Source organism: Apodemus sylvaticus, chromosome 3, assembly GCF_947179515.1.
Source record: "Apodemus sylvaticus chromosome 3, mApoSyl1.1, whole genome shotgun sequence".
NCBI lineage: Eukaryota > Metazoa > Chordata > Mammalia > Rodentia > Muridae > Apodemus > Apodemus sylvaticus.
In genome coordinates this window covers 110,463,103-110,751,460 of record NC_067474.1, presented here as the reverse complement: position 1 = coordinate 110,751,460, position 288,358 = coordinate 110,463,103, and the positions used below count along the sequence as shown (strand labels likewise).

General features: G+C 38.8%; 3 protein-coding genes and 3 pseudogenes across 5 annotated transcripts; 4 read left to right on the top strand and 2 right to left on the bottom strand.

Annotated features, from left to right (window-relative positions):
• Nucleotides 1–41,333: 41,333 nt before the first annotated feature.
• LOC127680299 (cytochrome P450 2J3-like) lies at nt 41,334–72,765 on the top strand (annotated as a pseudogene).
• Nucleotides 72,766–78,440: 5,675 nt separating this feature from the next.
• Nucleotides 78,441–206,934, top strand: LOC127680961 (cytochrome P450 2J4-like). 3 transcript variants are annotated; one of them, XM_052176789.1, is made up of 9 exons: nt 78,441–78,451; nt 183,159–183,321; nt 186,650–186,799; nt 187,182–187,342; nt 192,398–192,574; nt 195,226–195,364; nt 197,036–197,223; nt 197,357–197,495; nt 206,280–206,934. In XM_052176789.1, exons 2-9 carry the CDS (start codon nt 183,183–183,185, stop codon nt 206,456–206,458), a joined length of 1,272 nt encoding a protein of 423 aa, XP_052032749.1. In that variant the 5' UTR covers nt 78,441–78,451; nt 183,159–183,182; the 3' UTR covers nt 206,459–206,934. The 3 variants fall into 3 exon arrangements, with proteins under 3 accessions (XP_052032749.1, XP_052032748.1, XP_052032750.1); XM_052176788.1 differs by lacking the exon at nt 78,441–78,451 and adding an exon at nt 178,643–178,950; XM_052176790.1 differs by lacking the exons at nt 78,441–78,451; nt 197,357–197,495 and adding an exon at nt 178,643–178,950 and having other exon boundaries at nt 206,280–206,387.
• On the top strand, nt 118,136–160,879 carry LOC127680966 (cytochrome P450 2J3-like). Its single transcript, XM_052176798.1, has 9 exons — nt 118,136–118,388; nt 124,924–125,086; nt 131,606–131,755; nt 132,345–132,505; nt 139,992–140,168; nt 142,638–142,779; nt 150,038–150,225; nt 152,817–152,955; nt 160,442–160,879. The coding sequence occupies exons 1-9, from the start codon at nt 118,179–118,181 to the stop codon at nt 160,618–160,620; spliced, it is 1,509 nt and encodes a 502-aa protein (XP_052032758.1). The 5' UTR covers nt 118,136–118,178; the 3' UTR covers nt 160,621–160,879.
• LOC127679723 (10 kDa heat shock protein, mitochondrial-like) lies at nt 182,014–182,570 on the top strand (annotated as a pseudogene).
• Nucleotides 206,935–223,962: 17,028 nt separating the features above from the next.
• Nucleotides 223,963–224,321, bottom strand: LOC127680298 (cytochrome c-like; annotated as a pseudogene).
• A 2,359-nt stretch (nt 224,322–226,680) lies between these two features.
• Nucleotides 226,681–282,420, bottom strand: Hook1 (hook microtubule tethering protein 1). Its single transcript, XM_052176783.1, has 22 exons — nt 282,096–282,420; nt 273,669–273,754; nt 269,787–269,859; nt 260,265–260,315; nt 259,260–259,392; nt 256,314–256,381; nt 255,322–255,384; nt 253,354–253,437; nt 250,862–251,028; nt 247,939–248,079; nt 247,044–247,245; nt 246,353–246,463; nt 239,364–239,451; nt 239,224–239,284; nt 238,640–238,780; nt 237,056–237,149; nt 235,508–235,542; nt 234,906–234,988; nt 234,274–234,374; nt 232,269–232,370; nt 230,445–230,513; nt 226,681–229,914 (listed from the first exon to the last, which is right to left on the bottom strand). The coding sequence occupies exons 1-22, from the start codon at nt 282,156–282,158 to the stop codon at nt 229,744–229,746; spliced, it is 2,187 nt and encodes a 728-aa protein (XP_052032743.1). The 5' UTR covers nt 282,159–282,420; the 3' UTR covers nt 226,681–229,743.
• Nucleotides 282,421–288,358: the final 5,938 nt, after the last annotated feature.

Below are 288,358 nucleotides of genomic sequence, written 5' to 3'. Positions count from 1 at the left end.
TTATATACCACAGAAAAAAATTAATGGAATTAGCAAGTTATTAACTACTGAATATTGATGGAGAGTTCAGAGGATCAGTAAACACAGAGGATTTACCTGACTCCTTCTTCCAAAAAAAAAAAAGAGAGAATTGTAGATAATTTGATATATGTATACTGCATCTCTATGGCATATTAAGTTGAGTGTATTAATCTCAGTTTATAGACTGAAACATATAAATGTAAAGTGAACATCATAGATCATGTTGTGACTTAGTGATGTAACTGATAACAGAAGCCAAATATACGTGTGTGTTTTTATTCTGTTCTGTTAGAATTTCTAAAAATATAACCACAAAGAAAATAGTTATCTTGACATTCATTCCCTCAAATATCAGAAGTTAGGTCAGTCTCCAGCACTTTCCTAAGGTAGAAAAGTATTTCCTTACAGAAACTTTGTAATTTTATGAGATCCCATTTGTCAATTCTTGCTCTTAGAGCATACGCTATTGGTGTTCTGTTCAGAAACTTTCTCCCTGTACCGATGTCCTCAAGGGTCTTCCCCAGTTTCTTTTCTATTAGCTTCAGAGTGTCTGGCTTTATGTGGAGGTCCTTGATCCATTTGGATTTGAGCTTAGTACAAGGAGACAAGGATGGATAAATTCGCATTCTTCTGCATGCTGACCTCCAGTTGAACCAGCACCATTTGTTGAAAAGGCTATCTTTTTTCCATTGGATGTTTTCAGTCTCTTTGTCACCATCAAGAGGACAAATCGGCAGCCAACAAATTGGGAAAAGATCTTCACCAATCTTACATCAGATAGAGGGGTAATAGCCAATATATATAAAGAACTCAAGAAGTTAGACTCCAGAAAACAGAACAACCCTATTAAAAAATGGGGTACAGAGTTAAACAAAGAATTCTCTCCTGAAGAACTTCGGATGGCTGAGAAGCATCTTAAAAAATGCTCAACTTCATTAGTCATTAGGGAAATGCAAATCAAAACAACCCTAAGATTTCATCTTACACCAGTCAGAATGGCTAAGATTAAAAATTCAGGAGTCACCAGGTATTGGAGAGGGTGTGGAGAAAGAGGAACACTCCTCCACTGCTGGTGGGGTTGCAAATTGGTACAACCACTCTGGAAATCAGTCTGGCGGTTCCTCCGAAAACTGGGCACCTCACTTCCAGAAGATCCTGCTATACCACTCCTGGGCATATACCCAGAGGATTCCCCACCATGTAATAAGGATACATGCTCTACTATGTTCATAGCAGCCCTATTTATACTTACCAGATGCTGGAAAGAACCCAGGTATCCCTCAACAGAAGAGTGGATGCAAAAAGTGTGGTATATCTACACAATGGAGTACTATTCAGCCATTAGAAACAATGAATTCATGAAATTTTTAGGCAAATGGATGGAGCTAGAGAACATCATACTAAGTGAGGTAACCCAGACTCAAAAGGTGAATCATGGTATGCACTCACTAATAAGTGGTTATTAACCTAGAAAACTGGAATACCCAAAACATAATCCACACATCAAATGAGGTACAAGAAGAAAGGAGGAGTGGCCCCTGGTTCTGGAAAGACTCAGTGAAACAGTATTCGGCAAAACCAGAACGGGGAAGTGGGAAGGGGTGGGTGGGAGGACAGGGGAAGAGAAGGGGGCTTACGGGACTTTCGGGGAGTGGGGGGCTAGAAAAGGGGAAATCATTTGAAATGTAAATAAATTATATCGAATAAAAAAATTTAAAAAAAAGAAAAGTATTTCCTAAGGTCAATGTAATATCATTTCATGTGAGTCTTTCCAAACTCATTCCCCAGGGTAAATACGACCCTATGTGTCAATCTTTTTGTATTTGGAGCAAGATATATCTAATGATATAGTTGCAGCCTGAGGAGGTCAAAGGGAATAGCACTTCAAATGACAGCATTCAGATTTGGTAGCCAGAATCAGAAGCTGTGTATTGAAATAATAACAAATTTTCTGAAGAATTGCTGTGTTTGCTATTACCCAGAGAAGACTACAAGTTTCAATCAAAGACACTCTGTACCTCTCCATAGCAGGACAAGAGACAAGAGACAACATTCACTTCATTATGCTGAGATCAGCTCTACATGGCCCTCTGTCTTAGGGTTTTGTTGCTGGGAACAGACACCATGACCAAGGCAAATCTTATAAAGGACATTTAATTGGGGTTGGCTCGTAGTTTCAGAGGTTCCATCCAGTAGCAGAACATGGCAGCATGCCAGAGTAGCTGAGATTCCTACATCTTCACCTGAAGGCTGCTGGTAGAAGACCAGCTTCCAGACAACTGGGGTGAGGATCTTAAACCACGCCCACAGTGACACACCTACTCCAACAAGGCCATACCTCCAAATAGTGCCACTCCCTGGGCCAAGCATATACAAACCATCACACCCTCTATCTAGTACTCCATAATGAACTTGTGCTGACTGGACCTCACAAAACAGAATTCTGCTTCTGGAAACTATGGCTTAGAGAGGTGGAGTGGTAGAATGGAATAGCTGTAAGGCAATGTGTACTTGGAATGGCATGCATGCATTCCACATGTTCCGTCAGGATTTAGACAGGTCCAAAGGATACAGACATGTCCAGAGTGTATCCATTTTGTCCTTCTTCCCTTTTTAGCAAGCTCTCCTCATTTTACCCTGCACTCTGTCCAAATTCCTTATTATGGTGTTCACTACACTGTGAAATCACCTTTCTGCCTTTTCAGCCTCAAACCCACCCACCCTCTATGGTGCCCTTCCAAACTCTGTCTCCTCTTGGCCACATCCTTATTTGTGCCTCTAAGACATGATATTGGATCTTTTCCCTGTTGTGAGTGTTCTGTTACACCTGTCTTCCATTCTAGAAGAGTCTACCCAAGTATTAATTACTCAAGTCATTTCAAATTCATTGATGATTTTGCAATAACTTTTCTTCTTTAACTTCAGAGATGACTGTGCTTGACACATTGTTTCTTTCTCCTCTGACTGGCATCTGTTTCACTGAGTGGTCCATCCTATCACTGTTTTATTCCTTTAGATTCTAGCAAATTTTAATAACTTGAGGTTAGAAATATTTTTCCTGTTATAGAATATGGGTTTTGTCAGTGCCTTGTCCTCTTGTCTTGGATTTGGTTTTATTTAATTTTTGGCAACAGTTTATTTATGACATATAAAATCAAGTTATTAGATTCAGACCAACTGCATTTACCATAGGATAAAAATTACCAGATGAAAAGTTTTGGCCATTGTTTATAAAATAATATGAACAAAATTAACATTATTGAACTGTGAGGTTAAAAACATTAGCAAGAATGTGATTGATAGCACCCAACATTTGTCAAAATACTTGAGAACAATACAATTGATATACATTTATTTCTCTCCCCACATTTGTCAAAATACTTGAGAGCAATACAGCTGATATACATTTATTTCTCTCCCAGGAAAAAATCTCTAAATTTTCTTAATCTCTTAATTTTGCAATGGGCTTTTGTTACAATTTTTTTAAATTGTTGTAGTGTAAAGTGAAACTTACATTTTCAGAAGTGGGCACCCCTGAGACCTCCTTTTCCTGGAAGGGAAAAGAAAGTAGTAGACACCCTGTTTTATAAGGCCTCAAAACTGTGTATAAGAATCATATGGGGGCTCTGCGGACTGCCCTCACTTGGAGGAGCGCTCTACCATCTTGGCTCCCGGATGCAAGACAGATCTGACAGTGCCAGGTAGGCAGACATAACCCTAGGCTAACATTGCTTGGGTCTCAGCCTGTCAGGCTTTTGCCTGAACCAAGGACCTGGGCACCTCTGTGGGCCGTCTGTGTGCCAATCCTGTCGGGGGGTCATTTGCTCTGCAGACTACCCAGGACTTGGAGGAGCACTCCACCATCTTGGCTCCCAGATGCCAGAGAGATCTAACAGACAGCACCAGGTAGGCAGACATAACCTGAGGCTAACATCACTTCGGTCTCAGCCTGTCAGACTTTTGCCTGCACCCAGGGCCTGAGCAGTTCTGCGAGGCGTCTATGTGCCAAACATGTCAGGGGGTCATTTGCCCTACAGAGTGATCAGCACTTGGAAAAGGTCCCTGCAGCATCTGCCATCATTGCACCCTGTCAGAGCAGATGGGCAGCACCAGGTTCACAAAGACAACCTGAGTATAGCATTGCTTGGGGCAAGACACACCAGGGCTATAAGGGCAGCCAAGAGGAGGGCAGCACATCAGCAACCTATGCCAGGGGAAACCCAGTCATCAGGCAGTGCAGAAATAGACTTACAGGCTCATAGGAAGTTCAAACACCAGTCAATGACAAGACCAACTAACACCAGAAATGACCAGATGGCAAAAGGCAAATGTAGGAATGTTACTAACAGAAATCAAGGCAATATGGCAGCATCTGAACCAAATTCTCCAACAACAGCAAGTCCAGAATACTCTAACACACCAGGAAAACAAGATTTGGATTTAAAAATCACTGGTCATGATGCTGTTAGAGGAACAAAAAAAAGACATAAATAAATCTCTTAAAGAAATACAGGGGAACATGAATAAGTTAGAAGCCTTTACAATGGAAACACAAAAATCACTTAAAGAAATCCAGGAGAATATGGGTCAACAGATAGAAGCCAATAAAGAGGAAACACAAAAATCATTTAAAGAAATACAGGAGAAATTGAGTGAATAGGTGGAAGTCATGAAAGAGGAAACATAAAAATCTCTTAAAGAATTACAGGAACACACAAACAGTGAAGGAACTGAGCAAAACCATCCAGGATCTAAAAACAGAAGTAGAAACAACTAAGAAATCACAAAGGGAAACAACTTTGGAGATAGAAAACCTTGAGAAGAAATCAGGGGCCATAGATGGAAATATCAACAACAGAATACAAGAGGTAGAAGAATCTCAAATTCCAAAGATACCATAGACACCATTGACACTATTGAAGAATGATGAAGGATTCAGTGAAGGAGTCAGTGAACACGGACATGGTATAGAATAGAGTTTATTCAGAATAGGGGATGGGAGTTAGTGGGAGAGAGAGAGAGAGAGAGAGAGAGAGAGAGAGAGAGAGAGAGAGAGAGTGGAGGCCGGCCATGACCACGTGGAGGGGGGGGAAAGAGCCCCAGGGGCAGAGAGGTGAGAGTAAGTGGGAGAGCGGTGAGCAAAGAGGGAGAGGAGGAGCAAGTAGCCCCTCTTATAGTGGGCCAGATCTCTGGGGCGGGGCATACCTGGCTATTGCCAGGTAGGTGTGGGGTGGAGCTTACACAAAACCCCAACAACTATAGTCAAAGAAAATGCAAACTGCAAAAAGATTGTAACCCAAAACATCCAGGAAATCCAGGACACAATGAGAAGATCAAACCTAAGGATTATAGGTAGAAATGAGAGTGAAGATTTACAACTGAAAGGGCCAGCAAATATCTTCAACAAAATTATGGAAGAAAACTTCCCTAACCTAAAGAGAGAGGTGCCCATGAATATACATGAAGCCTACAGAACTCCAAACAGACTGGACCAGAACAGAAATACCTCCTGTCACATAATAATCAAAACCCCAAATGTACTAAACAAAGAAAGAATATTAAAGGCAGTAAGAGAAAAAGGTCAAATAACATATAAAGGAAGACCTATCAGAATTACATCAGACTTTCACCAGAGATCATGAAAGCAAGAAGATCCTGGGCAGATCTCATGCAGACTCTAAGAGAACACAAATGCCAGCCAAGACTACTATACCCAGCAAAACTCTCAATCACCATAGATGGAGAAATCAAGATATTCCATGAAAAAGCCAAATTTATACAATATTTTTCCACAAACCCAGCCCTACAAAGAATAATAGGTAGAAAACTCCAATACAAGGAGGGAAACTACACCCTGGAAAAAACAAGATAGTAACCTTCTTTCATCAAATCCAAAAGAAGTTAACCACTCAAATATAAAAATAACATTAAAATGACAGGAAGTAATAATCACTATTCAGTAATATCTCTTAACATCAATGGACTCAATTCCCCAATAAAAAGACATAGACTAACAGACTGGATATGTGAACAGGACCCTGAATTTTGCTGCATACAGGAAACACACCTCAGTGTCAAAGACAAGCACTACCTTAGAGTAAAATGCTGGAAGACAATTTTACAAGCAAGTGGTTTCAGGAAACAAGCCAGAGTAGCCATTCTAATATCAGATAAAATTGACTTTCGACCTAAAGTCATCAAAAGAGACACAGAAGGACACTTCTTGCTGGTCAAAGGAAAAATCCATCAAGAATAACTCTCAATTATGAACATCTATGCTCCAAATACAAGGGCACCCTCATTCATCAAAGAAACCTTACTAAAGCTCAAAGCACACATTGCACCTAGCACAATCATTGTGGGTGACTTCAACACTCCACTATTCTCAATGGACTGATCAGGAAAACAGAAACTAAACAGGGACACAGTGAAACTAATTGAAGCTTTGGACCAATTGGATTTAACAGATATACATAGAACATTTCATCCTAAAGCAAAAGAATATACCTTTGTCTCAGCACCTCATGGTAACTTCTCCAAAATCAACTATATAATTGGTTACAAGACAGACCTCAACAAATATAAGATCAAATTAATCCCATGCCTCCTATCAGATCACTATGGAATAAGAGTGGTCTTCAATAGCAACAAAAACAACAGAAAGCCCACATATACATGGAGGCTGAACAATACTCTACTCAATGATACCTTGGCCAAAGAATAAAGAAAGAAAGAAATCAGAGACTTTTTAGAATTTAATGAAAATAAAGGCACAACATACCCAAATCTATGGGACACAATGAAAGCAGTGATAAGAGTAAAACTCATAACGCTGAGTGCCTCCAAAAAGAAGCTGGAGAGAGCATATGCTAGCAGCTTAACAGCACAACTGAACAAAAAAGAAGCTAATTCACACAGGATGAGTAGAAGACAGGAAATCATCAAACTCAGGGCTGAAACCAATCAAGCGGAAACAAAGAGAACCATACAAAGAATCAACAAAGCCAGTAGCTGGTTCTTTGAAAAAATCAACAAGATAGATAAACCCTTAGCCAGACTAACCAAAAAGCACAGAGACAGTATCCAAATTAACAAAATTATCAATTAAAAGGGAGATATAACAACAGAAACTGAGGAAACTCAAAAAGTCATAAGATCCTACTACAAAAGCCTATAGTCAACAAAACTGGAAAATCTGGAGGAAATGGACAATTTCCTAAACAGACACCAAATACCAAAATTAAATCAGGATCAAATAGATCATCTAAACAGTCCCATAACCTCTAAAGAAATAGAAGGGGTCATAGAAAGTCTTTCAACCAAAAAAAGCACAGGACCAGATGGTTTCAGTGCAGAATTCTATCAGACCTTCAAAGAAGACCTAACACCAATACTCTTTAAACTATTCCACAAAATAAAAACAGAAGGAACACTACCCAATTCCTTCTATGAAGCCACAATTACACTGAGACCAATGCAACTCTTAAAAAAGAAAGCATTTAATTGGAGGCTTGCATCTTGATCCATAGGATTAGTCCATGATCCTTATGGCAAGAAGCGGCCAAGCATGGCACTGGAGTATCGGAGTATTAGCTCAGCATTTTACATCTGGATCCACAGACAGATACACACACACACACACACACACACACACACACACACACTCACTCAGAAGGGAGAGAGAGAGAGAGAGAGAGAGAGAGAGAGAGAGAGAGAGAGAGAGAGAGAGAGAGAGAGAGAGAGAGAGAGGGAGGGAGGGAGGGAGGGAGGGAGAGAGAGAGAGAGAGAGAGAGAGAGAGAGAGAGAGAGAGAGAGAGAGAGAGAGAGAGAGAGAGAGAGAGGTGTATAAAGGGAAAGAGTTAGAGAAAGAGGGAGAGAAAGATGGCAAGGAAGAAGCAGATGGAGTGGGAGGGAGGACGAGAGAGGCAGGGCTGTGGTCTGAACTTTGAAAGCTCAAAGCCCACTTTCAGTGGCACATCTCCAACATTGCTATACCTCTTAATTCTTCCCAGGACAATTTCATTACCTGTTTACTAGTCTTTCAAATACGTGAGCATATGGGGGTTCTTCTCACACAAACCTCCATGTTAAAATCAAGACTACCCATTACAAAGGTCAGGTTTTAAATCATATGCTCCATACTGAAACACAAGCTCCCAGCCATGCTCAGAAACAAGGAGAAAATTTCACAATGTTGCCAAATGAGGAAGGCTTAGCTTCATGACAATGACAGTTTTAGTCACAGTCACAGGGGTGGTGGCCCACAGGTCCTGTCACAAATCCTGGGCCCTAACTTTGTTATAATATATGTATTCTTTCAGTAGAATTGTGGGAATACGATTATATTCATGACTGGTAAGAGAAGAAACATGAACAGAACACAGATAAATGCAATACAGTATCAAAAAAATACATATGTAACATAAAATACTGGCATCATAATCATACATTTACTATTAACCACTTCTGGTTTGCTTTCATGCTATTTCTTCAAGCACCTATATTAGGCAGATAATAAAACATGCATCTATCAGAAAATGCTAGAATGTTTAAGGTCATTGAAATCAATGCAGCTTCTTATATATTAACCTACAGAGAAGGACATATGCTATCTTTCCTGCTACCATGTCCTCATTGGGAACCCCATGAGGGCAGTGCAAAAGATGTAAGAGTATTATCATAAACCAGTTTAAGTATTTGTTATAGTCTTTATAAATTTCCTTTTTTTGAATTTTACACTGTTTTTCAATCAAAAATGTATTAGGTTAGAAGAAAGAAAGCACTTGAAGGCAGATTAAAGATCTGTTAATCACTTCTTAAAGGACTTGCTTTGAAAGCATAGTACCTTATATGACCTCTACAGCTCACATTTAAAAAGTGGAACATAGTAGCATGTGCTTATATTCCTAGCACTTGAAAGACATATCTCTTGGGTATCAGTGGCAAGACTGACTTGGAAGGTTTCAAACAGTTAGGACCCTACTGTAACATGGGAGAAAATATGGCATTTGAATATCAACACCTATGTTTGTCCTGGGGAAATCCACATTCATGTGCACACATGTATATCCGTGATGAGCACACCTATGCACAAACACATCCATACAGAGTTTTAAATATGGGACCGAGATTGGATTGAGTGTTGTAGTGCTTTTGGGATAATTAATAAGGATGTCCCCTGAGGAACAGAACAATGGAGTGCTAGATGATGAGTGACTACCCACACGAACCCAGAAATTAAACAGAGTGACTGATGAGAAGAAAGGTACAGAAATATATATACACACACACACACATACACACATACACACATATACACACACACATATATATATACACACAAATACAAACATTTCTACAAACACTTTAATGAATATACAGGGTGTATGTGTGTATGGTATGAAGTAATCTGGTACAATGACTCCCAGAATTATGAGAATGCTTCATTTTCAGGTTTAACCTTCTACAGATCATTATTCAATGCAAAGCACCAGGACACATGGAGAAATGACAATTTTCTGAGCTGTCAAATGAAAAAAAATGTTTGATACATTCCAAAGATCAGGAAATATCAAGGAGACTCAGATTCTAATGGCTAAATCAAGATTTTAGACATATCAGCTAGATACAAAGCCAAGAAGTCAGGTCATGATGTGCAGTAGGTGGGTGGGGAAATCAGTCCCAAGACACACCAAAGTCACCTGAGAAAGAGACTCATCTTTCTTTTTTGTTTCTCAGGAAAGAGAGTTTGCCCTGGAGAATAACTGGCAAGATCTGAACTGTTCATTTCTTCACTGTGCTTATGCAAAACTTTACCTTCAGGCCCCTGATCAATGAGAAACTGAGCCTGAAGTTCAGAATGGGTGTCACCCTTTCCCCAGTCAGCTATTGCATCTGCGCTGTTCCTAGATAGTGATGCTGAAAAAGACAAAAGAACAGGAAATCATGGTGTATGCCCTGAAGTTTCTGGGCCTTGGTCACATGAGAGGAGAAAGATGTCACAGAATGAAAGTGATTCAAAAAATATTGAAGAAATTGCGCTAAGAAATTCAATCAAAAGGTATGCTCAGTGGCATACCTTTTCATATAAAAGTTTCAAGGACAATGTGCTTTTCCCTTATAAAGTAAGTGCATTAAATTGAATTAAAAAGAAATTAAAATGTAAAACTAAATTGTAATTATTTATGTAATTTAAAAATGCTAACCCATCATGAGTGTGCTGTCACTGTGCCTAATTCTTACTTTGATACAATTGTATTTGCTTCTAGTCCAGAGACAACCAAGTGGTGCAAAGAGGGAATATATGATTCAGAAATGAGTTTCTGATTGCATCCACAGAAACAGACCATGAGACCTCTCCCATATGACAGATCTTTCATTTACTTACGTAGTTCTACTTTCAAGGAGTCCTGGAAACCAGCAGAGTACAGATGTTTCCTTACTTACAGACAGTCAAAGTAAGTGGAATAAAACCAGTTTCCTTCTATATTTTAATTTTATTGATTCTTTGTGAATTTCATATCATGTGCCCCAATCCCATTCATCTCCCCCTTTTCTTGTATCCACCCTCCACCCTTGCATCCTCCCCAACAACAGAATAAAAAAAAATCTCCTTGTAAAAGCCATAGCGTGTCACAATGTGTCCTTTAGTATACATATTTGTTCATATATCTTTGCTTGCAAATGTTTATTGCAAGAGTCATTGGTCTAGCAGGTGGCCTCTGAGTTCTGAAACACTGACAATACTGTAGCCCCACTGGGTCTCCTGTTAGATAGCCTGTTGTTGTCCGAGGTCATTCAGATCCTATTGACTTGGATATGTAGGACCTGTGCCTTCATTTACTATAGCAGTTCATTGATGAGATAGAGATGTTAAAGCAGGACAGTTCAAAGCCCTGGATATAAGCCTGAGGGGAATGTGAACTGGACTCACACCACTGGGATGTGATTTCCTGCTTGCCCAGGCCAACATAGCCAATGCCACAGCCAATGAGAAGCATAGCACTCTCCTGCTCTCATGCCCATTGTGATCCCTCATCCCCTCTCCACAGTATCAGGGCCAGCTCTACTCTGCTTCCCAGAGGAGGTACATGGCCATGTGCACAAGATATTCAGTGGTAGAGAGGTTGACCTGACTTTCCTGCTCCCCTGGCCCTCTAAAGTGGCTCACCAGCAACTTCAACAACTGGAGCCAGCTCTACTGTGTTACTTCTGGAAGGTACAGGGACCACTCTCCCAAGTTTTACAGCAGGTGAGAGACAAGGCCTGTTCTCACACTTTCATGTCCCAGGATCCAGCTTTCCCAACCTACCACGAGTGTCAAGGGGCAAGATAGAGGTTGAGGGCCTCTCTACCTCATCCTCTATACCACATAGCTGACAAGAGCCAGGCTGGTTCTCCAGAGCTCAAGAACTCAGGCCCCACTAAGGCAATTATTTGCAACCTCCATGTTGAGCACAAGCTCCTCTGTGTTGGCCAGGCAAGGTACATGGCCAGGCCTCTTGGTGTTGTAGGAGACAAAGAACAGGGGCAGCTCTCTTGCTCTCAAGATTCCAGGGCCAGCTCTCCCACAGGCCATAGGTATCAAACATAGTTTCCTTTTACATATTGTAGTTTGACCTTGATCTTAAGGCTAGGTCATATGTGGCCACACATAAGCAAATCCTGGAAGCAAGTCTAAAAGGCAAATTGTAATCCAAAAGCCCTATTGGCCTGAGCATGCCAAATACGGCAGGCCTTGTCCTTTCCCATTCTCTCAGCCTTGATACAATACTAAATTTATATTCCTAATGCTAGCCACCAAAGTCTATTTCCTTATTTGGCCTCTTTTCACCATTAAGCAGAAAAGTAAAGCCTAAGTATTGAAGTCCAGCCTCCAAAAGCCTTGTTCTCTCTACACTAATTGCCATGTCCAATCACAACAAATCAACTCATCCTAACAGGGATTGCCGAGAAAGACACAAGGCTTTCTCCTTATAAACTTCCTGATAGGCATTCTCTTTCAGAGACACAGATATGGGTCAGATTAAACCAGACTGAAAGTAGATAAAGACACGTTTACTAGGTGGCAACTCTCAGGTAGGTTAACTGATCTGAAAGGTGGAGGCCAATGAAGTCAAATATCCAGGCTAAAGCAAGCGGGGCTTATAGAGCTTAAGTAAGGAATGAAGATTGCTATCTACAGAGTTGGGATGGTATTCACACACTTTAAAAACTGAGCCTATGGGCAGTACTCTCAGATTGCTGTCAGAAACAGGGAGATGAGTACTGATGATGTGTTAGCCTGGAGTTTACTCCAAGCAGAGGAAGGAACTTTCTCTGTGTGGGCAGGGGTGGAGGGAAAGAGGGAAGACAGGTTCTTCCAGCTTGTGGAGGGGATGAGCATGGGTTCCAACCTAACACAACATTTTAATAATTCTTCTCTTCACTATCCAGAAACAGTTCTTGGACCCTCCAGGAAAAAGTGTATTCCCCTCTTTCCTGTCCCTTTCCCCTTCTCCCTCCACTATTGCCTGTCTTTGCCGCTTATTCCCTGCCCTTTGACTCTTTGGGGAAAATAAGACTCTGAGAACATGCTCTTTGGGTTCCTTATGATAACTTTATAAAGTCCTTTCAATAATGACTTTCTGCTGGGGACAGCATACAATGGCAAGGACTGCCTGCAGTAGGCTGGCATAGAGACATCTCTGAAGCCCATGATAGCTCCTTTTAGAAAATAATGGTGTCTAGGACCCTGAGAAGCAGTAGACACATCTCTCAAGGGGACCCACCATCTGAAATAAGGAACTGCCTGAAGTAGGCCAGGATGGAGATGTCTCATTAGCCGAAGGCAGCTCCTTGTAACAACAGTTGTTCCCATTTCTCCTAACCTTAGCCCTGGAAAAAGGCTGTATAGAATTCATTTGTGCATGACTGTTTCTAAGTTGGCCTTGGTGTGCATAATTATTCTATTATATCTGAATTTACTTCTTTTTCTTTTTGCTCTGATGAATTCTGTGAAACTAGATGTTGCCTGATGTAGTGATTCTTAAACAATTAAAAAGTGAGGCCTGGGGCACAGCACAGCACAGTCCTAAAGGCCCAGAACATACTGTGTGTTCTCATCTTGGAAACAATGTAATAACTACACAATGTTAGTTTCAGATAAATGTTTTACTTGCAAGGAAAGTTTGAAGAAACTATTAGAAAATGCAATAGAGCCATCATTGGGACTCCAAGGAAAAAATTATTAAAGTTATGAAATAAGTTTTATACAACATTTGAGAGTGGCTCCTGGATTAGCAAGTATAGAATATGTAGAATTTTATACTAGTAAAACAAAGCCAAAACCCTGGGACTCTTAGGAGAGGAACCACTAAGTTAAGGGTTAACTTGATTCTTTCTTGTATCTGCCTGGCAGCTTTGCCCATGTCATTTATCATTAGAGCTTCACAAGAAAATTCAAGTAGTTGGACTCAGAGCTCTGATCTCTGAAGCATAATAAGTTAAAAGTTAAAGTTTAAATACTGATAAGTTTGCAATTATTATTTTGATTAAGGCCTGGGAATAGGAAAGATTGAAATTTGGGGGAACAATTGTAATTCCTGATTCTTTGTGGGAAGTGGTTATTCTTTTGAATTTGAGTTGGCAATGATTCTACAACATCTTTTTTTCTGCCTGCTTTTGGAGTATCAATAAAAGACTGGGGCAGGAAAAAAAGGCAAGAGAGCATGCAGAGAGCAAGTGAGGAGAATGTGGAGAGAGAGAGAGAGAGAGAGAGAGAGAGAGAGAGAGAGAGAGAGAGAGAGAGAGAGAGAACATGAGAAGAAAATGTGAAGAGGGAAGAGAGAATGTGAGGTGTGTGTGGAAAGGGTGTGTGTGAGTGAGTGAAAGGAGAGTGCAAGTGGTGTGTGTGAGAGAGACATGTGTGAGATGTGTGTGAAGAGTGTGTGAAAGTGAAAGGGGAACCCCCAGAGGTGTGTATGAGTGTGAGAGTTCAGGAAAAGCAGAATGTGCAGAGAATACAGAGTGTGTGCAGCCTCAAGTGGCAAGCAAGTGGGAGAAAAAGAGAACAGTGAATGAGAGAGAAGAGAGAGAAACTCTAAGCCTTGAAAAATTGCCTGTCAGCTTGTACCCAAAGAAAACAGTCTGTGGATATTTATTAGGAAACTCCCCGATATCCCTGCTTCCACTTGAGAACTCCGATCCTGTGTCAAGATTAGACCCTGGCAACATTCTGTGTCCAATTGTTTGAGCCATGCTGAAACCCTTGGGACATCTGGGAGTTTTGTGTGTCAGAAAACTAGGTGGTCAAATGACAGTTATGAAGGAAACCCTCTTAAGATACATCTAAACTGTAAATCCAGAAGCAGTTTGATCTTATGCATACAATGTCCGTAGGACATTAGTACATAAAGACTGAACCGCAATATCACAAAATTGGCTGACTTATACAGTTTGGGGACATTATTTTTGTAGTATAGATTATAATATATACTCTAACTGAGTATTTTAAACTACTAGATGCTCACATCTAAAAGAGAAGAAAGACAAGGGCTGACACATAAATAGTCTTCATGTATGTCAGAAGATGTCAGCTTGCACCCATGTCTGGGCTGAACACTGACCAGCCCACATGACTATTTGTCTTTTGCCTTCAATCTCAGGGGCCCTCTCCTCCCATTCCCACAACATATTTAATAGGCTGTCACCCTCACAGAACTGGTGTCCACCCCTTTATGGTGTCTAAGTAATAAAGTTGCATCTATTTATTGGTCCAGTATGTCTAATAAGTTTGTTGAATTGCTTATCTTGAAAAAGTTTTAATATACCCATATGCCCTTAAAATCACAAATCATTCTAACAAACTTGTAACCTCTTTCTACAACCTGCACTATCATTCCTCAGTCTGTGCTTCCTCTGTGGAACTAGACAAATGATATCATTCATGTGTCCAGCCAGGTGCACGATTGTGCTCAGAAGGGGCTAAGAATGGCTTGTAAAATGATGTCTCTCATAGCAAAGTTCATTCTGAAAAAAATACTATTTTATGTGGTATGGAGTAAAGTAGCAGTTTATATGGCCCAAACAAATTATTTTTTTAAAAATAAGACATACAAATACTGGTACTTCACTCTGAGCCCTGAAACTAGGAAGACTCAGGGCCAATTACTTGTTGACACAATGAACTAGAAACTTCCTGAATGGGTGACTGTGCATCCTAATGGAAATTTCTACCCATAAAACATGTCCTTTTTTTTCTTAAACTTTGCTGGAAATGCTATAAAAGATGAAGTTCCATCACATTCAAGAATTATGCCACAGTTTTGTTAGTGAAATTTATAATGAGAATTTCTCATTTACTTTTACAACCCCATTACAGTCCACTCTTAATTATTTCCTGACACGTTTCCTACAAGATATATGACAATAAAGGAGCATGTTTTACTATTGTAATATCAAAATGTAAATTGTCTTTCTCCTCCAATGAAACTTAGACACATACATGTTGCAGTGAAAATTAAGAATAAGTAAAGCACTGTGGTCTTAGAACATAGAGAGGGACACATGCAATGCCCTCGGTCTTTAAATAGTGTATCTGGTTGGATGGCTGAACTACATGCATCATGGAGAGGTCCAGGATATGACACACCTGAGGTGTGTTCTAACCTGGTAACTGAGTATCAAAAATGGCTTCTTCTGATAGGAGACAGCTCAGTGAGAAGAGGAAACTCTAGAGGTCTACACCTAGAGTCCAGCCTTCTTTCTCTTCAGCTCACACAATCCAAAATTTGTTGCTCATTGTGGGACATAAAACCATGCCAGGAAGTTTGGTGAGGTAGAGCAGGTCAAGACCTGGAGACTTGGTGGGCACATACCTGAGGCTTACGTGATTCCCAGCTCCCTGCCAGACTTTTGACTTGGAACAAGTGCCATGCTTCTCACATAAAAGAAACATGCCCTGTAGTCACATAGGTCCAAAACAGAGTCCTCCATGCTAATGAAGTACTTAGAGTCTCAGAGGGATTAGCAATAAGCTTCCCTTCCCAGACATTCTTCCCTAGAAAAGGTACTTAATCTCAGGCCCACCCTGGGAAGTGGAGTATGGTTTTCTGCATCCATTTCCCACCCTGACAATAAACTGTTTAGAACCATGAACTGTCTCTTTTCATTAAGATCCACTCTGGGGAACCATGAAGAAGGCCTTTGCCTACAAAGCCAAAGCCTAATATCCCATAGAAGTCCTCTCTTGGCTCCAAGCCTTCAACCACCATTAAACCTGTGTCTGCCAAAATCAAGATAACACTTTTTGGGACAAGCCAGAGCGTCCTTTTTCCACAGCTAAATGCTGTCACCAGCCTTTGAAGCCCTGAGTCCATTATCAACTTTTCTAAGATTGGATCTTCCATGACTCACCCCAGTGTCTGGATGTCAAGGTGTGTGAGAACCCCCATTCAGGCCTGGTGACCCCAAACCAGCTCCTGCTTTTCCATATCTCAGTCTGTGCTTTCCCACCCTCCCCATCCCCCGAGCAGTGCCTCAGCACTTCCCTACAACCTGGCACCTTCCCCCTCCTGCATAGGTATAGGGTAAGTGCAGTCAAATTCCCCACTTCCTGCATTCTACCTCCCCAAGCAGCAGGTGGCCTGTGGCAGGTTAAACTCAGACCTACAGCTGATGGTCCAACATTTGTGCTCAGAACCAAAGGGGAAAGATGAGGGATCTAAGAGGAAACACCTAGAGGCATCCACATAGGTCATGTGATTTCTTCAAGACATTTAAATCTGTAAGCACTTGTTTCCTTATACAAAAATGGGCTGTGAGAGCAGAAATCTCACCATCTGATGGAACAAGATTAAGAAATGTGAAAAGTCGCTGCTTTCTTGATCCCCACCCCACCACACAAACCAATACCCCTCTACTACCCCATACCTTATTCCCCACCACCACCCCAGGCAAGCCAAGCAGCAGGATAAAAGGTGAATAATAAAACCTGATAAAGCATGTTGATAGCCAACATTAAATTAAATGGAAAGAAACTTGATATAATCCACTAAAATCAGGGACATAGTAGGTCTGTGAAATCTCTCAGCATCTTCCAGTTTAGAGCAATAAGACAACTAAAGGAGATCTAAGGTATACAATATTGAAAGGAAGAAGTCAAAGTATTGCTATTGACAAATGATACAATTGTATATGGAAGTGACACCACAAATTCTACCAGGCAACTCTAAAAACTGATAAACACCTTCAGCAAAGTGACTGGATACAAAATCAGCCCAAAATAGAAATGAGTGGCCTTCTTTTATTCAAAAAATAAATGAGGGCCAAGAAAGAATTTAAGGAAGCAACACTTGTCACAATAGTCCTGAATAATAAAAAATCTTAGTCTAATTCTACTCAAGGAAGTGAAACATCTATAAAATAAAGCATTGAGGAAGATGTACAAAGTTTGAAGGATACCCCTTGCTCATAGATTACTCAGACTAACATTAAAAATGTCAATCTTAACAAAATCTAACTATGGTTTCAATGCAATTCCCATCAAAATTGCAATACAAGGCTTTAAAGACATTGAAAGAGCAGTTCTCCACTTCTTGTGGAAAAACAAAAACCCAAAATAGCTATAAAAACATCTCGTTTTTTTTTTTTTAAAGAAGCTATAAAAGAACTTCTGGAGGTATCACCATTAAAAACTGCACAATATTGGTAAAGGAACAGAACACTTGATCAATGGAATCAATTCAAGGTCCCAGAAATAAACAGACACACCCACAGACACTTAGTGTTTGACAAAGAGGCCAAAGCCATACAATGTAAAAGACAAAGCATCTTCAACAAATGGTGCTGGTCTAATTGGATGTCTGCATATAAAAGGCAAATAGATCCATATTTATCACACTGAACAAATTCAAGTCCAAGTGAACCAAAGACCTTAACATAAAACTGTATACAATAAATATAATAGAGGAGAATGTGGATCTCAGAAGATGGAAAGATCTCCCACATTCATGGATTGGCAGGATTAATATAGTAAAAATGACCATCTTGGGAAAAGCAATCTACAAATTCAATGCAAGCCTAATCAGAAGTCCAACTCAATTCTTCATAGGGTTAGAAAGAGCAACTTGCAAATTCATTTGGAATAACAAAAAACCTCGGATAGTGAAAACTATTCTTAACAATAAAAGAACTTCTGGGAGAAATCACCATTCCTGACCTTAAGCTGTATTACAGAGCAATAGAGATAAAAACTGTATGGTATCGGTACAGAGACAGGCAGGTAGCACAATGGAATTGAATTGAAGACCCAGAAATGAACCCACAATTATGGTCACTTGATCTTTGATAAAGGATATAAAACCATCCAGTGGGGAACAAAAAGATAGCCTTTTCAACAAATGGTGCTGGTTCAACTAGCAGTCAGCATTTAGAAGAATGCACATCGATCCATTCTTATCCCCTTGTACACAGTTCAAGTCCAATTGGATCAAAGACCTCCACATAAAATCAGATACACTAAAACTAATAGGAGAGAAAGTGGGGATGAACTTAAAACACATGGGCACAGGGGTAAAGTTCCTGAACAGAACACCAATGGCTTATGCTCTAAGATCAAGAATCAACAAATGGGACCTCATAAAATTGCAAAGCTTCTGTAAGACAAAGGACACTGTCAATAGGACAAAACAGCAACCAACATATTGGGAAAAGATCTTTAGCAATCCTACATCTGATAGAGGGCCAATCTGATAGATATCCAGTATATCTGATATGTCTGATAGATATCCAATACATCTGTTAGATATCCAATATATACAAAGACCTCAAGAAGTTAGACTCTAGAGAACCAAATAACCCTATTAAAAATGGAGTACAGAGCTAAACAAAGAATTCTCAACTAAGGAATATTGAATGGCCGAAAAGCATGTAAAGAAATGTTCAGCATCCTTAGTAATCAGAGAAATGCAAATCAAAACAACTCTGAGATTCCACGTCACACCAGTCAGAATTGCTAAGATCAAAAACTCAGATGACAGGAGATGCTATTGAGGATGGGAGAAAGAGGAACACTCCTGCATTGTTGGTGGGATTGCAAGCAGGTACAACCACCCTGGAAATCAGTCTGATGGTTCCTCAGAAAATTGGAGATAGTATTAGCTGAGGGCCCAGCTATACCACTCCTGGGCATATACCCAGAAGATGCTCCAACATATAACAGGGAACATACTCTACTATTTTATAGTGGCCTTATTTATAATAGATGGAAGCTGCAAAGAACCCAGATGTCCTTCAACAGAGGAATGGATACAGAAAATGTAGTACATTTACACAATGGAGTACTACTCAGCTGTTAAAAAATGACTTCATTAAATTCTTAGGCAAATGGATGGAACTAGAAAATATCATCCTGAGTGAGGTAACCCAATCACAAAAGAACATACATGGTATACACTCAGTAATAAGTGGATATTAGCCAAAAAGATTGGAATAACCAAGATACAATTTACAGACTACATGAAGCCTAAGAAAAAGGAAGACCAAAGTGTGGGTGCTGCAGTTCTTCTTAGAAGGGGGAACAAAATAATCACAGGAAGAAATATGGAGGCAAAGTGTAGAGTATAGACTGAAGGAAAGCCCATCTACAGACTTCCCCACATGGGGATCCATCCCATATATAGTCATCAAACCCAGACACTATTGTGGATGATAGTTAATGCTTGCTGACAGGAGCCTGATATAGCTGTCTTCTGAGAGGCTCTGCCGGAGCCTGATAAGTACAGAGGTAGATGCTTGCAGCCAACCACTGGACAGAGAACAAGGTCCCCAGTTAGTGAAAGGACCAAAGGAGCTGAAGGGGTTTGCAGCCCCCATAGGAAGAACAACAAAATGAACCAACTAGTACCCCCCAGAGCACCCAGGGACTAAACCACCAATCAAGGAGTACACATTGTGGTACCCATGACTCCAGCCACATATGTAGCAGAAGATGGTCTTGTTGGACATCAGTGCAGGGATAAGCCCTTGTTCCTGTGATGGCTTAATGTCCCAGTATAGGGGAATGCCAGGACAGGGAGGCAGGAATGGGTAGGTGGGTAGGCAAACACCCTCATAGAAGCAGAGAAACGGGTAGGGGATAGGGGGTTCCAAGGGTGGGTTGGGGAATCTGTGAAGGGGGTAACATTTGAAAGTTAAATAAAGAAAATATCTAATAAAAAATAAAAATAATTAAAAAAGAGAGAGAATAACTGGGACTTCATGAAAGTGAAATACTTCTATAAGGCTGTGGTGGTTTAAATATGCTTAGCCTATAGGGAGTGGCACTGATGGAATGTATGGCCATGTTGGAAGAAGTGTGTCACTATGGGGATGGGGTTTGAGACCTTCCTCCTAGCTGCTTGGAAGACAGTCTTCTCCTAGAAGCCTTCAGATCAAGAGGTAGAACTCTGAGATCCTCCTGTACCATTCTTGCTGGACCTTGTCATACTTCCTTCCATGATAATGGTCTGAACTTCAAAACCTGTAAGCCAGTCCCAAATCCCTTTATAAGATTTGCCTTGATTATGGTGCCTCTTCACAGCAATGGAATCCTAACTAGGACAAATGCAAAGGACATCATCAATAGGATAAGACAACAGCCCATAGACTAGGAAAAGATCTTCAACAACTCTAAATCTGTCACAGGGCTAATATTCAAAGTATATATAGAATTAAATAAATAAGAAAGAAAGAAACTGTGTCTAACGGGCTAAGAAGTTGTTATTTAGGAGCAATTAGAAAATACATCTTGAAAGTGAAATGAGCTCAATTCTGTATAAATCATATACCAATACACTAGGACAGACTTTGGTATAAGAGTCAGTGGCAGGAAATCACCAAAAGAAAACACCAGTCATGGCTAAACCATCTTACTGAAAGTGTTATTGAAAGTAGGGTGATCAGACAAATTTTGGGTTGGGGAATGAGATCTTATGTCAAAGAGAGCCTTCCTCAAGGAAATGAGAAAGGTAGGAAAGATGAGCCTGTGTCTTAAAGACAATGTATTTCTTAATAGTTTTCAATTGTCCATGCAGCAGGCTACCACACTGTTTGGGCTTTAAACATGGCACAGATTTATTCTACTGAGGTTCTCATTTTTTTTAAATTCCTGTTGGCCACACAAGGTCCTTTTTAAGACAATGGAAAGTCTAGAACCCTCCAAACTACTAGAACACACAAATATCTTGTGTTCCAGTTCCTTCCTCTATCTTCAATTCTCAAGATGTAGGGTACCCCTACTCCCCCTCTCTTTTTTGATCTATTTTTATTTGGCCCTCAGCCACCTTCTTATAAGGATTATTCTGTATACTTGTCACCCCTCAAATTACTCAGATCTACAAAGTGTATTTTAGCTCATCAAGTAACACGTGAAGGTTGTGAAAGGAAGTTATAGAGATTCACATATGCCCTGCAAATAAAAATTAGTAGTAATCTTAACTTGAAGTGTGACTACAAATACAAGGTCCTGACTGTAAATGACAGATACTTCCTTTTCATGATTTCCTTGTCTTTTACTGATACATAAAGGAACTATTTACAAAGTAGCAATTAAACTTCCTAGCTCTGATCCTTCACCAAGACCAAGGGCCTCTCTTCCCATTGATGACCGACAAGGCCATCCTCTGCTGCACATGTGGCTGGAGCCGTGGGTCCTTCCATGAGTTCTCTTTGGTTGATGGTTTAGTCCCTGGGAACTCTGGGAGTAGTAATTGGTTCATATTGTTGTTCCTCCTATGGGGTTGCAAACACCTTCAGCTCCTTGGGTCCTCTCACTAGCTCCTTCATTAGAGACCCTATGCTCAGTCCAATTGTTGTCTGAATTCTAAGGCACATGGATGGAACTAGAAAATAATGTCCTGAGTGAGGTAATCCAATCACAAAAGGACATACATGATATGCACTCACTGATAAGTGCATATTAGCCCAGAAGCTCATAATATTCAAGATACAATTCCCAGACCACATGAAGATCAAGAAGAAGGAAGACAAAAGTATGGATACTTTGGTCCTTCTTAGATGACTTCAACTTTCAATGAATAAAACCTCATCTGCAGCACTCTGGTCCTCTTCTATGTGGGACCAGAAGCAACATCCATGATGCTGGGCTGGGCTTTTCTCCACATGGGCCTCTACCAGAAGTGCAAGGTGAACATATACTAACTTCACCTGAAAAAGACAAAATCTGCTTCTGGAAACATTGGCTCAGACAGGGTCAGAGGATAACATGGTGCAGTGGGAGGAAATGGAATTGCTGTTAGGCAATGTGAACTTGGGAATAGACATGTCTTTTGGCATGTTCTGTCAGGACTGAGATGGATTCCAAGGGAGCAGACATGTACAGAGTGCATCCACTCATCTCCTTTTTCCATTTTTAGTAGGTCTCTTCCATTTTCCGTACACTCTGTCCAATCTCTTTATTTGGTAGTCAGTACACAGTGATATCACATTTCTGGTGTTTCAGCCTCAAACCCACCCATCCTCTATGCACCTTACTACACTCTATGTCCTCTCTTGGTCTGGTCCTTATTCATGCCTTTAAGCCATGATATTAGATCTTCACTTCATGAGTGTTCTGTTTCACCATTCTAGAAGAATCTTTGTAAGTATTACCTTTCCAAGTCATTTCACATTCCTCCATGAATTCTATGACTAGGGAATTGCTGTCTTTCTTTTCTTCCTGAGATTACCAGATATTGCATGACTATGTTTGACATATTGTTTCTCTCTCCACTGACTGGCATCTCTGAGGGCAAATCATCCATTCTGTCATTTTCATTCCTCCAGATTCTAGAAAATTTTAAAAATTCAAGTATAGAAACATTTGTCTTCCATGAGAGTCCTCAAGTTCCACCTAATATTTATTAGTAGGTCTCTGCTTCTATTTCAGCTCTCCACTGCATGGAGTGTCTCAAGGAACAAGTATGCTAGGTTCCTGTCTGCAAGCATAACAGAGTATCATTAAAAGTGTTAGGGATTGGTTCTTGTACAAGAGCTGAGTCTCAATTTTGGCAAGTCACTGGTAGGACATTCTCTCTGTCTTTGCTCTTTGTCCCTCCTCATCTTACAGATAGGAATGATTTTAGGTAGAAGGATTTGTGGGTGAATTGCTATCCTTATCCTTTAACTTGGAGTCATGCCTGGCTACAGGAAGCAGCCCTATAAGAGTCCATATTTCACAGTTCTAGGAGTCTCAGCTACAGTCATCTTTATAGGTTCCCAGGGGCTTCCTCCATCCCAGTTCTCTGGAACATCCTAGCAATTGCCTCCACCTTATACCAAGATATATTATTTGTGGCAGTTGTAAAGGGTATTGTCTCCCTAACCTCTTTCTGTGCCCACTTATCATTTATATAAAGAGGGGGCTATTTATTTCTTTGATTTAATTTTGAATTCATCCACATTGTGAAGGTATTTATCAGCTATAGGACTCTGGTAGAAGTTTCAGGGTCAGTTATGCATACAATCATTTCATCTGCAAATAGCTATAATTTGACTTTTCCTTTCCAGTTTGTAAACCCTTTATTTTCTTTATTTCTCACTCACCTGGAACTTGTCAAGGAAACTATCCTATCTGGCCTATAAATCTCTCAGGATCCACCTGTTGCTACCTCCTAGTGACCTGGAATTAGAAATGCATGCCACCATAACTGACATTTTTTTCATGAATTTTAAGAATCAGTCTTATTGCTCTAGCTAGAATGTCAAGTACTATTATGAAGAGATAGGAACAGAATAGACAGCCTTGTTTTGTACCTGATTTTAGTAAAATTGCTTTAAGTTTCTCTCCCCTTAATTTGATGTTGAATATTGGCTTGCTATATATTGTCTTTATTATGTTTACCTATGTGCCTTTTATACATGATCTCTCGAAAAGTTTTAACATGAATCAGGGATCGATTTTGTACAGGCTTTTTCAGCATCTAATGAGATGATCGTGTGTGGGTTTTTTTCCTTTCAGTTTCTTTACATGGTGCTTTATGGTGATGGATATTGAATATTGATCCTATATTGAAGTACCCTGCATCTCTTGGCAGAAGCATATTTGATCACAGTGGATGATGTCTTTGATGTGTCTTTAGATAAGTTTGCAATTATTTTTGAGTGTTTCTTCATCAATGTTCCTGGCAGAGATTGGTCTGAAATTCTCTTTCTTTGTTGAGACCTTGTGTGGTATTATTCCTCAAAAACCATCCACTTTTTGAGAAAGGGCAGCCTCTCACTCACCTGGAACTTGTCAAGGAAACTATCCTATCTGGCCTATAAATCTCTCAGGATCCACCTGTTGCTACCTCCTAGTGACCTGGAATTAGAAATGCATGCAACCATAACTGACATTTTTTCATGAATTTTAAGAATCAGCCTCTGGGGTTCTCATGCTTACATGACAATCCCTTTACTGGAGTTAACTTCCATATCCAAACAATTTCTTTATGAAGGCAAAATGCATATATGTACCTGTATTTATATGTATGCATCTTGAGTTTTAAATAAAATACATATTTATCTGAAAAATAATCATTTATGTTTTAAAGCTAAGTAGTTAAAAGATAGCCTTGGCCTCTTGAGTAGCAGCACCAAAATATCAGTAATTTACATGAAAAATTACCCTGGTATTCATCATGTAATATGCATAATAGTGAAGAAATAGGACTAGCAAGACTGTTCACTGACTACCAACAGATGCCGGAATTAAAGCAGTTCATCTGGAGAGATAGAAGTTATGATGGTGGCCTAGTAATGCATGAGCTATCTGGAAACTACCCTAAGTTAAATAAGCAATCAGAAAATCACAGTTTGCCCTATCCAAATTAAATTGGTTATGCTGAATAGTTAAATCTCTATACAAAGTTTTTTTGTATAAGAGGAGAGAACCAGAAATTGTATAATGTTACAGAGTTCCTAGTTTGTAAGATGCAAAAGTTCTGGCCATTACTTACACAACAATAGGAACACACAACATTATTGAACAGTGTAGTTTAAAATACTAACTAAAATTGTGATTGGCAGCACACACTAGTAGTCAAAATACTTAAACAGCTTATGGCATGACTGTCACAATTTGACGTTATTTAGCTACATATGTACAAAATGAACCATAAATTGTTATTGTGACAAGATTTATGTTAAATATGTTTTACTTCCAATTAATCTCTACATATACTGCAGTGCAAATGATATACATGTGTTTCTTTCTTAGGGGAAATCTCTAAGCAGGAATTGTAAAGGGCTTGTTGTTACAAATTCCTTTTAAATTGTTGCTGATTTGAAACTAAAGTGAAGCTCAGCTCTCTGTAATTGTGATCCCTGGAGCCTCCTTTCCCTGGAAGTGAAAAGCAGAAGGAAGCAGACATGGTTGTATCAAGCCTTATCTTTTTGCTGTCATTTTTAGGGTACCATGGTTCCAAACAACCTAATTGCACTGCACAGGTACACCAAAGAGTGCGCCATCCAGACAGCTTCAATCCAGAACACTTTTTGGAAAACAGATAGGTTAAGACCAGAGAGTCCTTTTTCCCATTCTCAATGGGTGAGTTGTCATGTGCAGAATAGATTTCAGAGCTCTACACTAGCCCTTTCCTCCTCTCATCCCTGTAGTCCTTCTGTTTAATAAAAACATCTCCAGATGGCCCAGTGTGATTCTATTTTGATTTTGTTTGAAGTCCAGCATTCCCTGGACTTGCTACTGCTTTAGACCTACACTAAATCTCATTGTCCCTTGACACTAGTGGGGATTCCAGCTTTTTTCATTCTGTTTTCCAAAACACTAATAATAGAGATCCATACTCTGACTTCTCTTCAATAGGGTGGATATGTGCTAACTTCATAAGGTTTTTCTGTATCCCAAATTATTTTCAAGGGATGCACCTACACAGGGAATTTGAGCTGATTTGTAATGAGATGGTGAGAAGAAATGGGAGAAGGTTGGCATCCTCACAACGATGAAAACATAAAGCAATAATTTTGAGAAGCATTTGCTTAGCTGGGTTAGGTTCTGACCTATCCAAGAACTTCTTGAACAGGTAAAGTCTTTTGTCTCTTATAATTTTAAGCATGGTTTAAAATATCTAATTAAATACATTTCTTCTGTGCAGCTTGATCATCAAATAAGGAGATATATTGATGATGTTCTCTCTTATATTTCCTAGTCAGTTATAAATACATATAAGCATACAATTTTTGAAGCAGTAGCAAAATGTGCTAGTGTATTACACTTATTGGCCTTTATGATTTGCACATATATTTTCAACTTTTCAACAATTTTGCATTCCTTTAGTTCCATAAATGTGAACTGAGCATATACTATATTTCAAACATACATATAGGATCATGAGAGAGTGGAGTTGACAATAAGGCTGAGCAGTCCTTTGGAGCATGTGACCCACCATAGTCATTCAAGATAGAATTAGTCAGCATTACAGAGATGAGGACACAAACCTAGGCAAATACACAGCACCTTAGACTTAATATCCATCAGATGTTCTCACACTGAAGGTTGTGTTTCCTAACACTGCTTCCAAAAGGAGACACAATGCTATACTAAAGCCATACTGGAATACTTCATAAGGTCAACAAGTTTTCTTGATTATCTGGGGTTAGTACCACTTCTCATGACCCCAAGGCAAGGAGAGGACTTTGTTTGCTCTCTCACCAGTCTGGATCCAGAGTCAGTGGTTCTCGGAGCTGGGTTGTACTGGGTGTGTCTGGCCATACTGGTTCTGATCTCTTTGTCTTTTACCTGGCCTTGTCTGTCGCTTTGTTCACTGTTCACAACTCTCTTTAATAGAAAACTTGATAGGACACAGGGACTCTGTCCACTCTTCCTGTTTATAAAAAGAAATGAGAAGTTTTGTATTTTAGTACAAAATCTTAGCTACATATTTCATTTATTTTAAAAATTCTTTTATTTTCTTCCACTTTTTATTGAAAATAGATTCTTCTCTCCCTTTGTTCCTCAAAGCTCTTCCCCAACTGCTCTCTCATGCATACCCACTCTAAACCTCTTTATCTTCAGAAAAGAACAGACCACCAAAAGAAGACAGTTAACTAGGACAAAACAAGTTGTGATATGGCAAAGCACCGCAACAGGAGAAAATGTGTTCTCCTGTTGTTCCAAGATGTTGTTCCAAAATGTGTTCCTAGAGCAGTAGCAGGGTCAGAATATATCCACTCCCACTGTTAGGAGACCCATAAAAAACACTAAGATGACAGCCATAACCTATACACAAAGATCCTGGTTCAGGTCCCATGCAGACCTGTGTTTGCCGTTTGAGTCTGTGAGCTCATAGGAGTCCTACTTAGTTGACTCAGTAAGCCATGTTCTCCTTGTGTCCACCATCCCCTCTGATGCCTACACTCTTTCCTCCCCATCTTCCGTGGGAGTCCAGGATTTGTGAGTGACTGGGGAAGTATCCTAAGATCACAGGAAAAAACCTTACTTTCAGACAACAGTTAGAATATGGTCATCTGGAGTCTATTTGCTCTGTGGCTGGTGAATCCAAGTCTCGCGACTTTTTAATTCTCTGAACATTATATGAACCATAGGTTACAGGAAAATGTACATTAGAATTTATCATTATATTAAAATCAATATTTTGGAAAAAGAAGTTATAGCAATAACATAAAATAGCTGTAGCCTTCCCATGCCTGCCAGATATTGTTGCTATAACCTGCCCACCAGGCATTGACACAGAAACTTAACTTGAGTGAAAGCTATGCTGAACACATATCTTGTTATTCTCTGTATATACAGAGGTTTGTTAATCATACAAAATTACACAAAGTTTCACACGGGACCCATTAAGATAAAGGTGAATATGAACTGTTATGTCTAAAATAGCTTGAGTCAGAACTGATGACTGTGCTGTACTTCCTGTACCTGTATGTGAGCTTATTGTGGTGTGTCTGTCTCTGAGTATGTGTGCTTGTGTGTGTGTGTGTGTGTGTGTGTGTTGCCTTTATAAGTTGACAGTGAAAGACATTCATCACCTTAGCCTCAGCCCCAAATTCTGTGCTATGGTGCTGACTGATCATTATTAGGGTGTGCATCCAATCAAACATCTCTGTCTAAGTGAGATCTGTATTCATGAGACTTGTGGAGTTACGCATTGACCCCAAATATTTCATTTGATTTTTTTTTTGTCGGTCCGAATTAAATATTCTGCCCTAGGTCTCTTTTGTTTATGAATCAGATCCATGAAATGTGAAACGTCGAGATGTATGTTCACTTTGACATTACAAATAAATGTTTTGTGTGATATTTCCTGAGACTGAGAGGAATGAGAGCAGGTCTTCATTCTTGGTTTCCATAGGAAGATGTTCCTCCAGGCCCATTTCTGCCAATGTGCATGAATAACAATCAAATTGTAAGTGGTCTCCATAGTTGTGGGCCCTTCTAATTTAAGAATTACTGAGTCCTACATATCAGCTAGATCCTTGATGTATAACAATCATCTCAAATTACACCACTTGGTGAGAACCTGTTGTTTCTCATAGGTATCCTAAGAGTTCCATGGTTTGGCTCTTCTTGGTTAGTCTTCTGGCTAACTGCAGGTCTATGATACTCTCAGTGGAATGTTAGAGTTTTCTTATCCTCTATCACCCTCTAGTAAACCAGCTGTCCACTCACTATAGCAGTATTGTCCCGACAGAAAGGTCAGACGTACAAACACAGCTTAAAAACTTCCTCTATACTCTGTTGACAAATCACAAAACTAGCCATAATGCCAGGAGAGGGAAGTTACTTTAGCCTTTGTTTGAAACAACATAGAACTCACAGTCCACAGAATGTCAAATCTAGGATAGAGGACAATTGTCCCTGTTTTAATGCCATCATCTCGATTTCTGGTGGAGAAAAATAAAATGCATTTACCAAAGGATGCCCATGATGGACAAACCTGCAAAATCCTCTTGGTTAACAAAGCAAAATGAATCTTTTAACCAGACGTTTTTTACCATCCTAATGCCTATTCTTGCCATTTCTGAAGTTTTAGAGAAAACCACCTTGGGAAAGTGGGTGTATTTTGAACATTCTCTTCTCTAGGAAAAGTTAACTACAAGAAAAAAGATCTTCTGTACCTCATCACTGAAGATGAAAAGCTATATTTACATGAAAGTGTTCTCAACTATGCCTTCCTCTGAGTGAGTCAATAAACTTACTAGTTTCATCACAGGAAAGCCTGTCATGTGCTCTATTAACTAATGTTGTCATAGCGTATAAGAACAGGGTTCATAAATATGACTGGCCAGGGCCAAGTTCAATCCTCTTACTGCAACAGGTTATTATTCTTGTTAGTGTAGCTGCTGCTGCTGCTGCTGCTGCTGCTGCTGCTGCTGCTGCTGCTGCTGCTGTTTAGTAAAAGAAAAAGGGTAAAGAAGCCTTTAGCCCAGGCTGTCTTGGTCAACTTTCCCCCACTGAAACAATATCTGAGATGAACAACTTCTTTGGAGGAAGTTTGCTTGGCTCATGCTTTCAGAGGTCTTAGTCTGTGGCCATGGGACTTGTGCCTGATGTGAGACAGCATTTATTAGAAGTGTATGGCTGAAGAACATGACTACATCATGGGGGCCACAAAGCAAGAAAAGGAAGCAACCAGATTTTAAAAATCCTATCAAGTGCATGGCTCAAGTGACTTACCCTAAGTACATCTATTTAATTTTGTACCATTTCTTAGTGATGTGTTAACTGGCAACCAAAGCTATAGTGCAGAGCACCTACTGAAAAATGAGTAAATGAAAACTAAACTACATCCACTTAAGTTGCATACTCTAGATGAATACTGTGATGTCATTCAAGTTTGCCAATTGAGTCCCCAGGGTAACATGCACATACAGTGCTGACAGTGCAACCTTTAAGTAATGTACCCTTCACTGATCATATGACATCTTGTACACTCCCCCATAATTAGATAATTAAGGTGTAGATTTTGCCCTGTCAATCATTCCTCTTTTCCGATCTTACTCATTCTTTAAAACCCTCCACCCACAGTAAGAAATGCCAGGCCTATGAAGCTAGCTCAAAGTAGACCACCTATGAGGTACAGGTCATGTGTTCTACTAAACAGATTATCTCTATCTTTATTAACCTTCCAAATCATACTTATTAAATGCATCCTGGGAAAATTAGAGAGTGCCTGTCTCAACTTAAAATTTTAAAAGTGAGACATTAGTATCTCAGTGAAGGTATACTTTGTATAATATGCAAAACCCTAGATTCAGCACTTACTATGGAGAGAGAGAGAGAGAGAGAGAGAGAGAGAGAGAGAGAGAGAGAGAGAGAGGTAGAAAGAGAATATGAGCCAATTATTGTAGGAAAATAAAAATGATAGGAATGGAAAAATGAAAGAAAGAAAAATTATGCTTCTCTAATATAAACTCTGACACTACCATCCAGATTACTTGATATTATCAAGAGACAGATTTGGTACACTGTACATGTTATTGTTATTCCTGTAATTTATGCAGTTACACCAGGGATGAACTATTTGGAAATCCATGGCCATTCATAAAAGTAATTCTCTAGAACCACTCTATTCATCTCAGTAAGCTTCTCCTAGTTCAGAACAGCCAATCTGAAGTCTTAGGGTTTGCTTTGTATTTTATACTTTTACCTTTTTCTGCTAAAAATGTATTACTTAGGAAGAAAATAATCGAATAACAAGTAGCATAAAGAATCTGACATTGTGGCTCAACTGGTAAAGTACTTATCTGTGAGTATTGTGACCATAATGTCCTTTAATCTCCAGAATCTACACTAAAAGCTGAACATGGCAACATGTTCTTGTCCTCCTGTTAAATGGAGGACCCTGGGGCTCACTGGCCAACCAGCCTATCATACCTCGTAGAAATCCCACATCAAACACACACACACACACACACACACACACACACACATGAACATACATATATACATACATACATACATACATACATACATACATACACACATACATAAACGAAGTTGGTGGCATTTGAGGATTGATACCCATAGCTAGCTAGCCTCTGACTTCTGCACACACACAGGTACATACAATGTATACATACAATGAATACACATCTTCATAAATAAATCCATGCAAGCAGAAGCTTAAAGGTGACTTAGGTATGTGAAGAATTGTTCAGTGCTGTTGGGATGCATGGTGAGAGTGTTCAGTGAGGAAGACAATAGAGGAGTGCTAGGGTCATCCCTGAGGACCAGAGATCTCACATCTAAACTCATATTTTCAATATGGAGACTGGCAAATAGACCAATACAGAAGTGGATATAAACACAACACTTGGGTCTATACACACACTTAAATACATTGTGTGCATATTTGTATGTTATGAGGTGACCTACATCAATGACTCCCAGAGTTGTAAGAATACCTACGGCCAAGGTCTTAGCTTCCACATACCATTATTTGCCAGTGGCCAGACCTGACAGTTCTTTTTTCTTGGTTCCACTTGAGGTAACAGAGGAGAAAGAGCATCAGCCAGAGCAAGACTTGGTCTTGCAAGATATGTAGGGTTGCTGTTTAATCACCATATTTAATCACCATGTTTAATATGATATTTACCTATCTTAAGTCTAAGTCATTTTGCTGCCTTAGCTTACCTGCCTGTTTGAGTTCCTCTGAGACCAGAAACAGCAGGCTCTATCCTTTAGCACTTCATCCTAAAACAGCAGGCAATTGCTAGAGCCTTTTTCCTTTTATCAAGATGCCTCTCACTTGTCAGGCTGGGGGCATGTTTGAAGCAATAAGCTTCTATTGAACCAGTAGAAGAAAATCATGCTTGCACACTGGAAAAGCTTTTATACAATCAGATATGATTAAACTCACATAAATTCATATATAAATTCATGCTTATACTTTCATACATCTCCATCCAACCAGTTGGGCTGAGCTACATACTTATCTCATAATTTCAAACTCTCACACAAACATCTATAATTACAGATGCATATGGAGTAAAAGACCAAGTGCCAATGAAGAACTCACTTATCCTAGATGAAAAATGAGCTTCAATCTTTATTGATAGAGAAAGAAAAAGCTTCTACCCTTTTATTGTTAAATGGATTAAACCCAAGCCTGCAAGAAAAAAACAAAAACTTTGCTCTCTTTAGTAAGACTAACCCTACCTTATTAGGGCAAAACCTCTTCTGTCCCATGGTAAGAAAAGTCTGACTCCTCCTTCTGCTCTCTCTGAAGTCACTTTTTTATTCTTTTCCTCTGCATTTTGTATATTGTTCTCTTAATTTTATGTTGCCTTACAATGTATAAGTTATTCCACTTTGCATTCTCCTTTTAATCTTGCTCTCTCCTCTGATATGATGTAGCAATGCCTTTGCTCCCAATGCCTTATTCCCAAAGCCTTCCAATGCTATGTTCCCAATGTTGTGCCTGCCAGCATAATCTTTCCTGGACTTTTTTACCTTTTCTCCAAGAATAGATGACATGGTTATTCCAAGCATACATTTTCTAACCAAAGTTCACTAGAAGTTCAAACATAAATTCTCATCATAAATTGAATAAGAAGTATACAAGAGAGAATGTTTGCATGCATATCCATTAGAAGTAAGTATCTGTCTAAACATCCATTATCTGCTACTTCCTCAGCAGGTTCATTGAAAGTTTAAAACCATAATTTTTGTGACTAAGTGATTAGTGAAGTTTCATATAGATCAACCCAGTAAATATTTCTTCTGTCCTTGTACCTAAAGTAAATCCTTAGTTCCCTTTTTAAGGCCGTTGGTTAATTATTTTACAACATCATGAAATGTGCTCTAAGATACAGATGCCTGTTTGCTATCTCAGTTAACTCATGACACTTGAAGTCTGGCAGAGTTCTCATTCCAGTCTTGATTATCAGGGAAGACTTAATAGCAGGCTTATTATAAAAGAGCTTAATAATTACTTAATAATTTTTAGGAACTCTTATAGGATCATCATTAAGAATTAAGAAATAACATATCTATTTATATAGCATTAATACAAGACTGTGCATCTTCTGTTGTTATACTGTATCTTGAAGTTTCTGTAGTTTTGGACCTGTAGGAGTGGCCCCTTTATGATTTACAGCAGTTCCTCAATGGGATAGAGGTTGATGTGGCCAATTCAAAGCCCTGGATCTAGTGCTAAGAAGTATCTGAGATAGTCAGCCTTCCAACTCTCAAACACTCTAACCATATGGACAAGATTTCCTGTCATGTCCCAGCTGGCATATCGACTGCCAGAGCCAGCATGGAGCAGAGCTAAAATTCCTTGGGGCATGTTCATCTCTGCCAGCACCATCAGGGCCAACTCTACAGTGCTTCCAAGAGGTGGTAAAGGGCTGCTCTCCTGAGTGTCCCAGCAGGTGAGGAACAGGGTCAATTCTCCCACCCTCATGATGCCAGGACCAGCTTTCTCACCTGCCATAGGTGGTGAAATCACATTTCTTTTTTTTTCTTTTTTTTTTAAATTCAATATATTTTTTATTTAAATTTCAAATGATTTCCCCTTTCCTGCCCTCCCCACTCCCCAAAAGTCACATAAGCCCCCTTTCCCTACCCCTGTTCTCCCACCCACTCCTTCCCACTTCCCTGTTCTGGTTTTACCTTATACTGCTACAGTGAGTCTTTCCAGAACCAGGGGCCACTCCTCCATTCTTCTTATACTTCATTTGACATGTGGATTATGTTTTGGGTATTCCAATTTTCTAGGTTAATATCCACTTATTAGTGAGTGCATACCATGATTCATCTTTTGAGTCTGGGTTACCTCACTTAGTATGATGTTCTCCAGCTCCATCCATTTGTCTAAGAATTTCATGAATTCATTGTTTCTAATGGCTAAATAGTACTCCATTGTGTATATATACCACATTTTTTTGCATCCATTCTTCTGTTGAGGGATACCTGGGTTCTTTCCAGCTTCTGGCTATTATAAATAGGGCTGCTATGAACATAGTAGAGCATATATCCTTATTACATGGTGGGGAATCCTCTGGATGTATGCCCAGGAGTGGTATAGCAGGATCTTTCAGAAGTGACGTGCCCAGTTTTCTGAGGAACCGCCAGACTGGTTTCCAGAGTGGTTGTACCAATTTGCAACCCCACCAGCAGTGGAGAAGTGTTCCTCTTTCTCCACATCCTTGCCAATAGCTGCTGTCTCCTGAGTTTTTAATCTTAGCCATTCTGACTGGTGTAAGGTGAAATCTCAGGGTTGTTTTGATTTGCATTTCCCTGATGACTAATGAAGTTGAGCATTTTTTAAGATGTTTCTACACCATCTGAAGTTCTTCAGGTGAGAATTCTTTGTTTAACTCTGTACCCCATTTTTAATAGGGTTATTTGGCTTTCTGGGGTCTAACTTCTTGAGTTCTTTGTATATATTGGATATTAGCCCTTTATCTGATGTAGGGTTGGGGAAGATCTTTTCCCAATTTGTTGGTTGCCAATTTGTTCTTTTGATGGTGTCCTTTGCTTTACAGAAACTTTGTAATTTTATGAGGTCCCATTTGTCAATTCTTGATCTTAGAGCATATGCCATTGGTGTTCTGTTCAGGAACTTTCCCCCTGTACCGATGTCCTCAAGGGTCTTCCCCAGTTTCTTTTCTATTAGCTTCAGAGTGTCTGGCTTTATGTGGAGGTCCTTGATCCATTTGGAGTTGAACTTAGTACAAGGAGACAGGATGGATCAATTCCCATTCTTCTGCATGCTGAACTCCAGTTGAATCAGCACCATTTGTTGAAAAGGCTATCTTTTTTCCATTGGATGTTTTCAGCCCCTTTGTCGAGGATCAAGTGGCCATAGGTGTGTGGGTTCATTTCTGGATCTTCAATCCTGTTCCATTGATCTGCCTGACACTGTACCAATACCATGCAGTTTTTAACACTATTGCTCGGTAGTATTGCTTGAGGTCAGGGATATTGATTCCCCCAGAGAAATCACGTTTCTTTTTATGTGCTGTAGTTTGACCTTGAATGCAGACCTAGATAATATGTGGTCACAGATAAATAAAACATAAAAGCAGGTTTGGAAGTTATTTAGTAATTGAAGAGCCCTCATAGGCCTGAGCATAACAAATATGTCTCTGATATGCCTTGTCCATCTCCCATTTCCTTTCGATGTTGAACTATTATATTACATTCCTAAAGATAGCCACCAAATTATGGTTCAGCCATTATGTTATCCAGCTGATGCAGTTACTACATTTTCTTTGGCCAGTTATATCTATAAATTTGGAGATCCTATGACCGTACAGTCCCAAATCACAATATAGATTTATAACCTGGCACTCTATTACCATCCTTATGATTATCAATCTGCACTTCCTCCATTGTACTGAACAAATTCATGTGTCCACTCAGGTACACAATCATCTTGAAAATTGACTCAAAATTGGCTTTTGGAATGGAATCTCCCATGCAAAGTGAATTGTGAGAGACCACCATTTTACATGGTATGGAGTTATTTAGAAATGCTGACATTGGCCTAAATATACAAAACACAGTAAACATATTTTTTTTTAAAAAAAAATCACACAAATACTGCTATGTTACCCTGAGCTCTGAAGACAGGGAAGGTTCATTGTCACAATGATCTAGAAAGTTTGGGAGTGACTATAACCTCTAACAGAAATTTTGATTCATAAAACATGTCCCCCCTTTTTGTAAAGTTTGCTAGAAACATTGTAAAAGATGAAACTCCTTCCCATTCAAGAACTATACCACATTTTTAATTTATCTCATGTACTTTTGAAGGCCCATTAGCCTTCTCCTCTTCACTTCTTAATGCTACAAGATGTAAGACTTTTATACAAGGCAGATAACGATAAAGGAACATGCTGTACAAATAGATCTCAGGATATATATCTTGTATCTTTCTCCACCAAAGAAATATAAATACAGACAGGCAGCAGTGAAATTAAAAATAAGTAAGGTGTTTTGTGGTTTTATATCAAAGTCAGAAAAAGGTATATAATGCCGTCAGGGTTTGGTTTTTTTTTAAGAGTATGGTTGGATAACTGGCCTTTATGCACCATGGGGAGGTCGAGGATATGACAGACCTGAGTTGTGTTCTAGCCTGGTAACTAAGTATCAAAGATGGCTTCTGATAGGAGGCAACTCAGTGAGAACAGTAAAGTCCAGAACTCTAATCCTGGAATCCAGCATTCTACTTCTTGAGATCACTTAAACCTGAGACTCCAACTATTTTGCTGAGAACCAAAAGCGAAAGTAGAAGGACTCAGGATGAAGCACCCAGGGCCATCCACATGGGTCATGTAATTAAGAAGCTTAAGTCAATAAGGTTCTGTTTCCTTCCTTGAGAGCAGGCTGTGAGAACAGAAATCTCACCATGTGGTATAACAAGTAAGATTAAGAAATGTGAAATGTTGCTCCTATAATATATATGACTACCATGTATCTATAAGGAAAAATAATAAAGGTTAATTTATTCCTACTGTCCTTGTCACATGAAGTTTATAGAGAGCCATAAGTAACATCTGTGTATGTTAAACTTAGATTGAGATGGTACCAATAGGCCATAGAAAATGTATTCGCCTTGATGAACCAGTAAGATTCTTGGAGTCACTTACTTGTATATTTCAAGGGCAGTTTCCACTAAGAGGTTTTCTACTTGATCCGTGCACAGCTGAACAAATGAATAGCCTCTTCCTTATTGCACCACCTAGCATTGTTTACCAACTATGTAACCTCATGAGAAGTGTTACCAACCTCATAAACCTATCCTATTTTTCCATGAGCCAATGTCAAAATGTTCTGTGCATCAAAGATATCAAGTAGATCAATATAGCTTTGCTGCTTTGTCACAGTAATGATTTTGTCATTCTGGAGGGAACTGTTATGCATAATCATTACCTGACTTCAAATATTTAGACTCACTCCTTTTTTATGATTCTAGAGAAAGCACACCAAATTTGTCATTCTTTTAATAATAAATACAACACAATACAATACAATACAATACAATACAATACAATACAATACTATCTGCAACCATTTAACCCAAATGTTAAATGACATCCCTCATTAGCATTCAACTGATTATGGTAACTTGCAGTTTAATAGGTGTATATTGCAAGACTCCTTAAGGTATCTCCTCCTGTTCAGCCCTATCATCATAGGAGCTGGTTTTGAAGTAGGTTCTGCAAACAATTATTCCTATCCACACATCATTCCTTCATAACATCTGTCCCCTGCAGCCTGCCTCACCCACTGACTCATCAGCATAGTTCTTGATCCATGCAGTACTCATTTTGTTATCAGTTCCATTTTTCCTCCTGGGTATCTGCAGTTATGCCCTTGTTTAGGCCATATTAATCTTTCTGGCATTGTTCTGTTGAGATGGCCTTGTGTTACCTGAGCCTACATTCTTCTCACAGAATTCAGGGCAGCATAGTTCATTTTAATGAGAGGCCCCTAAATGACCACTGCTACACTTGTGATTTTAAATCACTTTTCCAATGAAGTTTGTCATTCTGAACACAACAGAGTGCATGGAATCATCTCACGTGATGAAGGAGATTAGTGTGGCCATCATTCAGATCATACAGATTTCTGAGCAACATGGGATTTTGGTGCAGTTTTCATCTTTCTTGGGGCTGTCCCTTTTCATCTGTGGTAATTTTCTCTGTGCCATTCATAGACAGAGTATGCTTGGGCCACGTGTTTAAATTATCATTCTTACATGTTGGTCCATTATTTCTATCTCTTACCATTACCTGGGACTAATAGACCATTTGTATAGCTATTGTTATTATTGTTCTATAGTGGCTTTGAATCTTCAATTTTAGTACTTTATTTTTGCATCTGTTTCTTTATTCTCCCATCATTTCTTCCCTGTATGTAGTTGTTACCTTTTTCCTCATTTTCATCTTTCCTGACATTTCTTTTGCGATCCTCCCAGCAGCTCTGTCTTATGCAATAGGGACATGTAGCTGATGAGACTTATTAAAATCATTTTACACAGGAAACAAAGTGACTACAAGCATAGTGTACCCCTGTGTCCCCTCTTTGTTGCAGATGCCTCAGGTATAGTCTCCACACACACTGAGAACCACTTCAGACCCTAAGTGGTCTTCAGTGTCCTGTGGAGACTCTAGACTCAAAGGCAGAAGAGTCTGAGATCTTGTGCCCTTGCTTATCCTCCCATAGGTGTGCTTTTCCTCTGATGTTCATGTTCACAGTTTCTTTTTCCTTCCAGCATTTCTTTTCTCTCTTCCTCACAGGAGGCTGTAGAAGAAGGAAATTTTATAGCTTTGCCCTCCACACGCAAATGATGCCTTTCCCCTCCATTCCCACAATGTCTGTCCCATTATTATAGCACACTAGGGAGATGGGATGCTTCTTTTAAAGTTTTTACATAGTATGCCACTGTGTTCTACCTTTTGTGTTTTCCCCATAATAAGTGGTATGTTATTTGCTCTCTGCATTCAAGACATTTTCTGTTTTAGTTTTTCTATTGATTGTGGTGATTTTGCTTAATAAAGTTTGTGGCTTCATGCTGTTGAGTTCTTCTTAGCAGGTTTACATTTTGACCCACTAGGGAGTTTATATCCTTAAGAATTTTCTCATTGACACATTGTATTTCCTGCTTTCAATGACAAGTAGACTTTGAGACACAACTGTGACTTATTTTGGTCTTATTGCTTGCTACCTGCATTCTCTGTGCTGTACAGGCTGAAACTGCTTCTCCCCTCTGCACTAACCACTGTTGATCTCAAGTTGCTCTTCTGCTGAGCTCTTCTGTAAAAATCCCTGTTTAGATAATTGCACCTTTCTATCCTCAAATTTTGATTTTCCTTTCTTATTTTTTCATTTTATTTGTTGACATATATCAAAATTTGAAAAAATTATGGCAGTCACTTTATAATCTTTTATTATTCTGACTCGCCAAAATCTGTTGTTACTATATTTGAAATGCTCCTGTTTTCAGATGAGTAATTTCACTCACAGAGGTAGACTATTGGGGTTCAGTATGCCCACTTTTTGAGCCATAATTAAAAAGTAAATGTAGATTATAAAAAGGCAATAATGTGAATCTTGGTGATTTCAGTATGTGGCCCCCACTCTCACCAAAAGTCATCTTAGTCTCATCAGCACAGTGTAGTAAGGATGATGATAGCTGCATACCAAAGGCTTCCATCAGAATAAGGGGTCACACTAAAAGTCAGAGATGACTTCCTTCCTTTTTCTATGCAGAAGAGACACCATTGTTACCATAGAAGAAAGGTGGAGCTTAGAGTCCCATCCCAGGCTTCTTTGCAGACTCTCTTTGTCACGATGCAGCTGTGGAGCTCAGAGTTCTACTCAGAGACTTAGCCCAGAAGTGATACCAAGGCAGAGTAAGTGACAAGGCCTCACCTATGAACCCCATTACTGCAACCCACTGAAAGGTAAGAGAAGTCCACATTGTCTTTTGATGTTCAACAAAAGACCTACAAGCAAGACAGCACAGATGTTGCCCTGCTGGTCGGCACTTTTCATCTCTTTTGCTTAACTCTGATTAGAGTTTACCCTCTGTCCATTGCTGCTGTAATTAAAATGATTGAGAAATTATTTTACTTGACTCTGAGTTACTTAAAAATATTGATCTATACCATTTATCCTGCTAGGTTAGGTGTGACAACAGGGCTTAGGTGAAATGCCTAATGTCACAACTATGGTTCATGATGAAATTGACACTTGGCTCTCCTTCCCTGTTGTTATATTTCTCCCATTTATTTTGTAATTTATATTAGTTTTCATTTTGTGATCTATGGGTATAAGCAAGTGGAGTAAAATGGCACAGTTTTCTTATAATTGTTTGGATTTTTGCCATTGGTAAATAATCCTCACATCTGGTAGTCTTCCCTCTGGTTTGCATGCTCCTCTTGCTTCAGGCTCTACCACAGGCACACATGTGAACTGGTATCTACTAACATTTCTAATAACACTCAGAAAACTATCTTAGGAAAATAAAAATCTGGCTTTCCCATGTTTTCTCCAGGGAAATGGCAAACCAATGCTTGAACCTTTATTCTCTGCCCTTCCCGCCTACCACTTAATGGCCTAATTAGAGGCTTTCATCCAGATCTTCAGAGATGTTTCCACTCCCATCCTACACACTTTGTTTCATTTTCCATAGCTACTAATACAGTGGTTCTCAGATTGTGGGTCCTGACCTCTTTGGGGTCACACATTCTTTCATAACATATATTTACATGGAAATTCATAAAAGTAGCAAAATTACATTTATAAAGTAGCAAAAAAAAAAATCATGGTTGGAAGTCCCCACAACATGAGAAACTGTTTTTAAAAGTCATTTCATTAAAATGGTTGGAAAGGCTCAATGCTCCAGTGTAGGGGAATGCCAGGGCAGGGAAGCAGAAGTGGGTGGGTAGAGAAACACCCTCCTAGAAGCAGGGGGTGGGAGGATGAGATAGAATGTTTCCAGTGGGGGAAACAGGGAAAGGGGGTAACATTTGAAATGTAAATTTAAAAAATATCGAATAAAAAATTTTAAAAAGTGGTTTGGAACCACTGTACCAATGGTTAAACAAAACATTCGCATGGTTCCACTGATATGGAAGATTTTACTAAAGCTCCCTGTGCTTACTACAGCACCTTGTACAGAGACAGCTTGAACACTCTACTTTCACTAAACACCAGAATAGAGACTTTGATTTCTTTAAAACATTTATGTCCTCATGATCTATTCTAGAGAAACATTGATGCTTACTTCTGAATGGTGAATGCATGAATAAACATTTAAAAAAGAAATTTCAATTTCTGAACTGAATTGAAATTGGATGGAATAAAAATGAGGGGGAAATTAGCAGAATATTCTTATTATACAAACACTCCTTTTTTTCACACAGGTACACTGACTTCCACCTGTGTTAGTCTCATTATTGCCACATGAACATCGCATGGCTGGAAGACAGCATTATTCTCTAGATAAACAGATATTTGGTTTTCTCTGAAGTCCGTGAAAGCTGTATAAAACATGCATAGATCAGCCTCAGTCCTTTTCAGGTCACATGTGTCCTGGCTTTGCTCTTTCTTGATTTCAGGATGCTTCAGCTTGCAATCTGGATAATTTGTTGATATTTGCAGCTGTCTACCTGTTAGGAGTACATGATATATAACCACTCAATTCACACTCACTGTTATCATTTTCAGAAACACTTCCACAGACCAAGGTGTTACCTCTATTCAAATAAACATACAGACCCCTCAACAAAGTCCACTGAATATTCATGTGTCTGCCACCCTTTGCCAAACCGACACAGGCACACTCAACTGTGACTGTTGAAATGTTTTTCATTTTGTGAAGAAGTATGGAGACCTAATTAGCCTGGATTTTGGTAACATCTCTTCAGTGATCATATCTGGACTGCCTTTAATCATAAAAGCTTTTAGTAGCATGGAAAGCATGGAAGAAAACTTTTTGAAGCATCCCGTTCTAACTAGCAGGAAATGTGTCTTTGGAAATAATGGTGAGTTTAATTGGCAGCACTATTTATTTCAGTAGCTAATCAAAAACAAGACATGAAATTGGATGGAAAATGGGACATATGTGTACAAAGGTTCCACAGAGGACTGAAGGGAGGGAGTGGGCAAAGGATATGACCAAGATGCTTTGCACAGTTATGAATTTCCAAAAAACAAAAGGGAGAATATAATATTAATTTTCCAGTACGATACAGGGTGTGAGTATGAAATGGGAAAGGTAGCTCTATGTCTGTAATTTTATAGCATTCCTTTAAACCAAACCATACATAAAATATTATCTTTTATTGTTTCCTTTTGTTGTGCTCTTTCCCTGCCCCCTTTCCACTCCCCCCTTGTTCTCAGAAAACTGTAAGCCTCCATAGGATATCAATATTATCTTTAAAGTTAGCAGTTTACTACTTTTCCTAAATGAAAAACACCATCAGAGGACTGTGTGCATCTCCTTCTAAGAGAGTCTTGGAAAAATCACGTGTCCTGCAGACCAACTCAGAGTCATGGATCAGAAGTGATAGCAGCAGCTTCCTCAGCCAGACACATATGTTCTCACTTCCCATTTCCCACTCCAACTGTTTGACTTAGGAAAACGAATCAAATCTGAGGCTCCTTCATCCTGCTGCAGCTCTTCTTGCTTATGGCCCCTTGCACTGCATCATTAAGGCCATGCCATACAGTTATCTCTAGCCTTCCAGATAGTTTTTGATTAGTCTAGCATGAGTACATAAAGTGATCATTAAATCAAATAATATGCTTGAGAATTGAAAACAGACTTCAACCATATTAACCTATAACAGCTTTACTTTCAGCTATTTCCCATTTGCTCCTTGAAACAATGAAGTCTTGATTGTACATCATTGCCTACATCATCTGATGAGAAGAGCATTAGTGATCATAAGAGATCAATAGTAAGGAGAATAGAAAAAATCAATCTGATTGTATGACATATATTATCTGAAGACTGTATTTAAGTGGATATTAAACTGGTGAGATTGGCAACTAGGAGCCCAGCTCTTAATTTTCATTATACAGCAAAAGAAGCTCTTGAATGGATGTGGATAGAAGAGAAGATCAATCACTATACATTTTGAGGCTCATTTATGATTCCAGGTACAGAACACAGGAATAATAGCAAAGATACAATCATTATAAGCTACAAAAGAAGGACTTTGAACTTTCTTTCTTTTTTTTTTTTAAATTGTTGTCTGTGTCGCTGGTTTGAGTTTCACAAGGAAAAAAAAAACAAAAAACCACTAAATGAATTTTAGTTTGGGATTAGGATAGGATACCAATAGTTTTGGAAATAGCCCCAAACAGGATACTATTTATTCAAAATGGTGTTCTCAGCATTTGTTATAAAGTCAAATTATCATTCTGTACTATTAAATATTTGAACAAGGTTTCATTCATTCTTTTTTTTTCCTTCTCAACACTTTTATATTTTATTTATTTTTATTTTTATTTTTTATTTATTTTCTATATTCTTGTTTACATTCTAAAAGCTTTCCCCTTTCCCAGTTCCCCCCTCCCCATATGTCCCATAAGACCTCTTCTCTCCATCCATTCTCCTATCTTTCCCCCTCCCTTTTCTCTGTCCTGGTACTCCCCTACAATGCTGGATCAAGTCTTTCCAGGATTAAGGCCCTCTTCTTCCTTCTTCATGGGAATCATTTGATATGTTAATTGTATCTTCAGTATTCAGAGTTTCAGGGCTAATTAATATCCACTTATCAATGATTGCATTCCATGTGTACTCTTTTGTGATTGTGTTACCTCGATAAGGATATTTTCCAGTTCCATCCATTTGCCTAAAAAATTAATGAATTCATTGTTTTTAATTGCTGAATAGTACTCCATTATACAGATTCAATGCAATCCCCATCAAAATCCCATCTCAGTTCTTCACAGAGTTATAAAAAGCAATTCTCAAATTTATCTGGAATAACAAAAAACCCAGGATAGCTAAAACTAATCTCAACAGTAAAAGAACTTCTGGGGGAATTAGTATACCAGACCTCAAGCAATACTACAGATCAATAGTGTTAAAAAACTACATGGTACTGGCACAGGGACAGGCAAGTGGACCAATGGAATAGAATTGAAGACCCAGAAATGAATCCGCACACCTATGGTCACTTGATCTTCGACAAAGGAGCAGAAAACATCAAGTGGATAAAAGATAGCCCCAAATGGTGCTGGTTCAGCTGGAGATCAGCATGCAGGAGAATGCAAATTGATCCATTCTTATCTCCTTGTACTAAGCTCAACTCCAAGTGGATCAAGGACCACCACATAAAACCAGACACACTGAAACTAGAAAATAAACTGGAGAAAACCCTAGAGGACATAGGCACAGGGGAAAAGTCCCTGAACAGAACACCAATAGCTTATGCTCTAAGATCAAGAATTGACAATTAACTCAAGAAGTTAGACCCCAGGGAACCAAATAACCCTATTAAAAATGGGGTACAGAGTTAAACAAAGAATTTTCACCTGAAGAAATTCGGATGGCCGAGAAGTACCTTAAGAAATGCTCAACACCATTTGCCATTAGGGAAATGCAAATCAAAACAACCCTGAGATTTCACTGCACACCAGTCAGAATGGCTGAGGTTAAAATCTCAGGAGACAGCAGGTTTTGGCAAGGATGTAGAGAAAGAGGAACACTCCTTCACTGCTGGTGTGATTGTAAGATGGAACAACCACTATGGAAATCAGTCTGGCAGTTCCTAAGAAAACTGGACATGACACTTCCAGAGGACCCTGCTATACCTCTCCTGGGCATATACCCAGAGGATTCCCCAGCATGCAATAAGGACACATGCTCCACTATGTTCATAGCAGACTTATTTTTAATAGCCAGAAGCTGGAAAGAGCCCAGATATCCCTCAATGGAGGAATGGATACAGAAATTGTGGTATATATACTTTGAACTTTCAAGATGAGAATATGTGACAGTAGGTTAGACTGAGATGGTGACATTAAAACCTCAAGGACTGAAATTATTCAAGAGAGAAACCATCACGACATATGACACAGATACCAGGAAATGGGCTTCTCAAAGACTATCAGAGGGGTAAGTAATGCAAAAGGAATAATGACAGAAGGCACTATGATTGGAGTTGTTAACTTTGATGCGGGGCATTTTAGGAATTTAGTAATGACTTCTATCATACTTGGACTGAGCCTAAATTCCTGAAACTGTCAAAGTTTACAGTCACATGTGTAACTGAGGAGTGTTTGCTTTCCAAGAAAAACTATAGTTTTATTTGAAGAGTTTATTTAAATTATAGGTGTTTGTTATTTTTCCTAAAACAAAACCGACTGTAGAAGAGAGGTTTTAGACTTAGAGAATTAGAATGTTTCAGGATTTGATAAAAATAAGACAAAGTTACAGGAAATATCTGCCAAAGAACTGGGGAGAAATCAATAACTGAAAAATCAAGAACGAAAAGAACAGTTTCAGGAAATAAATGACAGAATTCATGAAAGAAAATATAAGAAGAAAGGCAGGGCCATTCTTCTGAAAAGTAAGATGGTCAGGAACACGGCATTGGGTGTCCTGAGTCTGGATGGATGTTGAGCACACCAGCATGTTCAGCCTCTCCCCACCCCCCCCTCTCTCTCTCTCTCTCTCTCTCTCTCTCTCTCTGTGTGTGTGTGTGTGTGTATGTATGTGTATGTGTGTGTGCTTGTGTGTGTGTGCATATGTGTGTGTGTGTGTGTGTGTGTGTAGAGAGAGAGAGAGACAGAGAGAGAGAGAGACAGAGAGAGAGAGAGAGAAATACAGTTTTTAACTTTTTTAACTTCTTGAGCCAATTTTGTCATTTTTTTTTAAGGTCTGTGTCTTGTAGAGCTCACACCCTACTGACTTTCTTGCTTCCTTATACATGGGTACCTTGTCTTATCCAAGAGTGCATTCCTGGAACTCATTGTGATAAACAGGCATATATGTCTAGTAATCAAAATGGGGGCTTTAGAACCAGGAAAACTTGAATCTGAACACCTAGATGCTTACCTATTTGTCTTTCCAAGTTTACTGTACAATTGTTTATCATGTTGCAGTGTTTTGCTAATTGAAATGAACAATTATTTAGTTGGTAATAAACTGATAGAGTTCCTGTCAGCACAAAATTATTTAATACATAAGAAATACTTACTATATTATGTGCTGTTGCAAGTCATCAGAACATATTAGCCACTTGCATTGGGAGTCTCTTTAGACAGCTGTGAATTTCCATATTGTCCTTTTGTTACATCTGTATATGTGTCTCATTCAATTTTTCAGGTATTTTTAATTGGGACACACAATGCCATAATGCTGAGTCTCTTTTTCAAGGAATTATTTTCTCCAGTGGCCAGACATTGAAGGAGCAATGAAAGTTCACACTGATGATACTCAAGAATTTTTGATTAGGGAAGAAGTGCTTAGCACATACAGGAGGAGGCTCAGCATCTTGTGGATGGCATAGCAGAAGAAAAAGATGGGCATTCACAAGCTGGTGGTGCAGGAGACTGGTTAATTCATTTATGGAACAGATTCCTGTTACTTGTCTAAATCTTGGTCATGACCTACAGTGTGGTGGGAACTGATATTGAACAATATGCATCTATTCATTCCCCTACCCCAATAGGTCTGCAGCTAAGAACACAAATCCATCATTAAATAAATTACTGTACTTAAAGTGTGGTTATCTATGTGACTTCCCATATTCACAAAGTCATAGAATCATGCAGGCCTTGTGTAGGACAGTGTAGCCAGAGCTATTTATACTATCCTCTACTGTGGCTATTTTATGTAAGAAGGAAAGAGAAACAAAGAGAGAGAAGAGAAATGAAAGGAAGAGAGTGCAAGAGAGAGAGAAGAAAGAAAACCAGTATCTTTGAAAGACTTGTCACTCTCTTTTTCTCCAACTTCTAGACAGACTTCTGACCATCACTTTAAGCTCAAGAATGGAGTTTGCAATATGATTTGCTCCATCACCTTTGGGGAATCCTTTGAGTATGAGGATGCTCAGTTTCAGGAGCTGATGCATTTACTATATGAGACGTTATGTTTGGAGACATCAATGATGTTAGTGGTAAACTCCCTGCTTTTTCATACTTTGGAGGGAATATTAGATTGGGACAGGTAGTTTCCTCTTTTTCTTTGGGAGTCTTTTGGAAACTAATAAATAGTGCCTTAAAAGTTTAATTTGACACCAATTTATTTACAGTATATGAACTTAGTATGGTATATATGTATGTGTATATATACACATACATATGTATATAAGAGAGAGAGGAAGAGGGAGAGGGAGAGGGAGAGGGAGAGAGAGAGAGAGAGAGAGAGAGAGAGAGAGAGAGAGAGAGAGAGAGAGAGAGAGAGAGAGAGAATTTTGCTTTTTTTAAAAACAAATAACTTCAATCAGGAGAACAGGCCCTGCAACTTACATAGACAACAAAGAAGAGCAGTAAATGAACTCCTTGCAGGTGATCATCCTGGACATGGGCCTACATTTTGCACAGCTGTGATGGATGTACATCAGAGGGCCACAGTCCCTGGGGGCTTTGTCTCTGGATTGCTGCTGCTATGCTTTCTCATGTTTGTCATTGTTCTGTTCCTCCTATATCTACCAAAGTATACTTGGTGTAGGGAGACCCCTAATATCTATAGTCTGGTATGATTGCTTCTTAGGAGGCAGCCCACTCTATTGGGCAATTTTCATGCAGACCAACATGAAGATGAACTTTTATAAAATTATATTATTGAGAAGAATTAATATTTTTACAGAATTCCTGATTTGATTTAAATAATTTTAGATAGAATATTTAAAATATTTAATAGTTAATAGAATATTTACAAAGATAGCTTAAGTTGTTTTACCAGAAAGATATAAAAAAAAGTTAGAATTAAAGTAGAATGTGTCCCTCCCTTGTAGAATAGTGAAAGCTGTATTAATTAAGAAATGAATAAAATGAGCTTCCATGTTTTACAAACATATAACTGTACTTTGAATTGAAAAATAGGCCTCAGACAAATTAATGATCAAAGAAAATATTCTTCCTATGTTGGGTCTGAGTTCCTGGATCTTGTGATCTAGGAATGTGGTCACAGGTTTTAGAGTGCACTTCAAAAGACAAGGCAATGAACAAATTGTAATATTCCTGTGTATAAGAAAAGAGAATAGATAATTACTCAGTTTAACTTAACAGGATTTCAAAAATAAGAGATAAGATAAATGGAGGAGTCAGTGTGCTCTGGTGAGTCCAGCAGGCCCCGGTGGAAGACTTCAGGTATCTGCTTCGGGATCTGAACAGCCTGGGCCACAGCACTTGGTCTCCAGGAAGTGCAAGAGACCTGGTGTGCACCTGGAAGCAGACTGGGAGCTCACAGCTTGCTCCAGCAGCACAGAGCTTAGGTTCCAGTCCTGAGGCCTCTGGCGGGAGACTTCAGATCTCCCCTTTGGAATCCAGAACAGCCTGGGCTGCAATGCCACATCTCCAGGTCATATAAGATGCAAGAGGGGCATCTGGGAGGCCTGCTGGGAGGAGTCAGTGTGCTCTGGTGAGTCCAGCAGGCCCCAGGTGGGAGCCTTCAGGTGTCTGCTTCAGATCTGAACAGCCTGAGCCACAGCACCCTGTCAGAGGTCAGCTGTGAACCAGAGGCCACCTGGAAAGAGGCAGCTTGCACTGGTGAGTCCAGCATTGACAAGACCAACTAACACCAGTGAGAACTAGATGGCAAAAGGCAAATAAAGGAACGTCACTAACAGAAATCAAGGCAAAATGACAGCATCTGAACCCAATTCTCCTTTATCAGCATGTCCTGGATACCCCATCACACCAGTAAAACAAGATTTGGATTTAAAATCACTGGTCATGATGCTGGTACAGGAACACATGAAGGACATACTTAAAGAAATTCAGGAGAAAATGGATCAAAAGTTAGAAGCCCTTACAAGGGAAACACAAAAATCATTGAAAGAAATCCAGGAGAATACAAAAGCCAAAAAGGAGGAAACGGAAAAATCACTTAAAGAAATACAGGAAACTTTGGTCAACAGGCTGAGGTCATGAAAGAGGAAACACAAAAAGCTCTTAAAGAATTACAGGAAAGCACAAACAAGCAAGTGAAGGAGCTAAGCAAAACCATCCAGGATCTAAAATCAGAAGTAGAAACAACTAAGAAAACTCAAAGGGAGACCCCTTTGGAGATAGAAAACCTTGGGAAGAAATCAGGGGACATAGATGCAAATATCAACAACAGAATACAAGAGATAGAAGAAAGAATCTCAGATGCTGAAAATACCATAGAAACCAGGGACTCAACAGTTAAAGAAAATGCAAAATGCAAAAAGCTTGTAACCCAAAATATCCAGGAAATCCAGGACACAATGAGAAGACCAACCCGAAGGATTATAGGCATAGATGAGAGTGAAGATTTGCAACTTAAAGGGTCAGCAAATATCTTCAATAAAATTATGGAAGAAAACCTCCCTAACCTAAAGAGAGAGATGACCATGAATATACAAGAAGTCTACAGAACTCCAAACAGACTGGACCAGAACAGAAAAACCTCCCATCACATAATAATCAAAACATCAAATGTACTAAACAAAGAAAGAATATTAAGGGCAGTAAGGGAAAAGGCCAAGTAACATATAAAGGAAGACCTATCAGAATCACAGCAGACTTTTCACCTGAGACTATGAAGGCTAGAAGATCCTGGGCAGATCTCATGCAGACTCTAAGAGAACACAAATGGCAGTCAAAACTACTATACCCAGCAAAACTCTCAATCACCATAGATGGGGAAACTAAGATATTCCATGACAAAACCAAGTTTACCCAATATCTAACCACAAACCCAGCCCTACAAAGGATAATAGGAGGAAAACACCAATACAGGGAGGGAAACTTCACCCTGGAAAAAGCAAGATAGTAACCTTCTCTCATCAAACCCAAAAGAAGTTAACCACTCAAATTTAAAAAATAACATCAAAAATGACAGGAAGTAACAATCACTATTCCTTAACATCTCTTAACAACAATAGACTCAATGCCCCAATAAAAAGACATAGACTAACCGACTGGATACATAAACAGGACCCTACATTTTGCTGCATACAGGAAACACACCTCAGGGTCAAAGACAAACACTACCTTAGAGTAAAAGGCTGGAAGACAATTTTACAAGCAAATGGTCTCAGGAAACAAGCTGGAGTAGCCATTCTAACATCAGATAAAATTGATTTTCAACCCAAAGTCATCAAAAGAGACTCTGAGGGACACTTATTGCTGGTCAAAGGAAAAATACAACAAGAAGAACTCTCAATCCTGAACATCTATGCTCCAAATGCAAGGGCACCCCCATTCATAAAAGAAACTTTATTAAAGCTCAAAGCACACATTGCACTTAACACAATAATGATGGGTGACTTCAACACTGCATTTTCCTCAATGGACCGATCAGGAAAAGAGAAACTGAGCAGAGACACAATGAGACTAATTGAAGCGTTGGACCAATTAGATTTAACAGATATATATAGAACATTCTATCCTAAAGCAAAAGAATATACCTTTTTCTCAGCACCTCATGGTACCTTCTCCAAAATCAACCATATAATTGGTCACAAGACAGACCTCAACAAATATAAGAAGATCGAACTAATCCCATGCCTCCTATAAGATCACTATGAAGTAAAAGTGGTCTTCAATAGCAACAAAAACAACAGAAAACCTACATACACGTGGAAACTGAACAATATTCTACTCAATGATACATTGATCAATGAAGAAATAAAGAAAGAAACTAAAGACTTTTTAGAACTTAATGAAAATGAAGACACAATATACCCAAATCTATGGGACATAATGAAAGCAGTGCTAAGAGGAAAACTCATAGCCCTGAGTGCCTCCAAAAAGGAAATGGAGAGATCATACACTAACAGCTTAATGACACACCTGAAGCCCTGGAACAAAAAGAAGCTATTTCCCCTAGAGTAGAAGGCAGGAAAGCTTCAAACTCAGGGTCGAAATCAATCAAGTAGAAACAAAGAGAACCATACAAAGAATTAACAAAACCAGGAGCTGGTTCTTTGAGAAAATGAACAAGATAGATAAACCCTTAGCCAGACTAACCAAAGGGTACAGAGACAGTATCCAGATTAACCAACTTAGAAATGAGAAGGGAGATATAACAACAGAAACTGAGGAAATTCAAAAAAATCATTAGATCCTACTACAAAAGGCTATACTCAACACAACTGGAGAACCTGGAGGAAATGGACAGTTTCCTAGACAGATACCAAATACCAAAATTAAATCAGGATTAAATAGATCAACTAAACAGTCCCATAACACCAGAAGAAATAAAAAGGGTCATAGAAAGTCTCCCAACCAAAAAAAGCACGGGCTTCAGTGCAGAATTCTATCAGACCTTCATAGAAGACCTAACACCAATACTCTTCAAACTATTCCACAAAATAGAAACAGAAGGAATTCTACCCAACTCGTTCTATGAAGCCACAATTACTCTGATACCAAAACCACACAAAGATCCAACAAAGAAAGAGAAAATCAGGCCAATTTCTCTTATGAATATTGATGCAAAATACTTAATAAAATTCTTGCTAACCGAATCCAAGAACACATCAAAACGATCATCCACCATGATCAAGTAGGCTTCATCCCAGGGATGCAGGGATGGTTCAATATAAGGAAATCCATCAATGCTATCCACTACATAAACAAACTCAAAGAAAAAAAACATATGATCATTTCATTAGATGCAGAAAAAGCATTTGACAAAATTCAGCATCCTTTCATGCTAAAAGTCTTGGAAAGAACAGGAATTCAAGGGCCATACCTAAACATCGTTAAAGCAATATACAGCAAATCGGTAGCCAACATCAAACTAAACGGAGAGAAACTTGAAGCAATCCCACTAAAATCAGGGACTAGACAAGGCTTTCCTCTCCATATCTTTTCAATATAGTACTTGAAGTTCTAGCTAGAGCAATTAGACAACATAAGGAGGTCAAGGGGATAAAAATTGGAAAGGAAGAAGTCAAATTATCACTATTTGCAGATGACATGATAGTCTACTTAAGTGACCCAAAAACCTCCACCAGAGAACTCCTACAGCTGAAAAACAACTTAAGCAAAGTGGTTGGTTATGAAATCAACTCAAGCAAATCAGTTGCCTTCCTATACTCAAAGGATAAGCAGGCTGAGAAAGAAGTTAGGGAAATGACACCCTTCACAATAGCCACAAACAATATAAAATATCTTGGTGTGACTCTAACCAAACAAGTGAAAGATCTATATGACAAGAACTTCAGGTCTCTGAAGAAGGAAATCAAAGAAGAACTCAGAAAATGGAAAAATCTGTCATGCTCGTGGATCGGCAGGATTAATATAGTTAAAGTGGCTATCTTGCCAAAAGCAATCTACAGATTCAATGCAATCCCCCATCAAAATCCCAACTCAGTTCTTCAGAGTTAGAAAAAGCAATTCTCAAATTCATCTGGAATAACAAAAAAACAGGATAGCTAAAACTATTCTCAACGACAAAAGAAATTCTGGGGGAATCAGTATCCCTGACTTCAAGCAATACTACAGAGCAATAGTATTAAAAACTGCATGACATTGGCACAGTGACAGACAAGTGGACCAATGGAATAGAATTGAAGATCCAGAAATGAATCCACACACCTATGGTCACTTGATCTTCGGCAAAGGAGCCATAAACATCCAGTGAAAAAAAGATAGCCTTTTCAACAAATGGTGCTGGATCAATTGGAGGTCAGCATGCAGAAGAATGCTAATTGATCCATTCTTATCTCCATGCAGTAAACTTCACTCCAAGTGGATCAAGGACCTTCATGTAAAACCAGACACACTGAAACTAATAGAAAAGAAACTGTGGAAGACCCTAGAGGACATGGGCACCAGGGGGAAAAGTTCCTGAACAGATCACCAATAGCTTATGGTCTAAGATCAAGAATTGACAAATGGGACCTCATAAAATTACAAAGTTTCTGTAAGGCAAAGTACACTGTTAAAAGGACAAAACAGCAACCATCAAATTGGGAAAGGATATTCACCAACCCTACATCTGATAGAGGGCTAATATCCAATATATACAAAGAACTCAAGAAGTTAGACCCCAGGGAACCAAATAACCCTATTAAAAAATGGGGCACAGATCTAAACAAAGAATTTTCACCTGAAGAAATTCGGATGGCCAAGAGGTACCTTAAGAAGTGCTCAACATCATTAGTCATTAGGGAAATGCAGATCAAAACAACCCTGAGATGTCACCTTATACCAGTAGGAATTACTAAGGTCAAATACTCAGGAGACAGCAGGTGTTGGCGAGGATGTGGAAAAAGAGGAACACTCCTCCACTGCTGGTGGGTCTGTAAGATGGTACAACTACTTTGGAAGTTCTGGAGGTTCCTCAGAAAACTGGACATGACACTTCCTGAGGACCCTGCTATACCTTTCCTTGGCATATACCCAAAGGATTCCCCGGCATGCAATAAAGACGCATGCTCCATTATGTTCATATCAGCCTTATTTATAATAGCCAGAAGCTGGAAAGATCCCAGATGCCCCTCAAAGGAGGAATGGATACAGAAAATGTGGTATATTTACACAATGGAGTACTACTCAGCAATTAGAAACAATGAATTCACAAAATTTTTAGACAAATGGTTTGATCTGGAAAATATCATCCTAAGTGAGGTAACCCAGTCACAAAAGATTACACATGGAGTGCAATCTCTGATACGTGGATAGTAATTAGCCCAGAAGCCCTGAATACCCAAGGCACAAATCGCATAACAAATGACTCCCATGAAGAAGTATGGAGAAGGTTCTGATCCTGGAAAGGATTGATCTAGCAATGGAGGGGTATATAAGGACAGAGGACAAAAGGAGGGAGGTGATTGGAGAATGGATGGAGAGAAGAAGGTTTATGGGACATATGGGGAGGGGGGTATCTGGGAAAGGGGAAATCATTTGGAATATAAACAAAGAATATAGAAAATAAAAGTATAAAAAAAGAGATAAGATAAATGATGTGTTTCTTGGTAAATGCAATTTGTTGTTAGCTAAGCATAGGGAAAAGCATAATACTGTAGACCCAGTTTGCTTAAACTTTCTTAATCTATGACAAAAGAACTGTTGCTTTGGGATATGAAACCAGAAGATACTACCTCCAGCAGACAGGGCTCCCAGTTGTGGGATGGGGACACCTACCCACCTACAAATTTTTAATGCAAAATAGGTTCTGTCTAAAAGAAATGCAGGGAAAAACTGGAGCAGAGACTGTAGGAAGGGCAAACCCATGACTGGTCTAACTTGGAATCCATCCCATGGGCAGGCACCAATTCTTGACACTATTGCTGATGTCCTCTTGTACTTGCAGACTTTAGCCTAAGAGGGCTGTCCTCTGAGAGGCTCTATCAGCATCTGACTGAGACAGATCCAGGTACTCACAGCCAAGCATTGAACTGGGGTCTGGGACCCCTATGGAAGAATAAGGAAAGGACTGAAGGAACTGAAGGAAATGGCAACACCAATAGGAAGACAAACAGTGTCTGTAGTAGGAATAACTTTTACCATTTGGCTCCCAGTGAGTTGCATGTACATAACTGCCCAGGAGCTATCAGCTATCTGGATTCTCAAATGAAAGACACAAACACATATACATATACACATACATACATACACACACACACACACACACACACACACACACCAGTTAATTTTAAAATGTCTTGTCTAGTCCAAAGACTGGGCATTTCTAATCCTCCCAGTGACTAGCACACATCTGGGCTGGATTTCTTCTCACCTACATTTCAGATGATTTTCCTTCTACAGCTCTAAATCTGATCTGTCTCACTCTGAATCCTGAAAATTCGCCTTTCATTCATTCTTTCCTTCCTCCTCCCTTTTTTCCTTCCTTCCTTCCAGTTCCTAGACCATGCAAATCTAAAGGTCCCACCCCAGTCTACCTGCCTAACCATTGGTCTTTGGCCCTTTCTTGATCAATCAAACACCAACTGGGGACAAGGACCTTAATCATTTGGCCATACAGATTCATGATTTGGGAGAGCCAGATTAATTCAAAGCATTAGTACCAAAACCCAAGTGTCAATGAATCTGGACTCCTGGGAGCTCCCAGCCTGAGCCACCCACCAAACAGCATACAAGGGCTGTCTGAAGCCCCAGGTACATCATGTGTAGCAGAGGACTACCTTGCCTGGCTTTTCTGGGAGAGGATACGCATAACCCTGTAGAGAATTTATACCCCAGGGAGGAGAGATACTGAAGGGCCATCCTCTCAGAGACCAAGAGAAGGGGAAATGGGGAAGAACTCTGTGACGGGGAACTAAAAGAGGGGGCAACATTTGAAACATAAATAAACAAAATAACTAATAACAAAATAAAATACATAAAAATTAAAATAAATTGCCTCTTCAAATACCCATAGAAATAAACAATACAATATTAGTCTAGGTTTCTTCATCTACTCTATGTTTCATCTGGTATGCTGGACTCACTGACATCGAATATCATTGTTTAAAAGCTTCCACTAATTTCTATAATTTTGACAGGTGTTTTTTTCTGGTTGGTTGAATTATTATTTATTCTTCATTTAATTCTCTATTACTAAGTTGGCTTTTTAAGTAGGTTAATTATAATGGATTACTTCCTAGCTCATATTAGTTCAGCCATTTGCTTTGAGATTTAGTCTTTCCTGTTTCCTCATAACCGAAGCTAATTTTGTTCCACTTTTGTGTATGATGTTGCTTCTTCGTGATTGCTGGATTAGCAGAGCTAAATTGCCTTAGTTTCTTCGTGTCTTTAAATGTTCTTATTTTTCCATGAGTTAAAACTTTAAGATTAGTTCATTTATTTCATGTGTATGGGAATTGTGTCTGTATGTATATCTGTACTCCACATGTGTGTAAGTGCCCAAGGAGGGCAGAATAGGTTCTTTGATCCCCGACACTGACGTTACAGGATGTTTTGAGTCATAATTTTGGTACTGTGGATTAAAACCAGGTGCTTTGAGACAGCAGCCAATCCTCCTAACAGTGGAACCATTTTTCTTAGTCCCTCAACATCAATGCTAAATGATAATTTTTCTGGCATTCTATGTACGTAGAAATAGTTTCTGGAGTTTATCCCAGAGCTCATAAATATCATGGTTATGCTCATTTATACTGATATTTTAATGCAAGGCTTATTTGACATTGTCCTCCATTCTCAATAATCTTGTTTAATTTAGTCTCTTGGTGATGTTTTTCTTTCTGTGTTTTTATTTTGAGAGAAAGAGTGAGAATCCACTAGTAAAGTCTTTAATATTAACATTATTTAATATTATCAGTAATATTAAACATTGATGTATTTTAATGTTATTAGTACTATTAAATGTCAACATACTTAAATGTTATTAATAAAATTAATAGCAAATATTGACCTAATTTCACATTATTAATAATATTAAAAATATTATACTTGTTGTATTATCAAACATGAAGTTAGCAGAAGTAACAACACACATCAGACATATTTTAAGTATTGTTGATTTTATACTGTGCAATACTTTCTGTATAGTACATTTTATTATTAAATCTTTACTCACAATCTACTTAAATAAAGGTTGCCCTCTTTTCATACATAAATTAAATTATGTTAGGACACCATTATACACAGCTATAATACATACTAGTGGTAATTTTCCTGAGGGAAAATAAATCCTAATACAAAAATTAGAAAGAAATTGAAAACATGCCTATCTCTTTCACAATAATCAAACAGCAGGCTAAATGACATTTTAGCTTGACTTTCATGAAGTGCAGTACAGAAACATGCTAGTTTCGGTGATATCTGTTTACAATGAAAACCAACAGTATAGACCTGAAATCAAAATGCCATCAATGTAAAAATGAATAAACACAGAGGCTTGGATGGTTGGACTGTCCAGAAAAACATGGATGATGATAAAGATTTGAAGTATTTCATCTCTGTAGGGCTAACAAATACAAATCACTGTTTGTCTTTAAGTGCAGTGAATAGCTTTTGAGGATTTTTAAGCCAAGGAGTAAAGTCATGGGATCACATTGGAAACTATTACCAAACTATATAGAAGGCATATATAGTGGAATCAAACAAAAAATTATTGAATATAATGCCATCATTCAGATAGATATGCTGGAGTACACCAGGAATAGAGGAGCTAGGCTCATTAAAAGTGTCCTGTTGCTTCATATATTTTTGGATGGCACATTTGACTGCTGGGAGCCAGCCAGCAGGGTCTTCTTTCTTGTAGATTTTTCTTGAGGCAGAGGAAGGGGAATGGCATCAATGGAGGAGAAGATTTTGGTCTTAAGAGATATTTAGTATTGCTGTATAATAATAAAAAGATTACTTATCCAAGTCTAAGTTACTTTGCTACCTTAGCTAACTTGCCTTCTGTGATCCTCTGAGGCTAGAAACAGCAGTTTCTGGCACTTAACACCTCTTCCTAAAACAGCAAAGGATTAAGCAAATAGACTTTGTATTGTCTCAGCAGGAACTGTGAGACTCTTACAATCAGCCTATAGGTCTGAAGTCTCAGGAAAAAATAGGGACATTTTGAAAAGTGAGTATAGAGTTTATTACTAAGTTGTAATACCTATAAAATGTGTTGTAAGCCATGTCCTATGAAAGCTATCTAAGGGGAAAAGTGGAAAGATCCTAAGCAGGGAAAGGGAAAATTTCTTCTAAGTTGGGAAAAAAAATGTTTTTAGGTGGGAAAAGGGAAAAACATTTCTTCTTAGTGGGAAAAGGGACAAATTCTTCTTCTTCTTCTTCTTCTTCTTCTTCTTCTTCTTCTTCTTCTTCTTCTTCTTCTTCTTCTTCTTCTTCATCTTCTCCTCTTCCTTCTCCTTCTCCTCCTCCTCTCTCTCTCTCTCTCTCTCTCTCTCTCTCTCTCTCTCTCTCTCTCTCTCTCTCTCTCTCTCTCTCGTCAGTACTTATACATCTTTCAGAATACAAGATCACATGTTAAGACATTTATCAAAAGTTCACACAAAAATTTCAAATCATAAATTGAAATAGTAGTTTAAAACAGATAATGTTTATATGCATGCCATTAGGAGTAATTAACTGGCTAAACAGCCATCACATCACCTGTCACCGCTTCATAGGTTCATTGAAAGTCAAAAAACCATAACTATGTTATTAGTGAAGTTTTGTATTCTTCAACCCAGTCAATATTTTATCTTCTGTCCTAGCACCTATAATGAACTGCTGGTTCCCCTTTTATGACCTTTGATTAATATTTTACAACCTCTAGGAATGTGCTCTAAGTAGGAGAAAATCTGGTTACTATCTAAGATCAATTAACTGGTAACACATGGGAGAATGACAGAGTTTTCACTGCAGGTTTGACTATCAGAAAAAGACCTAATAGCAGCCCCACTATAAAAGAGCTTAATAATTACACATATGATTTTAGGAATTCTTATAGCATCATCATTAAGAATTAAGATCTATTTGTCTAGATAGCATCAATATAAGACAGTAAATCTTCATAAATCTGCAGATATCGCTTAGTGTGTTTGTGGTACTCCTAGACATAGGAATGGGATTGTCTCTGATTCTTTTACCTAATATTGGAACATTTTGACTCCTATTGTCTAGCCTCCATCCAGCTTTGACATGAGCACTTGTCCTGTGCCATGTTCATTTGAAATCCCTGGGAGGACTGATGTTTTCTGAATGTAAACTGAGGAGAAATGATTCTGGAAGAGATCAGAGATGAGGGTGCAGGCTGGGAAGGTTAGAGAGAGGGAAAAATGAAGTCAGAATGTAATGTATAAGAGAAGACTTAATCAGTTCATTAATTAATAAGGACCAACTCTTAAAAATAATCCACTAAAATGCAGATTCATATACTTCTAGCATACATGGTCAGAGAATAATATTCTTACTCCAAAATAGAAGAATGGAGATATAGTGAGGAAATACTGAAACAAAGCAAGACTGAAACCCAAGAGTGTCCCATACTTCCAAAGCATGAGGAAGACTCTGACAAGCTGAGTTACCCTGTTGTGATAGTCTCTTGCCTGTTTGGATCACAACTAGAATGCTTTTCTAGTACCCAGACAAGACTACTACAAGTTTTAACAAAGAAAACCTCATCTGCACCACTCTGGACCTCTTCTTTGCTGGATCAGATTCAACATCCACAGCACTGAGCTGGGCTCTGATCTACATGACTTTAAACCCAGAAGTGCAAGGTAAGCATGTGGTGAATGCACCTGAACAAGGCAGACTGTTTTTTCTGAAAGTTATTGGATCTATGGGGCCAGAAGATAGAATAATGGAAGACATGGAACAAAAGTGAGATGAGTTGTTTTGGAGAAAAGGCATGATATTCACACGTTATGGAAGTATTACTATGAGACATGGGTGCAGACTTTATAGCCTATGCATTAAAGTATCTTCAATTCTATGGTTAAAAGGAGAAGTCACCTGCCCTTGTGGTAAGTTCTAGCAAAGAGTAACAGTGTTCCATTAAAATCCACTCAGTCTGTCTTTCCTTTTCATCACGGCCATCCTATTTTTGCCCTGGATATTATTAAGAATCCTCAGTCTAATATCTGACATCCTATTGATATTATCTTTCCTGGTCCAGGCTCAACCACAGACATTCTGCATGGTGCCACTTGGCATTATATTTTCTCTAGTGGCATTGCCATTAATCTTACCTCTAAATAAGGTTTTGGATTTCCATACAATAAATGTACTATTTCAATTTTTTTATTCGATATATTTTTTATTTACATTTCAAATGATTTCCCCTTTTCTAGCCCCCCACTCCCCAAAAGTCCCATAAGCCCCCTTTTCTCCCCCTGTCCTCCCACCCACCCCTTCCCACTTCCCCGTTCTGGTTTTGCCCTATACTTCTTCACTGAGTCTTTCTAGAACAAGGGGCCACTCCTCCTTTCTTCTTGTACCTCATTTGATGTATGGATTATGTTTGGGGTATTCCAGTTTTCTAGGTTAATATCCACTTATTAGTGAGTGCATACCATGAGTCACCTTTTGAGTCTGGGTTACCTCACTTAGTATGATGTTTTCTAGCTCCATCCATTTGCCTAAGAATTTCATGAATTCATTGTTTCTAATGGCTGAATAGTACTCCATTGTGTAGATATACCATATTTTTTGCATCCACTCTTCTGTTGAGGGATACCTGGGTTCTTTCCAGCATCTGGCAATTATAAATAGGGCTGCTATGAATATAGTAGAGCATGTATCCTTATTACATGGTGGGGAATCCTCTGGGTATATGCCCAGGAGTGGTATAGCAGGATCTTCTGGAAGTGAGGTGCCCAGTTTTCGGAGGAACCGCCAGACTGATTTCCAGAGTGGTTGTACCAATTTGCAACCCCACCAGCAGTGGAGGAGTGTTCCTCTTTCTCCACACCCTCTCCAACACCTGCTGTCTCCTGAATTTTTAATCTTAGCCATTCTGACTGGTGTAAGGTGAAATCTCAGGGTTGTTTTGATTTGCATTTCCCTAATGACTAATGAAGTTGAGCATTTTTTAAGATGCTTCTCCGCCATCCGAAGTTCTTCAGGTGAGAATTCCCTGTTTAACTCTGTACCCCATTTTTTAATAGGGTTGTTTGGTTTTCTGGAATCTAACTTCTTAAGTTCTTTATATATATTGGATATTAGCCCTCTATCTGATGTAGGATTGGTGAAGATCTTTTCCCAATTTGTTGGTTGCTGATTTGTCCTTTTGATGGTGTCCTTTGCCGTACAGAAACTTTGTAATTTTATGAGGTCCCATTTGTCAATTCTTGATCTTAGAGCATACGCTATTGGTGTTCTGTTCAGAAATTTTCTCCCTGTACCAATGTCCTCAAGGGTCTTCCCCAGTTTCTTTTCTATTAGCTTCAGAGTGTCTTATGTGGAGGTCCTTGATCCATTTGGATTTGAGCTTAGTACAAGGCGATAAAGATGGATCAATTCGCATTCTTCTGCATGCTGACCTCCAGTTGTGACAGGCAGGCAGATCAATGGAACAGGATTGAAGATCCAGAAATGAACCCACACACCTATGGCCACTTGATCCTCGACAAAGGGGCTGAAAACATCCAATGGAAAAAAGATAGCCTTTTCAACAAATGGTGCTGGTTCAACTATTTCAATTTCTTGAGATTTCAGAATCATCTTCTCAGATATTATCTCCTAAAAGGTTTTCAGTTTCATTTAGAATTTATTGCCTAGCAAATTGCTGTCATTATCTCCATCAGAATACAAACCAATGTGCCCCATTCCAGGGTTGTGTGCACTGTCTGTCTCCACTTGTGCTTTCATGCCTTCAGAAATAATGGCCCTTTTGATCATTTTTATTCCTTCAGATTTTAGAAGGGTTATTCAAGTGAGAGAAATAAAATATCTAATTAAAATAAATAAAATAATTGAAAAAAGTGAATATTATTTATGACATGAAACATATCTTAACAGCACCATAGTATAAAACTAAAATGCAGATTCATATACTTCTAGCATACATAGTCAGAGAATAATATTCTTACCCCAAAATAGAAGAATGGTGATATAGTGAGGAAATACTGAAACAAAGCAAGACTGAAACCCAAGAGTGTCCCATACTTCCAAAGCATGAGGAAGACTCTGACAAGCTGAGTTACCCTGTTGTGCTAGTCTCTTGCCTGTTTGGATCACAACTGTAGAATGTTTTGTTTTCTCAAAGTGAAAAACTTTGTTTATAGTTCCAAGAAAAGACTTTATGAATGTGGAGGAGGCATGTCAGCAAACAGTCAGAGTAAGAACCTAATAAATTACTTCTCAACTACACACAAGAAACAGAGTGACCCTCTAATGGGCCAAGAATATTAACATTCAAGGCTGACCCAAGTGACATACTTCTTCATTACACTTACTAAAGGTTACACTTACTAAAGGTTCTATAAATGTAGTAACTTGGACCAAGTGTTCAAATACCTGATCCTATGGGAAACATTTTTATTCCAACTTCATCAATATGCCTATATCTTGGGTAACAATTTCAAATACATGTCAGACTGAACATTTACTTTTTTAGAAGCCTTCAAAGCTACCAAGGATCAAATTTGACTTCTGTAGCAGAGACTTCAGAATATCAGTAGGTTTAAAAGATACTTATTACACCCATTTTCATTTTGTATAATGAACAGTAATCAAGACACAGGACCAACCAGAGTATTGATGGATCATGAATAAATAAATAATGACATTCATCAACTAGAAAGGCAGTTCAGTGATGAGGAAAAGAAGTTTTGGTAACTACTCTAGCATAGCTGAGCGTTCAAGGCACAGCACTAAGTAGCTAATTGAATAATTGCACAAACTGTCCTATTCCACTTAAATAATTTACCTACCATATGAAATTCCCTAGACATAGAAAGTTGAATGCAGATCGGGACTAACTGTATTTAACATCCACAATAATATGACCATATTTAATAATTGATGATTTGTACATTTGAACATTGCTGTGATAATCTGCAGTTAGTGAAAGACACAGTTAATTATAATTATTAAGAATCTAAGGCAGCTTCCAGTTTGGGTGTCTAGCTGGGGACCATCCTCTGCCCTAGTATACCATATCCAGGTGGCACAGGGAGGTAGCTAACCACCCAGGAGTTAGGAGAAGCCTGACAGCACAGATAGGACCAACCCTGCTCCTCAGAGAATCATATCTGGAAACCTCAGGCAGGAGCCTTCTGGTTTCTGTCTCTGCCTGGGTACTATCTTCTGCCATAGAGCACCATATCAAGGAGGCAAAGGGAAATAGCTGACCACCCGTGAGTGTGGAGAGGCCAGACAACACAGGCAGAACCTCCCCTGCTGCTCAGAGGAACCTGTCTGGGAAGCCTTCTAGTTTCTGTCTCCAGCTGGGGACCATCCTCTGCCACAGAGAGAGCCATATCCAGGTGGCACAGGGAGATAGATGACCACCCAGGAGTGCTGAGAAGCAAGACAGCACAGGTAGGACCACGACTGCTGCTAGGGGGAACCAGGCCGAAACCCTGAGGACACAAGAGCCTAGGAGCAGCCTGGAACAGGAGTCTTCCGATTTTTTCCATACCCAGAGGTGATCCTAGGCCACAGAGCTACATACACAAATACCACCACAAGAGAGCTGGTCTCCCAGGAGTACTTACATACCTGTGTACACAGAACAGATCTCCCAGGAGCAGAGATACAGAGGCTTGCAGGACAGATAAACCATAGTCATAGAGAACAAGACCAGAGATAACCAGATGGCAAAAGGCAAACACAAGAACATTACCAACAGAAACCAAGGCAACATGGCACCATCCAGACCAAGTTCTCCCTCAACAGCAAGTCCTGGATACACCCAACACACCCAAAAAACAAGACCTGTATTTAAAATCACAGCTCATGATGCTGATAGCAGACATCAAGAAGAACATAAATAACTCCCTTAAAGAAATGCAGGAGAACATGAGTCAATAGGTAGAAGCCCTTAAAAAGGGAACACAAAAATTCCCTAAAGAAATACAGGAGAACATGGATCAACAGATAGAATCCCTTAAAGATGAAACACAAAAATCCCTTAAAGAATTACAGGAAAACACAAACAAACAAGTGAAGGAACTGAAAAAAAACATTCAGGATCTAAAAATGAAATTAGAAATAACAAAGAAATCACAAAGGGAGACAACACTGGAGATAGAAAACCTTAGAAAGAAATCAGGAATCATAGATGCAAGCATCAACAAAAGAATACAAGAGATAAAGGAAGAACCTCAGGTGCTGAAGATACCATGAAAAACATAGGATTAACAGTCAAAGAAAATGCAAAATGCAAAAGCTTGTAACCCAAAACATCCAGGGAATCCAGGACACGTTGAGAAGACCAAACCTAAGGATTATAGGTATAGAAGGGAGTGAAGATTTACAACTTAAAGAACCAGTAAATATCTTCAACAAAATTATAGAAAAAAACTTCCCTAAAGAGAGAGATGCTCATGAACATACAAGAAGCCTACAGAACACTTCCTCAAAGTAAAGGGCTAGAAAGCAATTTTCCAAGCAAATGGTCCCAGAAAACAATCTGGAGTAGCCATTCTATTATTGGATAAAACTGACTTTTAAGCAAAGCTATTCAAAGGAAAAAAAATCTACCAAGAAGAACCCTCAATTCTGAACATCTATGTTCTAAATGCAAGGGCACCCACACTCATAAAAGAAACTTTACTAAAGCACAAAGCACACATTGCACCTCACATAATAATTGTGGGTGACTTCAATACCCCACTCTCCTCAAAAGACAGATCAGGGAAACACAAACTAAACAAACGAAACACAAACTAATACAGTGAAACCAACAGAAATTATGAACCAAATGGATATCTGTAGAACATTTTATCCTAAAACAAAAGAATATACCTTCTTCTTAGCACCTCACTGTACCTTCTCCAAAATTAACCATATAATTGGTCACAAATCATACCTCAGAAGATATAAGAAGATTGAAATAATACCATGCACTCTATCAGATCACCAGGAACTAAGGTTGGTCTTCAATAACAACAAAAACAACAGATAACCCACATAAACATGGAAGCTGAACAACATTCTACTCAACCATAATTTGGTCAAAGAAGAAATAAAGAAAGAAATTAAATACATTTTAGAATTTAATGAAAATGCAGCAACAACATACCCAAACTTATGGGACACAACGAAAGCAGTGCTAAGAGGAAACTCATAGCTCTGAGTGCCTCCAAAAAGAAACCGGAAAGAGCATACACTAATGGCTTAACAGCACAAATGAAGGCTCTAGAACAAAAAGAAGCTATTGAACCCAAGAGGAGTAGAAGGCAGCAAATAATCAACCAGGGCTGCAATCAACCAAGTAGAAACTAAAAAAACTATAAAAAGAATCAACCAAACCAGAAGCTGGTTCTTTGAAAAGACCAACAATATAGATAAACCCTTAGGCAAATTGACCAGGGCATAGAGGCAGCATCCAAAGCATCAAAATCAGAAATGAAAAGGGAGACATAACAACAGATTGTGAGGAAATAAAAAAAAATCATCAGGTCCTACTAAAAAAGTCTATACTCAACACAACTGGAAAATCTGGACGAAATGGACAAATTTCTAGACAGAAACCAAATACCAAAGTTAAATCAGGATCAGATAGATCATCTAAATGGTCCCATAACCCCTAAAGAAATAGAAGTGGTCATTTCATTGAAAGTCTCCCAACCAAAAACAAGAAAGAAAAAAAGAAAGAGAGAGAGAGAGAGAGAGAGAGAGAGAGAGAGAGAGAGAGAGAAGAGAAGAGAAGAGAAGAGAAGAGAAGAGAAGAGAAGAGAAGAGAAGAAAAGAAAAGAAAAGAAAAAGAAAGCACAGAGCCAGATGGTTTTCATGCAGAATTCTATCACACCTTCAAAGAAGACCAGCACCACTAGTCTTCAAACTATTCCACAGAATAGAAACAGAAGGAACACTACTCAACTCTTTCTATGAAGCCACAATAACCCTGATACAAAAACCACTCAAATATCAAACAAAGAGAACTTCACGCCAATTTCCCTTATGAATATCAACTCTATGGCCACTTGATCCTCAACAAAGTGGCTGAAAACATTCAATGGAAAAAAGATAGCCTTTTCAACAAATGGTGCTGGTTCAACTGGAGGTCAGCATGCAGAAGAATGAAAATTGATCCATCCTTGTCTCCTTGTACTAAGCTCAACTCCAAATGGATCAAGGACCTTCACATAAAGCCAGACACTCTGAAGCTAATAGAAAAAAACTGGGGAAGACCCTTGAGGATATCAGTACAGGGGGAAAGTTTCTGAACAGATCACCAATAGCATATGCTCTAAGATCAAGAATTGACAAATGGGACCTCATAAAATTACAAAGTTTCTGTAAGGCAAAGGACACAATCAAAAGAACAAATCAGCAACCAACAAACTGGGAAAAGATCTTCACCAACCCTACATCACATAGAGGGCTAATATCCAATATATATAAAGAACTCAAGAAGTTAGGACCCAGAAAACCAAATAACCCTATTAAAAATGGGATACAGAGTTAAACAAAGAATTTTCACCTGAAGAACTTCAAATGGCTGAGAATCATCTTAAAAATGCTCAAATTCATTAGCCATTAGAGAAATGTAAATCAAAACAACCCTGAGATTTCACTTTACACCAGTCAGAATGGCTAAGATTAAAAATTCAGGAGACAGCAGGTGTTGGCAAGGATGTGGAGAAAGAGGAACACTCCTCCACTGCTGGTGGGGTTGCAAATTGGTTCAACTACTCTGGAAATCAGTCTGGCGATTCCTCAGAAAACTGGGCAACTCACTTCCAGAATATCCTGCTATACAACTCCTGCGCATATACCCAGAGGATTGCCAGCATGTAATAAGGATATATGCTCCACAATATTCATAGCAGCCCTATTTATAATAGCCAGAAGCTGGAAAAAACCCAGGTATCCCTCAACAGAAGAATGGATGCAAAAACTGTGGTATATATACACAATGGAGTACTATTCAGCCATTAGAAACAATGAGTTCATGAAATTCTTAGGCAAATGGATGGAGCTGGAGAACATCATACTAAGTGAGGTAACCCAGTCTCAAAAGATCAATCATGATATGCACTCGCTAATAAGTGGGTATTAGCCTAGAAACCTGGAATACCCAAAACATAATCCACACATCAAATGAGGTACAAGAAGAACGGAGGAGTGGCCCCTTGATCTGGAAAGACTCAGTGTAACATTATAGGGCAAAACCAGAACAGGGAAGTGGGAAGGGGTTGGTGGGGAACAGGGGGAGGGAAGGGGGCTTATGGGACTTTCGGGGAGTGGGGGGCCAGAAAGGGGGAATCATTTGAAATGTAAATAAAAATATAACGAATAAATAAAAAAGAAAGAAAAAAATTTTTGCCAACCAAATCCAAGAACAAATTAAAACAGTCATTCACCACCATCAGGTAGGCTTCCTCCCAGTAATGCAGGGATGGTTCAATGTAGGGAAATCCATCAATGTAATCCACTACATAAACAAACTCAAAGGAAAAGGTACATGGTCATTTCATTAGATGCTGAAAAGGCATTTGACAAAATTCAGCATCCTTTCACTTTAAAAGTCTTGGAAAAATTAAGAATTTAAGGCCCATACATAAACATAGTAAAAGGAATATACAGGAAACCGGTAGCCAACATCAAACTAAATGGATAGAAACTTGAAGCAGTTCCACTAAAATCAGGGACTAGACAAGGCTGCCCTCTCTCTCCATATCTATTCAATATAGTACTTGAAGTTCTAGCTAGAGCAACTAGACAACAAAAGGAGGTCAAAGGAATACAAATTGGAAAGGTAAGAAGTCAAACTATAACTATTTGCAGATGATAGGATAATATACTTAAGCAACCCAAAAGAACTCCACCAGAGAATTCCTACAGCTGATATACAACTTCAGCAAAGTGGCTGGTTATAAAATCAACTCAAACAAATCAGTAGTCTTCCTATACTCAATGAATAGAAAAATAAAATACATTTTAAATGTTTCCTTCTAAAATTCAGGAACCAAAGACACCCCCTTCTCTTGAACTGCCACAACACAAATGTTTACTGTCTAGAGGCAAAGCATTAATCTTTATCAGATAACAAATCTAATACCTTGGTTGTAGATAGCACAGATTTGCAAACTCTAAATATTGAGTTTTTACTTTTTTTAAGCCCTTAGGTGAAGGGAACTTATTTGCAGAAGCCCAATTGGTTATCAATATGATCTTAGCCATGTTGATCACAGACATTCAATTCTGAGCAAGTTGAAAGCTATAGTTATGTCCTAAATATGGGGAAATTGCAGTGTCAACAATTTTTCATTGCAGTTCTTTGAGAAAATGAGGACCAGAGTGTTTCTTCGTTAAGAGAACTCTGGGTAAAAATATAAAAAGACAACATCTTGAAGACAACTTCTCTGTCTTCAGAAGAAAGCTCTAAACTTTGAAGTTAACAGAGCCCCCTGTTTTCTTGCAGAAAAAGCACACTCTGAGATAGACAGAGTGATTGGCCATGGGAGAAATCCAAGCACAGATGACTGAGACTCCATGTGCTACCCCAGTGCTGTCATCCATGAGGTGCTGAGGATGGGCAACATCATCCCCTTGAATGTTCCCAGGGAAGTAACAGCTGATAGCACATTAGCTGGATTCCAGCTCCCTAAGGTAACCTTGCATTCTTAGCTTCCAAACTCCAGTATATCCCAGGAATTATCTGAGCAACCCACACATAAATGTAACATGTATTTCTTATGTAAGAAATGATTTAAAATGGAAGAAAGATATGTTTCATAACAAAATGAGAATGTTTCTCAACTGTCTCTAAATGATATTTAAGTGTATCTTAGGAAATACAGAAAGGGAGATTCCCTGCTTGAATTTGCTCAGTCAATGATAGCTTTAATTGATGATGAAATGCTAATGTCTTCCTGTATTAATGTGAGTTCATTAGAATTATTTCTTTGTATTGATAAGCTCACAGTGCTTTTCCAGCATTTGCTTACTCTACCATAGTTAAGAACTTTCTACCTCACAGAGAAATCTAGTCCAAATTAAATATTAATTATCAGGAATGGATACAAAATATCAGATAGTTGCCAAGAAAACACGTATTGAAGATCCTTATTTATTTTTAAATGTCATGATCCACTTTTCATGAGAAATGATCCTCTCATTATATACTAGAAAGTTGGGAGTATGCAAAATAAGTTTATTATACATCTCTTTACTATAATATAAACTATCATGAGTTGGTGTCTGCGATTAAACCTCTTCTGATTATTTGTATAGCTCAGGACTTACCATATTAGACATTGAAAAAATCTCTTACACTTTTCTCCATGGATTCCTCTTACATTCATTCTGTTCCCAGACCTGAGCTTAGGACATACTCAGGATTTCTGCAGAGAGCTCTGCTGACCACATCATACTTTTTCTGCTCAAGGCAAAATTATTATCCATTTCATTCTTTCTGTACAATGGGTACTGATGAAATCATACATTTCATAGTAGTGATAAAATAAATGCCAGAGGATTTAGCTTAGCAGGGCAGCAAGGATGATTCACAGCAGATCAATCTTCATGATGGTGGCCAAGAAGTAGCACAAAAGCCTATAGGATGCTGTCTCCCCACCCCATTTATTCCATCAGTTTTTCAGCATGGGAAATGGTGCCACATGTCAGGGAAAGTACTATTGCCATTAGACAATGAGCCTGGAAATGGCCACACAGCTACTCACAGGTGTTCTGTTGTAATTTTCTAGATAATTATCAATGGCTGAGAATGGATGGTGGTTCCCAGAGATCAGCATATTGTGATAAAAAGAAACCTTAATGGGTCCAGAATATCTTAAGGACACACAGACCATCATTCTTCTGAAGTAAGGACTAGATTTGGTGGAGAACTTAGGGTGTGAGCAGGAATGGGATATTTGGGACAACCATCCCTTTCAGCATGTGTTCCACGATTCAAGGCTTGTCTCTTTGCTTTCTTTTACAGGGAACCATGGTTCTGACCAATTTGACTGTTCTGCACGGGGACTCCAAAGAGTGGGCCACTCCAGATACCTTCAATCCAGAGCACTTTTTGGAGAATGGACAGTTTAAGAAGAGAGAATTATTTCTTCCTTTCTCAATGGGTGAGTGGTAAGGGGAAGGAAACAAGTCAGAATCCTACCTCATGCCTGCCCTTCTTTTCTACCTAGAGATCACTGGTCTAATTGAACCATCTTCATATAGCTTTAACCAGTTCAGAACACTTCCTCCAGAAGGTGACTAAATGCCATGCCACACAGAAGCCACACTGAGGAAGGAACACTGACCTGCTCTTTTGAGTGCTGGGATGAGACTGATTCTGTTCTCTTTGCTTTTCCCTGAGCTTCTGAGACACCTTTGTTGACGCTTCATTATTCACATTAATAGGACAGTTGGTAGAATACAGGACATCTGTCCAGTCTTCTTGTTTCCAAAACAGTTTAAAAGACTTGAATTACAGTTCATAATCTCAGCTATTTCATTTATTTTAACTATTTGAGAATACTTACATATTCTAATTATATACATAATCAGACCTGTAAATCTAGAACTATGACTCTTTGTATATACCACCTAAGTGATTTATATATTGATACCTAAGACCTTAGTGAAAGGAATGTTAGTACATTCCCATGGCTTTTTTGGATAGAGTTGATCCTCTAGGCCATGCGTAGACTGCATGCATTCAATCTTTTGAGTTTGTAAACTATTTTCCCCATAGAAAAATTAATATGTTTTCCTTTTAATTGTTCTCCTACTCATACCAGCTCTAAAACAACACCAAAGGGAGTCACGGGTGTTTTTCTGGATTTTGGTGAAAAGGAACATATTCAAGCAATCTTTAGCCTAGCCTGTGTTTGCTAAATTCCCCTCACTGAAACATATATCTAGATGAACATCTTCTTAGGAAGAAGTTAGGTTCACGATTTCAGAAATCTCTGTCTGTGGTCAGATTACCAATAGGCCTATGACTGAACTGACAAAGAATATTTTTTTAAGAAGTGTTTGGATGAAACACTTCTAAAAACCTACCTTAAACACATAACCACTTAATTTTCGTTCTTTTTATTTTTATTATTTTGTATATTCTTTGTTTACATTCCAAATGATTTCCCCTTTCCGGTTCCCCCTCCCCATAAGTCCCATAAGCCCTCCCCAATCAACCCCCTCTGTCCTGGTAATCCCCTACATTGCTGCATCAAGCCTTTCCAGAACCAGGGCCCTCTCCTTCCTTCTTCTTGGGAATGATTTGATATGTGAATTGTGTTTTGGGTATTCAGAGCTTCTGGGATAATTTTCTAATACTTACAAATAGTGTCACAGTCAAGATAGTAACTGAATTGGTTACTGTTCTATTGATTTGAGGAGATGCTATGACCAGGGCAATTTTTATAAAAGAAATAATTTAATTGGGACTTGATTCCAGATTCACAGGATTAGTCCATGATCATTATGACAAAAATAGATCAGCACGGCACTGGAGCACTAGCTAAGAGTTTTAACATCCTGACACACAACAGCAAGAGACAGGAAACAGAGAGAGATGGAGACACTCAAACACACACACACACACACACACACACACACACACAGAGAGAGAGAGAGAGAGAGAGAGAGAGAGAGAGAGAGAGGCAGGCTCTGGAATGGCTTTTGAAACCTCAAAGCCCACTTCCAGTAACACAACTCCTCCAGAAAGCTGAGTCAATACCTCCAATTCTTCCAGTAACAGTTTGTCTCCCTGGTTACCCTGGTTATATTATGACTCAAGTATATGACCCCATGGGGTCCATTCTAACACATACCATCATGGTAAAATCAAGATTAGCCATTACCCAGGACAAGCTTTTAATTACACGCTCCATACTGAAACACAAGTTTACATAAGCCCAACCATACTCAGGAAGAAAGATACCATTTCACAAAATTGCCAAATATGGAAAGATTAGCTGCATGACAAGGAGATATTTAGCCACAGTCACAATGGTGTTGATAACAGGTCATGCCACTAACCCTGGGCCCTAACATTGCTAACATTGGATATCATGGTATATGAATTCTTACAGGAGAATCTTGGGAATTTCCTGAGCTACTAGCCATGTTGTTTATGACAGGTAGGAGAAACATGAGAAGAACAGAGATGAATGAAACATGGTAACAAAAACCACATATCTAATATAAGATACTGGAATCATAGTAATGTGTTTACAATTCACCTCTTCAGGTCTGCTTTTATATTGTTTTCTCAACAACCTGTACTAGGCAGATAACAAAGTGGAAATATGCATCTATCAGAAAATTCTAAAATGTTTAATGTCATTGAAAACCAATAAAGCTTCTTAGACATTAGCCCTCAGAGGACAAATGTGGTCATTCCTGCTACCACATCCTTCTTGGGAACCACATGAGGACAGTGGAAATGATGTTCAAATATTAGTTCATATAAATTACCTTGTTTTTAATTTTTCATTTTTTTTCAGTCAAAAAAAACTTTCTAGTTTGGAAGGAAGAAAGCAGCCATCTTACTTGTTAAACAACTTGCCTTGTAATCATAGAACTAATATGATCTCCAGAACTCTCATTAAAAAGTTGGAGCACAACGACATGTGCATATAATCCTACAACCTGAAAGGAGGATGTCTTGGGACTCAGTAGCAAGACTAATTTGGCAAGTTCCAAAGAGTTAAGACCATATCTAAAAATGGTGGAAGGTATGTTATTCAAGGATCAACACCTTTGTCTGTCCGATGGAATCAACATCCATGTGCACACAAATGTATACATGATGGACACACATATGCACAAACACATCCATACAAACAGTGGCTTAAATATGGGTTAGAGTCTAGGTGGTTTGCTGCAGTCCTCTTGGGATACTTGATGAGGATATTCACTGAGGAAGAGAAGAGTGGAGTGCTAGAGCTGTCCCTGATCATCACAGATTACCCACATGAACCCAGGTATTACATAGATGCTTTGATGAGGAGACAGGTATAATAATAGATATAAGCACAAATATGTGTGTTTATATAAACACTTTGATGAATACTCATTGTGACTGTGTGTGTGGTATGAGGTAATCTAACACAATGGTTCCCAGAGTTGAAAGAATTATTTGTTTCCAGGTTTTAACCTTCTATAGATAAATATTCATGCAAAGAACCAGGATCCCTGGAAAAACATAACAATTTTCTGTGCTGGCAAATGAAATCGCAAGTCTGAGACATAGTGTTATTGTAAAGATAAGGAAATTCCAATTTAAATCAGGCTTTGATGACTGGAAAGATATTTGACATAATCAAGTGGGAACAAAGCCCTGCATTTCACAATTTACAGTAGGAAGTTGGGGACAAATCCCAAGCATCAGTTAAGAGTCTGACTCACTTTCTGTTTTGTCCTGCAGGAAAGAGAGCTTGCCTTAGAAAACAACTGGCCAGGACTGAGCTATTCATTTTCTTCACTGCTCTTATGCAAAAATTTACCTTCAAGCCCCACCTCCCATCAGTGAGAAGGTAAGCCTGAAGTTTAAAATGGGTATCACTCTTGCCCCAGTAAGCCACCATATCTGTGCTGTCCCTAGACAGAGATGCTAAAGAAGAAAAAAATGAGAACAGGAAAACATAGTATATGCCCTGCAGCTTCTGGGCCTTGCTCACAGGAGAGAAAAAAGATATCCCAGAATGAAGATGATTCAAGAAATAGTGAAAAAGTTGGGCTAAGAAATTGAATCAAATTTCTGAGTTCCTGGCCCCTTAATTTGACAAAGGACAAATCATCTATAAGCTGAATGGCATACCTTTTCATCCAGAAGCTTCAAGGAAAATGGTAATTTTTTTCCTTTAAAGAAAATGCATTAAATTGAATTTAAAAATGAATTAAATGTCAAAAATCAAGAATGTTATTATTAATTAAAAGTTAAACTTGCTAAGTACATCAAGAGTCACATTTTTTTTTAATGAGACAGGATTTCTCTGTGTAGCACTGGCTGTCCTGGAACTCACTCTGTAGACCAGGCTGGCCTTGAACTCAGAAATCTGCCTGCCTCTGCCTCCAAAGTGCTGGGATTAAAGGTGTGTGCTACCACTGCCCTGCTAAGAGTTGCATGTCTTATGGTGTGTTGTCACTATGCCTCCCTACTCCTCTCTTGTATTTCTTTCTGGCCCATTGAAGTGTTAGTCTTAAGTGGTGCAAAGAGAGAATAAGAATGAGGACTAAGGTTCTGATTATATCCACAGAGACAGGCCACAGGAAAGACCTGTGACTATATAATGTAGTTCTACTTCCCAGCAGTCCTGGAAATCAGCAGAACAGGGGTGTTTTCTTACTCACAGGTAGGCAACAAGCAAGGTAAATTTTAAAAAGTTGCCTTTTTATTTTAATGTCTTATTGATTCTTTGTGAATTTCACATCATATACCCAATCCCTCTTATCTCCCCGTTCCCATCTACCCATCTTTCACCCTCGCAGCCCCCACAAGAGAAGAGAAAAGTCATCTTGTAGTGGCTGTAGTATGTCCCAATGTGTCCCATAGTACACCCTTTTATCCACATATCTTTGCTTGCAAATGTTCGTTGCAATGAATCTAAGAGGCCTCTGGCTTCTGCTGCACTACTGTTGTTTTGAATCTGTATGATTGGCCCCTTCATGCACTACAGCAGTTTATGGATGGGGTAGAGATTTTTGAGTGGGACAGTTCAAAGCCCAGGATCTGATGCTGAGAGTTACCTGAGCTGCTCAGACCACAAGCTCCCCTGTACCCACATCACTGGGATGTGGTTTCCTGCCCTGCACAGACTGTACCATCCAATGCAAAGTCATCTCTTCTACTCTCCTGCCCTCTTGGCTCACTCCCCTTGCCCACATTATCAGGCCCTGCTCTACTATGATGCCTGGCCGAGGCACAGAGCCACTCTCCCAGGTGCTGTAGCAGGAGAGAGACTGGGTTGGCTCCCTGCTCTCATGGCCTCTGTGCTTGCTCACCAGCAATAGCCTCAACCAGGACCAGATCTACACTGTTGCCCAGGACAGGTACAGGGCCTGCTCTCCCAGGATCTGCAGTTGATAACGAACAGGCTGAGTTTAATCATGACTACTCGACCAGCTCCCCTGCCTGCACTAGGTGGAAAGGGACAAGGGAGAGGATGAGGGCATCTCTTCCTCATCTTCTCAATCACACAGCAGACAAGGGGCAGAGCAAGCTCTACTGAGCTCAGTCCCTCAGGGCCTGCTCACCTGCACCCCCCAAGTCCAGGACCTACTCTATTTTGTTGGCCAGGAAAGATATAGGGCCAGCTCTATCAAATGTTGCAGCACATCAGAGGCAGGGAGTTGTCCCTGTCCCACTCCTGTTCACATTTCTCCAGGGCCAACTCTCCCACCTGCCTTAGGTTACAAAATCCGGTACTTTTACATGTGGCAGTTTGTCCTTGAACCTAGGACTAAGTCATTTGTCATCACAGATAAACAAAATGAGGGAAGCAAGCTAGGAATGCAAATGATAGTGTCTGAGCATAACCTTAAAGCTGACCAGGATTGTCTAACTGTTTAATATTGTAATCTAACCACAAAAAAAAAAACCTTTGACTACTCTAATTAACATATCCAATCACTACAAACCAGCACAACCTATCATAGGAATACTGAAAAATACACAGGTCTTTCTCTTTATAAACTTCTGTTTGACTGTGGGCTACATCTGACTCCTCTCTACCCAGAAGCAGTCCCTTGTTCCTCCAGGGCAAACATCTCTTCCCTTCTTCTTTGTCCGTTCTCCTTTGCCATCCTCCATTGCCTCTTTGTTACTTATACCCTGCACTTTGTCTCATTGAGGCAAATAAATCTCTTTTGTGCTGACAACTTGGTCTTGACTGCTTTGTGATAAATTTAATGTCTTTTCAATAATTATTTCCTGTGTCTAATACCTGAGCTAAGGTGAATCCCTTAGGACAGTTGGGAGTTACATGTGCCTGCTGGATGTGACACCAAACTGGGAGGTCAAATGGCACTGCTGCAGAAAACCCTCTTAAGATAGAACCTAGCTGCGTATCTGGAAGCAGTTTTATTTTATGCATTCAACAAGGTCCACAGGACATTAGTACATAAAGATTGAATCCCCCAAATCACAAGACTGGCCTCATTTAGTTCATTTGTGTGTGTGTGTGTATGTGTGTGTGTGTGTGTTTTGTTGTTGCTGTTTTTTTTGTTGTTGTTTTTTACTATATATTAGAATATACTCTGACTGGTTGTTTTAAACTATTAGATGCTCACATTTAGAATGAAGAGAAAGAAGACAGGCGAAGCTGCATGGAAGACATATGAACAATCTTCACGTACTTTGGTACACATCAGCTTGCAGCAATGTCTGGGCTGAACACTGACCAGCCCATATGCCTGTTTCTCTTTTGCTTTCCCTCACTTCTCTAGGGGCCCTCTTCTCCTGTTACAGTGGATTTTAGTAGGCTGCAGTCCTCACAGTGCTGGTGTCCACCTCTTTAGGGTGTCTAAGTAATGGAGCTAAATCCATTCACTGGTCTGGTGTGTCTAATTGGGAACTTGTTTATCCTGATAAGATTTTAAATATTAGCCATATGCCCTTGTAATCTCGAATCACTCTCATAAACTTATAGTCTGGCACTCTTTCTACAACTACGATTGTCATTGCTCATTCTATGTCTCTTCTGTGGCACTAGACAAATGGTAGCATTCCTATGTTCACCCAGGTACACAATTGTTATCAAAGACAAATAAAAACAGCTTGTAAAATAGGGTCTCTCATGACAAAATCCATTCTAAAAAAAAAAACAAAAAACAAAAAATAAAAACAAAAAAAAAAAAAACCCACCATTTAAATGGCATAGTGACTTGGCAAGGGGAGCCTCCCTTCTCAGAGAAGAAGGGAGGGGGAATAAAAGAAGGGAAATGTTGCCTTTATAATACATTTGATGAACAGGACTTTTTGTAAGGTAGAATTAAAAGTTAATTTATTCACACTGAAGTTAATTTATTCACATGAAGTCTATTGGGATCCATTAAAAAAAAAATCAGTGTCTATTTACCTTCAATTCCAAGGGACCCAATAGGCCACAGAAAATTTCTCTAAGTCCTCACCAGCATGAGCTGCCATGGATATTATTGATTTTAGCCACTGTGACAGGTATAAGATAGAAACTTTTGATTTACATTTTCCTGATAGTTAAAGATGTTGAATATTTCCTTGGTATTTCTTATTTGGTAAATTTGTTTTGCTTTACTAATACCCAGATATACTCAAGGTATATGCCTCTCTAATCTTAAAAACTTAATAAGAATAATTTCCTCTACTTGTTAAGAGTTAATGCAACTCGACTATAAAATCAAGCTTCATGATAATATATTCATTTTTGTTAGTGTTTGACAATACTGCATACTATACATCAGTATATATTTCAGTGATGTGCAAAAGAAGTTGCAGGGCCTTATTAGTTCAGAGAACATATTCTAGGCTTGATATATCTGTAAAAAGGAAACTATAAACACACAAATTAATCGGCATTAGTGTTCCTAACTTGAACCTGGATTTAAAAAAAAAAAAAAAAACAAGATTTTTTTAAAATATAGAGAGCTTTAAACATCTTTTCTCAGGTTTATAACTGCAGACCAGAAACACAGGAAGTGAATAATTTCAGAAACTTCCCAATGATGCCTGTTCTTTGCGATGTGACAGGTGCTATAGACTCAACACCCTGCCTCACCACCCACATGATCTGTCACCTCTGAGAAGCTGCTGCGTTAAGAACCTGAAGTGTGTGCTGTACAGTATCACTTTCTGCTTTGCAGAAGCAGAGACAGGTTGATCTCTGAGAGTTTGAGATCTGCCTTGTCTACCTAGCAGTTCTAGGCAAACCCCAGCTACTTAGTGAGACCCTGCCTCAAAAGGAAGCAAAAGCATCAATCAGCCAGGTAGACCACTTGCTGAGCCCTGCAGCCTTTCTCTTCTCACAGCCCTCAAAAAGGGACTAATTACCCCTCCTCCTCTGTTGCCAGTGACCACAGACATGTAACACAATCCACCTTTTAATTATTTGGCCTCCTACTGTGAGACCTCCAACTCTCTCAGAAACCTTTAAGAATAGGCTTCACTCTTTGTTAAGTGGTACAGGAAGTCAGGTGGGGCGGTGGGTGGGGTCTGGGAGAGCTGAGGGAGGAGAGTGAGCCTGATCAAAGTTTGTTGTCTGAAATGCTAAAAGGATAAGCAAAATATTTTAAAAGTTTGAAACGATTTTTGAAAGAAAAGGAAAGAAAAGAGGGAGGTAGAGAAGGAGAGAGCAAAGGAGGGAAACAGGGAAGGAGGGAAAAGAGAGAGAGTGAGGGAGGAAAAAGGGAGTGAGAGAGGAAAAAGGGAGTGAGGGAGGGACACAGGGAGTGAGGGAGGGACACAGGGAGTGAGGGAGGGACACAGGGAGGGAACTCAGTGATAGAGGTCTCTGGCACTCCATCAGAACCCAGAAATGTAAAATCCAAAAGTCAATATAAATCTTACTTCTCTGGAAGGTTGCCAGCACTGGGGAAAACTGTTTACAAATAAGGGAGGTAATTTAACTTTCCCAGAGCCAAAGATTCCCAAATTAAGATTCCCAAAGGCTTAGGAGAAAAGAATTTCCCAAAAAGCAAGCACTCTTAACCTGCCCTTTTAAGTCACATTTCCTGTGAATTCTGGGAAAACCTGTCCTGGTACCTAGGAGAGGAAGCAAAGTACCCACATGTGGGCCTGACTTGGGGAGGTGGCAGAGTGGAGCCCACTAGGGGAAAGTTTAAGAGAGTTGGGACTGGAGAAGATTGGTTAAAGTGAGTAGGGGCAGAAGGCTCTGTGGGAGCCTTCAGCAACTCTCTGTACTGGTGAGCTCAGTGCAGGCTCCCAGGCAGGGCAGAGAGACAAGGCGTGGTCAATAGGGATGGTGTGATCAAAGCAGTGGACAGGAGTTCTGGCAGGACAGTGAGACACCGTCCTCAAGGAAGAGAGAGGGTTGAACTGAGCAGAGGGACTGTCAGTATTGTCAGCACCAGGTGCTTTCCCAGGGAAGCAGCCCCAGCTCAGACTCTCCCCATGCTTGCCCTAGAGGCAGACACCTGGCCACTGCTTCAGTTCAGGACTCTGCTGCTGGCTGCTGTCACCTTCCTGCTCTTGGCTGACTACCTGAAAAACTGACAATTAAAGAAATACCCACAAGGACCTGCCACTTGCCCTTTATGGACAACTTGCTTCAATTGGATGTGGAGCAGTTGTATCTGGCAATTCAGCAGGTAAGAAAGGGTGAGGGTGTCTGACTGTGCCATAACCCAATCCTGAGTAGAAACTGTTCCTGGCACTGGGAACACCAGGATGTAGCTGGAGGCTGATGCCAGCAGCCTGCTCACCCAGCCAGTAATTTGTAATCTAGGCCCTCATTTAGGAGGCACTGTTTGGATGCCAAAAAGTTGACTTTATTATCCTTGTTTAAAAGAATTCTACTGTTATTCCATTATAGTATAATGACATACTATGTATGATTTCAATTCTTTAAATATGTCAAGTAGATAGATGGCATCTTGATGGATAGGCAAGTGGCCAGTGCCTTTGTATATTAAATACTCATTCAGGAATAAAAGCAAACAAAACTGATCTCTGATCAGAATTTTTTTATATTAGTTCTCAGTTATTGATACCTGTTTATTCTCTACCCTTGTTGACTGCTTGCCTGCTGACTTTATCAGCTACAACGAAAAGTGTTCTGAAGTCTCCAGCACCACTAGGAGTTTACCTGTTTTCCTCCCTTCTCGCTTCCTCCGTCAGTCCTTCCTCTGTCCCTCAGTCCCTCTGTCCCTCTGTCTGTCTCTCTCTCTGTCTCTCTCTGTCTTTCTCTGTCTCTGTCTCTCTCTCTCTAACTGTTTGTATGTGTGTGTGTGTGTGTGTGTGTCTGTGTGTGTCTGTGTGTACACATTTAAAATTGGCAGGTGTTTTGTGCAGCACCATCTTCTTTGGAATGTAATGTCCCTTATTATCTGTAGCAATTTCATGTGCCTAGATAAAATATAATAGGACCTTGTTTTTTCATGATTATTTCTACTTCATAATCTTATCATTAGCTGAGGAAAGTAGACCATTTGAGTAGACATGAAGATTTTGCTACTTACCTGTATTGTTTTCTGTTTGTATTTATGTTTCTTTATTCTTCTACTATATCTTCCTTGTGTTTTTCTTGGACACTTTCTTGTAGCTGCAATTTTATTTCTCTCCAATCTCTCATTACATTTCTTTTATTGTCCTTCCGGTGGATTATCTGTGTTATGCAATGGGCACATGCAGCTCAAAGGACTTGGCTATCACCATTTTCCACAGAAACAAAGTTACTACAAGCATAGTGAGTCTGAGGCCTTTGGCCCTTACTAATCCTCCAGTAGTTCTGTCTTTTTTCTGAACTTTGAAGTTCACAGTTTCCTTTCTGATTCTTTTTTCTACTCCTTCAGAGGAGGCTGCAGTAAAAGTAAGCTTCCTAGCTTTGTTCTACCTCAGAATACCCACACCCATTCCCACAGTCTTTCCCCTGATTGTAGGACCCTAGGTTTACTATTTCATTTAATGCTTTTAACATCCCCCCAATTCCTTCTGGTCTTTCTGGTTTCTCCATAAGTATTAAGCTATTTTCTCTCTGCTTTCAAGAGATTTCTTTGGGATTGTAATTTTCATGCTGCTCCTGGTAATTTTGCTTCATTTGGAGCATTGTGCTGTTGGATTCTTCATGGATGTTTATTCCTACACTAGGAAGTTTCTACCATTCATCAAGAATTTTCTTATCTACACTCTCTGTTTCTTATTTGGGACAGACAGCTGGACACAGGCACAACTATACTATCTCTGCTTCTGGCTCCTGCTATTTTCCATAGCAGGGTGCACCTGCTTCTCACCCTGCCCTGTCCATGGTGGTTCTCACATTACTCCTCTGCTCAGCTTTCCTGTGCAGACCTGCACTTAGACCACTGCAATTTAATTTGCTTCTATTTCTCTTTAGTTCCACTCTGTATCTTTATTTTTCTTTGTATTGAAAGTAGATTATTTTCTCATACAATATATCCTCATTATAGTTCCTCTTCCCTTTATTTCTTCTAGTCACCCCTCCACTGAAGATCTATTCTGTCTGTTTCTCATTACAAACTCAAAGGATCAACAGGCTGAGAAAGAAATTAGGGAAATGACACCCTTCACAATAATCACAAATAATACATAATACCTTGTGTGACTCTAACCAAACAAGTGAAAGATCTATGACAAGAACTTCAAGTCTCTGAAGAACGAAATCAAAGATCTCAGAAGATAGAAAGATCTCCCATGCTCATGGATTGACAGGATTAATATAGTAAAAATGGCCATCCTGCTGAAAGCAATATACAGATTCAGTGGAATCCCTATCAAAATTTCAAATCAATTTTTCATAGAGTTAGAAAGAACAATTTCCAAATTTATTTGGAATAACACAAAAACCAGGATAGCGAAAACTATTCTCAACAATAAAAGAGAAATTCTCAACAAAATTCTCAACAATTCACCATCTCTGACTTCAAGCTGTATTACAGAAAGATAGTGATAAGAATAAAAATTAAAAAAAAATGTATGGTATTGGTACAGAGACAGACAGGTAGATCAATGGAATAGAACTGATGACCCAGAAAGGAACCCACACACATATGGCCACTTGATCTTTGACAAAGGAGCTAAAACCATCCCGTGGAATAAAGATAGCCCTCTCAACAAATGGTGCTGATTCAACTGGCAGTTACCATGTAGAAGAATGCAAATTAAACCATTCTTATCTCCTTATACAAAGCTCAAGTCCAAGTGGATCAAGGATCTCCACGTAAAACCAGATACACTGAATCTAATAGAAGAGAAAGTGGGGAAGGCTGCAGAGGGCATGTTATGAAGGAGTAATGTATGGGTAGGAATAAGAGTTTGCAAAAGCCATAGGTTGGGCCCGTCTGATTATCATCAGGATTGCTCTTGATCCATGAAGATTTGCATTTTGCCTTCAGTCCTGTTTCTTCAGGGCTTCTGCAGTTCTGCCTCTCTTCAGGCCCTCTTAATCTTTTGGGCATTTCCATGTTGAGCTCGCCCTGTGCTGCATGAGCTCACATCCTTCTCACAAAAATTCAGGGAAGTATGGGCCTTCTGGTGAGAGACCTCTCTATGGCAACTTCTATACATGTAATGTTAAATCTCTTTTCCAATGAAGTTTGCAATTCTGGAGTCTGCAGAATACATGGAGTTGTCTCACCTGATGAAAAGATTTATTTTCCATCATTCAAAAGAAATATGATTTGGGGTGTGTATAGATGGCTCAAACTGATGAGATAGATCAGCAGGTTAGAGCACTATTTCTTGGTGATATTTCTTAGTTACTACCATGATTCAATTCCCATCACCCACACGAAAGCTCATAACGATCGCCTACCTGTTTCTCCTATGCTTGCCCTTCTGCCAAACTGTACTATAATTCACCTACAATATCTATTCTAATATCCCATCTATTCCGATAGGCTGCAGCTTCTGTTATTTTTTTTTAAATTGTATTGTTTCTGCATATACTGCCGGTGTATCTCTAAATATGGAAGCCAAGTGATAGGAATCACTTCCTCTATTTGGTAAGAGTAGATGCAACTGGAATTTGAAGTCAAGCTTCATGATAATATATTTATTTTATTATTTATCAATACTATATATTAGGCATCATATATCAGTGAAGAAGATGAGAAATTACAGGGGCTTCCCATTTCATGGTTCATCACTTTATTTCCCAGAGATCCATCTCCCTCTTCTGATTTCTGAGGGCACCAGGAACACACATGTTGCACTGACATACATGCTAGCAAAACACTCATGTACATAAAATATCTGATAATATTTAGGGAGAAGTAAGTTAGAATGTTACCACAGTCCAAATGCAAAAAATGTGACTAAAGCAGTAAGTGGGTCTTATTCAGAAGCAATTAGAAAAGGAATCTTTATAGTGAACTTGCCTCAGTTTCAAATGCATTATATACTATTAGCTCATTCAAGGATTTGTAGCATCCATTGAGAAAAAGAGACTTGCTGAGGAAATCACCAAAAAAAAAAAAAAAAAAAAAAAAACAAAAGCAAAAACAAAAACAAAAACAAAAAAACCCCACTAGCCATGAATAAAGTGTGTTATTGAAAGCAGGGTAATCAGACAACTGTTATGTTGAAGAATGAGAACTTGTCGTAGTGAATCTTTTAGTCTCAGTAAGTTTCCAGATACAAGCAAAAGAGTCTTCTTTCTTTCATCCAACTAAGTTTGCATGTGTGGCAGCATCCTACAGTATATAGCAATTAGGCTAGAGGTTTAGGGTTTTATTTTCCCCCTTTTATTAAAAATAGAGTCCTTTCTCAAACAATATGTCCTGACTACATTTTCCAACTACTCTTTCCAGTTTCCTGACCACTTGCTGAGCTCAGCAGATTTTCTCTTCTCACAGCTCTCACACGGGGCCTAATTGTCCTCCTCCTCTGCTGCCAGTGACCACAGACAAGTAATACAATCTTTTTAATTGTTTGGCCTCCTAGTTGGAGATATCAAACTCCCTCCGAAACCTTTAAGAATAGAATGAACCCTTTGTTAGGTAGTACTTAGAGAAAGCTCCTTCTTAAGAACTTTGGCGTGCATTAAGTGGTTCTGATAATTCTGGAGAAACTCTCCTAAGGAACAATATCAGGAATCCTGCAAACATCTACTACACTTTTCTCTCAGTCCCTAAAACCTAACAAATACACACACACACACACACACACACACACATACACACACACACACACATACATACTTTAAAAATTGTTTTGTTCAAAAGAGAAAGCACATGAAGTTAGGAGGATAGAGAGGTGGAAAAGAACAAGGAGTTTTTGAGACAAGGGAAAGCACTAATCAAAATATACTGTGAGCAATTCTCAAAAAGCAAGCAAAACATTTAAATGCTTGAAATGACTTATGAAAAGGTAAGGAAGAAGAAAAGAAGGAGGGAAGGAGGGAGGTGATAGTGGCCTCTGGCACACTGTCCAAACCTAGAAATGCAAGGCCTCGCAGTCCATAGTAATCTTACTTCTCAGGAAGGGTGCCAGCCTAGGAAAAAACTTGTTTGCAAATCAGAAGCCTTCTAGGGAATAAATCACAAGTCCCATTGCCACCCAGAGACTTAGGAGAATAAACATTCTGAAAAGGCAAATACTTTTAGGAGGCCTTTCCCTTCCCAGTGCCCAACACATTATTTTTAATTGAGTATTTGGGAATTTTACATAATGTGCTCGGACTATACTCACTGTCCAGTTTTCCCAGATTTTGCTACCACTATTTTAACCTTCCCCCTGTGGAAAGACAAAGTAAAAAAAAAAAAATTCCAATTTCTCTTCCCCATATAGTCACTGGAGTAGGAAATAACTCCCAGGGGACAGCCTCTTAAAGAAAAGTGGGCCTTTCCACACCCGTCCCATCACCTCCACCAGAAGCCATCAACTGTGCAGAGCTACATTTCACCATTATCAGATTTGTAATGGGATCTCTTTATGGACTCCAATTGAGGCTGTTACTTTCTTTTTAAGAATGAGGTGTAGAGGTTAACACAGTAGCCTTCTGTGTCTCTCTTTCTTAACCATGAGCTTGCAGTCATCCACTCCTCTGCAAAAGTAACTTCCTTGACCTTTCTAGTCAGCAGGAGCATGGATCATAGACTTCCACATGGTTTCTCATAACAGACATCATCATAGTCTCTGGTGTCAGCATGTGTCAGGAACATAAGCATGGTCTCATCTTTCACAATATGGACATCAACAGGGCTCTCTGCCACAGCAAACACCATGGAGATCATCCTAGACCTTGGCATCAGCACTGACCATGGATATCCCAATGCTCTCCCAACAACAGAGACAATGGATAATAACAAGTTCCTGGTGGCAGTGCAGCCCATGAACATTAACATGACTTCAGGAGTCAGTGTAGAACAGGAACATCTAAACTACACGGCCGTGTACACCAACATGACCCCAGGCTTCTTCATGACCACAGACCCCAATCTGTCTCTTGACAGCAGCACAGCACACAGATATCAGCATGGCCCCTGGCTGCAGGAGGACAACAATCCTAAACGTTTACCCAGCCCTTTTAAAACATGTTGGGTGTGAATTTCTGGGAATACAGTATCTATGATCCCCTAGGGGTGGGAACATAGCAACTGTAGATGTGCATGGCTTGGGAAAAGGGACAGAGCTGAGCACACCAGGACAAAACTTGTAAGGGTGGTCGCAGAGTAGATTGGGTAAAGGTACAGAGAAGCAGAGGGCACTGTGGAATCATCTAGTATTATCCATTTAAAGATAGGGTCAAGGCCCAAGACGAGGTGAACATAGCAGAATAAAGAGACTCTCTAAAGACAGACAGGGTTTTGGTTAGCAAACCATAATCTGGAGCTTATCAGAGAGCTTTCAGTATTGTCAGGAGACTGGCCCAGCTCAGACTCTCACCATACTTGCCACTGTGGGCTCCCTAGTGGCTACCATCTTTTCAGGGATCCATCTCTGGACTCTACTGCTGACTGCTCTTATCTTGCTGCTCCTGTCTGGCTACTTCAAAAGCAGGTGCCCCAAGAACTACCCTCCAGGGCCCTAGATCCAGCCATTTGTGGGCATCTTGTTTCTGTTTGATTTAGATGTGCCATATCTACATTTTGGGGTCCAGCTGGTAAGAAAGGAAGAGAGTGTCTGGCTGTGCCAAACCCAGTACTAAACTATGGAAACATGGGCACTGGGATATGGCTGGAGGTGGTGCTGGCTGCCTGCTAACCTAGCCAGTAGAGCTAATTTCTAATCTGGACCCTCATTTAAGAGACAAGATATTTTGATACCAAAAAGTCAATTATATTATTCTTGCATGAATGATTTTCATTGTTATTCCATTATGGTGTGATATCGCACTATGCATGATTTGAATTGTTTTAAGTATGTCCAGTTCATGGATGAGTTGATAGTTCATCTTGATAAATAAGCACTGGTGCTTTACGAAATGTATAAGGAAGTGTCCATCTCCTTTATATGTTAAACTTGAAAGCAGAACACACACACACACACACATACACAACTGCTTTCTTGATTAGAATTTTATAAATTATTATTTCTCTCTTACTGATTTTGTTTAATCTAAGTTCTTGCTAACTGCTCTTCTACTGACTATCAACTACAGAGAAAGGTACACTGAAGTCCCCAGCTCCGGTGAGTTTGTGTTCTCAGTTCTCCCTCCCTCCGTCTCCCTCATCCCCGTTGTCCTCCTCCTCACCATCCACATCCTCATTATTCTCTCTCTGTCTCTCTCTGTCTCTCTCTGTCTCTGTCTCTCTCTATCTCTCTGTCTCTGTCTCTCTGTGTGTGTATGTGCCTGTACGTGTGCATGTGTGTGTGTGTGTGTGTGTTTGTGTGTGTGTGTGTATGTGTGTGTGTATGTGTATTATACATAGTTTGGATCAATGGGTGCTTTAGTGCATTAATCAACTTTCTTCTTGATGCGCATTTTTATCTCCAGTAATTTCCTGCTCTTTTACCAAGACAGAGTATGACTAGGATGAATTTTTAAATTATCATTTCTACTTGATTGTCCATTGGTTATTATTCCAATCGTTTACCATTAGCTGGGAAGAGTAGAACCCTTTTTATATATATTGCTATATAAGGAATTTTGCTTATTAATTTTATTACTTTGTGTTTGCGTTTCTCTTCCTTACTCTCTTGTTTCATGTCTCCCCGTGTGTCTTTGGCACTTTCGCACTAGTCATCATTTTATCTTTTATCCCTCTTCACTCTTTCCTTATATCTCTTTAGTGGTCCTCCCAGCAGGTGCTGCTCTGTGTTGTGCCTTAGGCACAGTCTGCTTATGTGACTTGCTAGCATCATTTTCCACAGGAAACAAAGTGTCTACAAGCATAGAAGACTCCTCTCTATGATACAGCTGTCTCAGGTGTTGTCTCCACACACTGAGAACCACGGCAGACACTGAGCTGCTCTTCAGTATCCTGTGCAGATGGGACACAAAGGCAGAAAAGCCTGATCTCCTTGCTCCCCTACTCCTCCTTTCATGGCTCTGTCTTTCTTCTGATCTTCAAGTTCACACTTTCCTTTCTGACCTCAGGCACTTCCTTTCTCCATTCCTTCAGAGGAGGCCGCAACAGAAAGTAACATCTTCTAACTCTGTGAAGAACTGAGTTGGGATTTTGATGGGGATTGCATTGAATCTGTAGATCACTTTTGGCAAGATGGCCATTTTAACTATATTAATCCTGCGGATCCATGAGCATGGCAGATTTTTCCATTTTCTAAGTTCTTCTTCGATTTCTCAAATTCATCTGGAATAACAAAAAACCCAGGATAGCTAAAACTATTCTCAACAGCAAAAGAAATTCTGGGGGATTCAGTATCCCTGACTTCAAGCAATACTACAGAGCAATAGTGTTAAAAACTGCATGGTATTGGCACAGTGACAGACAAGTGGAATAATGGAATAGAATTGAAGATCCAGAAATGAATCCACACACCTATGGTCACTTGATCTTTGACAAAGGAGCCAAAAACATCCAGTGGAAAAAAGATAGCCTTTTCAACAAATGGTGCTGGTTCAATTGGAGGTCAGCATGCAGAAGAATGCGAATTGATCCATTCTTATCTCCATGTACTAAACTTCATTCCAAGTGGATCAAGGACCTCGATGTAAAACTAGACACACTGAAACTAATAGAAATGAAACTGGGGAAGACCCTTGAGGACATGGGCACAGGGGAAAAGTTCCTGAACAGATCACCAATAGCTTATGCTCTAAGATCAAGAATTGACAAATGGGACCTCATAAAATTACAAAGTTTCTGTAAGGCAAAGGACACTGTTAAAAGGACAAAAAGGCAACCATCAAATTGGGAAAGGATATTCACCAACCCCACATCTGATAGAGGGCTAATATCCAATATATACAAAGAACTCAAGAAGTTAGACCCCAGGGAACCAAATAACCCTATTAAAAATGGGGTACAGATCTAAACAAAGAATTTTCACCTGAAGAAATTCAGATGGCCGAGAGGCACCTTAAGAAGTGCTCAGCATCATTAGTCATTAGGGAAATGCAGATCAAAACAACCTTGAGATTTCACCTTACACCAGTCAGAATGGCTAAGGTCAAAAACTCAGGAGACAGCAGGTGTTGGCAAGGATGTGGAGAAAGAGGAACACTCCTCCACTGCTGGTGGGGCTGTAAGATGGTACAACCACTTTGGAAATCAGTCTGGAGTTTCCTCAGAAAACTGGACATGAGACTTCCAGAGGACCCTCCTATACCTCTCCTGGGCATATACCCAAAGGATTCCCTGGCATGCAATAAAAACACATGCTCCATTATGATCATAGCAGCCTTATTTATAATAGCAAGAAGCTGGAAAGAACCCAGATGCCCCTCAAAGGAGAAAAGGATACAGAAAATGTGGTATATTTACACAATGGAATACTACTCAGCAATTAGAAACAATGAATTCACAAAATTTTTAGGCAAATGGTTTGATCTGGAAAATATCATCCTAAGTGAGGTAACCCAATCACAAAAGAATACACATGGAATGCAATCTCTGATAAGTGGATATTAATTAGCCTAGAAGGCCTGAATACCCAAGGCACAAATTGCTTAACAAATGATGCCCATGAAGAAATATGGAGAGGGTCCTGATCCTGGAAAGGATTGATCTAGCATTGGAAGGGAATATAAGGACAGAGAAAAGGGAGGGAGGTGATTGGAGAATGGATGGAGAGAAGAAGGTTTATGGGACATATGGGGAGGGGGCTATCCGGGAAAGGGGAAATCATTTGGAATGTAAACAAAGAATATAGAAAATAAAAATAGTTTTTAAAAAAAGAAGGTAACATCTTAGCTTTGCCGCAGCACAGAATGATTTTCTGCTTCATGTCCATACTATCTTTATCCTTATTATAGGACAGTAAGTTGATGAAATGCTTCATTTAATGTTTATATATAGTATGCCACTTTGTTCTGGCCTTTGTGGTTTTCCCATAATAAATGGTATGTTATTTTATCTACTTTCAAGACATTTTCTGTTTTTAGTCTCTATATTGATTGTAGCGACTTTGTTTAATAAAGTTTGTGGCATCATGCTGTTGAACTTTTCTTGGCAGGTTTGTATTTTGCCCCACTAGGAAGTTTCTACACTTCAAGTATTTTCTTTTCTACACTTTCTCTTTTGTGTAACAGCTAGACACTAAGGAACAACTGTGACATCTATGGTGCTGGGTCTTACTGTTTACCACCTGCTTTCTCAGTGATATACAGGCTGAGTCCACGGCTGATGTCTGCAGTGACCACTGTTGCTCTCAAGTTGCTTCTCTGCTGAACACTTCTGTAAAAATCTCCATTTAGATAAATGTAACTTTCCATCATTGAATTTCCATTTGCTTCCTCCCCGTAACCTTCATTTGCTGAGACATGTCAACATTTGAAAAAAAAATTTGACAGAAAAAATATGACATTGGTTTATAATTTTTCATTATCCTGAATTCCAGTGGGTTTCATCTAAATGTGCTTGAGATGTTCCTGTTTTAAGAAGAGTAATTTTAAATACAGAAGTAGCCTGCTGGGGATCATAATACTCACTTGTTTGAGTGGATATTCAAAAGTAAACATAGGTTGTAAAAAGAAAGTATGAATCTTGATGACCTCAGTGTTTGGCCCCCCACTCCTATCAAAATTCCCCTGAAAGTCTCATCAGCAAAGTGTGGTGAGTCTGAGGATAGCCACTGAAGATAGGGCTCCATCAGAATTGGGGTCAGACTTCAGTATAGGACCATAAAAGTCAGAGCTTCCTTCATCTTTACTATGAAGACGAGGCACCTTTGCTACAGTAGGAGAAGGATGGAGTTCAGCGTTCCACCCCAGATCCTTTGCAGACTCTCTTTGTTACAATGCAGCTGGGGAGCTCCTGATTCCACTGAGTGGTAACCGAGAAGTGATACCAAGACAGAGTAAGTGACAAGGCTCTAACTATAAACCCCACTGCTGCAACCCAATGAAGGTTTGGAGAAGTCCAAGCTGTTTTATGGTGTTCAACACAAACATATACAGGCAAAGAGGCAGACATGCTGTCCTGCTGGTTTGTACTTTTTATCACTTTTGGCTAAAGACTGCAACCACTGCTTGGAGGTTACCCTATGTCTACTGCTGCTGTAATTAGCATGATTAAGACTTTTTTTTTTTTACTTGATTCTGATTTACTTAAAAGTCTTGATCTATATCTTTCTTTTGCTGCTAATTTAGATTTGACTACAGGACTTAGTACTAATGTCACAACCATGGTTGATGATGAAACTGGGACTGAACTCTTCTTTCCAGTTGAGTTGTTTTTATCCATTTATTTTATGCTATATATAAGTTTACATCTTGTGATTCTTGGTATAAACAAGTAGATTAAAATTATATAGTTCTCTTCTAATTATTTGGATTCGTGCCATTGGTAAACAGTCCTCAGATCTGGCTGACTTCCCTCTGGATTGCATGCTCCTCTTGCTTCAGGCACATATGTGAGCTGCCATCTACTAGCATTTCCACATAACATTGAGAAAACTAGCTGAGGAAAATAGAGATCTGGCTTTCCAATGCTGTTCAAGAGGGAAATGCCAAACCAGGGCTTGAACCCAATGAGATTTGATGCAATACTTATTCTCTGCCCTTCCTGCCTACAGCTTCATGCTATAACCAGGGACTCTTTACTCATACATTTATTTAGTGAATAAACATTCATTAAGTACTTACCATGACTAGCACAATGCAAGATGACCATATGGAGAGGCTGGTTATCAATTAATTGTGCCATCAGATCAGATCACAGTGGGTGGGAATTTCTGGAGAGAGCCTTTGGAAGAATGATGCCAAAAAAGGGCTGCCCTTAAAAAGAATGTTTAACAACTATATAATGGAATAAACTTGTAAGGCATTCTACATGGAGGAGCTGGGACAAAATATAACACAGTGACAATGAAGAAACTGGCCTTCTGACTCATCATGTGGGAACTTCCCCTCCACTTTGGTCCCTCATGCTTCTCTAAAGCAGCTTACTGAATGGCATCTTATAAGAACATTATTTCTTAAATATTCATGATATCTGTCTACGTGTTTATGTTTGTGAGAGAGACAGAGACAGAGAGACCACATATCTTGTAGACACTAGATAGGCAGAGTTCTGTCCTTCAAATTGGAATTAGAAGCAGTTTTGAGCCAACCAATATGGGTGCTAGGGAAAACATTGTGGTCCTATGCACAAGCAGGAAGCTTTCTGACCACTGGTCCAACTCTTTAGCTCTGGAACATTCTTTAAATATGAGCAGAACTAATGAGCTTGAAGTGGTATGGAAATTATATATTCATATGTATTACTTGTTAGTTGTTACTTTTTACAAGGCACATCAAATACAATGGTGTAAAGAAAATTAAAATGTTTCTCCTCTCACAATTGGTATAATGATTTGGAGGCTGCATATAGAAGATGCAAAGACTGCTTTGTACACAATTCATTTAAGAAGTCTACTTGCTTTGTATTGTTGCTCTGGTCCTCCAGTAGTTAGATTTGTATGTGTCCTGGTAGGTGGGGAAGGGGAATTATCAAGCAAAAATTCTGATGACTTCTGATGCAGAAGACACACATATACCCACAATACTCCTCCAACTGCACACATCTAGAGAAGTTGAGAAAAGAAATATTTTCTCACTAAAATGCCAGATAGTACTTCTTCAGCTCCATCCCTCAGGTTAGAATAGAAAGAGTTGCCTTCATATCTTCACCAAGGGATGAAATTTGTAGAGTGTTTGTGGATGAGCTCTGACTTCTATTAGTAGTATTTTTATATGCCCTTTAAAAGTTTCATACATTTATGCAATGTATTTTTGTCATATCCATCCATTATATTCCTTCAACTCCATCTAGTGCCCCCTACTACACTGTTACCATCCCAGTTTCATGTCTTTTTTATTGTTGTTGTTAATAATCCCTAGAGTCCAGTAAATGCTGTGCATATATTCAGGAGGGCAGAGGTATATACTGGGGTACTGGCAGCCTATCAACCTCCACATTCCCCAAGGAGACTGGCTGAGCCTCTTTCAGTTTTATAAGGATACTGCAAAAGGGCCACCAAAACTAAGAACACTAGAATTCTGGGAAACCAATTTCTGAAGTTTAGCAGCATAAAAAAGCCTTTTAATGCCTGAGCTGTTTCTCCAACCCTATTCTAGAATGGAAGCCTTGATCTTCACCAGGTCTTCTGTAGCAACCACAGGTGCTCTAAGTTGATCACTGCAACAGGCAAATATTGAGCAAAAGTAACCATTTCAGAGTTCTCATCCTCATTAATCAGGGATTTCATTCTACCTAGTTTTCCATAATGTTTTCTCAGTCTTTTTTTTTTTTTGGAGGTGAAGCAATATATATATATAATAAAATGAAAATATATAAAGAAAGGAAAAATGTATTTACACTGTCTCTCTTATGAACACTCAAAATTAATATACTGTGTTGCATTCTTTTTTCTTTTTATTCAATATATTTTTATTTACATTTCAAATGATTCCCCCTTTTCTGATTCCCCACTCCCTGAAAGTCCCATAAGCCCTCTTCCCTTCCCCTGTTCCCCCATCCACCCCTTCCCACTTCCCTGTTCTGGTATTCCCCTATACTGCTGCACTGAGTCTTTCCAGAACCAGGGGTCACTCCTCCGTTCTTCTTGGACATCATTTAATATGTGGATTATGTCTTAAATGGGGGAATATTAATATAAATGGTTCATCCAAGACTGAAAACTCATAGTTATTTATATGAAGCATTTTGGCTGTTTATGAATTTCTGTATTAAACATTATCCAATGCAAAAAGCAGCTAATCTGACCAACGTTAAGAACAATATAAACTTATGGGTAATAAACATAAATGTTTGGAACTCAGTTTGACAGCATGAAAGCACAACAGTAGTGTCACCCATAGGGCCTATGCTCTCTCAGTCGTGTGTTTCTGACCATGTTTCCAGTTGCAGGCATGAACTCTCTTCTGTGGTGTGTGCCTCAGCTCCAACTATAAAGTGTTTGGCTACCCCAATGACTGCCATACCACTATTGCACCCTAAATCTGCACTAAATCTCTGCACATGCTATTCAAAAAGGGGGGAGGTTATAGTATAAAATTTGTCAGTACATTTCAAGGCTCAGCCAAGATCCCTAGCACATATATTATACTCATTTATTTTCATTTTCTTATAACCAATCTTCTTTAGTAAATGATGGATATAGAGAACCTGCACCTTTATGTACTACAGCAGTTCATTGATGGGGTAGATATGTTGGAGAAGACCAATTCAAAGCACTGGATATTAACTTGAGAAGTATCTGAGATGGTCAACCCAACAGCTATCCTGTCACCACACCACTGGGTTGTGATTTACTGCCCTGCCTAGCCGGGCCTATCTAACATTGCAGCCAGTAAGGGATATAGAATCTCATGTCTACTGAGCTTGCCCATCCTTGACCACACCACCAGGGAAAGCTCTGCTGTGCTTACCAGGGAAATGCCATGCTCCCAAGTGCTATAGCAGAAGGATTTAACTGGTTCCCCTGCTCGCATGTCTTTTGGCCTGACTCACCAGCAAATTCAACAGCCTTATCCAGCTCTACTTCATTGTATAGGCTAGGTACAGAGCCTGTCCACCCAAGTTTTGCATCATGTGAAAGATAGGGCAATTTCTCCCACTTCCATGACCCCAGGGCCAGCCCTCATACTTGCAATAGGTGACAAGGGACAAGGGTGGGGATAAGGGCATCACTATCTCATCATCTTCATCACAGAGATGAGATGATGCAGGGTTAGTTCTCTAGAGCTCAATCCCCAAGGTCCCCTTACCTACAATTCTCCAAGTCCAGGACCTGCTCTATTTTGCAGGCCAGGTAAGTTGCAGGACTAGCTCTCTTAATTGTTACAGTAGATGGGGGCAGAAACAGCTCTCCTCTTCACATGAAACCAGAGCCAAATCTCCCTCCTGTCTTGGGTGGCAAAATCAGGTTCCTTTACCTGTTGGGGTTTGACATTGAACCTAGGATCAGGTAATATGTAGTCACAGATATGAAAAACCTGAGTTTGGAATGCAAATAATAGTTGAAGAGCTCTCGTAGTCCTAATCATGGCAAATCCTGTACTTCCCCAATTCCCTCTGCCTTGCTAAAGTGTTAAATTATATTCTTACTGCTAGCCACCAAGATCTATTCTCTTATTTCACCAATTGTCACCCTGAGGCTGACCAGCAAGGTTTAACTAACCAAGTTTTGAACTCCAGCCATTCAAAACTTTGACCACCCTAATTAGGATGCCAAATCACAACAAATAAATTCATTGCTACACAGGGTTAGCTGAGAAAGAGACAGTTATTTCTCTTTATAAACTGCTATTTGACTATGAGCTACATCTATCTTCTTTCTATCTAGAGGTGATATTTTGGCCATCCAGGGCAAATATCCCTCTCTCTTTCTTGTCCCTTTCTCCTTCTCCATGCTCTATTGCCAGTCTTTGTCACTTATTCTCTGCCCTTTGTCTATTTGGGGCACATAAATCTCTTTTGTCCTGAGAACTTAGCCTTTGGTGCTTTGTGATAACTTTGAGGTCTTTTCAATAATGATTTCTTGTGTCCAAGACCTGAGCCAGCATGAAGCCCTTGGGATGGTTGGGAGTTACATGTGTCTGTTGGATGTGACACTAAACTGGGAGGTCAAATGGCACTGTTGTAGAAAACCCTATTGAGATACACCCAATCTGGGTATCCAGAGCAGTTTTATTTTATGCACTCAACAAGGTCCAGAAGACATTAGTACATAAAAATTGAATCCCCCAAATCACAAGATTGCCTGGTTTATACAGTTTTGTGGTACTTTTGCTATATTGTAATATATCCTCTGACTGGGTATTTTAAACTACTAGATACTTACATCTAGAATGAGAGAAGATAAGGAAGGCAGGGGCTGCATAGGAGACACATGAACAGTCTTCATGTATGTCAGTGCATGTCAGCTTTTACCTATGCCTAGGCGGAACACCAACAAGTCTACATAGATGTTTCTTCTTTTGCCTTCCCTCAGTTCTCGTGGGCCCTCTCCTCCTATTACCAGAACAGATTTTAGTAGGCTGTGACATTCAGTGGTCTCTAGGTAATGGAGTTACATCCATTCATAGATCTGGTATGTATAATTAGATTTGGGACTCATTTGTCTTAATACAGATTTAATATGCCCATGTGCCCTTACAATCCCATAAATCAGGATCAAAATAGATCATCTAAACAGTCCCTTAACCCCTAAAGAAATAGAAGGGGTCATAGAAAGTCTTCTAACCAAAAAAAAGCACTGGACCAGATGGTTTAATGAAAAACTCTATCAGACCTTCAAAGAAGACCTAACACCAAAACTCTTCAAACTATTACACAAAATAGAAACAGAAGAAACAGTACCCAACTCATTCTATGAAGCCACAATTATGCTGATACTAAAACCACACAAAGATCCAACAAACAAAGAAAACTTCAGACCAATTTCTCTTATGAACATCAATGAAAAAATACTCAATAAAATTCTTGCCAACCAAATCCAAGGACACATCAAAACCATCATACACCATGATCAAGTAGGCTTCATCCCAGGGATGCAGGGATAGTTCAATATAGAGAAATCCATCAATGCAATCCACTACATAAACAAACTCAAAGAAAAAAAGCACATAGTCATTTCATTAGATGCTGAAAATGTATTTGACAAAAATTCAGCATCCTTTCATGCTTAAAGTCTTGGAAAGAACAGGAATTCAAGGCCCATACCTAAACATAGTAAAAACAATATAGAGCAAACCATTAGCCAACATCAAACTAAATGGAGAGAAACTTGAAGCAATCCCACTAAAATCAGGGACTAGACAAGGCTGCCCCCTCTCTCCATATCTTTTCAATATAGTACTTGAGGTTCTAGCTAGAGCAATTAGACAACATAAGGAGGACAAAGGGATACAAATTGGAAAGGAAGAAGTCAAAATATTACTATTTGCAGATGATATGATAGTCTACTTAAGTGCACCAAAAAAAACTCCACCAGAGAACTCCTACAGCTGATAAACAACTTCAGCAAAGTGGCTGGTTATAAAATCAACTCAAGCAAATCAGTAGCCTTCCTATACTCAAAGGATAAGCAGGCTGAGAAAGAAATTAGGGAAATGACACTCTTCACAATAGCCACAAACAGTATAAAGTACCTTGGGATGACTCTTACCAAACATGAGAAAGATCTGTATGACAAGAACTTCAGGTCTCTGAAGAAGGAAATTGAAGAAGATGGAAAATGGAAAGATCTTCCATGTTCATGGATTGGCAGGATTAATATAGTTGAAATGGCCATCTTGCCAAAAGAAATATATAGATTCAACACAATCCCCATCAAAATCCCAACTCAGTTCTTCATAGAGTTGGAAAGAGCAATTCGCAAATTCATCTGGAATAACAAAAAACCCAGGATAGCTAAAACTATTTTCAACAATAAAAGAACTTCTGGGGGACTCAGTATCCTAGACCTCAAGCAATACTACAGAGCAATAGTGTTAAAAACTGCATGGTATTGGTACAGTGACAGGCATGTGGATCAATGGAATAGGATTGAAGACCCAGAAATGAAGCCACACACCTATGGTCACTTGATCTTCGACAAAGGAGCAGAAAACATCCAGTGGAAAAAAAGATAGCCTTTTCAACAAATGGTGCTGGTTCAATTGGAGGTCACCATGCAGAAGAATGGGAATTGATCCATTCTTATCTCCTTGTACTAAGCTCAACTCCACGTGGATCAAGGACCTCCACATAAAGCCAGACACAGTAAAACTAATAGAAAAGAACATCATCCTAAGTGAGGTAACCCAGTCTCAAAAGAACACTCATGGTATGCACTCACTGATAAGTGGATATTAGCCCAGAAGCTTGGCATACCCAAGACACAATCCACATATCAAATGATGTCCAAGAAGAAGGAATGAGTGGCCCTTGGTTCTGGAAAGGCTTAGTGCAGCAGTATAGGGGAATATCAGAACAGGGAAGTGGGAAGGGCTACACTTAGATGTAGATGGGGGAACGGGGGAGGGAAGAGTGCTTATGGGACTTGTGGGGAAGGGGAATCATGGAAAGGGGAAAGCATTTGAAATGTAAATAAGGAATATATTGAATAAAAAAAAGCATCTGTGTGACAAGTTCCACAGACTGAGGCGAAAATGTCAAGAGATGGAGGCTGGAACTGGTTGTGGAACTCTTGGCTGGAACAATATGTTGAGTTGTATTTCTCATGGCAATTTATCTGTTTTGTTTTCTTTTATTCCTTTTCTTATTTGCTACATGTTCCTGATAGCCTAGGCCAAGATCTTAAGTAAGAATAATGGGTAGGAAACCTCCCCTAAAGATGGGGACCCTAACATGACCTTCTCTCTGGGGAAATCGAATGCAATCTCTGATAAGTGGATAATAATTAGCCCAGAAGCTCTGAATACCCAAGGCACAAATCGCATAACAAATGACTCCCATGAAGAAGTTTGGAGAGGGTCCTGATCCCTGGAGGGGAATATAAGAACAGAGAAAAAGGAGGGAGGTGATTGGATAATGGATGGAGAGAAGAAGGTTTATGGGACATATGGGGAGGGGGTATCTGGGAAAGGGAAAATCATTTGGAATGTAAACAAAGAATATAGAAAATAAAAATATTAAAACACAAAGTCATGGAAAAATCATTTACAAAATTATATAAGAGTATTATAATAGATAAAAACTTTCCCAAAAATAAAATTTCATATGGCTACATATGTGTAATAGGACGTGGGCTTTGGTACATGGTAAAGAAAGCCTTAAATAAATTAAAATAGTTAAAATTATGTGTTGACGTTTTATAAAAAATCAGGCATTAGATGTTAAACAGTAATTGACCATAAAGATTTATTAACCTACAATTGGAAATATGCCACTAGTCTTAGAAGACTACCTCACTGAGTATATCCTTTCAGAGTTGTAACATTTGGATGACATCTATTAATAATGATGTTACCTATTCTATTTTTTTTTTTTTTACTAAAAGATGTTAGACGTAGGAAAAAAAGACCACCAGTATGTACATCTTTTTCCCCCATATTTAACTTTTAGTTTATTCTTTTTTTTATTCGCTATATTTTTATTTACATTTCAAATGATTTACCCTTTCCTAGCCCCCCCACTCCCAGAAAGTCCCGTAAACCCCCTTCTCTCCCCCTGTCCTCCCACCCACCCCTTCCCACTTCCCCGTTCTGGTTTTGCTGAATACTGCTTCACTGAGTCTTTCCAGAACAAGGGGCCACTCTTCCTTTCTTCTTGTACCTCATTTGATGTGTAGATTATGTTTTGGGTATTCCAGGTTTCTAGGTTAATATCCACTTATTAGTGAGTGTATACCATGATTCACCTTTTGAGTCTGGGTTACCTCACTTAGTATGATGTTCTCTAGCTCCATTCATTTGCCTAAGAATTTCATGAATTCATGGTTTCTAATGGCTGAATTACTCCATTGTGTAGATGTATCACATTTTTTTTGCATCCACTCTTCTGTTGAGGGATACCTGGGTTCTTTCCAGCATCTGGCAATTATAAATAGGGCTGCTATGAACATAGTAGAGCATGTATCCTTATTACATGGTGGGGAATCCTCTGGGTATATGCCCAGCAGTGGTATAACAGGATCTTCTGGAAGTGAGGTGCCCAGTTTTCTGAGGAACCACCAGACTGATTTCCAGAGTGGTTGTACCAATTTGCAACCCCACCAGCAGTGGAGGAGTGTTCCTCTTTCTCCACACCCTCTCCAACACCTGCTATCTCCTGAATTTTTAATCTTAGCCATTCTGACTGGTGTAAGGTGAAATCTCAGGGTTGTTTTGATTTGCATTTCCCTAATGACTAATGAAGTTGAGCATTTTTTAAGATGCTTCTCCGCCATCTGAAGTTCTTCAGGTGAGAATTCTTTGTTTAACTCTGTACCCCATTTTTAATAGGGTTGTTTGGTTTTCTGGAGTCCAACTTCTTGAGTTCTTTATATATATTGGATATTAGCCCTCTCTCTGATGCAGGATTGGTGAAGATCTTTTCCCAATGTGTTGGTTGCCGATTTGTCCTCTTGATGGTGTCCTTTACCTTACAGAAACTTTGTAATTTTATGAGGTCCCATTTGTCAATTCTTGATCATAGAGCACATGCTATTGGTGTTCTGTTCAGAAACTTTCTCCCTGTACCGATGTCCTCAAGGGTCTTCCCCAGTTTCTTTTCTATTAGCTTCAGTGTGTCTGGCTTTATGTGGAGGCCCTTGATCTATTTGGATTTGAGCTTAGTACAAGGAGACAAGGATAGATCAATTTGCATTCTTCTGCATGCTGACCTCCAGTTGAACCAGCACCATTTGTTGAAAAGGCTATCTTTTTTCCATTGGATGTTTTCAGCCTCTTTGTCGAGGATCAAGTGGCCATAGGTGTGTGGGTTCATTTCTGGATCTTCAATCCTGTTCCATTGATCCTCCTGCCTGTCACTGTACCAATACCATGCAGTTTTTAACACTATTGCTCTGTAGTATTGCTTGAGGTCAGGGATACTGATTCCCCCAGACTTTCTTTTGTTGCTGAGAATAGTTTTAGCTATCCTGGGTTTTTTGTTGTTCCAGATGAATTTGATAATTGCTCTTTCTAACTCTGTGAAGAATTGAGTTGGGATTTTGATGGGTAATGCATTGAATCTGTATATTGCTTTTGGCAAAATGGCCATTTTAACTATATTGATTCTACCAATCCATGAGCATGGGGGGTTTTCCCATTTTTTGAGGTCTTCTTCCATTTCCTTCTTCAGAGTCTTGAAGTTCTTGTCATACAGATCTTTCACATGTTTGGTAAGAGTCACCCCAAGATACTTTATACTGTTTGTGGCTATTGTGAAGGGGGTCATTTCCCTAATTTCTTTCTCAGCTTGCTTATCCTTTGAGTATAGGAAGGCCACTGATTTGCTTGAGTTGATTTTATAACCTGCCACTTTGCTGAAGTTGTTTATCAGCTGTAAGAGTTCTCTAGTGGAGTTTTTTGGGTAACTTAGGTAGACTATCATGTCATCTGCAAATAATGATAGTTTGACTTCTTCCTTTACAATTTGTATCCCTTTGACCTCCTTATGTTGTCGAATTGCCTGAGCTAGTACCTCAAGTACAATATTGAAAAGATAAGGAGAAAGGGGGCATCCCTGTCTAGTCCCTGATTTTAGTGGGACTGCTTCAAGTTTCTCTCCATTTAGTTTGATGCAGGCTACCGGTTTGCTGTATATTGCTTTTACTATGTTTAGGTGTGGGCCTTGAATTCCTGTTCTTTCCAAGACTTTAAGCATGAAAGGATGCTGAATTTTATCAAATCCTTTTTCAGCATCCAATGAAATGACCATGTGGTTTTTTTTCTTTGAGTTTGTTTATGTAGTGGATTGCATTGATGGATTTCCATATATTGAACCAACCCTGCATTCCCAGGATAAAGCCTACTTGATCATGGTGGATGATCATTTTGATGTGTTCTTGGATTCGGTTGGCAAGAATTTTATTGAGTATTTTTGCATCGATGTTCATAAGAGAAATTGGTCTGAAGTTCTCTTTCTTTGTTGGATCTTTGTGTGGTTTTGGTATCAGTGTAATTGTGGCTTCATAGAAGGAATTGGGTAGTGTTCCTTCTGTTTCTATTTTGTGGAATAATTTGAAGAGTATTGGTGTTAACTCTTCTTTGAAGGTCTGATAGAATTCTGCACTGAAACCATCTGGTCCTGTGCTTTTTTTGGTTGGGAGACTTTCTATGACTCCTTCAATTTCTTTAGGCATTATGGGACTGTTTAGATGATCTATTTGGTCTGGATTTAATTTTGGTATTTGGTATCTGTCAAGGAAATTGTCCATTTCCTCCAGATTCTCCAGCTGTGTTGAGTACAGGCTCTTGTAGTAGGATCTGATGATTTTTTGGATTTCCTCAGTTTCTGTTGTTACATCTCCCTTTTCAGTTCTAAGTTTGTTAATTTGGATACTTTCTCTGTGCCCTTTGGTCAGTCTGGCTAAGGGTTTATCTATCTTGTTGATTTTCTCAAAGAACCAGCTCCTGGTTTTGTTGATTCTTTGTATGGTTTTCTTTATTTCTTCTTGATTGATTTCAGCCCTGAGTTTGATGATATCCTGCCTTCTACTCCTCCTGGGTGAAATAGCTTCTTTTTGTTCCAGGGTTTTCATTCAGGTGTGTCATTAAGCTGGTAGTGTATGCTCTCTCCATTTTCTTTTTGGAGGCACTCAGGCCTATGAGTTTTCCTCTTAGCACTGCTTTCATTGTGTCCCATAGATTTGGGTATGTTGTGTCTTCATTTTCATTGTGTTCTAAAAAGTCTTTAATTTCTTTCTTTATTTCTTCCTTGACCAAGGTTTCATTGAGTAGAATATTGTTCAATTTCCACGTGTATGTGGGTTTTCTGTTGTTTTTGTTGCTATTGAAGAACACTTTTACTCCATAGTGATCTGATAGGAGGCATGGGATTAGTTCGATCTTCTTATATTTGTTGAGGTCTGTCTTGTGACCAATTATATAGTCGATTTTGGAGAAGGTACCATGAGGTGCTGAGAAAAAGGTATATTCTTTTGCTTTAGGATAGAATGTTCTATATATATCTGTTAAATCTAATTGGTCCAAAGCTTCAATTAGTTTCATTATGTCCCTGTTTAGTTTCTGTTTTCCTGATCGGTCCTTTGAGGAAAGTGCAGTGTTGAAGTCACCCACAATTATTGTCTTAGGTGCAATGTGTGCTTTGAGCTTTAATAAAGTTTCTTTTACGAAAGAGGGTGCCCTTGCATTTGGAGCATAGATGTTCAGGATTGAGAGTTCTTCTTGTTGTATTTTTCCTTTGACCAGTAAGAAGTGTCCCTCAGAGTCTCTTTTGATGATTTTGGGTTGAGAATCCATTTTATCTGATATTAAAATGGCTACTCCAGCTTGTTTCCTGAGACCATTTGCTTGTAAAATTATCTTCCAGTGTTTTACTCTAAGGTAGTGTTTGTCTTTGACCCTTAAGTGTGTTTCCTGTAAGCAGCAAAATGTAGGGCCTGTTTACGTATCCAGTGAGTTAGTCTATGTCTTTTTATTAGGGCATTGAGTCCATTGATGTTAAGAGATATTAAGGAATAGTGATTGTTACTTCCTGTCATTTTTGACGTTATTTTTTAAATTTGATTGGTTAACGTCTTTTGGGTTTGATGAAAGGTTACTATCTTGCTTTTTCCAGGGTGAAGTTTCCCTCCTTGTATTGGTGTTTTCCTCCTATTATCGTTTGTAGGGCTGGGTTTGTGGATAGATATTGGGTAAACTTGGTTTTGTCATGGAATATCTTAGTTTCTCCATCTACGGTGATTGAGAGTTTTGCTGGATATAGTAGTTTTGGCTGGCATTCGTGTTCTCTTAGAGTCTGCATGAGATCAGCCCAGGATCTTCTAGCCTTCATAGTCTCGGGTGAAAAGTCTGCTGTGATTCTGATAGGTCTTCCTTTATATGTTACTTGGCCTTTTTCTCTTACTGCCTTTAATATTCTTTCTTTGTTAAGTACATTTGGTGTTTTGATTATTATGTGACGGGAAGTATTTCTGTTCTGACCCAGTCTGTTTGGAGTTCTGTAGGCTTCTTGTATATTCATGGGCATCTCTCTCTTTAGGTTAGGGAAGTTTTCTTCCATAATTTTACTGAAGATATTTGCTGGCCCTTTAAGTTGTAAATCTTCACTCTCATCTATGCCTATAATCCTTAGGTTTGGTCTTCTCATTGTGTCCTGGATTTCCTGGATATATTGGGTTACAAGCTTTTTGCTTTTTGCATTTTCTTTAACTGTTGAGTCCATGGTTTCTATGGTATCTTCAGCGTCTGAGATTCTTTCTTCTATCTCTTGTATTCTGTTGTTGCTACTTGCATCTATGTCCACTGATTTCTTCCCAAGGCTTTCTATCTCCAAAGTTGTCTCCCTTTGAGTTTTCTTAGTTGTTTCTACTTCTGATTTTAGATCCTGGATGGTTTTGCTTAGCTCCTTCACTTGCTTGTTTGTGCTTTCCTGTAATTCTTTAAGAGATTTTTGTGTTTCCTCTTTCATGACCTCAGCCTGTTGACCAAAGTTCTCCTGTATTTCTTTAAGTGTTTTTTGTGTTTCCTTATTATTGGCTTTTGTATTCTCCTGGATTTCTTTCAATGATTTTTGTTTTTCCCTTGCAAGGGCTTCTAACTTTTGATCCATTTTCTCCTGAATTTCTTTAAGTATGTCCGTCATGTGTTCCTGTACCAGCATCATGACAAGTGATTTTAAATCCAAATCTTGTTTTACTGGTGTGATGGGGTATCCAGGACATGCTAGTAAAGGAGAATTGGGTTCAGATGTTGCCATGTTGCCTTGATTTCTGTTAGTGGCGTTCCTGCGTCTGCCTTTTGCCATCTAGTTCTCACTGGTGTTAGTTGGTGGTGTCAATGCTGGACTCACCAGTGCAAGCTGCCCCTTCCCAGGTGGTCTCTGGTGCACAGCTTACCTCCTGCACTGCCTGGAGACAGGGTGTTGTTGTCCAGGCTGTTCAGACCCCGAAGCAGACACCTGAAGGCTCCTGCTGGGCCCCGCTGGATTCACTGGAGCACACTGACTTCTCCCTGCTGGCTGCCCGGAAGCCCCACTTGCCTCTTTCAGGACTTGGAGATGTGGTGCTGCTGCTCAGGCTGATCTGGATCCGGAAGAGGAGAGGCCTGAGGGCCACCGCCAGAGGCTTCAGGACCGAAGCCTAAGCTCTGCGCAACAGGAAAGAGCTGTGCTGTGAGCTCCCAGACTGCCTCTGGGTGCACACCAGGTCTCTCGCACTTCCTGGAGACTGAGCACTGTGTCCCAGGCTGTTCAGATCCCAAAGCAGGAGCCTCACCTATTCTATTTGTAATTCACAGAATCCATCTTTTCAGAGTTGTAATGCTTAGATGATTTTGTGCTTTACTGTGCCAAGTGATAATGATGGTATTCATGATTGCTTCCCTGAATTCATCTTCTAAGAGTTGTAATACTTGATTTTAATGTATAAAAACCCTTGTTTGATATCTGCAAAATACACTCAGATTCAAACTAAAAAAAAAAAAAAAAAAAAAAAAAAAAAAAAAAAAAAACACTTATAAAAAAAAGTTTTTCCAAGCAAATGGACCTGAAAAACAAGCTAGATTAGACATGCTAATACCTAGCAAAATAGAAATTCCACTGATAATAATCAAGAGACAGAGAAGCACACTTCATACTCATCAATGGAAAAATCCACCAAGAGGACTTCTCAATTCTAAACTTTTGTGCCCCAAAGGCAAGGTCATGCCCATTAGTAAAAGAAGCTAAATGTGTTACTAAAGCTTAGATCACACATCAAACTCCAGTTATTAATAGTGGGAGCTATCAACACAGCATTTTCACTAAAGGGCATGTCATTGAGTCAGAAACTAAACAGAACAATAACAAACTTAACAGAGGTTATGATTCAAATGGACCTAGCAGATTTCAATAAAACAGTTCACCCAAACACAAAAGGATACAAATTCTTCTCAGAACCCCATGAAAAACTCTCTAAAATTGACCATATAATTGGTCACAAAGCAAGCCTCAAGAGACACAAGAAGAATAAAGTAACTCTTTGCATCTTATCAGATCACCATGGGTTAAAGTTGGACTTCAACAACAACAGAAACAACAGAAAACCTACATATGCAAGGAAACTGAACAACTCTCTACTTGATGATCATTGGGTCATGGAAGAAATAAAGAAAAGAATTAAACACTTCCTATAATTCAGTAACAATGAGGGGACAATACAGCCAAATTTATGGACACAATGAAAGCAGAGCTAAGAGGAAAGTTTATAGCACTAAGTGCCTTCTTAAAGAAATGGGAAAGCTCTTATACTAATAAATTAAAAGTATACCTGCAGGCTCTAGAAAAAAAGAGAGAAGCAAACACACCCAGTAGTAGACAGCAAGAAATAATCAAACTCAAAGCTGAATCACTCAATCAGACACAAAGAGAACATTACAAAGAATCAAGGAAACCTAAAGCTCATACCCAGATTAATCAAATTAAAAGTGAAAAGGGAGGGAGACTCTTATGAAATTCAAGGAACCATTAGCACTTACTTCAAGAACCTGAATTCAACAAAACTGGAAAATCTAAATGAAATGGATGACTTCCTAAACTGATACCAATTACCAAAGCTAAATCAAGTCGGGTAAGCTATCTGAATAGTCCTATAACCCATAACGAAATAGAAGTAATGATTAAAAAACCAAAACCAGAAAAAGCTCTAAGCCAGGTAATTTTACCACATAATTCCACTTTCAATGAAGAACTAATGCCAATACTACTCAAACTATCCCACAAAATAAAAACAGATGAAACATTGCCAAACTTATTTTATGAGGCAGCTAAACCACACAAAGATTCAAAAAAAAAAAAGAGAATTTCAGGCCAATTTACCTTATGAATATTAATGCAAGAATATTTAACAAAATACTTGCAAACCAAATGCAATAATGCATCGAAGACATCACCAAGTTGGCTTCATCCCAGGTATGTAGGGGTGGTTGATTATATGAAAGCCAATCAAAAATAATCAACCATATAAAGAATTATTTTTTTTAAAAAAGTGATCATCTCATTAGATGCTGAAAAAACATTTGGAAAAAATCCAACACTCCTTCATCATAAAAGTCTCAGAGAGATCAGGGATAAAAAATGCATACCTAAACACAATAAAGTCAAGAGACATCAAGTTGACAGCCAAAATTAAATTAAATGATGAGGAAATTAATGTAACTCCATAAAAATATAGGATAAGACAAGGCTGCTCACTCTCTCTGCATCTATTCAATATAGTATTTGAATTCTAGCTGGAGCAATAAGACAACTGAAGAGATCAAGTGGATAAAAATTGGAAAAGAAGAAATCAGGTTATAGTTATTCAAATATGATATGATGGTATGCATGAGTAACCCCCAAAATTCTACCAAAGAACTCCTACAGCTAATAATCTCCTTCAGTAAAGTGGATGGATATAAAATTATCTAAAAAAAATCATGCAGAAGAATGCGAATCGATCCATTCTTATCTCCTTGTACTAAGCTCAACTCCAAATGGATCAAGGACCTCCACATAAAACCTGACACACTGAAACTAATAGAAAAGAAACTGGGCAAGACCCTTGAGGACATAGGCACAGGAGAAAGTTCCTGAATAGAACACCAATAGCTTATGCTCTAAAATCAAGAATTGACAAATGGGACCTCATAAAACTACAAAGTTTCTGTAAGGCAAAGGACACTGTCAAAAGGAAAAAACGTCAACCAACAGATTGGGAAAGGATCTTCACCAACCCTACATCTGACAGAGGGCTAATATCTAATATATACAAAGAAATCAAGAAGGTAGAACCTAGAGAACCAAATAACCCCATTAAAAAGTTGGGTACCGAGCTAAACAAAGATTTTTCACATGAAGAACTTTGGAGGGCTGAGAAACACTTTAAAAATGTTCAGCATCATTAATCATTAGGGAAACGCAAATCAAAACAACCCTGAGATTTCACCTCACGCCAGTCAGAATGGCTAAGGTCAAAAACTCAGGAGACAGCAGGTGCTGGTGAGGATGTGGAGAAAGAGGAACACTTCTCCACTGCTGGTGGGATTGTAAGATGGTGCAACCACTTTGGAAATCAGTCTGGAAGTTCCTCAGAAAACTGGGCATGGCCCTTCTGGAGTACCCTGCTATACCACTCCTGGGCATATACCCAGAGGATTTCCCAGCATATAATAAGGACTCATGTTCCACTATGTTCATAGCAGCCTTATTTGTAGTAGCCAGAAGCTATAAAAAACCAAGCTGTCCCTCAACGGAGGAATGGATACAAAAAATGTGGTATATTTACACAATGGAGTACTATTCAGCCATTAGAAACAATGAATTCATGAAATTCTTAGACAACTGGATGGAGCTGGAGAACATCATACTAAGTGAGGTAACCCAGTCTCAAAAGATCAATCATGGTATGCACTCATACCATGATAAGTGGATATTAACCTAGAAACTTGGAATACCCAAGAAATAATCCACATATTAAATGATGTCCAAAAAGAACAAAGGAGTGACCCCTGGTTCTGGAAAGACTCAGTGCAAGAGTATAGGGGAATACCAGAACAGGGAAGTGGGAAGGAGTAGATGGAAGAACAGCGGGAGGGAAGAGAACTTATGGGACTTGTGGAGAGTGGAGACCCAGAAAAGGGGAAATCATTTGATATATAAATAAAGAATACATCGAATAAAAAAATCAGTAGCACAAATAATAAACAGGCTGAGAAAGAAATTAGGCAAACAATGCCTTTTACAATATCAATAACATAAAATATCTTGGTGTAACTCTAATCAAGCAAGTGACAGACCTATATGAAAAGAAGTTCAAGTCACTGAAGACAGAAATTGAGGAAGATATCAAATTTAAAGATTCCCCATGCTCATGGATTGCTAGGTTTAACATAGTAAAAATATTATCAAAAGCAATCTACAGATTCAATACAATCCCATTAAAATTCCATCACAATTCTTTACAGGCTTGAAAGAGCAAGTATCCATTTCATATGAAAAAATTAAAAACCCATGATAGCTAAACCAATTCTGTACAACAAAAGAACTTCTGGACGTATCATCATCCCTGATTTCAAGCTGTACTACAGAGAAATAATAATGAAAACTGACTGACATTGGCATAAAAACAGATGAGAGGATCAATGAAATCAAATCTAAGACCCCGAAATAAACTCACACACCTACAGCCACTTAGGTTTTGATAAAGAAGTCAAAACCATACAATGGAAAATGGAGACCATCTTCAAACAATAGTGATGGTCTAACTAGATGCCTGCATGTAGAATACAATGAGATTCACATTTATCACCCTGCGCAAAACTCAAGTCCAAGTGGACCAAAGACCTCAACATAAAACTGGAAACACTACATAGGATAGAAAAGAAAATAGAGAATAGTCTTGAACTCATTGGTACAGGAAACAACTTCCTGAACAGAACTCCACCAGCTCACTTCTACATTGCTGGTAGGAGTGCAAACTTGTACAGCCACTTTGGAAATCAAATTGGCAGTTTCCCATAAAAATAATAACAGGTATACCTCAAGACACATCTGTCCCACTCCTGGACATATATTCAGAAGATGCTCCACCACAGCACATGGACACTTGGTCAATTATGTTTGTAGCAGCTGTTTGGAATAACCAGACACTAAGAACAACCTAAATTAAATGTCCCCCAATTGAAGAATGGATAAAGAACATGTGGTTCATTTACACAATGGAATACTACTCAGCTATTAAAAACAATGACATCTTGCAGTTTGCAGGCAAATGGATGGAGCTAAGAAATATCATTCTGAGTGAGGTAACACAGACCCAGAAAGAACACATGGTATGTACTCACTTATAAGTGAATATTAGCCATAAAGTTCAGAATAACTATGATACAATCCACAGATCAAAGATGCTAAGTAACAAAGGTCCAAGGGATGATGCTTGAATTTTACTCTTGGTCCATGCAGCTCTCATATTTTGCCTCCAGCCTTCCTCCTACTCCTAAACATCTGCAGTTCTGCCCCTCCTCAGACCATATTAATCCTTCAGTCATTGCCATGTTTAGGTGGCCTTGTCCTGCCTGAGCTCACATCTTTATCACAAAATGATAGGCAGTACAATGCCTTCTTGTGAGTGGCTCAATAACCACTACCACACTTAAAGTTAGAAATCTGTTATCCGATGACCTATGGCATTCTAAAGAGTCTGCACAGTACAGGAAATCATCTTACCTCATGAGGGAGAGTCATGTCCCTGTTATTCAAAAGAGATGACAATTGGGCAGGAAGAGATGGCTCAGCAGGCAAGAGAACTTGTTCTTGGTAACAACCCATATTGAATTCCCAGTACCTACATGGTAGCACACAAATGTTTATAACCTTAGTTCTAGAGAACACATCAATCACTTATGACATCTGAGAGCACCACAGACATACATACAAGTAAACCACTCATATACATAAAATAAGTATATTTGAAACTATTTGGGGGAGAAAAGTTAGGGGGTAGTAAAGGGAAGTTAGAAGGTTCTCACATTCAAAGAAACCCAAAGCAAAATGTGACTAAAGTATCAAGTGGGCCTTATACAGGTGCAAGTAGAGAACATATCTTCATCTTTATCTGAACTCTATTCCTAATGCATCCTATAATAACATCCTAGGACATTGTAGCTGCCATCAGTGAAGGAGCCTTTGGCAGGAACTCACTTAACAATGTATGTTCCAGTGATCTCTGTATAATATCTATTTGGGCCTCTGTATTTGTTCCCATTTGCTACAGAAGAAATCCTCTCTGATATTGGCCCAATAAGACCCCAGTCTGTGAGTATGATATTATTAATAGTCACTTTATTGTTACTTTTCTGTTTTTAGACCAGTTTTCCTTGGTTTTACTCTGAGACTCTGGAAGCTTTAGACTCTAGTCCTTGATTACCCAGGCAATGTGAGGTATGTGTTCATCTCATAGAGTGGGCCTTAATTCAAATCAGACATCCTTTGGTTGCTCACACAAGATTTGTACTATTATTGTACTAGCATATTTGAAGACAGAGCAGCTTGTAGATAAAAGATTTTGTGGCTGGATTGGTGTTTATGCTTCATTATTGGGAGCCAGCATTTATGTGTCATTGACCCAAGACATGGAATGAAGATTATGTGTAGTCTCTATAGGTTCAGTGAACTGTGTGGATGTTGTCTTCAGTAAAAAAGACCTTATGGTCAGGTTGTGGAGGACAACCAATTCTCTAGGCAATAGCCTGAGTTGCTTTGGGATTTCTATTGGACCTTCTTAGCCAACAAATCAATTGTAACCCAGTCCTAACATTGGAAGCTTTGTCTGGTGTTAATAGGTAGCCAGCTGAAGTTCTGTCTTCCACATTATTTGGAGATGTCATTAGGTTCAGCTCCATATATTATAGGAAGTTTAAACTGTACAAGGTTTCTGTATATCCACTCAAAAACCCATTAATTCTTGTTTTCTCTCCCCCTTATTCTCTTCAATTCCATCTCAACTCCCCTTCCTGTCTTATCCTCCTATTCTTATCCATCCACCTCCCCCCTCTACCATTCACTCATAAAATCTATTCTATTACAGCCTCTCAGGGAAATTCATGTGGCCCCTCCACAGTCTCTTCTTCTACACCTAACCTCTCTGAGTCTCTGGATTGTAGCTCTGTTAACATTTATTAAATGGCCAATATCCAGATAAAAGTGAATACATATCATTTTATTTTTCTGAATGGGGATTACCTCAGTCAAGGTGGCTTTTCTAGTTTCATCCATTTCCCTGAAAATTTCATGATGCCATTTTTGAAAAGATTATTAATAATCTATTATATAAACATGGCACATTTTATTCATCCATTCTTCATTTGAGAAACTTCTAAGTAGTTTTAAATGCCTGACTATTATGAATATAGCTGCAATGGACATGGTTGAGCAAGTGTCCCAGTGATTTGGTATATGAACAGAATAATATACCTGGGTATTGAGTCATATTGATTTCTATTATTATGAGAAACCTCCATACTAATGTCCTTAGAGTCTGAACAAGTTTGCACTCCCAGAAAACATGGAGAAGTGTTTCATTTGTTCCACATCCTTATCAGCATTGCTGCCATGGATATTATTGATGCCAGCCATTGTGACATGTACAAGATGGAATCCCAAAGCAATTTTGATTTGTACTTCCCTGATGGCTAAGGGTACTGAACATTTCTTTAGGTATTTCTCAGCCATTTCTGTTTCCTCTATTGAGACTTCTCTGTTTAAATATGTACTGCATTTTAACTGAATTATTTGGCTTTTAAACATCCAGTTTGTTGAGCTTTGTATATTTTTGATATCAGCCTTCTATCATATGTGGAATGGATAAAAATATTTTCCCATTATGTAGGCTGCAGCTGATGATCTCTTATTTGGTAAAATTCCATATACTCATGGAATCTCTCTAAATGTGGAACCTAATGATAAGAATCACTTTTCCTACTTGTTAAGCATAGATGCACCTGGACTTTGAAATCAAGCTTTATGATAATATATTAATTTTTATTATTATGTAACAATACTACATATTTAATTCTATATTCTAGTAATATAGAGAGTAATACATTGTGTCATATTACTATATTATAATTAGCATGGAAAGTTGCAGGGCATTCTCATTTCAGAGTGTATCTTCTAACCTTGATGGATTTAGGGAAAGGAGTCTATAACCTCATAGGTAAATTGGCATTAGTGGTCCCGACTTGAGAGTGGATACTAAAAAGAAGAGTTTTAAAACCTATACAGCTCTAAATACCTTTTCTCAGCTTTATAATTACAGAACAAAGATATGGGGAGGGGCTTATATCAACAACTTCCCAATGGTGCCTGCTCTCTGTTCTGTTGGAGGTGCTATGGACTGCAAATCTGGTGTGTGCCCAGCACCTTCAATCCCAGCACTGGAGAGGCAGAGGCTGGTGGATCTGTGTGAGTTGAGGCCCCCCTTGTCATCACAGTAGTTCAGGGGCAACCACAGCTACTTAGTAAGAAACAAGTCAGTCAATCAATCAATCAATCAATCAATCAATCAACCAGGGAGACTGCTTGCTGAGGCATGCAGCCTTTCTCTTCTCACAACTCTCACATAGGGCCTAATTAGCCCTCTCCTCTGTTGCCAGATACCACCCAGATACCACAGACATAAACCACTTTTTAACTGTTTGACCTCCTGATGTGAGACCTCAAGCCACCTCAGAAACCTTTAAGATTAGACTTAATTCTTTGGTGTTACCTAGAACTCTCTCTTCAGAACCTTGCCATGCTATTAGTGGTACTGATAATTTTCCTGGAAAAACTCTAGTCTGAAGAAGAGTCTTAGGACTATACCCTTTTCTCTCACTCCCTAAAATCTAACAAACTAATGCAAATACACACACACACCACCACCACCACCACCACCACCACCACCACACCACACCAACTTATTTTTGGTTAATTTTTTTTTTTTTTTGGTTGTTTAAGGAGAAAGCTCATGAAGTCAGGTAGATGGGTAGGATTTTGGGAGGAGTTGGATTAGGGGAAAGCATTGAAAAAATTATTTTGTCTACAATTCTCAAAAATAAGCAAAACATTTTATTTTATTTTATTTTTTTAGTTTTAAAATGAAAATTTTTAATGGAATTTCCATCAGATACTCAGCCCTGAGTTTGATGATTTCCTGCCTTCTACTCCTCTTGGGTGAATTAGCTTCTTTTGTTCTAAAGCTTTCAGATGCTATTAAGCTGCTAGTATATGCTTTCTTTATTTTCTCTTTATTTTTTTATTAAATATATTTATTTTCTATATTCTTTGTTTACATTCCAAATGATTTCCCCTTTCCAAGATCCCCCCTCCCCATATGTCCCATAAACCTTCTTTTCTCCATCCATTCTCCAATCACCTCCCTCCTTTTTCTCTGTCCTTATATTCCTCTCCAATGCTAGATAAATCCTTTCCAGGATCGGGACCTTCACCATACTTCTTCATGGGAGTCATTTGTTATGCGATTTGTGCCTTGGGTATTCAGAGCTTCTGGGCTAATTAAAATCCACTTATCAGAGAATGCAATCCATGTATATTCTTTTGTGATTGGGTTACCTCACTTAAAATGATATTTTCCAGATCAAACCATTTGCATAAACATTTTGTGAATTCATTGTTTCCAATTGCTGAGTAGTATTCCATTGTGTAAATATACCACATTTTCTGTATCCATTCCTCCTTTGAGGGGCATCTGGGTTCTTTCCAGCTTCTGGCTATTATAAATAAGGCTGCTATGAACATAATGGAGCATGTGTCTTTATTGCATGCCAGGGAATCCTTTGGGTATATGCCCAGGAGAGGTATAGCAGGGTCCTCAGGAAATGTTATGTCCAGTTTTCTGAGGAACCGCCAGACTGATTTCCAAAGTGGTTGTACCATCTTACAGCCCCACCAGCAGTGGAGGAGTGTTCCTCTTTCTCCACATCCTTGCCAACACCTGCTGTCTCCTGAGTTTTTGACCTTAGCCATTCTGACTGGTGTAAGGTGAAATCTCAGGGTTGTTTTGATTTGCATTTCCCTAGTGACTAATGATGTTGAGCACTTCTTAAGGTGCCTCTCAGCCATCCGAATTTCTTCAGGTGAAAATTCTTTGTTTAGATCTGTACCCCATTTTTTAATACGGTTATTTGGTTCCCTGGGGTCTAACTTCTTGAGTTCTTTGTATATATTGGATATTAGCCCACTATCAGATGTAGGGTTGGTGAATATCCTTTCCCAATTTGATGGTTGCCATTTTTTCCTTTTAACAATGTCCTTCGCCTTACAGAAACTTTGTAATTTTATGAGGTCCCATTTGTCAATTCTTGATCTTAGAGCATAAGCTATTGGTGTTCTGTTCAGGAACTTTTCCCCTGTGCCCATGTCCTCAAGGGTCTTCCCCAGGTTCTTTTCTATTAGTTTCAGTGTGTCTGGTTTTACATGGAGGTCCTTGATCCACTTGGAGTAAAGTTTAGTACATGGAGAGAAGAATGGATCAATTTGCATTCTTCTGCATGCTGACCTCCAATTGATCCAGCACCATTTGTTGAAAAGGCTATCTTTTTTCCACTGGATGTTTTCAGCTCCTTTGTCGAAGATCAAGTGACCATAGTCATGTGGATTCATTTCTGGATCTTCAATTCTATTCCATTGGTCCACTTGTCTTTCACTGTGCCAATACCATGCAGTTTTTAACACTATTGCTCTGTAGTTTTGCTTGAAGTCAGGGATACTGATTCCCACAGAATTTCTTTTGTTGTTGAGAATAGTTTTAGCTATCCTGGGTTTTTTGTTATTCCAGATGAATTTGAGCATTGCTTTTTCTAACTTTGTGAAGAATTGAGTTGGTATTTTGATGGGGATTGCATTGAATCTGTAGATCGCTTTTGGCAAAATGACCATTTTAACTATATTATTCCTGCCAATCCACGAGCATGGCAGATTTTTCAATTTTCTGAGGTCTTCTTTGATTTCCTTCTTCAGAGACCTGAAGTTCTTGTGATATAGATCTTTCACTTGTTTGGTTAGTGTCAAACCAAGATACTTTATTTTGTTTGTGGCTATTGTAAAGGGTGTCAATTCCCTAACTTCTTTCTCAGTCTGCTTATCCTTTGAGTATAGGAAGGCAACTAATTTGCTTGAGTTGATTTTATAACCAGCCACTTTGCTGAAGTTGTTTCTTAGCTGTAGGAGTTCTCTGGTGGAGGTTTTCAGGTTACTTAAGTAGACTATCATGTCATCTGCAAATAGTGATAATTTGACTTCTTCCTTTCCAATTTGTATCCCCTTGACCTCCTTATGTTGTCTAATTGCTCTAGCTAGAACTTCATGTACTATATTGAAAAGATATGGAGAGAGAGGACAGCCTTATCTAGTCCCTGACTTTAGTGGGATTGCTTCAAGTTTCTCTCCATTTAGTTTGATGTTGGCTACTGGTTTGCTGTATATTGCTTTAATGATGTTTAGGTATGGGCCTTGAATTCCTGTTCTTTCCAAGACTTTTAGCATGAATGGATGCTGAATTTTGTCAAATGATTTTTCTGCATCTAATGAGATGATCATATGTTTTTTTCTTTGAGTTTGTTTATGTAGTGGATAGCATTGATGGATTTCCTTATATTGAACCATTCCTACATCCCTGGGTTGAAGCCTACTTGATCATAGTGGATGATCCTTTTGATGTGTTCTTGGATTCAGTTGGCAAGAATTTTATTAAGTATTTTTGCATCAATATTCATAAGGGAAATTGGCCTGAAGTTCTCTTTCTTTGTTGGATCTTTGTGTGGTTTTGGTATCCGCGTAATTGTGGCTTCATAGAACAAGTTGGGTAGAGTTCCTTCTGTTTCTATTTTGTGGAATAGTTTAAGAGTATTGGTGTTAGGTCTTCTATGAAGGTCTGATAGAATTCTGCACTGAAGCCATCTGGTCCCTTGCTTTTTTTGGTTGGGAGACTTTCTATGACCCTTTTTACTTCTTCAGGTGTTATGGGACTGTTTAGTTGATCTATTTGATCCTGATTTAGTTTTGGTGTTGGATATCTGTCTAGGAAACTGTCCATTTCCCCCAGATTCTCCAGTTGTGTTGAGTATTGGCTTTTGTAGTAGGATCTAATGATTTTTCGAGTTTCCTCAGTTTCTCTTGTTCTATTTCCATTTTCATTTCTAATTTTGTTAATCTGGATACTGTCTCTATGCCCTTTGGTTAGTCCGGCTAAGGGTTTATCTATCTTGTTGATTTTCTCAAAGAACGAGCTCCTGGTTTTGTTGATTCTTTGTATGGTTCTCTTTGTTTCTACTTGATTGATTTCTGCCCTGAGTTTGATGATTTCCTGCCTTCTACTCCTCCTGGGTGAAATAGCTTCTTTTTGTTCCAGAGCTTTCAGGTGTGTCATTAAGCTGGTAGTGTATGCTCTCTCCATTTTCTTTTTGGAGGTACTCAGGGCTATGAATTTTCCTCTTAGCACTGCTTTCATTATGTCCCATAGATTTGGGTATGTTGTGTCTTCATTTTCATTAAGTTCTAAAAAGTCTTTAATTTCTTTCTTTATTTTTTCCTTGACCAAGGTATCATTGAGTAGAATATTGTTCAGTTTCCACGTATATGTGGGTTTTCTGTTGTTTTTGTTGCTATTGAAGGCCACTTTTACTCCATAGTGATCTGATAGGAGGCATGGGATCTTCTTATATGTCTTGAGGTCTGTCTGGTGACCAATTATATTGTTGATTTTGGAGAAGGTACCATGAGGTGCTGAGAAAAAGGTATATTCTTTTGCTTTAGGATAGAATGTTATATATATATATATATATATATCTGTTAAATCTAATTGGTCCAAAGCCTCAATTAGTTTCATTGTGTCCCTGTTCAGTTTCTGTTTTCCTGATCAGTCCATTGAGGAAAGTGCAGTGTTGAAGTCACCCACAATTATTGTGTTAGGTGCAATGTGTGCTTTGAGCTTTAGTAAAGTTTCTTTTATGAATGAGCATGCCCTTGCATTCGGAGCATAGATATTCAGGATTGAGAGTTCTTCTTGTTGTATTTTTCCTTTGACTAGCAAGAAGTGTCCCTCAGAGTCTCTTTTGATGACTTTGGGTTGAAAATCAATTTTATCTGATATTAGAATGGCTATTCCAGCTTGTTTCCTGAGACCATTTGCTTGTAAAATTGTCTTCCAGCCTTTTACTCTAAGGTAGTGTTTGTCTTTGATACGTAGTTGTGTTTCCTGTATGCAGCAAAATGTAGGGTCCTGTTTACATATCCAGTGGGTTAGTCTATGTCTTTTTGTTGGGGCATTGAGCCCATTGATGTTAAGAGATATTAATGAATAGTGATTATTACTTCCTGTCATTTTTTATGTTATTTTTTAAATTTGATTGGTTAACTTTTTTGGGTTTGATGAAAGAAGGTTACCATCTTGTTTTTTCCAGGGTGAAGTTTCCCTCCTTGTATTGGTGGTTTCCTCCTATCATCCTCTGTAGGGCTGGGTTTGTGGATAGATATTGGGTAAACTTGGTTTTGTCATGGAATATCTTAGTTTCTCCATCTATGGTGATTGAGAGTTTTGCTGGGTATAGTAGTTTTGGCTGACATTTGTGTTCTCTTAGAGTCTGCATGAGATCTGCCCAGGATCTTCTAGCTTTCATAGTCTCAGGTGAGAAGTCTGGTGTGATTCTGATAGTTCTTCCTTTATATATTGCTTGCCCTTTTTCTCTTACTGCCTTTAATATTCTTTCTTTGTTTAGTACATTTGGTGTTTTGATTATTATGTGACAGCGGGTATTTCTGTTCTGGTCCAGTCTGTTTGGAGTTCTGTAGGCTTCTTGTATATTCATGGGCATCTCTCTCTTAAGGTTAGGAAAGTTTTCTTCCATAATTTTACTGAAGATATTTGCTGGCCCTTTAAGTTGTAAATCTTCACTCTCATCTATGCCTATAATCCTTAGGTTTGGTCTTCTCATTGTGTCCTGGATTTCCTGGATGTTTTGGGTTACAAGCTTTTTACATTTTGCATTTTCTTTAACTGTTGAGTCCATGGTTTCTATGGAATCTTCAGCATCTGAGATTCTTTCTTCTCTCTCTTGTATTCTATTGTTGATATTTGCATCTATGTCCCCTGATTTCTTCCCAAGGTTTTCTATCTCCAAAGTTGTCTCCCTTTGAGTTTTCTTAGTTGTTTCTACTTCTGATTTTAGATCCTGGATGGTTTTGCTTAGCTCCTTCACTTGCTTGTTTGTGCTTTCCTGTAATTCTTTAAGAGATTTTTGTGTTTCCTCTTTCATGACCTCAGCCTGTTGACCAAAGTTCTCCTGTATTTCTTTAAGTGATTTTTGTGTTTCCTCCTTATTGGCTTTTGTATTCTCCTGGATTTCTTTCAATGATTTTTGTGTTTCCCTTGTAAGGGCTTCTAACTTTTGATCCATTTTCTCCGGAATTCCTTTAAGTATGTCCTTCATGTGTTCCTGTACCAGCATCATGACCAGTGATTTTAAATCCAAATCTTGTTTTTCTGGTGTGATGGGGTATCCAGGACATGCTGTTAAAGGAGAATTGGGTTCAGATGCTGCCATATTGCCTTGATTTCTGTTAGTGACGTTCCTGCGTTTGCCTTTTGCCATCAAGTTCTCACTGGTGTTAGTTGGTCTTGTCAATGCTAGCCTCACCAATGCAAGCTGCCTCCTCCCAGCTGGCCTCTGGTGCACAGCTGACCTCCTGCACTGCCTGGAGACAGGGTGCTGTGGCTCAGGCTGTTCAGATCTGAAGCAAACACCTGAAGGCTCCTACCTGGGGCCTGCTGGACTCACCAGAGCACACTGACTCCTCCCAGCCAGCCTCCGGGTGCTCCTCTGGCCTCTTGCAGAGATGTGGTGTTGTAGCCCAGGCTGGTCTGGATCCTGAAGCAGAGTTCTGAAGGCTCCCGCCAGAGGCCTCAGGACTGGAACCTAAGCTAGCAAAACATTTCAAATGTTTGAAATGTTTTATAAAAAGAAGATAAAAAATGGGGGAAAGAATAAGGGAGGAAGCTTGGTGTTAGAGGCATCTGTCATAATATCAGAACAAATAGTGCTAGGTGTTACTGTCCATAGTAATCTTACTTCTCAGGAAGCTTTCCAGCACTGGGGAAAGCTTTCCAAACTGAAGCCTCAGGCATATAAGTCATGATTGCCGGAGCCACACACAACAGCTTAGGAGAAAAGAATTTCTGAAAGAGCAAGCACACTTAACCAAGCCCCTTTAACCACTTTTGGTGAGTTCTGGGAGTACCTTGCCTGGCACATAGGACTGCAAGCACAATACCTGCAGGTGGGCCTGACTCAGGGGAAGGGGCAGAGCAGGGCACCACAAGGAAAAGCTTGTGAGGGCAGGGCCTGGAGAAGACTGGGTAAAACGCAAAGAGGAGCAGAAAGCTCTGTGGCAGCCTCCAGGGATACTCAGTGCTGATGAACAGGGTATTGGCTTAGAGACTTGGCAGAGAGATGGGGCGTGGCCAAAACAGAACAAAACAAAGGGCAGGAGTTCTGGTAGGACAGAGAGTCACAGTCCTCAGAGGGTTGAACTGAGCAGAGGGACTGTCAGTATTGTCAGCTCCAGGTGCTTTCCCAGGGAAGCAGCCCCAGCTCAGACTCTCCCCATGCTTGCTACTGAGGACGCCCTAGAGGCAGCCATCTGGCCACTGCTTCATTTCAGGACTCTGCTGCTGGCTGCTGTCACCTTCCTGCTCTTGGCTAACTATCTCAAAACCCGGAGACCCAAGAACTACCCACCAGGACCCTGGCGCCTGCCCTTTGTGGGCAACTTGCTCCAGTTGGATTTAGATCAGCCGCATATAGTGATTCAGCAGGTAAGACAGGGTGTGGGTGTCTGGCTGTTGCCATGACCCAATGCTAAGCTGTAAAACAGAGATCCTGGCACTGGGGAGAGCAGGATTTGACTGAAGGGTGATATCAGTCTGCTAACCCAGCCAGGAGATCTACTTTGTAATCTGGGCCCCATTTAAGAGACACTTTGTTTTGATGCCAAAAATTGATTTTATTATCTTTGCATGAAAGATTCTATTGTTATTCCATTCTGGTCTGACGACACACTATATATGATTTCAATTCAATGTATGTCAAGTTGATGGATGACAGAACAATTCATCTTGATAAATGAATTCTGCTTCTTTAAGAAATGTGTAAACAAGTGCTCCTGAGTTTGCTATGTTAAACATTCATCCAGGAAAAAAAAAAAAAACAAAAAACTATATACTGTTCTCTTAAACGGAATTTTCTATAGTATCATTCCTCACGTGTTGATACTTGTTTATTCCACACCCTTGTGGACTGCTTGCCTACTAACTTAATCAGCTGCAAAGAAAAGTGTGCTGTAGTCTCCAGCTCCACTGGGAGTGTGCCTGCTGTTTGTCCTCAGCCCTCCCTCCCCTCTTTCCTCCTTCCTCCCTCTTCCCTCCCTCCGTGTGTGTGTGTGTGTGTGTGTGTGTGTGTGTGTGTGTGTGTGTGTGTGTGTACATGTTTAAAATCAGCAAATGTTTTTCATGCAGAGATCATCTTCCTTTGTAAGGTCCCTATTTACCTGTAATAATTCCCTATGCTCACACAGATTATACTTGGGCCATGTTATTTTTGTTTTATTTAATTATGATTTCTACTTTCCGGTCTTAACCATTAGCTGATGAAAGTAGACCATTTGGTATACTTGCTGTTATAGGAGGATTTTTCTGCTTGACTGTATTGCTTTCTCTTTGTGTTTCTGTTTCTTTATTCTTCTATTATCTCTTCCCAGTGTTTCTTGGACACTTTCCGAGTAGTTGCTTTTTCTTAATTTCTCTTCATTCTTTCATTGTCCTTCTGCCAGCTGCTCTTTACCAGGTAATAGGCACGTGCAGCCGATGAGAGTTTACTCTCACCATTTTCCACAGGAAATGAAGTGACTACAAACATAGAGAAGCCCTGTCTCCCCTCTATGGTACAGCTGTCTCAGGTGTAGTGGTCACACACACTGAGATCCGCATCAGACATTAACCCACTCTTCAGTGTTCTGGGTAGCTGGAACTCAAAGGCTGCTTTGTCTTTGGCCCTTACCCACCCTCCCATTGCTCTGCCTTCCTTCTGACCTTTCATGTTTACAATTTCCTTTCTAACCTCAAGCACTTCTTTTCTCCATTCCTTCAGAGGAGGCTGTGGCAAAAGGAAACTTCTTGGCTTCACCCCAACTCACAATGTCCACATCCATTCCCATTGTCTTTTCCCTGATTGCACAATACTAGGTTGGCTCTCTGTTGCACTTAATGCTTTTAATGCCCTCCCCCGTCCCCATTTCATTCTGGCATTTCTGGTTTCCCCAGAAGTACTAAGCTACTTTCTCTCTGCTTTCAATAGATTTCTTCGGGACTGTAGTTTTACCACTGATATTGGTGGTTTTGTTTCACTTGGAGTTTTGTGTAGCTGGGTTCTTCAAGGAAAGTTAGTGTTTTATCAGACTAGGAAGTTTTCATAATTCTTCAAGAATTTTCTCATCTACCTTTCTCTCTCATGTCTTTGACAGATGGCTGGACAGGCCCAGCTGTGCTGTCTCTGGTGCTGGCCCTTACTGTTTCCTGCAGCGCTGTGCATGCCAGGTGCACCTGCTTCTCACCCTGCCCTGGCCATGGTGGTTCTCACCTTACTCCACTGCTGAGCTCTCCTGTGCAGATCTGCACTTAGACCACGGGAGCTCTCTGGGCTCACATTTCCCTTTGCTCCCTCTGAGACATGACAATATTTTCAAAGAGTATGTCAGTTGTTTAAAAATCTTTCAATATAAGGCTTGAGATGTTTCAGTTTTAAGGTGAATAATTTTACTTGCAGAGGTAGCTGGCGGGGATCTGAATATTCATCGTTTTGAGCGATAATTCAAAAGTAAATTTCGATCACAAAGAGTTGATAGTATGCATCTTGGTGATCTTGGTGTGTGGGTCCCACAGGAATTACCCTGAAAACTCATTCCCACAGTTCCGTGAAAATGAGGATAGCTGAAGACCATTAGGATAAATGTCACACTTGACTATAAGGCGATAAAAGTAAAGAATGTCTTCGTTCATCTTTACTTTGAGAAAGAGACACCCTTATTACTTTAGGAGAAGGGTAGAGGTCAGAATCCCACACCAGGCTTCTTTGCAGACTCTCTTTGTCACAATGCAGCTACAGAGATTGTAATTCCACTCAGACACTCAACCGAGATGTGACATCAAGTGTAAGTCACAAGGTCAGAAAGCTCCCGTGGTCTAAGTGCAGATCTGCACAGGAGAGCTCAGCAGTGGAGTAAGGTGAGAACCACCATGGGCAGGGCAGGGTGAGAAGCAGGTGCAGAGTAAGTGACAAGGCTTCATTTATGAACCCCACTACTGCAACCCATTGAAAGAAGTTTGGAGAAGTCCTAGTTATTTTATGGTGTTCAACAAAAACCCATCAGGCAAGAAGGGAGAGATGATCCTGCTGGGCAGCACTTTCTATGACTTTTGGCTAAAGACCGCAAACTGATTGGAGTTCACCCTCTGTCCACTGCTGCTGCAATTAAACATGATTAAGAAATTATTTTACTTGACTCTGAGTTATTTGAAAGCATTGATCTATACCATTCTTTTGCTGTTAGGTTTGGTCTGGATACAGGACTTAGGTGAAATGCCTAATATTACAACTATGGCTCATGAGGAAACTGAGACTGGGCTCTTCTTCCCAGTTGAGGTACATTTCATCCATTTTTTTATATTTATGTATTTAGTGAAATATGGCTATAGACAAGTGAAGTAAAATGGTACAGTTCTCTTATGATTGTTTGGATTCTTGCCATTGGTAAACAATCCTCACATTTAGTGGCCCTCCCTCTGGTTTGCATGTTCCTCTTGCTTCAGGCACACATGTGAGCTGCCATCCATTAGCATTTCCACATAACACTGAGCAAACTTGTTGAGGATCTGGCTTTCCAATGTTGTCTACCAGAGAAATGGCAAATGACGTCACTTGACTCAACACATACTCTCTGCCCTTCCTGCTTACCACTTCATGACATAATTAGAGGCTATTTATTATGCAGTTATTTAGTGAATAAACATTCATTAAGTACTTATCATGATTGGAGAAATGTAAGATGATCATTGATAGAATCTGGTACCAATTGTGCCATCAGATCATAATGGGTAGGAAGTTCTGTAGATAGCCTCTGGGAGAATGATGGCAGAAATTGGTCAGCCATTAAATAAATACTTAACAACTATCTAGTGGACTAAAGTGTAAGTCATTCTAAATGGAGGAGCTGGCAAGAATTAAAAGACAGTGACAGTGAAGGAGCTGGGATCTTGTTCAGCCTGTGTGAACTGTACATTCCCTCCACCCCACAGTTTCTTATGTTCCCCTAGTGTAGCTTACAGAATTATTATAAGAACATTTTTATTAAATATTTATTTTGTTTTTATTTGTGTATGTGTTTGTGTGTGTGTGAGTATATGCAAGTGTGTGTGTGTGTGTGTGTGTGTGTGTGTGTGTGTGTGTACATGAGCATGTACCTGCAAAGACCAAAAGTGGACACTGTTAGATACTTGGAAATGAATTTACAAGCAGTCGTGAGCCACCAACATGGGTGCTAGGAACCAGTCTCTGGTCTTCTGTACAGACATAGGACTTATGAAAATGGAAAAAGTCATTCATCTCGGTACTGAGCCTCTGGATCCTTCTTAAGCTCAAGCTCCAAATCCTTCTGCTACACATTGCCAGTGAGGCATCAGTTAGTTTAAACCAGAGTCTTAGCTGTTTCTAGAGCTTCTTAATTGGGCATTCACACATGAAATGAGAAATTCACTTGATTTTTATAACTGCATTGCTGATATCTCATTTTTTTCTTTTTTTCAAATTGGATATTTTCTTTATTCACATTTAAAATGTTATCCCCTTTCCCCGTTCCCTACCCCTGAAACTTCCTATCCCATTCCCCCTCCCCTTGCTTCTATGAGGGTGTTCCTCACCCATCCCCACTCTCTCCTCCACACCCTCACATTCCCGTATACTGGGGAATTGAGCCTCCATAGTACCAAGGGACTTTCCTCCCACTGATGCCCAACAAGGCCATCTTCTGCTGCATATGTGGCTGGAGCCATGGTTCCCTCCATGTGTACTCCTTGGTTGGTGGTTTAGTCCCTGGGAACTCTGGGAAGGTCTGGTTGGTTGATATTGTTGTTCTTCCTATGGGATTTAGACCCCTTCAGCTCCTTCAGTCCTTTCTCTAACTCCTCCATTGGCGACCATGCTCAGTCCAAAGGTTGGTTTCGCATATCCGCCTCTGTATTTGTCAGGCTCTGTAAGATTGTCTCAGGAGACAGCCATAGCTATCTCTTGTCATCATGCACTTCTTGGCATCCACAACAGTGTCTGTGTTTGGTGACTGCATATGGGATGGCTCCAGCAGCATTTGCTGATATCTCTCTTTTAAGACAAAATGCATTTACTCAATGGCTCTACAAACTATGCCTAAAACACAACAGACTGGCTAAAGATGAGTGAAATTATTAAGGACTATGGATAAAAAACAAAAGGAAGACTGAGTCTAGGCTCTGTCTTTAATGTGAGTGAAAGATTCAAAAATGAGACCACACCATTCCATATGTCCCATAGGTTCAGGTCTCAAAGTAGTAGGGTAACAGTGCCTGAAGATGGAGATGTGGTAGAGACCCAAAGATCCCTGAGGGAGTTGAACTCTTCTGTTTGAACCCACCATCACAGTTAAACAAGGCACTACTGTTGCAGGTAGACAAAAGGCAGAGGTGAGGTCTACATAGTTCTGACTCTTAAACACACAGGCAAGAGCACCTTTGATATTCCTAACACTGCCATTCAAACCAAACTGTGTTTTATGTAGTGCACACTTCATGGACACTCTTGGCTCTCTCCCAGATTCTTCCCCATGCTCATGACTGCTCCTCACACTCCATCCTCCACTAAACACTAAGGTCCTATTGGCAACTCAACATTTAGACATTTGCCTTCAAATCTAACAAACTACCTGGAAACTTCTCTCCTCCAGCAAAAGCTGGGTTTTTCTAAATTCCTTCTGTACGATGTATTTGCCTTCTCAGAATAATGAAGAAAACCTTAAATACAGTAGAACAATGATAAAGAATGAAGTAAATCACAAAGCTTACTGAACATCCGCTTTGTGTGTGTGGCCGTCTGAGATCAGTAGGTCTTTGTCCTGGCTTTCACAATACATTTGTATCCCTGAGTCTAAGAACACAGAGCTCATTCAATTCTCAGATATGCAGTAGGTGGCTGGGTGCCTGGAAATAAACAACATGCTTTTCAAAGTGCTGATCTCATTCTTCCCCATAAAACTCTCTGAAAGGGGGTGATTTTTAATCTTAATAAAGGTGGATCTGAGTCTTAGAAGACAGCCACCACTCTTAGTGAACCATAAAGCCTACATGTGTAGATCATGCTTATATTAGATCTTCAGAGATGTCTCTACTCAGACCTTCCACCCTTTATTGCATTTTCCATATCTAGTCATCATTAGAGAACATTCTCTTTCCTGCACTGAGACTTCCATGATTGCAACAACAGACTTACTAGACTGCTTGACCTCTCTAAGGACCGATTCCTTTATTTCTCTGCCTTCACTAGATGACAAGTTAGAGAACTGACTTTCTTTAAAGTACTTATAGGGAAGCATTGATGCTTCCTTAAATATTATTGGTGAAAATATAAATGAAAGTTTAAGAAGAAATTTCAAATACTGAAGTGAATCAGACTTTGGTGGAAGTTAGATTAGAGGTTTACTGAACCATTCCTATTATGCCAAGTTTCCTTTATCATGTATGCACAGGTACACAGGCTCCCCACAGTGTTAGTCTCATCACTTACCCATGTACATCTCATGTCTTGCAGATGCTCAGTAGATGGTATTACTGTCAAGATAAACAGACATTTGGTATTCTGAGATATACACAAAAGCTGTACTATACAAAACATGCACAGACCTTGTTTAGACCATGTCAGGTTACATGAGTCTTATACTCTGCCTTCACTGTACTTTAGGATGCTTCATTACAGAACGTGCTTATTTGTTGACATTTATATCCTTATACATTCTTGTAGGTTTATGTGATAGAGGCTCACTCAATTCATACTCACCTATACCAATGATTTTTTTATCAATTCATTTTAATTGAATTTCAATTTAGTACAGGGGAGGTAAGAAAAATCTTCAGCAACACTTCCACATACTGAGATACATCATTCATTCACATTAATATACAGATCTCTAAACACTAATGTGTTCAAATACACACATATCTGCCATCCAGTGACACATTACCACAGACATACTCTAACTATTGAAATGTTTTTCAGCTTGTGAAGAAATATGGAAACCTAACTAGCCTGGATTTTGGTAATATCCCTTCAGTGATCATAACTGGACTGCCCTTAATCAAAGAAGCCTTCACTAACATTGAACAAAACTTTTTGAATCGCCCTGTTACGCCTATCAGAGAACGTGTCTTTAATAACAATGGTAAGTTTAATTGACTTCAGTGGGTCATTTAAAACAAATAAACAAACAAACAAACAAAAACTCCACATGAATTAGGATGGAAAATGGAACACAAGTCTGGAAAGGTCCCATGAAGAGCTGAAGGGAGAGAGTAGAAAAAGGATATGACCATGATGCATTGCACACTTATGAAATATTCAAAAAAAGAAAAGAAATTGGTGCATATAATATTAAGTTTCCTTTTTTTCACTTTTTTTCTAGTAGAATACAAAGCATTTGTATGGAATGTCAAAGATACCTGTATGTCTGTAATTTTACAACATTCCTGTAACAAAACGCTTAATGAAATGTTATCTATAAAGTCAGCTGTTTACATTTCCTAGATGAAAGCGACCATCAGAGAACCAAGAACATCTCCCTCTAAAAGAGAGTCGTGGAGAAACCATGTGTGCTGAAGACTATCTCAGAGTCATGGGGAGGAAGTAACAGTAGCAGCTTCCTCAGCCAGATACATGTGCTCCCACTTCCCTTTTCTCACTCCAAACCTCTGCCTTAGGAAAACAGATGTGAGGCACTTCCTCCTGCTGCTCTACTCCTGCCTGTGGCTCCCTAAACTGCATCATTAAGGCCATGCCACACAGGGATCACTAGCCTTCCAAATATTGTTAGAATAGATAGGTAGGCATCAGTGCATAAAGTGATCATTAAATCAGGTTATGTGCTTGAAAATTGAAAACAGACTTCAACTCTTTTAACCTATGGAGGCTTTACTTTTAGCCATTTCCTAAATATTCTTTGAAACAGTAAACCATTAATTGTACATCATTGACTATATGATCTACTATGTGAAGCACAGCCATGATCTTAAATGATTAATAGTGAGCAAAATAGATAAAAATCATTCTCAGTTTGTGACACTTAATTCATTGAACAAGAATATCTGAATCAATTAGCTATCCTGACTAAAATTCCATCACTCTACTAGTACAAAATTTATTAAAGACATCCAAGTTGGCTTAGACCCAAAGAAAAGCTTTGGATCTAAAGGTATGTATTTAATAGTATGAGAAATATCTAGTAGGGATAGAATGAATAAGAAGGCAAGGGTCTTAACAAACTGCAAAGTATTCAGCACGTGAAGTATGTTATCTGAAGAATATATCTAAGTGGACACAACACTGCTGAGATTGGCACTATTGAGCCCAGCTCTTAATTTTCATCATAACAGCAAAAGAAGCTCTTGAGTGGTGTAGAAAAGAGAAGAAAATCAAACACGACACATTTTGAGGTTCATTTATTATGCCAGGGAGAGAACAGAGGAATGATAGCAAAGATATCATCATTTTAAGTTATAAAAGGTTTAAACACTCAAGGGATAAAAATGATAGTAGGTTAGACTGGGTTGGTGACATTAAAGCCCCATGGGCTAAAGTTATTCAAGAGAGAAGACATTATGACATATGAATTAGATGCCAGGAAAATGGGGTTCTAAAGAGGGGTGAGACAAACAGGAACAGTAGCAGGAGACAAGCAATTGGGGATATTAACTTATATATGGTAATCTTGTAAATATAATAATGCCCTCTGTTGCGCATGTGCTGAGTCTAAATTCATGTAACTGGCAAAGATGCGTGTGTGTATGTGTAGGTATGTGTGTGTGTCTACATGTATGTATATATACATATATATATTACAAATATATGTGTGTGTGTGTGTGTGTGTGTGTGTGTGTGTGTAATACTCATCATTTTTAACATCTTGCATTATTTTGTCATCTTTACTAAAAACCTATCATTCCTTTTTGCGCTTCTTTAAAAATGTGTGCTTTTCTTATTCTTTTTTATTTCATTTCTTTTATTGGATATATCTTTATTTACATTTCAAATGTTATCCCCTTTCCTAGTTTCCCCTCTGCAAACCCCCTATCCCATCTTCCTCCCCCTGCTTCTATGTGGGTGCCACCCCACTAACCCACTAACCCACACACTACCACCTCCCTTACTCTGTCATCAAGCCTTCATAGGGCCAAGGACTTCTCCTCCCATTGTTGCCCGTCCTCTGCTACATATGTGGCTGTAGCATCTAAGGACACAGCTATAGCAGGCTCCTGACAGCAAACACTTCTTGACATCAACAATCATGTCTGGGTTTGGTGATTGTATATGGGATGGATACTAGGTGGAGCAGTCTCTGATGGCCTTTCCTACCATCTGCTCCACACTGTGTATCTGTATTTCCTCCCGTGAGTGTGTTGTTCCCCTTCTAAGAAGGACTGAAGCATCCACATTTGGTTTTCTTCTTGAGGTTCATGTGGTCTGTAAATTGTTTCTTGAGTATTCTGAGCTTTGGGCTAATACCTACTTATCAGTGAGTGCATACCATATGTGTTCTTTTGTAACTGGGTTACCTCACTCAATAATTTCTAATTCCATCCATTTGCCTAAGAATTTCATGAAGACATTGTTTTTAATAGCTGAGCAGCAGCACTCCACTGTGTAAAGGTACCACATTTTCTGTATCAATTCCTCTGTTTCTAGTTTATGGACTAGTTTGAAGTATATTGGTATTACGTCTTCTTTGAAGGTTTGAGAGAATTCTATACTAAACCCATCTGGTCCTGGGCTGTTTTTTTTTATTTTATTTATTTATTTACTTATTTTTTGGTTAGGAGACTTTTAATGACTGCTTCTCTTTATTTAAAGATAATGGGTCTGTTTAGATGGTTTATCTGATCCCGATTTAACTTTGGTACCTGGTATCTGTCTAAATTGTCAGTTTTACCCAGATTTTCCAGTTTCATTGATCATAGGCTTTTGTAGTAAGATCTGATGATTTTTTTTTTAATTTCCTCAGTTTCTGTTGTTTTGTCTCCCTTTTTATTTCTGATTTTGGTAATTTGGATAGTGTCTCTGTGCCCTCTAGGCTGGCTAGAGGATTTATCTATCTTATTGATTTTCTTAAAGAACCCATTCCTAGTTTTGTTGATTCTTTGTATACTGCTTTTTGTTTCTCCTTGGTTGATGTCAGCCTTGAGTTTATTTCCTAATGTCTGCTCGTCTTTGGTGTATTTGCTTCTTTTTGTTCTAGAGCTTTCAGGTGTGCTCTCAAGCTGCTAGTGTATACTCTCTCCAGTTACTTTATGGAGGCACTCAGAGCTATGAGATTTCCTCTTAACACTTCTTCCATTGTGTCCCATACATTTTTGTATATTGTGCTTTCATTTTCATTAAATTCTAAAATGTTTTAAATTTCCTTTATTTCTTCCTTAACCAGGTGATCATTGAGTAGAGCATTGTTCAGCATCCATGTTTATGTGGGCTTTCTGTTGTTTTTGTTGCTATTGAAGATCAGACTTAGTCTGTGGTGATGTAATAGGACGCATGGGATTATTTCAATCTTTTATCTGTTAAGGCCTGTTTTGTGCCCAAGTATATGGTCAGTTTTGGAGAATGTACCATGAGGTGCTGAGATGAAGGTTTATTCTTTTTATTTAGGATGAAATGTTCTATCAATATCTGTTAAATCCATTTGGTTCATAACTTCTGTTAGTTTCATTTCATCTCTCTTTAGTTTCTGTTTTCATGATAGTGTCCATTGCTAAGAGCAGAGTGTTGAAGTCTCCCTCTATTGTTGTGTGAGATGCAATGTGTGCTTTAAACTTTAGTAAAAGTTTCTTTTATGAATGTGGTCACCTTTGCATTTAGAGCATAGATGTTCACAATTGAAAGTTCATCTTGGTAGATTTTTTTCCTTTGATGAGAATGAAGTGTCCTTCCTTATCCTTTTTGATAACTTTTAGTTGAAAGTTGAATTTATTCAATGTTAGAATGGTGAGTCAAGTCTGCTTCTTTGTACCATTTGCTTGGAAAATTGCTTTCCAGCCTTTTACTCTAAGATAGTGTCTGTCTTTGTCACTGAGATGTGATTTCTTTGTGCAGCAAAATTCTGGGTCATGCTTATGTATCCGGTCTGTTAGTCTATGTCTTTTTATTAGATAATTGAATCCACTGATGTTAAGAGATATTAAGGAAATGTGATTGTTGATTCCCGTTATTCTTGTTCTTAGATGTGGAATTATGTTTGTGTGGCTATCTTCTTTTGAGTGTGTTGAAAGCAAATTCCATTCTTGCTTTTTCTAGGGTTTAGTTTTCTGCATTATGTTGGAGTTTTCCATCTATTATCCATTGTAATGCTCTATTTGTGGAAAGATATTGTATAAATTTGTTTTTGTCATGGAATATTGTGGTTTCTCCATCTATGTTAATTAAGAGTTTTGCTGGGTATAGTAGCCTGAGCTGACATTTGTATTCTCTTAGGGTCTGAATGACATCTGCCCAGGATCTTCTGGCTTTTAGATTCTCTGGTGAAAAAACTGGTGTAATTCTGATAGGTCTACCTTTATATGTCATTTGATCCTTTTCCCTTACTGCTTTTAATATTCTTTCCTTCTTTTGTGCATTTGGAGTTTTGATTATTATGTGATGGAAGGACTTTCTTTTCTGGTCCAATCTATTTGGAGGTCTTGTATGTTCATGAGCATTTCTTTCTTTAGGTTAGGAAAAGTTTTCTCCTATAATTTTGTTGAAGATATTTACTGACCCTTTAAGTTGGAGATCTTTGCTCTCTTCTATACCTATTATCCTTAGGTTTTATCTTCTCATTGTGTCCTGGATTTCCTGGATGTTTCCTGGGTTAGGAGCTTTTTGCACTTTGCATTTTCTTTGACTATTCTGTCAATGTTTTCTATGGTATCTTTTTCCCCTGAGATTCTCTCCTTCTATCTCTTGTATTCTGTTGGAGATGCTTGCATCTATGACTCCTGAATTCTTTCCAAGGTTTCCTATCTCCATGGTTGTCCTCCTTTGTGATTTCATTATTGTTTTTACTTCCATTTTTAGATCCTGGATGGGTTCATTCAATTCCATCACTTGTTTGGTTGTGGTTTCCTGTAATTCTTTAAGGGATTTTTTGTTTCCTCTTAAGGAAACTACCTGTTTCCTTAAGAACAGGTAGTGCTTCTACCTATTTACCTATGTTCTCCTGTATTTCTTTCTTTTTTAAAGAATTATTTATTTTTTATTTATATAAGTACACTGCAGTTGTCAAAACACTAGAAGAGTGCATCGGATCCCATTACAGATGGTTGTGAGGCACCATGCGGTTGCTGGGAATTGAACTCAGGACCGCTGGCAGATCAGTCAGTGCTCTTAACTGCTGAGCCATCTCTACAGCCCCTCTCCTGTATTTTTTAAGGAAGTTATTTATATCCTTCTTAAAGTCCTCTATTATCACCATGAGATGTGATTTTAAATCCACATCTTGCTTTTTCCGCATGATGGGGTATTCTGTACTTGCTGTAGTAGGAAAACTGGATTCTGATGATGCCAAGTAGCCTTGGTTTCTGTTGTTTCTCTTCTTGCCCTTGCCTCTTGCCATCTGCTTATCTCTAGTGCTACCTACCCTTGCTGTCTCTGACTGGAAGCTGTCCCTTCTGTGATACTGGTTGTGTCAGAACTCCTCAGAATCCAGCTGTCTATGTGATCCTGTGATCCTGTGATTCTGTGATCCTGTGATCCTGATATTCTGGGTGTGTCAGAGATCCTCAGAGTCAAGCTTTCTCTGGGTGTTGCAGGGGTAGCTGGGGAGGCAGAGCTGGGTTTGCTCCAGGCATAAGTGCAAACTGGAAGGAACCTGTTCCTCTGGGTTTGTGATTCTCTGGCTCCTGTGGGAGTCCCAGGTATGCTCGGTGTTGGAAAGATGTTATGGCCTCAACTGTGATCTTGAGTATGTCAGAGTTCCAGTACTCATGGTTGCTTCTGATCTCCTGGGAGTTGAGCTTCCTGTGATCCTGTGATCCTATGATCCTGGGCATTTCAGACCATCTGGGAGTCAGACTCTCTCTGGGTGTTGTAAAAGTGGATGCAGAGCCAGCACCCTGGGTCTGCTCTAGGTACAAGTTCAAACTGGAAGGAACCAGTGCCACTGACCAAGTGGGTGTTCCTTGTGTCCCTGGATCCCAGGAGGTCCCAGTTACTCCAAGTGTTTTGGCCTCCTCACCTGTGATCCTGGGTGTGTTAGAGCACCTGGGAGTTGAACTTCCTCTGGGTGTTGTGGAACTGGGTGCTGCTTTTTCTTATTCTTGAGTGCCTTTTTAGTATTCATTGAGATTAATAGACTTATATGTCTATTAAATAATTGCGGTCTTTAGAACCACAAAAACTTGAATTTGAACACATGGATACCTATTTACCTGTTTGACATTTATCTTTATCAATTTATTATCATGACTCGGTATTTTACCAACTGAAATGGCCATTTCCTTCTTAATAAACATGTAAATATTCTGTCAGTATGAAATCATATAATGCATAAGAAGTATAATGATCAGTACTTATTAGTCATTTATATTGGGATTGTCTCTAGACAGCTATTGATTCTAATTTTGGCCTTTCCTTTTATCTATACACACATCTAAATCACTTTTTCAGATACTAGTAAGCCAGAATCATAGTGCCATAATGCTGAATCTCTACTTTCCAGGACTGATCATGTCCAATGGCCAGACATGGAAGGAGCAAAGGCGGTTCGCACTGATGACACTCAAGAACTTTGGATTAGGGAAAAAGAGCTTAGAGCAGCGCATACAGGAGGAGGCTGACTGTCTTGTGGAGGCCGTAAGAGAGGAGAAAGGTGGGCATTTCAACAGGGTGGTGCAGAAGGCTCTTGCCACTCTATTCATTGAACAAATTCTTTTTAATTGTCTAAAGCCTGCAGTGGCACTGAGAATTGAACAGTGAACATATAACTGGGGTACTATCCCAGGAGGTCTGCTGTTTAATGACACAAATAAATCATTAAACAAATTGCTTAACTTAAACCCTGTTTCTCTGTGTGACTTCCCATATATTGATAATGTCTTTGAATAATGCCAGGCACCAGTAGTGGGCCATAGCCAGAGCTTCTCATATTATCTTCTGTTGTGACTATTTTATGTCACACTAAATAGAGCCTTTGTAAGATTAAAAAGATAGAAAGAAAGAAAGAAAGAAAGAAAGAAAGAAAGAAAGAAAGAAAGAAAGAAAGAAAGAAAGAAAGAAAGAAAGAAAGAAAGGAAGGAAGAAAGGAAGAAAGAAAGAAAGAAACAAAGAAAGAAACAAAGAAAGAAAGAAAGAAAGAAAGAAAGAAAGAAAGAAAGAAAGAAAGAAAGAAAGAAAGAAAGAAAGAAAGAAAGAAACCTATATTTTTGAAAGACTTATGCCTCCCCTCTCCCCACCTCCAGGACAGCCTTTTGATCCTCACTTCAAAATTAACAGCGCAGTTTCCAATATCATTTGCTCCATTGCCTTTGGGGAGCGCTTTGAGTACGATGACAGTCAATTTCATGAGCTGCTGAGGTTATTGGACGAGGCCACATGTTTGGAGGCATCAATGATGTGCCAGGTACGTTCTCGTTTTTTGCATATTTTGGAAAGACTGTTACAAAAACAGGTTTTTCTCTTTATTTGAGGTATTCTTTCAAACAATGTACAACATTTTTAAAAGATAAATTTGAGGGGCTGGAGAGATGGCTCAGCAGTTAAGAGCACTGAGTACTCTTTGAGAGGTCCTAAGTTCCATTCCCAGCAACCACATGGTGGCTCACAACCATCTGTAATGGGATCCGATGACTTTTTCTGGTGTGTCTGAAGACAGTGACAATGTAGTCATGCATAAAATAAATAATTCCTTTTAAAAAGTTGAATTTGATACAAAGCTACTTATAATACATGAATATAGTGCATACAAAACATTTCTAACATTTAAGGGTCTATTTTAATATTTACATTGGTACATATACATGCATATGGGAATTTCCCTGTTTAAAAACAAATAGTAATGTTTTCATTTACTAGGATTTTTCTCCTTCTATGCTTCTCTCTTTCTCCCTCAGTGTTACCTGCTGAAGGTATGCTCTAGCTCGTAAATTTATCTTAAGATTCCCCTTTCTAAAACAGTACAGTGTCTGAATGGGAAGTCATTTTCTCTGTAGTTAGGTATTTGAGTTGTCCTAGGTTTAGGGTATTAAAAATAATATATCTGTGAATATTCTTGTGCCAGTGTTCATTGAATAATTAACTCCTTGGGGTTTTAGAATAAGTTAAAATAAATTATTTCATATATTTTTACAATTATACTGTAATTATATGATTTCCTACTTCCCTTTCCTTCTTTTAAACACTTACAAAGACCCTTCCTTGGTCTCCTTCAAATCCTCAATTTGTAGTTATTATTTTTTATGTATATGTATAAAGTTATATTTCTAAATACATAATAAAACATTCTCATTCTATATAATGTTACATTCAGGCATATTTTCAAGGATGATCACTTGATGTTGGATAACCAATTTCTGAGCTCTTCCCTGGGCAAGACTGTTTCTCACATTCTCATTTATCATTAGACTGTCTTGACCCTCCAGCTCCTAAATAATGACATTGAGACTTATTACTATTAATTATAGCTTAGTCCTTAGCTTGCTGACCCCTAACTAGCTGGCACAACATAATTAATTCACTTATTCTAGTCCATGTTTGCCTGTTGACCTGTTACCCCTCACTCATCCTGGTATGTCCAATGTCTGAGTTTGACTGGCAAATTGTATACCTCTCAATTTTTCCTCACTTTTCTATCCTGCCTGGAAGTCCCACTTTTCCTCTTCTGCATCAGCTTTGGTCATTAGATCTTTATTAAACAAATTAGGAGGTGATAGAAGTGAATGCTTACAAAATATTAAGACAGGCAAGGATCCATAAAATAAGGATTCCAAAGTCTGGACAGTAGTCAACTCTCTGCTGGTACAGAAATCAACATTTGAATGAAGCAAAGACAACCATTATATAGCGCACAAAAAAGATTACCCAAATATCTTCTTCCTTTAGTCCAATAAAAGGCTCTTTCTTTAATATCAATAAACTATATACAATAAGAACAATTTTGAGAACTATCAGGTAAGAATTACATGCACAATATCTAATATTTGCCAACCTTAGAGAACATAGTCCACTACTTTATCATGGTGAGTCCAAAGTTCTATACCTAAATCACGTTCCATCATAACTTGCATTGATCAACCTAAAACATCTTCTTAGACCTTAAAACATTTTTTCAAATTCTAAACATCTTAAGCTTATTTGTGAGATTATAACTTTCTAGTCTTCAAGCCCATCTAAGGCCTGAGAAGAATAAATATTACCTGAGTAAACAGGAAGTGTTTAGCAAGCAGCTTCCAAATTGCAGAAAGCACAGAGACTGGTCAGTCACCCAACTTTTTCTCTGCTTCCATCTTCAGCCTATAGGCCCAGAATATCTGACAGACTTATTTGTGAAGCAGGAAATTCGAAGAACCAGCCTACTTTGTCTTGGCAAAATTTGTCACTTGATTTCTCAGTGTCCTACTTGTCCACAGTTTGGACAGCATCCTACCTGAAGTTGAAGCAAGGGAAGTATTTTGTCCAGTGGCTAGCCTTGCTACATTTGAAGCAAACTTTATATGGAATTTCTTCAATACCCGTCATCTTCTTTGAAGTAGCATGGGGATGCTGGCAAAAACTGACATGTCTCACTGTCATAAAAGGCCTATTTTTATTAAGACTTCTAAAATGCCATATTTGGTATGTCACTGGAGTGTTGGAAATATGATCTATCTAAAGTCTATCAGAATAGGCAAGCATTACTCATCTCCAGCTAGATGCTATCTGCTTAAGTTTGAGAAAATTTATAGAGGCTAAATAAAGCTTTCTTTTGTAATTAACTAAACTAGTACCTTAACAAGACTACAAGTTTGATTTTTGTAGGTATCTAACTACTAACCTGCATTTCTTAATTATCCTAAACAATTTATAATAGTAGCTTTCAAGGATACAACTTTACATTTTTAAATGAATTGCAAATAGTACCTTTTACAAGAGAGGAAACATATACAGTATATTTTAACAAAAATAACCATAAATTTGTATCAGTATGCAAAAATTCATACCCATGTGAAATATTTGAGACTGGCGGTTGCATTTCACTGTAAAAGTAGACTCGATATACTCTTTTATCCTGTTGTTCCTACATGCACCCTTTTTCCTCCCATCCCTTCACACCAGTTTTCCCCTCACACTAGACAGGAAAGAAACAAAGAGGGAAGAAAGAGAAAGAGAGAAGCAGACCCCTGAATCCAATCTCTTTTGCTTTGTTTCCTCCCTGACTAAGATCATTCACTAATTACAACCAATGCCTCAAATGAGGACAATCTTCCATCACCCACTGAACAACCACAAACTACCCACCCTACCTCTTGGGGATGAGAATGTTATGTTCTTCAAATTGCTTCCTGCTGTCTTGGGGCAACAGTCACTTTTGGGGGCCCTAAGAAAATTGAAATATTGAACAAGTTCTGGGAAAATGCAGGGCTTAACTGAAGTCCTGACTGAAGCAGTCAGTGAGTTTGAACCACCTGAACTAGCCACCTTAAAGTTGTACTGAAAGCAAATTTTTAAGGAAATAGCAACTAAAGTTGTCTTTGGGACTGGATTACCTGAGCTACTTGTCTTGTTTTTGTTGATATCTAGTCCTTGATCTGAAAACACAAAAGCTTGTAGAGGTAATATACATTTCTGCATTAACACACATGTAGAATATGTGGTGTATACCAATGAGCTAAAGATGATTCTCATATTTCTTGTGTTTCTGTATTAAAATGCATGTTCTCTTCTGGAGCATGTGGAGATAACAGTTGCAGGGTTTTTTTTAGCTTTACCATAACGTGGGTATACATGGTTCCATATCATATGAATCTGAAGCACAGTTACTGGCCCTTGAAGAAGGAAATGGAAGAAGACCTCAAAAAATGGGAAAACCTCCCATGCTCATGGATCGGTAGAATCAATATAGTTAAAATGGCCATTTTGCCAAAAGCAATATACAGATTCAATGCAATACCCATCAAAATCCCAACTCAATTCTTCACAGAGTTAGAAAGAGCAATTATCAAATTCATCTGGAACAACAAAAAACCCAGGATAGCTAAAACTATTCTCAGCAACAAAAGAAAATCTGGGGGAATCAGTATCCCTGACCTCAAGCAATACTACAGAGCAGTAGTGTTAAAAACTGCATGGTATTGGTACAGTGACAGGCAGGAGGATCAATGGAACAGGATTGAAGATCCAGAAATGAACCCACACACCTATGGCCACTTGATCCTCGACAAAGAGGCTGAAAATATCCAATGGAAAAAAGATAGCCTTTTCAACAAATGGTGCTGGTTCAACTGGAGGTCAGCATGCAGAAGAATGCGAATTGATCCATCCTTGTCTCCTTGTACTAAGCTCAAATCCAAATGGATCAAGGACCTCCACATAAAGCCAGACACTCTGAAGCTAATAGAAAAGAAACTGGGGAAGACCCTTGAGGACATCGGTACAGGGAGAAAGTTTCTGAACAGAACACCAATAGCGTATGCTCTAAGAGCAAGAATTGACAAATGGGACCTCATAAAATTACAAAGTTACTGTAAGGCAAAGGACACCATCAAGAGGACAAATCGGCAACCAAAAAATTGGGAAAAGATCTTCATCAATCCTACATCAGGTAGAGGGCTAATATCCAATATATATAAAGAACTCAAGAAGTTATACTCCAGAAAACCAAACAACCCTATTAAAAAAAATGAGGTACAGAGTTCAACAAAGAATTCTCATCTGAAGAACTTCGGGTGGCGGAGAAGCATCTTAAAAAATGCTCAACTTCATTAATCATTAGGGAAATGCAAATCAAAACAACCCTAAGATTTCATCTTACACCAGTCAGAATGGCTAAGATTTAAAATTCAGGAGACAGCAGGTGTTGGAGAGGGTGTGGAGAAAGAGGAACACTCCTCCACTGCTGGTGGGGTTGCAAATTGGTACAACCACTCTGGAAAGCAGTCTGGCGGTTCCTCCGAAAACTGGGCCTCTCACTTCCAGAAGATCCTGCTATACCACTCCTGGGCATATACCCAGAGGATTCCCCACCATGTAATAAGGATACATGCTCTACTATGTTCATAGCAGCCCTATTTATAATTGCCAGATGCTGGAAAGAACCCAGGTATCCCTCAACAGAAGAGTGGATGCAAAAAATGTAGTATATCTACACAATGAAGTACTATTCAGCCATTAGAAACAATGAATTCATGAAATTCTTAGGCAAATGGATGGAGCTAGAGAACATCATACTAAGTGAGGTAACCCAGACTCAAAAGGTGAATCATGGTATGCACTCACTAATAAGTGGTTATTAACCCAGAAAACTGGAATACCCAAAACATAATCCACACATCAAATGAAGTACAAGAAGAAAGGAGGAGTGGCCCCTGGTTCTGAAAAGACTCAGTGAAACAGTATTCGGCAAAACCAGAACGGGGAAGTGGGAAGGGGTGGGTGGGAGGACAGGGGAAGAGAAGGGGGCTTAAAAGATTTTCGGGGAGTGGGGGGGCTAGAAAAGGGGAAATCACTTGAAAAGTAAATAAATTATAACGAATAAAAAAATTAAAACAAAAAAAGAAAAAAAAAGACTTTCTGTTTCTATGTATCATCAACTTCTCCATGATGCACCTAAAAGTAGATTTATTCCAACTTTTGTTATCCCTACAAGAACTTATTTCTCAAGCTCAGGGATGTCCTTACTGAAAATTAAGGAACTGGTTGGGAGACTTATAGGTATGAAAGGGGGGATAAAGAATAAGGAAGAATTGTGGGTCCCAAAGGGGATAGGAACTCCACAGGAAGACCAACGGAGTCAACTAACCTGGACCCTTGGGCTCTCAGAGTCTAAACCACCAACCAAAGAACATATACAGGCTGGACCTAGCCCTCCCCACCCCCCACCCCATCCCACCCCACCCCCCACCCCCCCACCCCCCACCCCCGCAATGTGGATCCTGAACAACTAGAGCAGTAGTTATCCCAAAATTTGTTCCCTGTACATGTGTCATGGTAGTTCCAAGTCCAGCAGCAACACTACTTTCCTTCCAGTAAGCAGAGTCCAGGAAGGCCAAGGAGATCAGTAAGATCTTAGCCAATTATTAGGTGTGTGTATCAGGCGGAAAGATTTTTAGAAGGAAACAGGGAGGTTACAGAAAGTGATAGTAAACATTCTTGGCATGACCAATTACATCGGGCATTTTATCAGACACTGCAAAAGCACATATTCATTTATTTTTTCTATCATTCTCTACATATAAAAGGATACAACATGATGTCTGAAATATGGTAAGAGTATGCAAGCAATATTTATAAATAGTAGTTTACTAGACCCCTGTGGTGTTCTTTGTATATGGAATAGTATTCTGGGAGCAGATGGAATGAGATTCTACTAGTAAAGAGTCAAATATTAACATTTAAATACTGATATACTTTAATGTTATTAATAATACTAGAAGTATTGTATTGGTTTGGGTTCTCTAAAGTCAGAGAACGTACGGATAGTCTTTATATAGTTAGGAAATTTGTCGATGACTTACAGTCTATAGTCCAACTCCCCAACAATGGTCAGCAGCAGCTGTGGATGGAAGTCCAAGGATCTAGCAGTTTCTCAGTCCCACGAGGCAAGCAGGCAAGGAAGAGTGAGAGAGAATCTTCCTTCTTCCAATGTCCTTATATATCTCCAGCAGAGGGTGTAGCCCAGATTAAAGGCTGTAGGTCTCCAACAGAGGGTGTGGCCCAGAATATTGGCGCGTGGGTCTCCAGCAGAGGGTGTGGGCCAGATTAAAGGCATGTGCATCCATGCCTTTAATCCCAAATTATCTTGAACTCGGAAATCTCCTTGTCTTAGCCACTATGCTTCAAGATCTCCATACCAAGATCCAGGTCAGAAACTTATATATCTGAGCCTCCAAATTAGGATCATAGGTGAGCCTTCCAATTCTAGACTGTAGTTCATTCCAGATATAGTCAAGTTGACAACCAGGAATAGCCACTACAAGTATTAATATTGTTTTAACAGTTATCAAAATGTAATGTAGCAGAAGTAACAACATACATCTACTATAAGTATTGTTGATGTTACATTGTGCTATATAATCTGTTTAACCCAAAATATAATTGAAATTTATTAATCATCTACATGATTTCAGTAAAGATTGACATCTCACCATATAGAAATTAAATCATACTAGAGACATGAACACACACAACTACCTGCACAATTCTTACAAATGGTAATTTCTCTGGGAGAAAATCCTTCCAAACAATTAAAAATAAGGACAAAGATGCTTATATTTTCTATTATAATCAATTAGCAAAGCTCCAAACACTTAAATTTTGAACATTACTTTCATGGAGAAAAGAGTCCAAGTTAGTTTCAGGATACTATATATTTGCAAGGAATACCAACTGCTTTGACCTGAAATAGAGATGTCCTCAATGTTGTCACAGAGGCCATGTTTGAATTGTGTACAGGAACATAGATAATGACTAATATTTGGAAGGTTCCATATCTGTAGGGATTTCAGGTAGAAAACACTATGTTTGACTTTGAGTGTAGTGAATGGCTTTTGAGAAATATAAGTCAAGAAGTGAAGCTATGTAATGATGTTGGTAAATGTCCTCACTGGAAAATATTTACAAAATGATTTATAAAGGTACTAACATTGGAATCAGAAAAAGTATGCCAGCATTCAGATAATAGAGATGATGCTATATACCAGGGATCAACAAGCCAGGATCATAAAACATGCCCTGTTCCTTCATATATTTTGCATAACACAGTTGAAATACCTGTATATGCAGGGGTGAGAGGCAAACCAGAAACCAAGATGACACCAAAGCAACCCAAAGGCAAACAGATGGAAAAACAAGATTATTTAAAAATGTGGAAAAGTTACTTCAAAGTGTCACCAATATTTTCTTTTCTTTATAAGCTCTACAATGTCTTTCCATCCATATTTCAATATCTTCCTGGATCACATCAAACAGTTTTGAGAAACTGGGAGAAACTAAAATTGTTTATTTCCCATATGATGGAGAGTCATCAGAAAGATTGGAATCCTGATGAACCGAGAGACTTCATTGATGCTTTCCTTACAGAAATGGCAAAGGTGAGGACAAGTGGCCTAGGTCTGCCTGGGAATAAAGGTATGGTTTAGAAGATTTCAATTGATCTTGCATCATGCTGCCATTTATTTAAGGGTATAACTAACGCAGCACTGATTCTCTACAAGATGAAGCGCTGTGCCTGTTAACCAGGTGAGCCTCTTCTAAAGATTATAGAGATTCCATCACCAAGATACTCCAAGCTCCCAGAGGGCAGTGATCTCCTTTGCTATCGGTTCCTTCCCTCATCTTCAATACCAAGTCTGTAGTATCTTTCTTCTCTCATCATCTGCTTCCAGCTTTACATTTCCTTTCCCTAGTTATTATATTCGAATCCTCCTCTAACAACAGTAATTCAGGCTAATATTCCTCTCTGAAATTAATCACATTGGCAAAGTCAGTTTTAGCTTATCAGGTAACAATGTGTGGGTTATAAAATGAAAATCTGAGTAGCTTTGAAGATCACTGACTAGCATGCTGTGAGAATATATGTTAGGAATGTATTTTTAAAATGCAAAATAACATTATGCCAGAAATAGTATTAGAAATAAAATTTTCACTACATTTTAGCATAAAGTCCTAAAAAATGACAAATACTGGCATTTTATGCTCACCTTTGTCCCTCACCTTTAGGTGACAAAATTATACACAAAGTAAAGTAGCAATGAAACTTCAAAGCTCAAGTTTTCAAGGACTTAGTCTAAGGCCAGTCATTTACCCCATCTCAGTCCCTACTGCAGGGCCGGCCCCTGCAAAGTTTAACTGAATGCTGGACTTTAACATTAAAGTCTGCATGGGCTTCTGCCTTCCTCTGACTGTGTATCAGAACCTCCAATAACATAAATGTCAGTCAGCTGAATGTATGTGTTACCTCAGTGTCATTGTGACAATACTCAACAGAAAGAATTGAAAATTGAAGGCTTATTTTAGTTCACAATTTCAGAGTGTTTTGATACATTTTTACAGAAAATTGTTTGCAGAGCATCTGAGCTCATGGTAAGAAAGATTGTGGTGAAGCCTGCACACCATTATGCACCAGGAGGCAGAAGGCAGAATCCAGGCCTTTTTATAATTTTGAGTACCTCCTCTGGTGAGGGGCCCTCTAATGAACTATACTTCCTGATTCCCCAAACCTCCAAATGAGTTTCACCAAACTAGGAACAAGATATCAAGAACATGAGCCTTTAGGGGATGTTTCAGGTTCAGATCATAACACTAATTGTGCTGCTATAATTTCAGTAGGCCTCTGATTAATCCACCTCACTACATCTGTCACAGAATATTAAACTCAGTGGATTCCAGATTCATCCTCTGACCAAGTGTATAGTGGGAAATGCCTATCCATCCTCTCTTTTATTTCATATTCCTGACATAATTCAATAGAAGTAACATTTTATCTCTAGAGTGGAGTCAAGTTGTTTACTATATGGAGTTCAGGTGTGAGACCATCAACATCAAGAGTGATATTAAAAAATGGATGCCTCAGTGAAGGTTGTGAAGATAATATTATACTCTAAAGAAGGTTTAGAGTTTTGAAAATGAAAGATTAATGGGGGAGTAGGACAGTCAATAAACATGGAAATTTTTCAGAATTTCTGTATTGAACAAAACATTTGTTGAATATTTGCTATATCTCTTGCACATTGCTATTTCACTTAATTTATCATAATTAAAATGTGTGTTGTATGATTCAGAGATTTATAAAGGAACAGAAGTGAAATGCTGTATTGTAATAAATCCCACATATATGTGGATTACAGTCTGTATTCTAGCTAGTCCAACAAAGACTATCTACCAATAGAAAGTCCAATAATCTAGTAGTTGTTCAGTCCATGAGGCTGGATATTTCTGTTGATCTTCAGTGTGTGCCAGAATCCTGAAGAAGCAGGCTTTCAGGAATTGACTTGTCCGTGAGAGAGAATAAGGGCTAGCAGGTGATGAGCCACAACGTCCTTCTTTCATGTAATCTATATACGCTGTGATCAGAATGTGCTGCCCAGATTTAAGAGAAACCTTTGCCCCTCAAAAGATCTGACCTAAGCAGTGGGAGAATGTCTTCCTACTTTCAACAATTCAATTAAGAAAAATCCTTCCTAGGTATACTCAAAACCTATCCCAAGTGTTCTTTTCATGTCAAAAGAACTAAAGCAGAGAAATGCAAACTGAGCACTCTAGACCATGCTGTGACTTAGTGATGTAACTGATACATGCATACCTTTTATATCCAATAATTCCTATTTTTACTAAAAGCTCTTACAAAACTATAGTCATAAGAAAACAATTGTTTTGATATTTTAACCTTCAAGTGCTTTTGATAAAGTTCTCACTTGAATGAGAACACCACTCTCCAATGAGAAGAAAAGGAGTATCATTTAGAAAGGTTACTTCTAATTTTTTCCAGTTCTTAAATTCAATTAATGACATAATCACAAATCTTCTAACAAAAAAAAACCCAAACAAACTGTCTTCTCTAGTACCAAGACAAGACTACTACAAGTTTCAATGAAGAAAACCTCATCTACAGCACTCTGGACCTTTTCTTTGCTGGATCAGAGACAACAACTAACACACTGCGCTGGGCTCTGCTCTACATAACTGCAAACCCAGAAGTGCAAGGTGAGTGTGTGCTGGATGTACCTAGACCAGAGAGAATGGTGTTTCTGAAAGTTTTTGTTTAGATGGACCAGAAGATGGACCAGTAGAGTGGAAAGAAATGGTACAGCTGTGAGACGAGGATTTTTGGATAACAGACATGGCCTTCACATGGCCTTTCAGGATTGTGATGAGTTATGGGTGCAGACTTTATATTCTATGCTTTAAAGGATCTTCAGTTTTAGGGTCAAATGGTGAAGTCAGCTCTCCTTGTGATAGTTGGCAGGAAAGAGTGACAGTGAGCAATGAAAAATCACTAAGCCCTTTCTTGCCAGCAGTGCCTTCTTATTTTGCCATGCATATCACCAGGATGCTTCAGTCTGATACCTGGCATCCTACTGATGTTGCCTCTGATGTCCAGACTCAACCATACACATTCTGCATGGTGCCTCTCAACATTACATTTTCTCTATTGGCACTGCCCTAATCTGACCTCTACCTCCAATATCGGGCTTTCCATCTACCAAAAGGTACTATCCCAAATTCTTGAGCTTTCAGAAGACTTCTCTCAGATACTACTCCATAAAATGTTTTTAAATCTGCTAAGAATTTACTGCCTAGCAAATTGCTTCCATGTTCTCCCTTGAGAGATTGCCCAATGGGCCCCATTATGGGCTTTGCACATTGTTATGTCTTCATGGGAGTTTTCAGTCCTCCAGAAAGAGTGGCCTAGCCCATCAATTTTATTCCTCTGGATTATAGAAAAGTTTTTCACATGGGAGATAAGAATATTTTCATGTCATGAAACATTTTTTGAATTTTGTTAATAGTTTATGAGTTAAGGTTAAAGATACTATGGCACACTCACGTCAAATATTTTGCCCTAAGATGAAAATAAGAGTAGTGATCACAATGTCTTCAATGTAGTAAAGATCAAATGGTCATTTCTTCAGCTTCATCCACTTTTTGAGACAGTGTCTTTCACTGTCTCAAACTCACCAGGTAGACAAGAGTTTCTTATCAGTGGCCACAGAAATCTGACTGCCTTTGCCTTTCCCCAGTATACTGGGATTGGAAGTAGATGCCTCCATTCTTGGATTTTTTAAAAATGGATTCTAGAGAGTAATCTCAGATCCTCAAGTTTGCATAGCTATAACTTTATTTAATGAGCTTTCTTTCATGCTCAGCCTTTTCTCTTTATTGATACAAAATGTATATATTATTACATCTATATATGTTTATCTGTTTGTTACCTACGATTCTGTTGTTGTGATATAATAGTATAACCAAAACCAATTTATATATTGGAGAGTTTATTTTATATGACGGAGTATATAATTATGCAGGATGTATGGCAGTGAGCTACATGACCAAGAAGCTAAGACATCACATCTCAACTGCAAATGTAAACAAAGAGAAAACTGGAAGTAGGTCAAGGATAGAAGCCTCAAAGCCATCCCAGTGGTATACATCCTCCATCGAGGTTCTATTTCTTAAAGGGTCCATGGTTTCACAAACCACTTCCTGGGACTAAGTGTTTTAATACTAGAGCCTATACTTACCATTTCTCAATTAATCCTCTTCATTTGAGTCATTGTTCTCTAGACAAATGGTATGTCATGATGCAAAATACATTTAATTTAACTTAAAAGTCCCTGTAGTCTTTAACTGTCTCTATACTGTTCAAAAGTCCAAAGTCCTTTCAGACACTGAAGGCAATCTCGTAACTGTGACCCAATGTAAAACCCAAATGCAGATTTATAGACTTCTAGCATACACTAGCATGAAGTTCTCATTCCAGAGTGAAAGAATGGATGTATAGTGAGGAATGCTTGAACAAAGAAAAATTAAATTCAAGAGAACAAATACAAAACACAAGGAATTTAGTTTCATAGGATTGAAGATGTCTCCACTCATGTGCCTTTGCTGCCTGTAACATAAACTATCTGTATGGCTAGTTACACTCCCCATGTGAAGTCTCCTTTGTATTGTTTTATGGATGTCACATCTCCAACATCTTTGGAATTCTAATGAACTTGGGCTTCACTTTCAGAAGCCCAAGCAATGACCTTTTATAGCCTTCCAATGGGTTAGATGTCCACTGTTAGATGTCATCTTTTCTCAGTAGCTATGTGAACATTCAAAGGGAAGACGTATCAAGCCTGTCACTCTTGCATCTCCCAAACCTCTGAAGCACGATGATGACACTGACATGTTTAGCTGTACATGTTTACACTGTAAAGCCCCTTGCCCTTTGCACCACATTTGCAGTAGTTTTGTTTTCCAAAAGGAGGCTTCCTTCCTTGTATCTTCTCCTTTTACAAATTGGAAGCTTAACTGAGTGTGGTGTCTTACCCTGTCAACACTTCTCATGGTTCAATAAAGAACAGTAGGCATCCCCTTAATTGACTTGATCTCTTTAAAATTTACATACAGCCTTCTATTCAGTATAGGCTTTGGGGACAACATTAAGCTTTTTAGTGCTTTTCGCCCTCTATGTTGTATATTTTTAACTTCATTTTGCCCACCTTGCTCTTTCCAATTGTAGAGCTAAGAGTAACCAGTAATAGCCATGCCAGAGACTCGATGTTATATTTTCTTGAAATTTTTTGGACAAAAAATAGGCCATTACCCATCAAAATCCCAACTCAATTCTTCACAGAGTTAGAAAGAGCAATTATCAAATTCATCTGGAACAACAAAAAACCCAGGATAGCTAAAACTATTCTCAGCAACAAAAGAAAATCTGGGGGAATCAGTATCCCTGACCTCAAGCAATACTACAGAGCAATAGTGTTAAAAACTGCATGGTATTGGTACAGTGACAGGCAGGAGGATGAATGGAACAGGATTGAAGATCCAGAAATGAACCCACACACCTATGGCCACTTGATCCTCGACAAAGAGGCTGAAAACATCCAATGGAAAAAAGATAACCTTTTCAACAAATGGTGCTGGTTCAACTGGAGGTCAGCATGCAGAAGAATGCGAATTGATCCATCCTTGTCTCCTTGTACTAAGCTCAAATCCAAATGGATCAAGGACCTCCACATAAAGCCAGACACTCTGAAACTAATAGAAAAGAAACTGGGGAAGACCCTTGAGGACATCGGTACAGGGAGAAAGTTTCTGAACAGAACACCAATAGCTTATGCTCTAAGAGCAAGAATTGACAAATGGGACCTCATAAAATTACAAAGTTTCTGTAAGGCAAAGGACACCATCAAGAGGACAAATCGGCAACCAACAAATTGGGAAAAGATCTTCACCAATCCTACATCAGATAGAGGGCTAATATCCAATATATATAAAGAACTCAAGAAGTTAGACTCCAGAAAACCAAACAACCCTATTAAAAAATGGGGTACAGAGTTAAACAAAGAATTCTCACCTGAAGAACTTCGGATGGCGGAGAAGCATCTTAAAAAATGCTCAACTTCATTAGTCATTAGAGAAATGCAAATCAAAACAACCCTAAGATTTCATCTTACACCAGTCAGAATGGCTAAGATTAAAAATTCAGGAGACAGCAGGTGTTGGAGAGGGTGTGGAGAAAGAGGAACACTCCTCCACTGCTGGTGGGGTTGCAAATTGGTACAACCACTCTGGAAAGCAGTCTGGCGGTTCCTCTGAAAACTGGGCACCTCACTTCCAGAAGATCCTGCTATACCACTCCTGGGCATATACCCAGAAGACTCCCCACCATGTAATAAGGATACATGTTCTACTATGTTCATAGCAGCCCTATTTATAATTGCCAGATGGTGGAAAGAACCCAGGTATCCCTCAACAGAAGAGTGAATGCAAAAAATGTGGTATATCTACACAATGGAGTACTATTCAGCCATTAGAAACAATGAATTCATGAAATTCTTAGGCAAATGGATGGAGCTAGAGAATATCATACTAAGTGAGGTAACCCAGACTCAAAAGGTGAATCATGGTATGCACTCACTAATAAGTGGATATTAACCTAGAAAACTGGAATACCCAAAACATAATCCACACATCAAATGAGGTACAAGAAGAAAGGAGGAGTGGCCCCTGGTTCTGGAAAGACTCAGTGAAACAGTATTCTGCAAAACCAGAACGGGGAAGTGGGAAGGGGTGGGTGGGAGGACAGGGGAAGAGAAGGGGGCTTACGGGACTTTCGGGGAGTGGGGGGGCTAGAAAAGGGAAATCATTTGAAATGTAAATAAATTATATCAAATAAAAAAAAACTGAGAAAAAAATAGACCATTACTTCAACAAACTCTTAAGCCAAAGCCAGTGGATTCTTGGTCAAAGGATAAGTTGAATGGTCTTGCAGAACAGTTGCTGCTCAAGCCCTTCCTGCCCTCTAAAGCATCATGATCTAGGACTATACTAGTGTATTTTACACTCCTACTAGAATGGCCCATTAAGCTCTACTTACAACTTTGAATCACTTTTCTAAACTAATGTTACAAAGTCCTCACATTTCTCAAAAATAAAGAAAATAAAGCCTAACATGCTCAGGTTTCCCACAGCAGCAACCCCATTTCTTCGTATCATTTTCTGTATTAGTTACTCTTCTATGACTGGATAAAACTCCATGACCAAAAGCAGTTAATAGAAGGAAAAGATCCTTTTGGTTTATGATTCCAAGAAGAGACTCCATAAAGGTGAGGAAGGCTTAGCAGCTGAGAGCCAGAGCAAGAAACTAGAAATAAAATCTCAACTACACACAGGAAACAAAAAGCTATTCAAAACTGACAGCAGTGACAAAATTCTTCCAGCTACATTTGCTAAAAGCTCTATAACCTCCAAAAAACAAGAACTAGAAGGAAGTGTTCAAACACCCAAGCCTATGGGAAACATTGTTAATCAAAATTCTACAATATGCATCTTGGATTACAATTTCAAATGCATGTCCACCTGAATATTTACATTTTACAAACCATACAAGCTACTGTGAATCAGACTTGATGTCTATAGAAAAGGCTCCAGAATGCCATAGATGTACATGGCATTTATTACACCCATATTTATTTTGTAATATGCACTGTAATTGAGATATAGGACCAAGCAGAGCATTGATAGACTGTGAATGAATAAAGAATGACAATCATGACATAGAAACACAGTTCAGGTATGAAGAAAAGAAGTTTTGATAAGTACTCTAGCAAAGTAAAGTAACAAACTGCAAAATTATACAAACTGTCCTAAACCACTCAAAGGAATTATTTAAAATAGTTAACTTCCTAGAGACAAACTGAGGAATGAGGATAGGGGAATACTGAACATATTTAATGGACATTAAATTTCAGTTCTAAATAAATAATTCATTGGCATTTACATACATAGCAATATGAGCATGCTTAATAATTATTGAGTTGTAGCTTTAAAATTGCTATGGTGATCTGTGGTTGGTGAATTTATTTATAATACTTGAGAGACTAAAGTAGGAGTAATACAAGTTTTGGGTTATTTGACTACAAAGAAAGGCTCTACCTCAGAAAAAAGCATGGCTATTAAGGTAATATTTTGTTATATGCTGTCTTAATCAGGGTTTCTATTCCTGCACAAACATCATGAGCAAGAAGCAAGTTGGGGAGGAAAGGGTTTATTCTGCTTACACTTCCACATTTCAGTTCATCACCAAAGAAAGTCAGGACTGGAACTCAAGTAAGTCAGGAAGCAGGAGCTGATGCAGAAGCCATGGGGGGGGGGGCGTGTTACTTACTTCCCCTGGCTTGCTCAGCTTGCTTTCTTATAGAACCCAAGACTGCGAGCCCAGGGATGGAACCACCCACAATGGGCCCTTCCTGCTTAATTGCTAATTGAGAAAATGCCTTACAGCTGGAACTCATAGAGGCGTTTCCTCAACTGAAGCGCCTTTCTCTGTGATAACTCTAGCTTGTGTCAAGGTGACACACAAAACCAGTCAGTATATATGCTTATCTCCAATTAAGTACTTATGGATTGTAGTGCACGGACAGATGTTTATTTCTCTCACAGAAGAAAACTCTAAACTATATCCTATAAAGAGCTTATTGTTCCAAATTCCTTTCAACTTGTTACTGAGTTATACAGGAATGGATCTCCAAAACTCTCTAAAGTGGATGCCATGAGGACTCCCTTTGTATCCACAGGCATGGAGGAGAGGAAATAAGCAGGGAATCATCTTTTCAGAACTTGGTACAAAATAAAACATAATATCTATTTCAAGAATTTAGTCACATTCTCACATTGACTCCAAAGGAAATCTAGAAATGAAGTTTTTTAGCTGGACAACAGTAGAATCTCTATTAAGATAGAAAGTGGTGAGACTGTAAAGGAGAAGTCTAGCAGTTTTAACTCTTTGTCATGCTTATATTAGTTCATGTAATTATCAAAACATTTATAAAATAGGTCCTATTTATTCTTATAAGTCAGATGAGGAAACTGAGTCTGGAAGTATACAAGTAGCTTCAGCAGCAACAATGACAACAATGCTCACTAAGGCTTTGTAATGTTCCTTTCCACTCTGATATATCTCATTAGGAAATCACAGTCTATTCAAATTCAGTAATTGAAATAAGTTTGTGAAGTTCAATTACCAATAGAGTAGTGTTAGAAAGTGATTAGCCTTGTGAACTGCATTAGTGACATTTAAAGAGATATCAGACAGACCAATGAGATGGTTCTTCTCATAAAGGTACTGGGCTGCAAGCCCACCATCCTTAGTTCAATGCCCAGAACCCAAGAAGAGTACAAGAAGAGAACTAACTCCTGCAAATTTTCCTCTGAACTTCACCTTTTCACTTTGGAACATGTACAAGTGCACACATATAGAAAAACAGAATATTTTAAAATATAGTTTTAAAATAATAGAAACCAAAGTGATTTCTTTCTCATTCAAACACTAGGACACAGCGAAACTTTATTATCTAGAGACAGATTAATTGATATCACATTAAAAATCTCTCATGATGTCTCAATTGTAGATATCCGCAAATATCACATTCTGAAAACTTAGCTTTTTTTTCTAATAAACAAGTAGGTGAAGTGAACTTATTTGCAGAGACCTGTTTGGTTACCACTATGAGCTTAGCCATGCTGATCACAGCAATTCAGTTCTGGGTAAGTTGAAAGCTGAGGCTATGTTGTAAGCACTAAGAATATTAGGACTGACATTCTTTGAGAAGGTAAGAAACAGTATTTCTTTGTAACCAGAGAACTGTGTGAAATCTAAAAAAGCTAATATCTTGGGGACAACTTTTCTGTTTCCAGAAGAAAGCTCTAACAGTTGAAGCTAACAGTTCCTCCTGTTTTCTTGCAGAAAAAGTACACTCTGAGATTGACAGAGTTATTGTCTGTGGGAGACAGCCAAGCACAGCTGACAGAGACTCCATGCCCTACACCAACGCTGTCATCCATGAGGTGCTGAGGATGGGCAACATCATCCCCTTGAATGTTCCCAGGGAAGTGACAGCTGATAGCACATTAGCTGGATTCCACCTGCCTAAGGTAACCTTGCACTGTCGGCTTCTTATCTCCAGTCCACACTTTCATTAGGTGAGGAACATAAACATGTAGTTCTGCCCCCAGAAATCATGTGAAATGGAAGAGATATTATTCATAACAGATTGTGAGCATTCTTCCAATGTATCTAAGTTATAAATATGTGTTTCGTGGGGAATACAGAAAGAAAGATTCCCCGGTCAAATGTGATTAAAGTTGATTTTATTTGCTAAAGAAAATCTTAGTCTTTCCTTGTACTAATGCGGGCTCACACGAGTCAGTATTTCTCTGCCATATTCATGCTCAACCCTGGTTTTCCAGCTTTTACTTACTTTCCCATAGTTGAGAACTTTCTATCTCACAAAGAAAACCAGTCCCAAGTGAAACATTAATTATAAAAAAGGAAGAGAAAAAAGCAGATAGTTGCCAAGCAAATATGTTCTAAGGATGCTTTTTATTTCAAAATGTCTCAGTCCACTAAGCATTAACTCCCAGTGTATACCTTTAAATGTTATGACTAGGAGAAAGAAGTTTACATAAGATCTCACTACTTCAACATAAAATGTCATAGGATTTGGCATCCAGATCTGAACCTGTTCTGATTGTTTTTACCACACTGAACTTACTACATTAAAGTTGAAAGGTCTTCCTTATACTTTTCTTCGCGGATCCCTCTTCCATCCTTTGTTCCCAGACCTGAGCTTAGGATGTACTGGGGATTTCTGCAAAGTGCTCTCCAGACAGCACCACACTCTTTCCGTTCAAGACCCGATTATTACCCTTTCCATTCTTTATCTATGCTGTGTATCAAAACCAGACATTTCTTAGTAGGTTTCAGCTTAGCATGGCAGCACGGGGAAGACACAGCAGATCAGACTTCATGGCAGAGGCTAGGAAGCAGAAGGAAAGGCTGCAGGAGGCTGTCTCTCCACCCCATTCATTCCACGGGTCTTCAGCGTGGGGGGATGCTGCCACATGTCAGGAAAACTCTACTGCCATTAGGTGCTAATCTCTGGAGATGGTCTCAGGGCTACCCTCACTGGTGTTCTGTAATCTCCTAGACAAGTATCCATTACTCTGAATATATTGTTCTCAGGAAAGTCTTCAGAGTTGGGATGAGAAGAGTCTACCCTGGAAACACAGATACAACCATGCTTTCATCCTCAGAGAAACAGACAATCTAAAACAGAATCTAAACTTCTATCTTGTGCCGTGGATTGTCAATTTCAACTCTAAATCAGCTCTAAACTGAAAATCTAACAGATGATATACAAGTGAGGCAAAGAGCCATGGTTTTTAACCATACCTCAGCTAATTGCAGAAGTAGTTGCATCTCTGCCCACTGTGTGACTCTGAGAAAATTGTTAATCTCTCATAGCACTGATTCCTACATCTCTACAATACAGTGCAACCCGTGACACAAAATAATATGTAGCCCTCAGTGGAAGGAGGGACATACATGCAGAGCTTCCCACTCTACATATAAGTTATACTTTTTATTGGTCACACACCTTAGATTTTTTTCTGTCTTTAAAACATCCTGAACAAGGTGACCATAAGTGGAGGCTTATCTATCTTGAGAATGTCCAGAGGAAAGCACCCTGGGTCTGTCTAGATGTAGATAGGCAGAAATGAGGAACGGAGCCTGAGAGGGAACAAGAGACATTCTAAAGGAAAAGATACTAGTCTGAGGAGAAAAGAAGTATTAGACTTTAGTTGGGCAATGTGGGGGAGGAAGAGTGTTCATGGTGAGAACACAATGTTTAAAGGGATTAGAACGATTGGAAAACTGGGTCATTTGATAAAATAAATATCAGTCTATGACGTCTTAGGCAATGGGGGAAACTGTCCTTGGAGAATCAGATAACATCTCCCCCTACTAAGACGTTAGTAGGATCATGAAAGTGAGGGGAGGTGGGAGTGCGGAGTGGCTAAGTTGTATTCATGGCATATTCATTGTCAGCTGTGCTGCAGGTGTGTGTTAGAGAGCACAGGGAAACCTGCCCTAAGGTGGACTTAAGAACCAGTCATTGACAGGACAGAATCAAGAGAATTGAGAGAATGGTTCAGGAATAAAGTGGGGTGGGTGACAGAGTGTGAGGTAAAGGCATACTCGCGACTCCAGGCATCATGCTAGGGGGCCTGGTGGGCTGGGCTAGCTTACTCTACATGTTTGATGTCTCCCTAAACCTGTAGAGGGAATGTGTTTAGGAGATCCATACTGAGGCCTAAGAATAAAAATGCAGACATGGGATACACAGCATTTTCTTTCGAGGACCTTTTGCAGTCCTCACTGTAGGAAATGACTGGTTGATGGTTACTTACTCACCTCTTTTCCCATTGTCTTCCCGTGAATGGCCACATATCTTTCCCCTAAGTATATGCTAACCTATTCCCACAGACCAGCATTTGGTAATAAAGAAAAATCTAATGTCCTTGGAATATCCTAAGGGCACACAGTCCATCATTGCTCTGAACTAAAAAGTTGATTTGGTAGAGAACTTATGGTGTGAACAAGAATGGAAAATTGGGAACCCCTATCCCTTGCCTTCATGTGTTCCACATTTCAAACCTTGACTTTTTGCTTTCTCCTTTAGGGTACCATGGTCCTGACCAATTTGACTGCTCTGCATAGGGACCCCAAAGAGTGGGCCACTCCAGACACCTTCAATCCAGAGCACTTTTTGGAGAATGGACAGTTCAAGAAGAGAGAATCTTTTCTGCCTTTCTCACTGGGTGAGTAGTAATGAAAAGGAACCAAGTCAGAATCCCACCTCATCCCTCCCCTTCTCTTCTGCCTAGAGACGCTTGCTCTTGCACATCTCCTAATGGTCCCACCTTGTGCAGCTCCAAGGTGTTACTTGCAGCTCAGTGTTCTCTAGACCTAGCATTGCTTCATGCATCCTCTATCTCGCTGGCTCTCCTTTGCCTCTAATGGAAACTTTTGGCTTCCTTTGTGTCTTAGTCAGGGTTTCTATTCCTGCACAAACATCATAACCAAGAAGCAAGTTGGGGAGGAAAGGGTTTATTCAGCTCACAGGTCCAAATTGCTGTTCATCACCAAAGGAAGTCAGGACTGGAACTGAAGCAGGTCAGGAAGCAGGAGCTGATGCAGAGGACATGGAGGGATGTTTCTTACTGGCTTGCTTTCCCTGGCTTGCTCAGCTTGCCCTCTTACAGAACTCAAGAATGCCAGCCCCGAGATGGTACCATCCACAAGGGGCCCACCCCCTTGATCACTGATTGAGAAAATGCCCCACAGCTGGATCACAAGGAGGCATTTCTCCAACTGAAGCTCCTTTCTCTGTGATAACTCCAGCCTGTGTCAAGTTGACACACAAAACCAGACAGGACACTTTGTTTTCCACAGCACTAGGCAGAGAGACCAAACTCTCTGCCTCCTTGCCATAATAAAATCTAAATACATGCCTTCTTTCCAAAATCTTTAAATATCCAAATTAATTTTAAGTGATTTGTGCTCAAAGGTAAATGCCTTAGATTTTATGGGGAGGAGAGGGGGTGTTGCATGTGAAAGTGACTACAGACTATGATGGGAATATCAAGCAATAGTTGTAACTGTCATTTGCATAACTGAAATGGGTTCTGTCCTATACAATAGGTACTTGAAATAGTAAGGCATTTGTCTTTTATTCTTTTAGGAGGGAGTTGATAGGAGAATGGGCAGAGGGAAGAGGACTTAGGGAACTTATGGGGAGGGGGGAACCGAGAAAGTGAAAATCATTTGGAATGTAAACAAAGAATATAGGAAATAAAAATTATAATAAAAAAAATTAATTAGACATCATTGTCTTCTGAAACTTGATATTTATAATCTGGGATGTAGTAATGACCCTCTCTCTTGTGCTTTTTCTCCTGCAAATTATGAACAAATACCTGTAATCTTACAGTTGCTGAGCTTGTATCAAACACCCTAGTCTTTTACAGTTATTGGCCTCTATATATTGCAAATATATTTTCAAATAATTTTATAATTCCTTAGTTCCATTAATAAGTACTGAGCATGTAATACATATAACACACACACATGAACAGGTCATAGTGGGATAGGTGGTGAGGCGGAACTCCCTCTTGGAGCATGTGTCCTACTGCAGCCCTTTAAGCTGGAGTCAGTGAGCACCTCCAAAATAAAGACAAAGACTTAGCCACAAGTTCTGCACCTGGAGCTCAATATGAGATTTTTCCACACTGCAGCTTGGGTTTCCTAACATGGCCTCCAGAAGGTGAATGGATGCTTCACAGAAGCCACACTGGAAAACTCTGACTACTCTGTGAGTGCCCACCTGGTACTGCTACTGCTCTCTTTCCCTTTCCCTGTGCTTCTGGGATACCTTTGTTGACCTTTCACAATTCACATCAACAGGAAAGCTGGCAGAATATACGACATGTGGCTAGTCTTATGACATGTGTCTAGTCTTCCTGTTCACAAAACAATTAAAAAGATTTGAATTAGAGTTCAAAATCTCAGCTCTGTATTCTATCTATTCTAATTATTCTCAGTTATTGAATCAGATCCTGGCTGTCTAGAATATGATTCTTTTACATTCCACCTAAGTTATGTGTTGTTTCATAGTACTGCAGTGAAAGGAAGGTTAGTATACCTCCATGGCTTTCACAGGAAGTTGATTCTCTGGGCCAAATGAAGCCTGAGTTCACCCAATGTCTTCATATTGCAAAAATCTTTTCCTGTAAAGGATTCATATCTCATCTTGTTTAAAATGTTCTATTTACTCCAGCTGTAAAATAAAGACAGCAACCCAGAGAAACTCGCTAGTGCTTTGCCACTGACAGTTGTACTGCTCCCTCTAAATTAGAGGGTCCATTAGCAGACAAATTATGTTGGACAATCACCAAGGTAATGTAGCTGTTAGTAATCCAATAGAAAAAGGAAGATTGGTGTCTACTTAGTCTTATAAACAAACTCCAGTTTACAGGAGAGCTTTTTCTCACTCAAGACCATGTGCCCAAACAACTGACAAAACTGGTCAGGATCAAGTGTATTTTCATTCTTTCTCTATTACATATACATGATAGCTGACCTCCCCAGTTAAAGACCTTTCCACTTTACAATTCCACATGTCCTATGCATTAGTTAGAATTTTCCCATATAAGAAGCATTTAATACTCTATTATTTATAAAATGCATATTATCTACAGTGGTTTTCAGGTCAGTCAGTGACTTAGTTTTAGCTAATCTTGGTTTATCTGGCACACATGTTATACTGGCAATTCAAATGGTGTTGCTTAAGATCTCTAGAGACACAGTAAAAGCACAGAGGCCTGGTAAGACCTATGCTTGGAACTGTCACCCCATGACTTCTGGCGATCTATACAAACAACAAGACTTAACCCAGTTCTGGAGGGAAGTAAGCCCTACAGTCTTCAGGAAATCTGTCAAAGACCCGGTGCAAATACTAAAACATCAAAGTAATAGGACACTCAGATATTTTGCTTTCAACATTTTTTTTCTGATCAAGGTGAATAAACTTCAATTACATGCTCAATGCTCAATGGAAACCAGAAGGAGCAAACCTGAAAAACTCTCTGGGTTGACAAAGCAGCAGTCTGGATTTTCTACTACAGCTCTATCTTTGGTGTGAAGTTGCTTTCCTTCACCATTTCTAAGACATTCTAAAGCCAACATCCATAGAGCTGTTATTAGGCAATTTCTCTTATCCTGGAAAAGATAACCAGTTATACTATTATTATTTATGTGTTTTCACAGAAGATAGAAAACTAGATCATACATTTACATGTTTTCCTGATTTATGCTGTCCTGTATTAGAATCAACAATTAGTAGATGGATTCATATCTATTAACATAATTATATTGGTATAAGAAATATCATATAATATGAAATAAGAAGTTTTTAAAATTTATAAGTGGTATCTTAGAACATATGGGCAGGGTTAGTGAAGACCATTGGTGATAGCCTAGAATAACCCTCTTAATTCATTCAATAGATTATTTTTCTGGTTTGGGAGAAAGGAAAAGAGCATTTAGCCCAGGCTGTGTTTGTCAGCTTATCCTTCTTGATATAATATCTGAGATGAACACCTCTTAGGAAGTTCTGTTTGGCTCATTGTTTCAGTAACCTCAGTCTGTGGTCAACAGGTCATGTGATCTGTATCTGCAGTGGTACCAAGCATTTGTTAGATGTGTATGTATGAAGAACATGGCCACCTCATGTTTTCCAGAAAGGAAGGAAAGGATGCTACCAGATTGTGGATATTCCATTAAGGACATGGCACAAATGACCTACCTTATGCACTTACCTACTCAATTTTCCCCCACTTCTTACTAGTCACAATTAGCAACTAAGTCAACAGATGGAAGTCCTTGTCAACAAATGAACAAAAACTAAACTGCATACATTCAGGTTATGTGTGATATCATTCAAGTTTCCCAGTTGAGTGACTGAATTCTATAGGGAAAGCCCAGACATGAACCCTGAAATTATGTATGCTTCACTGATACTATGAGAGACATTTATGAAGGCTCTAGCTTATGCTCGTCCCGGGGGTAAGGGGTAGGGGTGGGGTCTGTTAAAGTATAGATGTTACCTTACCAATTATTTCAAAATTCCAATCTTCTTCAGTCACTGAAATCACATTAGTTATTTTTCTATTACTGCTATAAAAATTATGACCAAAAATTAACTTGAGAAAGAAAGGGTTTATTTTGTAATTCCTGATTAAGTCCAACACAGTAAGTCAAACACTGAAGGAAACCAAGGTAGAAACTCAAAGCAGACACCTGAAGACAGAAACTGAGACCCGGACCATGAAGGTACTGGGCTTTCTGACTCATCAAGAAGCCCATTCAGCCTACTTTTTCTTTATAACATTGAGGACCATATATCAAGGGTGGCACTTTACACAATGAACTGAAACCTTAGTAGAAAGAAGGAAAAAGAGAGGTAAAGAAAAGGGAAAACAGAAAGAAATTCTTTTGCAAGAGCTGACACCAACATTGATCAGGACGATCTAAGGACAGACTCTGTCAACACCATGTGTTAATAATACTAGTCTTATTTACATAGTCACTGGTGCAGAATGACTGGATTAGTAATTCGGAGAGCAAGAGAAGTTGGTAACCAATGCTACTCAGTCCAAAAAACCCTGAGAACTTTGATAAAAGAGGGACTTACCCACATGCAGCTTGTCCTCAAAAGCCCTAATGTCTCCCGCAGAGTTAGAGAGAGCCAGCTTCATAGGCTGAAGAAGCTGGAGAATGATGGTCATGAGCAGACACAGCAACACAGTCACATGGGCTCAGGAAGAGGCAGCCTTGCCTCTTAGCAAGTGCCAGCAAGGTGAATGCTACCCGCCATGCTCAGAACGGGGTTTTCTTCTCACTTCTATGACCCACATGCCAGTCATCTCTGAAACGGCCTCCCAGACAGACCCCAGTTTTCTAGGTATCACTCTCTGGTGATAGAGCATTCAAATATATGAGCCTATGGAAGCCATTCTTACCTAAAACACATGGTAATCAAGATTGCTCAGCACACAGGCCAAGCTTTAATTACATGCTTCAGGCTGAACAACAAGCTCCCAACTGCCCAGCTACTCAGGAAGAAAGAGACTATTTTACATCATTGACAAAGGAGGAAGGCTTTGGTTCATGAGGAGGAGAGGTTTAATCACAGTCACAGAGGGGGTCGCCCACAGGTCATGGCACTAAACCTGTGCCAAGGGCCTGCCTCTGCTTGGAGAGGGCTTCTGAGAGAAAGAGTGTCTGGGAGCAGTGAAAATGAATGACTTGAAGTCAAATAGTGAGTTCAAACTGGTAGCATATGCTCTACTCAAGAAAGCCTTCCAGACTCCTCTCTCTGTGCTCTGCTTTCTCTAGGGAATCTCAAAAACTGTTCTCCCTCTATTTTCTGCTCAAAACAGTTCTCCAGGCAGTTCTTTCTTGTTATTCTAAAATGTTTCTGGATAACTCCTCTTTTGCAGCTCATAAGCCCAGCCCTTTATTTTACATATCAATCCAGTCATTTACTCCTGGTTTCCTTTTGATTATCCTGTGAATCAACATCTCATGACACCAGCCCCTTAATTCTTAGGAGACAGCAAGTACACACTTTTTTTTCACATTGCAAAAGAATTCAGAGCTCTGCCTCCTTTTTAAAGAACAGACTATAAGCTAACTGGGTGGGACCCCAACCTGAAATTACCACTTCTGCCATGCCTGGGCCTGGATCTAAATTTCCTCTGTCCCAGGATGACCTTGAACTCAGGAATCTATCTGCCTGGATTCTTATTGGCCTGTCTTTGAATCTTTCTGACAAGCTAGTTTATAATGCAGATGCCTCTGTTCCTTCAGATTCATGAACCCCTCATATAATTTATATAGCATCCTTTTATTTTGAGAAATTTTAAATATATATTTAAGTATTTTATATAAACATATTATATTTTAATATAAGCATATACAATATATAAAATTATGTAAATTTATAAATTCTATTAAAATATTTTATATATTATATAGGTGATATATATAAAACCCTATTTTTTGAGAGTTCTTTTTCATGACCTTATGGGCTGTCATGAAAGTCCCAGCACTTACCATTTTGCTGAGACATTAGCCACATTTTTTCCTTCCAGACTCATGCTGACTCTGATTATCATGGAGTCATTAACAGGGAGGTCACCCCTTGAAGAAACATTGTAAAAATATATACATTATTACACAAGCAACCCATTTGCCCACAGCAGCCATCAACACTGGTAGAGGCCTATGCTCTGTTGGCCCTGTCCCAGGGGTAGGAGCCATGTCATTTCTCCCCCACCAAAGCCACGTTGGACTGGGCAACCCTGGGTCCTAACTTTGCATACTGTTGTATATTGATTCTTACAGGAGAATCTTAAGAACTTCCTAAGTTGCTAGCCCTGTTATTCCTAACAAGTAACAGAAGGAGCAGGAGGAGAACAGAAACAAATGAAATACAATAGCAAAAAACACAGATGTAACATAAGATCCTGACAGCATCATAAGATCATATTTATGTTTGCTATGTATTAGGCAGATAATGAAGTGGAAATATTCATGTTTTATAAAATTATAGAATGTTTAACATCATTGAAAACTAATACATTATCCTGCAGAAAATGACCCCTGCTGCCATTCCTGCTACCATGTTCTTGTTGGAAACCCCATGAGGAGGATGGAAAATATATCCAAATATTAGTAATTGTTTTGTCTAAGTACTCATTTAAGCATTCTTGTTATACTCCTTATAAATGTCCTTTTCCTGACTTTTTTCAGTCAAAAAATGTATGATTCTGGAAGAAAGAAATCAGTTGGTGGCAGAGCAGACATCTCATTTGATAACATGTTTGCTGAACTCATATTAAAAAAATGGAGCATGGTGACATATGCTTATAATCCTGGGACATGAAAGGAGAGTCTCTTGATACTCAGTGGCTAGGCTACCTTCTCAAGTTCTGAAGAGTTAAGATCCTATCTATAAAAGTTGGTGGGGGTCAGGTGGGTCTAGCACTTTTAACACCTATGGCTGTTTACTGGTATCCACACACATGTACATACGTGAATACACATGATGAGCTCACATATACACAAATATATCCATACAAAGATGGGATTAAAGATGGGTTAGAGAATGGATGGAGTGTTGCGGCTCTGTTGGGATAGCTGTTGAGGATACTCACTGAGGAGAACAGTGAAGTGCTAGAGGTGTCCTGAATCATGAAAGATTATCCACGTGAATTCAGATATTCAATAGAGAGACTGACAAGAAGATGTGTACAACAATGCATATAAACACAAATGCATGTGCTAATACAAACACTTTGATAAATACACAGTGTTCATGTCTACATGGTATGAGGTGACCTTGAGCAATGACTCCCAGACCTGTTAGAATATCTCCTGCCCAGGTCTCACCTTCTACATATCATTATTCAATGCAAAGAAGGTGGACACCTAGGAAAATAACAATTTTCTGGGCTGGCAAACTCAAAACCCAGGACTAAGACACAGAGTTATGACAAATGCCAGCTTAATAGCAACTTGAATGGGGCTCTAATGGCCAAACCAGTAAGATATTAGACATACTCAGCTGGACACAAAGTCCAGAGTCAGTTCAGGTTTTGCAGTAGGAAACTGTGGACTCTAGACCCAAAGCACACCATAGTCAGTTGAGAAAGTGACTCATTTTCTGTTTTTGTCCAACAGGAAAGAGAGCTTGTCCTGGAGAACAACTGGCCAGATCCGAACTGTTCATTTTCTTCACTGCTCTTATGCAAAAGTTTACCTTGAAGCCCCCAATCAATGAGAAATTGAGCCTGAAGTTCAGAAGAGGCCTCACGCTTTCTCCAGTCAGCTACCGCATCTGTGCTGTCCCTAGACAGTGATGCTGGAGAAGCAAAGAGAAAGGAAGGAAGGAAGGACATGCACTTTGAAACCACTGGTGCCTACCCACATAGGAGGAGGCAGAATGAAGATGACTGAGAAAAGAACAGAGGAGTTGGAATCAGGAAGTTAAATCAAATTCCTGGACTGCTGACTCCCCAAGTTGGTTCTAAGTATATCATTTATGAGCTCATAAAATTGCTGAAAGAGTAATTGTTATTTTAATTTTTAAATTGTATGTAAAGAGATATGATGTTTTAAGAATGCTATTTAACTCATAGGTCACATTAAAAGAGGTGTGCCTTCAACTTTTGTCTCTCTTCTTCCTGTAGACATACAATTTCTTCTGGCCTGTTGAAATGGTTCATTTGGAAATAGTACAAAGAGAGCATCAGCGTTAGAACTGGGCTTTTGGGTGCAGACACAAAAGTAGGACATGAAGATTCTACCATTTGGAATGCCTGTAGCTACCTCATCTTGCTCTGCATTTGAGTTCTCCTCCTTGAGGTCAGGTAGAAATGTATGATTCACTGGTATCAGGCAGACAAAGCAAGCTGTACTGAAGCAGTTTCTATGATTTAACTATTGTAGCTGGATCTTGATCTGTGATCTAGGGCTAGGTAATAATAGCCAAGTTTAAGAAGAAATGGTAAAGATTTTTTGTCTTTGTATACATGAGGCAATCTGAGGCCCTTGGGATTATTGGAAGTTCTTTGCTTTTGATTCTTGATGCTATTGATCTGGTTATAAAAGACTATTGTCTTAAAGGGAATAAGAATCAGCTTATTCTAGATTCACTCTGAGTCATCATGACTCGGGAACATGGGTTTAGGTTACTACAAATTGCATGTTCCAACATGAAAGCAGTTTCATGAACTTTTATAGATTTACAGAACAAAAACATCATTTACAGCATAAAATCATTACACCAAGATGGAGGAGGCTTCTCTATAGACCGTAGATGCTCTCTAATCACATTCTGAGCTTTTTGATTGGTGGAATGCCGGGTTGAGTATGGTTGTGTAAGGGATCGTGTGACACAGTTCTTGTCCCTGGAGCATTGTCAGGTCATTGATTCCTACATGTATTGGTGACTGCTGTTGTCCTAGAACTAATCTGCTGTCTCATCTATGTATTTTGCTTTCAATCTCTTTTTCCTGGAAATATACTTCCCCCACTATTCAGAACTAATCACACCATAATAAATAAAGCTGATGTGGTTCTCAGGAATGAAGAATAGAGATGGTTATGAGGCTGTTGGCAGATGAGGAGCAGACTATCCCCTTAGCATTTAGAGGAATGGGAAAGGATATAGGCAACATAACCACAGAGGCCATAAAAACTGACAGGTGATTTGTAGAAATTGTTAACTGTAAGGCTTGGCCTTGAATTTAGAATTGTGAGGAGATACATGTACCCTCCAGTCCAATGACTTCTGCATTAATTAGGATGAATTTGGGATAGAGATCTAAAATAATCTCAAGAAGAAAAGGCAAGAATAGGAAAAGAAGGAATCTATAAGTAAAAAAAAATGATAGATGGGTTTATCTTACAGGAGGAAGGCATATATATATATGATCTAGAAACAAATATTATTAGAAGGAGAGTATATGAGGCTATGGAATTGCTAGGATAGGAAACAAAGAATAGAGAATTAAAAGATGGTGAACAAGCATTTAAAAAGTTAGAACGTCATTGTCCTAGCTACTTAAAGGATTGAAAACAACAATGCCTACTTGACTCACATAAATTTTTAAAACTTTGTAAGAAATTATTTTAATGTTAATAGTCTGTCACCTTTCTGTTCTTACATGAAAATAGCTACTAAAGACTGGTGTCTACTGTACTAGAAAACCACAACTGTTCTGCCCATGAAGAACAGGCTGTGTAAACAGATAAGGAAATGAACTTTTGCTTTGAGTTTAGTTTCTGTTTTAAGGAAGCAGAGATTGGGGCTAAAAATCTGGGACCCACAGAATTAATATAAATTTACGAAGTTCTAAAAAATGTATTAACATTTTTCAAATCCTGGATGATGTAAATAAAAAGCCTGGGTTCAGACTCTCTGATAGAAGGAAAAAGAATGAGTAGAAAGAAGAAAAAGACTGAGAAGAAGGAAGAAAGAAGAAGGAAGAAAAATGAGAAGACTTTGGGAAAGAGAGAGCACTTGAACTGAAAGCTTGCATCCACTACAGAATCCAAGTCATCATTGAGTCAGAGTCACTCCCATCAGCCCTCTTTCTCAGGATCCACCTCACGCTGAGGCTGAACCTCAGCAGTGGAAGCCATTGGGTCTGGTAAATCTATAGATTCCAAACCTTTTTATCTATTCATCCCAGATGTCAAGTCCCACAAGAAGTAAGCAAAGAATGGATAAATGTACCTGGAGGTTAAATCTGGTACAAGAAAAGGTAATTAGCCTTGGATCTATAACATTCCAACCTCTATGAAAAGTATTGACCTAACTGGTCAATCAGTCTTTGCAGAAAGAGAGCATCATTTTAGGAGTTTCTGTTCATGATGCATGTATTAGGAAGTTAAATGACAGATTAATGTGACTACCATCATCACATTGCTTGTGTCTGTGTCTATATGGTGTCCAGAGATGAAATTATACCCTCTACTTGGTCTGATTTGTCAAATACGTTCTTGGACCTAATTTTTCTGATATGTTATTAACATGCCCATGTTTCCCCACAGTACTAATTCACCTCAATAAACTCATAGGCTGAAATTCCTTCAACAAATAAAATGTTTGGGTAGTGACAGACAGATGTGCTATTCATGTGTCCACCTAAGTCCAAATTCATCCTCCATCTTCAATATAGAGTAAAAAACTGCTTGTAAAATGAAGTCTTCCTAGACAACAACAACACAACATTTCATATAGAGTATGAGATCAGGGTATGACCTAATCCTAACACACCAAATACAATAAATATAAAAATAGTGGATCCTCAGCTTGACATCAGAAAGCACTTAAACTCAGGACCCATAGAACGTAACTGTAATGGACAAGAAACTCTGGGAAGAAATTCCCTGTGACTCCTAATGGAAATTCCCACCCATAAAATATCCTCTTTTTTTCTAAGCTCATTGGATATGCTCTAAAGAATACGCTTATTTCTTTCAAGAATTACACAAACATTTTGTAAATGCAATTTATAACCATCATTCCTCACTTATAATTGACACTATAGTACTTCTTTCCTCTTGTCTGCCTCATCTCTAGTTTACAGAGATACCTCAATTTGTGAATCTTCTCATCACCTCTCTTCTACAAATAGACATAGAGCAACCATGCTGCAGTGAACATTTAAAATAAGGCAAGACCTTGAAGGTCTTGGAATTAAGAAGGTAATATATCTGGCTCAATACAGATGGGTTACTTGAACAAGGAAGATTTCTTGGATATCACAGATACAAGAAAAAGATGGCCTGGTAACCATGTAATAAATATGGCTTCCAAAGAGGAGACACTCCTTATTAAAGACAAGATACTCCAGAAGCCCATCTCCTGGTACATAGTCATTGTCCCCTTGTGTTCATTCAAGCCTGAAGTGTCAATTTATGAGCTGAGCACCAAAATAGAAAGATGAGGAATCTTATTGTTGTGGTCATAAAAACAGAAATAGATTAAGAGAATATGTTCTGTGGCGGTGTTGGGAAAGGGGGTGCCTCAGCAGGCATCCCTTCCCCCTGAGGGACCAGACACACACCGGCATAGTATAGAATGGAGTTTGTTCAGGGCATAGTATGGGAGTTAAGGGGGCGGGGCGGGGGGGTTAGTAGAGGCAGAGAAAGGCAGAGAGAGAGTAGAGAAGCAGAGGCTGGCCATGACCACGGGGGTGGGGGGTGGGGGGGGGGAGGAGAGCCCAAGATGGGCAAGAGAGAAGCTGAGAGTAAGAGAGGTAAGAGAGATAAAAGAGAGAGGAGGGGGTGAGCAGCTGTCTTTATAGTAGGCCAGGCCTGCCTGGCTGTTGTCAGGTAATTGTGGGGTGGAGCTTAGACACAATCCTAACACTTACAATGGCATGTACATAGAGTCTCATAAGTTTGTTACAGAATCAAGAACACTGCAGTGTTTTCTGGAAAGAATACCTTAGCCACTAGTCCTAGACTTTCACAGACTTCTTCCAACATTAAGCTTTGATCCTCCATGTATCCTTAGATCTTGGCATTCCAGAGATGCTCTAAAACACATGGAAGTCTCTCAGCTAGTGAAAGGATTCATGCCCCTACCCTACAGCTACCCTACTCTACACATAGGAGAGTATGATAAATCCCTCTTGACATTTAAGATACTTCTCTGAGCCTTAACTGACAAGCGAGCCAGGATCCTCCCTGACTCATATAATCATTAGAAACTGACTGACCTCTCAGATATATGAGAATCAATATTTACTCAAGAACATTTTCCAGATGGTAGGCACTGCACAGACAAAGATTAACCACATAAAATTCAGTAAGGTCTATCAAAGTTACAGGTTATTAAAGTCATTGTCACTAATGAGGCAGGATAAGTTCTCTGTCAACAAGAGGAGTCAGTTCAAAAGGTTTCTCCTTTCTATTGCTTATGGGTGGAGAATGGAGAAGAGAAAAGCTTCAAAGGATGCTGTGGAGTAGAAAACAAAGTGTTATTGAACTTGTGTGTCATCACTATCTGTGCTCCAAGTCAGGCATAAACATCTTCCTAAATAGGCCAATAAAGAGTTAAATAAATGTGGAAAACAGAAAAAGAGGTATTAATTCCAAAGGACCATATTAGGAAAAAGTACAAAGAGATCCAGAAACCATGCTAAGTCATCCTCTGGGTCCTATAAGAAGATTGAAATTTCACTAGAGAGCCAAGGATATGCACATAAAAGGCAGTCCCAACAATCAGGGTGTGGTCACTGAACCATCTTTTCTAGACTTTAGTCTCATCCTGTCAAAGGATCTGACAGGTTGTTTGAATTGTGTGAAATCTCTTTCTAAAAGACAAGTTTCTCTTCTAGCTAGGGCCTTTTCCTTCTCCCAGCATAAAATTGCTGGGGCAATTCTGTTTTCTTTGGGCTCCTCTGTTTCCATAATTAGAGAGTCACAATGAGAGACACAATTCATTTATGTCAAGTTTATTATAGAAGAAAATAGAGAAGATGTTCCAAAATATGTTCCACACAAAGAGGTAACAAAAACTCCACTAGAGAGCTCCTACAGCTGATAAACAACTTCAGCAAAGTGGCAGGTTATAAAATCAACTCAAGCAAATCAGTGGCCTTCCTATACTCAAAGGATAAGCAGGCTGAGAAAGAAATTAGGGAAATGACCACCTTCACAATAGCCAACAGTATAAAGTATCTTGGGGTGACTCTTACCAAACATGTGAAAGATATGTATGACAAGAACTTCAAGACTCTGAAGAAGGAAATGGAAGAAGACCTCAAAAAATGGGAAAACCTCCCATGCTCATGGATCGGTAGAATCAATATAGTTAAAATGGCCATTTTGCCTAAAGCACTATACAGATTCAATGCAATACCCATCAAAATCCCAACTCAATTCTTCACAGAGTTAGAAAGAGCAATTATCAAATTCATCTGGAACAACAAAAAACCCAGGATAGCTAAAACTATTCTCAGCAACAAAAGAAAATCTGGGGGAATCAGTATCCCTGACCTCAAGCAATACTACAGAGCAATAGTGTTAAAAACTGCATGGTATTGGTACAGTGACAGGCAGGAGGATCAATGGAACAGGATTGAAGATCCAGAAATGAACCCACACACCTATGGCCACTTGATCCTCGACAAAGAGGCTGAAAACATCCAATGGAAAAAAGATAGCCTTTTCAACAAATGGTGCTGGTTCAACTGGAGGTCAGCATGCAGAAGAATGCGAATTGATCCATCCTTGTCTCCTTGTACTAAGCTCAAATCCAAATGGATCAAGGACCTCCACATAAAGCCAGACACTCTGAAGCTAATAGAAAAGAAACTGGGGAAGACCCTTGAGGACATCGGTACAGGGAGAAAGTTTCTGAACAGAACACCAATAGCGTATGCTCTAAGAGCAAGAATTGACAAATGGGACCTCATAAGGTTACAGAGTTTCTGTAAGGCAAAGGTCACCATCAAGAGGACAGATCGGCAACCAACAAATTGGGAAAAGATCTTCACCAATCCTACATCAGATAGAGGGCTAATATCCAATATATATAAAGAACTCAAGAAGTTAGACTCCAGAAAAACGAACAACCCTATTAAAAAATGGGGTACAGAGTTAAACAAAGAATTCTCACCTGAAGAACTTCGGATGGCGGAGAAGCATCTTAAAAAATGCTCCACTTCATTAGTCATTAGGGAAATGCAAATCAAAACAACCCTAAGATTTCATCTTACACCAGTCAGAATGGCTAAGATTAAAAATTCAGGAGACAGCAGGTGTTGGAGAGGGTGCGGAGAAAGAGGAACACTCCTCCACTGCTGGTGGGGTTGCAAATTGGTACAACCACTCTGGAAAGCAGTCTGGCGGTTCCTCCGAAAACTGGGCACCTCACTTCCAGAAGATCCTGCTATACCACTCCTGGGCATATACCCAGAGGATTCCCCACCATGTAATAAGGATACATGCTCTACTATGTTCATAGCAGCCCTATTTATAATTGCCAGATGCTGGAAAGAACCCAGGTATCCCTCAACAGAAGAGTGGATACAAAAAATGTGGTATATCTACACAATGGAGTACTATTCAGCCATTAGAAACAATGAATTCATGAAATTCTTAGGCAAATGGATGGAGCTAGAGAACATCATACTAAGTGAGGTAACCCAGACTCAAAAGGTGAATCATGGTATGCACTCACTAATAAGTGGTTATTAACCTAGAAAACTGGAATACCCAAAACATAATCCACACATCAAATGAGATACAAGAAGAAAGCAGGAGTGGTCCCTGGTTCTGGAAAGACTCAGTGAAACAGTATTTGGCAAAACCAGAACGGGGAACTGGGAAGGGGTGGGAGGGAGGACAGGGGAAGAGAAGGGGGCTTACGGGACTTTCGGGGAGTGGGGGGGGCTAGAAAAGGGGAAATCATTTGAAATGTAAATAAATTATATCAAATAAAAAAAAAGACAAAAAAAAAAAAAAAACAAAAAACAAAAAAAAAAAAAAGATGCCCCTAGACTGTATCAATTTGACCCAAACCATAAAACAGAAATGCATGTTATCCCCCCTCCCACCACACCCACACCCACACCCCTCACCCCCCACCCCTGCACTGAAGCCTTGCCTAACATCATACTGGAGGATAAACAGTGTCCTCTAATGGAAAATATCAACCATAGTATTATCTTTTTTTTATTTGATATATTCTTTATTTACATTTCAAATGATTTCCCTTTTCCTGGATTCCCTCCCTCCCCGAAAGTCCCATAAGCCCTCTTCCCTCCTTCTGTTCCCTAATCAACCCCTTCCCGCTTCCCTGTCCTGGTATTCCCCTATACAGTTGCACTGAGCCTTTCCAGGACCATGGGCCTCTCCTTCCTTCTTCTTGAGTGTGAATTGTTTCTTGGGTATTCCAAACTTCTGGGCTAATATCCACTTATTAGTGTATGCATACCATGTGTGTTCTTTTGTGATTGGGTTTCCTCACTCAGGATGACATTCTCCAGTTCCACTCACTTGCCTAAGAATTTCATGATCATTGTTTTTTGGTTTGGTTTGGTTTGGTTTGTTTTTTTGTTTTGTTTTGGTTTTTTTGCAGCAGGTGATCGTTACATATTTATTCATTTATTTTTTCTTTTCTTTTTTTTTATTTTCTGTATTCTTTGTATACATTACAAATGATTTCCCCTTTCCCAGTTCCTCCCTCTCCATATGTCCCATAAGCCTTCTTCTCTCCACCCATTCTCCAGTCACCTCCCTCCTTTTTCTCTGTCCTGGTACTCCCCTAAAATGCTGGATCAAGCCTTTCCTGAGTCAGGGCCCTCTCCTTACTTCTTCATGGGAGTCATTTGTTATGCTAATTGTGTCTTGGGTATTCAGAGCTTCTGGGCTAATTAATATCCACTTATCAGTGATTGCATTCCATGCGTATTCTTTTGTGATTGGGTTACCTCACTTAGGATGATATTTTCTAGTTCCAACCACTTTCCTAAAAATTTCATGAATTCATTGGTTTTAATTGCTGAATAGTGTTCCATTGTGTAAATATACCACATTTTCTGTATCCATTCCTCCATTGAAGGACATATGGGCTCTTTTCAGCTTCTGGCTATTATAAATAAGGCTGCTATGAACATAATGGAGCATGTGTCCTTATTGCATGCTGGGGAATCCTCTGGGTATATGCCTAGGAGGGGTATTGCAGGGTCCTCTGGAAGAGTCATGTCCAGTTTTCTGAGGAACTGCCAGACTAATTTCCATAGTTGGTTGTACCATCTTGCAATCCCACCAGCAGTGGAGAAGTGTTTCTCTTTCTCCACATCCTTGCCAACACCTGCTGTCTCCTGAGTTTTTAACCTTAGCCATTCTGACTGGTGTAAGGTGAAATCTCAGGGTTGTTTTGATTTGCGTTTCCCTAATGGCTAATGATTTTGAGCATTTCTTAAGGTGCTTCTCAGCTGTCAGAATTTCTTCAGGTGAAAATTCTTTGTTTAGATCTGTACCCCATTTTTTAATAGGGTTATTTGGTTCCAAAGAACTTCTTGAGTTCTTTGTATATATTGGATATTAGCCCTCTATCAGATATAGGGTTGTGAAGATCTTTTCCCAATTTGTTGGTTGCTGTTTTGTCCTTTTGACAGTGTCCTTTGCCTTACAGAAACTTTGTAATTTTATGAGGTCCCATTTGTCAATTCTTGATCTTAGAGCATAAGCTATTTGTATTATCTTTCCATATTAGAGAAAGAACTCACTAAATAAGGTTTTCAGATTGTGTGTTTCTACCTCCAGATAGCCTGACTATGGGTATAGGCTTTCCAAAGTGGGTCCTCCCTCAACTGCAAGCCAGTCAAAGTTGATCTCAAGTTAGACATGTGTAAAATCAAATACTTCTATCAATTTGTTCTTCCTTTATCATGGGTGACAACTGCCACATACTCTTGACCCTATAACATTTAAAATCATCAGAAGGTGATCTTTCAAGATCAAGTGTTCTTTCTTTACAAACACTCTTACAATAAAAATTATTTCTGTCTCTTGTCAACCCCCATTCCCAGTGCATACCATGCATATGCAAAAGTTTATCTGGACAAACCAGTATTTGTTATAGAAAAACAAAGGAACAAGAAATGGCTATTAATAAAGCTAAGGAAAGTGTGATATAAATTGTAATTGATCTCTGGACTTGCAACATTCTAATCTTTCCATAGTGATTAACAGTTTTATCAGATGATCAGTCTTCTAGATACTTCAACGTAAGGTATGGTTCACCTATGCTCTGTAATGAAGTCAAATAAACACACTGATTTGACAAGTTGGGCATCAGTAGAGCAGTACTTTGTCCTTTCTTTAGTATTCTGTCTAGGGTGAATGGGAATTTGTCTATATCTTCCCAGGAATACATAATGAAATATCTTAGTAAATTGTGCTGCAATTAAAAATGGAGATTCTGTTATCTTTATTACAGGCTAACTTTGATTCCTCTGAGTATGTGTGCAGGGGTGAAACAGCTAGGTTACATGAAAGTTCTTTTTTTTTTTATTTTTTAAAGGATCTTCTATATTTATGCCCATATAGAGTGAATTAATTACTTACATTCATTATCACCAATAATACTTAAAGGTTCCATAAGTGTGGTGACAAGAATAAGATCATCAAAAGAAACATTTGTGCACCCATCATTAGATTGGCTATTAAACTACTGAAAGACTTGTCCTTAAGAGATTAACATTTCCACAAGAAAGTCATGTTTGGAGAAAGAGTAGGAAAAGCTGGAGGAACTTATAGCCTCACAAATTATCAGACCAGCTTGTAGGAGAAACGAGACCCCAGACAGTTATACGTAATGACAGTGGGTATTAAACCTTGACCATAATTGCTTAGTTATGCCCATGTCTTGTCTTCTATTTAAACATCAACTTGATGTTAGGACCAAAGATGGACTTGGAATATCTTTGGATAGAGAGCTGTTTTGAGCCTATGTGACCATAGTACTCGTTTCTTTTATGTGAGAGGCATAGCACATTGTCTTAGAGTTTTACTTCCATAAACAGACACAATGGCCAAGGCAAGTCTTATAAAGGACAACATATATTTGGGGCTGGCTTTAGAGGTTCAGTCCATTATCATCAAAGTTGGAGCATGGCAGCATCTAGGCAGATATGGTACAGGCAGAGACAAGAGTCCTACATCTTTGTCTGAAGGCTGTTAGTGGAAGACTGACTTCCAGGCAGTTATGGTGAGGATCTTATAGCCCACACCCACAGTGACACACCTACTCCAACAGGGCCGCATCTTCTAATAGTGCCACTCTCTGGGCCAAACATATACAAACCATCACACACATGTTTCAAGTCAGGTGTCTGGCAGAGAGTTGTGAGTCACCTAAGCCTCAGGTGTGTGCCTACCTTACCAAACTTCCTGGGATGGTTTTACATTCCATAGAAACTACCACTGGCACCAAAAGTAGAATTCCCCTAAACTCATCCAAATCCTATTCCTGAGTAGATGAAATAATACATAACTTTTCTAAGGAACATCATCACAAATGTGATTCTCCCAAATGGCCTAAGCAGCTTTCTAACCTAAGAGAGCGTCCCGAGACACAGTAAAGCCTGCTTGAGAAAGCAGCACATTCTGGATTCAGATCACATTAGGAATACTTATATCTCATAAAGCATTCATGGGGCATTCTGTTCCTTCCCTTTCCTTCATGTCTTCTCTGTTTTATGTAAAGTTAATTGTGTAGGCAAGGGGGAATCTGCAAGCATCCCATACCCAGGATGTTCTGAGAATGCAGCTGACTCCTATAACTTTTAAGGCCAAAATAGGTGAATTTACACTCTGTGACCTCCTCCTGCCCACTGCTCTCAAGAATAGAAAGGAGGAATTGTGACCTCTACCTGCCCACTGCTCTCAAGAATAGCCAGCAACCTGACTGCCCACTTCCCGAAGAACAAGAAGAACCAGTTTCCAGCCTGCAGGGGAGGGGTTTGGTCTGCCTTTGTTGGTTGGGAAAGAGAGGATTAAAGATGGAGACTTAAACCAGAAGTCATGTGTTTTTGTGTCTCTCCATGTGCTTTCTCTTGCCCCCGTTCCTATACCCATCTTTCCTTCCAGGAAACCCGCTATTAGAATGTATGAGCTGGACTCTACAATACTCAATGAATTTTAATTTCATGAGAGGCTAAAACCCCAGCTGTCTTTAGATGGTATACTAGATGGCCATTAGGATCTTAGCATGGTAGGAGCTTAGCATTAGTTCTCCAGATTAATAGTGGATGGACTGATTTCTGATCAAGGGGAAACTAAGTATGTCTTGAATGAAACAGAGCTACATGAGCATTTGATGATGAACGCCAAGTAAGTATGGAACAGATCATCATGATGTAGTTCAGGGTAAGAAAGAGGCAAGACTGGTATGGGGCAGGTAGCTGCTGGCTGGTCCAAGATCCTATTCATCTATTTTCCCCCTTCTTTTATTTAGATACAAAAGAGGACATGAGAAATGAGGTTTCACCCTATTACAATTGAAAGAGTAAATTTTTTTAACCTAAAGTAACATTGAGACTGGTAGATTTGTCTGTAATGACATTTCATTCACAGATAAGTTAGCTCTAAAAATAGAAAAGGATGTTGCCTTAAGTCCACATGATAAACTCGACCGTTTGAATACTTTGCTCAGTCTTACTCATAGCATATATAAGATTTCTACATGTTTATTATACTGGGTACAACTAGATTGCACATAATTATGTCTTGACTGATATGATAATTATTTCCTCATGTTCTTTTTCTGTCACAGAAAAAGTGACAGAACCTATGACCACTTCAATTTTTTATTTATTTACATTGAGTACTAAAATCATATTATTTATACATATATATATGTAATTAGATGGAATACCCAATTAAAATACACAACTATATACTTATAACTATTAGTGTTTGAGTTATTTATTAAATGGTTTGATAAATGCATATTGTCCACAAACATTGGTATATTAAAGTTCTTAAAACCTATTAAAATGGTATGTGGGGGTCTTATTAAGTGTTTTATAAAACCTTAAAATTTTAATTGTTTGTATGAAACACAATTAATCAGAATTGTATGACTAATATTTCATTAAGTTATAAAATTTAATGTTATGTACATAGATTTTGACAAGGGTTTTTTTCAAAACAGGTTCTAATGAAAAAATAATTAAAATTTTATTTCATTGCTCACGGGTCATGATGTGAAATTCCCAAATAATCAATAAAAATATTGCTATTTGCAGATGATACAATAGCATACATAACTGACCCCCAAAAGTCTAACAGAGAACTCCTACAGCTGATAAACACCTTCAATAAAGTTGCTGGATATAAAATTAACTACAAGAAATCAGTAGTTCTCCTTTATATAAGTGATAAACGAACTGAGAAAGAAGTTAGGGAAACAATACCCTTTACAATAACCACAAAGGATATAAAATATCTTGTTATAACTCTAACCAAGCAAGTCAAAGACCTGTATGACAAGAACTTCAAGTCTCTCAAGACTCATGGTCATGGATCAATAGGATTAATACAGTGAAAGTGACCATTCTATCTAAAGCTACCAAAATTCCAATACCATTCTTTATAGATGTAGAAAGAACCATTCTCAGATAGCTAAAACAATCCTGAAGGAGAAAACAACTTCTGGAGGTATCATTATTCCTGACTTCAAGCTGCACTACAGAACAATAGTAATAAAAACTGCACACACAGTTGGTATAGGACCAGACATGATGATGTATAGAATTGAAGACCCAGAAATAAATTCACATATGTATGAACACTTGATTTTTGACAAAGAAACCAAAATGACACAATGGAAGAGGAAGATTATCTTCAATAAATGATGCTGGTCTAACTAGATGTCTGCATTTAGAAAAATGCAAATAGATAGTGGTATGCTTATCCCAGGGAATAGGCACTAGTTACAAGGTATAGCTTTATGGAAGAAGTGTGTTCACTGTATGAGTGGGCAATGAGACCCTTCTCTTAGCTGCCTGGGAGTGACAATCTTCTCCCATCTGCCTTTGGAACAAAATGCAGAACTCTCCAGTTCGTCCAGTAGCATGCCTGCCTGGACACTGCCATGCTTCCTGCAATGCTGATAATATACTGAACTCAGTATCTGTATGCCAGCCTCAATTAAAATGGCATCCTTATTCATAGTTGCCTTTGTCATCATGTCCTTTCACAGAAATAGAAACCCTAACTAAGAAGTACTAAGACAAGATCCATCTCACCCTGCACAAAACTCAAGTCCAAATGTGTGAAAGGTCTCAACATAATACCAATTACACTAAATCTAATATAACAGAAAGTAGGGAATAGCCTTGAACTCATTGGTACAGGAGATAACTTCCTGAACAGAATATCAATGGCTCAGATACTAAGGTCATCCATTCATAAATGGGGCCTCATGAAACTGAAAAGCTTCTGTAAAAGGACACAACCAATAGGACAAAGCAAGAGCCTACAAATTGGGAAAAGATCTCCAACAGCCCTATATCTTACAAAGGGTTAGTATGCAAAAATAGATAAAGAACTCAAGAATTCAGACACCAACAAGCCAGATACCTCAATTAGAAATAGGCTACAGAGCTAAATAGAAAATTCTCTTTAGAGGAATCTCAAATGACTGAGAAGCACTTAAAGAAATGTTCAATTCATCCTTGGTCATCAGGGAAATGTAAATCAAAATAACTCTAAGATTCCATCTGATTTCCATCAGAATGGCTAAAATAAAAAACTCATATGACTGCACATACTAGTGAGGATGTGGAGCAAGAGGAACACCTCTCCATTGCTGGTGAGTACAAATTTACAATTCACAATTGCTTTAAGCCACTCAAAAAAATTTCAAAGCAGTGTGACTTTAAAACTCTGCAAGTTATACATATAAACAAATGCTACAAAATCAGATTAAAGAAAATAACCCAATTTTATATACAGTGTTGTGCATCTATGTACTATCTACAGGTGCTTAAGTGTTCATATGGGGTACATAGTACCAACATAACTTACAAGTAAGTACTCATGTAAATTATAATTACCAAATTAAACCCAAATTATTTTCAGTTCATAATGTAACTGAAGTTTGAAGCGAAAAGCCATAACTCTAATACTCTGGTTAAGCTTGTTAACCTGTCTTAAAATGCCAATAAAAGAGACAGAGTCCCATTGGTGTCTAAGATAAGATCTCCCTTTTCATTTTTAATTTTATTAATTTGCATCTTTTCTGTTCCTTTTGGTTGGTTTGGCCAATTGTTTTTCAATCTTACTTATCTTTACAAGAAAGCCATCTTTTTGTTTCATTGACTCCTTATATTGTATTTTTTCATTTCAATTGATTTTACTAGTGTTCCTTACACAGCACTGTGTGCACATCATTTCTTCCCCTCCAACTCACCCTGTACCACCCCTCAAATTTATATCATCTCTTTATAACTACTATGTCTGCATGGCTCTGTGTGCACACTATGTGTATGTAAATGCAGCCTGATAAAGTCCACTTAGTGTTCCTTGTTATTTCATGGAAGAAGAGCTTAAAAGAGCATAAAGAAGTCAAAGACTGGAAAGAGAGCTGTGAGATGCTGTAATCTGGGAGGACGCGGCTGCTGTGCAAATTTAATCACAACAGCTTTGATTACCCGAGTAAGGACTGCACAAAATCAACCCAGTTAAAAAGTCCAGAGTGAAGCAAGGAGATCTTGGGGTGATGTTGGCAGATGATGGCTACTTAATGAGGGAGAGTCATTTTTCCTTAGAAATATGGCCACTGTAGGTTTCCCATGCTCCAGTGGATGACACCAAGCATTGTGTGTGTGTGTGTGTGTGTGTGTGTGTGTGTGTGTGTGTGTTGTAGATAATGTAGATGGTGTATATGTGCATATACATATATATACAAGACTTAATGAACTAAGAGGATTTAAAAAGAGATTAATAAGCTAAAAATTGTAAAAGGAGGACATGGGTGAGAGAAAGGATACAAAATGGATAATGAAGATGCACTGTTTTATAAAAGTATAAACATTTCAGTGAACAAATAACAAAAATTTTTTAAGAGTCAAGTATACAGAGAGACACAGAGGAGAAAGTATGCAATCAATATGGGCATGTTGGGTAAGCAAACCAGGGTATCTAATGGCCTCAAATATTTCTTTTGTGGTATTATATTTAGTCTTTATAATACTCTTTTTAAGATTTTGTGATTATAATTACATAATTACCTCTTCCTTTTCTCCCTGAAAACTTTTGTCTATGCCTCTCCTTGCTCTCTTTCCTGGCCTCTTTTTAACTGGTGTGTGTGTGTGTGTGTGTGTGTGTGTGTGTGTGTGTGTGTGTGTGTTTGTGTATGTTCCTAAATATGTAAATGCAGACTTCTCAGCCCATATAATACTATCCGTATATACATGCTTTCAGTCTGACGTCTTGGTATTGGTTAAGTAATTGATATGCTCTTCTCTGCCTAACACTATTTCTCCCACTCTAAACATTTCTTAGTTGCTGGAGAGATGTCTCAGCAGTTAAGAGCACTGACTGCTCATCGAGAGATCCTGAGTTCAATTCCCAGCAACCACATAGTGACTCACAACCACCTGTAATGGGATCTGGTGCCCTCTTCTGGTGTTTCTGAAGACAGGTACAGTGCCACATAAAATAAATAAGTAAATAAATCTTTAAAAAAAGAAAAAGAAAAACATTCCTTAGTTGACAGTACTTCTTTATGTAGGGTTGAAGCCTCGTGATGTTTCTCCATCCACATTCACATGTTTATTGGTATCATCCTTGGGCAGATCATTTTTAGGCAGCCATATTGGTGAGACTCCTTGTGTGTATTTTCTGGCCTTACTAGGGGACACAACTTCACAGAGGTTACTATGCCTCTTACAATCTCTCTGCTCCCTCTTTAGCCATGATCTATGAGCATTAGATGCAGGAGTTGTGTTATGCAAGAACCAGATGGAACTGAGCTCCACAATTTTGCACTTTGACTGGTTATGGCTTTCTGGAATGGTCTATATTTGTTGCAAAGAGAAGTTTTCTTGATTAGGAGTGACGAGTACAAAAAATGAGATACACATAACTAAAGGGTTCAAGATGCTGTCTCCTTGATCTTTCTCTCAATTTTGGGTCTACAGGACTGTCCACCCTTCTGCTAGAGGGAAGAAGTGACTTAGAAGAGACAATTGCTGCTCTTCCACAATGCAGCCTTTTTTCCTACAGCTGATTGTCATCATTTAGGTTTAATTTGTTTACTAATTTGAGAGTACCTCAGTTTTCCTGGTAACATCCTGAAGAGAGTTACCACCTTGTGTGGCATAATTCACTATAGAGGGTTGGCCTAGGCAAAACTTTTTCACTTCTTGTAGAAGTTTAAAATCAGTATCCTGTTAATTTTCCTTGGGGAGACAAAATGCCTGTTCACAGCAGATGGCCAGCAACAACAGACCACAATACAGTTTCACCAAAGTTCAAGTGCTGAGACCAATGAGCTTATTGGGCTTCCTTATAAAGCACAATTGAGGACTGCTTACAGGATTATGAGTGGCCCTAAAGAGCTGTATCGCCACGGTATCTCACCCCTATCATGGGTAGTGACCTCATGGAATTTGCATCATGGTCTACTTCTTTCAATTAGTCTTCTATTTCCTTTCCTATATATAGTTTATCTTTTCTCATGGTTAATTTGTGCTAGACGATGGAATAATAGAATCACAGACAAAGGTCTTCTAGAGATTATCAGGAGTATTTTTTTTTCTTGTCCTCAGTCAGACTTCTGTTTCCAAGTTCAAGGACAACTCCCAAGAATTTCCCAACCTGCTGGCACATTTGTGCTTTCTGTGCTATGTATTGGTTGAACATCTTCTAAAAGTTTCTAGTAACTGATAAACTATAATTATATTAAAACAACACAACCACTTTGAACCCGAAGTCTTTTAAATCTTAACTCAGCACCTCTCCAGGGATCATGGGGGAATTCTTTTAACCCTAAGACAGTACTGGGGTTTTGGTTGTTAGTGTTTCCTGCCATTTAAATGCAAGCAAAGGTTGTGACTCTGAGTCCACCTGGACACAAAGGGAAACATCTTTTAATTCTAACACCAAAAACTAAGTTGTTCTCATGAAATGTCATTACAGAATAAATGAACTGGGGATAATAAGGACCATATCTCTGACAGCATCATTAATTGTGCATGGCCCTTGAGCAAAGCGGTATTATCAAGAGTAATGTTTCTTCATTTGTAGGATGTGAGTCTTTTATGAGAATCAAAACTTTACAACTTTAGAAATCCTTGCGTTTCCAAGTATTTTGGTTTGGGAACTTTTGTTTTGTTTTGACAGTCATTTTCCAGTGGACTGACTTTGCACAACAGGCAACACACACACTGGTCTTTCTTTAAGGCTGTCATGTTGTCTTTCCATCCTGCCTTTGTTCCAGGACTATTTATTCTAAGGGACTATGGGTTATTGGTATCTCAAGGTGTTCCTTCTGGGTGATTCTAATAAAAGGCAACATCCACCAGTTGGAAAGAGATCATGCAAATACCTCCACTTAGTTTCTGTGGGTCAGCTCTCTAGAGGGAAAAGGAAGCAGTGGCTGGGGCGGGAGAAGGGTGGTGCTGTGAGGGGTGGGGAGTGTTGGTAGAAATGGAGGCATGCCAAGGGATTTGGAAAAGTGTGAAGGGACAGGGCAGAGAGCACTGAGCTGTCATTAGTGCTTGGGTCCTATGATAACAGGAAGGAGCGGCAAAGACCTTTGCTCAGAGAGGAAGGGGTGGGGTGTCTGTGCCTCTGGGAAATGGAGGGGCGTGTCTGGGAGCAGGGGCGGGGGTGGGGCGGAATAGATTTAGCTGAGAACCCGGCAAGGATACGATCCCTAAGCCTCAGCTCAAACCCTAATTCCCCTAAAAAGTCTCTCAAGTGCTCAAGTGCCAGCCATGCTCGCAGCCGCGGGCTCCCTGGCAGCTGCCTTCTGGGCATCTCTCCATCTCCATACTCTGCTGCTGGCTGCTGTCACCTTCCTGTTCCTGGCTGACTACCTCAAAAGCCGGCGCCCCAAGAACTACCCGCCAGGGCCGCCGCGCTTGCCCTTCGTGGGCAACTTGTTCCAGACGAACTTTAAGCAGCCGCATCTGGCAATTCAGCAGGTAGGAAGGGGAGAGGGTGCCAGGATTTGCAGTGACCTCATCCTGAGCAGCAGGGACTTCCAGGAACAGAGGCAGTAGTGGGCAGGGCTCTATGGTTCATGTTTGCAATCGCTAACCCCAGGCCAAAGAGTTAGTTCTCTTTTAAGAAATAGACTGAGAGAATGGCCAACCAATAACTGGCCCAGCATGAGACCCACCCCAAGAGCAAGTATGAATCCCTGACACTCTGATTCTGTTATGCTTGCAGACAGGAACCTAGCATAATAGCCCTCGGAGAGGCTCCGCCCAGCAGCTGACTGACACAGATAAGGAAGCACTCACACCAAAAATTAGATGGAGCTCCTGAGTCTCTTGAAAGAGTTGGGAAAAGGATTGAGAGCCCCTTAGGCGATAGAACTCCACAGGAAAATCAACAAATTAATTAACGTGGTCCCTTGAAAGCTTTCAGAGACTGAACCACTAACCTAAAAGCATACATGAGCTGTACTTAGCCTTACACACACACACACACACACACACACACACACCCATGGTAGCAGATGTGCAGCTCTATCTTCATATGGATCCAAAAACTGGAGCGGGGTCTGTCCCTAAAGCTGCTACCTGCCTGTGGATCCCATTCCCCTAACTGGGCTGCCATGTAGCCCCCTCAGCTGAAGAGAAGTGTAGCCCTCCAGAGACTTTGTCTCAGGACCCTGGGATACTCAGTGGAGGCCTCCACCATCTCAGAGGAGAAGGGTTGAGGGACATGGGAAAGGAAATGTGTGAGTGGTGCACAAGAAGGAGGAAGAGGAGGAGGAGGAGCAAGAGGAGGAGGAGGAGAAAGAGAAGGAAGAGGCAGTGTTTGGGGTGGAAAATGAATAAATAAAATAATTAATGGGGGGAAAGAAATAAGCAGTTCAGTTTCCAAATAATTGGGAAATTTCTTTTTCTTCTATGATATGTTTCCGTCGTGGTCAGAGAAAACACTGTATAATATGCCAAGCTCTGATTGATGTCATGATAATAAATCATGATAAAGACAGATATGCCCTGCTACTTTAAGAAGTATATTTAAAGGCAATGACTCAGATTAGTTGGTTAGAGTGCCTCTCCAGTATAAAAAGGAAAAAAAGATGTGCATGTAGTGGGGTTTTCTATAGATGTCAGTGCTCTCTTATTGAGATTTATTTTTCTACATCCTTGATGACTTATTCATTCGTTCAGAGGAAGCTGAAGCAGAAGGAAACTTCTTAGTTTGTCCCGCCTCAGAATGCCTTTGCCCTCTATGCCCATGCTGTCTTTGCCTGGACTGTGGATACAGTCTGCTAGTATCTCACTTCTTGCTGGCAAAAGAAGTGTGGGGACCAGAATTCTCTCTCAGGCTTCTTGAGAGATGGGCTCAGTCTCAGCCCAGGAGACACCCACAAGTTGAGCAAGAGACAAGCTGGCATTCATGCGCTCCATCACTGCAGCCCCTCGTGGGGTTCCAGTGGGTCCTGTCTCTGTGGTGTTTTACTCCAGGATATGGAAGCAGAAAGTTGAAGAGATCTCTGACCTGCTGATCCTAACTTTCCTTGGATTTTGGCAAAAGAAAGCAACTTTTGATGGAAGTTTTGCCTGTAGTAAATGCTAACATAAATTGCAAGAGTAAAATGGCATGTTTTTATTTGATCTTTTCTGGGTCAAAATATTGGATCTTTTATGTCTTGCTATAAAGTCATATGTGACTGTGGAGGTTGAGTGTCTGCTACCACAGGAAGCAGAAACTCAAGCTCAGAAGATCCTCTCAGTCCAGCAACATTTTTCATCCCTTTAGTTTGTATTTTCTGTGGGTTTGCAAATTGGTATCTGAGTGCAAACAAATAAAATAAATGATATAATTTAGGAGTAATTAAATTTTAGTTCTGGCTATTAGGAAACAACCCCCCAAGCTATTCCGTGGCCTTGCCTTGGTGTTTTGCAATCCCCTCCATGTAGTCTCCATGTAGACATGATAGGCACACATGGAGTCCCATTAGCAATCATCTGCCAGCTCTTCATTTCCTACTGTGTAAACTGGCTGAGGGAAGGAGTAACCTGAGTTTCCTGGGTTGTTCAGGGAAATAGTGACAAATCTAGGGTTTGAACCCTATATAAATTGTCTCAACACTTATTGTCTACCTATATTCTAAGTAGAAGAAAATAGCATTTAATAACATATTCGAAATGTGTACTCACAGATGCATTCATTCTATAGACACTAAACAAATGCTTAGCATGGTATGCAAGCACAGGACGGTCTATGGTAAATGAGTCATATGGATTCTGGTAGTCAATTCTACTCTCATTTGAAATCTAGATGAATGGGCAGCACTGGACCTAGCTTTTGATGGAATCATCAAAGTATCGTTTGTGCTGTTCTTAGAAAAAAGGTTGAATGGGTGTCTACTGGAGCAAAGGAATAAACGGTTATCAAACAATTAAAATGGCATCTTTTAAAAGAGGATGGAGACATGGAAAAAGCTGAACTCCTAGGTGGGCATGCCGAAACTACTTCTTCCAGCTCATATAGTTTCTTAGCTTCCTCTAGAGAAGTTCACAGAATTATTGCAAAACATTATTTAAATAAGAGAAATTTCATCAGACTTGGTTAAGCATGTGATACACAAGTTAGATTAGTTGCATGGACTTCTAGCTAGCAATAATAAGGGGACCCTAATGTAAAATGGTGCTAAGCACACCTTATAGGGTCCTTGTATGTATAAAATTACTTAATAAATTCTAAGTCATTCTCAGGATATCTTATATGAATTGATAATTATTTAATTCTCTTTCTTTTCCTTTTATTCATCTTTAAAAACATAACAGAACAGACCCCAGACTCCCAAGAATACAGTTACATGTTTGTACATTCATCAGGATTTTTGTATCTGAATACTGAATGAACCTGTCAGCCCTTGTCTCTGGACTCTGCCCTTCTATCTTTTTTTGTTGATGCCATTACCAGAGCCCTCCTCTAAACCAGTCTAATGTTTAAATAGCACCGATATTTTGCTATTCCTTCTGTTAACATAGTTATTTATGCAAACACGCCATCAATGGATGCTTTTATTTACTGTGAATTCCGTACTTGTAGGCCAGAGAGGTAGCTCAGTGGACAAGGGCACCTGCTGTCAAACTTGGTCATCTGAATTCACTCACCCGGACCTACGTGGTGAGAGGAGAAAACAGACTCCTGAAAAATGTTCTCTTACTTTCACACATGTAACACACAGCCCCCAGACCCCCTCTCAAACACACAAGACTCTCCTTGCAGCAGAGGCCCAAGTGCAGAATCTGGAGCTGCAGGGAGAACAAGTCATAGCTGAACGAGCTTTTAGAAAGTTCCTCTTGCCCTTTACAGAGCATTGTTTGAAAGGAGTGCCACTGAAACTGTAACCAAAGGTGGCATGCTTCAAAAAATGTCTCAAGGAAAAGCATTGCAAGAAATGGTCCTGGCTGTGGGATCAGGCCTGAAAAGAAAGGGTGGAGAGATTCAACTGGTCAGTGTGAGAGTTGGAGACAAAGTTCCAGAATATGAATTCACCAAATTACTTGTAGAAGACAAAGATTATTTCTTATTTAGAGATGGTGACATTCTTGGAAAGTATGTCGACTGAAATCACTGTTGAAATGCTGTCACATGAAGCTGCCCATTCTGCGGATATTCTGAACTATTTTGTCATGTAAATAATTTCCATGCCTCTCTTTTATAATAAAATAATGATGCTTTAAAATATGGATAGATAGATTGAGAGATAGATAGATAGATAGATAGATAGCCTGATAAATAAATGTAAAAAGAGGCTTTGGCTATTTGGTGCTTCCTACAGCAGAATTGTACAGAAATACATTGGTCTTTGGCAAGTGGCATTTGCTGTGTTCTCTGCCCTCACTGGACTGAAGAATGCTGCAGTTAGAGAATCTAACTTATTCATTGAAATTTGTATCTTAAAGGATACACTGTAGATATACCTTCCATTCCTACTGATTCTTGCTAGTGCATTTGTGTAGGACAAATTCCATTCCTGAAGTGAATTTGAGTTACATACAGTAGCAGAGAAAAAAATCAAAAACATTTCCACAAACCAAGTTTCCATTCACAGGGAAATAAGAACCTATCAATATGATTTCCACTGGCTACACACATGACTGCCATCTATGGATACAGACATATGCTCATCTCTAACTACTGAAATATTTTTCAGTTGGTGAGGAAGTATGGGAATGTTATGAGTCTTGATTTTGGAATCATGTCCTCAATGGTTATAAGCAGCCTGCCTTTAATCAAAGAAGCCTTTTCTCACCTGGATGAAAACTTTATAAATCGCCCTATACTTCCTCTACAAAGACACATCTTCAATGAGAATGGTAAGTCGTTTGTGTGTTGTAAGATATATATTGTAATTTTTATGGTATGTAAAGACAGATACATGCCTTATTTATCCAACAGGCCCATAAACCAATCCTTTCATGAAATGCTACTTTTAATGGAATCTGGATGCCACCTTTCTTGAATGAAAGCACCTATCAGATGACTTATACTGGGGTCCTAGTAGAAACTGGGCAAAACCACCTGTTTTGCAAAACTCCCTCTAGATGCTTGGAAGTAACCAAGGCACCCAGTCACCACCAAGCACAATGTGCCTTCCCTTCCATTTTCCCACCGCAACCTTCTACCCAAGGAAAATGGATGTAAGTCCGTATCCCCCTCATCTACATTTTGCTTAGAGATGATTATACTCTATTATTAAAATTATGGGGGACTTGTAGACTGCTAGCCAATGTTATAACTTAGTATGAATAAATTCATACTATTATCAAATAAAGTCACAGGTTGAAAACAAGATTTGAAGTTTATTTATCTAACAAAACAGCATTTTAGATGCTAATTACTCCTTGAAATAATCCATTAATTAATTCTATAACATTTCACTCTGTTGCCTGCTATGAGAAGCACAGTGCTAAACATATGTCTTAGGGTTTCTATTGCTAGGATAAAATACTGTGACCAAAACAACTTTGGAGGAAAGTGCTTATTTGGATTATGATTCTGTGCCATTGTTCACCATTAATGGTGGACAATGGAAGTTAGGACATGAATTCAAATAGGGCAAGAACCTGGAAGCATGAGTTACTACAGAGGCCATGAGGAAATACTATTTATTGGCTTGCTCCTTATGACTTGCTCAGCCTGATTTGTTAAAAAACCTAGGACAATTACCCCAAGGTTGGTGTTATCCAAATTGCCCGAACTTCCTACACCAAACACAAATTAAGAGAATGCCCTACAGGCTTGAGTACAGCCCTATCTTATGGAGACATTTTTTTCAACTGAGGCTACCTCCTCTCCAAAGAATTTAGCTTGAGTCATGTTGACATAAAACCAGGCAGCATGGTGCAAGTGATTAACAGGGAGTAAAATAGATTTTAAAATGTTCTTCTGTATTATCTCTATTGGGTAGGAAAGAAAACAAAATTGTGTAGTTTTATAAGTAAACCAGTATGAATTAAGAGGGCTTTTATTGAGATGGCTAATGTCTAAGGATTCTGGAAAACGTAGATAAATGATATTCATTTAATGACATGAAGAAATAATTAGTCAAGGGGTTATAATATTCTTGAAAGGGCAAGAAGGACAGAGGTATTGTGGAACTGAAAGGCATCCAGCGTGGCAAGCATTATATTTAAAGGACATAATTAAGGACACAGGAAATTTCTGTGTGTGTGTGGTCAGAAAGAGCACAGTGTTTGCTAAAATGTTGATTTTAATTCTAACAGCTGGGAAAGCTTCTGAATGGTTTTGAATAGAGGCGATCTTAGGATATCATGTCGAAATGGAGGAAAGATATTAGGAAACTTATCATTATCGATATGAAGGGTGGAAGCTTATGCATTCCATTAGCAAAATCAGACGATGGGTTAGACTAGGGTGACGGCATTGAAGTCATATAGCCACAAGTCATGGATGCCTGATGAAAGCCAACATGATGCCATGTTCTACACATCAGGAAAACAGGATGCTAAGAAAACTCCAACATGAATTTGGTGGCTAACCTTAGTTGTCAACTTAACTGCATTTGGAAGCAACTACAATCTAAGTAGCTGGGTACAAAAGAAATGAGGAATTTTGTTTCATTGAATCATTTGAGGTAGGAAGATGCACCCTAAATCTGAATCATTTGAGATTGTGGAACCATTAAGGACTCACCTTAAATCTGGGCCATACCATGTGACTGCAGACCACTTAAAAGAACATGGGGGGAAAGGAGGCTTTTGTCCTTTTCCTGCTTTCTCTCACTCTCACTGGCAAGTTCAACTATCCTGATGCTGAGGAACTCCTTCGCTGGTATTAGAACCTATTTCTTTAAGGTCCCAATAATAGTGATGCCTACCTGAGATATCTAGCATCATAGACTGGACATTCAAAGCATTATTGGCCTCGAATCAGGAGACAGTGATTTTTGGACTAACCTGTAAGCCGCTCTAATAAATCCCCCTTGAATATGTCCAGATTCACTTTATCAGGTCTAGTCCTTCAGAGCTGTGGATTACAACCTTCTTGGAGGTGGAATAATTCTTTCACAGGGGTCACCCAAGTCAATCAGAAGTATCAAACATTTATATTATGATTCATAATAGCAGCAACAGTGTAGTTATAATGTAACAATGAAAATAATTTTATGGTTGTGGGTCACCACAACATGTGGAACTTTATTAAAGAGCCACAACATTAGGAAGATTGCAGACCACTGCTTTAGAGAATACAGATTATGGCACCAGGAGTGGTTCCTGGTATTCAGCTTAAAACAGTAACAAGACTTATTTTGTTGTGGAGTCCTCTTAGATATGACACAATTCATATACCAGGTCAGTGCAGATGACAAAAAATTTATTGTAATTAAGCCACCAGTGATTAATTGGGACAACAGAGCAGACTCAGGAGCTGAACTGCATCCATCCCCCACCCCCATTCCCAATCCAATATTACTGAGCTTTTAAGCTTGAAAACCACAAGCATCTATGCCAAGTTACATGTACATTGTCCTACAAAATAGTATTTAGGGATAAAGAACTTCCTAATGAGCATGTCTTTCTGGTACATTTATTCTGTTTCCATTGCTTGGAGTATTTAACTGTGGCATGGACTGGCCTAGCATTCACGTCTCTACTTGCCAACCAGGAAGACAGTTAGTTACCCAGGGAGGGCTTGGAAACTTAAACTTTATTTGACCCCTATTCAAAATAGAAGTTTTATTCAAAATGGCTTCTTACTTATCTACCAAACAAAAATGTAGACTCATTAAAGACAACATGTAGATGTAGTTCTGGGGATACTTAAAATTGGCTACATTGATAGCTACCTAGTAACCATGTTACCACAATAAGTTTACTATATCCTTGTATCTCATTTTTTCCATGCATTGGAATGGGTCTAGCATGCTTTGGTAATAAGCCTTTAAATTTTATAACAGTGCTAAATTAAAGAATATATTAGAAGTACTTACTAAACTGTGTGATGTTGCAAGCCAGCAGGAGATGCTAACCATTGTGTTCCTTGCTTTGTGATATTCTTTCTAGACAACTATCAAGACCCTTATTGGCCCTTCTTCTTTATATTGCACATGTGTCCATACAGATCATGAGATAATTTTAGAACAGAATCACCATGCCATAATGCTGAATCTCTTCTTTCCAGGATTGATCTTCTCCAGTGGCCAGACATGGAAGGAGCAAAGGAGGTTTGCCCTGATGACACTGAGGAACTTTGGATTGGGAAAGAAGAGCTTAGAGCAGCGAATACAGGAGGAGGCCCACTATCTTGTGGGGGCCATAGGAGAGGAGGGAGGTGAGAATTTCACAGGGCAGCCGCAGGGGGCTGGGATCCTTTCATTCACTGGACAGAGTCCTATTAAGTGTCTAAGTGTTTCTCCCTGGCCTGCACTGTGCTTGGCACAGAGGATTAAACAGTGAATTTCTAGATATGTCCCTACCCCCAGGTGTTCTGCATCTAAGCATACAAATGGATCATTAAGCAAATTTCTGAACTTAAAGTCTGGCTGTCAGTCTGACTTTCCAGGCACTAACATTGTCCTTGGTGCATATCAGACCCCATGTGGTATGCCCTGGCCATACCTTCTTACACAGTTCTCTATGGATATTTTTCTGTCATATGGAATTAACAAACCAGTATCATTGAGAGATGCATCTCTTTGTTTATTCACCTCCAGGACAGCCTTTTGACCCTCACTTCAAGATCAACAATGCAGTTTCCAATATCATTTGCTCTATCACCTTTGGGGAGCGCTTTGAGTACCATGACAGTCAGTTTCAGGAGTTGCTGAAGTTACTGGATAAGGCCACATTCTTCGGTACCTCCATAATGATCCACGTAAGCATTCTGGCTTCTTTTAAGAGAAAATTGAACCTCTGCTGATTCAAGTACAGATAGGCTCTTTCTTTTTGTTTCCAGGACTTTTGAAACTAAAATATAATGTCTTCAAGTTGAGTTTGATACAAATTTATCTCATTTCACATTCATCTATTGATTTGGAAGTTTTTGATAAGAAAACTTACTGTGCAAAATGTTCCTACTATTTTAATGAAGTACCAACATTTACATGCTACCCATTTCTGTCCAAATTCCACTCTTTTTTTTTTAAGAAATAAAAATATTATTGTTGACTTGCCTATATCGCTCCCAGGCTACCCCTTCATATTTCTCATGCATACTCCATGTATTCTTGCTGCCCTCCTGTTTATATGCTCCTCTTGTTGGCCCTTTGTCAATGTTCATTAATCTTTCCTCAGTGATTAGACATTTAGTCATTCCTTGGTTAAGGTTATTATTACTAGCACTCCTGTGAGTACATTAAATGTTCTTGTGACCAAATCCACTACTTTTTCCTGTATTTTTATTTAGAGATAAAACATGTTATCATTAAAAACTTGTTCTACTATTTATATGCCCATTCCTTAAAGCTATCAAAATTGTAATACCATAAATTGCAGCCCTTTGGGGTTCAGTCTTTATTCCCATGTTGGTAGGCTTTATGTTCCTGTGTTTATCCATATATAAATGTTGCTCTTAGAATTGCCTTAGCTGTCTTTCAAATGGTCAGGTACGCTGAGCTTTCATCATTATTTCATTCTAGAGGCTTGAAGTCTCTCTCTCTCTGTTTCTGTCTGTGTCTGTCTCTGTCTTTGTCTGTATCTATGTCTGTCTGTCTGTCTGTCTGTCTGTCTGTCTCTCTCTCTCTCTCTCTCTCTCTCTCTCTCTCTCTCAGCTATTTCTATTCAAGATTCTATTTGTCAGTCTCAATGTATTTGCTTAGCTTCCGTAGTATTTCTTGCTATTGGATTTTAGTTTTATTACACCATGGTCTGTTTGGATATAATAGATTGTTTTATTCTTTTGGATTTGGTAAGGCATGGGTCATTTTATTTTACAGAAACTCCCATGTGCTACTAAGAACAAAGAATTTGCTGTTTCACTTGGCTGGAATACTTTCCAGACATCTGTTAAGTTCATTTGATCTATGGCACAGTTTAACTCTGAGTTTCTTCTCAGTACAGTTTCTCTGCTGGTTTTATATGGGATGTCCTATGCAGGCTTGAGAATGTAGTGCTGGCATCAGCCATAATTATTGTCTGAGGACCTGTGTGAACTTCATGTTCATTCTTGTTTCTTTTATGAAAGCCAGAGTCCCAAATTTTTGTGCATATATATTTACAATTTTCTAATTGAAAAGTTGTTTCTTTTCTGAATATGCAGTGGCCTTCTTTATCTTCTCTGTCTAGTTTTGATTTAGCATCAGAATAGGTAATCCAGCTTGCTTTCAGTTTCTATTTGCTTCATGGATGTTTTCCTTCTTTGACTTTCTATCTGTGGGTATCTTTTCAGTGATGTGTGTTTCTTGGAGGTAAATATGTTCAATCTAGTTTTCCATCTAGTCAGTCAGTTAGTCTATATCTATTAATTGATGAGCTTAGACCATTAACATTTAAGATTATTATGGAGAGGGGTTGCTAGTTACACTAATTTTGTCAGTTGGTTCTTTTTTTTTTTCTGGTTGTTCGGATTATTTAGTTTTTACTTTCCTTTGATTAATTTAAAGGATGTGTTTAGCTACATGACAGATTCCCTCCTAACTTTATCCCTTCTGATGCTCTGGTGAGTGAGACTGTCGTTCTTCCTCTGTGTGTAGCCCTTTTTAAGCATCTTCATTGCTGTCTTAGTGGACATCACTTAGTCTTCATGTTATGGAGCAAGACCCTTGCTCAGTGTGCAACCCAGGATGGGTAGTTATTTACTTTCTCAGTTATTTATTTTCTCAGTGTGAAATTATTGTCCCCAGCTCTCCCAGGCTTTGAAGGCTGCGGATCTGGAATCTGATGTTAATTTCCTGTTTCAGTCTTGGTATGTCCATCAGAATATTTCTATTAGAACATAGATTTTAAATTTTAATTATGTGTCTATGTGTGTGCCAGCACATGCATGTGCTTGGTGGTAAGTCAATAGACACCTTTGAGAATCAATTCTAGTCTTTAGTTGTGGAATCTAGTGGGTTTTCAGGCTTCTGCAGCAAACACCTTTACCTGCAGAGCTATCCTGGAGTGGACCCTTTATTAAAACTTTAAATATTGCTATTTTTCTTTACACTTTTTATTGACCCTGGAGATTTTCTTATCTGTTCATGTTTATTTGGGGATCTAAATGCCATTTATACTTGAGTGTCTTTGTTTCTTTGACTTAGGGAAACTTTTTGCTACAATTTCATTGAATTCATCCATCCCTTTTCATCTCAGCTTATGAAATAAAATCATGCATATTTCTGGGCATGGTCTCTTGATCATATCACAGTTCTTACACGTTTTGACCTTGGTCATTATTTACATTTTTCATTACACTGTTGGAAAGTAAGGTTTCCACAGCAGTGTTCTCTCTTTTAGATCTACTTTTGGGTGGAGACTGTTGCTAGGGTTTTCTATTGTGGCTTTGGGATTTTGTTTGTTTGTTTGTTTGTTTTGTATCGTTTTGTTTATTTTTGATTCAAAAATGTAAGACATATCTTTTTTATTGGCTATTTTATTTATTTGCATTTCGAATGTTATCCCCCTTCTGGGTTTGCAATAGTGTCTGGGTTTGGTTATCTGCAGATGGGATGGATCTCCAAGTGGGGCAGTCTCTGGATGGCCTTTCCTCCAGTTTCTGCTACACTCTTTGTCCCTGCATTTCTTTTAGACAGGAGCAATTCTAGGTTAATATATTGGAGATGGGTGAGTGGACCCATCCCTCAACCAGGGACCATGACTAACCAATGGAAATGGTCTTTCCAGGTTCTCTCTCCCCTTTGTTGGGTATTTCACCTGCCATCCCTGTTGGGTCCTGAGAAACTCTTGGGTCCCTGGCATCTGGGACTTTCTTATGGTTATCCCTGGTTCCCCTCTCCTGTTTCCTTCCACACCTGATCCTGACCCTTTTTTTCTCCCCCCCTCCTCTTTCCCTCCCACACCCTTCCCTCCCTCTACGTGATTATTTTGTTCCCCTTAAAGCTTTAAATTCCCAACATCTCTATTTGCTTGTGGTTCTTTTTTCTTTTTCTTTTTCTTTTTTTTTTTATAAAATCTCAATTTCCTTGCTGTATTTTCACCTATTATGTCAATTGTTTATCTTGATTGCTACACCTCTCTTCCTTTTTCCTGTTGCTTCCATGCTGCTGACTTGCACCTCTGGAGCCCACACTAGACTCCACTGCCTGCTTCTGCCCTCTTCCTGCCTCTGATCATTTTGATTAGAAAACTCTTGGACACTTCACCCAACAGTTAAAGTGTTTCCAGATGCTTGAGTTGAGTTATGATTTCAGAGATGCAATCTTGCCTTTTTTCCCTTTTTCTTTCATTTTTTTTTCATTTGTGCATCTGATGGTTTGGGTATCTCTTCCGGATTCTTTAAAATGATATTTTTATTGCACAGCCTGTTCTTGAAGGCTAATGTCACTTTGTAAGTGGAAACAAACTGCCCTAGCAGTAATATTAAAGTCTACAGATATAAAAATACACTTAGAAATCAATGCTATTTTACTAACATATCACTGTTGAACTGATACTCCGATTTACAATTCTCTCTAAGGATAAATTTATTTAAGGTAGGTGTGGAAACAGTATGTAAAATAAATGAAGAAGACCAGGAAAGGAAGAAGAGAAGCGAGATTCATTAATGAGGGAGTGAAGGAGAAAAGCACAAGAGAGTTTTTCATCAAAAATAGTTCTCAATAGTGAAAAATTGCAAAAAATATAGATAAATGTAAGAAAAATACAAGAAAACTATTATTTTAAAAAGTCAATAAAGTCTGAATACTACTAAATGCAAGGGGAAGGCACAAGATATAAAAAATAATTTATGGAAGAGAAATGTTATTGTCTACAAATTGAAAAAAAAACTTGATAAATAACATTAGATGAGTCCACAACGGGGGTAAAAACTAAAACTGTAATTCAAAAATATGCAAATGCAAAGAAAAGAAGAGAGGCAAAAGGAAGAGAAATAATAACGATAAAGCAACTGACTCCATTGTGCTCTGGGTCATCAAACCTATAGTGCTGCTTATGTGCTGGAAGAGGAGGCAGGCCGAGCCCATGACTCCTGTCTTGACTTTGGTTTATACTAAGTCTGTGCTGCAGTGAACATCTCATGACTTCAGATTAGTCTTCACTGAATCTCTTTTCCTTCCCTGGGTAACAGGGGCCTCTGCTGGCCAAACTTAGCTTTGCATTTTGTGATCAGGGCAAGACTGCCTAGATTAAGTCACCTGGTGCCATTCTCAGGTGGGGATGTATCCCAAGTGTGTTGAGAGTGTGGGAAGCAACCTGCCTGCATACATTTAAGACCTTCTGAGTACTGAACACTGCTCTGTAGCCATACCCCTATAGGTCCTGGACACCCCAGGCATGCCAGAGTTTCTGAGTTTTATAGCAACAAACAACATAAAGTTAGTTCCATGATTTGACCCAGCCTGTGGCCTCAGATTCAGAATTATCAAACACCAAGGTAAATTTAAGGTGATGAGGTCAATTTGTAGCGACTGCATGTGGAGCTATCTCCCCGCATGTACTTCTCAGTCTGATCTCACTTTCTGCCACCTTCATCCTTTGGCCTTCAATGTCTTTAATGACACTTAGGATCAAAATTGGGACAACTACTGAATACTGTACTGAACTGACACAGATACAATGTGTGTCCTAAGTGGGAAACAGTTGGACCAGTGAGAGGTGGTCGGGGGCTGGTGTGTTTTGCATGGGAGGGTTGAAATGCTCAGCAGTGTGTGTCAAGAAAAGCAGCAGGCTAGGTGTTCCCACAGTTCCCCTGTAGAAGATGAAGAGATACAGTCAAGACTGTCTTGAAAGATAGAAAGTGACTTTACGATGCCTTCTTCCCCCTAATTAGCTCTACAATATCTTCCCATGGATAATAAAACACCTCCCAGGACAGCACCAAACATTGTTGGGTGCCTGGAGAAAACTGAAATCATATGTTGCTGATATAATTGACAATCACCGCAAAGACTGGAACCCTGATGAGCCAAGAGACTTCATTGATGCTTTTCTCAACGAAATCGCAAAGGTGGGAAGATGTCACCTGTGTCTTTTTACTGAAAGAGTGATGTAGAGTAAGTTCCAATTGATCCAGCACCAGGCAACCACAGTGGTTGGATTTTACCATACTGCTCATTTATTCGTTCTCTCATAGTTATAGATTGTCCCTGTCATCCTGCCTGCCAAGCAAGCTACTTTAGGAAACAATAGAAACATCATTGCCTTGTGTCTCCCATCTCCTAAGGGGCACTGATGTTTGTTCCTGAGGCTCATTGTTCTAAATTCAATGCCAAGATTGTCATATCTCTTTGCTTTCTGATCCCTTTACCTCTTTTTTCTCTGGTACTACCTCTGTAGGTATCTTATAAAGATAACCTTCCCCCACCCCTGAAATTAATCATATCTACAGGTAACAAGCAACCTGCAACTTCCCTCCTTTTTCTTTTTCCCATATCTGGAGGGGATGTACACAAACTAAAAGCAGCAGTTAAATTTCAGGACTTTATTTTGTTATAAGTTGGCCCAAGGCTGACTACCTTCCCCAATCTGAACCCCCACTGTAACAAACAAACTTCAGCTAAGTAAGTGGTTGAGTTTGACTTTTATATCTAGATGAGGAATCTATCAATCTGTGGTCTCCATTTCATCACTAGTCAATAGTAGACAAAGGCAAGAAGACACTGAATGAACATATTAGTAGTTTGCATCCCTGTGACAACTACATATGGTAGCTAAATAATAATTAAAACTGTACTCTGGCTGGGTTTCAGAAGATTTTCATCTAAAGTGGAAAATGGCAAAGGAGCTAAGTTCCTGGGCAGAAGGGTGTGGGGTAGGTTTTCACAGCACATGGATCAGGAAGCAAAAACAAGATGGACCTTGGGTTTGGGGTAACTGTCAGAGTTACCCTCCTTCCTCATGGGTACCTAGTTCCTTCAACAAGGCATTATATTCCCATTTCTAAGAGCTTTCCAAATACTGTCAGTGCAAGGAACCAAGTATTTAACACATAACCCTGTGAAGGAACATCTTGAATTTAATACATACTATAAAATGTAAGCCCTTGGTCCCAGTAGGCTCCTGGCTGATATCACTGAATCTGTGAGAGAAGCTCCAACTCACTGGATAATGGGCACTGTGGTAAATAGTTAGTTAGTTAGTTAGTCAGTTAGTTAGCTAGGCAGTTAGTTAGTTTTACATCTTATTTGTTATTTTATCTTCCTGGCATACTATTGGTAGAAGCCATATTTTATGCCCAGGGGAGGAAGCAAATCATTTACCATGTGAAGTGTGGGGATGAGATCATTGAGAGCATATTAACAAATCCATGCTTCCAGAGGAAGTGATTAGAGACAGTGTTGCTTCATAAAGAACAATTGATGGAGTCTGTAATGTTTTAACTTTGCAAGATGATGCAGGGTGGAGAACAAATGAACAGAGAAATTTTATTTTAATCTTTTTGTTATAAACAAAGTCACCTGTTAAATATTGGCTTTGAGGCTGTTGTATTCCCCAGAGATGATAATGGTGTGTTAAGACGTGTGCGATAAATCTTTTTTTTTAATTTATTGAATATCATCTTCATTTACATTGCCAATAGTAAAATCTTTCCTGATTTCCCCCCTCCCCAAAGACTCCCAACCCCTCCTCCCACCCCCTGCCTCCACATATATGCCCCTCCTCCCAACCCACCCCTACCTCCTCCCCTCGATTTCCCTTTGCTGAGGCGTCTATTGAGCCTTCACCTGACCAAGGACCACTCCTCCCACTGATGACCAACAAGACATTCCTCTGCCACATTTTTAGCTGGAACCATGTGTCCCTGGGAGTCCTGGGGTGTTTGGGTGGTCAAAATCATTGTTCTTCCCATGGGGCTGTAAACCCCTTCAGCCAGACTGACATACAGACATAGACAGGATACAGAGTGGGTGTTCTAGGCCATACAGATATTTAGTGATATGGCAGACTCTGGAATCCATATAAGCATTTTTATTACATTCTCTTCCCACTGTACAAAATCTTTTACAAAAGTTCAGTAATAAGAATGATTGCTTTGCCCCTCAACAGAAGAGTGGATGCAAAAAATGTGGTATATCTACACAATGGAGTACTATTCAGCCATTAGAAACAATGAATTCATGAAATTCTTAGGCAAATGGATGGAGCTAGAGAATATCATACTAAGTGAGGTAACCCAGACTCAAAAGGTGAATCATGGTATGCACTCACTAATAAGTGGATATTAACCTAGAAAACTGGAATACCCAAAACATAATCCACACATCAAATGAGGTACAAGAAGAAAGGAGGAGTGGCCCCTGGTTCTGGAAAGACTCAGTGAAACAGTATAGGGCAAAACCAGAACGGGGAAGTGAGAGGGGGTGGGTGGGAGGACAGGGGAAGAGAAGGGGGCTTGCGGGACTTTCGGGGAGTGGGGGGGGGCTAGAAAAGGGGAAATCATTGGAAATGTAAATAAATTATATCAAATAAAAAAAAAAGACAAAAAAAAAAAAAGAATGATTGCTTTGATTTTCATTTAGTCAAGTGCTTCCAGGACTTCAGGATCAAAGGAATCATCATTCTGAATAACTAATTCAGTTCATTCCTCAGGTGAGGACCAGTGTTCTGAACCAATCACAAACCCTCTAAATAAACAAACACACACACTGTCTTTTCCAGTACCCAGAGAAGACTACAAGTTTCAATGAAGAAAACCTCATCTGCAGCACTCTGGACCTCTTCTTTGCTGGAACAGAGACAACATCCACGACACTGCGCTGGGATCTGCTCTACATGGCCCTCAACCCAGAAGTGCAAGGTAAGCAAGTGTTGACTGTGTCTAACCAAAGCAGAATGGGACCAGAAGAAATGGGGCTTGGTGGAGGGAGTAGGAAATGATGAAACAACATTTGGGAAGGGGCACATATTGCACATGTTCTGTTAGAATGATGATTGTTCCAGGAGTGCAGATATTACAGCCTATACCTTCAAGAATATTAGAGGTTAGGAGAAAAAAACAGAAGTTAATAATACATTATGCTAAGTTCCAGCAAGAATGACATTACCACACAACATTCCTCTACACCTTCCTCCATTTTTAACAATCCTTCCCATTTTGGGTACTGTCCTAATTCTTTATTCTGATATCTGATATCTTGTTATACACACCTTTCTGCCAGTCTAGGAATCTGCCTGTCTCTGTCTCGCAAGTGGTAAGATAACAAGCAAGTGCAGACTATCATATCTTATGTTTGGTCTGTGATTCCGACTCCTGTTCTCATGTTTGCATGGCAACCAATTTACTAAGTTACACACACATTTTAATAACACACACACACACACACACACACACACACACACACATATATATATATATATATATATATATATATATATACTGTATATATACTGTTCATATACATATGGACTACTACTTAAAATGCCTTTCTGCTTAAGGTACATTTTGAGAAAGCTTACTGCCTATTCAGTTAAGATTCTGACTTGCCTTCTAAAACAAAGATTCATATCATAAGGTTTAGCAATATGTGCTAAGCCATCTCTCCATATGGTATATTAATTGATATACATTTAGTTCACATTCATCGTGTAGTATTAACAGTAGTCAACAGATGGAAGCATTTGGGATACTCATGGACTATGAGTAAATCTCAGTACAGAAATTCAGGCCTAAAGAAAAACATCTATATACTTAAAAATGACAAGAGCCATGATTAGTGGCCCACATCATCAATCAAAATGAGACTGAGGCAAGCATGATAAAAACTCGGAATAATCATGGACATAGATTTCCCTGACCTCAAAATCACCATAGTGCTTGTTTTATATGAACTGTTTTACCAATTAAATTTTATATGTACAGTAGTACCAATGATAGATATTTATGAATTTCTCTCAGGGGAAAGAGCCAGGCTGAACTTTGTAAAGTTCCTAGAGTTCCAAATCCTTTTCACCTTACAGCTTTGTTGAGCTCAGGTGAGGACCAAGAGACTCAACAGTGGCTCTCAGGAGGACTGCCTTTGTACCTACAGAAAGGAAACTGGGAATGGATCCAGACATTGCATTCCTTGTTTCAAGAGTGAAGCATCTCTTTTGAGTAAAAGTAACATCTATTTTGTTTTACTTGCAAAACTCAGTCACATTTCCTCATTCCACATTTCTTCCTATAGAATCTTGGGAATGACATTTTTAGCTTTAAGTCCAGGTACTAATATGATCTTAGCCATGGAAATCCTGATTACTCAGTTCAGGATATATGAAAATTCATAGTTATGCTATGGGCTTGAAGAAAGTTATAGAATTTGTAGTTTTCTAAACTAGGCTTTTTTTTTAAGAGGTAGAGAACTTTTATTTTCTCACCATCAGGATGCTGGGTAAAATAAAAGCAAGGAAGTTTTGGAAGACAATTTCTATATCTTTAGAAAAAAGCATTGGAATTTAAAGCTTAATAGAGACTTCCATTTCCTTGCAGAAAAAGTACAGGCTGAAATTGACAGAGTGATTGGCCAGGAGAAGCATCCCAGCCTGGCTGACAGAGATTCCATGCCCTACACCAATGCTGTCATCCACGAGGTTCAGAGAATGGGCAATATTGTCCCTCTGAATGTTCCCAGGGAAGTGACAGTTGACACTACTCTGGCTGGATTCCACCTGCCAAAGGTAAGTAGGGTCAGGCATGGGAGTTTGATGTTTAGCAGCCCTTTGTGTGTGTGTGTGTGTGTGTGTGTGTGTGTGTGTGTGTGTGTGTGTGTGTGTTCTATACATTGTCTTGAGTCTTTGTAACTTTCCATAGGGCTCTGTGGTTATGATCAATTTGACTGGACTACATATGGACCCTAAAGAATGGGCCACCCCAGACACCTTCAATCCAGAGCACTTTTTGGAAAATGGAGAGTTTAAGAAGAGAGAATCCTTTCTGCCATTCTCAATGGGTGAGTTGTGATGTACCAGAGAGAGTGCAGAGCTCTGTCTTTTCCCTTCCCTTTCTCCTGGCATCCTTTCAGAGAAGCCTGCCCAGTATGACTCCATTTTGCACTGGTTTCAGCCCAGCATGCCCACCCATATACTGTCAATCATCTCTTGCTTCCGAGGAAGAATTCAGCTTCCCTTGTTCTGTTTTCTACAACACTGACAACAGAGACCCAATTCCTGCCTCTTGGTGACCAAGAAAACTGGATATCTGCCACTGGGTAGACATTTTGTGTGTGTCACAAGTTTTTTTAAGCAATGACCCCTTAAATGGAAGAGAAGTGAATATTGATAGATTTTAGTTTATTAAGTAATTCTAACTCGCATTTGCTTAAGTGAATTCACTTCTCTCCTTTGAACACTCCTCAAATGGTTCTGATTTTTTTTAGCTGAAATCCCCTTTGTTAAATATAGTTAGTTCATTTCCCTGCTACACCACCTGACACGCATGACAGGAAATGCAGTGATGACTCTTGCTCTCTTGTGTTTTCCACCAGGCAGGTTATTGTAGTAGTAGTATTGTGAAATCGGTAACCAAATATTCTAGTATATTACAAATATTGGCTTATACATGCTGCATATATGTCTTTTCAAGTAATTTTGCAATTTCTTAATTCCATAAATATGTTCTAAGCATATATTACCTGCCAAATATCCAACCTGAGAGCATGAAAGTAGTGGGAAGAAGATGAAGCAGAGGTGCTCCTTGGACCATGTGTCCCACTGCAGCCTTTCCTGCTAACTCCAGGAATTAGCAGACACTGACCTAGCCAGATGTGCTGCAACTGGAGCTCAGTGTCCACCAGGAAACACTGAAGGCTGTGTTTCCTTACACTACCTCCAGAAGGTGACTAAATGCTGCACAAAAAAGCCACACTGGAATGCTTGACAAGGTCAACTAGTTTGCTTGATTATCTGGGGCAATGTCAGGTCTCATAACACTGAGGCTCCGGAAGGGAGAATCCTGAAGGATTCTAAGCCTCTCCATCTGAAACCCCATATTCTATCCCCCCTCCCCCTGCCCTCTAAGAGAATGCTCCCCTACCCACCCACCCACTCCCATCTTTCTACCCTGGTATTTCCCTACACTAGGGCATTGAACACCCTCAGGCCCAAGGGCTTCTCCTGTCACTAATGTTCAACAAGGCCATCCTTCGCCACATATGCGGCCAGCACCATGGATCACTCCATGTGTATTATTTAGTGGGTGGTTCGGACCCCTGGAGTTCCAGGGGTCTGTCCTGTTGACACTGTTGTTCCCTCCATGGGGCTACAAACCCCTCATCTTCTTCGGTGCCTTCTCCAACTCCTCCATCGGGGACCCTTGTGCTCAGTCCAATAGTTGACTGTGAGCATCCACCTCTGAATTTGTTAGGCTCTAGCAGACCCTCAGGAGACAGCCATATCGGGTTTCCATCAGCAAGCACTTTTTGGCATCCACAATATCATCCAGGTATGATGGCTGTATATGGGATGGATCCTCAGGTGAGGCAGTCTCTGGATGGATTTTCCTCCAATCTCTGCTCCACACTCTGTCTTCATATTTTCTCCCATGAGTATTTTGTTCACCCATCCCATCTTTCCACCCTGGTATTTCCCTACACTAGGGCATTGAACACCCTCAGGCCCAAGGGCTTCTCCTGTCACTAATGTTCAACAAGGCCATCCTTCGCCACATATGCGGCCAGCACCATGGATCACTCCATGTGTATTATTTAGTGGGTGGTTCGGACCCCTGGAACTCCAGGGGAGTTCTAAGCAGCACTGAAGCATCCACATTTTGGTGTTCCTTCTTCTTATGCTTCATATGGTCTATGAATTAAATCTTGGATATTCCAAACATTTGGGCTAACATCCACTTTCAGTGAGTATGTACTGTGTGTCTTCTTTTGTGACACAGGATGGTTTCTTTTCTTTAGGTGCTTCTCAGACATTCGAGTTTCCACAGTTGAGAATTCTCGGTTTAGCCCTGTTTTGCATTTTTTCATAGGGTTATTTGGTTCTCTGGAGTCTAACTTCTTGAGCTCTTTGTATATATTGCATCTTAGCCCTCTATCGGATGTAAGATTAGTAAAGATCTTTTCCCAGTCTGTTGGTTGCCATTTTGTCCTATTGACAGTGTCCTTTGCCTTACAGAAGCTTTGCAATTTTATAAGATCCCATCCATTTGCCTAAGAATTTAGTGAAGTCATTGTTTTTAATAGCTGAGTAGTATTCCATTGTGTAAATATACCACATTTTCTGTATCCATTCCTCTGTTGAAGGGCATCCGGGTTGTTTCCAGCTTCTGTCCCTTATAAATAAGGCTGCTATGAACATATGGGAGCATGTGTCCTTGTTATATGTTGGAGCATCTTCTGGGTACATGCCCAGGAGTGGTATAGCTGAGTTCTCAGGTAGTACTATGTTCAATTTTCTGAGGAACTGCCAGACTGATTTCCAGAAGGGTTGTGCCAGCTTGCAATCCCACCAACAACTGAGAGTGTTCCTCTTTCTCCACATCCACACTAGCATCTGCTGTCTCCTGAGTTTTTCATCTTAGCCATTTTGACTGGTATGACATGGAATCTCAGGGTTGTTTTGATTTGCATTTCCCTGATGACTAAGGATGTTAAATATTTCTTTAGGTGCTTCTCAGCCATTTGAATTTCCTCAGTTGAGAATTCTCTGTTTCGTTTTGTTCCCCATTTTTGAATAGGGTTATTTGGTTCTCTGGAATCAAACTTCTTGAGTTCTTTGTATATATTGGATATTAGCCCTCTGTCAGATGTAGGGTTGGTAAAGATCTTTTCCCAATCTGTTGGTTGCTGTTTTGTCCTATTGACAGTGTCCTTTGCCTTACAGAAGCTTTGCAATTTTATGAGGTCCCATTTGTCAGTTCTTGATTTTAAAGCATAGGCTATTGGTATTCTGTTCAGGAACTTTCCCCCTGTGCCCATGTGCTCACTATTCTAAGTTAATAAATCAGAGCGATGAAATATGAAAAGTCTAGGAATATCAGCCTTCTTACATTGCAAATACAAGCTTTCTGTGATAATTCCTAGGACTTTGGTGAAAAGAATGTAAGTAGATCCCACAGGCAAATGTTCCTCCTGTCCACTGCTGCCCATGTACATGCTTTCCTATCAACTATAATGCAAAATCTTCTTGCCAGTTTAAACTGATCTTCCATCTGCATCAGTTGTAAACAAAAGTGGAAACATACCGAGACTTATTGATACTGTGTTACTAAGAATGTTCTTATTTATCACTTCTCAGCCCTTTAGCTAAGGTTATGTGAAGACTGTTCTTACTTACTCTAAATTACAGAGTTCATTAGCAAGCCAATTGTGTCTGATAATCACCACAGGAATGTTGTTATTGATAATCAGGTAGGGAAGAAATACATGTTTACTTTTATCCTCCAAGCAAACTCAAAACAGGGAGAGATAAAAGGAGGGTACTCTCTTATTCAAACACCACACACCAAAGAATTGATGCAACAGTCGCCAAGGCTTATATTTTCACTTGTAGTTTAGTTTTCTTTGTATTCTACTCAAATTATAACTTACCATCACACATTACACATTCACATTAAGATTGGCCAAGGTCACGTTCTATGTATCAGTTAGCATCTTGTTGTATAACAAACACTCACAAATTGTATTAGTAAGAACCTGCCTCTGCCAACAGGCTCCCACATGAGATCAGTGGCTTAGATAATCATGGCTGTCCTGCTTTATATCTTATCCTGGATGTTCATATGATTATGATAATGACCTCTATAGACATCTTGGAAGCACAGGGGCCTGATGAGTCCAAACTAGGAGCTGTAACTCCATGACTACACTGTCTGCTTATTTGGTTTACCTCACAACCAGGTCTTTCATATTACATTCTACACAGCATTACTTCATAGAAAGAACCAGAACTTCTAGAAAATTACAAAATTCAGTCCTAGAGAAGGTAAACTTAACTATAAGTCTTGAACACATGGTTATCCAAAAATCAAAAATGCCAATGTGAATGGCCAATGCAGGAATGTTTGGGGCATTAAAACTGGTTAGCAATGGGTTGTAAAAACTTTCTGATATTCATAAGTGATTTAATATCGAGGGGTGAGCAGCATTAGAATGTCAACACAGGGCCTGAAGATATATCCCAGTGGTGAAGAGCATTGGCTGCTCTTCCAGAGGACCCATGTCCAATTCCTAGTATCCACATGGCAGTTCACCACCATTTATAATCTCAGTCTCAGAGAATCTGACACCTTCTTATGGCCTTAGTGGGTATTGCATACATGTAATACAAAGCCATGCATGCAGACGAAGCACCCACACACATGAAATAAAAATTAAAAATGGATTTTTTTAAAAGAATGGCAATGTATGTGAAAATGTGATAGAATTTCTAATTTCACAATTTGGCATCGAGATGCAAACTTTGGAAGAAATGCCAACAGAAACACAAAGATGAAGAGTCTCGAATAACTTTCACATATAAAAAATAAACTCTTTAAGAAAAAATGTGGCCATGTATTACCACCATCAAACATTCCCCAATAATAAAAAAAAAATCTCAAAACCAATTGCCAGTAGAGAGATAGATGTGAACACGGTGTAACCTAAGTGGCATCCTCCCACAGGGCAGATGCTCACGGCCCCAGGGTTCCCATAAGATAAGGAGTTACTTAGATAAACACCTCTTATAATCTTAAGAAAACCAAAAGTTAAAAGGTTGAGAAATCATGACTGTGTCTGGAGGATGAGAGAGACGGCACAGATAAGCGGAACATGTGACACCAAGGGAGTCAGGCCACAGCTGGCAAGCCTAATAGGACCTGTTAACCATCCTTCCAAAGAAGTCCCAGTGTGTGACCAGAATCCTAATCTAGAAAATGATATGGAGCATGCAGTAGTCCCACCAGAGTTTTCTTTGGAAATTAAACTAAATATAATAAAGATAGATAATTTTATATTTCCTCTGGTAATGCAGGGAATAAGAGCTATGTGACGTGTCTTCAGGCTTGTGAACATGAGTGCTGAGATGATATAATAAAGTAAAGAAGCACGGATAGTCGGACAACCTAGGTCTTTGTCACACTTAATCTAGCTGATCATGGTCTCAGTTCTGGTCATACAGAACTGAGTTCTTAGTGTTCAGAAAACAGTCAATTCTAGGGCTGGGAGCAATCTAGCAAATTTCTAATGCTTGTGGAGGCAGTGAGAAGCAATCTTCACTTTCTTTGCAGGATGGAAACCTGTCAGAGCAGAGATTCTAGAAGGGAAGCTAAGCAGTTTATGCTCTATGAGAGGACAGTACCTGCTTAGGGGGCAGAATCACCTTGTAATACATTGCTGCTCCTGGATGCTGTTAGGGAATAATGAAGACTTCTCGATGCCATTTCAAGCCTCTGTAGGAGGATTGCTGGCTGTTGTCAATTTGATAACCATGCCTTAGAGCCTCTTATTTTGGCATCTTCATCCTTGAAAGGGACAATGGCCAGGTCTAGATGTACACTTATTAAATGATAGGCACGCCTGCCTGTAGAGTTAAGAAGGAATGTGATTCCATATTTAAGACAGGAGACATATAAAATGATAGGCATGCCTGTCTGTAGAGTTAAGAAGGAATGTGATTCCATATTTAAGACAGGAGACAGATATAAAATGAATACAGATTTTGCACCAGGGAGTCGGAAGACTCCTCAGTGGAACAGCTGGGACAGAAGTCTTTCTGCTGCCATTTGCACCAGGGAGCTGGGAAACTCCACAGCCTTCTGTGCATAGCCTGCTAGGAGAGAGATCTCCCAGCAGTGCTTTCTCTTTTGAACTCAGAGGAGTAAGGACACAGGCTTACAGGTCTACAGAAGGAACAAACTCCAGCCAGAGACAACAATACCAACTAGCACCAAAGATAACCAGATGGTGAAAGGTAAGCACAAGAACCCTACCAACAGAAACCAAGGCCACATGGCAACATCAGAACCCAATTCTCACATTACAGCAAGTCCTGGATACCCCAACACACCTGAAAAGCAAGAGTTAGATTTAAGATCGTATTTCATGATGCTGATAGAGGGCTTCAAGAAAGACTTAAATAACTCCCTTAAAGAAATACAGAAGAACAATGGTCAATAGGTAAAAGCCCTTAAAGAGGAAACAAAAATCCCTTAAAGAAATACAGGAGATCATTGGTCAACAAGCAGAAGCCATTAAAGAAGAAACACAAAAATCCCTTAAAGAATTACAGGAAAACACAAACAATCAAGCGAAGGAACTGAACAAAACCATCCAGTATCTAAAAGTGGAAGTAGAAACAATAAAGAAATCACAAAGCGAGACATCTCTGCAGATAGAAAACCTTGGAAAGAATTCAGGAGTCATAGATGCAAGCATCAACAATACAATACAAGAGATAGAAGAAAGAACCTCAGGTGCTGAAGATACCATAGAAAACATTGACTCAACAGCCAAAGAAAATGCAAAATACATAAAGCTTGTAACCCAAAACATCCAGGAAATCCAGGACACAATGAGAGGACCAAACCTAAAGATTATAGGTATCTTCAACAAAATTGTGGAAGAAAACTTCCCAAACCTAGAGAAAGAGATGCCCATGAACATACAAGAAGCCTTCACAACTCCAAACAGACTGAACCAGAACAGAAAGTCCTCCCGGCACATAATAATCAAAACACCAAATTCACTAAACAAAGGAAGAATATTAAAAGCAGTAAGGGGAAAAGGGCAAGTAACTTATAAAGGCAGACCTATCAGAATCACACCAGATTTCTCACCAGAGAAGATGAAAGCTAGAAGATCCTGGGCAGACCTCATACAGATCCGAACAGAACACAAATGCCAGCCCAGGTTACTATACCCAGCAAAACTCTCAATCATCATAGATGGAGAAACCAAGATATTCCATGATAAAACAAAATTACACAATATCTGTCCACAAATCCAAAGGATACTGGACAGTTATCCTACAAAGGATAACTGATGGAAAATGCCAACACAAGGAGGGAAACTACACCCTAGAAAAGGCAAAAAAGTAATCTTCCAACAAACCCAAAAGAAGATAACCACACAAACATAAAAATAACATCAAAAATAACAGGAAGCAACAATCACTATTGCCTAATATCTCTTAACAACAATGGACTTAACTAACCAATAAAAAGACATAGAATAACAAAATATTTCTCATGTAAATCTTCAATTTTATCAGAAAGTGTGTATGATTCCCCCTTTAATTAATTTAGTGATTTTTTATGTCTACCATTTATCTGCATTATTTTTCATGATAATCTTCGATTTTAATGTCTTCCTCTATTTTATCAGAAATGTTTTCAATGTAAATCTTCGATTTTATCATGAATGTTTCTAATTCCACCTTATATCTACCATTTTATATGCAAAATTTTCTATGAAATAGTCAATTTTAACGTGTTTGTCTATTTCTTGAATTTTACCAGAAATATTTTACATGTAAATCTTCAATGTTATCTGAAAATGTTTATAATTCCAACTTCAATCAACTTAGAATTATCTTTATGCCTATCATTTTATCTATATTATTTCCATGATAATCTTTAATTTTAGCATGTTTTTTCTATATATTTCTTCAATTTTATCAGAAATATTTTCCAGGTAAATCTTCAAGTTTATCAGAAAATGTTTATAATTCCACTTTCAATCAACTTAGAAATACTTTTATACCTACCATTATTATGTCTATGTAAAATTTTCCATGATAATCTTCAATTCTAACATGTTTTTCTACATTTTCTACAATTTTATCAGAAATATTTTCCATGTAAATCTTCAATTCTATCCTAAAATGTTTCTAGCCTATATTTCAATTAATTTAGCAATGTTTTACATGTCTACACTTTACTCTTTAATTTTCCACGAAAATTATCAATTTTAACGTGTTTATCTGAAATATTTTCCATGTAAATCTTTAATTTTATCATAAAGTGTTTTTATTTCTCTTTACTTCATTTCTCAATAAATAAAAAAATTAAAATGAATGCAGAAATGCCAAGCATTATTCTGTTTCTAGTTGCCAGGTATGGATGTCCAGCCCTAATTAACAAACTAGAACTTTCTAAGAGCAGCCTCTATGTCCATGACTTTCTTCTTCGGAACTTATCTCTGACACCTGCTTATATTTTGAAACCTTATTTAATTCTCTAAGATTTGTACTATTTTATTTTATATATGTAGGTGTATGTCTCTGTATATGCACATACTTGTGCTATGTGATGGTGCCCATGTAGACCAAAAGTGGGCATTGAATCTCTTAGACCCAGAGTAGCAGGTGTCTGTGAGCCTCCTGATGTAGGTGCTGAGATTTGAACTCCAGTTCTCTTATAGAGTAATAAATAGCCTTAATCATTAGCTATCTCTTCCTTGTAAGGGTTATATAGCATTCCATGAATTTGATGTGCAGCCATTGTGTGGTGTATCATTAATGTTTCTTAAATGAATTTGACAAGCCTTGAGACTAGTCACACATTCTCTAAGCCTGATCAGGCTTCTTTCTCCCTTCTATTGTCCCACAAGTATTTTGACCTATGATTCTGAAGTTCCATATTCAGTGGGACATTCCACATTCAGTCACTATGACACATAAATAAAGAGCTAAACATATGGCCCAGGGTCCCCTCAAGATTTGCAGGAAGAAACTCAAAATACCAGTCCCTACAGCTACCAAAGCTAGCTGAGAAAGTATCTCATATTCTGTTTTGTTTCCTGCAGGAAAGCGAGCTTGCCTTGGAGAACAATTGGCCAGGTCTGAGCTCTTTATTTTCTTCACTGCCCTTGTGCAAAAATTTACTTTCAAGCCCCCGGCCAATGAGAAGCTGAGTCTGAAGTTCAGATTGGGCCTCACCATTTCCCCAGTCAGCCACCGCATCTGTGCTGTCCCTAGACAGTGATGGTGGAGAAGAAAAGAAGACCAGGAAGAACTGAAGCATGTACTGAACCACTGAGCCTCTGCCCATATATGAAGGGAGAAAAAGAAGGGGAAGGGAAAGTTGGAAGGAATTAGACTAAGGTCAGTGGATTTATATTCTTGACTTCTGAGACCTCCAAATTGGTTGTGGATAAATCACTTATGTACTCAACGGTAAATCTTTTCATCTACAAGTTGCAAAGAGAATAGCAGTTCCTCCCATGAAAAGTATTTGTAAACATGAAATGTTGCTATACCAACAGCATAGAAATCATTGTCATATCACAAAATTATACCTTCAATTTGTTTCCTACCTACTTCATAAATGCACGCTTGCTTCTAGATGTTAAATTGGTTCCTTTGGGAGTGATACAGATATCTCTCTTCCATCTCATGAAATCTCCACTTCATGGAAGCCTGCTGAGCACAGAACTTCTAATAAACAACTCTATCTGGAAAGTTGTGGTATGCAGTCACTTTACTGGCCAGAAGTGGAGTCTCCAAAACTAAAGAGATCACAAGGCACTTTTAAAATTAAAGGGGTTCATGCCCAAGATGAGACTATAGTTTACTTGTGCAAAAAGCGTGCTTCTGTACACAAAGTGAAAAAACATTTCTTGGTCTGATTCTAATATACTTATGTGCCCCCTATAGTACTGGTTCAATCCAATATATTTATAGGGTGGATTTCTTTCTACAATCCAGAATAAGTCATTTATCAGTTATTGATTCATGAGTGATGACAGAAAGCTTTGTCCGTAGTCCCATCTGATGGAACAAATCAAATTCAGAACTGAGAAATCTCCTTTCTTAGGACTCCAAAAGGAAACAAGACAAGGTTGTTCTAGCTTTAGTCTGTCTGCCACATAGCATTACTTGAAACATCTGTGTCTATTCATCCCGATTAGACAGGGCACAACAGACCAAACAAAGTCTAGCTTGGTGAACCAGTTGTTTTATTGAGGCTATGAAAAGAACATAAACAATTCAAAGTCATTGGAACCAAAAAGGTCCCTGCTTAATTTGTAGGCAGCTGTACAACTGAAGAGTCTCTTCTCCATTCCCAGTCCCAGCAACTGTTTACTATTTATGTAATGTGATGAGTGTAGCTGGTGATCCTGCTCACAACCCTGAGGCAACGTTGATAGCTCTCCCAAGGGTTATCATTGCTGTGATGAAACACCATGACCCTTTGGGGCTTAGTCACCAGGAAGTAAAATCATTTTGAGAAGGATTACAGAGTGTGACATTGTTGAACTAACTTTGTCCTTATTGGAGAAAATGTGTCACTGGGAATGGGTTTTTAAAACTTAAAGCTAAGCCCAAAGTTTGTATCTCTCGCTGCGTGTGGATTAGGAGGCTAATCTCTCAGACACTCCTCCAGCACTGCATGTTCTGGTCAGCCACCACACTTCCCACCATGATGTGAATAGGCGAACTCTGATATTTTAAAACAAAAGCCTCAATTAAATGCTTTCCTTTATAAGAGTGATCTTGCTCATGGTATCTTTTCATAGCAAGAAAACTCTAGGCTGGGCAGTGGTGGTACACGCCTTTAATCCCAGCACTCTGGGAGGCAGAGGCAGGCAGATTTCTGAGTTCGAGGCCAGCCTGATCTACAGAGTAAGTTCCAGGACAGCCAGGGCTACACAGAGAAACCCTGTCTTGAAAAAGAAAAGAAAAGAAAACTCTAAAACAAGGAGGAAAAATACTAAGACTGTACTCTAAGTCATAGTCTATTGAAGGAAGCCAAGGCAGGAACTGAAACTGGGCAGAAGCTTAGAACCAAGAGCTGATGCAAGAACTATGGAGCACTGTGCTTTACTAGATAGCTCCTCATGACTGGCTCAGCCAGCTTCCTTGTGAACCCAGGACCATCAGCACAGGGGTAACACCACCCGGAATGGGATGGGCCCTGCTTCATCAATTACTAATTAAGAAGAGCCTTACCTTGCCTACAGCCTGATCTTATGGAGGCATTTTCTCAGATATGGTTCCCTCCTCTCAGATGCTTCTCGCTTGTATTGTTGAAATAAAAGCCAACAAACACAATAAACAACAAACAGAATTAACAAGGCTTACTGTGTGATATACATACGTGTATATATATACATACACAGTGTGTGTGTGTGTGTGTTTGTGTGTGTGTGCACAAAAGTTCCTGTGTAACACTGCATATGTGAGGACATCAGAGGAAAACTTGTGGCTGTTCTCTATATCCAAAATTTGGGTTTTTGAGCTTGAAATCAAATTGTCAGGCTCAGCATCAAGTGTCTTTACCACTGAGCAGGCTCGCATACCCTGGGGTTTTAGAGAACTGAAATTACATTCATTTCCATTTTTCTATATTCATAGTAATGAATGGAGGTCACCAGAGTATTCATATGCCATCAAAACATAAACAATCTATGGAACACAGAAGAGACAGAAAGGAAATTCATTCTGAGGAAAGAAATTCTGATGAATGGTATAGAACATTATGCAAAATAGCCAAACGCAAAACCACAAAACCGGTACTAGTCAAATTAAATGGGCAAGTCAGTCCCAATTAAAAGACCTTTGTCTACAATGGTGAAACTAGCAGACACAAAGACAGAGAAGGGTAAGCTAGGAATTCTTTGGCAGACATGTGGTTCATTTCACAAAGCTGCAAAGTTCTGGCCAGTACTTGTATAATTTGAACATGTTAACACTGCTGGGCTGTACATTTAACATGGCAATAAGAGATATGATTGTTGGCACACACCATGAGTCACTGTACTCATGAGACTGAGGTAGGATTATTTTATATTCAAGGTGATTTTGACATCTTAATATTCTTGGTTGTTATCCCCAGAACATGTTTTTCTCTGACTGATCATAGCTATAATCTAGAATATACGGGGGTAGAAGGGGTGGGTGTTAAAGTGGAGCCATTCATGTCACTTCAGAAAGATAGGCCAGTGTGACATACCTAACAGTTCATTGTTAAACACCAATGATTTCCAATGCTGAGAAGCTGCCTAATATGTAAGAGAGGTGAGGAACTTTGGCTATGTTGTCACATAAACCTTGTCTTAGTTGAGGTCTTACTGTTTGGAAGTGACATCATGACCACAAGAACTCTTATAAAGCAAAGCATTTAATTGCAGCTGGCTTACAGTTCAGGTTTAGTCCATTATCAGCATGGCAGAAAGTATGGCAGCATGTAAGCAGACATGGTACAGGAAAGGCAGCTGAGAGTTCTTCATCTTTATTCAAAGGCAGCAGGATGAAATAGTGACAGACTTCCTCCACCAACACTAGACATACTCTAACAAGGCCACACCTCCTAATAGTGCTGTTCCCTGTGGACTTATAGGAGTCATTTTTATTTAAGCCACCACAGACTTGGAACCAAAGGTACCAGAGGTACAGATGTCCTCTACCTCTGTGTATTCTGATACATTAACCTCCCGTTTTAGTTCCTTTGCCTACAGAATGCATCTAAATCTCTCATAATATCCACGTGGAGGGGAAGGGAGTCATGCCATAATTCGATTGACTCAAGCAATATTGCTTAAATCCTTTAATTTTTGGGTAACTCTTAACAATACTCCAAGAAAAAATAACTACTTACAAGTCAGATGGATATACCATAGAAAATACTGGTTCTGTCTGGGAGCAGATGAACTGAAGTTAGGAACAGTATCTGGAAGGATAGTTAGTGGTTCTAAGGAAAGAGAACTGCAGCTGAAAATGAAAGCATGCTTGAGGGTTAGTTAGACAACATGGGGGAAGAAGAAAGTTTCTGATACGATAAACAGCTTTTAGATTGGCATTGGAATGAATAGAAAATGGTCTGTTTAAGGAAATGAATTCCATCTCTGTGACTTGAATATGCTTGGGCCAAGGAGTAGCACCATTGGGAGATCTGGCCTTGTTGGAATAGGTACAGCCTTGTGAGAGGAAGTGTGCTAGTGTGAGGGTAGCCTTTATGACCCTCCTCCTAGCTGTCTGGAAGACAGTCTTCTCCTGGATGCCTTTGGATCAGCAGGTAGAACTCTCAGCTTGTTCTCCAACACCATGTCTGTCTGGATGCTGCTATACTTCCTGCCTTGATGATAGAGGACTGAATCTCTGATCCTTCAAGTCAGCCCCAATTAAAAGTTCTTTATAAGAGTTGCCTTGGACATGGTGTCTCTTCAAACAAATGGAAACCCTAAGATACCACCCTATGACATCCCAGGCACAGGAGAAAGCAGGCCCTAGAGGATGAGGTGATATCTATGTGCCAACACTGATAGAAAGATACTACAGAGTATGGTGTAGGTAGGTGCTGGGGACAGCATACAATGACAGGGACTGCTTGCAGTAGGCTGAGATGGAGACATCTCAGAAGCCCATGGCAGCTCTTTGTAACAATAGTTGTTCCCATTTCTCCTAACCTTAGCCCCAGACAATGGCTGTATAGATTTCATTTGTGTGGGACTGCTTTTCATTTGGCCTTGGTGTGCATAATTATTCTATTATATCTGACTTTCTTACTTCTTTCTCCTTCTGCTCTGGTGAATTCTGTGAAACTAGATGTTCCCTGATGTAATGATTCTTAAAGAAATACAAATTGAGGCAAGGAGCACAGCACAGTCCTATTGGCCCAGGTGCATGCTGTGTGTTCTCATCTTGGAAACAATGTAATTAATGCACAAATTAATAGTAGTTCCAAATTAATGCTTGACTTGCAAAGAAAGTTTGACGGCATTATTATAAAATGAATTAGAGCAAACATTGGAACCCTGATCAAAGGGAAAAAAACTATTAAAGTTATGAAATAAGTTTTACACAACATTTGAAAGTGGTTCCTAGATAAACAAGTAGAGAATATGTAAAATCTTATATTAGTAAAACTAAGTCAAAACACTGGGACTCTTAGGAGAGTCAGTGCGTGCAATATGTAGAAGTGGAAAGCTAGGGGAACTACGGAGTTAAGGGTTAACTTGATTCTTTCTGGCCACTGCCTGGCAGCTTTGCCCATGTCATTTATCATTAGAGCTTCACAAAAAAATACAATCAGCTAGCCTTGGAGCTCTGAGCTCTAAAGTATAATAAGTTAAAGTTTAAATGATAATAAGTTTGTAATTATTATTATTTTGATTATGGGCCTAGGAATAGAGAAGCTTGAATTTTGGGGAACAATTGTAATTCTTGATTCTTTGTGGGACATGGTTATTCTTTTGAATTTGATTTGACAACGATTATACAATGTCTTTTTTACATGCTTTTGTAGTATCAATAAAAGACGGGGGCAAGAAGCAGACAGGAGAGCTTGTGGAGAGAATGTAGAGAGCGAGGAGTGAGCACGTGAAGAGCAATGAGAGAGCGAATGCGGAGAGCATGAGAAGAGCTTGTGAGGAGTGAGTGAGGAGAGAATGTGAGGTGTGTGTGAAGAGTGTGTGTGAGTGAAAGGGGAGTGCATGTGGTGTGTGTGTGTGAGATGTGTGTGAACAGTGGGTGTGTGAGTGAAAGGAGAGTGCATGTGGTGTGTGTGTGAGGTGTGTGTGAAGAGTGTGTGTGAGTGAAAGGGGAGTGCATGTGGTGTGTGTATGTGAGATGTGTGTGAAGAGTGTGTGTGTGAGTGAAAGGGGAGTGCATGTGGTGTGTGAGATGTGTGTGAAGAGTGTGTGAGTGAAAGGAGAGTGCATGTGGTGTGTGTGTGAGGTGTGTGTAAAGAGTGTGTATGAGTGAAAGGAGGGTGTATGTGGTGTGTGTGTGAGATGTGTGTGAAGAGTGTATGTGTGAGTGAAAGGAGGGTGCATGCGGGGTGTGGGGGAGGGATGTGTGTGAAGAGTATGTGTGTGAGTGAAAGGAGAGTACATGTGGTGTGTGTGTGAGATGTGTGAAGAGTGTGTGTGAGGAAAGGAGAATGCACTGAGGTGTGTATAAGTGTGGGAGTTCAGGAAAACCAGAGTGCACAAGAGAATGCAGTGTATGTGCAGCCTAAAGCTGCGAGCAAGCGAGAGAAAGAGAGCAGAGAATGAGAAGACAGAGAAACTCGAAGCATTGAAAAAATTGCCTGTGAGCTTGTACCCAAAAAGTAGCCTGTGCATATTTATTATGCTCCTTCCAGATATCCCTGCTTCCAGTTGAGAACTCCGATCCTATCTCTAGGCTGGACCCTGGCAAGTAGGCAGTCTGCCATGGTTAAACCATATTCACACCATACTAGATTGTCTACTGTCGAGCCAAAAATGTGGGTCTAAAGTAGCAATTGGGAAACCTGCACCAAGATGGCAGGATGGAACCAGAATGGCTGAATCAAGAGAGATGGAAGGAATGGGTCAGGTCACTGTTGCATAGGTGAGTCAGTGTGAGGAAAAGGTATATTCCACACCAAGCCAGGGCGCCTGGTAGACTTGCATGTCAAACACACACATGAAAGCATGAAAGTAGTGGAATAGACAATGAGGCAGATGTCCCTTGGAGCATGGATCACACTGCAGCTTTTCAAGCTGGAATCAGTAAGCACTGCAGAGATTAGGACACAGAGCTAGCCAGATGAGCTGCAGAGCTGGAGCTCCAGGTGATAAAGAAATGTGGCACAGAAGCCACACTGTGGAATTCTGGGATGCCCTACATATGTCAGGCTGGACTGGTTCTGACCTCTTTATCTTCCCTCCTGAGCTTGTCTGTCCCTTTGTTCACTGTTCACAACTCCCTTTAATAGGAAAGCTGATATGAGATGAGAACACTGGGAAAAGATGAGGAGTTCTGAATTACAGCATAAAATCTGATACATACTTCAAGTGTTCTAATTATTCTTGGTTCTTGAATCAGATCCTGAAAACCTAGCTATGACTCTTGGTCTCATTGCACATAAATGCCCATGCACTGTTTGCTTTGACTGTGGTGAGAGGAGTGTGAGCAGGTCCCATCCAGGACTTCCACAGGATGGTGGTCCTCTAGGCCCTTTGCTGCCCATGTACAGGCCTTCTCTTCATGATACAAAATCCTCTTCCCATCATGGCGTCATGCCTCCCTCAGTGAACTCACTGTTCTCCCATCTGTACCAGCCGTAAAACAAAAGTGGCACCACAGAGACTCACTAGTGCTATGCTATTAGGAATGTTATTGCTCACTGTTAATTACAGACTTCAGGAGCAGGCAAATTATCTCAGACAATCACTACAGCATTGTAATTATTACTAATTAAGGAGGAAATGAATTAGTGTTTACCTTCTTACCATAAGAAAGCTCCAGTGCTGCTGGGAAGACGGCTCAGCAGTTAAAAGCTCTGGGTGTTCTTCCAGAGGTCCTGAGTTCAATTCCCTGCACCCACAAGGCAGCTCATAATATAATGAGATACAATGTCCTTTTCTGGTATGTAGATGGATATGCAGTCAAAAGCACCCATATATGTTAAATGAATAAATAAATCTTTTTTTTAGAAAGTTAAAACCAAGAAAACAGTTAAGAAGGGGGTTCTTTGCTATTTAAGACCACATGCCCACAGAATTATCAGAAAAGAGCCCAAGGCTTAATATGAATTCACTGACTTCATATCCTTTGTATCAGCTAGACTCTTGCTATATAGCAAGCATCACAGACTGCATTATTTAGCAATCACCCATTAATATTCAACGGTTTCCAGGTCAGGTCACTGGGTTGGCTCTTCTTGGCTAACCCGCCTTACATGAGCAGGAAGTCATCTTATTGACAGTAGCTCTAGGATGTCCTCGGTGCAACAATGCTGTTCTCCTCAGATTATTGCTCATTCTCCATCAAAACAGTAGGGAATTCTTTTTAAAATATTCATTCTTTATTCCTCTTTACATCCCACTACCCCTTCCTGTCACCCCCCACACACAAACTCTCCCCCATATCCTTTCTTCTTCTCCTCTAAGTGGGTGGGAACCCCTGGGTATCCCCTCACTCTGGCACATCAAGCTTCTTTGATGATAGGTACATCCTCTCCCACAGAAGCCAGATCAGGCAGCCTAGGTAGAACAACATATCCCAAGTACAGGGATAACCTTCTGTATAACCTCTGCTCTAGTTGTTCAGGAGCCACATGGAAACCAAGCTGAACTTTTGCTACATAGATGTAGGGAGGCCTAATTCCAGCCCATGTATGTTCTTTGGTAGTTCAGTCTCTGAGAGCCCCAAAGGTCCTCCTGTGAAGTTTGTATCCCCTTCCGGGCTGCATCCACTTCCTCCAGCTCCATCCACTATTTGGCTGTGGGTGTCTGTATCTAGGTCAGCTGCTGAGTGTGTCTCAGAGGACAGTCATGCTAGACTACCTAAAGCAATTGCACTAAAATTAGGGTCAAAACTAGGCTGCCCACTCTCTCCCTATCTATTCAATATAGTAATTGAAATTCTAGCCAGAGCAATAAGACAACTAAAGTATCACTATTTGCAAATAATATGATAGTATATATTAGTGACCTCTAAAATTCTACTGGAGAACTCCTTCAGCTGATAAACACCTTAGCAAAGTTGCTGTATCTAAAATTAACTTTAAAAAATCAGTATACATCCTTTATACAAAAGATAAATGGGCTGAGAAAGAAATTAGGGAAACAATATCCTTTCTACTAGCCACAAATAATATAAAATATCTTGTTATAACTCTAACCAACAAAGTGAAAAATCTGTATGACAAGAACTTCAATCCGCTGATGAATGAAACTGAAGAAGAAATCAGAAGATGGAAAGATATCACATGCTCATGGATAAGTAGGATTAACATAGTGAAAATCTCCATCTTGCCAAAAGCAATTACAATTTCAATAAAATGCCAATCAGAATTCCAACACAATTTTTATAGACCTTGAAAAAGCAAGTATCAACTTCATGGGAAAACAAAAACAAAAACAGAAGAGGCAAAACACACAGGTCTGATAAGGTTCAGACTAGGGACCCATTACACCTGACTTCTCTGCATTCTGGTAGCCTTTACAAGTTCCAAGGCCAGACCTCATTTAAGGGGAGGGAAATTACTAGTCTTTGGTTGGAAAACACAGAAGTTACAGGGCGCATAATGTGGAACCCAGGGAAGAGGAAGATTAGACTTGCTTTATTCTCATTATTGCTGTTAGAGGGGAATAATAAAATCCAGTTGCCTAATGAGGACCAGTTAAACTGAACAAGAGGGCATCAGTTCATATTGTTCTCCCTACAGTGTAGACACTCACAGCCCTAATCAGTTCATGAGGATGATATTGAGACATTTTGAAAAAGACACCCTTGGGGGCTGGTGAGATGGCTCAGGGTTTAATAGCACCGATTGCTCTTCTGAAGGTCCCGATTTCAAATGCCAGCAACCACATGGTGGCTCACAATTGTCCATAAGGAGATCTGACACCCTCTTCTGAAGTGTCTGAAGACAGCTACAGTGTACTTTTATATAATAAAATAAATAAATCTTCAAAAAAAACAAGACATGCCCTTTGTAATCCTTCACAAACACCTTCATTTTGAATGATGTGAAAAGGTTGAGGAATTATACCAGTGTGAAAGGGACTAGAGAGACAGCGGAGGTGCAAGCGTGTGCACAAACACACACACACACACACACACACTCAAAGGAGTTATGGGGACACCTGCTAACCCGATAAGATCTAGACTTACAGTAAACTCATTTGTGCTGGTTCCCTCCAATGATTATGTTCCTCTGTAAAAACACACATTATGTTTTCATGAGAAACATTAACTTTTAAGTTACTCTAGAAGCCTCAAAATCATTACTCTAGAAGCCTGTCTTTTCATGTATTTTGTAGATTTTTATGTCACTAAATAATGAAATGAAAGACACATTGGGAAAGTCAGAGCAAAGACAGAACTAACATCAAAAGTTCTATTCAAATTCTTTTAAATTATTGTCTTCTGTTTTTTATAATGGGCCATACCACCTGAACATGATCTACTATACAAATGGAATGTTTTTTTAATTTGCTGCACAAACTGTCAAATTGTTTACTTCTTCAAATTGAATTTGTAGCCAAATCTGTATGTAAGGAGTATTTCATATTAAATTACTATACATTTCCATTAAAATCTAAGAAGACTCCATAGCTTGATCAGGCATGTGGGTGGAAAGTGGGACAAGTTGTCTGAACCATTGTCCTTGTGACCTCAGCTATTGAGTGGCATGTGATTACAGGAGTGGCCATTGGAAGCTATGGACAACTGGCAACTTCAGACACCACACTAGAAGTAAAGTTCCAGATTAAAGAGAGGTCACTCAAAGAGAGAGAGGCCAAGGCAGTTTAAATAGAGGGCCATCCATGTCATTGAGGTCTCTCAAGATGAAGTAGGACAATGTGTAACTACTAGGAAGAGAATTTGCCATCCTGACAAGTCTTCAGGAAATGGTCACGTTTCCTAAGATTATGTAGGAAAGGGGGCAAAATGTATAATCATTCAGGCCACCTTAGGTCTTTGTCACAGTTCTTGTCACACAGAACACTGATATTCTAAAAACAGCCACCAACAAATACAGCAGTGCATTTATTTTATACACGTGAATTGAGGAGATGTGTTTATTGTATATAGCTGAACAAGGAGCAACAGTTAGCTAAAATCAGTAGGAATTCTCTATAGGAGAGTAGCCTCAGGCTGTAAACTCACAAGGAAGTTGCCATTGATAAACTCTATACATAATAGTTGTCTTAGTCAGGGTTTCTATTCCTGCACAAACATGACCAAGAAGCAAGTTGGGAAGGAAAGGGTTTATTGAGCTTACACTTCCATGTTGCAGTTCATCACTAAAGGAAGTCAGGATTGGAACTCAAGCAGGTCAGGAAGCAGGAGCTGATGCAGAGGCCATGGAGGGATGTTTCTTACTGGCTTACTTCCCCTGGCTTGCTCAGCCTGCTCTCTTATAGAGCCCAAGAGCACCAGTCCAAAGGTGGAACCACCCACAAGGGGCCCTCACCACTTGTTCACTAATTGAGAAAATGCCCCACAGCTGGATCTCATGGAGGCACTTCAACTGAAGCTTTTTTCTCTGTGATAACTCCAGCCTGTGTCAAGTTGACACACAAAACCAGCCAGTACAATAGTCAATTGTTCCTAAACACTCATACTTGAAGCAGAGGAAGGCTTTGCCATGGCTTTGAGCCTCAATTAGAGAAGGCTTTGCTGTTTCCATGAATGAAATCAGGGCCCTTGACGAGGATGTATGTATGCTGACAACACAGTCACTCAGGACTTCATCTGCTCATGTGCTGGCTGGTGGTATGTCAACTTGACACAACTACAGTCCTTTTAGAAGAGGTAACTTCCATTGAGAAAATGAACCCATGGGTTTGACCTGTGGGAAAGCCTATAGTGCATTTTCTTGACTGAAGATGTGGGAGGGCCTAGGGGTACCACCCCTGGAGTGGTGGCTCTGGGTGTTTATAGGGTAAGCTGAGTAGGTTATGTGAAATAAGCCACTCAGTATCACTCCTTCATGGTTATTTCATCAGTTTCTGCCTCCAAGTTTCTGCCCTGATGTCTCTTAGTTATAGAGTGTGATGTGAAAGTATAAGATGAAGTAAACTCCATTCCTCCATTGAGGGAATTTGGATTCTTTCCAGCTTCTGGCTATTATAAATAAGGCTGCTATGAACATAGTGGAGCATGTGTCCTTATTACATGCTGGGAAATCCTTTGGGAAGGGGTGCATGGGGGAACAGGGGGAGAAAAGAGGGCTTATGGGACTTATGGGGGAGGGGGATCCAGGAAAGGGGAAATCATTTGAAATGTAAATAAAGAATATATCAAATTAAAAAAAAAGAAAGATGAAGTAAACTCTTTTCTCCCTGAGTTGTTTGGGCATAGTATTTATCATAGCAATAGGAAGCTAACTCGGGGAGACTCCTTATACACTCACTTGGGGATTCATCTTCTCACTGCACAAACACATATTCATCACTTGAGTACAGGGATGTTTCTTCTCCCTTGATACAACCAAACTTGGACGATTTAGTGTGGACTAGCTCCATGTAAATGCACAATAAAATTGTGCCTCAATTAAAACTTTACTGAGAATCTCTTAACATCTTATGCTTATGAGAAACTAGAAGTGTATATGAATAAAATCAGAGGCATTATGAGAAAGGACGCGTGTGGCAACACAAAAAGAACCTAATCTGCCAGTCAAAACAGAGCACCATTCTCACTATGACCCTAGGAACCAATCTTTTTCTTGAATGCCATAAAATGAAGCTGCAAACAGAATCAGGGTCCTTGGGTATCTTCATTCATGAGGCCAGCTGTTCTCTTGTAGTACATTCTGATCTTTTGCTTTGCAATTAGTTGGGTTTTTCTTCTATTTTTGCTAATACATGTAGGATTTTATTTCAGCTCCTTGAATAAGAGACCAAGAATCTAGAACATATAACTTCAATCACTGCTAACACTTCCTTCTTCCACAGATGTTTGATGTTTTTTTGGATATTTCATTTACATTTCAAATGTTTTCCACCCTTCCAGGTCTCCCCTTCAGAAACCCCCTTTCCCATCCCCTCCCTCTGCCTCTATGAGGGTGTTCCCCCACACACCTTCCCAGTCCTGCCTGCCTTCCCACCCTGGCATTCCCCTACACTGGGGCATCGAACACTCTCAGGCTCAAGGGATTCTCCTCCCACTGATGTCCAACAAGACCATCCTCTGCCACTTATTCAGCTGGAGCCATGGGTCCCTCCATGTGTACTCTCTGGTAGGTGGTCCAGTCCCTGGGAGCTCTGGGAAGTCCGGACAGTTGACACTGTTGCTACCCCCTTGGGGTTGCAAATACCCTCAGCTTCAGTCCCTTTTCCAACTCCTCCATCAGAGACCCTGCACTCAGTCCAATGTTTGGCTGTGAGCATCTGTCTATTTGTCAGGCTCTGGTAGAGCCTCTCAGAAGACAGCCATATCAGGCTCCTGTCAGTAAGCACTTCCTGGCATCCACACTAGCGTCCAGGTTTGGGGACTTTATATGGGATGGATCCCCAGGTGGGTCAGTCTCTGCATGGTCTTTCCTTCAGTTTCTGCCCCACACTTTGTCTCAATATTTCCTCCTGTGAGTATTTTGTTCCTCCTTCTAAGCAGCACTGAAGCATCCACCCTTTGGTCTATTAGATTCTGATTGGCTGTTCACTGGAAAGTGGTGCACAGATATGAGTAAGAGCTGAATCATGGGTGTGGCATCAGAGCTTCATCATAACAGTTCTCTTCTCTGGCATGTCTGTAGCTGCCTCATCTTGCTCTCCTTGTGGTTGTTAGCAGAGCAGGGAAGATTCTCCATTCACAGGCAGGCAAAGAAAGTAGCATTGAAGCAGTTTCTATGATTTGTATATGGCTGAGTGACCTTGACCTTGAGCCAGGATTCGTAAAGTGTAATCACAGATAACCAAACCCTGGAGGTAGTTTTAAGGAGTTAATGGGAATGATGTTCTGGCTCCTTAGTAACTTATTGCTTTGAAACCCCCACCAGACATTTTTTCACAGCCTTTTCACATTCAACTTGGCTATGTGGGGTGTGAACCTTGTTGCAACTGGCCTTAAGCTTTGATAGTTTACATTATCAGCTGTAACTCACTGGCCCCAGCGGAGTATTTCAGAACAGGGCATCAGAAATGGCAGAATCCAGCTGGATCTAGTTTGTCACTGAAGGAGTCAACGGCCATAAGGAGAGAGCCTGGGACTACTTCCAGTGAGTTTGGATCCCAATCCTTGTTCAATCTAGAGACACTGAAATCAGTCATATCAAGAGTTCATCTCCCCTGCCCCACCCCCAAATAGATCTACTGAAGAAATTTAAATAGCTCAAAAGAAGGCTAAAGGCCATGTAATTAGATTTTTTTCTGGTTTGTTGGGATTCAAATAAAAGTCCATTAAAGTGATAGTAAGAGAAAGGAATGGAAAAGGCTATTGAGAGGGAAAGTGACACCAACCTTAGCCGTTACAAAAGGAAAGTTTCGGAAGAAAAGGTGTTTTCCCCCATTAATTTGTTCATTTTGAATAATTTGTTTTGTTTTTTGTTTGTGGGAAGAGGTGCCTGCAGTTCCTCTTGTCAGGTAAAAGGGCAGAAATGAGAGGCCGGCTATGCTTTCCTCCTTTGCTATTTACAAAGATGCATCTCTAGGAAAATGAGGCCATGGCTACCACCAGTCAACTTAGGCTTAGAAGTTACTGAGCTGATCTCAGTCTACATTCTGGAGAGGTAGGGTTTGTAGCAGGATCTGAGGCATTTCAGAGTCACTGAAAGAGTATCCCCCTAAGGAATCATAGGCTCTGGCTAAACCAACTAGATATTTATGCTGAAGACCCGGCCAGGCCTAAGCATAGGGATGTACAATAAAGATCTGAAGTCAAGTGATTGTTAGCTTTCTCAGAGTAAAACTACAGATAAATTTTTAAGTGGAAAATGGTCCCTTGTTTCATTCTGCTTAGGTGGTGGCATACTAGAGTAGACCTACTCCAAGGGCATTTCTTATTTGGGAAGACTGCATTACTCATTTTCTTCTAAGTGGTAAAAGTGGATGGAGCTGAGCTGGACCTTGAAAGCAGCTGCAAGAGTATTTCTAACTCAGTTCAACAAATACTTACTGGCTATAGACTATGAGGGAGATACTATGATCAACAAAGGGAGGTACAAGGGCTCCAAGACCTCAGAGTCCTCAGTCTAGTGAGAAATGGGCATTATAAATATGCAAATAGGCATCCAAAATAAAATTCACCATATGCATAAATATGTATGAACTCATAACTACAGAAGCTCACTATTTTCATCACTACTAGAAATCTTTGGGGTGGGAGTACTTTGGCCAAGTCCCCAGCATGATCTTTCTGTGTCTTTCTTTTGTTTAAATAGTAACACTATAAATGGTGCATCAATTTCTCCATTTTCTTTCCCTCCTCCCTCTTCTGTGGCAGGATGTAAATTGTTGTTTAAAAATAAAATAACCAGATTGTATTGATAGCTTCCCACCTTGGCTCTCTGGAGACTTGTTCTTTAAGGATTGTTCCTGTTGTTCGCTGTCATTTCTACTGAGGTGCCCTGGCTCTCCTTTAGATGATCCCCTCTATTTTCACTCTAAGTAGTATATCATGTGTCCTGTTAAGAATTTGATATTTTGCTGATTAACTTAAATCCTACTGCCTGTAAGCTTAGCTTTGAGAAAATTTGCATGCATGTGGGCCATTATTTCATTTCCCCCCTGAACACACACTCAGCTGTCATCTTTCTTCAACTGCAGTCACAAGTTAGAACCACAGATGCTGGCTGACCAGTCACTGAGTTACATTTTTTTCAGACTTTTTTTTTCCTTTTGTTAATTTCGTTACTGTCTTTCCCAACAGCAAAGCAACATAGCTTTTCATCTCTGTTTCTGCCCCAGTTCCCAGCTAGCTCCCTGGGTCTACTCTCCACACTCCCCTCTATTTGTCTCAAAGGCTGGCAGCTGTCCCTGTGGGTACTGGTATTTTCTGGGTCACCCTGTGTTCTTGTGCATTCACCATGAGCTGTTTGTTCTGCTCTGGCAGAGCAAGAACTTTTCTTCTGAAATAGTTGTATTAAACTGAGCAAAAAGAAAGGGCCAGCTGCAAGGGGTGCCTTTAGAAGCTGGCACTGAGTCACCAGTGGTGCTTACTATAGTTACTAAGGTCAGAACAGAGGCTTCTCTTTGTCCAAATGCATCAAGAACCAAAAACATCACAGCACTCTCATGCACATCAAACTATTAAAAGACTCCAGGGAGTCTCCTGGTGGCCAGACAAACTAGGCCACAGCTCTGGCTAACTGTCCCATCCAGTTACCTTCTGCTTGGGATGTAAACAGCTTACCTTACTTCCTTGCCCATCTGCTCTAAAGCAAGATTCCTGGTAAAGGGAATCATTATCCCCATGCTGGGTTACTTTGTTAGTCCTTCCTCCTTGTATTAATTATTTTACATAATGACCTAATAAAGTCAGGAATGGCCACATGACTGGCTTGGTCAAAATGAGCAAATGTTACAGGAGTAGCCTCTGAGTGCCTGATCTCAGTTCAACATGTTTTCTGCCACATCTTAGATAACAGCCTCTCAGTCTGGTCTCTCCACTGTGACAAAGACATAAAACAAAGGCATGGCATCTTCAAGATGGGCATACAATGCCCAAAATAAATGTTTTGGTGTTTGACGCTGGATTACAAGACTGTCACTATGTGTAACTTCCCACTTGCTTTGCCATTTGTAAGGACCAAGGACAGATGTCAAAAAAAACACAATAGTAGGTAAAAATATAGTAATCATATCACTGTATTTTTTTTCTCTGTTTGATGTTTTCCTTACAAAGCTCATAGAACAGCATGTGCTGCTTATCTACTAGAAGGATAGTGTCAAACTCTTCTCGATGCCTAAACAAGACCTGAACAACAATGAGGGAAGAAAAGGACAGAAAGACCATGAAGAATTCTCATGGGGCCTCCACACTAGACAACTGGGGACTGTGGGGAGAGGGAAACATGGTCTTCCCGAGGATACAGTTCTCCCTAATTGCTTATCCAATAACTAGTGGTCAACCTTAAGGTGACGTACATATAGGATGCATCACCCAGAGTGAACAGGTAGTATTTATATATTTAGAAATATGTATGCATATATGTAACAATGAAAGAAAAAGAGACCATGAATTAAGAGTGGAGGTATACATAGAAGGAAATGATGTAACTATAGTTGCAAAAAATAAAAACATTTAGGGACTCTATATCTTAGATGTTTTATAATTCCATATATTTTAACATATTTTTTTCAGGATCTGTGACTGTTATCTTCTTACTGTTGATAACTTACAAACTATCTCCTTTATTTTCACCTTTCCATCTAGTAAGTTGGCAAAGAGTGCCATTTTCAATCACGCCTAAACAGAAATTCCAGTTGTGTGTTTCTAAATGGGCATTTAAGGACAATCCTGAATTACAACAGTCTTAGATAACAGACAATTTAAAAGGCCTCACTGGCTTGCTCCTGAAAGCATTTTAACTTGTAGATCAACTATAAAGAAGTGTTAAATACTCTTTATGTGATATCAATCATAAACCACAGTAAGTGCCTTTCAGTGGTAAAAGGCAGCATCCTTGATGTAAGGAATTCTAATTAAAACAGCATTGTCAAGAATAGATAGTTGCCTCCTGGTGTTAAGTCATTGCCTGTAAGAGGCCAGTGAACACAAACTGAAACAGGTGAGTCTTCTTGTTTCTCAGACAGAGATAGACTTTTCCTAGTGTTTAAACATATTCACATACCCAGTCCTATAAATCTAAGTAGAAAGCCATTTAATAGGTTTGAGGTGACACTCCCATATTTATAGAAACTAAAATATTACTAATTAAGTCCAGTCTTGTCTTGAGAAAGGGAGAGCAGTGATAGCATTGATACAACTGAAATAGTTGTTTTAAAAAAAATCATCCACCTTACGACAAGCCAGTTTTACTTAAATCAGGAATGTCCAAAAAAAAAAAAAAATGTTAGCAGTTCATAATCTGAATTTGGTGTATGAGTTAAATTATGGTTTACATTAAAAGCCATGAGACATTTGTTTTGTAATAAATAAGGCAGTGGAATGACTCATTGGTAGCCTTTTTACATAGGCTATCAGGTCTGCCCTTTCTCCCTTCTTGATTCCAGTGAGGATCATTTTTGTTCCAGGGATGTACTTTTCAGGATTCTCCAAATACTCCATCAGGGCACCCTCTCCCCAGGGGATGCCTTTGTCCTTGTTGGCCTCTGTGTAAGAGAACCCCTCAGCCTGGCCTGTCTTCTGCCCAGACAGACCCTGGAGATCTGGTCCAGTCTTAGCTTACCTCCCTTTCCCACAGTATGGCACTGGGCACACTTCTGAACAAAAATCTTCTTGCCTTTTTCAACATCACCCATTTTTAATTCAACACCACAAACATTCAGACTAGGAGACCGACATCCCACTCTCTTTTCCTTTTTTACCTGTTTTTACAAATACTTCTCCCAGTTTAAGGCTCTTTTCAATGCCTTGTTTTCTTTGGAAATAAATCTGTATCAAAACGTTAGCAACATTTTTATTTAAACATGTTTTGAAATGTCAGTTAATAATTCATCTACTCCAAGATAATTTTCTTTTCTGAATGTTCTATATAGCAAGATTTTTTCCTGTCCAATTAATTTAATTATTAACACAAGAAGCCTGTGATTCAACAGGGACAAGGAAGGTGGAGAAGAGTTGCAGAGAGGGAAACAGACAGTAAGGAGAAAGATGGAGCAAGAGGAAGATGATGCAAATTTCAGATGGCTTTAAATAACCACAGGTATAAATATCATAAAAGATAGAATAATTGGGATAAATTGTCTAATCTAGGTGGGCCCCTTATATCATTATCAATTGGCTCTGAAATTATTGTGTGGGCATCTTGTGAATAGAGAATTTACTGGCATATAAATCTGACTGGTTAATTATAAGCTTCAAGAGTTTTGATTTTGCAGGTTACTGGGTATTGTGCCATCTAACTGCAAGGTGGGCAGCCATTGCATGGGGCTGACATGGCAATGACCAGCCAAGGGAACTGGGTTGGGTGAAGGCACTGGGTGGCGGCACTTCAGGAGCCCCGGGCCAGAGAGTCTGCTGAGGTGAGAGCACCTCACATTTGTCATGTGGCCCGCTGGTGCCCAGCGTAGCTCTGGAACCTGCTGTTCCTTTTAATATTTCCTGCAACAGTTCTATAATTTAGTTATATGTAATGTAATGTATACGTTATGTTACATGTTGAGAATGTCAAAGTGGAAAATACAACAGGTTTAAAATTTACTAGAAGGGTTTATCTGTATATATCAACTGGCAGACGGGCAAACCACTGAACTTAAACAAGTTAATGAAATTGTGAACTCCACAGGACATAAGTGGGTGAAGAGAAGTGAGCAGAACTTCACAGGAACATGTGTGAACAACAAAAAAATCTCTCTAAAAATCAAGACACTGTTTATTCTCAGCCAAGGGTCAGGGACATCAAACTGAAAGTTACTGCATGTACTTTTACAATTAGGGGCAGTCATAAGTAATGTGTTTATCACAAACACTGGTGGGGCATCAGGGAGGCAGCAGCAGAAAGCGGGGAAAGGGGTGCTAGAGATCTCAAGACATTCTTAGCTTTTGGATTGGTAGAAGTTACTGGTTTGCTAATAAATTTTGTAAGTTTTATACCTTATAATAGCTACATAGATGAATAAGCACAGGTAAAAATAATTTTGACTCTGGATCTGTCGAATTCCAAGTTTCCATGATCAAAGGAGTTCTAATCAGTTAAGTGATCTACAAACTACAATTCCCAAAACAACTTGAAGTGGCTGAAATCTACACTTAAACAGTGTAGTTAGTAGCACCGTACTGGTTGAGACATGCTTGGTGAATAAAAAACAAAATGATTTTGGTTTTGTTAGGCCACCACAGTTTTCTAGAGTTGAGAAATTTAGTCCTAAAATAAATATTGGGGGGTATCTTGGGCATCTCGCTAGAGTGGGGCAGGTCTTTTATTCTGTGCCTCTGTCCCTATCCTTTTCTATCTGGAACATTTGAATGTTTATGTGATCATTACACACTCACTGACAAGTCAGCAACATCAACAGAACCAAATATTTCCACACAGGTTTTGAGAACACAGGACACCTGTGCTTTTCTAAAGTCTATGTACAGCTTGTGAGGATAAACACAGGCTGGGCGTGGTTACAGAACAAAATACAAACTAGCTTTACACAAGAGAATCTTGGAAGAAGCTCATAGCTGAAGAGTTCAAATGTGATTTCTGGGACCCGTGAGGCCCAGGGCTAAGAGGTGCATGCCCATGTTCTCCACATATGAACTCAGTATTACTCATGTCCACGTAGCCAGAACTCATGTGCACCTGCCACCTAGTCACAAGGAGGAAAAGGTGTGTGAAGTCCATGCCCACAATAGTGCAATAAATTATTAACAAAGGAATCATTACATTAAGAGATAATTTAAAACAAATATTGAGGTTAGCCTTCAATATAACTCAAATTATTTGCCTAGAAATGTTCTGAATTCCACATTAACAAAAGATATTTACATTCTAATGGTGAAACTAGAGACAAAGAACACACAAAAATCACTTTTATGTAAGGCTGTTTACACACAAAAAATACATTTGAATTCATGTTCTTTTGCTTACCAATTAAAGTGGGCTTAGTCCTTCACCAAAATGGAAAATAAGTATGCATTTGTAGCCACTAAATCACCACAGCAAACTGATTCAGAAGCAGAAATTTATTTAAAACATATCACAATTATATTGACAATTATTTATTTAAAATAATATTCTAAATACTTACAAAAATAAATCAAGTATTGCTTCTTCTAGTTTTCAAGTGTGACAGCATTTGCCATAGAAAATAGAAAGGACCTTTTTAATAAACTAAACACTACACTGAAACTTCCTCAAGTTTAACAACTACACACTATTTCCTTTGATGACTTGTGCTTTATAAATGTCCAAACTATTTCTGTGCAACAAACAGGATCACAGTAAGACTGTATGTATAACAAGCCATAATCATTCATTTTTACACAAAATGTCAGTACTCTGGCATAAACCACCATCACTCCCAAAATGCCAGATATACCATTATACAGAAGTACGTGTGGTTGTGAAGTATTCAACATCCAGTCATCAAAGACCAGCTATTACTAAGGGATACTAAAGGTTGCGAGGCAAGACTTTTTTTATTTTTTTACTTATACTAAATCATTAGTCGAATCATTAAAAAAATAAACTTCAAAATTTCTCAATACATTAAGCTAATCCCAAAATAAACATCAGTGTCATAATTATATCCCAAAAGAGAAAGGAGTATCACTCCAAAGACAACCACTTGAAATTCAAGTTGTTTCTAACTTTATTGTCACTGCGACATAAAACTTTTGTCAAATCCATTTTATGCATTCAATCTATCCTTTCAACATACTTGGAGAAATCATGGTTCTAGATCTGATTTCTACCTGGTCGGCACCAGTCTCACTGCATAAACTATACAAGCAAAGAATCTTACCCTGGTTACAGCCTGAATTTCTGTGATTAATCTAGATGATATAGAACTTTACACTAGTTTTGTATAAACATGTATCAAACATTCAAAATTATACTTAAAACTAGAAAAAATCAGAAAATTTGCTTTTTTACTTAAGAAAAAAGAAACTATTCTTAAGTCCTTATTTATGCTACATTACTTACTTAGAAATTTATGAGCAACTGTATTGGAAACATAAATTCATTGAAGTTGATGTTTTACAGTCAGTTCCATTAAAAGGGAACTTATAAAATCTCAATTATAAGCAAATACAAACATTACCATTAATGCCTTCATTGACAAAAATATACCCAAATGTCATAATTTTTAGAAAATATTAAATAGCATGCTAAGTAATTGCAAAGTCTTATTTCACTAAAAGACACAGGCAAGCAGACACCATAAGAACATACAAAACTACAAACCAACAGTGTAAAATGCAGACAAGAATCATCAAAATCTAAGAGGTAGTCAACAGAAAGAACCCTGATAAAACAAAATATCCTGGCAGATGCCACTAATCTCAAATACCCCGAATCATTGAGAAATTCTTATATTTTAAGTGGTTAAAATTACTGGGCAAGGATTTATAGGCAGTCATTTAAATGAGTTAACACTGCAAAAAGAACAATACTCATATTTACGAAGGACTAAGAATAAAATGTAGACCACAGCTCCACAGCCTGCTAGCTCAATCTGGCTTACTCAACCACCACAAGCCCATTTTGTTTACATATTACATATCCCTTCTTTCATGCTATGAGGGCAGAGGTGGGGAGCTGATCCAACAAAGATCCTGCAGCCTCCAAATTTGCTCCTTCACACAATCACTGGGAATGTTCGGGTAGACACAATGTTGTCTCCCTGGTGTCTGCTGCACTCTTGTCCCCATTTGATTCCTCTGTGCATCTGAAATGGATGTAACACTTCTTATATTAAGGATCAAAGAATTTCTTCAAGTTACCAAAACCCAAGATAGACTGTGACTCACTACACAGGAACTCTCAACAATGATGGAAACATGTGGCTACTAAGTGTCAAAAGAGTGACTGACTTAAGAAGGAATCACCTGTGGCTACATTAAACAATAGGATTTAACAACTAATATTCCAAAGCTGAGACTTTAAAAAGTGACCACAAATTAGAAAGTAACACCTCTGGAAAAACAGCCTTGGGCACAAATGAACTGAATGCCACAAATACAGCTCTAGATACTCCTTAGAAGCAAGCAGAAAGTAAACTGGTTATAAGCTCTTTCATCACTGTTTCTTTTCAATAAAGAGGCAAAATTATGCATGATATATCCCTTCTTAGAAAGCAAAGCCCACAAGAATGCCATGCTTAAAAGCATGTGGGTATTGCAAAGTGTAACTTCTTTTCATCAGACATACAAATGTCAGTTTATCTCGCATCCTAACCCTTCAGTCTCATTCACAGCACTTCATGTTCAAACTGGCATACAACTCAGAAGCGGCAGATTTCTAATGAGTCACTTTTACAGGACAAAGTCACCCCAAGGGCAAAGTTTTCCAAACATTATAGCTTCTACAGCATGCTGACACATCCTCTAGAGGGCAGAATTAGCAAACAGAGGAAACTGTACATACCAGGCTAAAAAATTCACCTTGAGCAGGTTTTTTTTCCACATACATAACTGGAAACTTCCATAAAAACAAATATAGATATTAAATGACAAATTACTGATTACTTCTTTCAAATTAACTGACTTGATGTCACAACTAGAAACAAAGTTGGAATATGCATTTGCTTTCCCACTCATGAGGCCATTTCAAGCCAAGTATTTGCTTCATCACACTTCCATCTACTCAAATGTGCTGCCCAGAGACAAAGCTGATTCTGTATTTTGCTTTCTAAGTAAGCTGGAATTGTTGCTTTGATATGTTTTGATTTAAATATAGTTGATTCTGAGGTTGGGAATGTTGTTCCATTAGTAGAGCATCTGATTTTGATCCCTAGAATTATTTAAACTTGATATGGTGGTCTACAAACAACCATTTCTGTTAATCCCAGTTCGCAGAAACTGCAGGAAGGCCTGATCAGATAGATGTTCAAGGTCATCCTTGAAAACACCGTGAATTCTATGCCAGTTTAGGGTTATGAGACCCTGTCTCAAAGTGAAACCAAAACAAAACTAGCTGCTACCAAGCATCTTAACCTTTGTTTTCTATCTGGTAGTTTCTTGGGGTACAGACATTCGGAGGCACTTCTGTTGTGTTTGCTTTGTAGACTAGTCAGATGCTGCAGCTGGGACTTTCACAGAGAGGTTTCTTCGGGTGCTGGTGATATGCCGCTGCTGTGCTAAGAAGGAGCGGGCAGGAGCAGCCGCAACACTGTCTTTGCAAGCACTAGCACCACTCACAAGCCGAGACTCCATGCCCAGTTTCTGAAATGCCAGGCTCTGAATAAAGAAACAGATAAATAACATGCTAAATGTAATGTAATTATTACAGCAGTTCTAGCAGGCTAGTGGTTTCCTGCTTTGGCTGAGAAAATATTAAGGATTCAAAAGCTAATTCTTCTATTTCAGACAACACTAGGAAGAGGGCATAAAATTTAGTGTCTCTCTTTTTATCCACAAAATTTTACATCATTGAAAACAACAGCCACAAACAGCATGCCAGAACTGCTTTATTATAACAAAAAAATTCCAAAGCAATTATGTATGTGTACTAGAACCATCACTGCACTACCCAACACATCAAACAGAAGAGCCCAGATAAACAGATCTGGAAGGTACAGGTGATATAACATTACCTGGACAAAATACTCTAGCTTGGTCTACTGGCTTTCGGATGAGGGAAGATATTACTCTGTCAGTGTTGTAACACAACTGTATTGTACTAATATAAAACATATTTCCTTCTATTATTCCGGTCAAGAAAGTAATCAACAGGATTTAAACCCACTCACCACTGAAACTCAACACACCTTGTTATACCAAGCAGAAACAATGAGTTTTTCCTCATAATCCCTGAATTTTGCTACTTTACATTCACTCTGCAATAGAAACAATGATTAAGACAATTAAGATATCAATAGTATCCCCAAAATTACTAAAAGCAAAGTAAATTCCATACTATCTCACTCCTGGGAGAAGAGAAATGCATGCATTTGTGAGGTAGATAAATTACTAAAAATAAAGAAGTGAATTATACAGAACACAATCAAAACTTTTTGGAAAGACAAAGAAAGTGAAATCTTCATTTTAAAAATGTTACTCAGAAATAGCAACTTAAACGTATGTACAACACACCCTTTGTAATCAATTCCTGTGCTAATAGTTTCCATGACTTGAGACAAAAGCAACTAGCTGAACTATCCACATGGTGCTGTTATCTAAGGAGTCCAAACTAAGGAGAAAGGACCAGCAGACGAACTGCTAGGCTCCTCAGCACAACTCTTTCGTATTTCTTCTTGGCAGCTTTTTTTACCACTCACTATGACTATATCCATGCACCACTGTACAAACTGATGTACTTTTATTATTCTAATACAGTAAGTTCTGTAATTCTGATGAGAGATCTAGGTGACACACATAAAAAGTATACATAACACTCAATGCTTGTATCTTCCCTAAAAAACAGGTTCACAGCACAGAGAGTATGCAGGCCCAAACACCTGGAGAACAGCCCCTGCAACTCAACTTCCCTTTTTTCTTACACACAAGAGATAAGTGTGCAAAAATTAAGCACCCATATGCTTTGAGTTAATTGAGGCTTTGCCTTCAGAATCCTCTAGAGAGTGTCATTGCTCTTCTTGGAATATGCTTTGAATATTAGCAATGGTGTGCACTGGCTCCCTCTTTAATGAATAATTAACACTTGGAAAACTAAGAGTTCAAAGATTATCCAGTCAAGTATCCTTATTTGGGAGAAACACAGGCCAAGAATCAAAAAAGAGAGATCAAGACTAAGATGGATTACCAACACAGCTGCAAGTCCAGCCTCTGATTTACAAAATAGTTAATGCTGGACTACAGAAATACAAGACAGACTTCTGCATCCTCAAGATACTTCAACATGTATCAAAACATAAAAACATAAAGCATATTTTGCCATGCAATGCAAGAGGACACTCAAACATGGCCAGAGCTTCTGCTGTGTAAACACAGGCAGCATTTTACAGAGGAAGAGAGTGGGTCATTTGAGTTAGAACCTGAGAAATCAACACACTTCTTCAGACACGCACTTTCCCTGTGCATTTCATATGCATGGCATTGACTGGACAAATGCTGATAGCAAGCACACATCATCCTGGTATATATATATTCTAGATGTAGGAAAGAACATGTTAAAAGTTCTGAGTGAAAATAATTCCATCAAAGCTCATAATGACTTGGTGAGAAAACGCACAAGGTAAAGGGTATGAACAGACTGTTGTAGTTATGTGAGAAGAAGCCAATCATAGCTCATGGGAAAAGTCAGATAACACAGCTCAGCATGGACTCTAAAGGAGTGTGTATCCATTTCACAAATAGCAGCAATTCTTGTAAATAGTAGTCCTGTGAACATTTTACCAGAGAAACTAAAAGAACAATTAAAGAATCTTAATAGCGAATCCATCTTTATTTATAAAAATGATATAAGTACTAGTGTAAAAATTGTATAAGAAAAGAAAAAAAAGCTAAGAACTCAACCAGATATCAGGACCCCACCATGATTAATAAAGGATTTATGAACGGCAAACACAATAGAGGTTAATTCCCAGGACTCCATGGAGGGGTGAGGAGCTGAGTGGATGTGGAGGCGTTACCTCTAGAATTTCGATTCTTCTTTCTTTCTCTGCCAGCTGCTTTCTGAGTAACATTATTTCTGCTGATGCTGGATTTAATTTGGGATCTAAAGTTTTTATTACCTACATAAAGAAAAAAGTTAATTTTCACTTTACAAGTATCAAGAACACAAGAACATGCTTTATAAAAATTTTAACAGATTATCCACAAAGTCATTAGGAATTTGTTCACAACCAAAACAAATTTCTCTTGTACATCTTCAATGGCAGCAACTTAGTCTTTCTGTTAAACTTTGAGCACTAATATTTGATTGTTTAGCTTTTTAGAATTACTTATTAGTTTTATTTTGTCTGAGTGCTATTTTTCAAGGTGACCTGGTCATGACCCCATAACAATTTAACTCAGATCATTCCATACCTCTGCTCAGAAACCTTCTGATTCCACTGTACTCCAATTAAAAGATAACCATGAATGAAGGGCATCACCACCTTCTGGACCTCATCTCTAGGTATCTATCTGTACACATGTATGTATGTGTACCGTATGTATACTTTATGCCTACAGAGACCAGAGGATGTCATCTGATCCTCTGGAACTGGAGGTACAGATGTTGTGAGCCACCCAGGTCCCTCAGGTTTATCAAATCTATTTGCTTTCTATTTCTGAAATATAGCTATGGTATATCCTTTTGTCTTCTTAGATCTTTAGTGTGACCACACATGTGAGCTCTGCCACTGAGTTTTGCTGTTTCCAGGCCTGACCTTTTATGTATTTCCTCAGTTTATATTGTCTCTCCTCATCTAGTACTTTGACAATTTAAGTAAACCTCGGGCTCCAAAGTTAAATCCTGAATGACTGTATTTCAGAGACCCCCCCCCCACACACACACACTTATGATTACATATACTAAAATTAGGAAAGAAATTTCCAACATATGAAGCCTTGATATTTGGGGTTCAACTTTTGCTACAACTCACATTGCCATCTTAACTGGTAAATATATGGACTCTAAATATTAAGACAAATAAATATACTACCATTATTTTAAGGTTGCACTACCATGAAATCCCTTAATTTATTAAATAAACAGGATGTATTAACATTCTGAGGGAATATTTATATGAAAATCAGACTGTGAAAATGTATTTTCACAGATAACTGAGTTAAAGTATACAATAAGGAAAAGAAAGACATTATTAGTCTGGTGAGCATCAGAATAAACTTTATGTCTCTAAGGTGTAAAATAAAGCCAACTGGATATTCTAAAAGATGCCCCCAAAAAGTTAATAATCTTGTTCATTTTGCTAACATGCTAGTAAAATTATCAAAGATTATCCAGTCAAGTATCTTTATTTGGGAGAAACCCAGGCCAAGAATCAAAAAAAAAAGAGATCAAGACTAAGATGGATTACCAGCACAGCTGCAAGTCCAGCCTCTGATTTACAAAATAGTTAATGCTGGGCTACAGAAATACAAGACAGACTTCTGCATCATCAAGATACTTCAACTTGTATCAAAAGATAAAAACATAAAAGCATATTTTGCCATGCAATGCAAGAGGACACACTTAAACATAGCCAACGCTTCTGCTGTGTAAACACAGGCAGCATTTTATAGAGGAAGAGAGTGGGTCATTTGAGTTAGAACCTGACAAATCAACACACTTCTTCAGACATGCACTTTCCCTGTGCATTTCATATGCATGGCAATGACTGGACAAACACTAGCACAGAAGTTTAGATTCATTGTTCTGAAGTAAAAGACTTCCTATTACAGTAGCCACTTTCTTTGGTAATTTCACTCCTTTCGACCAATGTTCAAGCCATCCCTAAGGTCATATTCACTTGACACTAAGATGGAATGTGACTAAGTATGCAGGAGTCACAGGGAAGATGGCAGAACCTCACAGGCAAGGCAAGACAAGGCAGAGAACAGCAAAGTGACTAGGTTCAACTCCGAGCAGCAGTGCACTCAGAACTAAGTACGAAGGGGCACAGGGACTAGCTGAGGGAGTGTGTCACTCACGTTCCTGGCTTTCTCTAAGTACATTTTGTATCTCTCCTCCATCGCTTTCATGTCTTCATCTTTCTTCTGAAGAGCCGCTTCAAGTTCATTGATCTTTTGGGCTATTTGTGAAAATAAAATTAAATCAATTATTACCTATTAAAACAGTTGATTTGCACACAAAACCTGTATTTATCAAATTTATTTTCCAAAGACGTAAGACTGCTTCTAAGAAAACCCTTTAATTTTTCCTTGTCATTTATTCTTATCAAAAACAAGCAATGTACACCCAACCATTATCTATAATCTACTTCTGTTCTTTTTAGTAAGCATCACGGAAACAAAGTATACTGTTCACATGAAAGAAAATAAAACACTGCCTGATTTGAAGTTTATTTTAATCCATCTTCAATTATTTTACTCCGATTCTATAGTATTAACTTGACTAGCATACACAATGTTTGATACTCCTTTATATCAATCAGTTCATCATATTAAATTGGTTTTTGTTTTAAAATTACATCATATGCAAATGAAGTGAGCATTAAAAAATAGCATGGTTCTTATGCAATGTGCACAACTGTACCCTCTTAGCTCCTTTACTAGAAGGGCAGAGCCTGAGAAGGCTGATCCAGACTATAATGAGCACTTACCATTCTGACTTATATCTGGCTGAAGGTCTTCAATGAGCTCCTGTTTCTTCTGTAATTCTTCATGGACTTCTGTTAGTTTTTCCCTGAGTAGTAGAGAGAGCATCGAGCTTGGTGTCAAACAGACTTGAGGTTAAAAACTGGTTTTCGCCACATAAATTTTTGGGCTTGGGGCAAGAATTTCGCTGGTCCTTATTTTTTCACAAGTTAAATGGGAACATAATTCCCTAACTACACTGAAGCTGTGAGGATGTTAAGTCACTTGACACACAGAGCATTCCAAAACTGCTGCCCTTTCCCTCAGCACCTCCACTTTCTATGCAAAAGAAAAGAAGTGCTCTATAGAGTTAGCAACCATATAAGCAAGGTGGTAATGTCTGCTTGGTTAAATGTGTCAGATGATATTAGCTGTTTAAAACTACAGGCATTGGGCAGGCTGCCAGGCAGCATCAACAGTTAAACATGTTTTCTTTTGCTTTTGGTAGCAGTGGTGAGTAGTCTAGGAACATCAGGGCATAGGCATTCATTCACCAAATCAGAAAAGAATATTTTCCAGAAGCTTCTACACCCCTTCCCCTTTGAAATAAAACATCAGTTTTACTTACATATGAGCTTCCAACTTCTGCTTTAATTTGCTGGACTATAAAATTAAAATAGTTGCTGTTAAGATGACTCACTTGCAAAGGGTAAATTGCCAAAACATCTAAATCTCTGCACCTCTTTTAAAGGTTTATTATGTAAAAATAGTCTTCAAAACATGTACTTGTAACAGCACAGTTTCTAAAACCTAAAATTTTAGATATAATTTCTACATCAAAAGGGAAAGGAAATGAGACTAGGAAATGAAGTAAAAAACGGGAACAAAGAAAAATTTTGCACATTTTGAACACAGTAAAAATTAAACTTGAACTTGAAGAAAAATAGCAAATTGAAGCTGAAAGTGATATATTGAGGAGTATCAAACATTTTGGTATCTAGATAACTGTTAAAAACTACAGATTTTAATAGTTATCTTATAAAACTACTATTGTAAATGAAAGCACTTTAATATCAACATTAAGATAAGACAACTGGATTTTTGTTAAAAACAAATTTAAAATAGCAAGTTTCCCCTTTCAAAAGTAATACTTTGAATCATACAGCAGTTCTATACCTACTAAATACCTATAAAGTTTAAAAGACACAATCTGATAACGTGGACATTATTATAAACAAAACATGAAAAGAATTACTCTTCAAAACACTGCAACCCAAAATATAGTACCCTAAATATGTGCCATCTTAAAAATATTCCCTAATGTGGCTTAGCATTATCTGTATTAAAGAGGGTACAATACCGTATATATGCACATATGAGATGCCGCCATGCATGAGATGACTTCTATGTTCCAAGTCCCCAGGGAAGAAAGAAAAAACCATATAAAGTATGTAAAAGACAGAAAGGAAATGCAGCCCTTTTGGTTTGCCTTTCTATGTCTCCTAACTTTGGAGCTTCCTCCCCACCAGCACTTTCGATCAACTGGTATCTGCTAATCCATCCAGGTCTATCTACCTTTTCTTTTAATCAACTACATATATCTCTTTCAATTCTTTTCTTCCCCACATACACAAGTAAAGTATGGAACAGCTGCTAGATATGTCACAATTTATATTTTCTTATCTTAGTTTTCTTATCTTAGCCCACACTGTCTGAAAGACTCTGGCAAGGTGTATAGAGAGAAAATAATAGGAGTACTGTTTTCAAACTGCACACTTAATGTCCTGCACACTAGCCACGACTGCCTGAATGACCTGTTGGTTTTAATTATTTGTTTCATTCTCATTTTCTTAGTAGGAAGTTTTTCTCATTTTTGCCTTTCTTCAGGCCAACCTTAGTGAAATCCCAGCAGATCTGTTAGGTCCCAAAGTGTACTACTCCCTTAAGGCAAGACAGAATTTAAGTATAGATGTTGAGCAGAACAGATAGAAATCATCTTATGATACATATGAATAATCTATTATTATTCAAGTTGGCAAATTAATGCATCTGCTTTGCAGATATATACGGTATTTGAAGGTACCCTTACTGAGAAGGGTAGCATTTCAAATGCAGACAAATAGGTAGCAGAAACTATTAGAGAATTAACATGCAAGTTATGGACTTTGTTACTTACACTTTCACCTTCAGACTTAGAGCCCTGTTCTTGTAATGACTTCTGGAGGTCCTCAATTTGCTGCTGTAGTTCTCCGATGCGTTCTTTACTCAACCTATTGTGACATGAGTTGGTATTTATTTACTCATATTTAAAGCCCAAATAGTTATGAAGTTATAAAAGTGCATTCATGCATTTAATGAAAATGCTAGCGGAAAGAAGTACAAGGTGACAAGCACAATAGGTAGAACCAGATGTGCGCACATGCTGAATGTAGTTACAGATTTAGCATTCCTTACCAGTTCACCAAAAGCTGAAACCTAGCATTTACAGGGTTAGCAAGACAGTAATAGTCAAGTCTCTATTTTGCTCACAGAAAAACAGTTCAAGTGTCTGAAACTGCAATGATCTCTTTTAAGATCTGGTAAAAGCTGGATAAGCAAACTGCCTAGCTACAACTGCCTCTATAATGAGTGCCCCTGTTGATGAGGTAAGTTAGCACTAAGCAGTCAGACCAACAGATGTTTTCAATGTGAAAACTAGAGTTTATAAGCTGCCGAACTATTTTCAATAAGTTCAAAAGGATCAATAAGATCTTTCAATAAGGATCTCCACATCCTTATTATCTATGGAAAAGGTATGATCAAAATTACTAATTCAAAGTGAGGATTTATCGGAAGTGGTCCCCAAAAGTGCTTGTATGAGACCATTCCTTAGGAGGGTGGAGAGAGAGCTCAGCAGAATGCGTGCCTGCTTACTTGCCATGTAGGAACCTTGGGATTCAGCCTCTAACATTAAAAAAAAAAAAACAAAAACAAAAAACAAAAAAAAAAAAAAAAACAAGCTTGAAGCATAAAAGAAAGGGTATTCTGGAAGATTCTGACAGGACATTCATAAATGCCAGGTGAGAATATTCTTTGTTTAGGATTACACAAGTCTTAAGCACTTCAATAGGGAAGCACCCTATTTGCCACTTCATTATGCAGACTGTTCCTGTAGCTAGTTGAACAGAGTCTGAAATTAAGTGACTTGAATTTATGATACGGACTGCATGTAACTTTGCCTATGTTTATATATTACATTGTTTCTATTCTCACCAAATATTTTATTACTAGTATGTCATTTCCATGTCCAAGACTATAGAATGACCAATATTATTAAAAATACAATTTATCTCAGCAATATAAATCTCCATAAAGCATTTTATTCTATATAAAAATTTAAGTTTTGATCTGTGTTAGGTTTTGTTTCATAGAATACTATTGAAATTACATAAACTTCAGTGAAAACATTTTAAACATTTGACTATAAAATCCTGTCCTATCCATACACCCTACTGTAGTAGCTGTCACACCATTATTTACTCACTTGTTTTCTTTAAGTTGTGAGGATATTTAGTGAAATTCAGAAATAAGTAGCCTGGCTTACAAGACTACTACATGGAAATATCACTCATATATTGTATGATAGTATCACTCGACTAAATTCCTCGGCTTCTTTCCTAAATTTAATGGTGAGAAACATGCTTGGCTGTCTATTCAGACCACAGTACTAAACCCCACTTGTAGGTAATGGAGTCCCCTGATATCCAGAGGGAGGAGTCACCTCTGCTCAGTTTCCAACTCGTTCATCTTGCGGTGTTTCTGCTCCAGTTGCTCCTGCAGCTGCTCGATGCGTTCATTCTCTGTCCCTTCCTGCTGCAGGCGAAGCATTTTGTTTTCATGCTGGAGTCGAATGAACACCTCTCTAATATTGAAAAGAAAGTTTGTCTTTCAGTTTTAAAAATAAAATCCACTATATTCTATTCAAATTGTTGCTACATTTACTTATTTGTGTGTATAAGAATATATACGTGTTTGTGCATACATGTTCCAATGTATCCCTGTAAAGCAACTCATTAAGTCAGTTTGCTCCGTCCCCATGTGGGTCCAGGGATAGCACAGGAAGACAGGACTGGCAGTAAGCACCTTAACCCACTAAGGTATCTCACTGGAACCACATTATTTTAAGGGAATTTGTATCTACTCAATAACCTTAGTTTTAAAATATGATAAAAACTTATAAATAAACTTTTATTAAATAATTCAACTTTTACTAAAGCTTAAAGATGAACAAATGTAAAAAAGAACAGAAAAAATGAAGTGGTACTGGTACTATGAGATATGGATTTTCAATCAGTACAACGTTACCTGTATTCCACTGGCATGATCTCAGCAGCAAGATTTTCGTAACTTTTTGTAGCAGATGCATCTAAGCAATGAAAATCAATTAGTGTGTCATCAGTATATTTCAATCATTGGAAAAATAAAGTTAAATTTACCCAACTCACCAGCTTGGTTTAAGTGATCTTGCTGTGCTTTTGAGCACCGCAGCTCCTCATTCGTCTCTTTCAGAGTGTCACGCTGTTCTATCAATCGCTAAAAAAGAATTGTTTCATCAGCAGTTATTTTTTTAATTAGATATTTTCTTTATTTACAATTCAAATGTTATTCCCTTTCCTCATTACCCCTCCAAAAACACCCTTTCCTGCCATCTCACCCCATCCCCACCCCGCTTACCAACCCACCCACTGCCACTTCCCTGTCCTGTCATTCCCCTATACTGCGGCATCGAGCCTTCACAGAACCAAGGGCTTCTCCTCTGATATCCAACAAGGCCATCCTCTGCTACATATGCAGCTGGAGCCATGGGTCCCTCTATGTGAACTCTTTGGTTGGTGGTTTGGTCCCTGAGATGTCAGGGGGTACTGGGTGGTTCATATTATTGTTCCTCCTATAGGGCTACAAACCCCTTCATCTCCTTGGGTCCTTTCTCTAGCTCCTCCATTAAGGACCCTGTGCTCAATGTATTGGTTAACTGTAATCATCCTCTTCTGTAGTTTCATGCATTGGCAGAGCCTCTCAGGAGACAGATATATCAGACTCCTGTCAGCAAGCACTTGTTAGTATTCAGAATAGTATATGGGTTTTGTAACTATATATGAGATGGATCGCCAGGTGAGGCAGTCTCTGGATGACCATTCTTTCAGTTTCTGCTCCATACTTTGTCTCTGTATCTCCTCCCATGGGTATTGATTCCTCTTTTAAAAAGGACTAAAGTATCCACACTTTGGTCTTCCTTCTTCTTGAGCTTCATGTGGCCCATGAAGTGTATCATGGGTATTCTGAGCTTCTGAGCTAATATCCACTTCTCAGTGAGTGTATACCATGTGCCTGGGTTACCTCACTCAGTAAGATATTTTCTACTTCCATCTATTTGCCTAAGAATTTCATGAAGTCATTGTTCTTAATAGCTGAGTAGTACTCCGTTGTGCAAATATAGCACATTTTTTGTATCCATTCCCCTGCTGAGGGACATCTGGGTTCTTTCTAGCTTTTGGTTATTATAAATAAGGCTGCTATGAATATAGCATATGTCCTTATTACATGTTGGACTATCTTCCACAGTGGTATAACTGGGTCCTCCGGTAGTACTATATCCAATTTTCTGAGGAAGAGCCAAAATGATTTTCAGAGTGGTTTTACCAGCTTGCAATCCCACCAGCAATGGAGGAGTAGCCTTCTTTATCCACATCCTCTCCAGCATCTGCTGTCCCCTGAGTTTTTGATATTAGCCATTGTGACTGATGAGGTGGAAATCTCAGGGTTGTTTTCATTTGCATTTCCCTGATGAATAAAGATGTTGAACAGGAGAAGTCAGTGTGCTCTGGTGAATCCAATGGGCCCCTGTGGGAGCATTCAGGTATCTGCTTCTGGATCTGAACAGCCTGGGCCACAGCACTCGGTCTCCAGGAAGTGCGGGAGACCTGGTGTGCACCCAGAGGCAGTGTGGGAATGCACAGCTTGCTCCGGTGATACAGAGCTTAGGTTCCAGTCCTGAGGCCTCTGGCGGGAGCCCTCAGATCTCTCTGCTTCCGGATACAGATCTGCCTGGGCGGCAACGCCACATCTCCAGGTCCTGCACAAGGCAAGAGGGGCTTCCAGGAGGCCGGCTGGGAGGAGTCAGTGTGCTCTGGTGAATCCAGCAGGCCCCAGTGGGAGCATTCAGGTGTCTGCTTCGGGATCTGAACATCCTGGGCAACAGCACCCGGTCTCCAGGCAGTGCAGGAGGTAAGCTGTGCACCAGAGGCCACCGGGGAAAAGGCAGCTTGCACTGCATGTCCTGAATACCCCATCACACCAGTAAAACAAGATTTGGATTTAAAATCACTGGTCATGATGCTGGTACAGGAACACATGAAGGATATACTTAAAGAAATTCAGGAGAAAATGGATGAAAAGTTAGAAGCCCTTGCAAGGGAAACACAAAAATCATTGGAAGAAATTCAGGAGAATACAAAAGCCAATAAGGAGGAAACGCAAAAAACACTTAAAGAAATACAGGAGAACTTTGGTCAACAGGCTGAGGTCATGAAAGAGAAACACAAAAATCTCTTAAAGAATTACAGGAAAGCACAAACAAGCAAATGAAGGAGCTAAGCAAAACCATCCAGGATCTAAAATCACAAGTAGAAACAACTAAGAAAACTCAAAGGGAGACAACTTTGGAGATAGAAAGCCTTGGGAAGAAATCAGGGGACATAGATGCAAATCTCAACAACAGAATACAAGAGATAGAAGAAAGAATCTCAGATGCTGAACATTCCATAGAAACCATGGACTCAACAGTTAAAGAAAATGTAAAATGCAAAAAGCTTATAATCCAAAATATCAAGGAAATCCAGGACACAATGAGAAGACCAAACCTAAGGATTATAGGCATAGATGAGAGTGAAGATTTACAACTTAAAGGGCCAGCAAATATCTTCAATAAAATTATGGAAGAAAACTTCCCTAACCTAAAGAGAGAGATGCCCATGAATATACAAGAAGCCTATAGAACTCCAAACAGACTGGACCAGAACAGAAATACTTCCCGTCACATAATAATCAAAACACCAAATGTACTAAACAAAGAAAGAATATTAAAGGCAGTAAGAGAAAAAGGCCAAGTAACATATAAAGGAAGACCTATCAGAATCACAGCAGACTTTTTACCTGAGACTATGAAGGCTAGAAGATCCTGGGCAGATCTCATGCAGACTCTAAGAAAACACAAATGCCAGCCAAAACTACTATATCCAACAAAACTCTCAATCACCATAGATGGAGAAACTAAGATATTCCATGACAAAACCAAGTTTTCCCAATATCTATCCACAGACCCAGCGATAATAGGAGGAAAACACCAATACAAGGAGGGAAACTTCACCCTGGAAAAAGCAAGATAGTAAACATCTCTCATCAAACCCAAAAGAAGTTAACCAATCAAATTTAAAAAATAATGTCAAAAATGACAGGAAGTAACAATCACTATTCCTAAATATCTCTTAACATCAATGGACTCAATGCCCCAATAAAAAGACATAAACTAACTCACTGGATACATAAACAGGACCCTACATTTTGCTGCATACAGGAAACACACCTCAGGGTCAAAGACAAACTACCTTAGAGTAAAAGGCTGGAAGACAATTTTACAAGCAAATGGTCTCGGGAAACAAGCTGAAGTAGCCATTTTAATATCAGATAAAATTGACTTTTCAACCCAAAGTCATCAAAAGAGACTCTGAGGGACACTTCTTGCTAGTCAAAGGAAAAATACAACAAGAAGAACTCTCAATCCTGAACATCTATGGTCCAAATGCAAGGGCACCTTCATTCATAAAAGAAACTTTATTAAAGCTCAAAGCACACATTGCACCTAACACAATAATTGTGGGTGACTTCAACACTGCACTTTCCTCAATGGACTGATCAGGAAAACGGAAACTAAACAGGGACACAATGAAACTAATTGAAGTTTTGGACCAATTAGATTTAACAGATATATATAGAACATTTTAAGAATGTACCATTTTCTCAGCACCTCATGGTACCTTCTCCAAAATCGACCATATAATTGGTCACAAGACAGACCTCAACAAATATAAGAAGATCGAACTAATCCCATGCCTCCTATCAGATCACTATGGAGTAAAAGTGGTCTTCAATAGCAACAAAAACAACAGAAAACCCACATAAACGTGGTAACTGAACAATATTCTACTCAATGATACCTTGGTCAAGGAAGAAATAAAGAAAGAAATTAAAGACTTTTTAGAACATAATGAAAATGAAGACACAGCATACCCAAATCTATGGGACACAATGAGAGCAGTGCTAAGAGGAAAACTCACAGCCTGAGTGCCTCCAAAGAGAAAATGGAGAGAGCATACACTAGCAGCTTAAACACCTGAAAGCCCTGGAACAAAAACAAGCTATTTTACCCAGGAGGAGTAGAAGGCAGGAAATCATCAAGGGCCGAAATCAATCAAGTAGAAACAAAGAGAACCATACAAAGAATCAACAAAACCAGGAGCTGGTTCTTTGAGAAAATCAACAAGATAGATAAATCCTTAGCCAGACTAACCAATGGACACAGAGACAGTATCCAGATTAACAAACTTAGAAATGAAAAGGGAGATATAACAACAGAAACTGAGGAGATTCAAAAAATTATTAGATCCTACTACAAAAGCCTGTACTCAACACAACTGGAGAATCTGGAGGAAATGGACAGTTTCCTAGACAGGTATCCGACACCAAAACTAAATCAGGATCAAATAGATCAACTAAACAGTCCCATAACACCTGAAGAAATAAAAAGGGTCATAGAAAGTCTCCCAACCAAAAAAAGCACAGGACCAGATGGCTTCAGTGCAGAGTTCTATCAGACCTTCATAGAAGACCTAACAGCAATACTCTTCAAACTATTCCACAAAATAGAAACAGAAGAAACTCTTCCTAACTCGCTCTATGAAGCCACAATTAGGCTGATACCAAAACCACACAAAGATCCAACAAAGAAAGAGAACTTCAGGCCAATTTCTCTTATGAATATTGATGCCAAAATACTTAATAAAATTCTTGCCAACCAAATCCAAGAACACATCAAAACGATCATCCACCATGATCAAGTAGGCTTCATCCCAGGGATGCAGGGATGGTTCAATATAAAGAAATCCATCAATGCAATCCACTACATAAACAAACTCAAAGAAAAAAACCATATGATCATCTCATTAGATGCAGAAAAAGCATTTGACAAAATCCAGCATTCTTTCATGCTAAAAGTATTGGAAAGAACAGGAATTCAAGGCCCATACCTAAACATTGTTAAAGCAATATACAGCAAACAGGTAGCCAACATCAAACTAAATGGAGAGAAACTTGAAGCAATCCCACTAAAGTCAGGGACTAGACAAGGCTGTCCTCTCTCTCCATATCTTTTCAATATAGTACTTGAAGTTCTAGCTAGAGCAATTAGACAACATAAGGAGGTCAAGGGGATACAAATTGGAAAGGAATAAGTCAAATTATCACTATTTGCAGATGACATGATAGTCTACTTAAGTGACCCGAAAACCTCCACCAGAGAACTCCTACAGCTGATAAACAACTTCAGCAAAGTGGCTGGTTATAAAAATCAACTCAAGCAAATTAGTTGCCTTCCTATACTCAAAGGATAAGCAGGCTGAGAAAGAAGTTAGGGAAATGACATCCTTTAAAATAGCCACAAACAATATAAAGTATCTTGATGTGACTCTAACCAAACAAGTGAAAGATCTATATGACAAGAACTTCAGGTTCTTGTCACTGCATGCTCTAGACAGACCAAAAAAATGTAGAGACAGCAAACATTTATAAACAGTTGCTGAGAATGACAGGGGACTCAGACATACAGTACTTGATGTTGGTAATGGTGGTTCAATTCTGTGGATATATATTAAAGCCCTGTATGATGGTTCATTTTAATTTTCAACTCCACTGAACTACATCTAGAATATCAGCAAACCACAAATAGGTGGTTGGCAGGGGTAGCACTTCAGAGATAATTAGATTATGAGAGCCCTGAACCAATGAATGGATTAATCCTTGGTAGATTCACAAGACCGTGATATTAGATGGTGAAGAATAGATGCTGGATCTTAGTTGGATGAAACAGATTGCTGGGGCTATGTCACTGGGGACTTGGCACTTGTTATGGTATCTATCATCACCACTAGGTGAAAAATCTATTCCTCTAAAATATCACTGCTTTCACAATGTCCAATCCTTCCAGAGGCCTGCTAAAAGGAGGAGCCATTATGAACTAAAACTATAGTAACTGGTAAGCTCAAATATATCTTTCCTGTCTGCATATATGCCAGGCATTCTGTCACAGAAAACAGCTAAATGACACCCTTGGAACAGCAGATTTGTAAAAAAAAAAAAAAAAAAAGGAGAACTCGTGGTTTATTTATATACACTAATAAACCTGTTTGTGGTCTTTACTTTAAAGTGGCTGGCCAAAAATCGCCAGTTAGAAAACATGCACTAAGACAGGGGACCTATGACTGATGATACTTCATTATCCCTACTGATGAAAGCTAATGAATTGAATAAAGGATGCACAAAAATGGGGAGTTTTCCATTCCATTATATGTCACCATCAATTCCTATGTTTTCTAACTTTCATCAAAGACATCTTATACTCTCTTGGTTAAGTGTATGCTAAGTATTTTAATTTGTAGCTATTGTCACTGATTTTTCTTCATGATTTCTTTACAGTATCTCACTATTGGTGCATAAAGCAGGTATTAATTTTGTCCTACATCTTTACTAATTTCTCAATTCTAATACTCCTTTAGTATTCTATATAAGAATCATTGAATGTTGCTAAAATATCTAACCCAACCAACATTATTCATATTCACTGCAAACTCTATAGAAGGAATGATAACATTTTCACACATACAAAAAAAAAAATGAATGGGGAAAAGCTAGAATTCCTATGAAAGCACGAGATTCTGAATAGCCACAGCAATCCTGAACCAAGCAAACAATGAGAACATCACCATACTTGATATTAAATCAAATCTTAGAGCCACAGCAACCAGAACCACAGTACTGGCAAAAAGCAGACAAGCTGACTGGTGGAATGGAACAACTATGAATAAACCCAGTCCTTTAGAGTCAACAGATTCTCTAAATAATCAAAACAACAAAAATTTGCATACTGAAGGAAAAAGAGCCTCTTAATTGTTGCCAAAAAAAGTTTTTAAAAAAAATCAACCCATACTTCTATGTACTGATATAGCAACTAAAAAGGGATTAAAAACTTAAGGCAAGGAACTAGAAAATCATTAGGAAGAAAATATGCTTAGGTGTCAGGTTAGTGGTTAAAGATTAGGATTAGGGAAATCCAAAACATTAACAATAAAAAAAGACACATTTCACACCAAACATTTATGATCACCTCTTTTTCCTTGAGTAAAGTTTCATGTTTTTCTTCAAGCCTCTTCATTTCAAATGCTAGTGTATCTGCCCTTTTGGATTCAGAGGAAAGCTTATTGTGAAGGTCCTGAACCTTTGGGCAAAAAAAAGTGAAGGAAAATAGTTCATGATACTCATAAACTTCAGGGTTGAATAAATAAAAAGTGTGATTGGAAATAAAATGTCTAATATTAATGTCTAATTCTAAGTATTTAGAAAAATAGAACATCAAATAAGAATTACATAAAGTTCAATACAGTATTATTTTAATATATTTAATATACTTAATTCATTATTAGTAGTATTAATATATTTAATTTATTTAACATAATTAATATTTAAAAGCAGGTTTTATTTTAATATTTCTCTAGGTTGTTTGATAAATGGCACAACAAACTATTTGAAGGTAGAGCTATATGCTCTACCTTCTATGCTTGTCTAGGCATTTGTCCAAATAACCAAACACTGATAAACAATCTAAGTTCAAGAGGAAAATCTGAAGAGCTCAGAAGACAGTTAAGAGGGGAAGGACACAGGAAAGTCAGGTTCTTGAACCATCCTTAAACTACAACTGTAGAAAGAAGAAATTCACTGGAAGCAGACAAAACACTACCCTCGATGCTTCTTAGCTTCTGAATCCCTCTGCACCAATGAGATAGTAAGATATGTCTCACCTGGCGCTTATAGGTCTCTAGCTGTGCACGAGCTGCATTGGCCTTCTTCAGCTCTTCTTCCAAGCTCACGGTGTTGTGCATGTACATCATATTTGTCTCCTGTAAAGATTTCACCTGCTTGCGGAGGTCATTTAGATCTTGTAGCTTCTGACGATATATCTCCACAGTTGACTCCAGTTTATTTGCTTTGTCTGAGGTAGCCCTACAATAACAAAACACTTTTTTTCCCAGCTCTAAAATGAATCTTCTAAACAATAACAAACATAGGCCTAAGCTTCAAGTTCATTATTTTTGCTATAAAGTCATCATATATTAAATTACTCCAAATTTGGCAGATTGATACTTTTATCACAATGTATCAAAATTTTATATATATGATTAAACAATTCTCAGCTACCTGCAGTTCCCAGGAAAACTAAGCATATAGTTTATCAAAATGTACATGTTCTATATGCTTGCAAAGTTAATTCAATTGACAAATTTGTCTGGTGAAGCATTTTTCTTTAGAACTACATAGCTATAATGACTTCCATTCAAATGGGCATTTAAAACAGAAAAAAGTTATATAAAAATAGTAACAAAGTCCAAGCAAGATGGCCTAGTGGTTGAAAGTGGTCCCCTCCAGCCTGACACCTAAGTTTAGTTACCAGAACCCACATCGGGGAAGGAGACCCAATTCCTACAAGATGTCCTCCCAAATATATCACAGACAGCCAGGAAGCATACCTCTTATATCTCACAATATCATATATACAGAAGATGACCCAGAAATCTCAATAAAGTGATCACTGATCAATACACAGGGATGATATTAAGAGCTCTTGTAAAACAGCAAATTACTCAAATTATTTAAACAATATCTTTGAAGTAGTACAACAAGCCAGACAGGCCATACCTAAGAACATCTATCTCATCTTTTAGGGCTCTGGTCTCTTCAGCAAGGCTTGTCAGCTCATCGTTCCTGTGCTGAAATTCAATCAGTTGTTTTTCAAGTTCCTCACAGTGAACACGGTAATCATCTTTTGCAGCTTCAAGCCTTTAAAGAAGAAAGCAAATAGATTTTAATATTGTCTTCATCCTTCACACTTTCTTCACATTGATATGAAGTTGGTATGACATAGATAAATTCCACATTCTGAAGAGGGAAAAAAAGAAAAGAAGAAGGTAACTCATGGCTGTTAATATTGAAACAACTGAAAGGTAAATGGTACTCTGGGTTTTCACTTTATCTTTATATCAGTTTTTAACAGCAATTTTAATTGGCAAACAAAGAAAAAGCATTGATAGTAATTATTGTTTAAATGCGTAACATGTACGGAGGTAAACATTAACTCCATGGTAAGTTAAGGACAATTAGTCTAAGGCATATTGTGGTGTCAGAAAGAAAGTAGTAAAACGATGACATTTAAGGATACAAAGTTTAAGTTGGCCAAATCTAGGAGAGCAGAGCATCAAAATAAGATAAGAGCAACAGCCCAGACGTAGAATCCACTAAGCATGAACCAGTTAACAAAATATCCTGGACTCAATTTTGATATGGAAAAAACGAAGAAATTGAGACAACTAATTGAATTTGAAAATTACCTAAGAACACCTTGTCAATGAAAAACTTGCAGATTATCATTACATTGTGGTTTGCTGCTTTTAGGAAATATGTGCTGAAGCTTAAAGGGGCAAAAAAATCTGCATTTCGCTAAAACTCTTAATACCTACTGGCCCAAGGCTCAGGAGTCAACCCATCAGAACCAAGGCTCAGGAGTCAACCCATCAGAAACATAATATTTATTTCAAAGAGCAGAATGTTAGAGTGAAAAGCATCTTTTTATCTTAAGTTCTGCTTCTTTTATTTAGCATTTACTTCTTTTTTAAAAAAATTTTTATTCGATATATTTTTTATTTACATTTCAAATGATTTCCCCTTTTCTCCCCGAAAGTCACATAAGCCCCCTTCCCTCCCTCTGTTCTCCCACCCATCCCTTCCCACTTCCCTGTTCTGGTTTTGTCTTATACTGCTACACTGGATCTTTCCAGAACTAGGGGCCACTCCTCCTTTCTTCTTGTCCCTCATTTGAAGTGTGGATTATGTTTTGCATATTCCAGTTTTCCAAGCTAATATCCACTTATTAGTGAGTGCATACCATGATTGATCTTTTGAGACTGGGTTACCTCACTTAGTATGATGTTCTCCAGTTCCATCCATTTGCCTAAGAATTTCATGAATTCATTGTTTCTAATGGCTGAATAGTACTCCATTGTGTAGATATACCACATTTTTTGCATCCATTCTTCTGTTGAGGGATACCTGTGCTCTTTCCAGCTTCTGGCTATTATAAATAGGGCTGCTATGAACATAGTGGAACATGTATCCTTATTACATGCTAGGGAATCCTCTGGGTATATGCCCAGGAGTGGTATAGCAGGATCTTTCAGAAGTGATATGCCCAGTTTTCTGAGGGATTGCCAGACTGATTTCCAGAGTGGTTGTACTAATTTGCAACCCTACCAGCAGTGGAGGAGTGTTCCTCTTTCTCTACATCCTCGCCAACATCTGCTGTCTCCTGAGTTTTTAATCTTAGCCATTCTGACTGGTGTAAGATGAAATCTCAGGGTTGTTTTGATTTGCATTTCCCTGATAACTAGTGAAGTTGAGCTTGGCAGGATTAATATAGTTAAAATGGCCATTTTGCCAAAAGCAATATACAGATTCAACACAATACCAATCAAAATCCCAACTCAATTCTTCATAGAGTTAGAAAGAGCAATTCTCAAATTCATCTGGAATAACAAAAAACCCAGGATAGCTAAAACTATTCTCAACAACAAAAGAAATTCTGGGGGAATCAGTATCCCTGACCTCAAGCAATACTGCCGAGCAATAGTGTTAAAAACTGCATGGTATTGGTACAGTGACAGGCAGGTGGATCAATGGAACAGGATTGAAGATCCAGAAATGAACCCACACACCTATGGCCACTTGATCCTGGACAAAGGGGCTGAAAACATCCAGTGGAAAAAAGATAGCCTTTTCAACAAATGGTGCTGGTTCAACTGGAGGTCAGCATGCAGAAGAATGCGAATTGATCCATCCTTGTCTCCTCGTACTAAGCCAACTCCAAATGGATCAAGGACCTCCACATAAAGCCAGACATTCTGAAGCTAATAGAAAAGAAACTGGGGAAGACCCTTGAGGACATCGGTACAGGACGAAAGTTCCTGAACAGAACACCAATAGCTTATGCTCTAAGATCAAGAATTGACAAAAGGGACCTCATAAAATTACAAAGTTTCTGTAAAGCAAAGGACACCATCAACAAGACAAATCATCAACCAACAAATTGGGAAAAGATCTTCACCAACCCTACATCAGATAGAGGGCTAATATCCAATATATACAAAGAACTCAAGAAGTTAGACCGCAGAAAACCAAATAACCCTATTAAAAAATGGGGTACAGAGTTAAACAAAGAATTCTCACCTGAAGAACTTCGGATGGCGGAGAAACATCTTAAAAAATGCTCAACTTCACTAGCACTTACTTCTATTGAGGCACCAAGACCTCATATGTCCTCTGAACTCTTACTGCCTCTGGCCAATATCTGGCTTATACCTCTAAATGCCTTTATTTTAATGTACACATCCTACCCCTGTTTAACTGAACTGAACCTTGTGAGGAAGCACTGACAACATTTGGTATTTTTGTTAGATGCTCTTTAATCAAAGTCCTAAGCATGTATAGTTCTCAATCACCAGCTTTTGATGTTTATGATGCTTTAGATATTAGTTTAATAAAACTCAACAATTTCTACTAAATATACTACCTATAGTTTTCTTCTTGTAACTGTTCTAGTTGTAGCTGTACGTGAAAATACTTCTTTGCAACCATTGTATTTGGATCATCAAACGAGCCGTCCAACTGGTCCAGCTTCTCGTTCATCATCTCATTCTCAGAGACCAGTGAATTCTTCTCATCCTGAAGTGCAGTCACCTAAGAGACAAACAGCAATAGCAAAGCAACCACTGAAGAGGCAGAAGTTCTGTATTCTAGTCCTGACTGAGGAATGAACACTTTAACTAACAGATGAGAATATTTAAAGGATTCTTCCAACATGAAAATTCTAATTATAGGAGTTTCAGATCAAACAAGGGAAATAAGTGAATGTTTCTAAATCTAAATGTAAAGTAAAGATTCAATTTGAGATCTAAGCTAATTTTCAGAATGTGATTATTTTTTTCAACCTAAGTTTTCATTTTAGGTTCGCAATAGGAAAGTGTGAGTGTGTGTGTGTGTGTGTGTGTGTGTGTGTGTGTATGTGTGTGTATGTGGTGTGTGTTATATATACTCACACCAATATACTATGGGTGGACATCCCACTGCGTGCAGATATTTAGAGGCTACCTTTATGGAGTCAGTCCCCTTCTCCTACCTTTCCATAGGCTCTAATGATTGAACTCAGGCCCCCAAGCTCCTCCGACTGAGTCATCTCTCACAGCTTCCTTGACCTCAACCTGTTCCTTCACTGGCAACCTCCCCATTGTTTTTCTTGGAGTTCCTAAACTAATTCCTGTTTTGAAACAGTTCCTGAATCTTACTTTAATAATGAAACAGTGCTCAGTTTGCTTTGTAACAGATACAACTGAGGACTATAGATAGGCTAAAAACATGACACCAGGAGACAACTTTAAAAGCAACTTTCTGTTTTAAAGTCAATGTATTTAGCTAAATTTGTCACACAATTCAGTCACTACAAATCTGTCACAAATTCTAAGTGATTTTAATATCAAAAAGGGTATGACCCTAAGAGTAGTGATATAAGTATTTCTGTAAGGGGTGCAGGAGTTATTCTAATATAAACACTATGGGGTCAAAGAATACAGGTTAAGGATTCCTACTCTGAGCATTTAAGATTTGGGGACATTTGCATATACATAGTAAGATATTTGACATAATAACAACATACCACTAGCCTATGCTTGGGTTGAGCAACCAACATAGTAGCACCACGAGAAGCCACAGCAACACTTAAATAGCAATGACCACATTGATCTGCCACAACTGCTAATTACAGTGATGCTGTGTTCTGATTAGAAAGTTCTTTAGAGAATACTCTTTTCTGATTATTTTTTAATTGTGTTTTTAAGAGGAAACACCAGAAGCATCTGAGAGAGCAAGGAGCAGGCCTTCCCTGAGATAAGGAGGCTGGATGGATTTCCAAATGTTTCCTCCAGTTATTTTTCTGATTTCTCTGATACAAACATGAGTTTATATCATGGTACAAAACATACGTGGCTTTTATTCTTCACTTAGGCCATTTCAAGTACTTTTCTGCAGTATTAACATCTTCATCCCTATTATTATCATAATCACTTTGATTCAGAAATATTGCTGCTCTATTACCATCAGTCAATAAATGAATAAATAGAGCCTCATTGTAGACATTAAGAACTTCTAGGAGTATGGAGCAGAGCCTCAGTGACACAGAACCTGAGAGGCATAAAATGCACTTACAGAAACATGGTTTTAATACTTAGCAGAGCAAAATACACACATACATATGTATACATACACAGACAGAAATACAGATAGTTATAATCACATACATGAACATACACGTACACCACTATGCTCACTTTTCCTGGTTTACTGATAATCATAAACATTATATTTTATACATGTAAGAGGAGACATTCTTTCTCACTTGATAAAGGAAAACCTTTAATGTTACTACTTTGTTTATAGCAATACTAAATACATCCTAGTTCCATCTCTAGAGCACATGGATATGGTTATAGGCTAGTTTTGCCATACCTGAACAACTGTCTTTATTCAATTGGCCCCAACATTTCATCGTACCACATTTGCTTAATACAGGAATTACATAACAGATAAACATGACACCACACACACACACACACACACACACTCTCACACACTCACTCACACACAAATGAACCAGAGAAAATATACACTCTATTTGCAAGTCATACATTACTTAAAACAAGTTTAAATTATTACATTTACTATTCAGAACCAATTATAGCATAAATTAAAATCCCAATCTTGTAACACACAAAACTAAATCCTCATCATGAAATTAAAAATAAATATCTCTAATTAATATAATGGTTTTCTCAAAGAATATTCAAGCCAACAACTTTTTAAACAGAGAAAAATATTTATAAGACTTCTGTTTAAATGTTAAGGAATCATTCTGATATCTCTTGCATGAAATGAAAGCCAACCTTCAGAGCATGTGAGCAATTTTCATTATGTACAGAGAGCTCTCGTCCACCCAGGCCTCTCGGTCCGTACCTGCATATCCAGTTCCTGGCACCTCTGCTTCAGCTCCTCCTTTTCTGCAATGGCCTCCTGAAGCTCTTCTAAAGCCCTTTTAAGCTGAAACCAAAAACATGATTCTCAATAGACAATGTTTAGCAAATCAGAATAAATCCTTCTGTCAACACATGTATAATGGTATTAGAAATCATGTTTAAAATTCACCTTTTAACTAATGAGCCTTCCTGTGTTGCCTTGGTGTGACATTTAATAAAGATAAGGGATCACAGAAATAGACTTTTATGAAAATTCTGAAGACATATTTTAAAGGTTATTGGATTGTATTTTTAATGTTATAGAAAATGTTTAAAAAAAAACAGTATGCTTATATTTAAACAAAATTTCTATAAAAAAATTTGAAATAGTCTTTAGATGCCTAGGGGCCTCAGGATCGGGTGTGGGAAGAAACAGGAAACGGGTCCAGAGGGCCAGAAGAATAAATGACAATCAGTGGCTAGGGATGGCGGGGGCATCTATAGAACAAGATAGAGACCTGGGATGGGAAGACTTCCAGTCTATGGGGTGACTTTAGCTGAGAATCCTAGCAGTGGGGATGTGGGACCTGAAGTGGCCACCTCCGGTAGCCAGGCAGAATCCCCAGTGGAGGGATAGACACCAATTTGCCCACAAAACCTTCAACCCAAAAGTTGTTCTGTCTACAAGAAATGTGGGGACCAAAAAGGAGCAGAGACTGAGGGATCGGCCAGTCAGTAACTGGTCCAACTTGAGACTCATCCCATGGGCAAGCACCAATTCCCAATACTATTCATGATACTCTTGTCATGCTTGCAGACAGGAGCCTAGCATAACTGCCCTCTAAGAGGTTCCACCCAGCAGCTAACTAAAGCAGATGCAGATACCTACAGCCAAACACTGGATGGAACTTGGGGAATATTATGGAAGATTGGGGGAAGAACTGAAGGCTCCAGTGGGAATAGGAACTCCATGGGAAGACCAGTAGTCAACTAACCTGTATCCTTGGGGGCTCTCAGAGATTGAACCACCAACCAAAACGCATACACAGGCTGAACCTATAACACCATACAGATGTAGTAGATGTGCAGCTCCAGCTTCATGTGGGTCCCCCACTGAAGCAGGGGCTGTCACTAAACCTATTGCCTGTCTGTGGATCCCAGTCCCTTAACTGGGCTGCCTTGTTTGACTTCAGTGGGAGGGGATGTGCCTAGCCTTATAGAGATTTGATGAGTCAGGGTGGGAAGATACCCAGGGGGAGCCTCCACCTTCTCAGAAGAGAAAGGGAGGGGGTTTGTGAGAGGGACTATGTCAGAGGGAACCAGAAGACAGGGGGTTCAGTGATAGGGGTTAAAGTAAATAAATTAATGGCGGGGAAAGATGCCTAATATTATCTATGGGAGAGGAGAAGGTGGATGTCTATAAAAGAAATACCTAAAAGTGCATTTGGCCTCTCCTTTTATTCTTTCTCTAGATTACCTAGATTAGGTTATATATAGGGAGAAGGGCCATTTTCTCTAGTAAAAAGTGCTATCATAGGATCCTTGAATCTTGGAGCTCTTTCTTCAATCGCAGACAAAAAGATAGAAATTGTGTGTGTGTGTGTGTGTGTGTGTGTGTGTGCATGCACGCGTGCATGTATGTATCAATACTAAAACCATAATTAAACTTGCAGACTTTTAAAAATTATATACTGCTTAATTGTATAACCACATAGAATGGGCTACATCAAGGGTCAGGTAGAATATTTAGTGCCACTGTCTCTTGAGTATGATAATAGGAGCCAGTAAAAGCTATCACTACTTATATTTATTAGCACATACATATTAATGTCCAAGGACTATCTTACAGTAAACCAGATTCAGTCCCACAGAGGGGATACCATACACAACTAAGTCTTGGAGAATTACTGGTAGAGGAATCGGAATCATGTCAACATTGTCAACTGTCTCCTCTGCAATGAAGTCTCACCTGCTGCTCTAATTCTCCCACCGTGTCACTTGCAGGAGAGATCACTATTTCTTTACTCATCAACTAGGAAAATGAAAATAGCAAAGTTAAATACACTAGTACAATGTTTAGAAAACATATTTACATAAAATTAAATTGATTTATATTTAGCTTTCTCTTGCCTTAATGATCCTTAGAACATTAATCAAGTAAAAATTTCATTAGAGGTAGAACCAAACAAGAATCTTCGAGGACATAAGTGATTAAGATTAAAAATAAATTAAACTGCAAGCTTTTGGGGACATATTAACACAAATTGCTTTTAACTGGACGACTGATTCATTTCTTTGATCCTTTTCATAGTCAGAATTCTCATAAGGTAGAAAAACTGTTTTTAAACTTGTGATCTTTCTGTAATGTTAGGACTACAGGGTGTACTGTAATGCCCCTCATAAATATGATTCAAATTCAAATATGATATATTAACACTTTTCACCCAAGATTTCTAACTGGTATTAAGAGACAATACTAAACCCCAAGAATTTGGTATCCTTTCTCTATACCTGATATATAATTAGTCTTCAATTCAGTTTATTTGGTTCCAAAAGCTAAGTTTTCACAAGTCTAAAATTCTAAATGTACCTGATCCAGATACATGAGATTGTCAGGAACACTGTTCTAGCTGGAAGCAAGAAGAGAAAAATGGAAAGTTCTACATGTAGTAGAATTGATGACTCTGTTCTTATTAATGGAAGGGACTGAAAATTACTTTCAGGGTCTAGGGATTTAGTTCCATAGTAGAACATGCAATCACAAGACCCAGGGTTTGGTGCTGAGCTCCAAAATAAAATAAAAGTACTTTGAAATATTAAATATCAACTGGCTTTTAGAATTATGGATTTTGAACTAAACTTGAAGGGTTTTAACTTATTTTTAATTGTTAAAAACTTATATGAAGTTTTACATAATTTGGTTCAGAATCTTCATACTCACATGAACATGGTATCACTTACCTCCTGAATTGCAGTCATGACCACATGTTGAACAGATTCTTCCAGGGTCATTATATTTTTAATATGTTCTATAATTTAAAAATATTAAATTCATAATAAAAATCTGTTCTATATAATTTCTTAGCTACTCAATAATCAAAGTATGAATATTAAATACCTATAAATGATTCTTCATGCAAATATACTAATTCACTAACGTGCCTATTAAAAGCAAGTTGAAAATATTTACCTTAGTAATTTAAATATTTTGATGAAAAAAGAAACCCTTTAGTTTTTTGGTAAGAGAAAACTACTGCAAGTAATATTAAAACTATTGATAGTAACTCTCCAACTTTAGATCTAGAAACTTCTGCTATACCATATTTATTCCAGGAAGGCTTTCAAAGGTACATATGACACCTTCTGTAACATCTGGTTGGAATCCACTAATTCTCACAAGATTTTAAAGCTTTCCATAAACATATACAGTACATAAGGATGATTCATTCAGATAGGAAATGACTGCAGGTGAGGACATTGACTGGAGAGATGGTTCAGTGGTTGGGAGCACTGACTGTTCTTCCTGAGGTCCTGAGATTGATTCCCAGCAACCACATAGTGGCTCACAATCATTTGGGATCTGTTGCCCTCTTCTGGTGTGTCTGAAGAGAGTGACCATGTACTCACATACATAAATAAATCTTAAAGGAGTACACATGGCTCCAGCTGCATATGTAGAGGAAGATTGCCTTGTCAGGGATCAATGGGAGAAGTCTTGGGTCCTATGAAGGTTTAATAGATGCCCCAGTGTAGGGGAATTGAGGGCAGGGAGGTAGGAGTGGGGTGGGTAGAGGAACACCCTCATAGAAACAGGGGGAAGGAAGATGGGATAGGAGGTTACTGGGAGGGGGGAACTGGGAAAGAGGATAACATTTCAAATGTAAATAAAGAAAATATCCAATAAAATAAAAGGGAAATGAGGACCTTAATCAAAGAATGTCTCTGATATCTACAGACATAAGTCATCTTCATCTGTAAGAGCTTCCCACAACTATTGCCCCGAACACTCAAATTTACCTAATACTTTTGGGTTTTACTGATTTTTAGAGACTCCTGTTAAGTCCTTTAAGTCTTCCTTTCTTTTGTGATGCTAAGAGTCTAAAAGAGTCTAAAAGGTTATGATATGCATACGGCCACTAAGTGATACAAAAAATAGCTGAAAAATGTACCAAAGACACAATGGTTTCCTTTAATGACCTAGATGATGAAATGCTTCAAGTCTGATGAAATCTACACAAAAATAATCTTCTCCTTTGAGAAGGACATTATTAATAATTAAGCCAATTCTCACAAAAGTGCAGAAGTTGTTTTGTAGCCATAAATTTAGGGAGTTCATTTCTTGAGAATTTTTGGTTATCTTTTTCCAATTTTGAATCCCTGTGCAGCTCTGAGGAGGGAATCCAGGGCTCCAAATATGGTAAATGAAAGGTCTACTGCAAAACCATGCTCAGTCCACTAGTAGTTTTTATTTAGCTCTTCAAACCTAAGTTATAACCCATACACATATTTTGAAAGTTAAACTGTTTTCTTTATATGTACTTCTTATTAAATTGACCGCTTATATTTCCAGAAACTGAATTTCCTTTCAAAATATGAAGATGAGACTATTTAATAATGCTTAGGCTAAATAATGAATGAGATAGTGCAGTAAAATTTTCAGAGTACAATAAAATCATCTCCAAGAAAAACTGTAGCTTAAACTGTCAATTATGGTTTATAAGCATGATAGACTCAAAAAAAATAATGAAAGAATGCAATACAACAAATTAATTAATACCAAAATGAAAAAGAATTAAAATGAAATGTTATTTTTCTGAAAATGAGTTATATCTGTAACATTTGGAAATATAAATCATGTAAAAATATGTTAAAATAACCAGAAATTGGAAAAGTATTAATCAAAGAATAAAAGAACCACAACTGTAATAAAAAGTACTAGTTTATACCTTAATTATTCCTTGTGATTTTGTAATAGCTAGGGATATTTTAACCTGCATAAGTAAAAATTCTTAAGTTTCACAAAATAACAACATATAGATCTTAACATCCTCTGGAAGTAATACAGAAAGACTGATTACTTGGTCCTATGAAAAAGTAGCTACTGAATGGCAGATACTGGGAAAAGAAAGGTTTATGGGGTGGGTGTGTGTGTGTGTGTGTGTGTGTGTGTGTGTGTACATCTATTTTATTAACTACAGTTGATTTCATGTTATTTTATATTTCTTGAGCTTGTTCTTACTGAATTTACCTGTCTGGTATCCTTTCTTGAACATGCAGAAGTTTTTATGAAGGAGGAACTCTAAGGCCAAGATTTAACTCTAAAGCACACAGAAGCAGGATCAAAGCTCTTCCCACCCAAGCTGATTCAGGCTCCCATTGGGAAGAAGACTCAAGTCTACCCAGTTTATTCTTATGACATTTTGTGCTCAGAAGCACAAAAATTACTATGCTTGTGTATACTAGTATAATGCACTGATTCCATTAATACCACTGTCCATTTCTCAAAAGAAAACAGTGGACAGTTGTTTTTCTAAAAAGAGCAACATATAATTTGAAGAAAGTTTCTATTATAATTTAATGACTGAATATTTTATTATGAAAAATATTTACCCAAGAATCTATCTTATTGACTACATAATGTATCCTAAACATCAGATATTAACTTATTTCAACTAAATATGCTTAATATAGCCACTGACCACCAGAATATAGGATAGTCAAGAGTTGCAGCATTCATTGCTAATGACAGAGAGGTCTGGAACTTAGATCTAGTTTACACATCAGGGTGCTTTCAGCCACCCAGTAGCAGAAAGATACCATCCTCCTGTAAATGCCAGCATAGAGAACTAGCAATGTAGATTATTTCTAGAAAGTTCAAATGTCAGGTGACTGGAACTTGCTTATCACCTTGCTTCTTTTCACAGTTGACTGCACATCCTAGAATTAGCTGAAGCAACCTCCCAAGCTCCACAGGATCCGAACACTCAGTTATTTGATTTAAATCAGGGATAAGTTCTTCAGAAATCTGCTGCCCCAAAAACTGAAGAAGTAAAAAAATAAATAAATTAGATTACTCATTTATGTAAGCTACAGAGAATTTATACTGTTATTTAAAGAAAAATTCAATCAAAATAACTTCATGAAATAACTCAAATAAACTAAGAAATCATGAGTTACTAATACTAAAACCAAGTCAGCCATATTCTGGTCCCTTCACAAAATTCTGGTTGACTGTGTTTGACCTCATATCAGAAAAACAGGGATTTGTTAAGGGGGACCTAGGCTGTTTTACTGTAATAGAAATGCTTGCCTAGGAGACAGTAAGCAGGATTATGTTAGCCCAGAAGACTGATATAGGCAAAATTACTTATCTAATCTGAAGGAAAGCCAGACTATCTGAACAAAGTCAGTGATACTATGTTATCACTTAGATTCACAATATATACTACACTTTCACAATAACAAAAATGGCTTTGACTTTTTCTGGTCTTTTTACAATTTTCTTGAAACAACATTATTATTAAGTTTCTAAGGATACTGGGTGTGTAAAGCACTGAAAATTCTCATAGTATTAAAACTTCCAGGAAACTTTCGAGTAATTTTGAAATTATATATATATAAATTATATATACAAATTCTTTATTAACAAAATCAGTTCAAAGACCACCAATTATTATGCAAACATATTCTATTTATAAAAGTAATCAATTCAAAGTTTCAAAATGAAAACTATCTTCTTTTCCTTTGGTAATCCAATGCATTTAATCCTTAGACCTCTTAATTTTCACAAGCTTTGTGTGCTCTATAAGTGGCAACATAATTATTTTAACTATAAACTTCATTCCAATATGATGCTAAAAACAAGCAGTCAAACTACTGGTATTTTTGTTTAAAATCAGGTGTTTCCTGTACCTCATGATAGTAACTTGTAATTCCATGGAGGACCTTCTTTAGGTTACTAGCCTAAAGTAGAACAAAAAGAGGAAATAAATACATTTGTTTTATGTTAATACTTAAAGACATATATTAAGATGAGAAATTATTACCTTTCCAAGAAAAATAAAAAAGCACTATTGAATTCCTCACTAAGAAGGGAGAAAATGTGTAGTAAACCTAAAATCAGAAATTTAAATGAAAATGATTGGAACTGAAAAGTCTCAGAATCACAGGGAGTGACTTAAGGACTCCTGCCTATGCAGCTGATGGGAAAAGTAAACACAACATTCAAAATATACACACTGCACCATCAACAAATTCGGCATAACATAGAGAATAAATGAGAATGCATATTGCTTTCAATTGCACTTGACAATTCTCTAAGTGGCAATAGAAAGTAAATCAAAGTGAACATAAACTACTCTAAACATAAGCAGGTGCTTAGGACAAAAATGGGTTTTATTTAATAAACTTTATTTTTAAAAACTTATAAATAAAAATATCACCAAATGCAGGTAAATAACATAAGTTATGAAATAAGATATAAAGCTAATTGCTTTTTTGTGCTAATTCTATCAAGGATTTTTGTTTCTAGTAGTAGATAAGTAAAAAAAAATAGGCTATTAAAATATAAAATTTAATGTGAAGCTTTACTGCTTCCTTTACAAATCTCATTTATAACTATACATATGTTCATTGCATAGACTTTGGGTCTGGCTAATTTTGGTATGTGATTTTTTTTAACTTACTGGTAAAACTGGAATGAATTCAGAATTCCATGAATAACAAGTATTTAAATTTTGAATTAGTTATTTCTTTTTTTTCTTTTTTTAAATTTTATTCGATATATTTTTTTAATTTTTTTTATTCGATATAATTTATTTACATTTCAAATGATTTCCCCTTTTCTAGCCCCCCCACTCCCCGAAAGTCCCGTAAGCCCCCTTCTCTTCCCCTGTCCTTCCACCCACCCCTTCCCACTTCCCCGTTCTGGTTTTGCCGAATACTGTTTCACTGAGTCTTTCCAGAACCAGGGGCCACTCCTCCTTTCTTCTTGTACCTCATTTGATGTGTGGATTATGATTTGGGTATTCCAGTTTTCTAGGTTAATAACCACTTATTAGTGAGTGCATACCATGATTCATCTTTTGAGTCTGGGTTACCTCACTTAGTATGATGTTCTCTAGCTCCATCCATTTGCCTAAGAATTTCATGAATTCATTGTTTCTAATGGCTGAATAGTAATCCATTGTGTAGATATACCAAGTTTTTGCATCCACTCTTCTGTTGAGGGATACCTGGGTTCTTTCCAGCATCTGGCAATTATAATTAGGGCTGCTATGAACATGGTAGAGCATGTATCCTTATTACATGCTGGGGAATCCTCTGGGTATATGCCCAGGAGTGGTATAGCAGGATCTTCTGGAAGTGAGGTGCCCAGTTTTCGGAGGAACCGCCAGACTGATTTCCAGAGTGGTTGTACCAATTTGCAACCCCACCAGCAGTGGAGGAGTGTTCCTCTTTCTCCACACCCTCTCCAACACCTGCTGTCTCCTGAATTTTTAATCTTAGCCATTCTGACTGGTGTGGGCACAGAGAAAGTATCCAAATTAACAAACTTAGAAATGAAAAGGGAGATATAACAACGGAAACTGAGGAAATCCAAAAAATCATCAGATCCTACTACAAGAGCCTGCACTCAACACAACTGGAGAATCTGGAGGAAACGGACAATTTCCTTGACAGATACCAAATACCAAAATTAAATCAGGACCAACTAGACCATCTAAACAGTCCCATAATGCCTAAAGAAATAGTAGGAGTCATAGAAAGTCTTCCAACCAAAAAAAGCACAGGACCAGATGGTTTAACTGCAGAATTCTACCAGACCTTCAAAGAAGAGTTAACACCAATACTCTTCAAACTATTCCACAAAATAGAAACAGAAGGAACACTACCCAATTCCTTCTACGAAGCCACAATTACGCTGATACCAAAGCCACAAAAAGATCCAACAAAGAAAGAGAACTTCAGACCAATTTCTCTTATGAACATCGATGCAAAAATACTCAATAAAATTCTTGCCAACCGAATCCAAGAACACATCAAAACGATCATCCACCATGATCAAATAGGCTTTATCCCGGGAATGCAGGGTTGGTTCAATATACGTAAATCCATCAATGCAATCCACTACATAAACAAACTCAAGGAACAAAACTACATGGTCATTTCATTGGATGCTGAAAAAGCATTTGACAAAATTCAGCATCCTTTCATGCTTAAAGTCTTGGAGAGAACAGGAATTCAAGGCCCATACCTAAACATAGTAAAAGAAATATACAGCAAACCGGTAGCCAGCATCAAACTAAATGGAGAGAAACTTGAAGCAATCCCACTGAAATCAGGTACCAGACAAGGCTGCCCCCTTTCTCCTTTTCTTTTCAATATTGTACTTGAGGTACTAGCTCGGGCAATTCGACAACATAAGGAGGTCAAAGGGATACAAATTGGAAAGGAGGAAGTCAAACTATCATTATTTGCAGACGACATGATAGTCTACCTAAGTGACCCAAAAAACTCCACTAGAGAACTCCTACAGCTGATAAACAACTTCAGCAAAGTGGCAGGTTATAAAATCAACACAAGCAAATCAGTGGCCTTCCTTTACTCAAAGGATAAGCAGGCTGAGAAAGAAATTAGGGAAATGACCCCCTTCACAATAGCCACAAACAGTATAAAGTATCTTGGGGTGACTCTTACCAAACATGTGAAAGATCTGTATGACAAGAACTTCAAGACTCTGAAGAAGGAAATGGAAGAAGACCTCAAAAAATGGGAAAACCTCCCATGCTCATGGATCGGTAGAATCAATATAGTTAAAATGGCCATTTTGCCAAAAGCAATATACATATTCAATGCAATACCCATCAAAATCCCAACTCAATTCTTCACAGAGTTAGAAAGAGCAATTCTCAAATTCATCTGGAACAACAAAAAACCCAGGATAGCTAAAACTATTCTCAGCAACAAAAGAAAATCTGGGGGAATCAGTATCCCTGACCTCAAGCAATACTACAGAGCAATAGTGTTAAAAACTGCATGGTATTGGTACAGTGACAGGCAGGAGGATCAATGGAACAGGATTGAAGATCCAGAAATGAACCCACACCTATGGCCACTTGATCCTCGACAAAGAGGCTGAAAACATCCAATTGAAAAAAGATAGCCTTTTTAACAAATGGTGCTGGTTCAACTGGAGGTCAGCATGCAGAAGAATGCGAGTTGATCCATCCTTGTCTCCTTGTACTAAGCTCAAATCCAAATGGATCAAGGACCTCCACATAAAGCCAGACACTCTGAAGCTAATAGAAAAGAAACTGGGGAAGACCCTTGAGGACATCGGTACAGTGAGAAAGTTTCTGAACAGAACACCAATAGCGTATGCTCTAAGAGCAAGAATTGACAAAAGGGATCTCATAAAATTACAAAGTTTCTGTAAGGCAAAGGACACCATCAAGAGGACAAATCGGCAACCAACAAATTGGGAAAAGATCTTCACCAATCCTACATCAGATAGAGGGCTAATATCCAATATATATAAAGAACTCAAGAAGTTAGACTCCAGAAAACTGAACAACCCTATTAAAAAATGGGGTACAGAGTTAAACAAAGAATTCTCACCTGAAGAACTTCGGATGGCGGAGAAGCATCTTAAAAAATGCTCAACTTCATTAGTCATTAGGGAAATGCAAATCAAAACAACCCTATTCGATATATTTTTATTTACATTTCAAATGATTTCCCCTTTTCTGGTTCCCCACTCCCCGAAAGTCACATAAGCCCCCTTCCCTCCCCCTATTCTCGCACCCACCCCTTCTCACTTCCTTGTTCTGGTTTTGCCTTATACTGCTACACTGAGTCTTTCCAGAACCAGGGGCCACTCCTTCACTTCTTCTTGTACCTCATTTGATGTGTGGATTATGTTTTGGGTATTCCAGTTTTCCAGGCTAATAGCCACTTATTAGTGAGTGCATACCATGATTGATCTTTTGAGACTGGGTTACCTCACTTAGTATGATGTTCTCCAGCTCCATCCATTTGCCTAAGAATTTCATGAATTCATTGTTTCTAATGGCTGAATAGTACTCCATTGTGTAGATATACCACATTTTTTGCATCCATTCTTCTGTTGAGGGATACCTGGGTTCTTTCCAGCTTCTGGCTATTATAAATAGGGCTGCTATGAACATAGTGGAGCATATATCCTTATTACGTGCTGGGGAATCCTCTGGGTATATACCCAGGAGTGGTATAGCAGGATCTTCTGGAAGTGAGGTGCCCAGTTTTCTGAGGCACCGCCAGACTGATTTCCAGAGTGGTTGTACCAATTTGCAACCCCACCAGCAGTGGAGGAGTGTTCCTCTTTCCCCACATCCTTGCCATCACCTGCTGTCTCCTGAGTTTTTAATCTTAGCCATTCTGACTGGTGTAAGGTGAAATCTCAGGGTTGTTTTGATTTGCATTTCCCTGATGACTAATGAAGTTGAGCATTTTTTTAAGATGTTTCTCCACCATCCGAAGTTCTTCAGGTGAGAATTCTTTGTTTAACTCTGTACCCCATTTTTTAATAGGGTTATTTGGTTTTCTGGGGTCTAACTTCTTGAGTTCTTTGTATAATTGGATATTAGCCCTCTATCTGATGTTGGGTTGGTGAAGATCTTTTCCCAATTTGTTGGTTGCCGATTTGTCCTTTTGATGGTATCCTTTGCTTTACAGAAACTTTGTAATTTTATGAGGTCCCTTTTGTCAATTCTTGATCTTAGAGCATAAGCTATTGATGTTCTGATCAGGAACTTTCCCCCTGTACCGATGTCCTCAAGGGTCTTCCCCAGTTTCTTTTTTATTAGCTTCAGAGTGTCTGGCTTTATGTGGAGGTCCTTGATCCATTTGGAGTTGAGCTTAGTACAAGGAGACAAGAATGGATCAATTCGCATTCTTCTGCATGCTGACCTCCAGTTGAACCAGCACCATTTGTTAAAAAGGCTATCTTTTTTCCATTGGATGTTTTCAGCCCCTTTGTCAAGGATCAAGTGGCCATAGGTGTGTGGGTTCATTTCTAGATCTTCAATCCTGTTCCATTGATCTGCCTGCCTGTCACTGTACTAATACCATGCAGTTTTTAACACTATTGCTCGGCAGTATTGCTTGAGGTCAGGGATACTGATTCCCCCAGAATTTCTTTTGTTGTTGAGAATAGTTTTAGCTATCCTGGATTTTTTTGTTATTCCAGATGAATTTGAGAATTGCTCTTTCCTACTCTATGAAGAATTGAGTTGGGATTTTGATGGGTATTGCGTTGAATTTGTATATTACTTTTGGCAAAATGGCCATTTTAACTATATTAATCCTGCCGATCCATGAGCATGGGAGGTTTTTCAACCTAAAGTCATCAAAAGAGATACAGAAGGACACTTCTTCCTGGTCAAAGGAAAAATCCACCAAGAAAAACTTTCAATTCTGAACATCTATGCGCTAAACGCAAGGGCACCCTCATTCGTAAAAGAAACTTTACTAAAGCTCAAAGCACACATTGCACATAACACAATATTTGTGGGTGACTTCAATACTCCACTCTCCTCAATGGACCGATCAAAAAAACAGAAACTAAACAGGGACACAATAAAACTAATTGAAGCTTTGGACCAATTGGACTTGACTGATATTTATAGAACATTTCACCCTAAAAAAAAAAAAAAAAAAAAAATATATATATATATATATATATATATATATATATATATATATACCTTTTTCTCAGCACCTCATGATACCTTCTCCAAAATCGACCATATAATTGGTCATAAGACAGACCTCAACAAATATAAAACGATCGAACTAATCCCATGCCTCCTATTGGATCATTATGGAGTAAGAGTGGTCTTCAATGGCAACAAAAACAACAGAAAGCCCACATACACATGGAGGCTGAGCAATAATCTACTCAATGACACCTTGGCCAAAAAGGAAATAAAGAAAGAAATCAGAGACTTTTTAGCATTTAATGAAAATGAAGGCACAACATTTCCAAATCTTTGGGACACAATGAAAGCAGTGCTAAGAGGAAACCTCATAGCCCTGAGTGCCTCCAAAAAGAAAATGGAGAGAGCATACACTAGCAGCTTAACAACACACCTGAAAGCTCTGGAACAAAAAGAAACCAATTCACCCAAGAGGAGTAGAAGACAGGAAATCATCAAACGCAGGACTGAAACCAGTCAAATGGAAACAAAGACAACCATACAAAGAATCAATGAATCCAGGAGCTGGTTTTTTAAGAAAATCAACAAGAAGATAGATCCTTAGCCAGACTGACCAAAGGGCAGAGAAAGTATCCAAATTAACAAAATTAGAAATGAAAAGGGGGATATAACAACAGAAACTGAGGAAATTCAAAAAAATCATCAGATCCTACTACAAAAGACTATACTCAACACAACTGGAGAATCTGGAGGAAATGGACAATTTCCTAGACAGATACCAAATATCAAAATTAAATCAGGACCAAATAGATCATCTAAACAGTCCCATAACTCCTAAATAGAAGGGTTCATAGAAAGCCTTCCAACCAAAAAAAGCACAGGACCAGATGGCTTCAGTGCAGAATTCTATCAGACCTTCAAAGAAGACATAACACCAATACTCTTCAAACTATTCCACAAAATAGAAACAGAAGGAACACTACCCAATTCCTTCTACGAAGCCACAATTACGCTGATACCAAAACCACACAAAGATCCAACAAAGAAAGAGAACTTCAGACCAATTTCTCTTATGAACATCGATGCAAAAATACTCAATAAAATTCTTGCCAACCGAATCCAAGAACACATAAAAATGATCATCCACCATGATCAAGTAGGCTTTATTCCAGGGATGCAGGGTTGGTTCAATATACGGAAATCCATCAATGCAATCCACTACATAAACAAACTCAAAGAACAAAACCACATGGTCATTTCATTGGATGCTGAAAAAGCATTTGATAAAATTCAGCATCCTTTCATGCTTAAAATCGTGGAAAGAACAGGAATTCAAGGCCCATACTTAAACATAGTAAAAGCAATATACAGCAAACAGATAGCCAGCATTAAACTAAATGGAGAGAAACTTGAAGCAATCCCACTAAAATCAGGGACTAGACAGAGCTGCCCACTTTCTCCTTATCTTTTCAATATTGTACTTGAGGTACTAGCTTGGGCAATTCGACAACATAAGGAGGTCAAAGGGATACAAATTGGAAAGGAAGAAGCCAAACTATCATTATTTGCAGATGATATGATAGTCTACCTAAGTGACCCAAAAAACTCCACTAGAGAACTCCTACAGCTGATAAACAACTTCAGCAAAGTGGCTGGTTATAAAATCAACTCAAGCAAATCAGTAGCCTTCCTATACTCAAAGGATAAGCAGGCTGAGAAAGAAATTAGGGAAATGACCCCCTTCACAATAGCCACAAACAGTATAAAGTACCTTGGGGTGACTCTTACCAAACATGTGAAAGATCTGTATGACAAGAACTTCAAGATTCTGAAGAAGGAAATGGAAGACCTCAAAAAATGGAGTTAGTTATTTCTAATCTGTCCACAAGTCAATACACATTGACAAGTAAAATGAATATATATTTTAGGTTAAATAAAAATAAAAGCAGAATATATCAAAATGTGTGTGTAGGATGTGGGCTGGAGAGAGTGCAGCAGATGAAGTTCTTGCTGGACGAAAATGTTTAGCCTCAAACCCATGTAAGATGGGAAAAGAGTTCATGCTTCATAAATTTGTTCTCTGACCTCCAGACACACAATGTAACATATGCCCACTTCCATTCACAGCACATGCACAATAATAAAAATTTTATAATATATAAAATGAGTGAGGCAGTTTTAATATTAGGAGAAAAAAAACAGGCCTAACTTTTATTATCCAAGCTTCTTCAAGAAGATAAAGAGCAGGTGTAAATGGAAAAAAGAAAAAGTCAGTGAAAAATGTGAAATAAATGATTTTTATACTATAAACTTGAAAGATAATAAGCTAGATATAATTGAGGAATAAATATAAACAATAAATTTTCAATATCAGAAAAGGTGTTTTTAATTAAAGGAAAAATAGTAAGACATCATTTACAGATTATATACATGGACTGAAGATAAAACTCACTGATTAAGAATACTGGCTGCTCCTCTAGAGGATTGAAGTTCATTCCTTAGCATTCATGACATCCCACAACTGGTTGTAACTCTATTTCTGAGGGATAAAATGTCCTCCTCTCACTTCTGCATACACAAGGCTTACACATGGTGCCCAGACATACATACAGACAAAACACTCATATATACAATGACAAATAACTTAAAATTTTGAATAGATATATATTATGCATTCATCAGCATAGTATCCAATAGCACTGTTCCAGAAATTAGACATCCTTTATGGAACAAACACAAGCCCCACAAGATATAAGAAAACCAAAAGCAGTTAAACAGCTATAAAACAAAACTATTTTTGCAGTCTTATAAAGCTTAACATATATACATAATTTAGCCATTCCACCAAGTTATTTTTCCCCAAAAAGGTGAAACCTAAGCAAAGATTTGTACATGGAGTTTATTGCCATAGCCTAAAATAAAAATAATTCAAATATGTGAATAGTTGAACAAATATGGTTTAATCAATGTAGTACATGATAATAAAGGTGTAATTATTAATACAAGCAACATAGATGCTTAAAATTATTACACTGAGTAAATGAAGACTATATATAACTAAGTGTATACTGTTTGGTTGCATTTATATAGAATTTTTGAACTAAGAAATCTAGTGGCAGATCTATGGCCATCAGAGGCCAGTCATGGGGTAAGAATTAACTAAGAGACCAAAGTATATGTTCTTGGTTGGCAGAAATGCTCTGTATTTATATGATAACATTTGCTTATGCATAAACTCAGGTGTCCTAGTTACCTTCTTATTGCTGTAATAACACAATGGCCAAAACAAGTCGGGGAGGAAAGGAATTATTTGAATGACAAGTCCTGATCACAGTCAAGTACTGAGAGGGGTTAGGGTAGGAACTCAAGCAGCAGCAGAGGCCAAACCTTGGAGGATAGCTGCTTAAATGACTTGCTTTCAGGTCATGACATCATCCAACCTGCTTTCTGAAACCGCTCAGGACCACCTGAGGGTGGCACTGCTGGCCCTCTCACATCAATCAACAATCAAAAAATAATGACAACCAGACGTACCTACAGGCCAATCTGATGGAAGTGTTTAGTCTTCAATCGAGGTTCTGTTCTCTAAAGTAACTCTTAAGTTTGTAAAAAGCACCATATGTGTGAACTCAAATGGAGCAATGCACTCATGAATTACACTTTTAAAAGAACACTGAGCTTAGTGCCACCATTCTTCCATCATGTGGCCCTCCCAACCCCATCCACCTCTGCACACCTTTATTCTCCAGTTGTCTCCAACATCATCTTTAATTCGGCTTAACCAAGATTCGCTGAACCAAGCTACGTCACTAAAACAAAAGTATAAAGATTACACGTTAACATGTTTTTATAACACTTTAATTATTTAATTTATTTACAGTTATATGCTCAATCTCCCTATTTAGAGAACAAAGGAGAAGAGCAATGTAATTTGCCTCAAATGCACTGGAACATGGCAAACACCAAAGGCTAAAGGAAACTTCTGTTTTCATTAGAAATAAGGTTCTATGTTTATACTGAAGGTCAAGACAACTCTCACACAAAAATGTTAAGAATTTAACAAAGTTTTAAATATGCACCATCTACAATGCACATTAACAGACTATATTCTATAACACTTAGAAGTCTGACCAAGGGACTGAGCAAGACCAATATGGAGATTACTTATTGACTCTTAAAGAAATAGCTATTAAAGGAAGTAAAGAATATAAATATCTGAAGGAGAGGCTAGTGAACAAAAATACAATCCAATTATTTTCTAATAAAACTAAGTAAAAATCATATTATTCTGTTTCATTCCGTTCAGGTTATGTCATCAAGAATTTAAGCAGCTAACTTGAAGGTATAATTTTATTTCTAATTACTCATAACAATTGCAGTGCCTTTGATTAATGCTAAAAACTATTCTGGAATAAAAGTCTATCAGAAGAATTCAACATACCGGATTTCTACTGTCACAACTGAATAAAAGCACTGGTTTTGGAGTCAGACTAAACTAATACAAATCCCAGCCTCATTGTTTGGCTTCCAAAAGAACTGGTAGTTCTTTATACCCTCAGTCCTCATAGATAAACAGGACATGAAAATAATAATACCCAGTTTATAAAGAAAAAGGAAAAGACTGGGAAAATGGCTCAGGGCATAAACACTTATGTTCAGATCTGCAGCTCCCATTTAAAAGTTGAGAGCAGCGATACATGTCTTTAACCCCAGTTACTAGGGGTAAGAAGAGGGCAAAGACATGCAGATACTGGGAACTCACTGCCAACCAGTCTAGCCAAAATGGTGAGCTACAGGGCATGGACTGGCCTGTTTCAAAAAATAAGGTAAAGAATGATTGAGGAAAATATCTAACACCAAACTTTGGGTTCCATAAGCATGCAAATGGACAATCACACACAAATAACCTATAAGGGGGCCTATCATGATATATTTAGTAAAAATATAGCAGCTATCATGGTTTATCATTTAACTACCCAAATACCAACAAAATGAAAAATACTTGATGACTAAAGCCTGAATATTTCAATTCTGTACCACACTCCTCTTTGCAAAAGATATGCAGCCAAAAATAATATAAACATACATGTACATATATACCTGATCAAGTGACAAAGATAAACCTTTCTTCTAAGGAAGTAGAATGTGTTCTTAGGTAGTAGTATACAGAACCATATTTCCCAAAAAGAAAGAGATCTTTGAACTCTATGCCTAAAATTGTGACCTTATTTAGAAAATAAATTGATTATTCACAGAGTCAATCAAGGTAGGAAGAGAGCATAACAACTTAGAATGGATCCATTAAGACTAGTGTCCTTAAATTGGATAAACACAGCAAAGCCAAACAGAGGCACAATGGCTCTAGAAATGCCCAAGACCACCAGATCTGGAGAAAGGAAAGAAGGATCCTCTCCCTGAAGCTTTGGAATGAGGACAGCCCGTCTGACCCTGTGACTTAGTCTTCTAACTATAAGCACTCTTACAGCAGTCCTAGAAACTAACACAGCTAGGGGTTTATTTTTTCCCCATGATTTTTTTTCACAACTGACCTGCCTATATGTATGTTTGAAAGAGATGTACATGACATATCCAAGCTAAAGACAAGGAACTGCAGAACCCATTACTAAGCGCATTCCCATGCTTGATCTCACAGAGTAGACAACTGTGTAAGTCCTTATTAAGTACATGTGTACCTGCCTCAGATAAGCAAAAATGATTACCTAAATGTTGCCTTTTCTTTAAAAACAATTTATCATCTCTCATTTAAAAACTTTTGTGTGATTTGATATGAATCTCTGGTAAAATTTATTATAAATGTTACCAAATACAGTGCTTTGAAACAAAGAAATATAATGAAATCATCTTTTTTATTAGGATTATAACAGTTTGACCCAAATTTAAAAAAAAAAAGTATTCTTGGAAGTCTTACTGCCCAAATATAGACTTCTGGAAAAGGGTTAAAAAACAAAATAACAAAATAACAAAATAGAGTCCTTATATGACAAGGAGGCTAAAATACCGAACAGTACATTAAAGTAGGCAACTGAAATAAGTCGGTAAGTACTGGTGAAGGCAGAAAGACAGGCTGAGACATATTTTGGGTCACTGGTTATTTGTTTAATGAAGAAACCTGTCTTATTACAGCTAACTTATTTTATTTTTACTGCAAAATAAAAGCTATTGGAATATATCTACACACACACACACACACAGATGGAAAGAGAGACAGAGATGGAGTAAAAATGTGACCAGAGACAGAGTAAAAATGTGACCATTGGGGGGAGGGGGGATATTTGTTGATGAAGATACCAGATACCATTTCAAAATGTACTTGGTGCTAATCCAAACAATTCTGGCTAATCTAGGGGATCAAACAGGACATACCAAGGAAAGACCCTACAGCATAAAGCCATTAAAGCTTATCAATACAAACAGAAGTGATGTCTTCGGTAAAGTATGTATTTCATGTCTATAACCCTAGCCGTCTAGAAGATGAAGCAGGACAGCTCTAAGTTTGAGGGCAGCCTAGACTACAACAATAAATTCCAGACCAGTCTAGATTTGAGTAAAACTGTGTTAAAAAAAAAAAAAGGAAAAGAAGAGGCCAGGTTTTGGGGGTGGATATGAAGATAGCACTGATACTTAAGTGAACAGATAGATGGATGCCTTATATTCATACCAGCCAAAGAGTGTCACAATGGAAGCAGCAAGATACACATTTCATCATCAAGCCATGATGCCGTCTTCAAACAGATTGCATGGCTTTGGTCATGTAGATTGTTTCAAAACAAGATATAAATAAAACATTAAAAAAATATTTTAAGAAAGTTGAAAGGTAAAGAGTATTTTTCAATGACTAAAAAAATGTTAACATGTTTTGAGTTAACTAGAAAATCTGCATATTCAAATTAAATAATTTTGAAAATGCAAATTCATTAAGATGTTGAAATAATTTTAATCTGTTTTTCTAGGAATAGCATAGAGGTTTTTGCAGTTCTATCTAAGTTTTTAGAGTCAGTTTCATCCTCTAGATGATGGGGAAAGCCAATATAATAATCTCTGACTGGAGAACAATGAAGTCAAAATAGAATTCTCATGTCTTTTTAAATAATTATATTGAAAATTCTTAAACCTATTATTTCTTAATATTTGCCAACCATATTCCAGGGATTCATATTGTAGTCTACAATATAAACTATACCCTGAATACCACAAATAGCCAATTCTAAACTCATAATTTTTAAATAATGTTTAGTATACACTAACATACCCAAAACCGGAAACATAACTAGTGAAGTCTCTAAGAATCTCCATCTAAAGAGTCCTCAAAAGGACAACCCACATCATTAAGAAATGCAAGCAAGTCTATCATTCATTTAGCCTTTTCCTCTAGAATGATATATTAATCTTTATCGATCATCTAGTTTAAATGCATCATTATAAACAAGCCAGGGATCATGAGGTAATAAGCTGTTCTTATTCCCTAGGTGGAAGGATGCCTTGGTGCTATACGCCATTATGTCTACTTGATAAAATGAAATTTCAATCCGCTTTAGATAAGTGGTCTAGGTGTTACTGGATTTACATTGTCATGAGCAATACTTTGGTCACTACTCACATTTGATGAAGAACTTGTGCCATGGTCACTCCATTAGTCAGCTGTTTGACATCTTGACAGGGTGAGGCAGTCTTGAATGTCTGCAGCTAAAATGACACAAAACAAATCACCTTACTGTTGTACTATTCTTACAATACAGAATAGAAAGCAACTAAAATTGATTTTATTTGTTTAAATACAAATGCAAAACTATTTTTTCTAAGACTATGTAAATTTTGTATAGAAATAAACACATTATTACATAAAATCAAGCCTAATATGGTAAAACATAGTGATGCTAATGTATAAAATTATTCAGTATTTCTAAACAATACAAACTCAAACATATCTACTGTAAGGAGAATATCAGAGAAAGAACTTTGAGATAACTGAACATATAAAAGTTAAAATTTCAGTGAAGTTACATGACCAGAAAATAAAAGCTAGAAGTGTTAGGTCTAAAACTATGTATAACTCATGACTGAGCTCCAAAGGAAGCAGGAACTAGCCAACAATTATTCACAAGACAGCTGAGCTGTTTCAATCTAGGATGGCTTCAGCTACTCCTAACGTTTCAAATCTTGATAATAAAGGTGTTCATGAGGCTGGCAAGATGGCTCCGTGGGTAAAGGTTCTTGCTGCTAAATGTGATGGTCTAATGTTCAATCTCAAGAACCCACATGGTAGAAGGAGCGAACCAACTCCTCCAAGTTGTTCTGACATCCATGCTCCAGCCATATCACATGTGCAAATAATTATATAAACAAAATCAACAAATAAGAAAATTATTGTAATTTTTAAATGTTCATATATACTTTTAAAAAGATGTACAATAGTGACATCTTTTTCAAAACAGTAAAAAATTTATAAAGCAAAGCAAAACCTAAAATGGGTCATATAAATTAATAGAAATCTAATCTCTACCCATACTTAAATGTATTAGGAATTCCTTTTCCTAAACATTCATCCCCTTCACTATTCACTTACTTTCCTCATGTTTGCCATTTTACTATTAAAATCATACAATTTTCATCCAGCATAACTCACTATGATTCTGTACATTTTGAGATTTGATGGGATTACAAGGGAAATGCACCAGATTCTCCCTTAAGTTGCTATTATTAAGAATTAAAAGGAGGCCGTGCCTAAACTCTTGATATGGTCTCTCTAGATTCTCTCTCCCCTTTGTTGGGTATTTCATCTAATGTCATCCTCATTGGATCCTGGGAGCCTCTTGCTTTCCTGGCATCCCCCGGTTGAGGGATGAGGCCACCCATCCTTCTCAAAAATTTTAACTCAGAATGGATCCTGTCTAAAGGAAATAAAGGGACAAAGAGTAGAGCAGAGACTAAAGAAAAGGCCATCCAGAGAGTGCCCCACCTGGGGATCCATCCCGTATACAGTCACCAAACCCAGTCACTATTGCTGATACCAAGAAGTGCTTGCCCACAAGAGCCTGATATAGCTATCTCCTGAGAGGCTCTGCCAGAGTCTGATCAATAACAGATGTGGATGTTTGCTGTCAACCATCGGACTGAGCTCAGGGACCCCAATGGAGGAATTAGGGCAAGGACTGAAAGAGCTGAAGGGATTTTCAACCCCTTAGGAAAAACAACAATATCAATCAACCAGAACCCCTGCCCCAGAGCTCCAAGGGACTAAACCACCAACCAAAGAGTGCACATGGGAGTACCCATGGCTCCAGCTGCATATGTAGCAGAGAATGGTCTTATCTCTTATTTAAAAAAAAAAAAGATTTAAGAAAAGGAGAAAATGGCATGTCACATTGAGACAACATAATCAGTTTAGAAAAACAGTATATATAAAATGTTTTTGAAAGAACAGTCAATAAATGTAATTAAAATTTATAATTTAGGAAAATCTTCTTGTAGAACATTCTGAAATCAGAGGTCTTGAGGGTTAAACAGCAAAACTTTGAAGTCAAGAGCCAGATGAAGGAAGAAGCATCAGGACACACGAGTATTTTTATCGCACAGATACAAAAGAAAAGATAGTAATTTTAAGAGCATACATTTTAGTATCATTGGATTGTCAATATTAAGGAGGATGAGAAAAGACTGTTAACCAAAGCAACTGAAGAGACAGGCAGAAGTTTGGATGCTACAGGACTGTGACAAACAGCTTGGACTATATTTTATCCTTAGGAAAACTATGTAATTGGAAACAACTAGAAAAGTTTCTACCACAGAAGATGATTGGGAGAATTAAGAAAAGAAGGAAACATAATTAGATCAGGTGTCTGCTATGTGGTTATGTGTTCAGTGGATACTAGAACAATCTGGACAAGCTAAGTTTTCCCGAACCAGGAAAATACATGTTCAAATCTCCAGCAACATTAAATCCAGTGGTACTGATACATCTAGACTTTAGAGCAATAAAGTAGGGATGAGAGAGGCCCAATACAGATACAGAACAGCTTATGTGCTTGTATAATGGAGATAATATATGGCTTATAAGCAACCATACTGTTTATAAAATATGGGCAGCATGGAGACACATGACAGCATGGATTATATGAGATGTGAAACAAGAATTTTGCAACTGGGTGGGGAAAAAGAAAGAGAAACTTCAGTACAGAAGGCACCTTTAAGAGGAAAACATTGTGACTACCATTTGTCAGCATTTTCTATATACATGTTAACTTTGCAAGTATAACTTAAAGTTTTATTATCAATATTTCATAAAAATAGGTATGATTAGTAGCTTTAAAAGATCAACTTCAGAATATCAGGCACAACAATCCTGATAGGAGACAGTGAGAAAAAAATCACTTGCTTCCAAACTTGCTATGAGTTCAATTCCTGGAACTCATATGGAGAAGAAGCTCCCTCAAGTTGTCCCACCTCCACAATGGATGAGCTAAAAGAGTATTTATAGATAGAGGGAAGGAAAGGTAGAAAACCTCCAATATAAATGTGTGTTTAAAAGCACAAGTTCTTTACAAAACATTAAATTAATGCAGCATGCTAGGCATAGAGGTGTGTGGCCTTCAGGCACATCTAGGAAGATCAGTTATGGTATGTCTGGCAAAGAAAAAAGTATTAATGAAGTTCCTGGAAAATGAGATGGAGAAAAATTTCAAGTCATAAAAGGACAGATGATGTTACAAGAATGAATCAACAAAACCAAGAGCTGATTCTTTGAGAAAATCAACAAGATAGATAAACCCTTACCCAAACTAAAGAACATAAAGATAGTATCCAAATTATCCCAGGGACAGGTGGTTTTAGTGCAGAATTCGACCAGACCTTCAAAGAAGAGATAATACCAATAATCCTCAAACTATTCCACAAAATTGAAACAGAAGGAACACTATCTGATTTATTCTATGAAGCCACTGTTATTCTGATACCTAAACCACACAAAGACCCAACAAAGAGAACTTCAGACCAATTTCCCTTATGAATATCAATGCAAAAATATTCAATAAAATTCTGGAAAACCGAATCCAAGAATACATCAAAACCATCATTCACCACAATCAAGTAGGCTTCATCCCAGAGACCCAGGGATGGTTTAAAATATTAAAATCTATCAACCTGCTCCACTAAATAAACAAACTCAAAGAAAAAAATCACATCATTTCATTAGATGTTGAAAAAGCTTTTGACAAAATACAACACCACTTCATTTTAAAAGTATTGGAGATCAGGAGTACATGGCAAGTATCTAAACATGATAAAAGCAATATACAGCAAACCAGCAGTCAACAGCAAATTAAAATGAGAGAAACTTGAAGCAATCCAACTAAAATCAGGGACAAAGCAAGGCTGCCCACTCTCTCCCTATCTATTCAATACAGCACTCAATGTTCTAGCTAGAGCAAATAGACAACAAAAGGAGATTAAGGGGATACAAATTGGAAAGGAAGACGACAAGGTATCACTATTTGCAGATGATATGATAGTATACTTAAGTGACCCCAAAAATTCTACAAGAGAACTCCTACAGATGATAAACAACTTCACCAAAGTAGCTGAATAAAAAATTAACTCAAACAATTAAGCAGCCTTCCTCTACTATCAAAGGATAAAAAGGCTGAGAATGAAATTAGGGAAATGATACCCTTTACAATGGCCACAAATAATTTAAAAATCTTTATATAACTCTAACCAAACACATGAAAGATCTATATGAGAAGAACTTCAAGTCACTGAAGAAAGAAATCAAAGATCTCAGAAAATGGAGAGAGTTCCCATGCTCATGAATTAGCAGAATTAACATCCTACCAAAAATAGCCATCCTACCAAAGGCAATCTATAGATTCAATGCAATCCCCATCAAAATTCTGATACAAATCTTCAAAGACATGGAAAGAACAATTCTCAACCTCACATGGAGAGACAAAAATCCCAGGATATCTAAAAACAAAAACAATTCTCAACAGTAAAAGAGCTTCTGGAGGAATCACCATTCCTGACTTCAAGATATACTAGTGAGTAATAGTGACAAAAAATTAATGATATTTAATACCATTAATACTATTAAATGAATGGCTTCATAGTACCATAATAATGGTACGGAGATGGACAATGGAATAGAACTGAAGATCTAGAAATAAACCCACACACACCTATGCACACTTGATTTTTGACTAAGAAGACAAAATCATAGAGTGGAAAAAAGAAAGCAACCTCAATAAATGCTGCTGGTCTGACTGGCAGTCTGCATGTAGAAGAGTGCAAATTGATTCATATTTATCACCTTGTACAAAGTTCAAGTCCAAATGGATCAAGGACCTCAAAATAAAACCAGATACTCTGAATCTAATAGAAGAGAAAGTGGGAAATAGCCTCAAATGCATTGGCACAGTGGAAATTTTCCTGAACAGAACACCAATGCCTCAGGCCTAAGATCAACAATTGACAAATGGGACCTCATAAAACCAAAAAGCTTCTGTAAGGCAAAAGAGACTGTCAACAGGACAAAACTGCAGCCTGATGAATGAGAAGATCTTCACTAACCCTAACATCTGATAGAGGACAAGTGTCTAAAATATATAAAGAATTCAAGACGTTAGACTCCAAAACACCAAATAACCCAATTAAAAATTAGGGTACAGAACTAAATAGAGAATTCTCAACAGAGGAATCCTGAATGGCCAAGAAGCACTTAAATAATCAGGATCCTTAGTCATCAGGAAATACAAAATTAAAGCACCCTGAGGTTCCACCTTACACCAATCCGAATGGCTAAGATCAAAAGCTCAAGTAACAGCACATGCTGGCAAGGATGTGGAAAAGAGGAATACTCCTCCGTTTCTGATGGGATTGCAAACTGGTACAACCACTCTTGACCAAAAAGAACATACATGGTATGTTCTCACTGATAAGTGGATATTAGTCAAAAAGTACAGACTACCCATGATACAACTTAAAGACTAAGTCCCAAATGAGGATGCTTCAGTCCCACTTAGAAGGGGGAACAAAATAATCACAGGAGGCGGAGGGAGGGAGGGAGGGAGGGAGGGAGGGAGGGAGAGAACTCGGTGGAAGGAGGAGGGGAAAATAGGGCAGGATCAGGTATTGGGGGAGACAGGAGAGAAGTCCAGAGGGCCAGGAGAATGAATGGAAATATGCAACTGCAGGTGGTGGAGGCAGGGAACCTCTATACAGTTCCAGAGACCTGGAAAGTGAGAGGCTCAATGGGGATGACCTCAGCAGAAATACCCAACAGTGGGGAGATGGACCTGGAAGAAACCACCTCCAGTAGATAGGCAGGGCCACCAGTGGCTGGATGGGGCCATGTACCCATCTTCAAAAGTGTTGACCCTGTCTAAAAGAAATACAGGGGACAAATGTGGAGCAGAGTTTGAAGGAAAAGGCCCCCCAGTGACAGGAACAACTTGAGATTCATCCCATGACACTATTATTGATGCCATATTGTACTTGCAGACAGGAGCCTAGCATGGCTGCCATCTTAGAGGTTCTACCAGCAGCTGACTGAAACAGATGCAGATAGTTACAGCCAACCATAGATTGAAGTTGGGAACTCCTATGGAAGAGTTAGGGGAAGAATTAAAGGAACTGAAGGGGATAGCAACCCCACAGGAAGACCAGCAGTCCAACTACCCTGGTCCCCCTGGAGCTCCTAGAGACTAAGCCACGAAACAAAGAGCATATACATGGGCTGGTCCATGGCCTCCAGCTCATATGAGGACTGCCTTCTCTGGCCTCAGGGGGAGAGGATGAGCCTAATCCAGAAGAGAACTGATGCCCGAGGGAAGGAGGATTCTCAAGAGCGGTGAGGTGAGGGTTGCTGGTGGGGTGGGGATTGGAGAGGTGAGTAGTGGGGATGATCACCCTCTCAAAAGCAAAGGGGAGGACTATGGGGTGAAGAGCTATGGGAGAAGGAATTGGGAAGAGGGGCAACACTTGGAATGTAAACAGACAAAATAAGTTAATTTTTAAAAAAAAAATAAAGAAATTCAAATGTAATGGGCTGAGCAGTGGAGGAAATGAAAAGTGTAAAGGTGAGGGGTTGCAACTTTACTGGGAAAGCGGAAACACCACAGCATGGAGTAGCTAGAGTCTTAGTTATTTTTAAAGTAAAACATTAAGTTAAGCGTATGAAGGAAACAGCTAACTGAAAGATGCTGTAAATAGCAGTGCCTGTTCTCACAAGCCTGTAATCCCAGCTGCTTGGGAGGTGTAAGAAGTCTCACACGTTCAAGGCCTGTCAGCCATATTGAATTCAAGGCTAAGATTCTGGGAATCTTAGACTATGTCTTGATTTAAATAAAAAGGAGGTTGAGGATACAGCTCCATCAGTAGAGTGCATGCAGAGATCCCGTCTTTAGCTGGGGGTCAGAGTTAGACCGAAGCAGCAGCAAAAAGAAAATAAATGACAGAACAATGCTCTAGAAGAGTTAGAAGGAACCAAGTTTAAAGGAAGACCCAAAGATGAGGAGTTATTGAGCCTGAAAGTCAAGACTCAGTTCCAAGAGCCAGAGTGTCAACGCATGATTAAAAGCAATAACTGTTTCTCAGCCATCCAATTTTCTCCAGTGTACAGCAGCAGCCTGGGAAAGCAAGCAAGAGCCAATTAGCAACAGTTAACCAACCACCCTCTGTTGTCTATGAATTCTTATCTGGTTCTTTTTTCCCCTCTTTCTCTTTCTCTTTCTCTCTCTCTCTCTTCTCTCTCTTCTCTCTCTCTCTCTCTCTCTCTCTCTCTCTCTCTCTCTCTCTCTCTCTCTCTCTGTCTCTCTCTCTCCCCCTCCCTCCCTCCCTCCCCCCCTCCCCCCCCCCTCTCTCTCAGTTCTTGGGGAACTTTGCCTTCCATTGTAGTGATACAGAACTCTGCTGGTTAAACTAATTCACAAGAGCACAAAGTAAAAGTCAAAATACTGCTTTAAGAAAAGATTAAGTTGCACTTGGAAATATTGCAATATAATTTAAGAAAATCTTGTACTTCATGTGACCTCATAGGGAAGTCAGTGACATCATAAAGAACACAGTTTGCCATTTCAGTCAGATGATCAGAGCACAAAATTGGAGACCTGAACACACCCTATGATTAGACATTTGTTTTTAAACAAAGCAGATCATTAAAGTAATACAGCCTTCTTTCCTAACAATCTTAAATACAATAGCTAAACCTAAATAGTAATTTAAATAAACATGCAGATTCACAACGAGCTAAATGCTTTAACCCGAAATCCTAACTGCCCTGCCGGCATTCTACTTAAAACATATTATTAAAGTCTAAAGTGCAAAAAGTAACTACAAATTTCAAACACCGAGAGATCTTTCCTATGTGTCCTTTGGATTTGCTCGAATTAGAAGATGGCTAGGCAATCTCTAGGAGGATATAATCCTCCTGACCCAGTCTACTTACATTCCAATCAGACAAACTACTCTCTACACAATTATACAACTGGGTTGAGCGATCAGAGATATCAAGACCCATTTGTAGCGCGTCAAATATTATCTTAGCTCAATAAAGGGTTAGGAATCACACCTGGATGCCAGTTGTGTCATATCGAAGCAATTCCAACAGGTTAGAAACCATTTTGCTCACCGGAATACTGGAAAAACCTGATGAGAGGCAATCTGCGCTAATAAATCCTGCACATACATCAAGCGTATACAAACAAAAATGCCAATTCTTTTTTACTTTAAAAAAAATGCAAAGGTATTAAAAAGGGAAGGGAAGGAAGAGAAAAAATGAAAAAGAGCTCCCACGTCAAAGGTAGCTTGGCCATCTCTCTTAAGCTGTATCTACACCACCATGGGTGCTGTGTGGGCCCAAAGGGACAGCAATCTGGGAACCGAGGCTGCCAAGGCCTTCTGGACACCTGTGCGAGGTGGAGCTCTAAGAGTCTTGGAAGGTAAGGCTGCGGAGGAGGTATACGTGGCAGCTGGAGGTTCCGTGCTCCGCTCGCCCCGCAGGTGGCCCCGGCGGCACGCATGGAACCACACTCACCCAGATGATGAGGCTGTCACACAGCGGCAGTTCGGGCTGTGGCAGCGGCTGCGGGTCCTCCATGGTCCGAGAACCTCGACGCCGCGCTCACCGCGACGGACGCGTCTCCAACCGGGCCCGCGTCAACGACCTCCGCGCCCGCCACTGGAGCTCGGCGGTCAGGCCCGGCGCCCGCGCCGCTCACGCGCGAAGCCTCACGCCGCAAACGTCGCGGCGCGACCGCCCCCTCGCCCACCGCGTCTGTCCCGCGCCGCGGCACCTGAGCCAGCCCCGCCCGCCGATCGCACACCGCACGCTGAGTGACCTCTGCGAGCACCAGTCACAAAGAAGCTGGGCGCCAGCGAGGTCGGCAGGGCGGGAGGAGCGGGAATAGGTCGCACAGGAGGGCTGCTGATTGGACGCGCTCCAGGGACTCTTGACCAATCGAGGAGGGGCAATCCCGGACCGCCAGGAGAAGCGGGTGTGGGTGGGCGGAGGTTTATGACCTGGCAGGTGCAATGGGGCGGGGCTGGGGGAGGAGAGCGCGCATGCGCGAACTAAAGTGGCCAAAGGTAGTGGACGGCTCAGAGGGCAGCCTTCCATTTCCCCTGGTTCGCACTTGTGCGGACCCATGCTCAGTCTCCAGCGTCTTCTCATGCCCCACGACAGTGCTCAGGAATTGAAACCCCCAAAGGAAGAGGAACCACATGTCCAAGAAACGTGTTTCCTAAGGGGGGCAAAAAAGACCTCCATGATGCCTATGTCAAAGAAGCCCTCACAGAATCACAGGTTGTGGCTGATTCCATTTTAAATGGGGCAAGGGGGAAGGCCGTTTTTTAGATAGCAAAATTAATTAGTGTTCAAAAAGCATAGACTGTATCTGTGTACCCTACACCCTCTTTCTGTGTTAAAAAATAAAGAATAATTGGTGTCCACTGAAGATGTCGGTGGCTTGGTGTATAAAATCTGGAAGGTGGCAAGCCAGTGTGATGAATTGTGTCGTTATTGGAAGACTCTACAATATTCTCAATCTAACTATTGGTCCTCACTGTTTCACTCATTCATTAATCCATCAATTTATACTCTGTATTGAGAAGCAGCTGGTTCAGCCGGGTGCTGGTGGCCCATGCCTTTAATCCCAGCACTTGGGAGGCAGAGGCAGAGGCAGGTGGATTTCTGATTTCAAAGGCCAGTCTACAGAGTTTCAGGACAGCCAAGGCTACGCAGAAAGAAAAAAAAGCAGCTGGTTCATTTAAATCTCTGTGGTTTTATATTTAGACCTTGAGCAAAACTGATGGATGATAAATTATAAGCCCCCTATTATAAATCAGTTTCATTTTAAAATACAGTGAGGGCATTTTTTGACACTATCTCAGAATTTTGGTAAAGTGTATTTTGGACACTATAAACAGTAATGTAACTTCCTGAAAACTATAGGCCTTAAGAATTGAAGAGTCGCAGTGCAAGAGTATAGGGGAAATTCCAGAACAGGGAAGCGGGAAGGGGTAGATGGAGGAACAGGGGGAGGGAAGAGGGCTTATGGGACTTGCCGGGAGTGGGGACCCAGAAAAGGGAAAATCATTTGAAATGTAAATTAAAATATATCAATAATAAAAAAAGAATTGAAGAGTCGGCATTGTGAGTCTATCCCAACCAGTCCCCCATCCCTGCCCCACACCCAGTGTTGCTCTCAATGTTATGGTAGAGACCCCAGCCTCTACATTTCTAAAAAATCACTCTAGCTAAAATATAAGCACGCCTTGTGAAAATAATGTAAACTGTGACTTGCAGACTTCGCAGTGTGAATTACTATAACCATGCATACTTTAGAGCACTTGATGCCATTTGTCCCAGAGAACCACAGATACGTGACCTACTAAAATTTCATTTCCAATTTGAAAAGTTAAAAAAGCACATTCCTGGAAAACAGCAAAAACTAAAAAGACTAATTTCTGACAAGTGTGAAATGAATATAAATCTAAAGCAAAAATTCAAGGAAATGTTGATATATTTATTGGGAAAGTTTAAAGACTTATTTTTATTTTTATCCCTGTGTGTCTGCAACATGTGTGCAGGTTCCCTTGAAAGCCAGAAGAGGGCACCAAATCTCTTGGAGCTGGAGTTACAGGCAGTTTTGTGTAGCCTACATGTAGGGGCTAGGAACAGAATTGCAAGAATAACAAGTCCCCTTAACTTTGAGCCAACTCTTCAATTCCGAGGAACTTTAAAATAGCCATATCATCTAAACCCTTAATTCCATTTTTGGAATAATTTCATAATTTCATTTGTGAAATCATCACAAATTCAGTCACAGACTGAAGTGACGTATTGCAAATCAATTACTAGTATTGATTGATCAATAATATGTCCAACACTGATCAATGACAAATAATAGTTAATTACTAGTCTAATAAGCAAGACTATAAGAAGAGTTATATCTAATTAAAAATAACAATGGAGAATATTTAATAATAGAGAAAAGTTCTCACAATGAATAATTTATTATGACTATATTAAATATAATTTTATATATAAAAATCAACCATAAGACCTCAATCTTATAATTATGTATGTATTATGCTATTATATTCATACATGAAATTATTATGTTCTTTCTGTAGTTTTATCTTTCTGTAGTTAGCACATAGTAATTTATGATGATAGAACAATAGAAACAGCTAATACACCATTTATTTCGAGCTATCAGCTTGGCATTAACTTTTTAAGTTAATGTCTAGTTTGTACAGTTGAATAAATCTAATCTTAAAGCAGTGATTACAAAAGTATAGATTGGCATAATCTTGCTGAAAACAATGTAACATTTCAAAAGATTATGAAGTTTTCCAAGCTATAGTTTCAACTTCAGGATTGATTCTAAGTAAATAATGAGATTACAGGGATACTTGTCAACATTCTAAACATTCTAAACATTGATAAAATATTTCTAAGAGGAGTGATTAACATATATCTTTCTGTCAATACATTTTGAACTAGAATTATTCAAAGAAAATATGATAATTGAATCTGAACATAAAAAAGGGCCTCGTTAGGTACAAAAATTCCTATTTGTTCCTATATTGCTTATGCATATATCCGAGAGAGAGAGAGAGAGAGAGAGAGAGAGAGAGAGAATCAATCAGATGTTCACTCTCTGTGAAGCTAAAGCCTGGTGAGGCCTGGGACCATGACCATACTCATTAGTAATGCTTTTTAGATGGGGACCCCAGTGAGACTTAATATACCATCCCATCTCACCCTCCATTTTACAAGTCCTGAGTCCAGACCAAGGACTGCCCCACAACAGCTCAATAGGTTCACTTTCCAAAAGAGCTAGACTATAGCTCAATGACTGTTTGCTTGACTTGAAAGTACAAGACCCTGTGTTCAGACATAAGCACCACTGAGGAAGGGAAGGAGGGAAGGAAGGAGGGAGGGAGAGAGGGAAGGAGGGAGAGGGAGATGGAGGGAGGAAGAGAGGGAGGGAGGGAGGAGGGAGACAGGTAGAAGTAGAAAGAGAAAAGTCTAAAAATAGGACATCAAAATGTTAATAGTGATGCTTTGGCATGTCCAGGTGCTAGAATAGTGGGTGAATTTTAATATCCTTTTACATGATGTAAACTTTTTCTGAGAGAAAATATGTAAAGTTCAAAATTATTCGAAATTCTTTCTAACTATGGTAGGTATTCAACTGTGAAGAACATACACATTCACCGACATATCTATCCACGAAGAGAACTGTTTTAAACTTCTGTGTGATGAAGATTTGACTCATTTTCTTACTGCTGGTGTGCTGTCAGCAAGTTAGTTAATCTCCTTACCCCGGGTTCATTGGCTGTGAACTAGGACAGTGCCACTATGTTTCCACATTATTCTGGAATTTCTGATGGTGACCTGGGGGGGGGGCATGTTTTTAATCTTGTTAGAATAAAATGGGACATTTATCAGTTCAGAGGAAGAGCTGAGAAATCCAACAGGGGAGAGGGTAGCTCCTTGAATCTTAGTAGCAAAAATAATAAGGGAATTGTTTTAGGGCACTCCGGATGGGATGGGATTAGTAAAAGGGTTGCTCACTCATTCTGGGAGTCATTATGTTCAAGATTCAAATTTTAGGAATGTCATCTGTCCAATTGTTTAAGTTGGAAATATGTACCCAAGCCTTTGCCAGAAAAGGATAGTATGCCTAGAGGAGCTAATCTATTGAGATTGCAGGATCAAGGTAAATCAGAGATGGAACACAGTAGACGAGGATAAGTTAAACAAGACAAAACAGCTCTCATGAGCTTGCATAGTTGTGATAAGATCAAATTCATATTCTGCATTTGATGAAAATCCCAGTTCATCCATTCGATCAATCCATCCTTGAGATTTACCTGCAAATAGTAGGGCAGTCTTGAACTGAATTCACATGTGTATTAAGTGGTAACTGACTGGAAAGACAAGGACAAACTTCCTTGCCATGGATGTTTTCAGTCAGGGTTGAATATTAACTTAGTGCCTGCAAAGTGGTAATCAAAGATGTGGGTTCATTCCTTCAGTCTAGAGAGGAAGGATTGTACTCATTTATTCACATTGGTGGGAACTTCTGCCTGTTGTGAACTCAGTATTCATTGTAGATCAAGAAAGGACAGTGGGACTTTTGGTCTGAGACTTTTGTAGAAAATACTTTCAGAGATATATCACCCACACAGCCTCCCTTTAACACATTTTAGCTCATTGCTTGCCATTGATACTGTCTGCAGTTCATTGGACTGCCCAAAGAGAGTTCTAAGATTTCCATGCAAATTTCAAGCCAAGTTGATACTCAAAGTACTGATAAAGGCAGCTCTGCCACCGAAGAATGAACATCTTCAGAGCAAACTACGTAGAACTACCATAGATAGGAAAAGATTACCACCAAGGAATTTTGTCACAGCTTCTTTTATAAAGCAGTGTTTTCTGGAAAGAGACTCTGAGATTAGCATGCAGATCTACTGCATGTGTTTGATATGGGTTCTAAGAAATGAAAAAGGAACACACAGAATTGGACAGAAGGACAGGCAGGCTGTGTGTAGTACAGTCCCAGTAAAGCCACATCTGGCAGCCTCAGCTGGAATTACCCTTCCAAGTCTTCCTGACTTTGAATGAAAATGGATAAGTTAGGTGGATAGGCTGTTCTGGAAAGAAAGCCACACAGCCTAGATGATTTAAGAAAATGCTGCTGGTTTTGGCTGGCTCTTGGTAGTACTTCCAGGTATGGAAATAGCCAAGGACATCCCAGTGTTCTCAGCAGTTGGACCTCAGAATCCATAAAAGGTGAGAAGTGTCCATCACTCAGAATTGTAGGAAACGGAGAGGGAAGTGATCATAAGTACACCTATAAATTACCGTAAAGACAAAATTAAAATAGTCATAGAAGAAAAGTGTTGACATCTCCAGTTCCTAGATTGAGAAGATTCCAAAGCAAGCATGGACTGTAGCCAGAGCTGTGGTTTCACATAGGAGGTTAATGTGAAATGCCTACATAAATGATGTCTTTAAGAAGTTAAGACTGTGCTACCCCAAGCAAATAAAATATCAAAAAGATAAGTTATAAAACATTTTAATCTTTCCAATCCTGTTTTAAATTTTCAGGGAAAATTTGTTGTATAAAACAAAATGTAACTATTTCATTTACTAAAATCCTTAATTTTAGTATAAGTGAATGACTATTTTATCTTCTTCCAAATAACTCAAGTGAGAAAAAACACATGTCAATTTTTCAAATATTTGAAAACAACAGGTAAATAGAGGCACATTTCATGTCTATATCTGCCTAATTGGTTCATAAAATATGTCACCATTTTACACTTGATTAGAAAAAATAGTTCATGCTTCTTACTGGTGACCTATTTTTATGCACAAAATTCCTTCTAATCCTGGTAAGCAGGTTTTCAAAACAACTACCAAACTGTGGCACATAGGGGATAATCATTTAATCCACAGATGCTTGTCTATAAAAAGCAAGAATAATCTAGCATTATATGTAGTATCACTAATCAAGCTACTGCCTATTTTTCCAAGACTGTTAAATTTAATAAAGAATATAACTTCAATGAAACATAAACAATAAAGATTTGTTCACAAGGCATATTAAGCAGACTTAATAAAAACCCATACATATTTTTAAAAACCTGCCATTGCAGTGTTAGAAATACTTCTTATATTTTATTATATAAAAGAAAATTATATTTAACATGATTTTATGGCTAAAATGTGATATTCTGAGCTGTCTCTGTATATGAATTGAAAAATATATTAAAGTGAAA

Coding starts and splice junctions, on each gene's coding strand:
- Hook1 (XM_052176783.1), bottom strand. CDS start 282,158: ATGGAGGACCCGCAGCCGCTGCCACAGCCCGAACTGCCGCTGTGTGAC. Junction 246,464..247,043: donor TAGAGACCTATAAGCGCCAG/GTGAGACATATC, acceptor TTTTGCCCAAAG/GTTCAGGACCTTCACAATAA. Junction 238,781..239,223: donor ATCATGCCAGTGGAATACAG/GTAACGTTGTAC, acceptor TTTCAATATTAG/AGAGGTGTTCATTCGACTCC.
- LOC127680966 (XM_052176798.1), top strand. CDS start 118,179: ATGCTTGCTACTGAGGACGCCCTAGAGGCAGCCATCTGGCCACTGCTT. Junction 125,087..131,605: donor ACGTGTCTTTAATAACAATG/GTAAGTTTAATT, acceptor TCTACTTTCCAG/GACTGATCATGTCCAATGGC. Junction 150,226..152,816: donor CTGGATTCCACCTGCCTAAG/GTAACCTTGCAC, acceptor TTTCTCCTTTAG/GGTACCATGGTCCTGACCAA.
- LOC127680961 (XM_052176788.1), top strand. CDS start 178,741: ATGCTCGCAGCCGCGGGCTCCCTGGCAGCTGCCTTCTGGGCATCTCTC. Junction 187,343..192,397: donor GTACCTCCATAATGATCCAC/GTAAGCATTCTG, acceptor CCCCCTAATTAG/CTCTACAATATCTTCCCATG. Junction 195,365..197,035: donor CCTCAACCCAGAAGTGCAAG/GTAAGCAAGTGT, acceptor ATTTCCTTGCAG/AAAAAGTACAGGCTGAAATT.